This window comes from Rhea pennata, chromosome 1, assembly GCF_028389875.1.
Source record: "Rhea pennata isolate bPtePen1 chromosome 1, bPtePen1.pri, whole genome shotgun sequence".
In the NCBI taxonomy this organism is placed as follows: domain Eukaryota; kingdom Metazoa; phylum Chordata; class Aves; order Rheiformes; family Rheidae; genus Rhea; species Rhea pennata.
Genome location: NC_084663.1, coordinates 75,492,072 through 75,745,274, shown reverse-complemented (window position 1 = coordinate 75,745,274; position 253,203 = coordinate 75,492,072). Strand labels below are relative to the sequence as shown.

The following is a 253,203-nucleotide window of genomic DNA, read 5'->3' as shown; positions in this document are numbered from 1 at the left end:
AGGAAGCAGGCAGTAAAAAAAGAATTGAATTTGTGTCTCCAGGGTCATGGTGCATGGTGCAGAAAGACTCTCTGCTCAACCACCCGTGTGAGAGAAGACTCTGGTCGTTACTGCTTGCTGCAGCCTGTGGTCTGTGTTGCCTCAGAGCGTATTTGCATTGGTACACTTGTTCTGTTAGAATGATCACATTTGCTATTCCTCAATACTGTGTTTCATACCCTACATGCTAGATGCCAGACTTCTCATCTTTTGAGATTGAAAACAAACATTATACATTAGTGACTGCAGTCCAAGAGGGTGAAAAAGCACAGTCATCCCATGCGGCTTTCAGATAGAACAGGTAGCATAGCAGTCTCCTATTTATAATTGTTTCCCTGTGCCTAAAGATTATTTATCTAGAAATAAACTAAACTATTTTGTGTGACTAAAGTGATTGAGCCAGGAAGAATCATACCGTTGGCAGTTGGTGTGGTGTTTTATTACACTTGTGTAGATTGTTTATTAGGGTCTTCTACCAGGAATTTTTACCCTTCACAAAGTAATAAGTTTTAAATATTTTCCATCATAGCGTTATATGGAGTTAAGCAGAGTAGTCAATTCACTGGTGAAAATTTGGTCTTTGTTTTTTGGTTATGTGGGCAATTCAGTTTGCCATCTTCTGGTCTTAGCAAAACTAAGGCACTAAGCATGTTAGGTCCGCTTTTCACAGAAAGTAACTTGCATACCTGTTGCTGATTGGGAAATCAAATCTAGGGCTTTTAGAAAGAAAGATGTCATATTTTTGGAAAGATACTGGAATATGTGCTAGTGCTTGAATGCTAGGGGTACTGGAGCCAACACCCTCTAAGCATTTTCTTTTTGCTCTGTATTTCATGTCGGTTTAAGTTGTTTCAAAATCTTTAACATGAAGTCATTGAACAAAATATTTCAGTTCAGCCTTTTTTTTTTTTTTTTTTTTTTTTTTTTTTTTTTAACCCAGAAGACTTTTTGGAGACAGAGGGTTAGGATCATAATGGGATTTGAGTGCCATTCACAAAAAAGAGAGGAAATACAGTTCTCAGCCCTTTTAAACTACTGGATTGGACAGTGCTCTCCAGCGAGGACCAGTCGTTCAGGTTCCTTGTCCGATTCAAAGGAGAAACTTGAATTTGAAACTCCCACTTCTCAGAGTGCATAAATCGCTAGGCCACTAAAAACTGTGTTTTCCTCTTTCAAAAGCGGATTAACGATAGTAGTCACTTGACAAGACAGGAAGCAGGTACCCCCTCGGCTAAGGGGAATGCACAAACCACAGCGAGCCGCTTTCATTTTCTCTCACTGAGCCAGAGGCTATAACTGTAGACAGTGAAAAAAAACAACTTCAATAGCAAAGACTAGGGAAGAGGTGTACTGAATAATTTTGGTGCAGTTAGGGCATGTTTCTGAGAGACAAGAAGCCTGACTGTGCCCTAATTAATGCCTTGTGGACTGAGCAAGGATGACACCTAAGCCATCTTCATTTTTTAAGTTGTACTCAAAAAAGTCCCCTTTCAGAATTTATTTCTCCCTAGCCACATGCCTTCCAAAAAAGATTAGAGTTGTCAAAAAGTTTTTTTTTCCAAATTCAATCAAATTTTTATTTTTATGAGCAACTTAAACTTTTACTTCAGCAAGGGGCACAGATATATAAACTCTTATTAGTGAATTTTTGAGAAACATTGGAAGGTTGGATTGAGTGGACAGCAAGTACCAGTCCAGCCAACTTGATCGCTAGCTTATCTGAATAATTTTTTTCTCTTTTTTCTAATAAAATATAATTTTATAGGCTAATTTTACTTCACAAAAATCAAGGAAGGCCTTCCCTGTAGTATTAGATAACAAAGAGAATAGTGTCTTGTCTTGTAATTAGCATGTGCAATGACCCAGTCTTGGAAAATTAAGTAGATAATGCTGGAAAATAGTGGAAGCAACAGTTTAATAATTAAAAAGTGTTATAATTTTAATCTTCACTATTGCTTTTACAGTGTTAAAATTTAAAGGATGACCAGCATTCCTTCAGTCTTCCCCAAATCCAGAATCTCCTTTTTATGAAGTTGTATATATGAAGTAGACACTTTATGTTGCATTAAAATAAAACAACAAAAAAGACAGAAACAAACTTTCTAATCACCCAGACTCACATTTCAAAAATAGCAAGTCAGGCAGTTATCCAGCAACAACCTCATATTATTTTAAATGTTTTTCTTTTAAAAAAAGGTATGAAACAGCAGTGACCCAGCACTAGCCTAGGTTTTAAATATAAAAGAGATTTTTATCAATGAAAATTTGAAAAACAAACCAGCTGCCACCACCTGGGTGTTGAGCATATTGGTCAGAGTCCAGCAATGACCTCCTATTGCAATTCTCTATATTAATTCTGCAGTCCATAATTTATGGTCCACCAAAATGCAACAACAAGCAAGGCTGCAGGCACCAGCTTCTGGCACACACACCTGAAAGGAAGCCTACAAATCTGTGGAAAGAAAAGGGAAAGTAATTAGAAATAACAAGCAGCAAAAAGATGGTGCAGAAAAGCTAACAGGAATGCCTGCAGGTAAAGTTAGTGTTAATCTGAGAATACAGTCAAATTCCTTTCCAGAAGTAAGGGCTGAAAATGTCAGATTCTAGTTTTGTTGGTCTTTAGCATGGCTGTTGCAGTGGCGTATTCAACTGAAGTGCTAAAGACACCTCAGCTCTTCTCCAGAATATAAGATGCAACCCCAATTATAACAGTGCCATCTAGAATGTACTCTTACAGCTTTTTATAGCAAAAAAACTCCTGTCTTCAGGAAGCCCCAGTGCTACAGTGATATCAGTGGGATTTTGGCAGACGTTTGATTCTCTTTGCAGACTTTTGGCATATTTTATAAACAAGATTTTTTTTTTTTTTTTTTAAGGGCAGGGAGGCAACAAATTAAGGAGTAAATTCAAACCTAGAATCATGTTCTGTGCTTTACTCCTTGACACTTACATGGAAGTTAAGTGTTGCTATTGCCTTCTTCTCAACAAAAGGAGTGGGAGATAAGGGAGAGAACATACCCAGCTTCCATAACCAATGATCCTCTTAGTCCAGTTATTGTTCAAAAGATTTCCAAAGCTTCTTATAACACTTCTAATAATATTCCATGTCTGGAAAACACTGATAGCAACCCTAATTCAAAATAAAATAAAATAAAATAAAATAAAAACCGCAGGGGGGTAAAAGAATTGTTCTAAAGACTGAAAGAAAATACCAATGTTTAGAAAATTATAAAGAGAAACAAGAACGAACATATTGGAGTTTTGGGTAAGTCTGTGGAGTATATGTACATGTGTATTTTATAAGTACTTAGGAAGATGACCTAGTAACTTAGTAGGGCCTTAAAGGCTATATGGCCAAAAGGCTAAGTCCTTTTTGCTGAAAAAGCATTGTTTATTGCTGACTTCAAATTAAACAGAAGATTCTGCCCGTAGTGTTCAAAAGGGGGGAAAAAAATCCCGATTTCCTAAACTGGAAAATTTGCAATTCCTTCTGCTTATTGGTTAGATAATTGTAAGTCAAGAGATATATGTAATAATAGAAAAGTGATAAAATGCATATTACATTTTAGTCCACTTAATTTCAGCATCTCCTCAGCATTTGTTACACCTGCTTTTGTATGAAATTTAATAACTTGTTTTTAGAATTGATTGATCACTATCACACAGGAAATCATGCACTCTTTGGGCCGAACTCTTTTCCGTTGTCCCATGCAACAGGACAAGAGGCAACGGTCACAAACTGAACCACAGGAAATTCCACCTGAACGTAAGGGGGAGTTTCTTCACTGTGAGAGTGACAGAGCCCTGGACCAGGTTGCCCAGAGAGGTTGTGGAGTCTCCTTCTCTGGAGCTCTTCAAGTCCTGCCTGGATGCAACCCTGTCTAACATGCTGTAGGTGACCCAGCTTGAGCAGGGCGGTTGGACTAGATGATCTCCAGAGGTCCCTTCCAACCTTACCCATTCTGTGAACTGCAATATTGCGCCTTTGCACTTGTTTCGAACTAAGAATAGTGCAACCCAGCAAGTGCTGTTGATCTTTAATGAATCAGAGTCCAGTGTAGTAATATAAAACTAACATGACCACCCAGCAGAGTCTGTCTGCAGCCTATATCCAGGTTTACTAAGATGTACATTATATATCTATATGCTATGTGCAGGAACATATATAAAACTGAATCACATTCTTTTGAGGTCTACAGTAATTAACTTTCCCCAAATCAAGGAGAGAAAAGAGATAAATTGCACTTGAGTATATTTAGGGTGCAGATAATAATTTCATGTATCACATTAGGATGTTACTGCATGTCAGTTAATCTGCAGCTAGTAACCACACAGGAGAATCCTGCCAGCTCACAGCAGATAAAAGGCAATTCAAACTAGTTTAGCCACCTTTGATTTATGTGCACTGACAGATTATTTAACATGCACTAACTTGTTAATTCCTGAAGCATCACACTTACTAGGTTGCAGACCTCTCATCATTCAGTTGTGCTTAAAGGAACAGTTTAACCTGGGAAAACTACTGTGAAATCTTAAATACTGAGGAATATTTTTTTAGATCTCTCAATCATAAATGGCTTGAGAGTATGGAAAAAATTTACATCATTCCTCCTTGTAACACAAGCTGAAGTGTCTTGTTTTCTTAGGTTCCATATGAAGCAGTAGTAGTTAGTGCAATAGAAAATTTTTGCTGTTGGCACAGAAACATTTGCCTATCTAAGGTGAATACTAAAAGTATGCAAAGACTTAAAATATACAATAACATAACTTACCCACGTGCCAGGTGAAGCAATATATCTTCAAGCTTCCTGTTGTATGTTCTATTAAATTCATCCCCGATTACTGCCAGCTGATGGCCAACCTGGATAGCTGAGCTGTAAGGTATTCAGGATATGTATGTTAGAGGAAAACATTGTAACACTGATTCTCTATAAAGCTCTCTGCAGAGGTCAGGCACAGTTATTCCACTAAAAGGTTTACCAAGCTGGGCATGTGAAAGCTGAATGTTAAGGGTTTGGATTTTGTTGTTAATAGTTTTATTGATTAGACACCTTAAGTCCATATATATATCTATGCAAAAGTGCTGTGATTTTTTTCATAAAGAGTTGCACATGGTGCACTTTTGAAAAATCATGGTGCTTTTTTAGGCATCTATTTCCTTATATTGGGCAATGGAATTCTGGTTTGTTTGTTCGCTTTTCTGAAGTCAAAATATTGAAACATCCTTCAGTTTGGATGTCTCAAAATATTTCTTTTTAAATAACTGCTCACTTTGTTGTTCAGCTGATTTACTCCAATGATTTCCATGGTGAACTGCAGCTCTCCAGCTACTGAGTGATGCTGGAGTAATATCGGAACAAAATGCAAAGTTTCTTTGGGAAGTACTGGGGCATACAGGTCCTCAGACTACAACTTCCATGAAGCACAGTAGCTAAGGAACTTGTGTTGATTCCAAACACCGTTTAGACTTTCTGAATGAAGATTTCCAGTGAAATTTGGCTGCTCTTAGGCATACGTCCATTTTTTGGAAGTATATTTTGGAAAAACAGTATCAGATTATATATTTTTAATCTGTTGTATTTCTGCTGAGATCTCTATATGAGATTTGCTGAACAGCAGGTTTAAGAGCCTAATTCTAGAGATCTGTTTAAAAAAAATTGGTTTGGTCAGTCAAACAGAAAGCACATAGAAAGTAATTTTCACAGACATGGGGAAAGACAGCCTCTGGACTCTTGAACTGGAAAAAAAGTATGTACAGGATTACACATGAAAAAAAGCAGTGCTATCAGTTTGTTATGAGAGGCGCCTAGAGAATTATGTAAAAATGGCTTCCTCAGCTGCTTGTTATAACAGCTGGGTTTCTAATGAAGAATCACATCTACGTGCTTGTGCATTGACATTTAATGCAAAATAATGTTATACGATCAGTGTTAAGCACTACAGGTTATCTACAGTTGTATCTATTCTATTTTCAATACTATCCACTGATTATTTGGCTTAGCAAAGAGTCTTCTTGAAAGTCTGGGGGTTTGTACTTGGGCATGAGAAGGAAAGACAGAAGGAGCATTAATGCAGCATGATACCTGATATTAAACTCCATTTGCTGCGTGGTGTCTGGAATTGTTAGGAGACTGCTGTAACTTTCCTCTCCTGGTGCTCCACTTGGGTAGCTGGAAAGAACAAAGTGCCTGGGAATTCTCCTCGTTTGAGACATCTTATTCTGCAAAAAGATATGGAAGACAATCCCATTTTTTTTGTAGTATGAACTCTTTTCATTTTAGATAAAGTTGTTTAAAATACTGAGTTGCCCTTTTCAATTTCCTAGCTAGAATGCAAGCATTGCTAAGCTACAGCTATTTTGAGACTAGTCAAAGGAAAGTTTCAGTGAACCAGCAGATGTACAGCAATTCAAATACGCAGTATTTAAATTGCTACTTCTTTATATTGGGTCAAAACAGCCTAGGAATTGGAAAATCTAGGTATCTACAGCTAATGTAGATAAGTATAGTTTCTCAGTAGTTTCACTTGGTACCTGTTGCTTTCCTACAATGTTTGCAATGACTTTAATCACTCTAGCCGACTGAGGTCTCCATTCAGTAAACTACATAAAATATACAACTTGAATAGAATTTCATAGGTCCTTAATTTAATTTTGAGCTATATGCCTTCTTCAGCTGGAGTCTGTCACCCTAGAGATTACAGGAAACTGACCACAGAATTAGACTTTAGACCTCAGTCATGCAAAGATTTAAATGTATTAGTAATTTTCCAAACCTGTAAGTGGACAGCAAGAACCAGTGAAATCAATGGAGCTGCCTGCTCATATAGTTGAAAATTATTCACAACCAGTAAGCATGATCTAGCATGTAAGCATAGGCAGTCGTCCTGTTCTCATGTGAAATAAATGGCAAAACTTAATGGGTTTCAGTATAAGTGGTGCATCTCTAATATTTCTAGCATCTTGATAAGCTTTCCTGAAGGCACTAATGAGGTTCAGTTCACCAACAGCAGAGCTCAGAGTAGAGCTAATGTTTTTGTAGTTTTTGCAAATGTTTTTATTTGACTTACCGGCAAAATGACATCAGAGCTGTGCAACAGGATTATTTAAGACTACATGCATGCCCTTGGACAGTCAGCACGCCTCCGCCCCTTGGATATTTACTTCTGCACAGTTGTCCCAGGGAGGCTCTGCTCATTGTCCCTGGGGTGCCTGATTATTGAACATAATGACAGGCTTCTGGATGTGCTTAATTTCTGCCTGGCATATTTTTGGCCTGCTCTTTTACGGTGCCTTCAGTTCCCAGCTACAACATTAGAGAAGTAATTCCCTCCGTTGATAGAGTGATCTTGGAAAACAATGACTGCACTTTCCCCCAGGCTGGCTTCCTTTGTCCTTTTAAGCACACTCTCAATGGGCCAAATAAATAGAACTTATATAAAATATTCTCAGAGATGGAGCTAAACAAAGCAAAAGGTATCTGTCAGAGTGCTGCCTGCAGTGCATTTTTTTCTAATGTGTTTATGCAATGCCTAAACTCTATTTCTTCTGGTTTTACACTAGGGAGAAGATTGGGGCCTTTGTGCACTGAGAGCACCTTGATCTTCTTTCAGTATCTAGAAGAAATCTACATTTTCCACAAAGCAGAATTGTTAATAATTGTTCTGTATACATAATTGCATAAGTAACCACACTTCCATAAACTACCAGAAGCTTGATACTACATAACTGAAAATATTCTTGGTTCTATAAAAGCAAAGACTCCTTTCCCTGCCATTTAATGTGATTGTAGTTTTGGAAAAAAATTATAAGGATTAATTTATGCTCAGTAGATCCTGGCATGTGTCATATAGATTAAAGTTAACTATTATATTTCCTTTGCATAATTTCTGCTCTACTTGTATAGATGCTGAAAATCTACTATTTTAAATAGATCCAATTTCTGAAGAGCTACATAGTTTGGCAATTACAGATAGGAATTGAGATCAGGCATTCTGAATTTTATTCCAAATGCTATTAAAGAAATGCCACATTTCTTTCTCCCAAGGAGACACCTATGGATTTCTGCAAGAGAGTGGCAGAATATACATATTCTGTAAGATAGTTAAAAGGCTTAACTAAATAAGGTTTAGTCTTAATAATCTTAAAAATATATATTATATATATTCAAGTGCTGTATTTGTTTCAAGAGATGCTCTATTCTGTTTCAAATGCTTCTTTTCTCTGTTATATGTCCCCTTCCCCAGTCCAAGCAAAAATCAGAAGAAAGGGGTTATGTCCATACAGGGACTTACAGCGCTCCAACACCATATCCAATTTCCAGATGCCCTGTCACCCAGAGGCTTCATAGCGCTAAACTGGGGCAAGGCTCCATACATACCACACAGTGAAGCCATTCCACTTTAAATAAATCCGTATTCACTGGAGCGGGTACTTGAACTGACTCTTCCATTTTGTGGGTAAACATCTAAATTAGCAGGTAATTGGGTGATGATGAGCAGCTCAGATTCACACAGCTGCATCCCTGTGTGGATTTTGTGCAACGTTTGACACAACACATATGCTATAGCAGTATGAACTGTATGAAACAGGACAGCTTCTGGTCTGAGAAAATCCACCAGAGTTCAGGCCTGAGCTTCAAGGGGTCCGGAGTGTCCATAAATGAAATGTTAGGAATAGCCGAGCAAGGTTTGGAGGATCTGGGGCATACTGAAGTACTGCACACGGACATCCAAAGAGTCGGTTCTCTGTATGCAGTTCATCCCAATGAACTGCATAGAGAAATAGTCAAAGTGTGCAGTTTTGGAGCTTTAGAAGTTAACCCAACCATACTCTCAAATGTACCAAGTAAACCTCTAAAAATGTGGCGTTACTCTTCCTATATGGTATGGGTATCACAGGGAGAGTCAAACAAACAGAAACTTGTTGATGATCTTTCTTCAGGGCTTACCAAGATATCGAGGGTTTTTAGTAAGAATACAAATAATACAGTGGATAAAATATATCAAGAATTGGCGTAAGAAGTCAACTGTCTATTGTAAGTTTATACTAAGTATTCTTAAACTTTACATTGTAAAAATTTCTCTCTCTAAAAAAAAAAAAAAAAAAAAAAAACTTCTTCTTTCTTCCCCCCACCTTCATTTCTAGAATAGATGCTAGTTTCATTTTCATAAAACCACACAATGGAAATGTCTATATCTGTATGAGATGAAAACTGAGTTCTGAAAAAGACCTATAATAAGCCAATGCACTACAGAAAGCAGACATGTAAACAAACCATACAATCCCACGACAAAAGCCCAAACTGCAACATATGCTACCTCACACCTGTTATGATAATACCTTCCTCCCACAGGCTAAAAAAGAAACTGTCATAGCTATTAGCTCATGCCCTTCAGAATGCAGCCACAGCCTGCTATGCTGTTTTTGCCAACCTATTTGTCTTGACACTAGAGTAAGGAAGCTCTGACAAAGAGGGTATTTATAATAGTATTTTATGGAATTGACAGTGTCGAGGCAAAGGCAGTCTGACAGGGCTACTACGTTGTAGATGTACAACATGTATCTAATTTAGTTTCAAAGCAAAGCTTAATAGTTTCCTCCTTGGCAACTAAGGACCAAGTTGAGGTCCTCTACTGTTTTTTTCATTTATTTTAATGAGTGAAAATAGGCATAGGTGTATATAGACATGTATGTGCAAGCTGCACTAATATGAGCCTGTTCAGTTTCTCAAGTTTGGATCCATACAGAGTTAGGCAAGAGGAGTTGTGCGCGCCATAGATTCTTCTGATTCCCCAGAGCACGATGTAATGATCTTCTCATCATCTAGTTCACGCTTTCCTTCTTTCTCTCATTTATAGATAAAGAAAAGTTAAACTGAATTTGGTTTACAGAAATCAGTAGGTTTTAAGTGTGCATGAGCAATAGCTTGTCATTTAGATATCAAGGGAACATAAATCTAATCCTCACAATATATCCAAGAAAGAGAAAAGCAGGATCCTAACATGACAAATAGAGAACATTTCCAAACTAGTATACAGTTTGTTCTTTTTGTTTTGGTTTTTTTTTTTTTTTTTTTTTTTTTTTTTTTGTCTTTGACTAGGCAAACTTAAAGCTTAATTGTAATGATAAAATGTCTTCAGCAGAATCAATAATGTATTTCAAGTTAAACACATACTTAATGTTTTGCTGAATAAGGGCCTAACTCCCAATTATAAAATCCAGCCCTCTAAGTGTCTGATGATATAGAAATTATGGCTCTTTATGAATATAACTGTGACTGAATAACAAAGCATCTTTGGTAGAAAGAGGATTTTGACTGTTTACTTCGCATAGTCAGTTCTTTCTGTTTGTGGTTTTTTTGACCTAGCAAAAGGGAACAGAAAATCGCTTCTTTTGAAAAAGGAAAATGTTACTAAACCAAATATACTGGCAAGTGAGTTCAAGAAAATAGAAGTCCTGAAATTTTCTTATATTCAGTTTGATTAGATTTGCTGTGGTGAAGGTTTTTAAGAAGGCACTCACAACAATCTTTCAGCATAAGGCATTGCACACATTAACTTTAGCTTATGTATTATGTTTATATATTTTATTACACATGTTTATAATTTATATAGTGTAATTTATATCTTATGCACACAACTTTACATATTTTATGCAGCTATAACATGGATAAATTATTAAGAATTACAATATGTGACTTCATATGTTTTAAAGATGGTTATGAAAGTAGTAAACTACTACTGATACTCTAATTCCAACATTAGGGCTCAAAATTCCCAGGAGCTACCTACGTAAATAAAGACTGCCAAATAGAACTCTTGCCCTTTATCCCTTAGGTATCAAAGCATATCTCAAACTGTTTCAGATTCTACCAGCTGCCTATGCAAACTAAAATTTAAATGAAAAACAAATAGAGGCTTGGTTGTTTGCATATCTGCCTTCGATCCATACCCAGCTCTTCCAAAACATGACATCATTCTCCCTGTTGCAAATATAAATCTCTATTCCATTTTACAAGGACAAGGTCTTTGATAAGATGACAGGAGATTAAGAACTAGTTAGCATTACAGAAAAACTAGTACATTGACCAGTCGGGGTAAAATGGCAAGGAGGAGTAGTCTTTAACCCCCTAACCTTTTAAGTGTCAGGCTTTTCTAAGACCCCTGTCAGAATTACCAGCAGCGGCTGAAGAAATTATTGCCCTCAGCTGTTAGCTCTCCTCTTTGCCAGAGTGACCGCCAAGGAGCAGAGCAAGCAGGCCAAGCACCGCAGCAAGTCCCGTGGCCCCAAGCCCAGCACCTGAACTAGAAGCCCTGAGCCACAGGCAGCAGGGACACGTAACACGTTTATCTCTACTGGCTCTCTCCCCCTGGCCTCTGCAGAGACACGCGAGCTTCCCAGGACCTTCTTCCTGAACCGTGACAGCTTCTCGCAAAACATTCTGAGGTAGCCGTCAACAACCTCAATTTCTCCTAAAAGATGAGAAGTTAAGTAATCATTATTCATTCTTCTGGATTAGGTTTCTAAATTAACTCTTAAATTGCTATCAGGTCAAGGAGCAAAGATAAATTTGTTCTTTGTCTCATACTGTGTTCTCAATTAGCTTAACTTCAATGACCTTGGATACTGTTTACACATAAACACCTCTTAATATTGCTTCAAACAGCCGTTAAAGGCATACTTCTGTAAATCTAAAAAATATGCCATGTATTTTTCACATGTGATTTCATTTACATTTTTATATTCAGTAAATCAGTATTGGAACGTTTCTTCATTGGAAGTTTAACACAAGGTCTTCTACTCCAAAACTGAATATCTTTTGTTTGACTATATTCAAAAATAAAAAATATACTACTTAAGCAGGCGTGTAACCACTGTAGTGTAAGAAGTTCATACAGCAGACTAACTGAGGAAACCTTTAAGTACAGAACTTGCACAGGTATTTTTTATGCAATTCTCCACTGAAAACATTTAAGGGGCTCACAACTGAAATCTTGAGTCAGGACTTCAGGAACAGATGGCTCAAGTCTTCCCCTCTCTTCAGTTAAGGCAAAGTTTTATGCATTAACAGGATTTGCATGTTGCCTGTAAGAGTACTCAGAGCGCTCCCATCCCAATTCTGACATTTATTGTACAACTACAGAAAACAAACAAACAAACAAGGTTTCTGCCTTAAAAATGAAATATTTATATCTATATTAAAAATGCATGTTTTGAGGAAAATCTTGCAAAACACCATTTTCCTTGAAACATATACTTGAAGTATTTCTTCAGTGCTACCAAGTATATTTCAATGGCTGCTAAATGCTCATAAAAAAGAGGGGGTTCTGCTTTTATTAAAAACAAAATACTATACAAACAAATTGCTCTTCCCAGCAAGTTTTATGGGAAGAGCTAAGAATATTGAAAAGAAATATAAACAAAAACTAAAGTGAAATCAACAGTGTATTAAAAAAAAAATCCTTTTGTTTTCCCGCTAGGCTCAGATATTTGTTTGTGACAGGGTCACATCTTATAGATGTCTTCTTTGTTCTCCTTGTTCACAAAGAGTTAAGTTTTAGGTTAAGTCAGAAAGCTTCTGCACTAACATTTACATTTCCTTTTCAAAACATCTTCTGCCCTTTGTACTTCTCAGTCTCACCAAAAGGTCAGGATTCTTTTATAATAAGTATGATTTTATTTAAAATTGTTGCTTAAAATACACGATCAAGTTGTGGAAGGTAAGTAGGAAAATGTACGTAGTTCTATAATACATAAATGAACCATAAAGCTACGGAAAAATCTTTTGTTGTGTCACATTTATTCTAAAACTGTGTAGGGTAGTTCTGTATTTGAAAACTACTAAAATAAGTGATGCAGAACAGAAAAATTGTTGCTGGTAGAGAAGTCTATACATTGCGTATTAATAAAACTACACAATAAAATTGGAATATATCAATTTAGTATTAGCATGTTTTCAATCAAATTGAAAAAAAAAAAATCCTTTGTGTGCTTAAGAGACCTTATTCTGCCATGCACTTGAAGGGTGAAGTATCTGCAGTGAGCCTGCTGGCATCCATACCAAGCAGATTACTGAATTTAATATCAAGGCATGAATTCAATATCACAGGATGGTGATCACACAGGTCATAATCTATCGGAATATTTAGGCAGATGCTTATCTTCAAATGACTGAATAATATAATTAAACATGATTATTCATGTTCTTAAAAAAAATGTGCATTTGGGATAGCTGTGGGCTGTCTTTTCCTCTCACTTGATACCTGATCTCACTGCACAGCACGGTACAAATATAGTGTCATGTGTTGCTGTCACACACCTGCATTCTGTCCCATTTTACAGGGATGCTTTATTGGACTGTCGTCAAACTAGCATCTTCTGTGACCTGTGGTAGTCTTCTGTAAGCTTCTCTGAGATCCCACTTACTGCTGTCAGACTGGGAAGATGAGAGAAACTGTTGATATGCAGGTGCAACATAAATTTGGATTCTTAGATTTAAAGTTATCTCACTACTTGTGTTAACTTTTTTTATTCCATACATTAGTTTAAAGAATTAAAATGCCACACAGTTCCCAGTGCTACTTAGGCTTCTTGGATTGGTAAAATGTTGATGATAACGGTGTTACATACACTGCAATAACATTACTTTAAGTTAAAATACTAGTTCATGTACCATATTTTAGTGGTATTTTCACATATTACAGTTACTGAGTTACCATTGGTAACCCATCTTGCAAACAGTGTAACCAACACAATAAAAATCTTGTGTTTTATTAAATAGATAAATGTGTCAAAAATGGAATGCAAAGAGCAAATGAAGAAGTTATTCCGCCTAGCTGACATCTTGCCCCATTAACTACAGCTCTGTGTTCCTTCAAAAGCAGTGTGTTCTTAATTCATTTTCTTTCTGTAGATCTCCAGCTCTTATCATATACATTTTGATTTCAGCGTTTGGCTCCACCATTTGATTTCAGGTCCATACTAGCTTTGGCTCTGCTCTTGCATGAGAAGTGGTTTTACTGCTCACTTGGGTAACAGCAGGATCAAGCTCACAATTTGGCTAGTACACTGTTAACGTGCATGACCTGAGTACAGTTAGTCTTTTTCTAGTCCTCTTTAAAGGGTTTTATGGTCAATGGCCTATTGATACAAAAATCAGTTAAGATAGCTGTTGCAGATACCTATTGAAAAAATGAAGGAGGCAATTTTAATTTTTTTCCCTTTAGAGAGAGCGAGAGGGGGGTCTCTGCTGCAGTAGACTTTCGACATCAGAAGAGATTAAACACCTTGAACAAACATTCTCCAATTTTCATCTTTGTCACTCTCAGCACCCATCCAACCCACATGCATTAAACAGTGAAAAAAAAATACCCACAATACATTAATGCAAAAAAAGAAATTGTATGTGGCTCTGTGAAAGAAAATGACAGCAAAGGCCGTTCTGTTTTGTTTTTATAAGTAAGAGTTTCTGATAAGGCACAAAGCAGTAGACTCATCTCAGACTAATATTCACTTTGCAAGTTAAACACCTGTAAATCTGCTTAATCATTGAACTGCTGTCAGTCCTCCCCACGCTACTGTAACCGCTCCTTGTGAAATGATACAAGCATTATGGCAAGTCTCCTCTTCGTGCACTCTCTAGTAAGAATACTGTCTGATGTGACTGTAAAAGCTAGTTAATTGAGTAATAGGTCTGAATTATAGTTACAGAGACCCATACAGTTATACAACTTTAGTTACACAACTGCATGTGCTTTTTTTTTTTTTTTTTTTTTAATCTCTACTGTTGCACATCATTCCTGTCACCGAATAGCATCACTATAAACATGTATCTACGGAAAAAGGAGTTATTCAGGAATATTTTTAAATGCCAGTCGGCGGTACCTCAAGCTGTACGGTTTAGGGTTATTTTGAGAGTTGGTGTTTCCTGCTTTGCTAAGAGTGAAAGTACACGTACTCAGCTCCTCATTTGCTTAGCGCATCTCAGCCGGGTGCAAACCGCGCCGGTCCCCGCAGCATCCTCGGCCCCGACCTCCTCGTCCCCGTCCCCGCCTTGCCCCGGGGCTGCGCAGCCCCATCGCCGGCCGCGGCCCCGCGCACCTCGGCCGGCCCCTGCCCGGAGGGGCAGCCGCCGCCGAGCCCCGCCGAGGGCCGGGATCACCCCCGAGCCGGGGCCGGAGCCCTCCCCGGGGCCGGGATCCCCGCTCCACGCCTTCCCGCACTCCGCTCACCTCGGCCCGGCTCCGCTCGGCTCGGCTCGGCTCCTCTCGGCGCCCGCGCTGGAAGCGACAGCTGCCCTGCGGGCACACACATACACACACACGCGTGAGGACAGGGGCGGCCGCGCCGCGCCGGCCCGCCGCAGCCCCGCGCCGCCACTCACCGCAGCGTCACTCGCAGACTGCCCCTATTGTCCGCCCGCCGCCCCGGCCCGGCCCGGCCCGGCCCGGCCCGGCCCGGCCCGGCCTGCCCCGCCCCGCGCCCCGCCGCGCACGGGCTTCCCCGGCCGCTGCCGCCTGCCGCCGGCTCGGGGGCGGCGGGAGCCGCTAGGGCAGCCCGCGCCCCGCCCGCGCCCCGCCCCCGCCCCTTCGCGCGCTCCGCCGGCCGCCATGAGCCGGGCAGCGCCGTGGCCGTTGCGGCGGTTGTGGCCGTTGCGGCGGGGACCGCCGTGACCGTTAGGGCCATCGGGGCGACGCGTAGGAGCGATCGCCCGGGTCGCCGTATCGAGGCCGGGGGGAGCCGAGCTGCCGGCGGCCGAGAAGGAGTGCAGCAGGGCCGGGGAGGGACGGCGGGACAGCGGCCAGCATGTGGGGCTGATGGCGGGGGTGCCCATCTTCCCAGCCGGCACGGCGTGGTTTCGCTTTCTGTGGTGATCCGCGCTGCTCCGGAGCCCTTTGGGCTTCGCCTCGCGCTTTGCTTTCTTTAAAAGCCATCTTTAAAAACTTCCAAGCATTGCAGTTGTTTTTGGCGCAGGGGGGACGGGCTTTCCTCAGAAGACCTCTCGGGCAACGCATTTAGTTCAGCGTATCTGCGTGAGGTGCACGTCCCTGGGAGGGACTTGTGGAAAAGGTGCAGGCAGAGAGCGGGGAAAAAGCCTGGCGGCCTGCAGTCCTCCTGGCTGGGCAGGGCGCAGTTTGCGAGGGGTTAAAGGGAGGCGGCTCCGAGACCCCACAGACCTCTTGCCCAGAAGGTTTAGTAAGGTCATGGCACTTACAGATGTTTTTCTGTCATGTGCGTTGATAGCAGCACGCTGAATGATTCAGTCGCTATCGCGGATTGCTAGAGAGCAGAGTTTACTTCAGAAGGGCTATAAAGACCCAAACAGAACTATTGCTCCAGGCTTTATAGTCCGGTCAAACAGGGGACTTTATCGGGCAGACAGCGGACTTTGCCCTCTCTATATAGTATGATATCATCTGTGTTAGTGAAGGTAAACAGCACAAGAGGCAAAACAAGCAGCAGAGAGAAGAGAATCCTGCCTGAAGCTTGGATGTTCATACATGCCTCTTTTTTCATGTAAAAAGTGCTTGGATATATGTTATGTAAATCATTTCTTTTTGCACTATGTATAAGAATCTTCCTTGTAAAACAGCTATTTTTCCATCATCTTCCAAGCTCTGTTAGCCAGGTTTACTCATCTATAAAGTGAACATAATAATGCTTATCTTCAAAGTGATACTGAGGACTGTGTGGTGAAGATTGTGTGTACGTTTATACATGCAATATGCTAGATGAAAATTGCCTCGAAAATACAATCTAATAACAGGGAAATTAACCTTAGTAGTATCTCTTCTTGTTAATAACGTCAAGATTTTGTCCTCTTTACCATTTCTGATATTTTATTTTTTTGTTAACTTTTATTTTTTAAATTTTAATCTTTTGTTTCAAATCACTCATAGTCTCCTGCCTGAAACTATGCTTAATTTTAAACATACAGGTAGTCCTACTTACACCAGTGAGTTGACTTATGCTTAAAATATAATATGCAAATGTCATTGTAGGATTGATTTCTACCACAAAGATAGCACACTGATGCTGTTACAGCACTTCCTGATACAATAATAGTAAATATTATCGAGCTGTTCTCAGATCCTCTGTGACTTCCCTAAGAGACCTAAAAAAAGAGAACAGGCCCTTGTTGGAACTAGAATGTTAAAAAATGGAAGTACATATAATAATAGAAATGAGAACATCTCTTATTAGCTCTTAGCTGTGATACAATACTGTCACTGTCATTTTCAGAGATTGTCAAACATCTGATTTTTATACCATGCAACTGTAACTTTGATCAGGACTGCTGAATTAAAGATTGTCACATGAAAATACCTTTTTGTGTTCTTAACAAATTGTTTAATGAATTTAAAAAAGGTGATATTTTAACTTTCCCCTGAAGAATGACAGATGCCAGGACAAAAAAGGATTGCTACTGACTCAGTTTCACTTTTCTAACTATCAGCTGTCCTAGGAGATGATACACTTTCTTAGTTTAGAGAGAGCTGTGAAGGTTGCTCTGTGCTTCTGTTCTGTTGCCAGAGATATTGTGGTGTCAGGAAATTTCCGCTGCACGTGACTCAAGGAAGATACACTGTGTTTTATAGCTGCTTTTGTAGTTAAACTAGAAAATATTCAATAGTTTCTTCTGGTTATATGAATTATTAAATTTAACTATTTATTTGTAGTTGCATCCTTGAATCTGAGCCTATTACAATAGGATCACAGGGTATTTCATAAAATACATTTATTATTTTCAGATGATTTGGGGAATTAGGGATTTTAGAGAATATAAATTGTAATAGTTATGTGTTGTATGCCACCACATGGCAAACAGTTACCTTATTTCAGCTACTGTCTGATTATACTATTTTTTTTTATAAATTTACTTCTTACAGAATTAATAATTTATTTTACTTATATTTTTCCCCCTGGTAGTCTTCACATCTATACAGTCCTTTATGAAATAACTTAATGTTTTGTATGACCATATCACAGTATCTCAGTAATCCTCAGAATGTCTGATGTCTTAAAATAATTACATGTCTTGGGAAAACTTTTCTATGCATAAACCAGGCTTCTCTATGCAGACATTAGTGTTGTAACTTTTATGTACTATTTTTTTTCTCCCAGTTTTCAATGAAAATTATAGTTGTTATCCTTTTAGGAAAATATCCACACACTTCTTCAGAGCAACATAATTAGGAAAAAAAAAGCATTCCTATATGTGTATTATGAAGGACTTCTACCTTATACATTGAATGAGGGACTGGAGCTTTGGCACTGGAATAACCCTGACTTGATAGGTACTCCGAAGAACAGCAGGGGTGTTTCGTTGTGCTCTGAGCCCCTTGCAAAACTCCGTTACTTCTGATCCATTAGCACAGCAAGAAGCACAGAGACCAGGAGCGTGAAGGTAACGTACGTGGCCACCGGACCTCCCTGCGTGCAGGAGGACCACGTTGGGCCTGGGCCCAGCAGAGGCACGGCAGCGGCTGCCCGAAGGTGGCAGCAGGTCCCCTTGGGGGCTGTGTGGGACCCACGGCTCCCATCCCACAGTGGCAGCCCTGCTCCTTGCACCCTGTCTCCTCTGCTCCTTCTCGCAGCTGTTGCCGTGCCAGAACAAGGCTCCATGCGGCTGCATCGTCAGCGCATTGGGAAATACATCCTGACAGCAGCTAGCCCAAGAACCAGGGTTGGTTTTATTGCAGCTCGCCCATCCAGGTCTCTCAGTGACTGGACAAGAGGTTACGCTAAGCCGGAGGCCAGGGAGAGCAGGTGATGGCTGGGAGGCACCTGGCATCGTGGGCAACAGGGGTTCACGTTGAATCATAGAATCAGTAAGGTTGGAAGGGACCTCTGGAGATCACCTGGTCCAACCCTTCTGCTCAAGCAGGGTCACCTACAGCATGTTAGACAGGGTTGCATCCAGGTGGGCCTTGAAGAGCTCCAGAGAAGGAGACTCCACAATCTCTCTGGGCAACCTGGTCCAGGGCTCTGTCACTCTCACAGGAAAAATTCCCCCTCACATTCAGGTGGAACTTCCTGTGCCTCAATTTCTGCTCATTGCCTCTTGTCCTGTCACATGGGCAACTGAAATGTTTGTCCCCGTCCCCTTCACACCCTCCCTTCAGGTACTTATACACATTGATAAGATCCCCCCTCAGTCTTCTCTGCCCCAGGCTAAAGAGGCCCAGCTCTCGCAGCCGTTCCTCATAGGGCAGATGCTCCAGCCCTCTGATCATCTTTGTAGCCCTACGCTGGACTCTCTCCAGTAGCTCCATGTCTCTCTTGTACTGGGGAGCCCAGAACTGGACACAGTAATTGAGATGAGGCCTCCCCAGGGCTGAGTAGAGGGGCAGGATCACCTCCCTCGACTTGCTGGCAACACTCTTCCTAATGCAGCCCAGGACACCATTGACCTTCCTGGCCACAAGTGCACAAGTGCTGGCTTGTGGTCAATTTATCATCCACCATCACTCCCAGGTCCTTCTCTGCAGAGCTGCTCCCCAGAAGGTCAGCCCCCAGCCTGTACTGGTGCCTAGAGTTATTTTTTCCCTAAGTGCAGGACCCTGCACTTGCCCTTGTTGAACCTCAGGAGGTTCCTCTCCCCCCAGCTCTCCAGCCTGTCCAGGTCTCTCTGAAGAGAGACAGCCCTCAGGTGTTATCAGCCACTCCTCCCAGCTTGGTGTCATCAGCAAACTTGCTGAGGAGGCACTCTGTCCCCTCATCCAGGTCATGCAGGTTGGCTGAAGCTCTTGAGGGAAACCGGCTCTTCCAGGAAGGCTCCGGGCGCTGATGCCTGCCGCCCTAACGGTGCGGCTGCCCGAGGGCGCGGGGTTACGCAGCCGTCGTCGCAGTCACGCCGCCAAGAGCGCCGAGCTCAGCGGCTGCGGCGCCGCGCGCCGCTCCCTCCCCGCGGCCGCCATGTCGCGGCCAGCGCTGCACGCCAGGGGGCGGGGCCGCGGCCAGGGGGCGGGGCCGCGGCACGTCTCTCTAGCAACCGAGGCCCCGCCCTCCTCCGGAAGTCCCGCCTCCCATCGCGTCGCCGTTGCTAGGGAGCGGTGGCGGAAGTGGCGCGACGGGGCGGCGGCCGTTATGGGGCCGGGGGGAGCCCGCGGCGTGTGAGGGGCGGTCCTGCGGCGCCGGCAGGTGAGAGCGGGCCGTCCGCCCCGGCCATCCCCTCCTCTGCCCCGCGCTATCGCGACAGCCCGTGGGATTGCGACATGGGGCAGGGGGAGGGGTCCCTCCCTGTTCGCCGGGCCCGGGGACGGCGGGGAGGAGGAGGAGGCGAGGCCCTGTCCCTGCCTGCAGCTGTCGCGACATGGCGCTGCATGTTACTGTGCCTCTGCTCATCCCGGCCTTTCGCCCTAGGGTTTCTAGCAATTCTCAGGCGAGCTTCTGTGTCGGCTTGACTCATCATTTCTGTCGGCGTTAGTTACAGCTCTTTCGCTTTGCATCTCCTTGTTGCCCGGTGTCTGCAGTTCTGTTATGCGGTGTAAAGGGGTGTATGTGATCTGCGTGAGTAGCTGTAGCAGTGGTGGCAGCTCCTAAGAAAAATGCTGCGGGGGTGCTGAGTCTCACCACCACCTCCTAAGTTTTGCCAGTCATGTGATGGGGCAGGAGGCCCTCACCTATGATTAGGCTGCTGCCAGGTGTCCTTCAGTTTATTTGGTGTTGCTGGGACCAGTGTGCAGTAAACACTGTTTTAGAGAAGTGTCAGGTCTGTTGTGCCTGTGTTACAAATCTGTTGTTTCCTAGGTAGGAAGTGTAGTGTCCTGAGAAGGATTTGACTTAGCCTACCATATGCAAAGTCAAGGCTGCCTTGACTCTTGACGTTTACAGGGCTCAAGGCTCTTCCTGGACTTTTGCAAAAGGTAAGATTTTCAGCTGACCCCAGCATTTTGAATGCTGGGGTTATCTTATCAGACTATCTCAGAATACCTACTTGCAGATTAGAGGATTCCTACAGAAAACTAAGTTGGACTAAATTATATTAATGATAATTATTAAATTTTCTGTACAACTTAATGTGTTATTTTCCTGTGACTTCTTGACTGCAGGTATGCAATTAAATTATGTAAAATCACAAGATTTTATTTACAAACCAGTTAAATAGCTATTAGTTAGATAAACCAATTTTCAGTCTTCCATTGCCAATCCTCTTGTAGCAGCAGGGATCTGTAAGGACTGAAGTTCCCAAAACAGGAGAAGAGTGATGCTCTTGTAAGTTTTCATTTGTGATGGAAGTTCATTTCAGTTTTTAGCTTTGATTTAGCTTAACTTCTAATGTGACCTTCCTGTGAGTGACTACACTGGAATTGTTCTGTTGGGATTTTCTCTGGCTTCTGAAATCAAACTGCGCAGACTTTGGGAATAAGGTAGCAGAGTTAGTCATGGAGGAGTCCCACCTGCTACCAGAGAACTGTTTTGCTGATCAGTACACACAGTCTTTCAGGATTCCTTGCCATAGGATATATTGAAATAATTGAGTATTGAAATAAAAGACTCTATAGAAAAGATACTGTGACAGTTTCTTTTTAACTTTATTTTCAGAAGTTATTTTATTACAGCAATGGCATGAAGTAGCTAAAGCGCAGTTTCTGGATGACAAGCTGCACTTCTAATGCTTACTGCAATTTTGTGACCTCTTTTATCTGATGTGGTAGGTGAGGAGCGATGGTATCAGGCAAAGATGCCTGGGTCATGTGAGGGACGCATACAGGTTTAGGATGTACCTTCTGGCAGTTGTCCTTTGAGCCAGGGTCATTGCTGCCTTTGGTTTATATCCACTCTTTCCGGTAGCAATAGAGCATCAGTACCCGTTCTGGGCGCTAGGAGTCGTTTTGTTGGTACTGCTAGTGCACAGAGATGGCATTAACTGTTGCATCCCAGAGTAGAAATGAGTTTGCAGCATTAGGAGTGCTGGCAAAGTAGCCCTGCTTGTGGCAAGTGAATTCTTAATCTTTGCCAAGCTACAGCGACATGCTAAAGATAGATGCACACAGCTACGTAAATCTGATGCAGCGTTTCTGGAAGTACAAGCCCTGAGGAGAATGTGGCTTGTGTACTGAGGATGCTGGGGTGAGACAAGCTTGAGAAGTAGGGAGCAAGATTAGAGTCAGGTGGCAGAGAGGCAGGTATAAAACTGAGACTAGAGGGAGGTGTGGAGTGTAGTTTTTAAGATTTTTTTTCTAGTGTTTCGGTAGTATGTTTATTTAATGCTAGTGTAGCATTTAATGCATTTTTTGGAGAGAAGTACAATTCTATTCCAGGCTGTTTTATCCCTGAACTTTTAAAACCACAAGATTGTGTCTGGTACTAATGAGTCACTTATTATGAATCATAGATATTTCAGTATAAATAGATTAGTCCCTTTATTTCATTTATTTTTGGTTTGGTAGTATCTAAAAAGTCTAGTGAAAGATTGTGACCTTGCAGAACTAAGTGTTGTTTAAGCACAGAAAAAAGACCTTGAACCTACTTACGCTCTTCCCTATCTGTCTTACTAAAGGTTGATTTCAACTTGACTTGCCAATGTAAATAAAAATAAGATAAGTGTGCCTAAAACTCTTCAAGATCAAAGTCTAATAGAAAAAATCTGTGCCTTGTGGAGTTTTGCAATTTAAATCAAATAGTCAGGAAAAAGAGTGAGCACTATATAATGAACTGTGCCTTTCAGGAAGAGAGAAACTGTAGGGGTATTGGCTTGCCAGCTGATGTACATCTCTATATCTAGTCCAGAAACTGAAGACGTCTTGAATTCCAGTCCAATAGTTTGGTTGCAGAAATTATATTAATTACATTAATTACCTTTGTTAATTTCATTACTACATTAGTAAAGATAATTTGAAGTTTTAACTGGCTTTTCAATTGAAAATTTTATGTAGAGGGAGCAGTAGATGGTGTTACGTGCATATGTAACTCCACTCTCTCCCACTTCCTTGCCTGACATGTTTTTTGTTCTCGAGAGAGGCATGTGCCAAAGAATGTGCTTTTGGCTCGAAGTGCAGAGCACGAATTGATCTCAGTAGCTTTCAAACTAACTCATAGATTCTCTCCTGAATCAGCACTTTTCTGTAGTGAAAGCTCACTGGGCATCAAGTTTAAAGCTAATTTATGGAGCGTACTGCTGGAAGACTAAATAGCAATATTGAAACTGCCAAGCTACAGCGACATACTAAAGACAGATGCGCACAGCTACATGTATATGATGCAGCATTTCTGGAAGTACAAGCCCTGAGGAGAATGTAGCTTGTGTACTGAGGATGCTGGGGTGAGACAAGCTTGAGAAGTAGGGAGCAAGATTAGAGTCAGGTGGCAGAGAGGCAGGTATAAAACTGAGATTAGGCGTTGGTAAATCTAAGAGGGAATTTGGAGGTATGGAGTGTAGCTGTCTGCCATTTACTTTATCAGTGTTATCACTTGCTCATTAGTATATGTTTGTTAGCTTGCTTAATAGTTGAGTATTAAAATCATCAGACCTAGATCCTAGGAGGTGGGGCTCTAGCACCTTTTTAGAAACTGGGTAAATGTGTTGAAAATTGTATGTGGCACAGCGCTCAGTCCACACCAGTTTGGTTGTAGGTTTCTGCTGCTAGGCTGCATATGCACGAATGGCAGCGTGTTTGAACTTATTTCATTGCCACCACCTTCACTGTAATTGCATTAATCTGTGATACAGAGTAATAGTTTTCAAAGCTGGGTGTGCAGAATGTAATTGGATGAGGAGATGCAGCGTGAAGGGGATCCCGCCGATCCACCTTGGTGAAGGAGAGCACGAGCAGGTTAGTGCTGAGTGAGTGCCTACCGCTGTCAGAGACGCTTCAGCCTGCCATTTAGAGAGGTAGCAACTGTGGGTGCTTCTCCCTGACTTGGTTAGTCCTCATGTGTCGTCAGTGCATTTGTTGTCCATTTCCACCCTGTTAGCATAAGCTGAACCAGGAGAGGTTCAGCCTGGTTATAAGGAAAAACCTTTTCCCCACAAGGACGGACAAGCAGTGGGGCAGCATGCCCAGAGAAGCTGTGCTATCTGCACCCTTGGAGGTTTTCAAAGTGCAGCTGGATAAAGCCCTGAGCAGCTGGGTCTGACCTCACAGGTAACCCTGCTTTGAGCAGAAGGCTGGTTAAGACTTCCTGAGGTCCCCCCATTCCAACCTGAGTGAGCCTGTGATCCCAACAGAAGTAAAAGACTGAGAAGTAAGAGATCTAATGTAGAAAGTGACATCTAAGAGTCAAGAATTGAAAAGCAATTTGCAAGGACTGTTTTAACAACCTTTAGGTTTGGGAAATCCTGCTATCAAGGGTTTAATAACATCAATACATCCTCCCTACCGCTAAAGCAAGCGGCAAAGTCATGATTGCATGAAATACAGAAAAGACAACAAAAAGATGGGAACATTGTTTTGATTCTTTTCTGTGTAATTTAGTAAATTGTGATTCTTGATAGAATGTTTATAGGATTTCTCTTGGAAATGTACTTTTTGTGTCTACAGTTAGTGACTGTAGACATCTGTAAGAACTCTCCAACTTCAAAACAGACCCTCAAACCGTGTTTACTTATAAGTCTTGATCTGAAGCAATAAAATGTCTGTGCTCTACACTTTGTTCTGGAAATGTTACTACCAAGTAAGTGTATGATACTGATTTCTGTCATTGGTGTACATTAAGGAGACGCTCGAGCTGTGTGCCCACTCATAAAAGGTGGATTAGCTGGAAGGATCCTTGTAACTATGAAAGGTGAAGTATGAAAGATCCTTGTAACTGGTGTTGCTTCTGTTTGTGGTTGTCCAGCTGATAAATATAGGTTTCAGTCTGAAACTAAGACATTGCTTTCCTCAGTTTTAAATTGATATACTACTTCCATCTTACTTAAGCTAAAATGCTCTCTAGATGCCTCTTTTCCTCCCCTGCAATTCTCCTGATTTGTGTTCTCCCCTTTTGTTTTCTACTTCACATTTTAAAATTTTATTTTACTAACAAGTTGATTCTGTTTTAGGATAATGGCAGGAAAAGTGAAGTGGGTAACTGACATAGAAAAATCTGTTCTGATAAACAACTTTGAAAAAAGAGGCTGGATTCAGGTGGCAGAAAATGAAGACTGGAATTTTTATTGGTAAGTACGTTAATTGGTGAAGTATTTTAATATCCTATGCTAATCCATTAGTAGTATAACAAAATGCGTATTTAAAAATAAGATGCACAAACTACGATTAATGTAGTACAGTGCTCCTAAGAGTGTAATATTGTTTCATTGCTCCTGTAATTTCTTATAGCATTCCTGGTCCTCAATTCAGATTTGTATGGGTAGGTTGCTGTATCTGTGCAGGCCTGCTGAAATCATTAGGATTCCTCAGGGTATAAGGTCCTATCTGCATGGGTTCATTCCCATGCTACTGACCTCAGATATCTTTGTGATTTGCCAGAGATTTTGTCCAAGAGTAGAAAATCACTACTCTATCAAAATACCAAATCGTTTCTGGGAGTAGGAATTGTAAAAACCCCAAGGGAAAGGCTGTGTTCTCTGTGGGTTTGGTTTGTTCATGTGTTTGGTTTTTTTGAATGTGATACCTGATTTCACTCAAACTTATTGTACGTAGTAAGCAGAGTTCTTCTGCTACTATTGGAGGGGGTTTATGGCCTGAGGAATCTTTGTATGTATCTTTTCCAAAACTTTCCAACTATGTAACTTAAGTACAAGGATCCAAGAATACAAGGTAGTTATATACAATATTCCTTTATCAAATTGACATAGACTTGCCCTGTTACTAGAGTGCGATCTCTTGTAACAAAGACCTCAAGAATTGTACTTTCCTTCTCCTTCACGATAAAGGGTTGTGTGGAGACTGATTATTCAACATCTTAGTGCTGAGAGTGAATGATGGAATTTAATCAAGATAATGGTGAATATAGGAGAATCACAGAATAATGTATCACAGAATAAATAACCTGCCTTTTTATTTGGTGCAATATTGTCTTCAAATGCAATAATCTATTAAAGATAAGTCAAACCAGTATTTATTTAAGTAAATCGAGCAATTTTTATTGTCCTCTCCAAATACAACAGAATGGCAGTTTATATTGCAAAATTTGTATTTTTTGTTAACAAATGATTTAAATTGGTAGGATTCTAGTAATCTACTCATGCTTTTGGAATGTGGTTGGGGAGAAGTGTGGGGGAACAGGACATTCGTAGGAACTGTTGTGTGATAGCTATTTAGTTATTTCTTTTTTCCTAAAAATAATGTCGCATACTGGAAATGTAAGAATATTTCCTGAATGTCATCAATGTAAGAGCTCTAATACAGAAAATTCTACATATCTATGGCTCTGCTCTTATAAAAGGGAGAACTGATTTGATGACTTCTCACTGATCACAGAGTAGCACTCTGATCTGGCATTTACTGCTTTCCTTAGTAAGAGCTCTGAATCACAATACTCAGTGCGTAGGCTTGAAGTCTTTTGGAATCCAAATAGCAGATAGTGAGTAGGAGGTTGTTTTTTTAGGCTTTTATTTTATATATATATATATATATATATATATACACACACACATATATACACATATATATATATATATATTATATATATATATATATTTAAGCTGGGTTTCCAGGGAATGAAGTTATAGATTTAGAAAGATGCTACTGTAGCATTTGGGTGCATATTAGTCCTTTTAAGGCTCTGCTGGGGGGTTGACCTAAGTATCAACGAGCCAGCATCTGGTAAGAGCCAGGGTGTAAGCTGCCTTTTTTCACCATCTGCCCCAGTTTCAGTAGGGATCAGTAAAACCTGTGGTATGATTTAATTTGGCTTTAGTAATAGAGGTTTGGGGTATGTTGGATTGTCACTACAGCAAGATATTATACCACACAGAGAGGAAAAAATTTGAAGTGTAAATAACAAATAATAGTAATTTCAGCTTTGTCCTGAGTTGTATTTCTCGGGAGAACTTATTAGACATCTGTCATTTCTTTCAGGATGAGTGTACAAACCATCAGAAATGTTTTCAGTGTGGAAACTGGTTACCGCCTTTCTGATGACCAAATTGTCAATCATTTCCCAAACCACTATGAACTGACCAGGAAAGACTTGATGGTGAAGAATATCAAGCGATACAGAAAGGAACTTGAAAAAGAAGGGAGTCCTCTTGCAGAAAAGGATGAAAATGGGAAATATATTTATTTAGGTATGTTGTTCTCACTATCAGCCTTAGTTGTTTCCTGCACGGTCAATAACCTGTTGGCCTTGTAACTTTAGACAGTAGTAGAACAACACAGTAATGTACAAATTATTCTAATTTACACGTTGCTGCTTCAGTGCAATGCAGTCAGTAAGAAAATCTACTGCTTGTAAAACTGCAGGCAATGAAAGTTGTCTCTTTTTAACAGGTTGCTTTTGGAGACCTGTCTAAAACCAATATGTATCTGAATCATCACAGGGAGGTAATTTAGTTGGAGCCCCCCTTTTTTTTAATGGAAATGGAATTGAATTAGCTTTGCTGTGCATAAAGCTCTGAACCTTTAATGTGTTAGAACATTAAAGTGACTGTCTTCAAATGCTCTAGCACTAACTGTCAATTAAATAGAATAAAGTGTACTCAATACTAAAATTGTTTGCTTCATTCTGCAAGTATAAGAGCTTCCTTTCTTCCTCTTCCTTCCTCTCAGATCTGCCACTAGAGAAAAAAAGAAACAGAAGGAAAGGGAAAATGATGCAAATAGCAATAGTGAATATTTCATATGGACTATTACATTTTCAAACCTCTTCACAAACCTTGCTTTAGGAGATAATGGCTAATATTTTACAAATTGAAAGAATTAGAGGGGGTGGAACTTGCTTAAGTTTTTTTTTGAAATTAGACACAAATCAGCAAAAAATATTGAACACTTCTCTTTCCCTGTCATATCACCACAACAGTACAGCCTGCTTCCTCTACTTTGTGATTAGTAGTAGTCAGTAGTACTCAGGGAGGAGCACAAATCCAGTTTTTAGGTATGGAAGTTCTGTTTAGGCTTGGTTTTATAAGTAGTAGAGTCCTTAAAGCAAGCTATGCTTACCAATGCAACATTAACTGCAGTGATCATGAAATGATTATTTTAAGTGGAAGGATATACCAAAATAGGTTTGTAAATTTTCTTTTAATGAGGGAAAACTTTGGAATTAAGGTACTTAGCAGTAAAATCAGTAATGGAACTGAAAGGCTCTGGAACAAAGCTCCAGAACAGAAGAGCTGGAGTTTCTTTGATGCAAAAGTAAAAAAACATGCACCTGGAAATTTTGTACTGGAGTGAAAACTAAAATAAAAGTTTTGCAGAAGGGTACGGACAGAACTGAGTGAACAAACTCTTTAGAAGAGAAATTTAGGGGAAGCTGGGGATCAAGTGATGACTGCTAGAAAATAAAATGATAAAAAAATCATAGATGGGGGTAGAAAGTTTTCTTGGAGGTCTGAAAGCACTGAAATGAAATAAAAATGGGAACATGTTAAACTGACTTACATCTTGGAGAAATGAACTTAAAAAGTTGTTTAGCCAGGTGAAAATAAAGCAGTGCTGTAAGGATGGGACTGAGAATAATCTTGACTGCAAAAAGCGAGAAATAATTTTCCTCAGATTTGAGTAATTACAGTAATACTGAGGATAGCAGGAAAGGAAGAATGACTAATGGGAGGTAAATATGGAATTAAAAATTACCACATCCAAAGGAGAAGCAACATCAACATTTGGATTTTTGCTGCACAAGTGATGAGATGCTTTGAAGAGTCATGAAAGCTGATGCGCAAAATTGAGAAAGCTTGATTATGAAAATAAAGTTGCAATGGTATGATACTCTCTATCTGCATAGCATTTAAACAGGAAAAAATAAAGATTCAGGTGCATTAGGGTCTGTTAATCTGAAGCTATTGCCAATTATTTGTTTAAGTAAAAGTTACAAACTTGAAGTTAAATAATGTAAAATGCAATGTGAGTTTTACTTGGATCATGGCAGACTAGAAAAGTAGAAAGCCAGCAAATTTTTTCAGTCTATATGTTTGAATATCCTTGTGAGGTGTAGTATCCTTAATCTTGCACCTTTTTTTTTCTTAATTCAGATTTTGTACCTGTTACTTTTATGCTTCCTGCTGATTACAATCTCTTTGTTGAAGAATTCAGAAAAAATCCCTCCAGCACTTGGATTATGAAACCTTGTGGGAAAGCTCAAGGAAAAGGAATATTTCTCATCAATAAACTCTCTCAAATTAAAAAGTGGTCTCGAGACAGCAAAACATCTTCGTAAGTGTTGCAGAAAAAACAAACTGCAAATTATACTTTCTATAATCAGATGCACTATATCAACATGCTGATTGTTTGATGCATGGGAGAAGTATTCCATTTATCACCGTGTCATTAGTAGTTAGTTTTACATTTAATCTCTGCTACTGGACTTCCTCCGTCAAATATGTCTTAATGCAATCCTGGTGGAGGAGGTACAAGCAGCTGTTCAATTAAGTATGTTCTATAAATATACTTTTAATATTGTGGGGGGAAAAATGGACAAAAATAAATTGTTCTGCTTCATGGTACTAAATAACAGGAAGTAAGAGAAAAATCTTCCCCTGGGCAATTTGAATCATGATTTTGTTTAATATGCATTAATTCATTTTTTAAATTCGTATAATGAAGGAATGCCCTTATATGAAGAAAATATTTCCAGTTTGGAGCAGAAAGTAATATACCTCATGTTGATAATCTACATTCATGTGGATGAAACAGGCTAGCTATTAATGTTTTCTCTAACTAGTAAAAGTTTTGCTCACACAACTGATACCATTTTTTTCCTGTCATTAAGTGGCTGCTGAATTTTCAGTTCAGTCATTCTGTCATTCGGTTGAGTCATTTTGTTCTAGTTACCTTGGAATGTGAAGATTGTAACAATCTGAAAATTATCTTAGCTTTTCAGTGGTTTACAATTGCACACCAAGCATAAATGCAAATATTCTAGGAATATAAGACCTTGACTAAAAAGGTAGTATGGTATATGTAAAAGTATAGCAGTAAACTGTATGTACTTTACGGTTCTATTTGAAGTGTGAAAAGCTCTAAGTACTTTGAGGCAAAAACTAGCTTGTAGAACTGCATTCTGAATGGCTCTGAAAGGCTACATTTTAACTTCAAAGCTGCATTTCAATGGGCAATTAATCTTGGTCATCTGCTTTATCTTTTTAGCTTTGTACTATGTAAGCCTGATGCCAAGTGTGTATTATTAACCAGTATAACTTTGTATGTTTTATTGGCAATATGATTAAATATTTCTATCAATCAAAACTTAGACTGCTTCTATAGAAGAAGAAGCTAGCAGAACATGTACTTGTCACATTCTGAAATATAATGTGTTTTTTCAGATTTGTATCTCAGTCTTCCAAAGAAGCTTATGTGATTTCTCTGTATATCAACAATCCGTTATTGATTGGTGGAAAGAAATTTGACCTTCGTCTATACGTTTTAGTATCTACATATCGTCCACTGAGATGTTATATGTAAGACTACATATTTATGTTTGTGTTTTGTTACGAAAGGATGTTTAACATAGTCAAAATAATTTTACCTCTGTTACGCAAAAAATTTTAACATGGACTTGGTACCCTAACATGCTCTTTTCTTATTTCTTGTTGGCATTTAGTATTTTAATTACTTTTTGCGTTTAAGGTATAAACTTGGATTTTGCCGGTTTTGCACAGTAAAATATACACCAAGTACTAGTGAACTGGATAACATGTTTGTTCATCTTACAAATGTTGCCATTCAGAAACATGGGGTAAGTGTACTGAGTTCTTAGTGTCTCTTTTATAGCAAGACTAACTTTTTTTTTTTTAATTGTCCAAAATTTTTGGAATAAAAAGATTTACTACTTTTTATCATCCTACAAAGTACTTCAACTCGGCTTTGCAAACAAATGAAAAAAAAAAAAAAAGATTGCAAATCACAAATATGCAATTCAGCACTACAGTAGAATGTAGTTTCTTCAGTATTGGCTTGCAGTAATTGAAAGCAGTATTTTTTTTTTTCAAGTCTGCTATCATAAAAATGCTAATATGGCACTTAGCAATTGGTTCTGTGAGCAGTGGAATTAATGAAGCCTGGTTCCTGTGTTTTTTTTATTTTATAATGGTGCTGAAATATCTCCTGCCTGATCTCCCCTTCCCTCTCCCTCTCCTTCACGTAGTTAATTCAACTTTCTTATTTCCAGCACTTAGGCATCACAGTACCTTCTAGCTCCTTCCTATATCCCTACTTTTATTTCTCTGCATAAGACAGGCAATATGCTGTTGTGAACTTGGAGGTAAATGGTTGCTGACTGACCACTGGTGGCTTCCAACTACATGGGCAAAGACAGTGTTCTGCTGCCTTTCTCTGAGAGATTTTATTTTTGTTTCCTGTAATTGGCCAGTGATGTTCCTAAATCATGTAGAAACTCAATAGCTTTGACAGCGCATGTCTAAATAGGCTGAAATTCACCAGTGAGGAAAAAAAGCTAATGGGTTAGGGCTGACATGAACCGATGGGCATACAGTAACTTGTTTCTTCAGGGAATCCACTTAAAAGTACATTATCATTAACAGATGTCCGTTATTTATAAACAATGCCTCAATTACGGTAATTAATACTCTATTAAGTTGCACTATCTAACTGTGTGTTTTTTATACTTGGTACTTTTAAAAGGAAAGAAAAAAATATATGAAATTGCAAGCTTGTTAAATGTGCCTTGTCTGTTTTTATTCTGTAAGATGTGCAGCATAGCATAACCCCTTTTACCTGGGCATTCCTGTAACAACAATCTTAAATGTCACTTGCTATGGTAATTATAAACCAGAGTAAATGTCAAAATATGACATTTTTCAGTACTGCAAGTGTCGTCTTAGGTAGACACCAATTTGTGAAGTGTTTCAGGCGTGTTATAATTTGACTGGACACACTAAAAATTAGTTGTGGAGAAAGCAAATCCCATGCTACTTAGAGCATAAATAACGGTGCCTTTGCCAGTAGCAGGAACAGGCTAGGCATTTGGTGTGTTGCATATCCTGTTATCATGTACCCATTCTTCATGATCTAAAAAATGGCCTTCAAGATTTTTCCCAAATAAAAGTAGAGATGAAATAAATTAGTAGTAAAGTCACCTTGAAAGAAGGAAAGACATACAGAAGTGAATGTAAAAGAAGTAACTTTGAAATGTGGGGACATTACTGAATTATTTGAAAAAATATATATACTTATGGTAATATTTGTGGTACAAAATTTGGTTTTGAATTATTATCTTGTCTATAATACAAACAAAGTAACAGTAGCTCTTCTATTTAATCATGTTCAATTAGTGATCTTCATGGAGACATCTTACTTTGTTTTGATATTTTTTTATTGAATAGCTGTTATTATGCAAAGCTTGATCCAGTTGTAATCTATTTTAGTTTGAATACTTATTCTCAAAGGCAAAGAGGGTTGAAACTTTGATCTCTGTCCCCTGGCTGGAATCTGTGATCTTCAGACATTTTTCCATGCAGCAAGTCCTGAGAACCATGTCTCAGATTTGTCCAGCATTTCAAATTTACTAAGGGGGGAACTGTAGAAAAAGCCTATAAATAGATAGAGGCTTCTCTGAACTTGTTTTAGAAGAAGAAAAAATTTAATTCCTCAGAGAACTATTTTCTACTCTAGGCATTCTTTTTATAATTTAGCAGTCATACAGTTGGTAATTCTTAGAAATGTTCCCAGGAGCATCTTTATACAGGGACAAAGCATACGTCCCAAGAGCTATGTAAGGGCTGAATGCGGATGTCGTATCATTGGTAAAACTACTCTCTGTTTTTGTCTTTCTGTTTAAAGACAACATATTGCAGGGCCTTGACAGCCTCTGAAAAGCAAAAAATACAAGGTAACCTTTTTTCTCCTATTTCAGTAGATCTTAATGATTTTTTTTTTTTTAGATTAAAATATGGTATTACATGAAAAATTAACCTTTAACAATAATCCAGGTGTAACTGTACTGTTTTCATAATGGTGTCAGTAGTGCTATTAAGAAGATGCCATGTTTGTCTTTTACTTTTGAGAAACAGACGAGTTGCATTTTAAATGAATAAATACAGACAAGCACTTTTCAAATGCTGCATTTTTAAAAGGTTAACTTCAGTGAAACTTAGCTATTGTTAATGTAACTACTTCTTCCTCATCCCTAGTGGAGGAAAAAGCCAAATTCTTTCCTTTTACATTTTAAAATGTAGATTTCTCAATCATATTTTACTATGAAGTTTTTAGAGTATAATTTTCTTTTAAGGCAAAATTTATTACTTGATTTTTGATAAATGATATAAACATATATGGCTGTAATAAAAATGGTTGATAATATAGAGGGCAGTTCAAAGTAAAGCTGAAGCTTGTGTGAAGTTGTAAAATAGAGTAAAAACAGTTTGAGTTTATTTTTAAAGCAATACTTGTATACAAGTAGTCTGCTTATATGAATTAAGGCAAAACTGCTGAGCAAATTCAAAACCTGAAAGACTGAATTAACTCCTTAACTTTTCAGGATGATTACAATCATATCCATGGAGGCAAGTGGACAGTGAGTAACTTGCGTTTGTATCTGGAAAGCACCCGTGGAAAGGAAGTCACAAACAAATTATTTGATGAAATTCACTGGATAATTGTGCAGTCACTGAAGGCCGTTGCAGTGAGTACCATTTCTGGAATGCTGCCAGTGATAGCATTATGGCTGCAGACTTTCATAACCATGAGCGTGAACTTGCTTTTATTTAAAATACCTCCCCCCACCCCGATAAAGTCTGTTTCCTGCTGTTTGAGTGCTGGTGTTGATGGTTTCTGCAGTTCTGTGGTCTCTTGATCTTCCTGAGCTGGGTGAACTCGAATCTTGAGTGGGTGAGCAAGCTATCTGAACATATTAAAGAACTGAATAATTCTCTTGAGGGCTTTGTGAACTATTTAATATGACTTGATACTGCCTTTGTGAATAGCGTTAAGTTCTGCCAAGGCTCATGACGTCATTTCAGCAATAACAAATGTGTCAAAGAAAAAATAGCTCTGGAGGGCAATTTATCAAACAAAATCTCATGGTATTAGTTCAACAGAATTACATAACTCTACTTTCAGCTACATGACTTGCATATAAAAGAGTTATCAGAAACTTCTACTTAAAAAAAAAAAAAAAAAAAAAAGCAGCAATCAATCTTCTCTGCTTGAGTAACTTTCCAGTGTTTAGGTAATATCCCGTACTTCCATTACAGAGCTGGTACCACTCCATGAATTAGCTGGGATAAGTGAAGAACTTGTTGCCCCCAAAAGGGATTGTCCTGTTCCCAAGTACATGGGCTTGTTATCTCCTGGCACCATCATGAGTTGAGTCAGCTCACTTACCCAACTGAAAACTACTATCTTTTTTTTTTTTTTTTTTCTCTGCTGAGTTAGTTTTTTGCCAGTTTAATGAGTTGAATTACCTCACTGAAGGTTCAGGAGGACAAGGGAGAGGATGATCCACGGGAGGTGGGGAGTGTGGCTCAGCTCAGCCTCTACTGTGCAACTGAACTTGAAACCAGATGTGGGGGGAAAAGGGAGTTAATCCAAATGTTAGCAGAACCTGAAAAGAGAACAGAAAAAATGTTAAGACTATAGAGAAGGAAATGTTTTGATCAGCCTCAGTACTTCTCTGTCTTTCTGAGAATGGCAAATGTAATGAGAGATCCCCCTCTTTGTTCCCCTCCTGCACTCCCTGAAGAACTGAAAAGCTTTTATTATTAGTGTAGGGGAAGCCATCTCACTAACCTGTTACAAAGGTTTCTTTAAAAGATGTGATGAGATTTGCATAGAAGAAAACTCGTGGTGTGCGTACTTTCAGTCCTTAATAGATGCTGCTAGAAAACCACTGATGCTCTAGAGAATGAGCATCTAAGCATGGTGCTTGGTCTGTTTTGGCTTTGAGGAGTTGAGCTAATTATAATTTAAAAATGTATCTGGTGATTGTTTGGCCTAAAACTTCTGTATAGTTACAGTATTATAATAAAAGAAATGTCTTTGAATAAGTCTCCTTTGTTCTGAAGTTTAAAGAACTCACGATTTGCATGAAGCTGTGTTATATAAACTTAAAAACTTCCTGATTTTAACCAGTTACTTGAAGGCTTTAAGTATTCTTATTACTTCTACAAAATACAAAAACACTTACTTTAAAGCTGGAAATATGATGGAAAATTAATGTAATTTAGTGCTTGCCATTAATGCAATCATTATTATACTATTCAATTATATTATATTCAATCATTATTATACTATTCAATCATAGCTTAAGCAAAAACCAAAACCAAGAAAGACAATCTTGAACATGCTGGTAAACTTATACTGGAGTTAAAACACTGAGAACTGTCATAGACTATTCATAATCTAATTGCATGTGATTTCTAGCAAAAATAAGTGTGTAATCAGACTACTTACTGAATTGCTGATTTTAATATTTGCTGTCTTGTTTTAGCCTGTAATGAATAATGATAAACACTGCTTCGAGTGTTATGGATACGACATTATCATTGATGACAAGCTTAAACCATGGCTAATTGAGGTAAAGTTGCAGAAAATGCAGAAATACTTCCTCTTCATCTTCTTGTATGGAATAAAATTAAATAGGTTATGCAGTCATTTCTCTTTTGAAACAATGTCCTTTGTTGCCTAGGTAAATGGATTAGGAAATATGTTAAAAAGTAAAATAGGCCTTGTAATGACCAAGTGACCATGTGCTTTTTGTTTTGTTTCTTTGGTGTTTTGTGGGGGTTGTTTTTGTCTTTTAAATCTAGTTCATCCATATAATTGAACTTCAGAGGCTGCCTAAATATTAGCAGCCTGATTAGATACTGTCTCAGAAACTGGAAAACTGGCATTGGCGCAATGGAGCATAATGTCAAATTTGTTAAAACTTAGGGGCTGTCATGGCGTTAGTGTTGCAGGTTGAGAGGAAGGAGAGAAGAAATACACACAGGATAATGGGAATATTTGGAAGGCTTCATGTCTGCATAAATTTCTCTTACTGTATTAACTTTGGATCCATGTATTCAACATTATTTTATCTAGCCCTCTTCTTCCTCAATCTTATTCCCAAAGATCAAAGGTAAATGAACTTAAACTGTTTATTGTTCTAATACCACTTCTTAATAATAAATGTAGAAAACAAGGTGTATGCTAAATGAACACTGGTTTGAGACTTAATTGCAACAAGATACAATTTAAGCACTTTGAAAGAGAGAGAGAGAGTGTGTGTTTTTCTCTTGCTCACAATTTAACAGTAGAGAATTCAGATTAAGGACATATAGGCTGTTTTTCTCCTGCAGATTTTTGTTTGTAACAACTGTGGGAGTCACCCAGGCCAAATGTAAGCACTTAGACTTATGATTTTTGGTATCCATGTAAGCTTAGAAAATAAAACAAGTATCCTTGTCTTGTCAGATTAGCCTCATCTCAACAGAAATCCAAGCTGACACTGCAGTCATGTAGTAGTGTGTTCTTTTGTTTTGAAGTAAAAAGAAAAATGCCCAGTGGGGGATTCCTTCCAATGTCTCTGGAAGTGAAAGAAGTGCTCTGAGATGCTGATTCTTAATTTTCCAAATAGTACATATTGTTATTATACATGCTGTCTGGAGAACTATATGCCACTCAGAAAGTTGATGCTGACATTTTTTTTCTTTTATAGGTCAATGCTTCCCCTTCTCTTACTTCCAGTACTGCTAATGATCGTATCCTGAAGTACAATCTTATTAATGACACACTTAACATTGCTGTGCCTAATGGGGAAATTCCAGACTGTAAATGGAATAAATCTCCACCAAAAGAGGTTCTCGGCAATTATGAAGTCTTGTAAGTTTTAAGTCTTTTATATAAATTCAAATAAATTCTTTTTTTTTTTTTTTTTTTTTTTTTTTTTTTTTGTAATATAACTTAGCCCACAGTGATAAGATGAACTTCAATGTGCTGGGAAAAAATGGACACGGAGATACCACTTCATCTTTTTGGTGGGGGTGGTGCAATAGCAACTTTGGAGGTATCAGTTTGCATCAGAGAACGGCTCCTTTGCCTCACCCCCAGGGGAATGTTACTTGTCTGATAAACCTCTGTGCTTACTGAGCTTCTTGCAGCTAGATTTGAGGTACAAAAGTGAGGAAAGTGTTGGTCTTTTACATGTGTAGGACTTGCATTAGATGGAGTGTAATATGTAGATGGTAGTTAAATAGATAAACATTTGTATCAAGTAGCTATAATTTCTCCATTTGTGGAAATGATGCGACTTGACTCTTCAATTCATGGATGTGATAAAGAGTTGACAGATATTTTTAAACTACCCCAATGTGTTTTACAAAGTAAGAAATCAAGATGATAGATCTTTTTACTATAGGGCGGAAAGCTTTATCTAAGATTGTCTTAGGCAGAGAAATACTGTTTTTTAAATAGCATGTTGATTACACAGATTTTAATATTTCCTGCAAAAATACTCAGATTCTCAAGCATTAGAGATAAAATGGTTCAGTACACTGGAAATGCAGTGATATACCTAGCTGTTCCACTAGTTTCTATCAATCTTAATACTACTTACATATGTGTTTAACTGTCTTTACTAGTATAAGTGTTGGCAGATTTATGATTTAAATTTTAATGGCTGTTACATACATGGTAGCCATGAATACCTATACAATAGTGTAACTAGGTATATATTATGACTGTTTTACAAAATATTGTGGTATTATCTTTTGATAATTATACAAATGCATCTAGAGTCTGTTTCTGCTTGGGATTTAAATAGCAAGTGAGGTAAGTATGTATTAAGGTTATCTAAGGCCAAATGGGCTTATATGTTTGAAGAACTACTTGTCACTGTGGTTAGGTGTTACAAAATACATGTTATCAAACTTAACTTGTTCAACTTAAACACACTATTGTTTGTTCAGCCCATTCTTTCCCTACTCACTCAGTGATGCAATAATGGATTTTTTTTTTTTTTTTTTTTAACACTGCAGCTAACAGTCCTCTGTTTGCTGACAGTTTAGTAAAGTCTGGAGCTGTTGCTTCAGTCTGTTCCTGCTTAACCACAGATCTTTGAAGAGCAGTAGTAAGGAGAATTACAGAAGTACATATGAAATTTCACAAGTGTAAAGTTTCACAATTCAGGAGTTTAACCAAAGCTACCAAATGTTCCTTTTGTTTTTTCATTTTTTAAATGAAAGATTACTGAAGATATTTTAGCTATTCTTTATTGTAATGTCATGTGGTAGTATATTTCCTGAAATAATACTTGTATCTCAAACTATCCATATGTAAACCTATGAATAGAACAGCTTGTATTAGATTTCAATGCTAGATACTAATATGGGAGACCCGCTCTCTTCTGTATAGTGAATAGCAGGATAAGGCACTGAATAAACTATCTTATTTTAGATATGATGAAGAGATGGCACAAAGTGATGGGCCTGATCGTGACATGCGAAGTCGTTCTGGACAAACGACTGGAATAAAAGGAAATCGTGCAAGAGATTCAGGAAAGCCTGTACTGACTACCTGGAAGTGATAACAAGATAAAATCAGTGTAAAAGAATAACTTTTGCTTAAATTCAGAGCTGCACTGTTGGTAAGAAGACACAATGAACCAAAATGTGATTCTGTGAACAGATTGCTTTATCTTGCTATGTTACGTGTGAGAATTATTAAATGGGTACAATACAGCCTTTGGAAAAGACATGAAACAAAGCCTCTAAAATCAGGAATTGTACTGGAGATGCACTGAACTGCCAGTTACTGACATATATATTACTATATATGTAATTTCATACTGCGTGTGGTTATATTAGTTTTCTGAAAGCAATGAATTCTATTAAACTTTTAGAAGCATAACTATTTGCACTTTGGAGAAACTAACATTCTTTCAGTAATGATTAAGAGCTTTCTTTAAAGATGACAACTCAAAATGTACATTCCAAAAGAAACGTCTGGCTGTTCTGGATATAATTTATTGTCTAGGAAAACCTATTTCTAATCCTTTGGATAAAGGTAGATGCTGTAAAAGGGTGGCAGTGATGAGCATTATAATAATATATTGTCACAATGATTTCAGTTTCTTGCTGGTAAGAAATAGGTTAACTAACAAAAATAGCAGTACATGGAGTTGAGGCTATGGTGAGTTAATGCAGCTAATGATTTATAACAAGTATTAAGATCCTAAAAAACAAATCCTTATACGCTGAGAGTCTTTTCTCCTTTTAAATGTTTTGAGTGGCTAAATTTTTAGAGGCAGAAAGTTTTGTGACTTGAGGGAATGTTTCACATGCTATATTGATGCATTATTTTACTAGCTATTCATTTTTATTCCAAGATAATAGACATCTTTATAGAAAACCAGACAGATCAACTACATACTGTAAAAAAAAATCTCATTGCTTGTAGCTGATTTTAAATCCTTACTTGCACCAGAATCTTTTCATGTATTTATGCATGTATATACTTAAGTACAATGTGGCTGTATATTTTTGTAAATTTTGTATGTACTATAACAAAAATATTGTTGCATCTGGTAAGCTACCTCTAGTAGCACTGATGTCAAAGGTTGTGATGTTTAGCTACAAAATGTGAAGAGCAAAAATTAAAAATAGGTATGTCAATTTTCTAACAGCGTAGTATGTAAATAAATGCATTGGGTCTATGATTGGCTGCTGCTTTTACTTGCAGATCCACCTGTTGTTAGGTAATTATTTATAAATGTATAAACGTAATGTGCAGCTCACACCTTCCTCCACAGTCCCCCCCCCTTCCTTTGGATGGGGAAGAATTGTTGAGAGAAAGATGAGGGAGGTTTAAAAACTCATAAATATCCAAGTAATCATAATAAACTCTAATTTGGATGCCACTAATGCAGTGATACTCAACCTCTGCCTGCCATAGTGGGCATGCTAAGTAAACATAAACTCTTCAAAAGTCTTGAGTTTCTTGACTGTGTAGAGCAAGCCACCTGCATGACAGAAAACTCCACTCCCTTTTTTGCTTTTGAAAGCCCTCCTAGAAAGGAAGGCAGCTGCTTGCAAACTGCTTTCATTGGGGCAGTGCTTATGACACTCACTGTGGACCCAATCTGATGAGAGCAGATTGGGCTGAGGGGGCGAGGAGTCCAAATATGTCCTGGAGCTGCCCAGTATCCTCAGACATGGCTTAGGATTCATCCTTGCAATAGATAATGAAATACATAAAATGAATGAGTCTCTCCAAGTGCAGGTCTCGTATTAATTATCTTGTATATTCTGTTTAAATAAAGACCAAAATCCAGCTGATTCTGTGGTCTTCTCACTGGCTTCTCTAATGGCAAGCTCAAGTTGACTCTTGAACTAAGGTTAAGAAAAAAAATTACCACAAAGCTCATTTTGCCATGTAAAGCTCATCTAAATTCTAGGTCTCATATAGCTCTTTTTTTTTTTTTTTTTTTTTTTTTTTTTTTTTTTTTTTTTTTTGGGGGGGGGTGTCTTTTTAATTCCTTCCTGTGAGCCTTGCTTGTGTTTTGAACCATGTCAGAGAAGTCAGTATTAAGTAGATGTACTGTCTAATATTGTATGTTGTGTTAATGATGTGATGTTTAGCAGACAGATGTTTCCAGCTTCACCTCTTGACTGCCCCTTACTATCATGTAACAGTATGATAGCCTTAGGAAATAGTAGGCTGTGATAAATAGTATTTTGTAGTCTGATTATGTTTCCTACAGATAGGTAACACAATGATGATGTTCTGATAGAAGGAGAATAGAGCTTTCTCTCACTTTGTTTCCTTTCCACTGCTTGTAATTAATTTCTCTAGTAGTCTGGACAAAATACGTTATTTAGATCTTGTTATAGCATAACAACACTAGAAAGGCTACAATAGAATAATTGCTCATTCCCTTTCTCTTTTTCTCTCTTTAGGCAGCCTAAAAAGGTGGGCTTTTTTAAGGAAGAGATATATTGAGAAAAGCAGATTCTGTTTAAAAAGTCAACTTTGCATATTAACTTTTGGCGTATATAGAAGTCATAATACGCTAAAGCAAGCTGCAGTGACCTTATTGATCCTGCCTAAAGTGAAAGCAAAACCTCACCAAGGTTATTAGAATATGTTACTGTAGACAACTTTGGAGAATAACATTAGCAGATACTTTTTTAACTGCAGTTCCTCAATCAACTGAAATTGATGGTACTGTAAAAATAAATAATCTTGTTCTTTCAAACACACGCTTACAGGTATTTCTCTGAGTTTGCAATAGTGTCTTTGTACGTAGGTAGTGAGTTGAATCAGGGCCCCCAGAACTCAGACTCACAAGACGTATGGAATAGGAATGGTATTATTTATAATAATGGTTGTATTGAATAGTGTTATCTAATTGTTTGGGGGGTTCTAATGGTTTGGAAATGGGTCACCTCAGAGCTTGTACTCTCATAAAGCAGTGTAATGCATCTCATAGTACTGACTTGTGAAAACCTGTGATCATATTAAAGTCAGTGAAAGTCTTACTATTGCTTTCAAAAAAACAAGAATTTCTCTCCCAGTATGTAGCAGGAGTATTTCATTCACATGTAATTGCAGAGCAGTATTTGATATGGAAGATATTTTTGCAGTGGGGCTATTGGTTTGGAATACACAAATCTTTCTGACCACTATAGTATTGGGAAAGCATATTTCAAACATTTTACCTGATATCTTTGTAAAAAAAAAAAAAATACTTAGTGAAAAAAATCTTTTACCGTAACTACCATACCATAACTATCATAATTACCATAACTACCTCAATATCTAAACATTAAAAAAAAAACTCTGATAGGAAATTTTGACTAAGTATTCTTATTCTCAAAGGTGTAACTTGGATTTTAAATGTTAGTGTAGCCTTTTACAGTTCTGTCTCTAACCAGCATATTGTTAGTAATTTCTCCTGCTGGCCCAAGCACAAATTCAATAATGCAAAATAGGCTGCAGATACAGTGGCCCCTCTCTTCCTGGTCTCCCGCTCCTTTCTTTTTGAAAACAATGGGCTACTGATTGGATGTATCAGACTGCTTTCTTCTTGCTTCCTCTCTTCCTCTTCTAACAGGCTTCTTGCAGAGGCTGAAGTTTGAAGACCTAGCTTTCTTTTCACTTTTAATATGTGAAAAAAGCATGCAACAAAGGCCCTATGGGACAAAACTGAAATAGCATGACATACTAGATGATTAAGATTGCCTTTCTGATTATTGGTAATGAAAAGCAAACTGAAAGCGAGCAAGGATGCCTTTCTCCTGTGTGAAAAGCAGGAAGTCTCCTATAGCTAAGTAAAATTTTCTTAAGAAAACCAAAATCAGGAACCTCCATTGTTACATAATGTCTATTTTTCTATGCAAGACCTATGGAAAATACAATGCCGCTTTGAAGGAATCTGAGTAAGAACAAGGTTGCAGTCTGTGGAAACAGAAATGAGTCTGTTCTGTGCATGAAACAGCTTGTCTGAAAGCTCAGAACCAGGGGTAAGAAGGAAACAAAAGTAGTCATAGCAAACAGTTCTGGGGGAGGCTGAGTAGGAGGGAGAGAGGAGGACAATATGCGAATACTGTGCTGTCATATGGTTGTTAAGTACATGTCGTGAAAGGTAAAGGTGAAGATCTGGTGAGGAGGAGGAGGAACTGGAAAGGACAACTATATTGCATGCTCAGGAATAATGTCATGAACTTTTCATTCTTGCTCTCCTTAACTAAATCCACTTCCTGTAGAACGACAGAATTAATGCTATGAAGTGGTTTTATAAACTGATAAAAGCCTGGGCTTACTCTGCTATCAATTGGAACTAAGGTGATCAGTGAGATGTGTAAGCCAGTTAGGGCATGTGTCTGCTACAGGTGTTAAGGGGAATTAACTAAGGATGTGATGTTAATGTGCATAATAAAAAGATGTTACATCTTGTGTGGACCCTCTCACTCAAAGGTTAGGTGGTCTTTTTTTTTGCTGAAGCCTAATTTTCCAAAAGATTAAAGGCTGTTTTACCTCTGATTGAGAGGGTTTAAATGGGCTTAAATTTGAATGACTCCATGCAGACAAGCCCTTAGTTCTGAGTAACTAACCTTGGACCTAGGCCAGTGAAGCTCGATGCATATCTGGCTGTAGGGTAAAAAAACTGTTTTGAGTTTTAGTGCAACAAAATAAATGAGAAATAATAGTCCTGAAAAACTCTGACTTCAGCTACTGTAATAACTTACCAGAGAGATCTAACATAAATTCGTTTCTCAGACCTAAAATGCTGCTCTTCATACGCTCAAGTGATCACTGGCATAACGACTGCATTGTACAAAGAATTAAAAAGACAAGCACTAAAAAGCCACGGTAGTTGTTATAACAACATTGCTGCAAAAGCAGGTTATTGCTAGAGTTGAATACTCAGGCTTGCTTCCTGGGCACTAACCTTTCTCTCTATTAGTTCTCTGACATGGAATTAATAAGATCCGCACAGAACAGCTTCTTTACAAGGCTGCAGGGTCTTAATTAGAATAAAGGAAACGGTATTATCCCTAAAACTACTTTGTTGCTGTTTGCTTCACAATAGCACTTCTGCCTAAAATGTCCCCCTGTCTCCTGATTCACTTCCTGCTATAGACTTAGCAAAACAATAGGCATTTCACAGAAGATGTACAGCACTGCGCTTCAGCAGGGGACCGTGCCAGGAACGGCTCGTTTATCTATAGCCATGGAAGGTCTTTACTCTGTCATCATATACTAGTTCTACTCCTGAAGTAGTTACTGTTTGGTTTACATAGGTGGCCAGCCTGTAACTTATATTTTGTTCCTCGTTTATTAAAATAGCTTGCTCAAGCCTTCCATTCAGTGGGAAGAATTCCATGCCATCTGGTGCTTGGGTTTCAAAATATAAACCTGGTGTCCAGAGATAGTTATGCTGCAAACCTGTAGGGTCTTCTTTAAAAAAAAACAAACAAAAACAAAAACAAAAAAAAAACACACTTTTTGCAAACTTTCCACTCCTCGCAGAAAACAAAACTATAGAGAAAAGCTAACCTTAGCTGTAATTTTGTTAAAACTTTGATTATTAAGAGGAAATAGGAACATAGATGAATATAGTGGAAAGATTGATTGTTTCTACTCAATAGGAGGAAGTTGTTTATGTGCAAGACAGGATTTTATTTTATTTTTTAATTGCCATCAAAGCTTTGGCAAGCTTAAAGACCCTCCACACTGAAGCAATCCATAGACAGACCTTTACAACTGCTTTGATGACATAGGTGTATCTTTACCGTTAACAGCAAGTCTTCAATGCCTTAATAAGTCTCAAATTTTGTACCTGTTAAAAGTGTATCTTTCATGTCTGAAATAACCATAGAAATGTGTTTTCAAATAGAAAAAGTAGGACAGTATGAAACACTAATTAAAACCTTGATATAAGCAGGAGATGTTAAAGAGTATTTCATACAAATACCTACAAAATATGTAGGACTTATGTTAAGAAAAGTTATTTCCTAATTAAAGTTGGCCAGTTAAGCGGTAAAATTAATTGGAGTTAAATTTAATATCCTGAAAATTGATGCTAGCTGTTGGCTTATGTAATCAATAAAGGGATTACATTCACAATTAAAAAATCCACCCGGGTTTAAATTTAGGTTTAAAACTGTAAAAAAATGTGCATCACCTAGGCTTTCTCAGCTAGCTATAAAGATTCTGAAAAGAATTCTAAAATGTTACTGCAACAAGAGTCAAGAAATACCAATGAAACTTGCAGTAAGTGAAGCTAAGGAGCAGAATTTATCTACAGAGAAAATACTGGTACTTAAAAGGACGTGCAATTTCTGAGGACAGCAGAAGACACATGAAACATTTAAAAATAGATTGTGTTAAAATAAAAATAACCGTGGGATATTATCTAAAATGAGAGAGATTTTTTTTTTCAGAAAACTTCCTGTCCTGTCTCTAACAGTCTAAATTAAATGTCCACTAGGCAGGCTGCATAAACTGTTAGCCTTTCTCCTAAAAAAAATGGTTGAAGTAATCTTTCCTAGGATGTCAGGTTTTGAATATAACTGAAAATGTTCAGAGAACAACTGAATTTTAATATTTAGAAAAAAATCTCGAATTGCTAAATTCAAGATGATTAATATGTTAAAGTATGATTCACTATATGTGTAAATTATTCATGGTATTATAATAGTGTCATCATGCTGGGAGGGCGCATGACTAGTGATAGATATAATTAGACCACTGATTATATCTAAATTTAGTGTTTGAATATGCATAAAGAGAATTTAAATTTTATAAATTGAAAAAATAGTACTTTATTAACCACTGAGGTATATTTCTGCAAGCAATTTTTTGAGTGTATGTATGTATGTATGCATATAGTACATATTGCCTCAAGTCTTCATATATTTATACTTGCATTTAACTTTATTACTGTAAGTAATACTGATGAAGTCAAACTGAGCAATAGCATGTGCATCAACCCCAATGCAGACAAATTTTGCTTTCAGGTATACAGATAACTCACCGGAAGATCCATAGCATTGATCCAAAATGTAGACTAGACTACTTTAATAATGCCATTTCTTAATTGTTTCAAATGACACGCATGAAAAAGCAATGAAAAGGTTACAATTAAAATTGTATTTTTTATTCTGATTTTTGTCTTTTATTTGTATTGTTTGTCTCCAAAGATGTCTGAGCCTTTTTTCATTCTAAGTGTAAAAAACATAGGAAATATCTGCAACCAGAAGAGAATGTTCAGCTACTTAAAAATAGTATTCCCTAAAGTGGTGCCTCAAGGAGCCTTCAATATTAAATTAAAATCTTCATGTAAATTGTCTTTTGGTGACTTTCTTTTTTTTTTTTTTTTTTTTTTTTTCCAATTAACAGTCCTGCCACTGCTTTTTTGTATTTTTGGTTTTAATTTTACAGAATTTTTAAAGATGTTTAAGTGAAAGGTTGTATAACAGAGTTGTTGTTTCTCCAGTGGTGTTAAAATCCTAAGCCAGTTGTTCATACAATTCTGTTGTGTAAGTTGATAGTTTCAGCTCAGCCTCCATTCCCTTGGAATATAGAAGAGGTGTGATTCCCAGGTGAAGAGCACTACCCAAACTGCAACCATTTATTGCCTTGGCACTGTGACACCAGGGCTAAATCTTCTGTACCTAGATATATGGGGAAAAAAACAAAAGGTGCAAGTAGTATAGAGCCCTGGCAAAGTCCATGTATGGGAACAGCTGATTAGAAGAATACAGAATTGTTTTCCTCACTTTTAAAAGACAGTTTGACAGCTTTTGCAAGCTAAGTTGGGGCCTGGATATATACCTCTTGTACATTGCTTTGCAGTCATTGGCCTCATTCTGATATTGCTGTAAAATAGGAATGTGAGCCTTGGTTTTCATAGGTGATAGCATGACAAAATGATTTTGGGGCACAAGGCAGTATTCAATCAACTCTGTGCAGAGTAAGTTTTTTTTTATTTGTCAGTTCCCCACCAGCACAAGGTTTAGCCTCTGTCCTCTAATAACATGTAAGTCTCTTTCATTGCACAAGGAACTCAGAGCTATGATTTACTCAGAATTCCAAGTCTGATTCTTAAATCCTTGGGCAAGTTTGAGCATTATTTGACCATACAATATAGATTAATGAGTGTTTTGAAATTGAGGCTGAAGGTGGTCTAAGTGTTTTGGCAGGGAGGATTTCTAGCTTTGACAATAGGCAAAATGGGAGCTTGATTCATGTCTCTACAGACAGAACTGTGGTTATGATTTTATATATATTTGTATCATTTGTAATCTTTTGTAAAGACAGCTGGTTTATGCAAACCTGGCTCTCATTTAATGAGAGAGACTGCATAGAAAAATAAAATGCATTTGTGATCAGAAATGAGAGAAGAAATGTCAAGGTTCTTCCTCTTAAATATGAAATTTTAACCTTCAACACAGAATTTTTAAGAGAATTAGAAAAGGTGAGGGTGGGAAATCATGTTAAAGCTTTAAAAACTTGCTGACCCAACCAAATTTCACAGTAACATTGACTGGAAATAATTAAGATCAAGTGAAAGACATTTCTCCGGAAGGCAGAATTTACCCCCGTGATATGGTCTCGCAATCCTGCTTGGCTAACCTAAATGTCTCTCCCAGTGAACTTAAAACTCCTTAAAATTAATGAGTTACACACTTAGTGAGAGCATACGGGAGGACTTGGCTGACTATATGCCAACTTGCATGAGAAACATGCCCAAGAGCAAAGAACGCCCAGGGCTGTGTGGCAGCATGGCACAGTGATCCCCAAGCCAGCTCATAGGCAGGTAGGTAAAGAGAAGGGCAGAGGCGAGGGGAGTTTTGAGATTTGTGGAGGAGAAGAGAAGGCATAGGCCAAAGGGGCAATGTACCGTGATTGCTGTTTTGGGGACCTCACTTGAAAGAAATGCTCCTCTGTCTAAAACAAATACATCCAAAAGATAGGCAAGGGCTGGAATAATAGAGCTACCTGTGATATCATTCAAGCACTGTGTGTCTCTGCTCGCAGACGTTTAACCAAATCAGCAATGTGATTTTGAAGGTGGCTCTGTCCTTGAACAACCTCTGTCTCAAAGGCAGCTGACAGACAAGTGCATTAATAAGCCTGGTGTTGTTTCTCTGAGTGAAGCCTGGGCTCCCGCTGACAGGCAGGAGACGTGTAATCAGTGCAGCACTATGGTTGCCACATCCTGGTGTTAGAGGGCACTGCGTTCCTCAGCAAGACAGCCTGGAAATCAGAAGGGAAAATAAAAGTCTTCATCACTTTTGCTCGTTAAAAATTCCCTGTCACCGCTCCTATCAGCTTAGCCAAATTTCAGTTAAGGAAACTAATCTTTTTGCTGGTTTACGGTCTCTGACAGCAGATAATCGAAGTGGGACATATGATGTCTTTACTTACTACGAGGCCCGAGATGTTCTGCAGCGTTGCTCTGCCAGCAGATTTCGAATATATATCCGTGTATGTATATATGTATACACAGGTCTAGAAGCAGCTAAGTGGGGTGCCCCGAGCTTGGGACTGGCCCACAGGAGCGACACGGGTGCGCGCGGTGGCTGAGTTTGAGGACCGGGGCCGGCACGGGGAGGCGGCGCGCGGCGCTAACGGCCGCCGGCGAGCCGTTGGCGAGCGCACGCCCCACGCGCCGGCGCCGGGAGCGCGCGCCGGCCCCCCACGCCCCCACCGCCCGCCAGCCACCTTCGCCTCCACCGCCCCGCCCAGCCACCGGCTTGGAAGCGACGTTAATTGGCAGGCGCGGCGAGCCAATGGGTTGCGGCGGGGCGGAAGTCTGCGCGTGGCCCTCGCCCAATCCGAAGGCGGCTGGACGTCCGCCAATCGGCGGGGGTGGAGGCGGCAGTCGGGCGGGCGCAAGCGGCAGCGGGGGGCGGCAGTCGGAGTGGCCGGAGTCCGGCGCAGCGCACGGATTACTGCCGTCTCGCTCCCCGCCGTCTCGCTGCCTCGCGCGCGTCCCCTCCCTCCGCGCCTCCGCCGCCGGCGGGCTCCGCAAGACGGGCAGTGCCCGGCGCTTCAGGTGAGGGCGGCGCCGTCTCGGGTGGAGCCTGAGGGAGAGGTGGGGGTACAGACCCCGTCGGCGCCTCGGCGGGGCGAAGGGGAGTGGTGGTGAAGGAGCCGTCGGGTGGTGGGCGGGGTGCGGGGTCCCGCCGGCCGGAGAGGAGGCGGTTGGCTCGGTCGTCGCTATTGGGCTGGCGGCGCGCGGCGCTGCCGCTACCCTGCGTCGGGGGCGGGGCGAGGGGCGGTGGGTGCCGTTGGTGGTGGTGGTGGGGGGGGGCTCGTTGCCCCTGTGGCGCGGGACGGGGAGGTGGGGGAGGCGGACGCGAGTGACAGCGCTGAGGCGCGCGGCGGTGACGCGGGTAGGGGTGGGGGCGGGCACGAGGGGGCCGCGCGCGCGTGAGGGGGCGGTTGCTGGGTGCGGGGTGGGGGGAAGGCGGGCCGTGCGGGGGTTTCCCCGCTGGCGGGCGGCGGGAAGGTGAAGCTCTCCTTGCGCGGCGCCTGGCGGAGCAGGGCAGGGCTGGGGCTTGCGGGGGATGACGACACCGGCTGAGGAGGCTCAGTTCCTGTAGGAGGGAAGAGCTCGCTGCTGCTCGGGGAAGTTCGGTGACCCACTCGGTGGTGGTGACTTTATTTATTTTATTTTTTATTTCTTGTGGGGGGGGGGGAGGGAAGAAAGTCCCAAAATTGAATGAGTGGGGTTTTCTGCTGCCTATTAAATCTTGTGGGCTGGCAGGGTAACGATGCTGATTTCGGGGAGGGGTGTTTCTTCTGCGAGCGAAAGTGAGGTTTAAACGGCTTACCGTCTCCTGACTGAGTACCAGCAGTGACTCAGATAGGTTAGGCTGCTTAGTCTTGTCAGCTCCTTCTCTCTTGCACTTCTTTTTTTTTTTTTTTTTGGCTGGTAAAGAATCGCCTCTACTCACAAAGTGGAACATCTGTGTGGGAAACAGAGGACTCTTTATGTGGATTGAAGCTACCTGGTTAGAGAAAGACTGGGAATCTACAGTGTCTGTGTGGCTTGCTCTATCCGTCTTTACCCGTTGCTTGGCTCTTTCTGGTTAAAGTGACTCAGGAGCTGGTAGGCTCAGTCTTTCGAGGCTTCATCCATTTGATTTAGCAATGAGGGAGACCAGAAAGCTGCTAGTGGCCTTCACTGTCCTTTTTTAAACTATGTATTTGAAAACTAATTATAATCTTGCAGTTTTAGATGCTCAGTTGGTAACCCAATTTTTCTGACTAAAACTATGATTTAGCTAGGATAATTTAAAACAAGTACATGCTTACTTGCATCTCCTGTAATTATTTTATTAAATTTGATTATCTGTTTGCAAGCCAAACTGGTGAAAAATGAACCTTAGGATGTGTTAGACACTTCTATCTTCTGTTGCACCTCATGACCTCCCAACAGATTACTTGAAAGATTGCCAGTGTGACAGTTTTTCTCTCACTGTGGGAAGACCCTTTCCCTTCTGCTAATTTGAATTTAATTTTGGAGTTTGTTCAGCCTTTTTTTGAAGGATAGGGCTGTTGAGCTCACAACTCCAAAAAGGTGAAAATGTTGTCAGTGTGTGACATCTTCACATAGTGAAGATTCTGGCTTCAGTGCAACAAAAAGGAGGTCATTCTCTTTTGACTGTTGTATGACCAGCATAAAACCAGTGCTTCATTGCTTTCTTGGGGGGGGGGGTGTCAGGGTCTTGCATTTCTGCTTGAAGATGAGAGGTAAAATTAAGGCAGTTTAACTGTTTTATTCAAAATTTCTTAATTTTGTTTTTGAATACTGAGATTACTTGCATTGAGGCATAATGTGCTTGCTGTTTCATGCCTGTATGTGTCTGAAATTATTTATTGTCAAACTTGCAATTTGCCTTCAAAGATAATAGGGTATATTCTACCAATTATGACTGAATCAGCTTAAAGGATAACGTGTATTAGCACATAGGGCATGTCTAATTAGCCCAATGCAGCATCATTTTAGAGATCTCTGATCATTCAGCACCACAACTCAGGAATGGAAAGCAGGAAAGGGGCGCAAGTGTTACCTTGTCCTCTGTATTATTAACCCTATCTTGGTGATTGAGTGTACCAGTGCTTCCAAGCTTCTGTAGTTACATAGTTTAAAGTAAGATGTATGGCATAAGTGTAGTTAGTGATGAAATCACTTATTAATGATTGATGGACAAAACTGTTTTGTAGTGACATTTTTACTATTTTGTTTTATTTTGCTTTGAAGAGTGTGTGTAGCAGTAGTTAATATTGAGCTGACATGATGATGATGATGATGATTGGGCTTGACGTGGGCTGCGTACATCTTAGTGGTACTTTTTAACAAAATATCTACAGCATTCTTTTTTTTTTAAAAAAAGTTTAGGTTTCTGTATTCCACAAGTTAACTCTGTAACAAAAAAATCATTTTACTTTGTAGTGTATATTTTTTTTACACATTTTCTTTTTTTATTCTTTTAGTTCTTGAAATACCCTAATAGTAATATGACTTTGTGACTATGCCATGATACTCTAGGCAAAATTTTGATCTATTAATGTTTGTAAGTAATAATTTCAGAAAATGCCTAGATTATATATCTTTTTCTAATGGTAGATATCTCCCTTTTTCATATGAAGAGTACTTAATGTTATTAAGTGTTATTTTTACCAACTGAGATGTTTGGACAATTTAACAGTAGATTTGAGAAGTTGTGTTCTCAAGGTCTGGCTATACACAATGGTTTATAAAGGGAAATGATATTTGCAAAATAATTCTTGGATACCAAATGAGATCTCTTGTAGAAAATACGTATCTGATTGTCATGACAAAAAGAAAGCTTTGCTTTTTTTTTTACGGAAGTGTTCTACTCTGCAATCAGTGAACCTGTATTGGAAGAAGTAGTTTTTGTTTCGCTAGAGCTGAGCGAGCTACTTTCTTAAAGATGTCCTTATGGCAATTTTGTGCTTCCCTAATTGTGGTTAAATTAAGCCTAAAGATTAGTGTGACTTAAAATGGTAGTCTGTGAACCCAGAAGTCTCACATTCTGTCTCTTATAGCAATGGCAAAGTTTGAAACTGCTTAGTGGCACTGCTACTCAAGGAGTAAGTGTGCTTCTATTAGTCTGTAGGAGTAATATAAATTAGCTAAAAATGTAGTTTTCTGCTCCTGAGATGGTACACACTTTTTAAGGACTTGCAGCTGCTACATTTAGAAAAGTTGTATTTTATTCTCTTACAGTAAGCCAGAGGAATGGAAGATGCAGACTTGAATTTCCTTTTTTTTTATGAATGTGTTTTAAACATACCTATAAACTAATTATTGTCAGTACCATTTTAGATGCATTGTTGGTTCATATTTTTTTTTCCTTAGAAATTTTAAGATTAATTACTGATTGCTTGAAACTTTGAATGCCTTCTATATCTAATGCTTGAATTGAAGACTAGTCTGGAATGAACTTTTTTTTTTTTTTTTTTTTTTTTTTTTTTTTTTTTTTTGTTGCATAGAGGTTAATTTGAATTCTGCCTTAATCTAATAAACTTCATAAAGTGGGGTTGTTTCTTTCAACAAAACCAAGTTACTGATTTTTGGCTTGACTTAAGATAATGATGAATTGTTCCTGGAACATGAAAAGGAAGAAAGCAGGAAATAACAGTGATGTAACTGTTCTGAGATGAAACAGCTAAACATTTCGAGTCTGTGGTTAGGTGGAATGGTGTATTTAATATTAATGCTGCCTGGCTAGTTGGCTCACTGGGTGTGGGAAGAGCAATCTGAAGTTGATGGTAAAAAAGCTGTTGTACTCCGGAGAGGGGAAAAGGTTGGTTCCCAGTCTACAGTCATAATCAGGTTTATCTCAACACTTGGAAGTCATTCCTTCATCTGCTATCATTAAAGGTACCTTGCTTGCTTGAAGCAGGAGAACAGTCAACACTTCTCTGGTGCTGACGTGTAATCTGTCTTGATGCACACTCTTCGGAGTGTGAGTGATTCTGCTTGAGCCACTGTATGATGGTGTGCCGTGGCCAAGTTGTGTGAGTCTTAGTGGACAGGATGTGTCAATATTTGAGAAGGTACCCAGCCCTAATTAGTAAATAGGGATAAAGTTAGCATGGATATTGTGAGTAACACTGCACAGTAATGAGCTCTGAAGCTAAAAGAAAATGTCTCTAAGGCTTTGAGTTTATTGTGGTTTGGTTCAGCTTTTTAGAATATACAAATATTTAAAAATATCTTGGCCTACACAATGTATTGTAAATATTTTGACAGTATTGGTAACCTTATCTTGCAGTGTTTGGTTTGGGGCCAATGTCTATTATTAACCCTTTTTTGCTTATGTAGGACTGTCTTCTAAACTAAGAATTCCAAAGCATCTACAGCCCCCAAAACCTTAAGAGAGTCTTTCTCTTTCATCATATACTCTGGACCACTGAATAATAAGCTGCATTACAATGTAATCCTAAAAAATGGAGAGGATGAGAGAAGTATATTAAATCATTATTAAACAGTTGTTTCAATAAAGGTTTGCTGAAAAGAAAAAGGCTATTTTTTTGCTTTTATGAGATCTTTTGACACAAACTTAGTAATGCAGAATAAAATTAGATACCTTGAGAATAAGGTGTTATGTTTACAGTTTTTAAGTGATGCTGTGAACTCAGAGGAGTTCACATTTGTCTGAAGTATCTTTTTTTTCTCACAGCGGTTGTGATTTATGTACTTGCAAACTCTCAGCTTTTGATTATAAAGTAGTGGATTGTTCGCTAATACTAAAACCTTCACTGTGAAATGTCTGTTTGCGGAAGTGTAATATTCTTTGTATCTCATAATATTGTCTTTGTATGTAAGTAGTATAAGTAGTACTCATCTGTGGGGAGGGGATTGGGTATGGTGATTAATGCTTCTTTATTACATGTTAGGCTGATGCATTGCAATTTTATGATCGTAACAACAAAAGATACATATTAACTGGGCTCTTAAAAGGTCTGACAGGGTTCTTTGATGACTAGCATCTCATTCTCTGTGTTCTGGACATAGCCAGAGCTGTTATGTTCCAAAAACAACTTTCAGTTTGCACAAAACTTAATTAGCATAAAATGGTAGGTGAATATTGAAATAAGACTTTTATTTGTTGTCAATAGCAAATGCATAGCCATTGTTTATTACTCTTTTAAGGTTATAGTCTCTTTTTGAGCTTAAAATAAAGGGGGGAGTCAATATCTTTAACATGTTAATTTTAAAGGGTGAAATGTGAATTACAGATTTCAATAAATCATCTGGCCTGAGTCATAGGACAAGCAGACATCTTTCTGGTTTGACTTAAACCTCTGGTCCTTTACCTTAATAGATATTTTATTGTCAAACTGACAAATATCTGAATCACTGCTGGATGGAATAACACTTCCGTTAACAGAAATGATAACTCTACAACAAACAGGTATAGGTATGTAAAAGCAACTCTTCATTTTTGATGAGGCCACATGATCACACAGGATCAAATCAACTTACAGGCTTGTTGGTTTTCTTAGTCCTTGATTTTTTTTTTTAAAAAAAGCATTTTTTTGCAAAGTTTTAAGCTTCTCTCTGCATCCCCTTAATAGTTACAGAAGTTACAAAAGCTTCAAAACTTAGTTGTTTACCCAAAGTAATCTAAACTGGTCAGTGTACAGTAACATTTAGTTTAAACACACAGGTTGGATAAGCTTTAGGGTGAATGTAATTGAAGGGCTTTCCTAAGTTCTTGCTGTGTTGAGCTGTCAGTTCCATTTCAAAACATGAACACTCTGTTTTAGCTGTAGGATTGAAACTGGATTACTATTTCCCTTAAATTTTGTTTAACGTTTGTGTATTAGGAGGGTCGTAAGATTCATATTAAGATTGCTGTCATTCTTATTCAGATGCAAATACAGTGAAAAATAAAGAAATCAAGCAGTTAGCTATTTCTCTTTTGAGCACTTAAATTTCATAGAAACTTCTGTGCCTACAAGTGGCAATATTACCGTATCTTTGGTTGTCAGCATTGGCCCACTAGTATGGTAGGCTGCTAGTGTTTTTGTTAGTTGACACTAAGTTGAGTGTATTTTACTACAATCCTGTTTAAGTGTGTATAATCTGCTTCCTTTTTCCATGTTGTAATATTTTTTTGTGTGTGTTTTTCATATGTATAGGAACAGGAAGGGAGAAGGGGAGAAAGTTGGTGTTTTTTTGTTTTGTTTTGTTTTTTGTTTTTTTTTTGTTTTTTTTTTTTGTTTTTGTTTCTCATTTCCCAGGCTGCTTTCCACTAGCAGGTCTTTTGCTCTAGTGAACTTTTAGTTCTAGTTTTAGTTAGCCCTAGTGGGCTGTTCTTGCCTTGAGCTGAGTTTTTGTCTTTTTTAAAGCTAGTTTAATTGGAAGGAGGTATGACCAACCTATATGGATAAAGTATGGTCAACTAATAACCTATGAATCACAAGTACCACTTTCCAAAGGAAACTGTCATATTATCCTAGCGAACTGAGTCCTAAATGAACAGAAAATGAAGCCTGTTCTGTACTGTTACTGTATTGTTGAAAGCCTGGGAAGGAATTTGATGGCAGCTCTAAGAACTTTCCAGCGTAGTGCTTTCCTGTTAAATTTGATATTCTTTACTCCAAACTGTGCCTATTCTTTCTATCTTCAATCAAAAAAAAATGTGGCTGACAGTTTTTCAGAGTTAATTTCAAGCTCGAAGGGAAAAATACATAGATCTCTTCTGCAGGTCTACTCTCTGAGACACTCCAGAGATACTACTATATCCCAGCAGAATTATGTTTCAGTAGTCTGTTGCTAATATTTACTTTCTAATAAGTGTGCAACTGGAGTCAGAAGCAAGATATTTCCAGAATTTAGGAGCAAAATGCCTTAAATCTTGAAGGACAGTTATTTTCAAGTGTATATTAATGGGAAGGTGGCATCTATATCAGTAAGAGGAGGCTCTTACGTTGTGGGTTAGATCGCAAAGTTGGTCATCCAGAAAAAGTGCAAATTGTTCTCTCAGAAACAGTAAGTTTTAAGTTATGCTAGTTGTAGCTGATACCAGCCAAACTGACTGTAGTTAATTTAAGTTAACCCTTTTGGTGTAATAGATGCTTAAGATATGACTTGTTTGTGAGGGTTTTCTGTTTTTTTGTTTTTGTTTGTTTTTTAAGATGCTGTAAGGAGAGGTATCATTCTTCTGTGACCTGCAGGGTAGGTAAAAATGTTTGCAAATTTGGAATGAATTTTCTATTTTGCTATGTTTTTTTGTCGTCTTCTCTTGGGTATAACATCAGGAACATGTCTCAGAGAGAGCTTCAACTATTAGGCACTTTTTAATCTGTGGAGCACATATTGACATTCTGTAGAAATCCAAAGAGATAATATTTCACGTAAACAGTTTTTAACCATTACTGCTCTTAAAATTTTTAAAGCAATAATTTCATCATTCGGTTAGTAATAGTACACATCACAAATACAAAAGAATTATTGATTGATTTTAATCCAAGAAGGAACAATTTGCAATCATCTGGTCTGAGCTGAAAAAGACAAGCCATGGGACTTCTTTGAATTAATGCCTATTAGAATTTAAGAAATAGCTACAAAACAAAACTCCCCTTTTAGGAAGTAGAATGAATTTAGCATCGTTCCCAACCCTGTTAATTGTCCAAATAACTGACTAGTCCTGCTGTCTGAAACAGGATACCCTCTTTGATTGTATAATATAAATATCCTTCTAGCTGCCTACCGTGCAGTACCTTGTATGTACCCTAGAACTGCATAAGCATATTCAGCTGAGTATTCCTCTGAACTTAAGAATTCTTCTTCAAACTTGCTGCTTAAAATAGTAGGTCATCTTTATAAGACAGAAAAGTTAAATCTACTTGTCATAGTTCAGTCCAGTATGAATTCCAAGTGAATGTTGTTAGCTTGTGCTCACTTCAACCAGCAGTCCAAATATTATTTGCAATGATTCTGCTATTTATTACTTTCTCAGCCTTTTTCTTAAATCACTTGTGCAGCAGATAGTCATGAGTCTTGGTCTTTTTCAAGGTTACCAGTGGTAATGTTAAATAGCTCAGCAGCATCTCACTAGATAAATATCTGCTTCATAATATTTCTTGATTCTGTATTTTGAGTGTTTAATGTCAGACTGAGCTTGTATCATTATCTTCTGATACAAATATTTTGTGATGGCAAGTTGAATGCTGTGCCAAAACACTTTATCAGCATTGTCATAATCATTAAGATTGACCTTGTGAAAACAGGATGCCATTAAGCTGTTTGTATTGATTTTTCTCCTTAATTATATATTGTTTTTGTTATCATCAGCTTGTTATCCTTGTTAAGTGGTTTCTTATATTACTTGTGCCATTTTAGTTGGAAATTTTTAGTTGAAATGTAACTAATATATAACAGAATTATATAATTCTGCTCCTTTTAAAATACTGATTTGACATAATTTTTTTCATTCCTCTAGTCTTCTGGAACTTCTGCATTATTTCAGAACCTTAAAATGTTTCTGATGGTTCAGAACTCCTAAAAGTTAATGTTGATGGTAAACAGAGCCTCCTAGGTGGTATTTTAAAATTACTGAACGACAGTATAGTTTGATCATGCTGTGATTGTTGAGATTCCTAAGTCCTTTTGATCTCTGGTTTGAGGGGAAAACTGTTTCACTCTGATACAACCAAATTTTTGTACCTCTTAAATATGTCATCACTCATGAATCTTCTGTTACTACGTTAAATTGTTGATGTATTAACAACCTTAACAGCAATGCTATTATTATAACAAGAACAATAAAGGAGCTTTAAATGTATTCAGCTCTACCACTAGAACGTCTGCAAACTTTCTGCTTCCCTTCATCAATTTGTCATTCCTAGCTTCTGTTACGTTCACAGAATCAGTAAGGGTGGAAGGGACCTCTGGAGATCATCTAGTCCAACCCCTCTGCTCAGCAGGGTCACCTAAAGCATGTTACACAGGGTTGCACCAGGCAGGCCTTGAAGATCTCCAGAGAAGGAGACTCCACAACCTCTCTGGGCAACCTGGTCCAGAGCTCTGTCACTCTCACAGTGAAGAAATTCCCCCTCACATTCAGGCAGAACTTCCTGTGGTTCAGTTTGTGCCCATTGCCTCTTGTCCTGTCACACAGGACAACTGAAAAGAGTTTGGCTCCGTCCCCTTCACACCCTCCCTTCAGGCGCTTGTACACATTGATAAGATCCCCCCTCAGTCTTCTCTTCCCCAGGCTGAAGAGGCCCAGCTTTCACAGCCGTTCCTCATAGGGCAGATGCTCCAGCCCTCTGATCATCTTCGTAGCCCTATGCTGGAGACGCTCCAGTAGCTCAATGTCTGTCTTGCACTGGGGAGCCCAGAACTGGACCCAGTACTTGAGATGAGGCCTCCCCAGGGCTGAGTAGAGGGGCAGGATCACCTCCCTCGACCTGCTGGCAACAGTCTTCCCAATACACCCCAGGACACCATTGCCCTTTCTGGCCACAAGGGCACATTGCTGGCTCATGGTCAATTTGTCATCCACCGGCACTCCCAGGTCCTTCTCTGCAGAGCTGTTTTCCAGCAGGTCAGCCCCCAGCCTGTACTGGTGCCTACGGTTATTTTTCCCTAGATGCAGGACTCTGCACTTGCCCTTGTTGAAACTCATGAGGTTCCTCTCCGCCAAGTTCTCCAGCCTGTCCAGGTCTCTCTGAAAGGCAGCAGAGCCCTCAGGTGTATGAGCCACTCCTCCCAGCTTGGGATCATCAGCAAACTTGCTGAGGAGGCACTCTGTCCCTTCATCCAGGTCATTGATGAAGAAGTTGAACAGGTGGGACCCAGTATTGAGCCCTGGGGGACGCCACTAGCCACAGGCCTCCAACTAGACTCCACGCCACTGATGACGACCCTCTGAGCTCTGCCTTTCAGCCAGTTCTCAGTCCACCTCGCTGTCCATTCGTCTAACCCACGCTTCCTGAGCTTATGTAGGAGGATGTTGTGGGAGACAGTGTCAAAAGCCTTGCTGAAGTCAAGGTACACAACATCCACTGGTCTCCCCTCATCTACCCAGGCAGTCATTCCATCCTAGAAGGCTATTGGGTTGGTTAAGCAGGATTTCCAGTATTGGGAACTTCTCTTCTTTTACAATTCACATATAATTGTATATCTGTAGTTACTGTTTTTTTCTTTTGATTGTGGTTTTGGGGCAGCTATTAAAATCTTGCATGACTTCCAGCTAGTATTACTTTCAGATTGCCAGTATATTTCAGTTGAAGCTAGAGACAGCCTGAATAAACTCATGACTTGCTTACAAGTAATCACTCTTTTACTTCTAGTATCCATTCTTTTCTGAGATGAAATAGATGTGAAATTCTTTTTATTGGATGCAGTGTGTTCTTATAGTTGGACATTGTCATCTATAATGTTTGTAAAATTCCATGCAAATTTCAAAACTGATAAAAATGAAACATTAAATGTATGTGACTGGGACTGAAGTGCCCACAATAATGCAGCATTCTCTGCATTACAGCTTGCTGCTGAAGGAGCTGATTGTTCTGTGTTTGTTAGTGTGCTTTAGTGGTCTGCAGTAGATGCCAGTTAGTGTCTATCCAGTACATGAGCTATTGGATCATTGACATTTCACAGAACATTTGCTTTAAAGTTGTTAATTCAAACAAGTAATGAATATTTTTTTCAGAAGTGTTACAACTCCTTTCTTGACTGCTTAATCCTCTAGCTAGGTTTTACCAAAGAGTTAGTAAGTAGGTCATGTGACTTGCAACCAGATTTCAGTGATATTAAGTGGGTTTGATTTATGTCCCCAAATGCACAAATTAAACTATTTTTGATTACTTGTGTGCCTACTGCTTATGCATAAGCAGAGAAAAATTTGTTTTGCCTTTTTCAGGGTCTTGGACTTCATCAAGAGTTTGATTTTTTTTTTTTTTTGTTTGTTTGTTTGTTTTTGTTAAATGTGTACTTGCTTATTCCTCTTATGGTAACATTACATCTTGTGACTAGTTTAACTAGCTCAGAAACTTGTTGCCACTTCTAATCATTCTGATAAAGCAATTAACTTCAAAACTACCAAAAGTCTCTGCTGCTACCATAAGGGGAAATCAGGTTCTTTCCCTGATCCTCACCTGTTTGTTCTTGCTGCCTGTTCTATGTTGGCATGATTTATGAGATAGTCCTGTGACCTGAGATGGTTCCCTGGTCCAGCAAGAAACAGTTTCTTGGGGAAGACGGGATGGAAGTGAGTTTGCGGCTGCGTAAACCTTAAACTCAGCACCTGGTTTCGTGAATAGAATGGGTGGGTCAGGGTGAGTGACTGGGGGAACATGGGACAAGGATAGATCTTTGTCAGCAGCACAAATTTATACCATAGGAAAGTGCCCATGAAAGCAATCAGCCTAAGGTTGAGTAAGTGGTACAGTGAATCATTTATGTAAAATCAAGTTTTAAGCTGAATGCTGAATGTAAATAAGCTTTGCTTAAGTGTGCTTGGTTTGGTTTTGTTTTTTTGTGTGTGTTGGGACTTTGGCATACATAAGATTATTAAAAAAATAAAGACCAGTCAGGTTGTAATAAAATGCATATTTATACAGACTTCTTTTCCAACAGTGTTGCTCATGATTACAGCTGAAGTTGTGCTACATGAGCTGCTGAAACACAACTGAGTAATATTAAATGCTATTATCTAGAGACTGTACTCTTAAACTTTTTATATAAAGGGAATTGAAAATTCACTTAGGCTTGAGTTTCTTAGTTTTCTTTTTACACACTTTAAATGCGTGAATGAATAGGCAGTGCATTTAAAATGAACTGAAACTCAAATTCGAAGATGTATGCTGATTTTTTTTTTTTTTCTTGAATGCTTGTTTTAAGTATTTTAATATGTGAAAGCCAGAAGATGGAAATGATATCCTTTTCAAACTTTTGGAAGTTTCTAAATATAAATAAACTAAAAACCTTTGCCTTTTGTCTTTAAACTTTCAATTGCAAGTAACTTTACTGTGATATGTAGTGCTGATAAATATTCTTATGCAACTTGAATGCTTTGTGTTGAAAAAGTGAGTGCTAAATAATATTTGTAATCTCTTAGCAGGAGATTAAATCTTGTCTTTAAAATTTTATTGTTAAACCAGGTTTTGAAGAACTAGCTTTAAATTCCAACTCAAAATCTAATTTCCAAAACTCAGTCCCTTTTCTGCAAAGAACACTTAAAATGATTTTTTTTTATTTTAGAAATGCCAGTCTTTTCCTTGCAGGAAAAATCTAGGTATACACAAAAGAACATGCCAAGTCTCTGTGAATTCTTATTTTCTAAACTGGAAAAACTGCTCCTTACACTCTTAGCACATTTGTTCTTTTGGCCGCAAAAATCAGTGAATGGCATTATTTGTAGAAACACTGTCTTTCCCTTTTGTAACTGAAGGCAAATTGTGTTATCTTTAGCATGTAATGTTTACCAGTCATTGTTGAAGAAAATTACTAGGTTTGCAATACTAATTCTGCGAGGCTTTTTTGCCATTTCCTAGAGCTTTTACACTGTGGCAAGGTAATATAGAATCAGTCAAATGTGTTTTGATGTTTTAAGTACACATAAAGGCATTTTCACTGTGTGTGACTTTCTTGCATGTGCAGCATTTCTTATTTCATACGTGTGGATATAATACTTTTGAATAATCTTGGAGGCTATGATTCTAGTACAGCATTATTCAAGCTTCTGAACTGTGAATGATTTTGTTCGGCTGTGAAGTTTAGAAAGTTTCATAGGAATTTTTAAATATTAAAGATGCGTTAAGTATCTTACTTGGCTAGAATACTCACTCTAATGCAATTTAATAGATAGGAAAAATACCAAGAAAAACTGTTCTTAAAATCAGTTCTTTAAACATGCTTCTCAGTGATCTGAATTCATCAAGGAAAAATGAATCACAAGTCTTTGAATGTTTATTGCAGTGAACAGTTTGAGAACAAAGTTATGTAATGTTTTTTCTAAAAAACATCCTGCTTGCTTTTACAAAAATTTTGTGGAACACTTTAATGCAATAGGAATTGACTTGGGTAGTATTTGGCCCTGTCAATGGGGAGACATAGGCCATTTAAAATTCTCAACTATTGTTAGATTGCTTTGTTATTGTTGTGAGGCTCTTCCAAGTGTGTGGTGGTTCAAATGTGAGATGACTGGAATGAGGCTTCTGGTGGTCTTTGTGAAATAATGTGAATGAGATTGGGGTTGACTTCTGCTTCTCAAGATATAAATGCTATTAATGCTGTATTCATTATGTGCCAGTTGCCTAGAAGGTCTGAACAGGGATCACTGCCTCTTTCTCAACTCTGTTGAGGGTTAGCTGTTACCTATCCTGTGCTTTCATATAGAAAATGAGAATATGTGTGTCTGAATTTGTTTTAAAATAGTCTTCCAGAGATCTCTTCCATGGTCTTCAAGACATGAGTCTGTTTCCTAGAATGCATTTGAGCTGTTTTCTGTAGTTACAAGGTTGAGTTGACTCATAAGAATTACTGTAATGTGTAAAGAGTGGCATATTTCACCTAAGCATTTACATCGGAGTCAGTTTACACTTTAAATTTGGAGAACTGTGAAAAAATCTCAATCTGGCTCCAGTATCTCTCGTAGGAGAGAAAGGAATTCAAGTCATGTCTCTTGCATATTTCACCATGACTCAGTTCCAGAAATTTAACTGCTTTATGTAGCTATATGTACTAAAAAAGGATGCTGTAAAATTCACTATATAATTTTAAAAAGATACTTCTAAATTTTGTTTTCCAGATGGCTAGTTTCCTTTTTGAATGTTTTCCTGTTTTAAAACAAAATTCTTCATATTGGATGAAAGATGAGGGAGTTGGCCTGGGCATATCAAATACATAAAAATGAAAAAGGAAAAACTTAATTTTTTGTCTGAAGTCAGCTTACTAAAAAATAAATATTGAAGCAAGTGATGATATATCTATTTAAAAATGTACTTTAAAGTTTTGTTCTTGAATTTCATCTATTTTTTTTCTAGAATCTAAAATCTGATACAGAATTACTGGTTATCTGTGTTAAGCCAAATGAACTTGGATAGTCACTTGCATCCAAATCCTGAAATTGAATAATAAATTCTTGGCATACTATGTGATATTGAAACACCCTAACTGGAGGACTAGAAAAGATGAGTTTAGAGGTCTTCAGAATTTAGATAAACTTTCAGTGTCCCTGTCTTATAGACAAAAGTTCCTGATTCTTACTTAAGTATCTTGGACCTTGAGCCAGAAGTTTGTATTCTGTGTAGCTTAAAAGAACTCCTTTTTTCTGTAGGATTGTGTTCTGATTGTTTTGTTTGTGGTATATTAATATGACTTTCTCTTCCTTTCTACTTGGTGCTAGTTTCTATTGAGTTTTCTTTCCCAGACACTAGAAAGTGGACAGTGGTAGTATATTTGATTTACATCAGTCAGTCAGAACCATGTGGGACTACTGAAATCAAGTATTTCAGAGTTTATTCTGCTAATGCTTAGTAAAGCTGTGAGTTAGCAATAAATGTTAAAATGGCCTTCAATGCTGCACTATCTTAGTCTGAAAAGGATATCATCAGAAACTTCTTTTTTTTTTAATGAATGCAGTAGGGATGTAGTTCATATATTCTCATACTAGCAATCAAGGAGAGTTTAAAATAACCATGGGGACTCTTCTATTACCGTATAACACCTCTGATATTGACTGAAGCAATTTAGAATTGTAATACTAGACATTGCTTTTCAAAGTCTTAGAACAAAGAACTTACTCCACAAATTCAAGGAATGTTTGGAAAAAAACATTTTGCAGTATTTCTAGAATCTGTTGGACTGGACTTCCAGAATTTTTATGTAGATTAGTTCTTGAATGTTGCCATTTTTAGATAACATCTGTCTATCAGAGAGTAAAATTCAATTGGCCTTTGACGTAATTAGGAGCTTAAAATCCTTTCCAAGAGAAGAAAGCTTTTTGTATGAACTATTGCAGCTGATTCTTTCAAAAAAAAAAAAAAAAAAAAAAAAAAAAAACTCTTCTGGAAGCTGAACTGCAGGGCAATATCCTTTTCTAACCAAATGTTATCTAGATTTGGATTGGTTTGGTGTCACTAGTTTGCTATTAGATACGATTCATTTTGAGTAAAAAATAAATATATAAGCATTTCTAAAAGAACTGCTGCTCATTTTTGGAAAGTTTTAGGTGCCAGTGATAGAAATGTAGGACTAAAACACTTTGCTTTTAGAGCTCCAGATCTTCCTGGAATGTAGTTAGACAGTGATCATTAATGACTTTTTCATGTTCATTTCAATTTTGTGTTGCAAGTTTTAATTTAGGATTGTCTATTTTCATAGTAACATCAAGCATAAGACCAGATAACTGAGTGTTTTTAATCTTGTGCAGATAATATGAGAAGGTAATGGAATTGGGGGAAGGGGGTAGAACATAGCAGTGGATGATACAAGAAAAAGCACGTTCATGTAATAAGCAAATAAGTAAACCAGGATGTAACAGGCCCAAGACAAAAGACTTCTTTTTTTGTGTACGTATGTGCCACATAAGTTTAAAAAATGCTGAATTGCTAGTGTATTTGCAGTTTATGTTATGAAAAAATGGGCCATTAATCATAACGGAAGTCCTGTATCACTATGTGAATTCTGCATAGCTCAAATTAGGCCCTAGTGGAATGTGCCCCCAAGGGCTTAGGGAACTGGCTGATCATTGTGAGGCCATTCTTGATCATCTTTGAAGGGGTCATGATGACCCGAAAAGATGCTTGGGGACTGTAAGAGAGCGAATGTTGCTCCAGTCTTCAAAAAGGGCTGGGAGGAGGACCGAGGGAACTACAGGCCAGTCAGCCTCACCTCCATCCCTGGAAAAGTGATGGAGCAGCTAATTCTGGATATTGTTTCTAGGCATACGAAGGCCAAGAAGGTGACGGGGAGTAGCCAGCATGGATTCATAAAGGGGAAAATCATGTTTAGCCAACTTGATAGCCTTCTGTGATGGCATGACTGGCTGGGAACATGAGGGCAGAGCAGTGGATGTTGTCTGCCTTGACTGGAGGAAGATTTTTGACACTGTCTCCCATAACATCCTCCTAGGTAAGCTGATAAAGCATGGGCTAGTTTCTTTCAGTGAAAGTGACGCTTTAAGCTAGATATAAAACTGTTTCTCCTTGTAAAACAGATTGAATATTCTAGTTCTTTCTAGCCTTTAGGAGGGCAAATCGTTAGACAGTGTTAGACATTGTTTCATCTTTGTAAATTACAAGGTCATGAACCTTGACCTCCTGGACAGGAGAAATTCTGGCTAGCAGTGTTTCACTAACACTGATATTAGATGCAATGAAATAATAGTTCTCTTCAAGTGTAGTATCTATTCTACTTTTTTCAGTGGCTCTGATGCATCCAGTATACAAGTATTTTGCCTCAGTGCCACAGCTACAGTTTTATCTTTCAAATATGGGTAGTAGTACAAGCTCTTTCGGTATAAACTGAACTTCAAGTTAAACAGAAGTATTACTAGTTTTGCTCCTGCTGTTAGGACAGCCTCCTCGTTACAATAGGAACATTGCTACAGTGGTAGGTGTGTGTGTGTGAATCTTTCAGATAAGATTATTGTAGGTTAAATAGCTCAAGGAAAAAAAACAGCTAGACTTGCTATCTTTTAATGTTTTTCATGTCCTTTTTTGAATGATATAGCTTCAAAAAATCACTCTTGCATATTCTGAAAGAAATTTAGTACATCAGAGTATGAACTATACAGCTCCCAAAGCATTGTTTTTTTTCAAAAATATATTTTAAATTGTTCTTTTGATGGCTTTGTACCCTTAAGCTTTAGGATTAAGCACATCTGATCTCTTTTAGCAAAAGAACAGTGGTCTGAGAGCTAGCTTGATTGTATGATGGTTGGTTATGATGAGGGTAGCTGTTAAACCACCTCTAGAAAAAAACAATGAGCAAATGTTACCAAAACCATAGCTGTAGTCACAGGAGGGATTTCTCCTGGTGGATTAAAGAAACTTCTGACCTTCTCAGGAGAACTTGCAATGAATGACTGTGGAAATATTATGTGTACTTCTTATTTCCAGAGTTGACATTGAGCTTTGTGGGTCAGACTTGGACTTTTGTCATTCTAAGCCTTTCTGGATTGGTATGCTCTGCTTTTTGGAGGGAGCACAATTTGCCACCAGTTTACAGTAAGAACCAAAGTGGGGTACTAAGAATTCCTGCCTCTCCTGTAATACTACTGTATTTTGAAGTCGTGAAAATTGAAACACGGTATTTAGTTGTCTAAGCTACTTTAAGTTGTCTTTTATAACTCTCTTGTTCTTCCTGCTATAATATGGAAACAGTAGCTAAATGTAAAGTAAAATATTAATCAACAAAGATAGCACATTTTTTTCCTCCTTCTTACTGATTACTTGGTCAAATAGAAATCTTATTTTCAATGACACCTTAAACCTTCTGCATAAAGCCTTCAACTTACAACTGTTTCAGCTATTTTCCTTCATTTTTTTTGATTAATGCTCAGACACATTGATTATCCGTATGTAGATGCAGCTTTCCAATGGGAGTCTTATCTAGACAGGTGACTCATTTCAGTAACTGTGATCTATTCTAGAACACTGTGGCTAAGGTACTCATGCAACCAATAACACAGAGCAGTTCAATGGCATAGGGTGCGATTCTGCCTATGTCACAGTTCCCTAACCCCCAAATGCACTGGCCTCGTTGTCAGCCCAAATACTGTGTGTTCAAATTTCGGAAGACAAATTTTAGAAACGCACAGGAGAGCGAACACTGTGTAATCTATGCAGATATTCAAATTGAAGTCACAAACACAAGGTCACTAACTGAAAGTTAGTAAAATCTTGACTTGAAGGCAAAGCCTAGTAGCTCCCTTTATATTGTTACTGAAAGCTTCCAGTGTGTTAAATACAGCTTTTAGGCTAATGACATGGAAATTCTGTAGTATTGAGGAGAATTATTTTCTGTTCTCAGCTGTTTTATTTATTAGATATGTGCATTCACAGGAATACGGGTTATACTAAGTAAACTTTAGAAACCTGGCTTTAACAGTTTTTTTTTGAGCATGTTCAAATTTGCTGTTTTAATTTCAAAATAAGTATTCTGTAATAGTAACCTTCCCCATTCTGGTTAGTTCATCTTAGTGTCATATAAATATGCCAATTTAATTTTAATTTAAAATAGGATGTTGCATTTGAGTATAAACACCTTTCTGGACCCTGATGTTGTACTTATGCAATCAAACTGAAAAAAAAGTGTTGAATGATTTGCAGTAAACTAAATAGCGTATGAAATTTGATTACTTTATTCTGCCTCCTTTTTTTTCTCAGCTCTTATGAGACTGCCAGTCTTTGAGTGCAGAGATTAGACACGTGTATTTAGATCAAATAAATTCATACAGCAAAAGAGAGATACTGTATTTTTAGTAGGAACCAATTTGTTTCAGTTTTGAAGATCTGTTTGTAGAACTGTTGAAAAGGCTGAAGTTGTTCAGTCTCTTACATAAAGAACAGAGGACATTATTATATGCTTTAACTATTTGAAGTTTGGACCTGGACCGTATATATTTTAAAAATATCATACACTTGAATTGTTGAATATAAATGCTACTTCAGTAAGGTTTCTCAGACTTCAAGCTAGTTTCTTGAGAGAGCACTTGATTGAATTTTGTATTATTTTGCTCCCATCTTTATCGTCTAATTGTTGGGAAGATACTGGTTAAGGGCTGCAGTTTAAATGCACCATAGTCAGTGATGGCATAGTCTTACTAAATGAAAAAGCACAATGGTAGCAGCAAATATGGGAACTAGTAGCTAATGGGAGCTCTTGTTCTAATTTCCTTGAACCTCAGTCTGAATTAGATTGTATGCTAGAGGGCTGACCTACTTGTACTTCAGTCAACTATTACTTGAAAAACGGCATAAAAAGCTTTGCTTTCTGGAAGGAGGAGGAAAGGATAGACAAGACTAGTCTTCCTGAGATTAGTTGATAAAATTAAGCACTTATTTGTTCACATTCTTGCATTTGGCAATTCTACATTTCAATGATTTGTGTGTGTTTGAGAGCTATACAAGGACAAATAATGTATATCCAGATTTCTGAAAATTTTAAGGAAGACTGTAAGGAAGACTGGATATTTGAGGGTTTTTTAAAACACTTAATAGCATAAGCGAAACCTTTAGAACCAAAGGAAGACTTCCAACTTCTTGTTCTAACCTTGGTTTTATGGGTTTTAAAGCAGCATTCTATTTTGTACGCCAAAATGTTTAGATTTTCAATTGTCTTAAAGCCAAGATAGGTTTAGGTGTACTGTATGTGATTAAAAAAAAAAAAAAAAAAAGTTTGAACTTGATTCCAGTTCAGCTTGTAAAATTGTGTGTAAGATTATAAAACAAGATCTGTGACCTTAGTACTTAAGAGTAATGCTTTTAGGTAGCTTAGATGAGTTGAGTACACGGTAACACTTTTTCCTTACTTACAAGAAGGACCCAGTTTATCTGTTACTTATTTACAAAAATAACTGCTTTGCAAGGGATGTTTGTTCTAGAAAATCAACAATCCCATGTTGCATATGTTACTTGGAGTGCTACGGAAAAGTAAAAAGTCCTTGTTTGTTCTTGTTGCCCTGATTGCTGTTTGAGGACCAGAAAATGAGATTGTTTAGAAGCCCAGAAGACCTGGGTGAAGTTTAGCTCAGATTTGCTGAGCTAAAAATCTGTTTAAGCAGAACTCAGAGCTTTTCTTTCCAGAGGCTGTGTTAACAAGGCTAAGTAACATGCAGCCTTCTTCTGGCATCCTAACACAAATAAATGAATAATTTAAATGTCCCTAGCAATTCTTTAGAAGTCTGGTTCAGTTTGCTTTAAAATCTGAATTAATCTTATTTAGTCTGAAATATGAAATGTTGTCATACCTTTCTACTGTTACAGTATATTGTTGATTTTAAAATGCATGAACAGGTCTTTGTTGTTTCTAACACAGAATAATCCATTATTACTGAAAATGGGATAGCAGAAGCTGTGTGTGCTTGTTTTGTTTTACTTTTGCATTTATGAACTACATTCCGCAGAGGTCTACAATTTCTGTTTCAATTCCAGAAATCATATGACATTGCTGAAGGGGTTTATTTTATAAAGCTTATTTGATGGTGATCACAGCTGAGAATGTGTGCTTGCCAGCTGCAAGGTCCTCTTCATTAGCAATTTTTATGTTGATAAAGTTGGGGGAAAAATACTAAACTAGCCTGAATGTCCTTTGAGAATTGAGGAATGTCACATGATGATTTGACCTGCTTTTTGTCAGCAAAGTCATGACTGAGAGGATAATGGCTGCAGAAACAATTGATAATAATCAAAACTATTCTTATGAGTTGTTTTCAGCTCCGAACTAACACTAAATGGTTATGGATTATTTTTTATTTCTACATTAGCAAGGGTCCTAGTGTACAGTTTTGTACTGACTTTTTGTTCAAGGAACCAGTATAAAATATACCAGCAAAATGTTTCTGATGTTACAGGATATTTCACTTACTGTACATCATCTGTTAAGTAGCTATCATAGCAAGCTGTTTCTTCCCCCTCCCCCCCCCAGCAGAATTCTTTGGAACCTAACAGATTATTCTCTATGTGGAAATATGCTTCTATAATGCTTTAAGTATAATGTGTATGCATTGTGGTCTAAGAAATTGAGTCATTTTACTAAGTCCTATAGTCTGTCTTTTTCCTCCCTTTTATCCTCTTTGGTAATGTCCTCTGAGATACAACATAGGAAGGCCTACTTTTGTGCTTTCTCATGCTTGCTCCATGGTCATGAAAACATAATTTTCCAGCAGTCTGCCTGTTTCTATGATTTATTTGCATCACAAAAATGTGGGGGGGATTGACAGTATATTTGAAGAGTGCATAGGTTCATTAATGTCCAGTGGTGTAACTAGCTTCCACTACTCCAATCTTACCACTTTCTGCTGAACGTGTCTGTCTCCCTAAGAACAATGGAAGGTAGAGTGTGCTGTCAGATTGTTAATGCATATATTTTTTTGCTCATTTTTATGACACTGCTTTAATCTTCTGAAAACAAACATGTATTAGGGATAGATTGGAGGCTAAACTTGGCTCAGATGAGGGCTCTGAATTAGTTCCCACTTGAAGCAGTAGCTCCATGCTTTCTAACATCCAGATTCAGGAAGACTGGTTTGTTTTGCTTTCAGGGTTTAGACCCTTTTTCATTCTGTGCATGTCAGTAATTACTCTTACAGCCCCATATTTCCTGAAATGGAATAATACAGCTCTTGAATATGAAAAACAGAAACAACACAGCTGCTTCCTAAGCAAGCTATGTATCTGCAAACTGTGCACTAATGCATTTTAAAAGACTGTTCTACACCTAAGCTATCAGTGTAATTAAAAATACCTCCCTTTAATATGGGTTACTAATGGTCTTTCCTGAAGATTGTAATAAATCTGAATATTCAACTTTATTGCAGTACATAAACATCAAGTGTGTGTGAGAGAGTGAGATGGGGAAACCCTGAAATGCATTTGACTGCTGCAGTGTGAAGAAATGACCTTAGCTTGAGCTACAAGGTTTTCAGCCAACAGGAAATGATGAAATATGTTCTGAGAGAATTCCGCTTGGGGAAGTGGAGGTCACACACAACTGTGCAGGTGCTGCAGCTAGCTGTGCAGTTACGCTGCTGAACTCCGTATTTGGAAGAAAACACAAGTAAATTTAAGATGCATGTCTTAAGGTAAATACTTTGCAAACAGTATATTGAATGACTTGCTAGACAGCTCTAATACTACTTTGGATTTTTTTACCAGAAATTTGGTATACTGCTTAACAGCTAATATGAAAGTATTTGGGGCTGAATAAATATGGTACTTTGATAGAGCTTGTAATGTTTGTCAAACACGAAAGGTTTGTTTGATCATTGTGGAAACATGGTTCTTGGCCCAGAGAGAGACTGCTATCTAAAACACATCTTTCTAGTAATTATTATTGTACTATTAATATATTTATGTAAGTTTTTTGTATGCGTTCAAGTTTTGCGGTTCTTGTGCAGTTACATAAATTGACGCCTCTTAACTTTGGAAAGCTTTGTCTAAGGCAGTGCTGCTTCTGATACTCTATTTTGCTTCTTAATTACATCCCCTTTTAGAACACTTGTGTAAGCCTCATTTTCCTCTGCTGCTACTTTGTCAGTGCATCTATAAGTGCTGTTTCATATCTCTTTTGCTGCAGAATGCGTCATCACTATCCTCATGTTCTTTAATTTCCTCTGTACTATCTTTCTTTTTTGTACTGTTTTGGACTATTAAATTCTACTTAAACGTGAGTTTCCTAATGGCAGAATGAACAAATATATAAAGCATGCAGTTTTTAATACTTCTATTAAGACTTTCCTAAAATAAGTTTTCATTATGGCTATATATATCCTGCCATCTAGTTCCATTAATGAAAATTGTCAAGCTGTTTTTTCAGTTGCTACTTTTAACATAGTTCTTTTGGGGTTAAATTTGCACATTGTTATACCATCAAGCTTCTGTGTTGCAGTAGTATAGATGTATTAAAGTTGATCTAAGATTTTAACATAGCCATATTCATGGTCCTTCCGTGAATTACAGAAGAGTGTGAGATACTAATATGTAAATACTGAAAGTTTTTTATTTATTTATTTATTTCCCCTAGTAGTACCTGGTCACTTGAAAGGCTTCCTACTAACTGAATGCTTGCCAAATATCTGAAAATTGGAGCAAAATGATGTTGTATGGAATGCCAATTTTGATGCCTCTTTTCTTCTACTGTAAAGAATGTGGTATTTAATCTGCTTAATTGCTCAGTCTGCTTTCTGATTCTTTCTTGATCAGAAAGACCTGAGATGCTAAACAAAGAATCTTTTAAGCTTTTTCTTTTAAAAGGACTACCACTTAACATTATACTAAATAGTATAATACCTGGGTATTACAGTTCTTTGTACTTTACAGTCCTTTCCTGAGCCTAAAATTCAGGAAGAATACCTTTTGGAATGTGAAAATTCTTGTATGATAGAATTCAGTGTTAAGAGTTTAAAAGCTAGAATACAAGTATTATTTGACCAAAACATTTACTTTTAGATTTTTCTCTCATGTTCTGTTATCTTTTTGCCCAGCTCAACAAAAATGCAAAGATGTTTCGTTTGCGTTAGTGTTGGCTTTAGGCCAGGTCAGTGCAAAATATTTTAATAAACTCCTAGCCTAACTATAGAGAGTACTTCAAGGGAGACTGTAAAATAATGGAATTTTAAATTCATGTATTTAGGAGCAGTCAATGTAGAAACTGGTCTGAAAATTTGAAGAGAGAATTTGGTCCCCCTTCAACAGTTACTGGTTATTGATTTTAATACATAATGACTTTGAGATATGTAGTCTATACGCTATAGAAGTAAAAACGTAATGCTAGTTTGATGTTTTCATTTTATTCTGCAACTACTTTTTTTCTTGTAGCAATGTCACCTTGTTTTCAGCTCCAAATGGGTGTTACTATCTTTGCCTTGTTCTGTGGAGGAAAAGTAAAGGAAATGTTGCTAATAATGATTTCAGTAGGGAGTATTAATTTGCCAAGAATTTCCCTTGATTCAGGAAACAAGCAGCAACTCTATATAATACATCAAAACTACTGTATGCTCTAAAAATTAGTTTTCTTGAATTTAGTTTATAAGTGGATAATGCGTTTTCATCCTTCAGGAGCATGAAATGAAAAGGTTGAGCCTTTGACTCTAGCTAATTTTTGTAGTAAGTTCAGATTTCTCCTAATCTGAAAGGCTTTTTGATTCTAATGATATAACTTAGCTTATGTTAAATACTTCAAAAATTTCTTTGGCGTAAAAAACAAATGCTAAATATTTCAGTTAAATCATATCCTATATCAAACAAATTATGATATCTGACTAATGTATAGTATTTACATGCTTCAGTTTTTATTAGACAGTATATGTATTGTGTACTACAGAGAGAAATTGTAGGAGAAAATTAAGTTCCTTTTGTTACTTGGTGTTCTACGTACATTTACTCAGAACCCCTAATCTCTTACTTAGTTTAAATGCATGTTCTAGTTTTGCATTGATTCTTTTTATGACATTAAGGCTGACCTTTTCTATAGCATCTGTATGCTCTGGGAACTTTGTGTGGTGGATTTTTTGTTGTTTTTAAGTACATATTGAACTGCTTTTTTAGCAGATGTGTTTTGTCAGCAATGACTTCTTAAATTCAGTGATCTTTTTGAATATTTCTTCTGAATATAATAATGTTTTGGGGGTTTAAAATATTGTTGAAACAGGAGGCACTTTTTGAGAAGAAATTCCTAAGCATTATAGTTCCAAAACTAAAATACTAAGCAAGATTACCAAAGTTTAATATCTGAAGTTTTTGAAAGCATTTGGAGTATATTTCATGTAACCTTAATTTTGTGTTACATATTCCTTTCATACTTCTGACAGGATTTGTGGCAATTGTATGCACATACTCAGTTGCAATTATTTTGTCTTTCTTGTCATGCTTTTCAGGTACTATGTACGCATTCCAGTTCACACAGTGATTATTTAAAATTGATCTCCAACACACCTTGTTTTAAAGAAACTCTAAAAATATAGGAGAAAATTAGATTTTGCAGTAGCTGCTGAAGTACAGGAAGTGGTCTGAGAAGGCGATGTAGGAAAGACTTCCAGTTCCTTTAAGCGATTTACTTCACTACTTACGTTTCTTGCTTTAACAGCCCTGGATCCAGAGATCTCTGAAGGGCATTTGAGTTTATCAGAATATTGTACTCTCAGGTTGTCATGCCCTTTCTCTTCATGAAGCAGGAAGAATTAGGGGCTTATTTACATTTTCATTGTTAATATTAAGATGGTGTTCAGAAATGTTGCAGGCTCTATTTTTCAGCAGTATAAAACAACATGGGTAAAACTAATTTTATTTAACTTTTCCATCACTTAAATTTTGTAACTAAATTAAACAGTGCTCCTCTGTTACACAACTGCTTAATCAGCCTCTTTTCTGTCTTGCTCTTTATTGGAGGCCCTGTTCTGATCAACAGACCTAACAAAGTGGTGTAGGAGGAAATAACTTGCTGTGTACCAAGTCACTAAGAGATATTTTCTCCACCTGAGAAATACCTCCACAATAAGTATCGCTTGTGTCCTGAGCAGCATCTCATTCAAAAAAGAGGTTTCTTTTCCAAAAAAATAAAATGCACACCTTTTAGTTAAGAAAAGACATGAAAGTGTTATCAGCTTGTTCTGATTGAAACCATTTGAATGGTAGTGTACTTTCCTATTAATGATACTTAAATTCATGGAGCTACTCTTTGGCAAAAGGTGTGCCTTCAATACTAGATTGGAAGGGCAGAGGATGCCTCCTTGCCCTTACTTAGCACTTTGCATAATCTCTGCAGGTATTTCTTTATTACTCATATGATACTTAATACTTCACAACCTAAAGTTGAATGGCTGTTGTAGAGAAGATGGGCACAAAAAAAGCAAAACAGTATTTCAGATGTTCTGACGTGGTAAAACTTTGGCTTGTGGGAATTGCAAGGTCATCTTTATTTTCTGGTTAAATGCTCATACTGTTGAATGTGTGGTTTGAAACCTGTATTTCAGTACGTACTTACTGAGCTTAATCTGCAAAGCTGGAGCCTTTGCTCAGAGGTATGCTACAAGGATTTAATGAAAAACAGAAAATAATTTACCATTTTTTTTTGTCACTGAAATAATCATTTCAAGCAATTTGAACTTAATCTGTGGAATTTGTCTGAATGAATTTGAAGATGATCATTTACGTTTCCCTCAGATTTGAGTATTATGGTCGAACTTCTCTAATTGTTTTTTTTTCCTTTTTCTGACTTTCAAGGCACTGTATAGCTTCTATTGAAAGAAAATTTGATATCAGAACACGTCCATGGGAATCAACTCCTATTTTAAGCACTAAACATTGTGTGATAGCAGTCATTTAAAAAACAAACAACTTTTCAACATGCTTCTATTGTATTTGATCAAGAAATAAATCTTTTAAGCCTTGGGTAGTTTAACACAAAAAATCCTAGTAATGTCTGTGCAGACTAGGAATCCAGAGAAAACTTTCAGTGTTGGTATGTGGACTCATACATTAGGTTAATCTATAAGAGGAGCATTTTAACACTATCCATCCTTGCGTACTGTTGTAAATGTAGTTTGTATCTGTAAAACTGGGTGGTTTTTTTCAGTATTGTTTACTGTATTATCCATCATAGCCACAGCTAAGCCAAAAAAAAGTGATAAATCTTAAGTTTTGTCGAGAGTTTCTGACTCTTAGGGCTCTCTACACTGCTGTGCATCAACTTCCTGTGTTGTTAGCAAGTGTGGCTGTGCCATTTAAAGACTGTAGCTTTGCAGTGTTAATATTTCCTTGTGATCGGTGTCTGTTTTACTTAAAATCAGAAACAAGAGGAAATACATATTTTTAAGAGCTTTCCAGCAACTGTTGTGATGGTTAATACCAGACAAATGTTTAGAGTGGACTTTCAAAAGTTAATAATTAGTTGGGAGTTTAGGCTCTATTTAAAATACTCATTTAATATCAGGTTGGTTTATTTCAGTAGGTGGAGAAGAAGATCTTGTTCTCTAGCCTGCATAATAAAATGAAAATGCCAGTGTTTAATATAGTGATTCTTCAAGCATTCACTGGTTATGCCTCTATTCGAAGTTTCTATCCTTGTGAGGCTCTTCAAAATTGCCTAGACACTGTGTAGTAGAAGCGAAACCTCTGAAAGTGATTAATAACTTTACTGATCAATTTAAAAAAAAATGCACAGAGCAGCTTGTCAAGCAGAGGAGGAAAAAGAAAAATTCTAGTGTTCCAGAAGTCAGTCATTTTTCTGTTTGAAAAGTCTTCTGCATAGGTAGAAAAGTACTGAGGCTATGCTGGCAGCATTTAGAAGCCCATAAGGACAGCTAAGTTTTGAATCATAACAACCCCCCCCCCCCAGTATGTCTGATCACAGATTAAGAGAAGGAACAACGTGAGTTGATGAGCTGGTTCTCAGACTGCTCCATCCCTTCTGCAGTTGCTCGTGCCCGCAGTGAAGGCACTGACTACATGAGATAACTGTCTTCAGAGGCTTCATGGGTTCAGTGATACACCTTGGAATATGTAACTAGGCAGAAACGGGCTAGTAACTTGGGCCAATCTGATCTTCAGGGTGTTGGAGTGAGATAACACATACTATACATGTGGAGGCTAAGAATTGGTGTTTGGACAATGTTTGGATCATCATATCTAGCACTGAGATGTTTCTGTGCTGTGTGTTTTTCAAAAGCATGCTTAAGCTTTGTTGGTAATTTTTAGTTTTGTTTATTAAGCACTGTGTGAATGTTATTAAATAAAGTAATTATTAAAATAGCTGTTCTTGTGCCTCACTATATCATACATTGTGAAATTTATATGTTGTAAAATTTCAGTCACATAGTGTTGATATGCCTGGAGAGTTTAATTAGAGATATTGTCTTCTCATTATAGTTGGAGGGTTTTTTTAGATGTGATAAATATCAAGTAAAACTTACATGCTTTAATGAGCTTAACTTCTGATATGTGCTAGAAATATATGTCCATTCATTGTGCATGTTAAGGCAATAAAACGAATGCTACTGTCATTTTTATATTAAATGTTACGTATTTCACATATAATAAATATGGTTATAAGTGATATTAACACAGTAGTGAGAAAGTTGTCATGAGCAAAACAGTTCTGACTTGGAATTTTTGCTTAATTTAATTGGTAGTTAACACCAACTTCTGATCACTTCTCCAATCGTGAGAGAAACCCCCAATAAAGAGTCAAACACCTTTACTCCCCCTGCCTATGTTCAGCTTAAGCCAAGCCTTTGTCACGTCCTTGGCATTGCATCTCCTGTGAGCACCCCTGACGCTTGTGCTCTGACCTTCCCTCTGTCCCTTGCTGGAGCAGGGGCTCCTCTGAGGGCCAGTGGGTGCTGACACCAATGTTGGAGCTGGCTGGAATCAGTCAGGGACCACTGCTGGCCTCCTCCCATGCAGGTGTCCCTGCAGCTTCCTTCCCTCCCTTCCTCCCCGCCCCCAACTGACCAGACCCTGCCAGTTGTGCCCAATATAAAAGTGAAAGAAATCTGTGTACTTCTGCTTGAACTTACAAATGACTAGTATGAACAAGTACATTCTATATTATTTAATATAACTTTGTTATTTGAACCCTGGAGAATGTCTAGGTGGCAAAATATTCAGGTATTCATACTAGAAAATAAAGGAATAAATATTGCTCACAGTGTCAGAGGAGTGTGCCTAATAGGAATTGCATTTGCAGTTTGTAATTGTGTGCATTTGTTAGATTCCTACTGTCCTTCAATGCTCAGGGTATCGTGTTCACCAAATGGATTGCTATCAGTGACTTTCAAGAAGTCATTTGTAATGTGGTGCTGCTAACTACAATATACAGCCTAAATTCTGTAGGAAGCAGAGTGATTTAATTTCCTCAGACTTTTCTTTAGTATTTGTTGCTTTAATATCTGTGTGCTTAAACATGGCTAGTGGACTTTCTTACCTTAAACCTCTGTGAAAGAGGATGCTATTCTACTTTGTAGATTGCAGAATAAGAATCAGGCCAATGTTGTTGGCTTGAGGTTCTGGTTTGAAAAAGTGTTATGGTCTAACTTCTTTTAATAACGTGCATTCAAATCTACTGATTGCGGTTAGAAGTGTTTGTATCACTGAACAGTAGTGACAAATCTTGGTTTGAGGGATTTGTTCCCTGCATCCAGGGGCTAGAATTCCTTGGTGTTGCTTGAATATATATCTAAACCAAAAAGACCTTATTCGTATAGTTCCTTGTCCCATTCATTTGTGGATTTATCAGTGTGGACAGCAGTGTTTCTAACAGGTTTTGGTACACAGTTTCTCAATATTTCTAAATCGAGGTCAAAAATTCTGAGACTTCTTTTTTTCACGCAAAACATAAATTTCCACCTCAAAGAATTAGGGAACTCTATTAGAGCAAGTTACTTGGATACAGTAGAAAAGGAAACAGTAGTTCAATTGCTTTTTTTAACAGGGGAATTTTAGATATGTCATTTGTAAAGTATATTTATAGTAACTATATAATGATTTGCACTAAAAGTGTGGGACATGACTGTTCTGTAGAATCAAGTCCTATTTTTCTTGCTATTTTGTATGGAACAAAACCTCAATTTTTAGTGAGCAATAAGGTAAATTATTGTAGCCTGAAGTTTATGAATAGCTAAGCCAAGTTGAGTGGCGTACTTATTCCAAGTATTAGATTATCAAGCCATGAAACTTGGAATCCTGATGAGTCTGATCCACAGTGACAAGCCCAGTTCTTCCAGAAAGAAGTTTAAAAAATAACTTGGACAGATGCTCTACTCTCCTAAACATCTTTGTGCTGTTTCAAAGTCCTTAAAACAAAAGGATGATACTAAGAGCAGAAAGACCATCTGTTTTTTCTTAATGTGGGTTAATTCTGTTTTTCTTCTCTCTTTCACTATGAGGACAGCCAAACACTGGAATAGGCTTCCAGAGGAGTTGTGCAGTCTTCATCTTTGGAGGTTTTCAAGACCTGAGTGGAAAAAAGCCCTGAGCGACCTGGTCTGACCTTGTAGCTGACCTGCAGGGGTTGGACTCTAGACCCCCTGAAAGCTAGAGTGATTCCAACCTGAATGATTCTGTCATTCTGAGGTCTTCTCTGTTGTGAACAAGTTTGTCACCTAGAGCCACAGTACTAGAGTGCCTTGCTTTAATATAGCCTATTGTACAAAAGAGAATAATTAGAGATAACTGCATTATGTTGGCACTGAGAAAAGCTGCTGTCAGTTCTTTCTGTTGTAGAAACTGGCAGAAATTCTAGAAGGCAAGAAAAGTCATGTCATCTTTGTCATCTGTATTGTACATCTTTGAGAAACTTAAATCAGGTCCTCAGGACAAGGTTGTGATATCACCTTTGAATGTTAAATATCTGAAATATGACATTTTGTTTGTAGGCATTTTTCAGGTTGGAATATTGAACTCTTAGAATCTATTTTTTTTTCTGTGTAGGATTCAGTAAGCAGCATCAAGACCTTAATTAGATATTTTTATGCTGGCCTTTTGAATTACGGTAAAGTATCTTACCAAAATAGACATCTCCCAGAGGGGTTCGGATATTAATAGCTTATCTTTTAACAAAACAGCCCTGCATACTTAATAGTAAAAGTTCCTCAAACAAATTCAGCTGCTTACTGTGAGGGAGGAATAAAATGAAGTATTTATTTATACATTACTTTCTCTTTTTCCTTTTAAAAATAGGCTGCCTCAAGTTTTGGAATACACTGTGTATTTTTATCATCTTAAAGGTCTTCACTCATTGCAGAGACTCTTGCAAGTGGAGTGCTATGCTAATTTCTACCACCTGACCCTTGAAGAAAAAGGGAGTTAAAAAAAATTTCAGCATAAATGAGGCAAGACATTTTTGAATTTTCTAAATTGCTTTCGAGATAGCTGCATCAAAACCAACTTCATGAGAGCAGAGGCAGCATATTCTGTTGAGAAGTTTGTTTGCAGTATTTTAAGGTCTGTTTGCTTATTATCAGTTAATATTTTCTAAAGTTCTCATGTGTAAAGCCTTCAAGGTATTTACAGTAAGGCACATTGAAGTGCATTAGCAGTAGAGAAGAAAGCAAAGGTCTTTAGCATATGGTGTTACTTGAATGCTTCCTAAAGAAGCAGTTTTAGAGGGGGGGAAAAAAAAACCTCATTTGTTTATTAGTCAGTTCTCTTGTATCAAAGATTTATGTATCCTAATTTACAAGAATTACTTAAGAATCACAAAGTTAAGGAATTCAACTTTGGTTGCTTGAACCATTTCTGTAGCTACTAGAGTATGTACAGTTATCCTTTTCAGTTGGAATTGGTAATTTATTCCTCATAGCTCGTGTGGGCTGGGTGTTGTTATCGCAAAAGACAAGTACTCTAAACTGGCAAGCTGTTCTCTGTCCTTCTTTACACTTAGTGGCTTACATATCTAGTCTATCTGTAGCTACAGACACAAAATCTTGTTACAACATCTTTGGACTTCATTATTAGTAAAATATCGGGATTTTGGTTTTTTGGTGGAAATTCCCTGATTTTTTTGTGGGAGGGAGAAAATAGCCTGAGAAATGTGGAAGTTCGCTTTCATTTGTGTTGGCCAAAGGCACATGGGAGAAAAGGCACAGAGCATGATCCAGCGGTTCTTCCTATTCAGTGAAGAGAAGAGCATTAAGGAACATTCCTTCTGAGGAAAATGAGATTTATTCCTCTGCCTTCACTAACTTTCTGCCAGCCTGCCTTACAGAGCCTGCCTCTGTAATTTTTGGATTATTTGACCAATTTCAGCCAAAGGTTATAGAAGAGCAGAGATCTTGAGATACACATTTCTTACCAGTTTTGTGAAATTTGGCAGCTGGGTGGGAGAGACCTAAACTGATGCACTTGTTTGAGAAAATCTTAGGGTGAGCTCAGTCCTGTTTAGTGAGCTAGCTAGCCGGTCAGTGTGAATGCAGGTAGAAAGCCAGAGTGCTGTACAACTTCTTGCTCAGCAAGCAGTTACGGGACAAGAGAAGGCAAGGTAGGGGACTCCTGGAGAGAGTTTATGGTATTGCTGGGAGAAGAGAGAAGTCAGAGTGCATGAAGCCAAACTGTAGTGTGAACATAGCAACCAGATATGAACCCCACTTTGCTGTTGGTTTATTAGTACAGCAGCTTGTAGTCTATCTGACCGAAGAAAACCCCCCCCAACTTTATGTAAGATACACAGCTTTTTCCGTTGATGAACTGTAAAAGTCACCTCTTTTCTCTTATTGTTCTAAATTTCTTAGTTTTTACACTATCAGCCTTAGTTGTACGTAGGTTTAATTACATTAGTGAAATGGAATACTCTGGAAAATCAAAATGTAACTAACGTTGATTGCAAAGCCTTTGCAGATTCATGTGATGGAAGAACCAAACCCTGACAAAAAATGTGCTAAAGGACTGTCTGCTGTAATAATTCTGTTTCATGAGGGTAGTATGACTCATACAGCTTAATGTTGGTATTTCAGTATACAGTTTATTTTTAAGTAGTGTTGTACAACTCATGTTTTTCTGTGCCAGCTGTTGCTATGACTTCATAATATTTCCCTAAATACGCTTGTTCATACTTTCTCACAGCACAGTATTTGGCGTGTAAAAACCTTAGAAATTCATCAGAATTTCCTGACTGTTGATCATTTTTATACTTTTATGGAAAAAAAGGATAGCTCTGTGTTTTAGTTTGGGAGGAATAGTTTAAGTTGGAAGTAGTTTTAGTTTAGGAGGAATAAAAGTGTGAAAGAAACAAAGCCCCATAGCTTGTTCCCTCGTTTAAGAAAACATTCCTCTGCCGATTCAGTGTCTCCCATTTTACTGTGTAGTTCATCAATTTACACTTTTCGTTGTTAATATAATTTAAGCTATTTTATTAAAGCTAAGCTGAGTGTTCTATTTTAAAAAGTAGTTCTTGTGCAGGGGGGAGTGGTTTGTTGAAACAGAACTCCTTAGATACGTGCTTTTGCCATAAGTTTCCTTTTGCAGGACACTGTTCTCTGTAGTTGTCTATCTAATCAATTGCAAATGGCAATAAATATTCTGATTTAATGATCTTTGCTGTAATTACTGTTGAAAAAAGCTGTAAACCTTTCTGAGAACCTTTGGAATCTTATTCTTTCATTTGTTCTGCATAGCATTCCTGTGTCATACATTTGCCTCAATTATTAAGTTGGTTTCAGAGTGATGTGAGCACTAATACTGCATTAACTGGCAAAAAGGCAAGAGGACACACAAACAGTTCCAGAATCTAGCTAGGAATAATTACCGATTTTTAACAAGTTGTATTTAAGCTCCAAGTCCCCCTTTGATCAGATAAAATAATACTGAGAATTGTGGTTAAAACTACCACAAACCCTAGCCTTGTGTTTTTGTGGGAACTTTAAAGCAAACAAACTATTAAAGTGCTATTTAATGTCAAATTATTTTGTGTTTGTGCTCTGAGTGGTTATGAGTACTTAATTTTTATTTCCTTCTTGGGCTGCTTACAGTTATCTAAAAGGGTTATCAGAAAACATAAACACTTAAGTGTGATTTGTTTTTCGTTAATATACTTCAAGAATTGCAAAGGCTAAAATTTATTTAGAAAAAGTACATTCCGATTAAAGCTGCTGAGAAACTGACAATGAAGTAGTATTTTAATGTATATTTTCCCTCTTGATTCCATAAAAACGGACAGAAAAGCTTTGTTTGTTTGTTTGTTTCCTGTTCTTTGGTAATCAGTAATAACACTGCAAATTGAAATTTTTACTGACATGTGTAACGACTGTGTGTTGTCTCAATATATCATCTGTCATTCATAGCTAGGGGTCTGTGTCGCTGTATAGTTTAGCTATGTTGACTGCTTATTATAAGGAATTTTAAATGAGCATATTCATTTTGTGACCAAGTGACTATTTATGGAGAAAATACATGTGTTTTTTACGTGTGTGTGTGTGTGTGTGTGTATACATAGTAGCTGCTGTCTTGCCTGCAGCTTGTCTTTGCTCAAGAGCAGACTCTTTTAACTGTTGCCATTGTTGTAGAACCCTTTCTATATTTTTGGTCATCTTTTCAAGATAAAATCTAATAGTTGATATCCTTATTGTAGTCTTCTGTTTTGTATGCAGTACCAGGACTGTCTGAATTGAATTCTGGAAATGGATGAAAAATTTAAGAGAAATGACTTGTCTTTCCAAATGGAACAGTCCTCTGGTCTGTTTGTGCTATAACTATCGAAACAATGATTTCCTCTACTAGCTGTGTTTTTTACAAACAAGTGGTGTACAACTACCCTCGTGGCACAATTATTTTCAGGTTATTCAAAAGAAAGAGGTTTAATGTTGAATTTCCTTCTTGGCCAAGGTTTTGCAGTTAAGTTTCTCTCAGCATCATGTCATATCCATAGCAAGCAAAGCCAGATTTGTAGGCATTCCCTACTCCTTTTGAAGTGGCATTACTGCCTTGGGAAGTAAGATTCACAGAACGAAAGAGGGATGGAGCTTCACCTTTTAGTCTATGGATTAAGGTATATGCCCCAGAAGGAGGGAGGTCTGAGTGTTTCCTGCGTTGCCAGCTCCTACGTTTTTATCCAGATTCATATTGAACCCACAGATCCATCCTTTCTGAATATTTTGAATATAGGCATCCATGACTGCTGCTCTTTGACAATAGCACCGTCCCTGTGTTCACATGGTGTGATGCTGCTAGATTAAGCCTCTCATGGAGTTCATGCTCAAGGATGTTTAGTTTGTAAATTTTGTTTAGCAGAAGTAGAGCTGGTGACAGTTGTTAGCAAACCTGATAGGAGATATCTAAACAGGAGAACTTGATTAAGTACCTGTAGAGATTAGGCAGGGATTTTGCTTGTGTATGTTGAGGGCAGGGGGAGGCTCCTGTGGTTTCATGAATTTTGCCTTTGTACTGTTTTTGGTGAATCTTATCTCTGAACGTTAGCTTAAAGTGACCTTGAAGTTTTTAGTGTTTTATTAACAAAGCCATCTCTTTACATGAGAATAGTTTTTTTTTTTTTTTTTTAATTGCATGCAGCTTTGTCTATTTAAGTGAGACTACCCTATCAGTTTAATGGATTATATTTATTGAAGATTAACATTTAGAGTTGATAATGTTTTCTTCTGTTGTTAAAAGAAAAACAATACAGTGCCATGATAAGTATGTCACAAATGCAATTAACCTAGGTGTGGGAGTTTCAGTTTAGAGGGAAAGTAATCGTTGCCTTAAAGGAAGCCTTTTGCCATGGGAGCTATAACTTTTTTTTCCTTAGTACATTTGGAATAACAGGTATATGCTTTGTACTATCATTTAGAGTCTGCTAAAACCACAAAGGTGAGTTGACAGGAGGAAAAGAAAAGCATGTCAGTTAACTACCCTAGTAAGTGATCTAGTCGCAGTTGACTGAGGGCAAGATAACTAATGCTGAGGTAGAATATCTTACCACATATTAAGTCTTCTGGGACAGAGGCTGTTTTTTGTGTTGCCTGCCATTTTGAATTCTGTAGCTCCAATACTCTATTCATGTAACTTTATATTGTTGCTGAGAGAGGAAGCTCTATTATTTGCTTTTGTGGATATTGCATGTTTTTAACCTTCAACTAATGATAAAAATCTTAACTTTTTTTTTCCTGAGGTTTCTTTTAATCCACAACTGTTCCTGGCCTTAAATATTTCCAATGGATCTCATGTAATTTTGCTTTATATGTAATATCCTGCAAAAAAGAAATTGCAAGCAGTGGAGGTTATTATATCAGTAGCAAAGATCAGCTGATTGTTTGTTATAGAATGCTTTAAAGTGGAAAAGAACCTTACAACTAGCAATTAAGAGTCATTTTGCAGAATCTTTTCATTTGGTTCTAGTAGAAAATTCTCTATAAAATGAAGAGTTCAGTGACATTTGGTATAGGCAGATGTATTGAACAATTTCTAGACAATGTAAATGCTGTGAAAGAGCTGAGAATTTTGAGCTAAAGAACAGAGTTCTGTTGTAGACACTGAATGCCCAGTGTGGTTACTACTCTTTTTATTTGGCATCCAAGATATCCAAGAATTTAAGAAAGTTATCTTACTGAATTTCTTTTTTCATAACTAACTGTTTTTGATTAATAATGCTCACAGATCATTTCTGTATCTTTTTACAGATTCTGAAGACCTGGTGTTTAAACACTGAATATTTACAAGCTCTTCCTACATAGAAATGTCTGGATCATATGATGATTCCGTTGGAGTAGAAGTTTCTAGTGATAGCTTCTGGGAGGTAACATGATTTCTTTTTTCTCTTTTACAGTATTTTGATTTTATATTTTACTCTTTTTTTTTTTTTTTTTTTTTTTTTTTTTTTTTTTAGAAAAAATGATTTTTTTTTTTTTGTATGCAGTAAGCTGTGGAGACAACAGCAGTTATAAGAAGCATGTGATTATTCTGATCTGCAGAAATAGCCTTCAGGGTAGCTATGACCTTTTAGATTTTGGCCTACTTCTTTCAAGGCTTTTTAGCTGGCACAAACTCAAGGGCTATCTATTTTGGTAGGGTATGCAATTCAGAATTGAACCTTTGTCAGTTTTTACTGCTGAAAGTGCATGGGGCCAGGGGTGAGAAACTTTTAAAATTACCGATGAGATTGAATGAAAAATCTGGTTAAAGATTAAATGAAGAAACTGGTTAAAGGCTACTGTTAGTGTACTTGAGTTACAAATGTGAGGTAGTATGTGAATTTACTGCATGTCTGCTGTTTTTCAAATGTCTAGATCTAAGTATACTTTTTTGAGAGGTAGGCTATTTTATGCTGATTTTTATCTAAGAGCATACATGCAGAAAGACAGTACAAAGCACATTGTAAGATCACACAGTACTTATGTTGCCTGTGTCTGAAGATGACTTTCAGATTTTGCAGTAATTTGATTAAGCCTTTAAAAGAAAAAACTTAGTAAAGCAGAAAGTATTTTACAGAGAAAAAATTATTGCAAAATACAAATGTTTGTGTCAGTACAGACATGATTAGAGGTAAGGAAGTGTGCAGCTAAATGCACTGTATTCAGCAGGGCAAAATCCTGTCATGTGATTGGGAACTCGAGTTTGAACTATTGGAAAATATGTACCTCCTCTAACCTGCCTGGGCAGGTATAGGATTTTGGTGCAAATCTCATGTTATTTTTGATACAGTGTCTAAGAACATAACTGGCATTGGCCAGGTCTCTTTTTAATAGAAGTTACCATTTTACTAGGAGATTTATTTATGATTTTTAAAATGGCTACTTATTCTATTAAAGAGGTAGTTTTGGTGTTAAGCTTATGGGATTCTAAGTCTTAAATGCTTTTGCTGCAGGGAGACTCTGAAGTATAAGTGCAGAGAGGTTGTGGGACCTCCATCCTTGGAGGTGTCAGAATCAACTGTGTGTGGTACTGAGCAGCCTGATCTAACTGGACCTGCCCTGGGCAGGGGATTGGACCAAATGGTGTCCAGAGGTTACCTCCAATCTAAATTGTTCTGTTGTTTTGTGATTTATATGCTGAGACAGCTTTCTGAGCAGGCTTCCTTAGTAGAAATGTGTCAAAGAAAAATAAGGAGGCTGTTGGGAAAGAAATTCCTGGACTAATTGGATTTTTTTTTGTGTGTTGACCATGCTGTACTTGCCAGGCGAACATGACTGGCTGGCTGGCTATTTTCTACCAGACTGATATCTTCCTTCAGATAACTGGGTCTGGAATCGTAAAAATGGGATGAATTCTGGAATGGGACTTCTGTAAACAAATAACGTATTTGGAAAAATATGAACTGAAATCTTTAAAGATCAAAGAGGATTAACAATAGCCATTAACCTAAGTTAAGATGTATACAAAGAATAGTTTAAATGTATTTGGTGCTTATTATAGGGTGGTTAAAAGTGTTTTTTATGTTTGTGCTGTTGGTGACTTTATTTTTCTATATTATTGCAAGCACTGCGTCTTAGTCCATTTTCTTACCTTTTTCTGTGTATGCTAACTAGAAGATCACAATTGCAGTTTGTTGCTTAAGCAATTTCACTAAGCTAATATATGTTATACCAGTATATATATCCTTGCATAAGAAAGTTGAACTTCACTATGACAATTTTTGCCATACAGTTCTTTCCTTGTATTACTAATTCTTTTCACCACTCTTTGTGAGTATACATTAACAAAAAGGTTATGTTATGCTAAAATGATCATGAGGAAAAAATGCAGATTGAATAATTGAGCCACTTTTTTAAATTCAGCTTTTCAGGTTGAAAAAAGTATCATGTTCTGTATGAGAAATGGCAAGTAGAGTAAAACAGGCATGTTGTTCAAAGAGGACAATTGGCATCAATGTTTACCTTGTACTTAGCTAATAATTTGCTAAAGTTAGTTAAAGTAGTCGCCAAAATTGAAGATGTGATTATATTTTCATGGAATGATTTTGATTTACTAAAGGTTTTGAGAGACCATCTTCACTCTGTTTAGTAAGACAAAGATTTGGCTGCAGTAAAAAACGATTCCCAGTTGTAATAGTTAGTGGTTTTATCACTGAAGCAACTTGAAGGATGTCCAAAGCAATAACTTCCTAACAGCAAATTCAGACTTGCTATGCAATTAGTCACCATATCTTTTAAAAAAGATAAATCTCATATTTTCTTCCTCATGCTAGACTCTTGATAGTTTAGCAAAATAAAGTGGATTATTTCACCGAATTTCAGAGTTTTGAGTATTGAATTATGCAGGAAAGTACCAGTTTTGCTCTTTCTCTGCTCTGTGCTGTGAGACCCTTCAGGAAAAACAGGGCGGTTTGGGTGTTTTGTGGCTACAAATTCTGATTTTTTTTTTAAAAAATAAAGATGCTTGAGTTTTTGCTATGGATGTAAATACTTTGTCATTATTTCAGAAAAGTAACTAAAGGTGTTGCATGTATTGAAATTAAGAAAGTAGTATTTGAAGAAACTTTTGCATGCAAAAGGCGGAAGGTTACAAAAGCTTTATAGTTGGTCAGGAATTAGTATCACTACTGACACATCAGTGTACAAAATCGGTAAGGAATGGATTTAGTTAGCAGGTTATACTAGGAAGTATTATATGCATATAGCTTAAGACCACAAGAGGTATGCCTAAATCTGCATGTAGCTGAATTGAGAGGTTGGAAAACATGATACAACATTCCTGACATTCTGCAGAGATGGAACTTTTATGGATATGCTAAAATACCTTGAACTAAATAATGAAATGGAATACTGTGGTATAAATAACATAAATGCTTTACAGCAATACTAACCTATTGACAGGAAGGATTAATATAATAACAAACTTTCCCCATACAGTGTACATGCTGTAGTTGGTAATTAACAGAAGCCCATATAACTTGATCAGGGAATAAACTAGTTTACAAACCTCACAGATAAACAGTATATAAACTTTTCTCTCAGTGGAAATAACTGAGACAATCCATTAAGCAAACTGGATGGGATTTTTGCTCTGATCCTTATCATAGGACAACTTCTTATTACTGAGTGTTAAACTATTTAAGAGTAGCAGTCTTGCCAATGCCCTATTGTAGTGGCAATTATGACTAATGGGGAACTGATGTGTATTTCATAAGCATAGTTGTACACAGTGTCATGTGACAGTGAAACTTTTTTTATTCTTATACTGAAAAAAAGCTTGAAGTAATGCAAAACATAAATGGTAAAGCACCTAAAGCAGTGCTGTGTTGCAGTTTACCTTTGATTGTAGAAACGTTTGGGAGTGTTTGCTTTCTTCCAGAAAGTTTGACTTGTGCACCCTTCTTCTCTCCATTTCTGTGAGGGCAATTGTAATTGGACATGCATTGCTGATGCTAGGCTGGAATGTATTTTGATTTGTAAATACTTCTGATTAGTGTTTGTAGAACTTCTCAAGTAAATGATCAAGCTGCGTAGCAGTTTAGCTAGACCAAGCAGTATCTTGGCATAATGTACCATTCGACTAAAGCTTCATGGTTCTATAGAGATGCTTGACAAAATGATAAAACAAACTACTCTTGAGCTCAGGAACTAATAAGAGAAGGTTTTGCTGCTGCAAATTTGGAACTTAATACTTTCGATTAATTATTTCTCATGGTTTGGATCTATTTTTCCAAACAAGGACTCGTTTGAAGCTTAAACTAAAACTTGCCCCCTTTTCAATAATGTCTGAATCAATTTTTTCATTTCTGAAGGTTGCCATCTTGAATTAATCTTTCTCAAACTAGATAATTAACTAAATATAAATAGATATAATTTAACCTGACTTGAAGATGCAGTGTCTTTGGAATACTGTCTTGGATAACAAGAATTAAAGTATTCTAAATCAATTTGGAAGTTGTACCATTACTGCAGATTTGTCATTTGCACCCTTTCTATTTGGATAGAAGTTTTAAAGATGTTAGATGTGACAAATGTTTTCTTTGTTTTTAGAGACTCTGCCTGCAGTTTGTTTAAAAACTTCTTTTCTGTGCATTACTGCCACAGCTGAAAGCAGTGAATGTGTTCAAACTTGGCCTTGGAGCAGAAGAGAGTCTGACAGTGCCTTAGCTTTTGAGTTTGTTCCCTTATGCTCCAAAGTAGCTCATATTTATTTACCTTTGACTGTAAAGCACATCTTGAGAAGCACTTGGGAAAAAGTGAGGTGGTTGTGTGTGAGACATATCTTAAGAACTTACTGTGAAAAAACATGTTTAAGCTTGCTTTTTATTTTTTGAAGTGTAATGCTGTTTTCTTGAATGCTTTCTGTTGAGCTTATAGTAAGAACTGTGCTTGTTAACATTTTAATAAATCACTTTAAAAACCTTTTGCCATTGCCTTTGAAGGAAACAAATTTCATGCATTGTCGCCTTTGGGAACCAGAACGCTTCTTTTTGTTGGTGTCACTCTTCTGGCTCAAGGAGTGTTTGGCTTCTCTCTCCTGGATTGTCGCTGCCTTTTGTTAGGGTTCCTTATTACAAAGATGATTAGTGGCAGTTTGATCTCATTAAGAGTGTGACTCTAGTACTTCTCAGCCATATACTATAAACTTCCTGCTGTAACTTTGCTGTCTGTGTACATACACGTACACTGACCAAGGAGTTCAGTGTAGAGTAGTTTAGCAATGAAACATAGGGTTTTTTGATTAAATTACAGTATCGATACTATCAACACAAACATTTCCAGGTCTTGCATTTTCTGTTGCAAATTGAGTGTCAAGCTCAATGCTTGAAATCCATTATAAATAGTAGTTAATTTCTTTTAAAGGCTGTTATCTCCACTAACAATGCTTATGTAGTAAGTAATCAAGTTCATTAACAGTGTTGTGGCTGGGAAATACTTTTCAAGTTGAATCAGAACCAAAGAAGTTCCTGTTTTGATTTGTCCTTTTGGGAGCAGGCTTTCTGTAGCCACGATGATCCATGAACATGGGTAGGACAAGGCTTAGAAATAGGTAGTATCTTGTATAAGACCAGCTGGTATCATTGAGGAAAAAAAAAAAAAAAAAAGCTTTCAGAAGTACATACCCTCTTTCAGCCAGAAATAGAAGCAGAAGCAATTGTCACAGCTATATAAATGGAGAACGAGTTTTCACGGTTTAGCTACATTTTTAGCTGTAGTTTAGTCTCCTAACTTCTAGTAGGATAAGAAATCCATCCTTTCAGGAGAATAGGAGTTTTTCCTCTAACTTATCTGCATGTTCTTCAAAATAACATATACTAGGAGGCTGAGAGAATTGCCTACACATCTTCATGAAAGTTTGCTTAGAGGGCCAGGGGTTACAAAAAACCAAAAAATTCTGATTGATAATTGCAACAATAATGGAAGACTTCATTAAAGTTTCAGTTGTAACAGTGCCCTGATCTACCTGAAGAATGGAAAAGAAGGTTTTTGTTTCTTATCTAACAAATATCAGTGTACCTTGATGTATCCAGCTAGGCTCACAGCGCTCTCTGGATGCAGGATTTTTAAACACAGAGGAGTCTTCTTTATATGCTTTAAGAAAGAATTCCTTCATCTGCTTTACGTAGCTGGCAAGGACAGCATGCTTCAGATAATCAAAGGGTGTTGCTGACAGCCAAGAGCAGAATGACCTGCTGAATGCCAGTGGTGAGGAGGATGGAAAGAATTTAAAAGCCCAAGCTTTTGGCTGGTTGAACTAAAAATGCGGCAGTGATTTTTTTTTTTTTTTTTTCCCTAGAGAAGATGTAAAAGTTGAGGCCTGATGTTTAATTTGGTAAACTATGGATTCCCCCCTTCCCAATCTATCCTCGGGACTCTTAGCACTTCCATGACTGCTGTAAATACACTGAAGTTTGATATAGTCATTCATGCCACTTTGCATCCAGGTACACTGTGGCAAACCTGTTTTGTTCCAACTTTGTGCTAAATTTTGACACCATTGACTGTATTTTACTAAGATAATAATGGAATCCACACAAAAAGTTCGGTAGACTAGTAAGTAGAAAGCCCGTTTTGTTAATCAAGCCCTGATCTTATGCTTGCTAATCACTATATGGTCGTATTAAAAGAATAATGCCTTGAGCAAGCTGAGACCAATGCTGCTGTTCACTGAGTCAGTTGTGAAGGCTGGAAAGGTGATGAGTAAGTTTTCCTGGAGATCGAAGTGGAAATGTATTTATATCTTGTAAAGGTAAGGCATCAAAATGAGCAACTACCCTGCCTGTGGAAACATTTCCTCTTTTGAATGAGCCAGAGGTCCTTCCCAGACCATGCCGCTTATCGTAGCTGAGAGCCCTTACCCTTCCTTACTTTGTGCTAGTATGAACTATGTGGAGACCTCTCCATTTATTGTAGGGGTGCTTAGATGTAGTATGAAAACACCTACTTTATCCAGACAAAGGCAGGTATTTTGGACAGCTTCTAAACTATTAGGAAACGGTGTGTCTGACTCCCTTGGGTGAAGAACTTGGTATGTGTTTTGAGGTGCTCAGCCCATTGCTGTTCACTGTGTTTTGAAGTAAGTGTTTGAGATGCCCACTGGGAAGAAAAGACTTTCAGGATTCAGGAAGGGGAGGTTGGTCCTCTATCTAGTCTGGGTGGATCAAATTTGGCCATCATATGCGTTGCCATCCTTCCTGAAAGAACCAATCCTTCCAAACCAAAGCACTCTGGACAGTAGCAGTGGCAGCTGATCTAGGATATTTCTCTGACAAACCATGCATTATATTTGGACTCTGTATAGTAGATTCTTGTCATACCTCCTGTATATATTTGTGTATTCTTCTAGCGCTGAGCAAAGTAGTGTTTTCCATTTATTTTCCATTTATCTTGCCAGATATTTGTTTATTGATATGCTGGTACATTTTGTGGGTTTAAGAGCTTTATCAGGATTTTCCTTTCAATCAATGATAGATTTGAATGGGGTAAATTTATGAAAGTTAGATACACAGAGCTAGTGCTTATAAATACTTTTTTGGACTGTGCATGCACTAGTTACATACCATTAAAGTTCTTTGTATCTGCAAACAATACTTTAGGTCTGCACAGAAGTTCAATGCACATATGAAAATTTTACATTGGGTTTCAAATATGCCTTTAATCTATTCATTCTGCATGTTTATTCTGAGGAGGCCTGTACATTGTAGCTTTTGGGATTATAAAAATTAAAACTAGTTGAAATATTTGGAAACTTCTGGGTTGACATAACTAGAAGCAAACTGTATCCATCGTTGGATGGAACTGTGGTGAAAAGTGAGAGCTTCCCTAGTCATGAGGATGTGTTGCTTTGACTAGGAGCTTTCAGAACTCAGTATTGTGCATTTCATGCTCTGAATAATTGCCAGTAAAAGCTGTTGTATGTTATCGTGACTTCTGAGATACGGAAACCTAGCTTCTTTCAAATGATTCCAGTGCATAAAGGCTGAATAGTTATGAATAAGATAGGGAAGCATGGAGAAAGAATTAACATCAACTCTTACTTCAGGCATTTGTTAACACCTGTAATATTTGTGGTTGTAATGATTACTAGGATATACTACTAGAATTAATTGACTGGAGTTTAGCAGTAGTTAAAGGGTCTCCCGTTGCCCTAAATGCTTTGAAAATGAAAACAAGGAGGTTGTAAACTATCAAATATTCCACCTAAGTACTGTATCAGTGCCAGGATTTGGCTACATTAGTGTGTGGGTGGCCACAAGGGAAGAATGACTGGGCTGGTAACTAAACAATACTAAATGCCTAATCATTGTGTGTGTGTGTTTCTGTGGTTATTACAGATTCTTTAAATCTTAGCTTCAAGGAAAGGTTTGAGATGGTTTGCGTGCTGTATTCATGTATGTGAAGAAATACAAAAATATGAAGGAATCCCTTCCCCGCCCCCCCCCCCCCCCCGCTTTTTTAAACTGAACAGGAAAGCAGAATGGAGATCTGAAGGCATTTGCAGGGCCTGTAAGAGATAAATGGGATAAAATGGGATCAATTGATGTTTATTAGTATCAAAGTTAAGTATTGCAGCGGAAAAGGGGAACTAGATTTATGAAACAACAGGGAGGAGCAATACAGTTAAAACATCAGTGAATCAAGAAAATGGCTTTTATAATAGTATTTTGAAGGTAAAAAAAAACGTAAACTGCTCATTTGGGGTATTTACTTACAAAGTGTTTCATGCAGGTGAGGCTGAGCAGAAACTTAATTTGATTTCATGTAATAAAATGTCTCTTTAGACTGGTGAAATGTTGATGAAAATAAAAACGATACAGTTCTAAGTATCTTCTGTTTAAATGTATTTTGCTGTTCTTGAAATTGTATAGACCATGACAATCTTATACCATTACCTTCCAATGAATGTTTTATTTGCAAGGCAAGGAAATGTATGTCTTGTCATCTGTGTAACAAGAAGTAACCTGAAAGAATGATCAGAAAGTAACTTTTAAACTACTGAAATTATATGCTCATGTACAAACGAACAGTGTTAATCCAGAAAGCTCAGAATTGCAGGGTAAAGTCTCAGCCCTATGTAAATGTAGCTCTGACTGAAGCTTTTTTCCCGGTCAATTCCTACAGATAATAGAATTTATCCCTTTTGGTTTTGGCGCAAATACTTATCGTTGATGGGGGGGGAGGGTGAAACACTGCAGAATTTTTACGGTTTATCCCTGAAAATGAAGAAATTTGACTCTTAAAAACAATATACTATTTTTTCCAGAATTCTGACTCTTTATAGTGTGTTTTCATGTAGTGTTTAATTGTTTTAACTTACCTACAGTTTCTAAAGCTCATAGCTAGAATACTAGAATTCTCCGTATGCTTGTCTGCATTCCTTAAATACTTTGTACAGGGGTACTGCCTTGTACGTAGAAGAATCCTCTGCCACCACCTAGGGTGGCAGACTGCACATTCGTTTTTTTTTTCAAAATGTTGATATAGTAGTGTCTGTAATTTTAAATGCCATTTTCAACTATTGTTTTCACTGTAGGAATTAAACCAATTTACTGGCAAAGAAGGTCTTTTAAATAATTTTACTAGACTTTGTGCTTGTGTACAAGCTTGTGAATTCAATTTTAAATTACTTCAGTTACATTAAACACTATGAAATATTTTGATTTGAAAAGCATTGTTATATTAAAAATAATACCAAATTGCAAATTTAGATACTTTTGAGGCTATTATTGTTCATTAAGCTGTTCAGCAGTGGGAATATGTGCACACATTCACCCAGGAAAAACACCCCTGTTTTAAACTGTGGTAGTAATCCACTGTGGCATTTTGAAATTAATTGCATTTGATTGCTCATAAGCAAGTGTTTCTACTTCGTTTCAGTGTGGCCCCTCTTCTAGTTGTGTGCAATTACCACTAATACCTTAATTTTTCTCAATAGGACAGAGGTCCAGTGTAGCCTCCTTCAGGTTGACTGCAAGGCAGCTTTTGAAGGGCTATGTTGAAAGGGTTTACGTGTCCTCCTCAGTCTTGCTTGAGACATTTGTCACACACCCAATTCTGTTTTCCCAAGACTGATCCTGCTTTTGTCGGGTCCTACTTGGATGTATTGTATCCTGGAGCTCTCATCTTCTAAGAACTCCTTGCTATTGCCCTGTCCTGTGAACTCCATCTACAAAGAGAGCCTCGTTGTATCATGGAGTCCTCAGCACAGTCAAGTTCAATGCTTCAGACAAGAAGGAAGGGATTCTTGGAGAGCAGAGGAGGAGATGAAAGCCAGAAGTCATTCTGGGTTTTAGGCTGAGAGATACAGATAGAAGATAAGGCAAGGGGGGAGCAGAAAGATGCTGATTTGGGCTGAGCTGAAGCAGGAAGCTTTCGTTGTAAGCAGGTTCCAGAGTGAAGTTTTAAACATATCCAGCCATGACTTGTATACTCCTTGTGTGTACTTTATTTCACATTAATCACAGAATGGTTGAGGTTGGAAGGGGCCTCTGGAAATCATCTAGTCCAACTCCCCTGCTCAAACAGGGTGACCTAGTGCAGGCTGCCCAGGACTGTGTCCAGATGCTTTTGAGCATCTCTGAGACTGGGTGATTATAAATCTTGTCCCCTCCACAATCTCCTTGGGGCAACCTGTTGTAGTGCTTAAGGCACCCTCATAGTAAATAAGTTTTTCCTCATATTCACATCGAACTTTTTGTGTTTCGGTTGTGCTTGTTGCCTCTTGTCTTATCACTGAGCAGCACTGAAGACAGTTTAGCCCCATCCTCTTTACACCCTCCCTTCAGATACCTATGCATTGCTAAGATCCCCCTGGCCTGAGCTTCTCTTCTCTAAGCTGAACAATCTCAGCTCTCTCAAGCCTCTCCTCAGATGCAAGATGCTCTGGTACTTTCATCATCTTTGTGGTCCTTTGCTGGACTCTAGCAGACCCATGCGTGTTATTTTACAGAGCCCAGAACTGGACCCAGCACTCCAGGTCTGGCCTCATGAGGGCTGAGATGATGGGAGGGATCAGATGATCCTTGATCTACTGGCAGTGCTCTTCCAGGATACATTGGTCACCTTGGCCACAAGGATTCATTGCTGACCCATATCCAACTTGTCCACCAGGACCCCAGGTCCTTCTCGGCAGAGCTGCTTTCCTGCAGATTGGTCCCCAGCTTGTAGTGGTGCATAGATCTGTTCTTCTCCAGGTGCAAGACTCTGCCCTTCCATTTATGTAGCTTCATGAGGTTCCCCTCTGCCCATTTCTGCAGACTGTCAAGGTCCCTCTGAGTGGCAGCACAATCCTCTGATATATCAGACACTCCTCCCAATTCTGTATCGTCTGCAAATTCGCTGAGGGTGCATTCTGTCCAGGTCATTGACTTAAGTTGAACAGGATTGGACCCAATATTGACCCTGGGGGTATACTGCTTGTGACTGGCCTCCAACTGGACTTTGTGCCACAGATCACAACCCTTCGAGCTCTGCCATTCAGCTGGTTCTAAGTCCGTGTCACTGCTCACTTAGCCCATGCTTCATCAACTTGCCTAGGAGGATGTTATGGGAGACAGTGTCAAAAACCTTCCTCCAGTCAAGGTAGACAATATCCACTGCTCTGCCCTCATGTACACAGCCAGTCATGCCACACAGAAGGCTATCAAGTTGGCTAAACATGCTTTTCCCCTTTGTGAATCCATGCTGGCTACTCCCCGTCACCTTCTTGGCCTTCGTGTGCCTAGAAATGACACCCAGAATTAGCTGCTCCATCATCTTTCCAGGAGATGGAGGTGAGGCTGACTGGCCTGTAGTTCCCTCGGTCCTCCTCCCAGCCCTCTTTGAAGACCGGAGCAACATTTGCTTTCTTCCACTTATTCCTTCCTTAGACACCCATACGCATTTTGCTGCTGCTCTTTTGATTCAGATACCAGTATTCCCTATCTTTGTATCTAGGACTCCCAGGGGAAGGAAGGATGTGTAAGTAGAGTAAACCATGTATTCAAAATGGACATTGGTGCATGCACATGTACCCGAATAGAGTGACTGAATGAATACATATTAAAAAAAAAAAAAAAAAAAAAAGGCCAAGGCTCAGAGTGTGTGTATGTATGTAAAATAAGCAGAGACCTTTGCAAAACAGCTGCTTATGAAATGTCAGTATTATGTACTTAAGTGAGCGGCTCACTGGAGAAAGTAGACTTTTTTTTTTTCTTTAATGCATAATATACCTTGAGAGGCTCAGACCTGTCAGAAGGGCACCTTGGTGTGAAAAGTCTGGGAGCAGGTGATCTACAGCACCGAAAGCTTAACTTGGATGACTGCTTAAACTTGATGTGAACCATTTGTAATTTTAGTATGAAACTATTCTAAATAATTGCTTATAAATGCCTGCTTGAGGAACTTGGTTTATTTAGGATGAAAACTTATTTATGGAATTAAGTAATTCGGTATGCTTCTCTGCATCCGAGAAGCAAGTTTTGTCCTGTAAATACATTGTAGCAGTCATTTCTCACACGTGAACACAAGACTAGGGAAATTGCTTCCTGCTTTTTAGATTTTATTTAATAAAGCATTGTGCTTTTTAAATGTTAAATGCCAAGTATATAACTCATGTTCTGTGTGTTATGAAGCCAATTACAGAAAAATGCTGAATTTCCAAAATTCTAGAAGTCATCATAGAGCATGAAATTTAAAGGTGATATGTAGTGCGATATGTAACATGATTTATGATGCAAGTCTAGGGGGGTCATCTTGGTGTATGTGTTGAGTGTTTTTTTTTTTTTTTTTTTTTTTTTTTTTTTTTTTTTTTTTTTTTTTGAAATTGCTAGTATACAAGACTTTATTTGGAATATAAGGTGGTGGTTTTCTAGTATTTTAGCCTGGTTCTTCCTTATATTTATTCTTAAGTATGATGCTGGTTTCCTCTGGAGCAGGAGATGGTCATGGTCTGCAATGAAGTGGGTGAATCATCTCTGCTTTACATGCAGTTTTTTGAAAGTGGCCTTATGCACCAGAAGGCTGATGAATAGCGAATTGAGCGGACCATAATAACTTAGCTAATTTTTGTCCTCTGAATACCTGCCCGAGGCTTGGCAACTGTTGACTATTACCACATGGTGAGAACTTGCTCAAATGACTCAAAATGAAAATAGAAGAAATATCATGAGGCAGCCAGCTCCTATTCAGGATTAGCATTTAAAATGCTAATTTAGTAGAGCAAATTTATCAAAGGAAATGTTCCTGCTAGAGGCCTGAATCCCTGGGCACTTACCTAGAGACACAAATGGATGCTAATCTAAAGCTTTCCATAGTTGCACAAAGTTTGCCCTTCCAAATACTTCAGGAAGTTTTATTTGAATTGCTTAATTTTTCTAGTGCTTTTAATACATATGAATACGATAGTTGTGTCTCTGTTTTTCTTGGAAATACTATCTATTTTTTGTGCACCTTGTTAATAGGTGAAAGGTGTTTTGGCATGGATGCATTGGTTGTCTGTCTGTAGAGTGCCAGCTGCTTTATGATGCTAGTAGCTTGTCATCTTCAATTATATTGTGATTTAATGTTAAAAAAATTTTTTTGGTCAAGATGCGGACAAATCACTTACTGCTAATTTGTATGTGTGCTGGAGGTTACCTAAGTTTCTTTGACCTATCGAAATGAATATAGCCTAAAATCAAAAAAAAAAAAAAAAAAAAAAAAAGTGTTTTGAGGACATTGTTTAAAAACTGGTGTTATGAACTGTCCTGTCTGTAAAAGTTCTGATTTCTGACAGCTTTGACAAAGAGCCTTTGTACTTTGAGGAGCTGTTCTGAAGCAGATTTGCAAATAAGCCTGCTGACAAAATTTTGAATAACTGTGAACCTGAAAGTTGGATAGCTTCCTGTATTCCAGATCTGAATCAGATCTGATTCAAACATAAAAATGGGAAACAGGCTTTGAACATTTGAGTGGTTCACTTACTGCCTTGCTGCTAATCTTTATTTTTCAGTCAGGTGGCTAGGGCAGATAAGACATTGACTTTAATATTTAATAGACTGTGCAAATTTTGTTAACGGAGGTCTTATGCTTTGTTTAATATTTACAAAAGCCAACCTGATTGACCTTGAAATGTGTGGAAATGTTCCTCTGAGAGCAGAATCAACCTTTTTATTTATTTATTTACTTTAATTTTTCCATTATATAGATCAGTGGTTCCATAGTGATGCAGACAAAAAATGAATGGGTGTTTATTGCATAGCATGCATGTTTCTCCATATCCTCATCCCTCTGTAGTGTCTACATCAAATGCCTGTGGAGGTTTTTTCCTTAGAGTTTATCTGCCTATTAATGGCAGGTATGGGAACTCCCTGTTATTACTGTCAGTATCTTTCCATATTAAATTCCACAGTATACTTTTGAATAAGTTGCTATCTAGTTTGTCAGAATGAAGCATGGATTAATGGTAGGGCACATCCAGTCTTTGCTGTATGTACAGTGGTTGTGTTTTTCCATGCTGCATTCTTAAACAAAAACTCTATTGTTAGGTTTGATCTAGATTTCACAATACTCCTTTGTATGTCTGCAATTTTTTTAATCCTGAAAGAAAGATTAATTAAATATTTAACATAAACTTTAAGGTATTAAGTACTTTATCATAAGCATAAAAGAGGAAAATACTGCATTTGTGTTACATATTTGGATTGCTAAGCAAAAATAGTGCAGAACAATTGTTTAACAACAATTGTGATGACTGTACTCATAATGGCATTGCAGGACTAATAAAATACAGCTTTTGTAGTGGTTTTGCTGCATTACTGACTGAACTCTCTGTCCTCTGGTTAGCTTTGGCTTTTAAAATAAGTAGCTTTTTCTGCAGGAAAACTTGTGGCCTTTGTTGCAAGGGGCTTTCAGCATCTTCCAAGCAGATCATGTTGCAACCTACTCTCAATATTTTAAGTAAAGCAGCCATATTTTAAGATTTAAAATACTGTATGTTACAGTTAATGAATTTCTGTTAAAGGATTATCTTGCTCCTCAATATTTGTCTTAGAGGTTTATCTTGCTTTTGGTTTAGAGTATTCAAGTATAAATTGCTAAGAGTGTCTCCCTCATAGGTTGGAAATTACAAGCGGACAGTAAAACGAATAGATGATGGTCACAGACTTTGCAATGATCTCATGAACTGTATTCATGAACGGGCACGAATAGAGAAGGTCTATGCTCAGCAGCTTACGGAGTGGGCAAAAAGATGGAAACAGCTTGTAGAAAAAGGTAAATACATTCTTTTAATTTTTAGCTTTTAAAGGTTTTTCTTTCCAAATGGATAAAATATTTTCTAAATATTTTTGTTTTGGTAAGTGCAAAGTTGAATTTTTTAGCCTATAATGGAGTTCTTGGAAAGACTCAGTAGTGTGACAAAGTAGTGTTTCCAAGACTGAGTTTTTCATAATTATAAGACAAACAAACAAATCCTCCTTTGCTGACTTGCTTGTTGCTTACAAAAATAGATGAATCTTACCTTCAGTGTTGAGGTAGCCAAAAATTAAATTTTAGAGAACTAGCTGTTTCTAGATGGCTAATGGTATAGAGCACACAGTTTGAAAAATATATCTGAATAATAGGTGGCAGTGGTGTCTGGTGAAGACCAGTAATAAGGCAATGAGGTATCATTTTAATGGAAGGCTAATTTAGTCCCAGTTTCCTACATTCTGTAGTAGTTTGTCATTTCCTGTTATCCATGCTTCAAAAAGGATGTTGAGAAATTGAAAGCAGTTCAAAGAGCTTCAAAGAAGAATCATGCTATGGGAAGGAGGCCAGACTAAGTGAATATTGCCTCTTCTGGTATAAGAATCTGTGAAACTCTAAATCTATGTAAAAAGAAACTGTTACCTGTTCTAGATCTGTGCCAATATCTAGGAATTACTGTTTAAAAATAAATACAAGTCAATAGTTTAAGGTAGTTTCTTGGGAATAAAGTTCCATGTGGGTGATGGTTATTGAGAATGACACTTTCTGTTGTGTTTAGGCCCACAGTATGGAACAGTAGAAAGGGCTTGGTGTGCTTTTATGTCAGAAGCTGAAAAAGTGAGTGAACTACATCTAGAAGTAAAAGGTTCACTGATGAATGAAGACTTTGAAAAAATCAAGAACTGGCAGAAGGAAGCCTTTCATAAGCAAATGATGGGAGGATTTAAGGAAACCAAAGAAGCAGAAGATGGATTTAGGAAAGCTCAGAAACCCTGGGCAAAAAAGCTGAAAGAGGTACAGCAGTAGATTATGTATTAGATATCCTATGTTACAATATACTAATGTCTCAAATTCTTGTAGGGGAGTAAGCTCCCTATTCTCTCTGCTGGATCCTCCTTTCTCAAAAAGATCTCTTGCTTTCTGTCCTGTTCTGAAAATAAATACTTTCTCTTGGTCTCTTCATATCTTGGTGACTTCAATGAAAATCTGGGGAAAAAGTGGCATTTAAGCAACTCTTATTTTAACAGTATCTGATTTCCTGCATTTGAAAGTTATGACATGTTTAAAAAATAAACGGGGAAAAATTGTCTGTGAGTTCTTTTCCCTTGTCATGTAGTAGTATTCTTAAAACAGATTTGTAGAAGAAGAGAAGCAGGGGACCATGAGCATGACAAAATGTTTGTTTGGAACTTTCTCTAGACCTTTCCTTGAGTCTGTTTCCATGTTTGTCTTAAGTGTGTGAGTTAAATTTCTTGTATGGTGAGAGAATACTGAGATTCAAAGTACTTCATTAATTTACTCACATTGATCCTTGTGTATTGTTCATTACTTGGCCTAAAATATATGTTTTCCATTAAGAAAAAAAATCCTGAAACAAAACGTGGCATTTCCTTCACTGTAATGTGATTATAAGGCTAAGAAATTCAGTTGGTGTTTGTTTTATAAACTGTACCAGATGCAAAAATTCAAATTTTCTTTGTAGGTGGAAGGTGCAAAGAAAGCATACCATGCAGCCTGCAAAGAGGAGAAACTGGCTATATCCAGAGAAACAAACAGCAAAGCAGACCCAGCACTGAATCCTGAGCAACTTAAGAAATTACAAGACAAAGTAGAAAGAAGCAAACAAGATGTACTGAAGGTATATTGCATGCTAACATACTGTTCATGAGGGGCCTTTTTAAATGTAGCTTGTGCATATTTTAAGTTTTGTATGTCATGGTTTGTTTTATTTGTTTTTGGGGGGAGAGAATTCAGGGAGGAGTGGAATTATTTGTGTTGTGGAATGTGCTGTGGAGTGCTGTGCAGTTCATTTTCAGTTATGGTCCTACGCCAGAATGTGGAGTTTTCTCAAAAGCATTCATTGTTGCAAAGTTGTTCTTGTGCGAGGAAATGGTAATATATTACCTCTACTTCACGTAAGTGCTTTCAGCAGGCAAGGAAGCAGAGTAAGAGAGGGAGCTTCCAGGACAGAGTTCATTACTTGTTGGAGGTAATGAAGTTTGAGTTACTTCGTTTTAGAGGCTGTGTTGTCAGCTGGCTGACAATGTCTGAATTTGTAATCATTTTTGACCTGCAGAATGTGTGGTTGTGGCATAGGTGTTTGCGTTTTTTTTCATTTCTTTATTTTAAAGAAAGTAAGTCGATACAATCTATTTAAATAAGTAAATGAATTTGTGGAAATTTTATTGCCCACTTTGATTTATTTCTTTAGCTGGCTGCTACCAAGAGATCTTTCTTGTGTGGGGAGGAAAAAATTCCTTTTCAAAGGGATGTCTTTCCTTTGAGATGCTGTTCTGTATTTGAGTGGTTTTGGTTTGGGCTGTGTGGGTGATGGCGGGTTTTTTTGGTTTAGTGTGTGTGTGTGTGGGTGTGCGGGTGACTTTGAAGGCCGATGTTACATTGGGTGGGATCTTTCAATTAATGTCCTTGAACTATTTCTATAAATATCTAGAATCTCAGATTCAGCTTGTTAGCTGAGTTCATAGGGCTTATGATTGATTTTTGCAGGGACAGTTCCTTCCCCTGCCTCGTTTGTAACTTGTAGTGAACTGTAAATTGCTCAAGGGGAGAAAGCTAGCACTTTGAAATTGTTTGGAGAATTTTAAATCAGAGCTATGTAACCTGAAAGACTGCCTGCTATGATTTATTCTGTGGCTCCTTTCTTTTTCTTTTTTAATCTTTAGTATTACATTAACATTTGTCATGCTTTCTTTTAAAAAGCCAGAGAAATGGCTTAGAAGTTTACTGTAACTTTCCTGCTGTTTTGTTAGATAACTCTTGTCATGATCCAGCCTGGATGCTATGATCACAAAAGGAGAACAGAGTTTAGGAGCTACCTGGTCTGGACTTTGACCATTACTGTGTTGATCAATCCAATATGTATGTTAGTAATAAGATAAGTTACTAACTCTTTTTTTCTCCCCCTCCAAACAGACAAAAGAAAAATACGAAAAATCACTGAAAGAATTAGATAACGCTACTCCTCAATATATGGAAAACATGGAGCAGGTATTTGAACAGTGTCAGCAGTTTGAGGAAAAACGTTTACGTTTCTTTCGAGAGGTGTTGCTGGAAGTTCAGAAACACCTTGACCTGTCTAATGTTGCAAGGTAAAGCTATGTAAGGCTTCAAGATTAACACTTAATATTTTCAGCAAAAATAATCTGTACTGCAAGTAGATCAGTTTAGTCTGTTTTTTCTGATGCGTTACTTAGATTTGTTTAAAGTTTAAATGAAAAACTTATTCCTTTTCTTTTTTCTAGGATCAGATTAGCATGTTATCCCTAACATCTGCTATTTCTATGTAACATTTCAGTACTAAATGGAGTAAGAAATGCTTGTTCTTGCTATATTTTTGTAATCAACTGCTTGCAAATTAGAGAAGATTTGGAGTTCAGAAACAAAAATCTGTATCAAAGGTTAGGAAAAGAGGTTTAGTGGTTTGTGTGGCATGTTTATCAGAGACCGTCTCATATTTATTAGTGTAAGATATCTAGAAATTTCATGCTTAAAAACATCTGTTGCTAAAATGTTAGCACTGAGTCTAAAGTAGTACAGGAATTATTTTAGTGGGAGTAACTGCTAAAGATCCATTGGTCCACAATTAATGAACTGTTGTCTCTTAATCTTAAAGTCAGTTTTTTATGCTGTACTTCGGTAATACGTACTTCAATCTTTCTGCCTGGACTTTCCTTACCGTATTCTAAGAGATGAAAATTTAGCCCTCTGCTAGGGAGCTTGGACCAGAGCTGCTGAAGCTTATCATTTTGTCATGTGCTACACAGTATCTATTACAAGCCTTTTGACAGTAAGCTACTTGTGTATGTCAACAAGACAGTGATTGTAATGATTTTGTTTTCTCTTTGAAGTAAGACACTGGAATGCTTGCAGGAATGCTGTGAAGATCTCTAATGTGATTTTACATCTTGCTTCTAACAGCAGAATTTCATGTGCACTTTAGCCAGCACAGCAATTGAGAGGAAGGGGTAGAAAAAAAAGGTGTGCTCCTGACTGCTCTCTTCTGCTCCCCCCCTTCTGCTCTCTTCTGTGCTGGTGACAGTGTTTATATGGTAGCCCATCCAGTAGAAATAAAGCAGCTGATGAAGGTAACCAACGGCAGGAAGAATCTAGTTTTTAACTCAGATCAGTGTCCCAGGTTGACTTGCTATACAATCTCATAAAAGATTGTGCTGGCACAAGCAAAGGAGGTGGCTTAGGGGAAAGAACAAATATGTAGCAGGCAATAGGTGTGGGAAAGACCACTTGTTTTAGCATCATTATTGTTCTAGGTTGCTTAAAAGTTCTCCTGGAACTACCATGAAAGACAGGTCCTTTTTCCTTTCTCTGAGTAGATAGATGGCTAGGTTTGCTGCCCATATGGATTCATGTTGATCAGGGTGAAAGAAGCTATGGAACAGAAATAAATGAGGAATGGTTGATTTTAAAAGGCAGAGTAGGGAAAAACTATAAAATATGACTGGGTGGAGATGTAATGATTTTCTTTTAAGATACTTAGGTGGTTTAGGAATAGTTTTATTGTATATTAATAAAGTGCAAATGTGGAAAAACTATTAGAGTAAAATTAGGGATAAAAGAACCATAACTGATCTATTTTCTTACTTTTTTGATTATATGGAGGTAAAACATGTAGAACAGTTTTTCCATAAGGGAATCTCTCTCTCTCTCTCTCTCTCTCTTTTTTTTTTTTTTTTTTTTTTTTTTTTTTTTTTTTTTTTTTTAACTTTCTCAAGTAAGACTGATAATGTTGAAGAGAATAGTCCAAATAATAGCCCACTTCTGTTTCTGGGGTTAAAGATCTCCTCCAGGTTATTGTTGATTTGAGTTGACTGATAGCTAATGAGTCATTTAAATGCCTTTTAAATCTATCTATACATTTCTTTTTTCTTTTCTTTTTTTACATTCACCAGTGTGAAAAAAAGTGTGATAAAATGGTTGAAAATATATTAAAAAATGATAAATTTGAAGGTGTATTTTGAGAAATAGTTTGACTCATTCATGGTGTAGCACTAGTGAATTCTAATTCCAAATCTGGTGTAACTTGGTCTAGAAGAGTTTCCCAGCATTTACTAGGTAGAAGATAGAGTAGCAGTTCTGTGTTTTCAGGTCTAATGGCTGTTGTGTTAAGACCTCTGGGAATTCTGGGTTCCCAGTTACTATGTTGGTCCTTTTGGTATCGAACAGTTGGGTTTGTGGTTGCAGTCTGTAGAGGGGAAAATATCACGTGCGTGGTCTAGAATGAGGCGGTCAAGGTGATATCTGCAGCATGGCTTCTCTATCCATATTTGACAGAATTCAAAGAACAGCAATTAGGCTAAAAGATAATTAAAAGCAATAAGATTCTTTTTTATATTTTATATTTTCTGTAAGTAGTATAGTCGATAACATTACAGAATACCTAAAAGAGTAAAAGCAGTTAGCAGGTATTATGTCTGTTGAAGAAAATTCTTAACATACAACTCATACCTGAAGTACAGTTAAGTATATTTTCATGAATGAATACTTATAATTCATCACATAGTATTTATCATGTTAAGACATGAGTTTTTCAGAATGCTGTAAACTTCTCATGAAAATAGTTCCTACTGTCTTATAGACAAGCTTGCTGGGAATTATTAAAACTAAAATATAAGAGATTTTAGCATTGTGATTAGTATGTGAAGTAGCTTAATAAGCTGTCATTAAATGTAGGATTTACATATGACCTAATTTAAATTTCTGAATGCCAATCTTGACGTTTCTGGAGTTTAAAAGAACTGTTGGTCTACTCTTCCTTTCCTACAAGGCGTTAACAGGTGTCTTGTACAGAAATGCATATGGTCTGTTTTGCTGCAATTTTTTTTTTAATGCTGTTGTAAATTTTCAGCGGTGCGGTGTAAATATTCAGTGTGTTAATCTGACTAGTGGATTTACCGTGTTTCTAATTGGAAGACAAATTTTCTTTGTAGTTACAAAAATATCTACCGTGAACTGGAACAGAACATCAAAACAGCAGATGCTATTGAAGATTTGCGGTGGTTTAGAGCTAATCAAGGTCCCGGGATGTCAATGAATTGGCCTCAGTTTGAGGTGAGGACATAGTGCATAAATCCCAGACCTGTTTTCCTTGTTTGCTTCCTCTTTTTGTCATATTCCTTGCTGGCACAACTTTCAGGCTATTAGCAGTGGGGTTTTTTTGTTTTGTTTTTACAAGCTGTATTAGTTATCTTCTGTTGATTTCCATTAGGCTCCCCCTACTCTCAATTTTTGGAGGAGATTATATCAAGCACCTATTAAAACAAAATACTTTCTAGTGACTATTATAGTTTTAAAGATATGCTTTAGTTGCTACACTTCTGACCCCTATGTATGATACGTTGCATGTTTTACTTCTGTATTTTGATGTCAGATTTAAATACCTGCTAACAGCAAGGAGATTCAAATTGTGTTGTAGAAAAGACTGAAAAGGTTTAACTGAATACTTCAGTCCTAAAAATGTGATACTCTAGAAGTCCCAACTATTTTTTTTCAGTATGACTATATAAGGAAGTTGCAAGTTCTACCTTTAACCAGTGGATAATTTTGTTTCTGAAGACTATTTTCTGTATTCAAAACAAAGAGCAGGCTTGTGGGAGGGTAGGTGTGGTATTTCTTGTTTTTGTTTTTTGAGAGAGAGGGAGAGAGAGGTGTTCTTTAATTTCAGTAGCCTACACGAAGCAAGTACCACAGTGTGCCAGTGCTGCTAATACTGGTAGAATATTGTATGGCTAGAACTGGGATGAGTTTGTCTCACCAGAATAATTGGTTTAGTTGAAATTTTAGTTTAGTTCTAGGCATTAATTAATGGAATATGAATATCACTTATGGAGTCTTCAGTACTCTTATTAGCTTAATGGAAAATATCACCTGCTTAATGGTGAAGAACTTGTTTTTTGACCTACGTAGTTAGATTTGAAGGATTGGGGGGAAAAAAAATCATAAGATAAACAATAATGCTGTTGAGTTTCTCTGCCTGAAGCACTGAAGCAAAGTTACTTCTGTGTGGGAAATGTCATCCTTTTACATGAGTATTAGAATACAAATGAAGTTTTGCTGTTGCTATTCTTCTAATCAAGGATCTCTTTCCTTTACATGCTACAAGGTTGACGTAAGTAAAAATGTCATGATCAAATGAATCTGAAATTGCATTATAAACTGCAAATATGCTTAGGTCAGTGGTCTTTAAATTATGCTAACTCAGAAATCCAATATATATTTGTACAAAGTTAAAATAATAGGGTACCTCTGAAAGTTAATCAGAAATCACTTAGTCTGACCATGCTACATGTGTAAACCAGGTGTAATACCAGCTTTCAAAATCTTTTTCTTTTTTAAATACCTATCCCAAATAGTATTTTCTTTAGTTTTTGTATAGCAAAGCATCTTTTGGTGTGTGGTATCTTATCTTTTTTTTTTTTTTTTAATCTTTATTAAGGCTTCTGAGATTTAAGTGTGTCTTGACTCGGGATATTTGATTGCATCCAACTTGTCCTCTATTGGTTCCTGCTTTATATCAGTATGTAGTTAGTTTGACTCTATCAATTGTGTTTAGCTCTCATTAGCATGTGTGTCCATCTGCCTGCTGTAACTTCTGACTAATTCAGAGCATCAGGGAATGGATACTTCAGAAATGATGTCATAAGTCCTGTCAGTTGTGTTGACTTGAGCCTCATCTCTTCTGGATGGCTTTTAGGGACAACAAATCTGTTCAATCTAGAAGGCAGTACCCTTAAGGGCTCAAATTTCAGGGGCAAGAAAGGTAACGTACAATGACTTTAACAAATGAGCGCCTTCATAGTCGTTCTTGGAGCACTTTCTGAGGAGTAAGTAGATTGTCAAACCTTTTTAAAATAAATGTAAAGTTTACTTTTTAAAGACAGGTGTGCTGGTTTTGCATTATTTGAAACAGTAAACTTTTTCAGTGTAGAGCTGTACTGGCTGATTCCTTTGATTTCTCCAGTTGCCTGCTAGATGTCTGGTATTAAGGCTTTTCAAGGTGTTTGGAACACTAACCAGGGAAGTACTGGCGTCCTTCAGAGTCCATGAGTAGCACAGACATCCCTTTGCATTGCTAGAATAGGAAATAGATGATAACTGTAAGGAAAACATAGAATAACTCTTTTCTAAAGATTTATATAGTTGTATGTTTAAATGCATGTTCCACAACTCAATCTGAAAATCAAATATGAAAATCACATATTTAATTAAACTCTTCATTTACTTTTGCATTCATTTATAGGAGTGGTCTGCAGATCTGAATCGTACCCTCAGCAGAAGAGAAAAGAAGAAGGCTTCTGATGGAGTGACTCTGACTGGTATTAATCAGACAGGAGATCAAGTTTCACAGCCTAACAAACATAGCAGGTATTTTTTCATATCTGAAAAGACTGAAAGGATTGGATTTTTAGCTTCAAGTGCCCTAAGCTATATGGGATCAAAAAGTCACTATCCAACTCCATTTTGCTTATCGGTGAGCATTTTGGAAATGATTTGTTCCTGCAGCTCACAAAATTATTTGGGGAGTTACTCTTCCTTTTACATTTTCCTTTCATCTGGGAACTACAAGAAGCCAAACTTTATGAGAAACTGAACTTTCTTTAGTTAATTTGGTGGTTAGTCTGTTGCTATCTTCCTATATCTAGAAATGACAGTTATACGTTGAAATTTCAGTTTTCAAAATGTTTGGTCACTTGAGAATTCTGGATGCCATTAACATAAGATCATTGATATCAGCTTCTTTGGAAAGGAATAAAATTGTGTGGAAAAAATAGCACCACCTTTTATTGTGGGCAGTAGGGAAAATTAAGATCCACAAAACATTAGGAGATTTTAATTTTGGAGGAATGTATCATGCTCATGTGAGATTTGCAGAACTTTTTTGGATCTTATGCTACACTTGATGGATTTTTTTTGACTGGAAAGGGGGTCTGCTAAGAAACTTGCTTAGTGGGACACTAATGACAGTGTTTTTTGACTCTAAACAGATAGGGTCACCATAATGCTCTTTCTTTTCCAAATTAGCAGTCTTAGTGTCCCGAGTAACACAATGCAATCAGTACAATCAAGTTACAATCCATTTGAAGATGAAGAAGATACTGGGAGTACTGTCAGTGAAAAGGAGGACAATAAAATGAAAAAGTTGGTGAAATGTTGTTTTTTAATTGTTTTCACACTTGCACTTTTTCTATCCAGGGTTTTCAATTTTCAGTTTCTGTAACACTATGCTGGTCAGTGCATGAAATCCTTTTGAGAGGTTATGTAAGAAACTCTGTAACCACACTTGTCTTTTCTAACAGATGCCATATCTGTTGCCTTATCTTCTTTGATTTGAAACTGCTGGAGTTTATTGGCAGTTGCTAACAGAATTGCTGTTGCTTCCCACTCCCCACCCCTCCCGCCCTTTACCAGTTCTATCAGAAGTAAAAACTGACATTTTTTTTTCTAGTGGAACTGCTGCTGGAGCTTTGCTGCTCTATGTTCTCCCTGAATAAGTCTGCTTTTACTATTGCTTTCTTTTGATTTAGGACCTTCTCATGCAGCTGCCTGTTGCTTTAGTATACCCACTAAGGGATGTCGTACTGTTGTCTTGACTGGCATGTGCATGCTCAGTAGGGAACTTTAAATGAAATGGTTGTTGCTCTAGAATGAGGTTTCTTTACTGGTGAATTGTAATGTACAAAAGATGTTTAAAAAAAAAAAAGGCGCTGTTGTATACCTAGAGAGATGGGAGGGAAGCTCTGCCTAGCAATTTAATGTCTCATCTTAAAAACAGGTAATTGTTCTCATCTACTACCTCTGTCCTTTTACCTTACCTAGAGTAAATAATCTGTCAAATTCTGAGAGCTCACTCATGGACTATACAGGTTTCTTATTATAGAAATTCTAGAGTTTGTGGGGGAAGTTATCCTTGTTCTTTCTCTTGCCTTTTTCTTTAACTTTGTGTTGCAAGACTGATTTCTTTTGAATAAGACTTGGCCAGTATCAGAAGTAAAATTTCCAAAATGGGCGTAAAAATGAGCTTAAGCTTAACTAAGGGAATTGATATCTTAGTGGTATTTCTAGTTTTCTAGTTTAGAAGCATGCAAGAATAACTTTAAATTTGTTTTTAGTGTTAGCAGCTGTGAAAAAAACCAAAGCTATCCTACAGATTGGTCTGATGAAGAGTCCAACAATCCCTTTTCTTCCACTGATGCAAATGGAGATACCAATCCATTTGATGAAGATACCTCTCCTGCAATGGAAGTCAGAGTACGTGCCCTCTATGACTATGAGGGCCAAGAACAAGATGAACTCAGCTTTAAAGCTGGTAAGTTTACAACATTCGTTTAAAATACTTACCAAAAGGAAAAATGGAAGGAAATAAGTGAAGGAGTGTTTTCTCTTCAGCATTCATTTTATTTTCTTAAGTTGCTTGTGTCTCTGAATGTACAGCCCCACTTACGGAAGCCTATCTAACATATGATCCATCTTGGCTTGTTCCCCACCCCTCGTGGCAGTGCTTCTTAGTATCCCCTGGTTGGAAGTACTGATGGCTAATCTGTCTGGGATGTATTTTTTTCTTACCATCTTGTATTAAGCAAAATGAGGAGCTACAGAATTGATAATCCTGTCTCCTTTCCTCCCTTGTTCATTTGGTGACAGTAACAGCTGCTGCTCTTAGCTATCTAGAAATACCAGTTCTACAGAATTTTAAAAATAAATAAAAGACTAACTAATCTTTCAATTTCCAGTCAGTTGATACTTTCTGTCTAAACTGGAAGTGTCCCTTTTTTGGCCTCCAATTCCCTGCAGTGTTAACTTTTTAAGTTGAAAAATTACTCATGGACCAACACAGAATTCTTTCTCTCTCTTCCTGTGTGCTCCCTGCATCTCTAAGCATAGTAACTCTTCTGTCTTTACCTGGTTCTGTTTTTTATGTTATATTTGGGGTACGCTGACTAGACACCTCCCTTTTTGAGGCTTTTTTTCCTTTGAGTGTTTAAACCTGCTCCTTTGCACTTTACCTCATTGCTGTAGGAGCTGAGACAAGAGAATAGAGACAACTGAAAGGAGAGGCACTTGCTGTAGCACATTTCCATCCAGACAGGCTTGGTACAACGGTATAATGGCTACATGCTGATGAGCTGTTGCTGTCTCCAGTTTGTCTGGGCTGCCTCTACCAGCTGTCATGAATGAGCCAGTGCTTGGGTATCTTGCTGAGCTCCAGAGCAGGAGACTTCGAATTCATTAGTCTGGGCAGCCCGGACACCGCACCCTCTAGTGACAGAAGATGAAACCTGCACCTTGACTATGCCTTTCCAGCTCTTAATTCCAGGTGACTGTGAATACTGTCTTGCTCAAAGCTGTGCATTCACAGTTGACTCAACAGGAATTCCAGAAGTAACATTTGTCACTTGCAAGATTGTGCGAGTCCAAACAGAACAGTTTGTGGGAACAAGACTGGCAATCTTATCCATCTAGTCTCTTCTCCCCTTTGTTCATGGTTCAGTCCCTTCTCTCATACTGACTTGCTCCAAGTCAGGGAACAAACAATTCAGGTGTTAAAAGGAAGCTTGAGACAATTTTAATTCCACTTTTGCTTCAGCTGGGGCTCATAAGAAGTATACTACTTCATTACACCTCTACAGTGAGTGTTAGATGGATATTAGGGCTAAAAGTTAATATCATAAACAAGTTGTTGATGATAGCTAATGAGTGACTGTTAGTATTCCATACTGCTTATGGAGGAAGGTGGCTGTCAGATACTTATTTCCAGATGATATTCTAAATGCCATCTGCAGAAAGAGCCTGGTGTTAATCTTTCAGGCAATAACTGAAACTCCAGTCAGGGGTGCTTCCCCCTTTATTTAATTACTTATCTGCTTTTGCATTAGTTAAATTCTTTACAGCTGTTTTCCCCTCCCCTTCCCCACTCCCTTCTTGGCAGACAAGTATTGTAGTTTTTCAGAGAGGAAGAGGAATGAGATGGTTCGTTAACTCTGTTAAATTGTACCCTGATAGTAGGACAGTAGTAACAAAATACCTGAAGTTTTCACTGGAATGCACAGGAGCTAAAATTTATCCTTCATTCAGTAGACTTTAACTGCTCCTTTTTTTTCTTAGCAGGGGATGGCAATAAAATAATCCTCTTGAAATATATGCTTTGTGCCTGTCAAGTTACAGGTGTGGCATTCCAGGGTTTTACAGTAATGGATGCTGTGACAAAACTATGCAGTGTTTATATACTGAGATGTAACGGTTAAATTGGAAGTTAGGCATTCTGTACTTTGTTAGTGGTTGCATGACTTGTAAGCTAAACAATTTGAACCATGTGTTTCTCAGTATGAGGTCTTTGAAATGAAGTACAGCAAGTATGAACTTCAAGAGGTGTGTTGGCTTCACCTAAAGATAGTTTAATATTCTTAAAGGAGGGGCATAGAAACATGCTGTAAGACTGAATTATATATTTGTGTCCTCTTATAGAGGGGAAAGGGATTGTATGCTAGGCTGTGAATACCCTGACAAAACCTGAATGATAAAATGACTGCCGTGAGAAAGTTTTTATGCAAAAGTATTAGTGTGAGTAGGCTTACACCAACCATACAAAAGACTAAGGAAAGGGGGGAGAATACTGGGTCATGCAGGAGCCAGTTGAAAATGTGCTCACTTATGTTGAGTATGCCTAGACTCCTAAGCAACTGTCAGCAGAGCATTAATGTACTTTGGAGATCTGTTTAAGTAAATGTACATGGATATTTTCAGACAGGATTTCCTTGGGTATTCAAAGTATTTGCTTATAAAGCCCTTGTGATCATTGCCAGGCCCATGGCATAGCATATGATATGTTCTGTGTAGTGTCCATCAAACGTACTTTGTTACGTGAAATTCTCTTGTCCTTAATTAGTGAAATACTTTATGCAACTGCGGGAGTCTTTTTCTGCTTGGGAAACAAGTATTGTAAGCTTCCAGAGAGGAAGAATAACTGTTCATCTGTGTTTTTACAGAAGGTTTTATGTTTGTGTAGCTGGATGGGACATAACCATGTACCATGTCTAGCTTACCCTAATGCCATGAGAATAAGTAGCTTTAGTAAATACAGACCATGTGATGTTGGACAAAACTTGTTATTGTATATGCTGTCTTTATCACAGTTGTAAAAGACAGTGGGTTCTGTTGCAACTTCTGTTGTGCAGATGACATTCAAGTAATATTTTCATAGACCTTCCAAGTCCCAGCTGTTCACACAGGTGCAGTTCCATTGGTATTTATTGTTGAAGCATTGTGGCTTTGAAAGTCAATGTTCATGGTATTAAAACACTCTTCACAGAAATAGCATGGTAGCTCGAAGTTGTACTCTTGCCCATGCTACAGAGCTAGCGATGGTGGGAAGTTCTACAAAAAGTATCCAAGCAAAGTCAATCCACAATGTCACATGTTTGCTGTGCTCCTTTATTAGTTATCTGGTAAACTCATAAACTAGAGGAGATGAGACCTTAATTTTTTTGAGGTAAGAGTAACTGCCAAAGAGACAAATCTGAAAAGACTTAATATGAAGCTTGTCCATTTCTACCAAGAATATATAGTTGCTAAGCTAGCTCTTGTTCTTCTAAGTTACATCAAGACTTCTGCAATACTTTGTAGATTTACAGCTGTTGCAGTTAACACAAAGACTGTGTTAAGTGGTTAGCAACAGAGAATAAATGCTGATGATATTAATTAAGATCGAATACAAATCAGTTGTATGTAGGGACGTAATCCTTACTTGGGGTGGCAGTTTTTGCTTGTTTGAGATGGTCGTTTGCTTGTTCATGTATAGCATCTTGAAGCCTACAGACTTTCTGAAGCCAAAATATTTCCTGAGGATGCAGAAGAACATACGCACAGGACAGCAAAAAAAATAAATAAAAATAATAAAATATATATATATATATATACATATATATATACATATAAAAGTTTGTCTGATTAGGTTAAAGGGATCTTTTAGTTCTTGGGGGGGGGTTGTTTTCTTTAAAGTTGGCACTTTTGTAAATTAGGAAACAAACTCCGAGCTGTCAGACTTTGGAGCTACAGCTGTACATAATTTTATAGCCATGTAAAGGTGGAGCAATAAAAGGGAAAGTTAAATCCTAATCCCTATTTAAAAAAAAAAAGCTGATGGTATAAGGTACAAGATTCTTTTTAATCTTTCTATATCACAACTTAGTAATGTATGAAAAAAATGTAACTATAATTCAAAAGGATTTCATTGCTGTGTTTTAATTATGTAGTATTTTCCCCCTTACGTCCCAGGAATTCTTGAGTGTATATTGACAGTAAGCCTAGCACTTGCACTGACAGTGTGTTGAAAGCTGCAAATCTAAGATTATTCTGTTTGTTTAGCAGTAGTTATACTGTCTTTTACTGTTCACACTCTTTAGATATAAGAGAGTCTGATTTTAAATGACATCATGCAAAACTTTAAAGTTTGCATCTTTCATTGTGATAAAAAACAAACACCTTCTTGAAATGCCATCAGTGTAATGTTTTAGTTTCAAAGTAGCTTCTTTCCTCCTGTTACCTTAATGCCTTTTGGAAGCCTTTCATCCCATACATAAATCTGTAAGTGGCATTCTAGTCTTCCTGCGTTTGATGTGAAGAAAGGGAAGCTCTCTACTGGGGCTTGGCATGGGCAGAGAAGAAAGGTGACTATGTAGATGACTGATGCTGTGTTACCTTCCTGTTGTCACTAAAAGGCTACAGTTTTTGTTAAATATTACTTATTTTTCAGGGGATGAATTAACTAAAATGGAGAATGAAGATGAACAGGGTTGGTGCAAAGGACGTCTGGACAATGGACAAGTTGGTTTATACCCAGCAAACTATGTAGAACCAATCCAGTGATAAAGGAGAAACTTAATACAGAAGTGCTACAAAAGCTCTGTAGGCCTGTACAGTATATATTTACAGTGATGGGAAATTGAATGATGTATAGAGTGTATATATTTTAATGAAGAGAGAGCTTGATATTGAAATCATGGTGATTTAAGGACAAAAGATAGAACTAAGAATTTGAGATTGTTTTCACAACTTCTATACAATGCAAAATAAAGGGGCTAGGTTGAAAAAATAGTATGATAGGGAAAATAATTTTTAAGCTTTCTCTTACCACATGTTCTGTTATTGTGACTCCTGAACATTGCATTTCCTATGTTTGTGCCTCAGCCTCCTTGGGTATGTGGCTTATGCTCACTTTTGTTTAATCAGTTATTTTAAGTGACCTTCAGTAACTTCCAACTTGAATTTTTAAGATTATTACAGTTAGTTTTCTATTTGTTCTTAGTAATGTCTGAAAGATGCAGTATTTTTTTATTTAAATGCTATGTAGCTAAGCACCTTTTTGTATGCTCAGATTTACCAATTAATACTTAAATTATGATATAGATTTAGTCAGCAGTTGACTGAATGAAAACTCTTTCCATGTTGTAATAATCTGTTGTCAGCATGGCTTGAAGTTGTAAAACAAATGTTGTATTTAATAAATATCTGTTACAGAACACTATTTGTAGCAGAGATCTGCAGGTGTTATGGGTTGGGATCGTATTGTGAATACTGTTTATGCATTTTGATGCTTCAGTGAGTTTTCCCAGCTAGATTTTAAGTAGTACTCTAAAAACAAAAAGATAAATCAAATATAAGCCCCAGGATACTAGTTATTTCACTTTTGCAGGAAAAAGTTTTCTCCTTTAAATGATTTTTGGTGATTTGAAATGTTAAATGTGTGAAGACTATTTTTTTTCAAACAGAAGATTGTAAAATAGACTAAAATGCTTTTTATGAGAGGTTCTATATGCTGTGTATATGTACATATAATTTGATATTCAAAATATAAGGAGCATGGCTATTAGTTATCAAGCCTTTTGATGTGGATTAGATTTAGACTCTTTAAGAGTTTAAATTATAGGTATATTTAAATCTACTTTCATATCATATTCATTACTGTACCATAGACCAAGTATTCTGTGATTAGTTTTTTAGTGTTTCAGAAATACAGTAAATACACTAATATACTCAAAATCTGTATTTGTGAATAAATTTGTGGGTCAAAATCTAAACTAGCATTAGTCCTTACATGGATTATTGTAGCAGAACACTGTAAAAACTACATTTGTTTGCAATTACAGGTCAGTCATGTAGTAATGTCAAATAGTATGCATTTGTGACATATAAAACTGGGCTGTCAATTGCAGCAGTTTTGTCCTTAAAAAATTAAGTATCAGGTGAGTAGATGCGCTACTTTAGGAAGCTACACTGTAATGAAGTTAAACCTATTTTGAGATAACAAACACTGTTGATAGGCTCAGAGTTGTTTGCTTTTTGAGGTTATAGAATATTTACTCGTTTTCAATGATTCAAAATGTGCAAGCTTAAAAAGTTGAAGTATGTATGTGTCCGTTAAGGAAAACTTACCAGCATAATTGTTCATCCACAAAATGGTTACTAAAATTGTCAGGAATTATTGTTTTGGGTCTCTGTATTGTAAAATATTTTAGAAAACAATAAAATCTGTTAATCTCAAGTAGCCAAAATGTACCTCTTACTAATTCAGCGTGTATAAAAACATTTTTCTGAAGCAAATAATCCATGCATTTCATTGCAATTCAAGGTGACAAAATCTGCATTGTCTGAAAGAACTATAAAGGACACCGTGCCATAGTAACATTGTGCTGTTAGTGAGAGGGAAGGTGCAGTGCACTGGGGCTCTTGGTAAGACATTTCAAGAAAATGTTTGTGGAAGAAGGGGAGACTTCCATATTGTATTCTGTGGGGTATGTGAAATCTATGATGCTGCTTTCTATGGTGTAGTTAAGTCTGATACAGCTTGGGTGAGTGAAGTTTTTTTGTGTTTAAATATAAAACCTGAATCTTGTCTACCTTGTGGGGAAAAGGTTTTTCTTGTTCACTGATAGTGATTAAAGTAGTACTTGGAGTAGCTGAAAGCTTGAACTTGTCTCCCGCATGAACAGATTAATACTTTATTTGGATTAAAAGATAATTTGCTATAACAATAATTTGCTGGCTGATCTGGTGAAAGGACAACAGAACCCTTCAGAGTACAGGAGATTTGTGGTCCAAGCTTCTGTTTTAAAGCATGGTCAACTGCACTCAGACCAAGTTTATCAGGGGCTTTGATCTGGTCTGGAAAACTTCCAAAAACAGATTTCATAACCTTTCCGTGCAACCCTTTCTAAAGCTTAGTTATCTTTATAATTTTTTTCTCCTTTATATCCAGTTAGAACTTGCCTATTTCAGTCTGTGACCATTGTCTCTTGTTCTCCTGCCGTGCTTGGATGGAGCTTGACTGTCATCTTGTAGGTACCGGGAAGCTGCTATTAGGCCTTCAGGAGCCATTTGGTGCTGGTAGTGTGGTGTCCAAAACTGGACATGGTGTTCCAGAATACAGAATGGCAGAAGATAAAGGCAAACTTCATATTTATCAAACATTTTAAAATTAATAAAGTATTTTAAGAAGTTATTTATCTACTAACAAGTGTAACCAATAGGCCATTCTAAGTGCTTGAAACCCCTATGTTCCATCCACTTTAATGAGAAATTTGGGCAATAGAGACCTGTTAAGTCAAGTGGAAATGACTAATTTTATCCTCATCTTGAACTGACACACATTTGCCTTACACAGGCTGATTCAGTTTTGAGCTTTTTTGCTCTGGGAGCACAGCATGAAATTTACGGAGTTTAAATTCTTTGTAGAAGAATTTAGATTAGAAGGGACCTCTGGAGCCAGCCAGCAAACCCTGCTCAAAGCAGGTCCAATTAGAGCAGCTCGCTCAGGGCTTGTCCATTTGGGCTGTGAACATCTCCAAGGATGCCCAGAGAGGCCACAGCCTCTGCCATTCTGTTTTAGTAGGTATTTGCTCTTGTAGTGAGGAATCTTTGTATATTTATGTGTAATCAAATATTACTGATTTTTGCCTCTTATCCTTCCCTTGTGCCACATTAAGAGGAGCATGGCTCTATATTCTCTGCACTTTTCCATCACGGTAACTGTAAATAGCATTAAGGTCTCTCCTGAACTTTCTCTTCTCCAGGCTGAGCAAACCCAGTTATCTTGTCCTCTTCTCACATCTCATGTGTTCCAGCCTTCTAACATCATCTTGTGATCCCCTGCTGGATTTTGTTCCACTCTGTTGATTCCTGTCTTATACAGGGGTGAGGGGATGGGAGTGGGCACAATACTTGTCACACAAGTGCTGAATAAAAAGGAAGAATTACTTCTGTTGGCATGCTGACTACACTCCTGGTAATACAGCCAGCTGTGCAGTTGGCCTTTTTCCTACAAGTATGCACTGTTGACCCATGTTATTCACTGCGAATCCCAGGTCACTTTCTGCAAAGTTGCTTTTTATCCTGTTGGCAGCCAGCCTGTCTTGTTGGGATGGAATAACTCCATGCAGGTGTAGGATGCTGCATTTTCTGTCAAAGCTCATGAGGTTCCTGTCAGCCTATTTCTCTGGGTAGTCAAGGTCCCTCTGAACAGCAGTCCTGCTCCTCCCAAGTTGGTCTATCATTTGTGGACTTGCTGAGTGTGCTCTGTCCCATGATTCAAGATGTTATAAAGATACTAAGCACTACTGTTCCTAATGCCCACCTCTAAGTAATTTCAATTGTATTTTCTATATATAACCAGTCACAAGCCTTTGAGCCCACCAGTTAAGCCAAGTCGTATCCATTTAGTCCATTTATCCATTATTTATGGTTTTGGCCATAAGAATGCTGTGGGAGACTGTCAAAAGCCTTACTACAGTTTATGGTCAGTAAGTAATAAAGCCTATTGAGCAACAGTAGAGAGATTTCCTTTATAAGTTCATCCCAGGTCTAAGCAGCTATAGTTTACTTTCAGAGGATTAAATTTATAAGGTGCAAACAGAGAATATGAAGATTGGGATATCATTTCTTCCTAACCACTCCTCCCTTTTTCCTTCCAAATTCTGAACATGATGGGGATGGAGCATGTCTCAAGACTCTCTAGTGTATTTTTGCTTGTATTGTTTGAGCTACCTGAACATTGCTGTACCCTTAAACACTTTTCAACCTTATAGCATGCAATTACTTGCCTTTGGCATAACATTCCTTGAATGCTTTCAAAATATGCAGTGCATTGTATCAGAATGGGGGGGGGGGGGTCATCTGGCTATTTGCAGGGATCACAGGACAAATTAGACTGTTCTAACTTTTTAGTCTAATATCAGTGTTTATTTCTAGTCACTGATACATTGATGAATTTGTCTAGTTAATTCAGGGTAGTTAATCTTCCATAAAAATTACAAACTCTTTGTTTAGAAAAGGAAGCGACTTCTGATGCACAGTCCACAGTAATAAAAAATTTCTCTTTTAACTTTCTGCCTCTGAGGCTTTGAGAGCTCGACAACAGTATCTTAAACATTTTTTCCCCCCAAACTGCCTCTTAATTTACTTGCAGGCTACAATCTCTGTAAGAAAAAAAAATCGCTATACACATAAGAGTCTAAAAGCAAAGCTACACCTTAGTGCAGTTGTATTATCTGCTTTACTTTTGCAATATAACAAACACTTCTGTTGCTATTTTCAGTTGCTGAAATGTTTGTGAAGTTGGTATGATGTATTAAAACTGCTTTTGCTGCAACTGACTACTATTTTTGGTTTGGTAGAAAGATGCTTAATCACCTCAAAACATCAGGGAGCTTTCCAATCCTGACTAAAAGTATACCTAATGGTCAATTTGGAGAGAGCTGCAGATTCTGACCCTGAAATGAGAAAATACAAGGTATCCTAGATAAACTGGTATACTACTTTCTCATTTTGCTTGAACTAAAATAAAAATTGCAAGCTCAGAACCTAAGAGAAGTGGTGTGGTAGTTACTGCAGTAAACAGTACCTTCAGGATGTTTGACACATCTAGCAGTTTACCTGCTAATACTCAGTATGCATCACTTTCAGCCTGCTATTATTTAACATCTGCCAGCTCCCCTGGTACTCACAGGTGCATCCCATCAGGGCCCATGGATTTGTGGGTGTCAGGTTTGCCTAAATGATCTCTAACCTAATCCTCAACCAAGGGAAAGTCTTCCTTTCTCCAGCCTTTCTCCCTTGCCTCCAGGCTCTGGGATTCCTGAGGGCCACTCTTAGCAGTAAAGATGAAGCAAAGGCGGCATTCAGTAACTCTGTCTTCTCTGTATCCTCTGTCTCTGGGGCCCCCACTCCATTCAGCAGTAGGCCCACATTCTCCCCTGTTTTCCTTTTGCTACTGATGTATTTGAAGAAGCCCTTCTTATCCTTGACATCCCTTGCCAGACTTAATTCCAAAGGGGCCTTAGCCTTCCTCATCACATCCCTGTGTAATCTGACAATGTTCCTGTATTCCTCCCAAGTGGCCTCTCCCTTCTCCCACATTCTGTGTACTTTCCTCTTCTGTCTGGGTTTTGCCAGGAGCTTCTTGCTTATCCATGCAGGTCTCCTGCCCCCTTTGCTGGACTTCTTTCTCCTTGGGATGCACTGCTCTTGAGCTTGGAGGAAGTGATGCCTGAATATTAAACAGCTCTCTTGGACCCCTCCGTCCTTCTAGGGTCTTAACCCATGAGACTCCTCCTCCTAGTAGGTCTCTGAAGAGCTCAAAGTCTGCTCTCCTGAAGTCCAGGGCTGCAATCCTACTTATTGGCTTGCTTCTTCCACACAGGATGCTGAACTCCACCATCTCGTGGTCTCTGCAGCCAAGACTGCTCCTAGCCTTCACATCTCCAACCAGTCCTTCTTAGTTGGTTAGGACAAGGTCCAGCAGGACACCTCTGCTGGTTGGCTCCTCCACCATCCGTGTCAAAAAGTTATCACTGATGCTCTGTAGGAGCTTCCTGGACTGTTTGTGCCTAGCTGTGTTGTCCTTCCAGCAGATACCAGGGTGGCTGAAGTCCCCATGAGAACCAGGGACTGTGATTGTGAGGCTACTTCCAGCTATCTACAGGCGGCCGCATGGACTTCCTGACCCTGTGGCCTGTGGTAGACACCCACAACAGTGTCAGCCATGCTAGCCTGCCCTTTAATCCTTACCCATAAGCTCTCTACTTGCTCTTTATCTGCCCCTCAGCAGAGCTTGGTACACTCCAGTTGCTCTCTCACATAAAGAGCAACTCCACCACCTCGCCCTCCTGGCCTGTCTTTCCTAGAAAGCACGTAGCCGTCCGTGACAGCATTCCAGTCATGCGAGCTAGCCCACCATGTCTCTGTAACTGCAATAAGATCATGGCCCTACGACCGCACACAGATCTCTTTCTGTTTATTCCCCACGCTGCGTGCATCGGTGTACAGGCATTTCATAGAGGTAATCGTGCATGGATGTTTCCTAGCAGGGATGTAAGAGGATCCTCCATAGTCACGTCCCATACGCACTTCCCTGGCTGCATGCACCCACTGGAGGCCTCCTGACTTGAGGTGTGTTTTCTTGACTGCCCTGTCTCTATAACTCTCCCCTTCCCCATCTTTCCTAGTTTAAAGCCCTGTTTACCAGGCTGACCAACCTGTTGGCAGACACTCATGCTCCACTTAGTGAGGTGGCAGATTCCAGTCTTGTTCAATTTATTTATCAATGACCTGGATGAAGGGACAGAGTGCCTCCTCGGCAAGTTTGCTGATGATACCAAGCTGAGAGGTAGGTGGCTGATACACCTGAGGGCTGTGCTGCCATTCAGAGAGACCTGGACAGGCTGGAGAGCTGCGTGGAGAGGAACCTCATGAGGTTCAACAAGGGTAAGAGCAGAGTCGTGCACCTAGGGAGGAATAACCACATGCACCAGTACAGGCTGGGGGCTGACCTGCTGGAGAATAGTTCTGCAGAGAAGGATCTGGGAGACCTGGTGGACAAGTTCACCATGAGCCAGTGAAGTGCTCTTGAAGTAATCTGATTGCCCTGGCATTGATGAAACTGTTATCATGTGGCAAATATATGTAGGTTTTGCAATGAGATGATACTTCTAGCCATAGCTTTGTGAGTCCCTTGCGTTGTTAATACAAAGGGCTTTACCGAAGCGCAGCTAAGAAGAGAGTTTGTGGAGGGGTTGTTTGTAAGTACTAATATCGCAACTTCTTGGCTTTGTTCTGTGTTAAAATGCCATGCTGTTGAAATGCAGGTTACTTTCAAGAATGGAAAGCTCCAAAAAACCTCACTCCTGTGGTGATGCTTCTTGATGTTATCAGTACAAACAACGTGTTAGCACTAAATAAAAGTATATTATTGATGTGTTGAACTGGTTTTAACCAGTTTTTAATCTAGTTCAACATTATTAAATTTCATTTCCATATTGTGGGAGTAGTCATTTGATGCTGGATCTTTCTCATTCTCTTGTAGAGATGAGATAAAGACAGTCATAGCTGGATGCAGCATGGATGCTAGTGCCTATCCTTGGACATCAAGCCAAAGAGCCAGAAAGAGGCAGTTCTTGGGGGATTATTCTAAAAAGTTATCCTCCTCTGTCTTAACAGTTCCTAGAGAAACTGTGTAGCAAGGTCTAAGAGCCTGAAACTCTTTCTGCAATATTGGTACAGGTAGGAAAAGGAAAAAAAAGCATAAAGACATTTCCTATGCAAGATTATTTAGCTCACAGAGCAGCTCTGGCAGCCAAAGTTTTGGTATCAACAGAACATAATACGGAGAACCCATCCGTTCCCTGGGTATATGGAGGAGGTACTAGCACAGAGAGGAGGGGGCTTTAGGATATCTCTAGTCCAACTTCCTCCTCAGAGCTAAGTCAACACTGGACTAGGGCCAGGTTGCTCAGGGCTTTGTCCTGTTGGGTCTTGAAAACTTCCAAGGATAGAGACTCACAGTTTCTGTAGGCAATCTAATTCAATGTTTGAGTATCATCATGGTGATTTCTTCTTTTTCTATATGTCAAGTTGAGAACCTGTTTTCTGGGTCATTAGCAAGAATAAGAGCCCTTGTTTCTGATATGCAAACTAGCAATAACCAGTGTCACATTCTGGTGTGATGATAATCAATTGCACTGCATTTACACCTGATTAGAGGGTGCATAATGCACAGAGTCCTCCCAGGGAGTGCTATAGTTGCCAGGCATTTGGTTTTGACGGTACACTTGTAACAGCCTTTCTCCATGTGTATCTTTGTTAGACTAGCTTGCATGGAAGCAGTTTTTAAATTGTTTTGTGTGCAATGGGAATATAAATACCTGTATTTGGGGCATTATTGGAAATCATTGGCAAGACTTGACAGTGTTATACTGAGGCATAACTGACAAAGCAGCAGTTGTGGTCCCCTTTCCCACTACTGCTGCCATTCTCTCTCTCTCTCTCTTTCACCCTCTCTCTTTCTGTGCTTTCCTTCTTCCTGCAACCCACTTAAGCCAAAAACTTGCTTAAGTACAAGAGTCTCACCTGTCCCCTAGAAACACTCAAACACTTACCACCTCTCCGGACTGATGATTTTCCTTATTTAGACTCCAGTTTGGTTCTGCCTGGGAATGGGCAAGGTCACCGTTAAGGGAGAGTAGGATATGAGGGATATTTCCAAAATATTTTGAACAGCCTTTTTCTTCCATGGATAAAGAAAATGGCTGCACAATACATTCTGGATGATGGGGACAGAGAAGAACCACTGCTTCTAGACTTTAGGCCTTGGACAGTTTTTCTTACTGCTTGTCAAGATGAAAATCTGCTGGGGATTGAGGACAGTGGCAACATCAGACTGGGGGAGTCAGTCTTCTCACAGTGCTGGTCTACTACTGAGTAAGGACTTGTACTGTCTGTAACAGCTGCAGAGTAAAATAAAGAGTACCCCAATGCCCAATCTATTCTGGAGCTACCTTTGAAAGCTACAAGGCTTTTTAGCTACTCAATATGCAAAGTAGCAGGTGAGTTATGAACACTGCCTTTTCACTATCAGAGATGGACTAGCTCTTCCCTTCCTTCTACTGTTTCTTGCATTTGCCATATCACTTTTCAAAATCTAGAGGCTGCTCTAGGATTGCCTCCAGGACCCTTTTCTCTCTCTCAAATTCATTAGCTTGTGCTAAATGCTTTTCTTCCATCTTGTCTAAACTCAACTAGCAATCAGCTGAGCTTGCGGTCCACAGAAAGAATCTATCTAACCTGCACATTCACACAGTTAAATTGCAAAGCATAGCCTTGGGATAGAGCTGCTGTGAGACTGAGTACATTTCTGAACACTATCAAGGACTGACATGTTTCCTGTGTTTTCCTGGATGGAGACTCATGGGTTCTGTGTCTGAACTACCTTTTGACATCCTGACTCAGGGACATTTCCTGGAACTGGAGGCCAGCAAAAGACAGAAGAATCAGCAGTCTTACAGAGTTACTTACTTGCCTGTGCTCCCCAAGGTGCACCTCAGATCCCTAGGTCTGCTGCACTAGCAGCCCCCTCGTTGAAACTGGGCAGGAGCCAGCTGCACTTGTGTGCTTGGGGAGCCAGTGGTGTTGCTGGGGAGAGTTTGAGCACATACTTGGTATGTACCAATGGAAGGAGGATATGGGGCAATAGATAAAGTCCTCTTTTTTTCTAAGACCATGCCAGGCAGGTGGATCAGTCTTCAGAATGACCCTATTTTGTTGTTGTTAATTGGTCCAACTGGCAAGATTGTATCTCTCCAGCTTCTTTGTTAGAAAATAAAAAGCTGAAGTAAAGCTCCCTATTTTCATTTGAGGAAATATCTTAGCAGCTTTTACCCCCATGAGGCCAGTGGCTGTAGGCTGAGTTGGTAATCCTCCTGCAGTCACATTGGATCTGGCAATCATCTCCGGAGGGGAGTGTGTTGTAAGGAGTACCTGACACTACACAGGCAATGTCTTCCTGAAACAGAAACCTCACTTGCAGAGTTCTCATTAAGCACTTCTCACTCAAAGTGATTGTACTCACTGGCTTGAGGCTACAGGTGCTACAGCCAGGTGCTGGGGGTGATTATATTCATTGGTATGGAATAGCCAACACCTTATGCCTCTGCAGACTTTTAAGTTTTAATTCTAGTCTTAATGTCATTTGGCTATATGCATACAGATGGTTTCTTGGACTACTATTCTATACTGAGGTCAGGCCCATTCCCTGTGGTAGAGCCAGACAGAACAAAGTTGATCTAAAGTAAAGAGATTGCTGTCCTGCTGCCAGTGGCAGGTGTCCATATTCTGAAAGTAAGAGTGAAATGCTCATGTATTGAGTTGCTGTAGCTGTGATCAGCTTGTGAGCAACTTCTTGCAATGCTCTAGAGGTTCAGGGTGTACTTTTTCGATTCACAGAGCTAAAGGCCCAGTGCAGAGGAACAGCATGCAGCATATGTTCCAGCTGTACACCCTCAGCTCACAATTGACTGAAGATGGCATTGCAGGGCCACCAATGTGCACTATGGCCAGAACAAAGATGATAACAGATTTGAGCAACCTGAATTAGTACCTGGCCTACTGGTAAGAACTGGGGGGCTATTAGCTTCTATGAGGAAACAGTGAACCTCTTGTTTTTAGGCATTGAGGCTGATGTAGTTTTGAGGCGGAGGGGTAGAGCTAGATTCTTATGTCAAGCCTTGAACATGACTATTTTGAATCCTGGATAACTTAATCTAAGGCCCTACTTTCACGAGAAGGTTGGATCAGATGAGGCCCCTCCAGAGGCCCCTTCCAATCTAGACTTTTCTGTAATTCTATGATTTTCCTGCAGAAATTGCCTTACTCTGGTTGTTCCAGATATGCAAAACTATGTATTCTTACCAGGAAGTGACTAGGAAATGGTCTGGACTGGACCTAGCTCATATATGCCATTAGAGTAAGGGGAGAAAGGGATACAGCCTTCATGGTCTCAGAAGAAGAGTGCCAACACGCCAGACTCTGAAGACCCTGCCACAGTTCATCTTACCACAGTACGCAACTGAGCTGAGCTCTGTAGAGACACAAAGTTGTCTCTGCATTGCTCTACCAGGGCCACTCTTAAGCACACACTGCCTTGAGCTCATTGCTGGCCACAGCAACCTAATTCATTCCTGCATAAGCAGTTTAAGGCACTAGATTTTTTTTGAAGTAGAGATACCAATATATTAAAGTTCTTGACATATTTCTGTTATTCCCTGTTTCCTGCTTTGAGAGTTCTTCATATTTATCTGAACAAGCTGCTTTTGAAAGCAGCAATTAAAATCTGCCAAATTTCAGGGGGGTTTGCACTGACTCGTTTGTCCCCAGTTCTGGACTTTAATGCTGGTGAAGAAAGAGAACAACAGTTTTACTGAAATTTTTAGAGTGCTTGAAACCTATGTGATGGAGTCTAAGAGCAGAAAAAAACGTAGGCAGAGGGGTAACAGCATACATTACCACCTGTTTCCCAAAGCAGCGAAAGGAGCCTGTGCCATTTCTTCAGGATGTTTTACAGCCAGGAGTGTAAAACGGGAGAGCCCCCACGCCGCACGCGCCATTAGGGCCCCGCGGCGATCGCCCCCCTGGGCCGGCTGCTTCCCCGTGACAGGGCTCGGATGGGGCACAAACCCGCGCCGAGGTAGCCCGAGGGCCCCCCCCCCGCTCCGCGACGGTTGGGGTCACCAACGGAAGGTGCTGACGCAGCAGAGCCGCGCGTCTCCAGGGCAACCCGAAAAGGAGGCGGGAGGGGGAAAAGCCCCTCCCCCTCCCCCTCGCGCCGCCGCTTTCCCCTGTGGCTGCCGCAGGCCGCGCCCCCGCCCCGCCCCCCGCGGTGAAGGCGCGCGCAGCTCCCCCCCCCCCAACCCAGCGCCGCGCGCGCGCGCGTTGCGTGGCCGGCGGGCGGGGAGGCGGCGCGGACGGTTCTCCTCTCGTCTCGTCTGCTGTGCTCTGCTCTCCAGCCTGCCCCGCACCTGCCCTCCGGCGCGATGTGCGAGCCCAGCAAGCAGGACATCGCCGCCATCTTCAAGCGGCTCCGCTCCGTCCCCACCAACAAGGTAACGGCGGCGGCGGCGGCGGGACGGGGCGTTGTGGGGCCGGTGTGTGTTTGTGGATGGGGAAGGCAACGGCCGAACTTCGCCGTTGTGACACGTCGCACTGCCCGAGGGGCGGGGGAGGGGCCGCCCGCCCGGCCCGGCCCGGCCCGGCCCCGCCCCGGCGGCCGCGGCGGCGCCCCGCGGCACGAAGGGGAGCCCCGGGGGACGGTGTCACGTTGAAAGCGCCTCCGTGAGTGGCGCCGTGTGGCCCCCCGCGGCTCTGCTCGCCTCCCTCAGGCAGCGGCACCCCGCTGCGGCTGTGCCGGAAGGGGAGGAAAGCCCTTTTCGCCTTTCTGCCTTTCCTCTGGACGGTGTTGCGCGTTGCTGGCGCCGCAAGCTGGAGTGACGTGTTGCCCTGTTCGTTAGGGTTAAGCTTTTAACTAGGGGAGTGAACTCATTTCAGGTACCGGAGATCTAGGAATTGCTAGAGAGAGGACTAACTTAGATTTTTTTTTTTTTTTTTTTTAAAAAAGCAAGTTCGAAAACAGTGGTGAGACAGTAGAGTGCTAAATGTATATTTTTTTTCATCAAATCGGTCGGTTATAGCGCAGTCACTTTCTGTGACAATAAAGTTTGATGTTTTCTTATCACACCGCACTCACTACATCTAGTAAAGTTTTTAACTTTTTAGTGTTGTAAAGCCTTTTTTATTATTATTATTATCTGTTAAGGTATTCAGTGGCCAGTTATGAACTCGAATGTGTTTCAGACTGTAAAGTGCCATGACAAACTGTTGAGGAGCAGTTCTGTGCTCCTATGCTGCCTTTTAATGCTAGTTCCTTGGTTATGCTGGCATTATGATGTGCAGTGAACATACTGATGAATTGATCCAAATTAAACTCTTTACCTTTGGTCTGATATTATGAAGAAACACCTTACTTTTATATGCTGGAAACACAAACTGGAGGTCTTTGGTGCCAAATTTGCTGCTACACTTTGAACACAAACCCTTAATATACTGGCTCTGTGCATGCATCTATCCTCAGGAAGTGAAGATCAGAGATGAAAACACATGAGTCAGTTTCTAACACAAGCTTTCTTACAGCTTGCCTTCACGGTAGAGTGAGAGGTCCCTCAAGGAAGTGTAGACTCAACAAGGAAAGTCAGGAAGAAAATTTTCTACAAGCTCCTGAAAGTCACAAGCATTTTGTCTAAGAGATTGAATAGTATTGAAATATTATCGTGATGCTTTTTTGCAGTTGATATCGTGAGAGAATCAAAAGATTTTGCTGTCAAGGATGGGAAATCTGGCAATCAAGTTCCTTGAGTAGTTCTCCTGTACTGAACTAATTGTTACCATGCTATATTTGACCCGTGGCTGCTCAGGCATACCTGTCTGACCTTGCAGACATACCAACCACTGTATTTCTCAGTGCCAATGTTGACAAAGTAATACTGGCACAGAGTTTTCTTCTATTCAGGTTAGGACAGTTTGAAAGAAGTAGCTCAGATGCAGATTATTCATATTAACTCTGCAACGAAGTTCTGTCTTCTTGATCTCAAAAGACAGGAAGGAAAGAGGGAGAGTAAGATCAACAGCTTATGTCCCACAAATTTCCTGTGTCCACGTATCCAAGCAGTCTTAATTAAAAGTTGTAGCAGCCATCATTTTATCTTCTCATGTTTGATTATGTCTTATTTTGTTCTTTCTCCTGGTGTATTCTTCTGATTCTGTTGCATTCTTTATTTTTAGGACTTTCTTGCTAACATGGGAAAGAAATGCAAATATTGGAAAGATTCCCTAAAGGCTGCTTAAATTCCTTAATTGTGTTGTGTTGTTTATTTATACAGTTTGGGAAGAACTAGAATCTCTTCAGTGCAACAGCTGGGCTTATTATTTACCTACTAAGCAGACATATGTATTTACACTGTGTTAGGTGCTCTGTGGTAATTCTTAGTACAAATGTGCTTAGGAAAAGTTCTGATTTAAATAAATGTGCAGTTTAATTTGTGGATCTGTGTGTGTTAAATTGCTATGTGAATGAGTATCTCGAGATTAACATACGTATAACTTGACTTTAGTTTGCTTTATTTTTTTTATAGCAAGAAATAACCTTTTGGAGTTTTTGTTCTTTTTGTATTATGTAGTATAGAACTACATGACAATATTTAACAAAAATATTACAATTATTAAATAGGATGAATTTTGTACTCTAAAAAATGTTCACAGACATCAAGCTACCCATTTTTGTTAATTGAAATGTTTGTAAAGACTGTTCTGAAGACTTGCACACTGATACTGTGACTATACAGTCTCTTTTAATCTGGCATGGATGTATAACTGAAAAAGAAACAGTTTTGGATTTCTTTCTCTCTAGTTCTCTTACTTTTCTCTTGGTGGTGATAGTCATGGTATGCCTGGTTGGGGAGCCAGATAAAGGATTTGAACTGACTGAAATGCAGCTGTTTGTGTGTGTTGTGTTGAAGCTTTATTGCAGTTTAGTTTGTTTTGTTTTGGTCAATGTGGAATATAGTATACCCTGACTGATTTAGGTCAATTTAAGACTTCAGTGCTTCCAAAACAGGCAGTCCAGCCTTCTTCCTCTGGTAAACATTCCTGTTCTCTCCCTTATATTGGCATTACCGATCATGTGGCTGGATAATGAGTTGGACCTACCTTTGCTCTGATTCAAAACAATTTTTCAGTACTAGTTTCCAGTAGGATCAACAAGTGTGATTATTACTGCTGATGCAAGAAACAGGGCAAGGAGGCATATCTGGATACAGTGGTTGGTAACTAAGGCAGTAGCTGCTTGGGTTTAGATCACCTTTGACCAGTTGTGAAACACATTACTACACATTGACTAGTTTAGTATTCACACAGCATTATGGTGGTCCCTCACAGTGGGCATGGCGAACACGAGGAGATGCCCTTTTGGCAACAGCCCCAGTGTGTGCTAGGTTAAAAGTGTCTACGTAGCCATGACCTGAGGGATAAGTTTTGCATTAGGTGAACATACTGAACCTGCTTGCCTCTTCTGAAGTGCCAAAATCAACGTGTCTGTATGCTGTGTATTAGTACATTTTCATATCTAACAACAATAGATATTATGTATTTATTTCTTTGTTAACATAGGTATCTTGTATGAGGTGGATGTTGCTGATTTAGTGACTGCTTACTTGAGATTGTATCTGGGTCTTTGTGCTTGCTGTGATACAACCATGTTGATTATGCCTTTCACTCTTTTTTTCAAAGTGACTGTAACTGATGCCAGGTTGTCCTGAAATGACTTGACACAAAATAAACAAAAATAATACAAGTATATTTTAAAAACAATCCATTATTTATCTTTCAAGTTGATTCTATAACTAGTTTGAAATTTTCTGTAGTGATTTAGGTAAAACAGAAGTTACAGTTTCTCTGTTTTTAAAATTGAAACAATTTCATAAGATGGCTCTGAAACCTGATTTAATTCTAGTTTCCATTCCTGTTACAATTTGTGTGATAAAAAGCACAAGACCCACAAGGAAGGATAAGCAAAATGAGTGCAAATATTAAGGAAACATCTTTTATTTCTATTGCATGGAAATGACAGTTCTTATATTATTTTCACAAGAGAATAAGACATTTGTCTACTTATATCACAATTTTAAAAGCTAACAGTTTATGTATGTGAATAACTTCCTCAGGTATCTGGTTAAATAGAGTTAATTCAGTGTAAGTGGAGACACTGAGTTATATACTGCTTTGTAGCAGTTAGTTTTAAAGGTGATACAATTAAGTGGTGGTTATGATTGTACAGGGAGGAGAAAAGATTTTTTAAGGATGTTTATTATTGAACTTTTTAAACTTTTTTTTAATGTCTTTAATACTTAAGATTCTTTTTTCCCGTTTGAGCTCTGGAGAAATTCTGTTACTCAAGGTAGTATTGTAAGTCTATTTTATTTTCTTACGTTAGAGACAAGACCAGGGCTGTTACACTACAGTTTTCCTAAACAGAATCTTCTCTTACTTTCCTATCCCCATCCTCCTTTTGGTCTTATAAGAAAAGCCCTGAAAAATAACCAATCTAAAATAAAGATTAAGCTAATGTTTAAAGTGATTATTTAAGGAACTATTTCAAATAATGGAGGGAATCATCTTACTGAAGGGAAAGGAGAATGAGTTCTGTGAATGTTCTGTGAATTATTTTTTGGCCAAGGAAAGCAAGAACAAAAAACTTATCCGATACAAGTCAATTTTCAAATGCAAGGAAGAACATGAATTTGAACAGAAACAGCTATTCCTAGCTATTCTATGTGAATACATCTATTCCTATATCAAAGCATTTCATTAATTTGGTTAATGCTTTTTCAGTGGGAGAAAGACTGCGAAGAAGTACTTTAATTTCACATAAAAGCATCCACCTATAGACACACTCAGAGAATGTTTGAATGTTTTTACAGTATAGTATTAATGAAGAGTTACCTTCTTTTTTTTTCTTTTTCCCTAACAAATGCTGTGTATGTCATTCTGCCATCTATGCTTATTTCCGGGAGTCCCTCTAACCCCCTTTTTTTTCCTTACTCATTCTGTGTAGCTTTTCTTTTTCTTCTTCTCTCTTCTTTCATATGTCAATGAATGTCTTCATTCCTATATACCCTTGTGGGATACGTAGATGTTCTTCATTCTCTTTCTGGAAGTGCTCTATTTAAGGTTATGTCGAAGAGGAGGGATAGACTTTGCACACAGAGTCTGTGACCTCCATGCTTTCTGTTTGTGTCACAGATTATTAACCTGACTGAAGCTCAGACTTAGTGTTCATGTTTAGGAAGAGCTGATGTTGTGTCTGCTAGTGAACTTTGCTTGTGGCTTATAAATTTGAACTGTATAAGCTAAGCAGACACACGCTAACATGAAGAGAATAGCCTCAGACAGCTCCTGGGCATGAACTTGAAATTAATTTGTATGGGTAAGCTGAACTGAGGATAAACTCTGGTCCTGGTTGAGTGGGCATGCAGACAAAAACCTCTCTTTGGTTTTGTGAATGGAGTGTCTAGCAAGGAGAGTTCTTAACTCTTTTTTTCTCATCTTTTTCTTTTCTTTTTTCTTTTTATTTCTCTTTCTCTCCTCCCCCCCTCCCCCAACAAGGAAGTGCTGGCTTTTAGGGCATTCCATATGTCCCCACACCAGGAGGAACCTTTTTTTTTTTTTTTTTTCCCCTTCCTAGATGCAGCTAGAACTTTCCTTGGTATCTGAGAACGTATTAGATCTATAGGATGTTAGAGGTTAAGGTTACAGATTGAAGCTCCGTTGATTTCAGTGTAGAAGCTTGTCTGTCCATGGAGATGTTTCTTAATACATCTCTCTGAGCATCCATCTATAGGTGGATGCTTTAATTTCACAGTAAAAATACTTCTTTGCCGTCTTTCTCCCACTGAAAGAGCATTAACCGAATAATGAAATGCTTTAATATAGGAATAGATGTATGCACATAGAATAGCTAGGAATAGCTGTTTCTGTTCAAATTCATGTTCTTCCTTGCATTTGAAAATTGATTTGTATCAGATAAATTATTTTGTTCTTACTTTGCTTGACCAAAAAATAATTCAGAATTACGGAAACAGGATCTGAAAGCTGTAATCTCTCTGCAAAGAATAATAGATGTTGACTAATGTGGTGGCAGAGAGGAAGAAAATCTTTTTGTCTGTGCAGTACTTATGGGCAACTGGGCTTTTTGACCAACCTGTGTTATGGACAGTCAAAAGGTTGGTATATTGATATATGAGTGGTATATCATGTGAATAGTCATCCCTGGAACCACAGAGAGCTAGGCTGTGCAGTACACAGACAATTTCTTCACGCAGAGGAATTTCATTGGCTTGCTGTAAGGATCAAGGACTCTATAGTAAGGATAATATATATAATGTCATTAGTACTGCTGATACAGAAGTTGCATGTACATACTGTGAAAAGAGTAGATTCAATGATATCATGAACAGAGCTTGCTCTTGTGAAAATATTTCTTAAAAGCTTTACATTTCAGTAGTGTAGGAAGTATTGTGTTAAATATGTGCTTGAGGTAGATTGATATGGGTTCTTCAATCCACTGTTTCTCATCCTGGGATCCATGTGTGCTGTGATCATGGACAGAAACCAGAAATGCATGAAGCCTAGTCCTGTCTGTTATGGCAGACATACAAGCTTAGGCAAATTGTTTAACTTCTCTGTTCATACCTATGCAGTTTGGATAATATGAAGGTGTCAAGTCAACAGATACTGTAAGGATGAATTAGTTGATTTTCAATCAATCTAAGGGTAGCCTAATATAATTATAAAGAGTGGTTATGCTTAAATCCAGTTACTGATCTCTATTTCCGTTAAGGTATGTTTTGACTGTGGAGCGAAAAACCCTAGCTGGGCAAGCATAACATATGGAGTTTTCCTCTGTATTGATTGTTCAGGGACCCATCGATCACTTGGTGTTCATTTGAGTTTCATTCGGTAAGTAGTTTATTTACTTTTATAGTAAAAATGGCAAGATTTTTGTTGCAACCTTTAACTTTTTTTGTTGTTATTCTGATTACTGTTTAGAGGTAAAAAGACATTCTTCTATTCACTTCTGATTCTGACTTTCTAAAGTTTGCATTGGCTATGACTTATTTGATAGCTCCTTGGGAATTAGGTGAATAGATGGCGTTCAGTAGAATTTGTACCATGCACCCATTCACATTGCTTGCTTGTTGCATTAGTAGTGCACACTTGTTTCTGCACTGAAGATGATGAAAATGAAGATCTGAGTAACTGTAGTGTTGAAATATTTTATATTTTTTCCTAATCAAATCTGCAGCAAATTTTTTTAGTCTTCTGCACTGTTACAGTATGCTGGTCTTAAGTGGTCATTTAATCATACAGCAAGCCAGTTCAGAGAACTAAATAGCCTTTTGCCAGTCTTGCTCCCTGAAGTAACTCACTGTGGTGTCACCAGGATGCTAGGACTTGGCAAAGGAGAGAGGGATTGTGTGTGAAGGGCTACCTCCTTTAATGGCAACTATTGAGTTGTCTCAGTCATACTGTAAAACTGCAGCCCGAGCTTCTCGCATTTCTGGTGAGTGTTCTAACACATGGTCTGTAGAATATGTCTCTTTTTGGCCTAATAAATAATTACATATTTGAAATAGGAGGTTGCTTAAAGTAAGCGAGAGCAATGCATCTAAGAATGACTAGCAAATAAGAGCAGCCATTGCTCATCAATTAAATCAATATTCTTCCTCTGCTCATTTTCATTGTGCAGTAGAATTACAAAAGGACTCTTAAGAAACCATCCCTGATGATCACAGTCTTAATCATCCTGATATTCACTGAGCCACAGATTTTTGGTGTGATATGAATCACCACTTTGGTCCTTACATGTGATTGTCTTTTGCTGTTTACAAAGAGTTCAGATATGGTTCCTGAAAATAAATCTTAATGGTGCTTTTTAAAGGGGAAAATCTACTCATCAAAGGGTGGATTTTCTTAAAGTTTATGTGCATGATGTTGTTAATTTGTTCTACATATTGTGTACTGTTGCAGATTTTTTTTTTTATAGTCGTATATATTTTTCAATTTACAAAAAAAGAAAGGGAGAGAAATTTCAAATGGCTTTCAAGATAACATTTATTTCTCTCTGCTTAGATCTACAGAACTGGATTCCAATTGGTCTTGGTTTCAACTGAGATGCATGCAAGTTGGAGGAAATGCAAATGCTGTAAGTACATCCTAGGAACTATATTCTGCTCCTAAGTATTTGCTTTGCACACCGAAGCTTCTTAGGCTTAGAAGCTATTGTTTATTCTTATTGACTTTCATCCTGGGATATTTTTATTTTTCCAGACCATTGCTAGCTCTCTCTTTTGTTGTCCATCTCCGACCCCCACTCCCTCCCTATACTTCCCTCTTTTTCTCCAAGCTTCTTGCAACCTTTCCATCTTGGTATAATCTGAAGATTTTTTTTTTTCATACAAGTCATTAATAAAATCACTGAAAAGACCAGACAGACCTGTTCAATACATGTCTGGTTTAACACTGAAACATTGAAGGCTGTTTTTCTAGAGTTTTTTCAGACCTAGCTCAGAAGCTTTTTCTCAAGACCGTATTTCCTCACCTGCCATATGAAAATATCATGCCAAAAATCATGTCACTGTCAAAAGTCTCACTGAATTCAAGATATGACCAATACCTACTGATATAATTGAAGTCAACGTAGGACATGCTGCACCGTCAGAGACGAGAAATAGCAGTGTTTTGGTTTTGGCAAGTGTGTATTGGCTATTACTTACTACTTAATTTTCTAGGTACTAAGAAATAAATTTGTTCCATGATTTTTTTGTAATTTGAAGTTATGTTGGCTACTGTATTGTTCTCAACCTCCTTTTGAAAAAAGAATGTTTTCCTTTGTCAATTTTTCTGGAATCTTGTATTTTTTCCCACTTTTTTTGGGGGGGAGATGAGGGGGAAGAGGGAGGGTAATCACTGATAAGAGATTGCTTCCATAAATAGAGTCACCTTATTTAGAAACATGCAACTTCCATAAACAATTTTTATTTTTCTAATTATCCCCCAAATGCTTAACCTGTCTTTCCTAGTTTCCTAATTAAGGGGACAGGGCCAAACTCTTTTCAGTTGTCCCATGCAACAGAACAAGAGGCAGTGGGCAGAAACTGAACCACAGGAAGTTCCGCCTGAACGTGAGGGGGAATTTCTTCACTGTGAGAGTGACAGAGCCCTGGAGCAGGTTGCCCAGGGAGGCTGTGGAGTCTCCTTCTCTGGAGATCTTCAAGGCCTGCCTGGATGCAACCCTGTCTACCATGCTCTAGGTGACCCTGCTTGAGCAGGGGGGTTGGACCAGGTGATCTCCGGAGGTCCCTTCCAACCTTACTGATTCTATGGTTCTAATTTGTGCTTTGTCCTTAATGATGTTTCAAGCTGCCCTGGGCTATTTTGGCTCCCCTTAGGTTTTTACTTAACAATTTTGAGCTTACTTTATCTGCTGTCCTTGAGTCCATTGCTTTCATGTTGTGTCCGTGTTTTTTTTCTTGTCTCTTTCCATACAAAGAATTGTTAATTCGGGATTATTATTATTCAAGTTATCTTCTACTTCTGCACTTTTCAGTTAATCCTTTTTATTAGGTATTCAGCTCCTTGATTTAAGGGTCTGAGTAGTTGCATACCTTCTTGAGAAATAAAGCAATATCTTTTCTCTTATTTTCTTGTTATCTCTTTTAAGTTGTACTTTCTATTTCAATATTGCTCAATATATGAATTATCTCACTTAGTTTCTGTTATGCCACTTAGTCAAAACTGTGATTTTTATGTGCTAATCAGCAGAGCAATTTTGCATGAAAAAAAAATTCTTTTCTAGCCAAAGGATTTAAGGCAGTCAGAAGGAAGAGATGACAAGGTTTGAAAAGCACTTTGGTTAATTTCAGGAAGGGTATTCCTGGAAGATCACCAGCAAATCTGATTTATTTAGTTTTTTGCTTTTTTGCCTTTTTGCTTGATTGTTGCTCTTTCCTATCATGCATTGTCCTAAGAGGTTGAATAGTTAATACGTGTATCTCAAATTCATAATGCATATTTTGGATTATGCAGCAAGATTCATGTTTTAAAGACCAGTTTAGTAAGCTACCTAAACAAAAAAGTAATTGCTGTTTAACACAATTAGAGGAAAGATGTTAATTTTACTTCTTAATAAATGCTACATTCTATTTTTCATAATGACTATTTAGAAATATTATCAGATTAACATTGAACATCAGTCTGTTGAGTTTGAATTTTGGAAAACAGGATTCATGAGCATCTTAGCTGTGTATCAGAGAGCTAGAAAATCTAAAGTGTTCAGAGACCCTTTTACCTTCAGAATAGACCTCTACTGTGATTATGATTAGGACAAAACTGAGGTCTGAATGTTAAGTATATATTTAAATGAAAAAATACACACATTTTCGACATGTGACATTTTAGACTGCATTAGTCATGAAAGTTAGTTGGCTGGCATTACATCCCTTCTGCATGATTGTTGCTTAAACTGTTTACAATATCTAGTACTTGTATACTAGATATGCGCTTTGTAATTGCAGCAAAAGAGGTCATAATGTTAGGTTATCTTGATATGTTGACCCTATTAGAAAATATTTTATTATGTTTTGCTGTAATAGTTTGACAAGTACGTCTGTGCAAGTATGTTTCTGATGACTTGCTAGTCAGTTCTAGGTACTAAAAAAATGCCTAGCTTTTCCATGTTTTAATCTTTTAAACAACTTTTTTCTGCTTTGTGAAACTCTATTTTAAGCATACTGATTTGCTTTTACTTTAAGACTCTAAATCTGAAATAAGTACATTTCACTTATGTGGATGTGCATGTATACCCATTTTAAGGCAGACCGATTTGCAGTTATTCAGATGTTATTGAACATGCAGTGTGCTCTTCAGTGTGCCAGAAATGAAGTAAGGCGATGACTTTTAGAATATCAGGAATGTTCTTTGTAGCACAAGTATTGGGAATCAATTACCTCTTCCTTTTTACAGCTAGTTTTAGAACTTTGGTTCTCTATAAGTGATTAGAAGCTTGTGTATGTTTTTAGAAAGCTTGCTAATGTGTTTGGGCTTTCTGGTTTTTTTGTTTATACACCAGTCAGATTTAAACAGGGGAGGGGAATATTTTGCTGCATTGCAGTAATTCTTTCATGTTAAATGTATTAGTTTTTAAACGTGTTTCTCATAGCATTTTCTCTGTTTTGCTTCATAGTCTGCTTTTTTCCATCAACATGGATGCACAACAAATGACACCAATGCAAAGTATAACAGTCGTGGTGCTCAGCTTTACAAGGAGAAGATAAAATCTCTTGCAACACAAGCAACAAGAAAGCATGGTACTGATGTGAGTAATGTGGGTCCTAGGTCGTTTTGATTTCTAAAAAGCTTCTCCCCCTGCCAAGAGTCATTTTAAGTTTCTAATTAGTAATACAAAAGACTGTCCCTCTTTTGGAGGTATGGGTACACATTTCAATGAACAGGTCAAGTTGGGAAGTAAACTATTGCAGCTTATCTTTTTTATTTGGAAGAATAATGATATTAAAGCTCAACTTCATATTTCAGGTTCACTTCTGGGTTACTCGAACAGTGATTATAACACTTGCAGTAACTGTTATGAGTTATAGGCAGAAACTCAGATCTTCTTTAAAATGTGAACTATTTCATTTCCCAAGTGCACTTCAAAATTGTATTAGTGGTATCTGCATAATAAAAATACTAGTACTTCTCTGTGAACTATATAGTGTTTTTTATTTTGACCTTTTTGGAAATGAATTATTGTTTGAGAATTATAGCATGTAAAAATTATAATAGAATTAAATACAAAATATATGCAATTTAAATGGAATTTTCATCTGAGCAGGTAATCTTCTTAAAATATTTTCAAAAAATATATTTGAAAAATCAGCAAATTCTGTTATGCCCTGAACTTGCTGCTTTACATTAAAGATGTTGAAGCTGTTCATGCATGCTGTCAAAACCTTGAAGAAAGTTAGGTCACTGACAGTAGGAAGTTATTAGTAAAGTATGTGGAATTAGTTTGCTAAGGTGTTAAATAAGAGTTGGACAACTCTCCTGCGTCTGGAGAAAGAATGTTCTGGCTGGTTAATTCAGCTTGTTCAAGTCCATGACTAATTCATTTCAAGTTGATAAGCTGAGTGGGAATTTAAATAAACAAGCTTTTTTGCAATTCTTTTCCCTACTCTGTGCATCAGATAGTGGTATGAAATTTAATAGATTACAATATTATAAATGTTATAATATGGCTCAAATTGCTAACTTAAGAAAATGGTTTTTGTGACTAATTTAACAACATTAGATTAAAGCATATTCATAAACTTTTAATATACCATATATATTTAAATAGGCTGTAAGTGCCTAAGTTCCCCCCAAAATATTTTGAAGAACCATGATTGTCTTAATTCAACTACAGATTCCATCCAAATATAGCTTGATGTTAATCATGTTTACTAAAAATTTTAAAATAAGACGTCCATGTTTTTAAGTTGTATTCTACAAGCGTAAATGATTGTGCTGTCTAAATTGCTGTAGTAAATTATTCAGATAAGTTATTTTAAAGCATTAATTCTAGTACTAATCTGCCTCTCAACAGTCATGCTAAAAAAAGAAAAATCTCTAAATTACAGGTTCAGTTGGTTGCTTAATAATGAAGTAAGCTTGTTACATGTTCAGTGACTTTGTTTGAAAGAGGTTACTATTTTTGGTTGTGCATCTTTTGCACGTGGTACAGAGAGCCATTAGAAATGGTTTGCATATGAACGATCTTGGACTGCAAATCACAGATGAAGTCTTGACATTTAGGATTCTAACAGCAGCTTGCAGCATTGCGAGTCTTTTAGCCTTCCTTGATATCATACATAGCTCAAAATTTTTAGCATCTTGAAAAACTGTGCTTTGACTGTGGAGGAGGTTTGGGGAACTAGGAGACTAGGTGGAAGATTTATCAGAGTATCAAACTACACTGAGACAATTCATAAAATTGTTTCCAAAAACTGCTAATACTGTGTTCATAGATTTTTCTGTTCTGTTCAAAATAAGAATATTGGAGAAAACTTCTATGTGAATATGAAGAACTTACCTATTATAAAGTTCTACTGGTGGCAGTATTACTGCAGCAGAGTTCCTACTGAGCGTTTTACTAGGAAGGAAACGGGTAATGTAAAGGAAGACTTCACAGACATGCCCAATCAAAAAACAGGATATCACTTACTGAAGCTCAAATATGTTTGTAGGGGAAAAATACTTAACATCAAAAATCAATAAATGTTTAATGTGGGGAAAAAAGTTTAAAGATTAATGCATTTAAAATGTGACAATTGTCTTGCAAAATTAAAAAAAAAAAAAAAGGAACTCTTTTCTTCCTTTTTAATTCTAGCTCTGGACAGATGGATGTGGAATGCCACCTGTGTCACCTCAACACAAAGAGGAAGACTTTTTTGCATCTCATGTTTCTCCCAAGGTACAGATTACTTGTATTTAATTCCTGTTAGTTTTCTAAAACACTTACATAAACTATGTGCTCTATGATGAAGATTAAACGCTGAAATAAAATGTTAAGGAGAAAGGATAGGTCAGTGAGTTAGCATTTGTCTGCTTTTCCTTCTGTGTATCTCAAAATTCTTCCTGGATGTGAACCACTTTATAAGACAATAATTTAAAATGACCCAAATAGTAGCTAAATGTGGAATGATTTTTTTTTCCTGAGGCTTACAATCTCATTTAGACTCATGATTGCTGACTTGGAGATGCCCTGATCTAAATTTGCAGTAACATTAAGTTTGGTTTTTAATCAATAAAGTTTAGTAGTTCTTGAAACATTTGCTAGGCAAAAGCTTTTTCTTCCTCCAAAATACTTGCATCATCTTTTAAAAGCTGTAGTAACATTCTGAAGGCTGTTGCTACTCTTACTTCTGATTTATTTGATCCCACTTCTGCCCTGGTGCCTTGTAATGATAGATGCTGTGTTTATTGCAGAAATTTGATCTCTGGAGACTCAGGAGAGTCTGATATTTGAAAAATGCAGATCTATAGTGAAAACAGCTTTAGCAGTTGCGATCTTAAACTTTGAGCAATTAAGTTATTACTACATCTAGTATTCCTAAAAAGTTGCAACAATACTAAGTATTATAGTATAATTGCTTTCTCATTTAGTTGCAGTCTGTGGACTTCTAAGTGCAAATGTCATCATGAGGCATATTTTGGGATAGAGAAGAATTAAGAGCTCAAATACTTTGTTGTGGGACCTCTTCACCAGTTTATTTTCATATCCATTTCCCTGCCGTAACAGTGTTGTTGATCATGTACTTCAATAACAAATAATAAAAGCCTGTGCAAGTTGCTTGCATCTTAAACTGTGTGAAGAACACAGGAAAAATGACATGACTTCTTGGTGACCAGATGTAGCTGGGAAGTTTAAGGAGGGAAATACCAGTTGTAATTTAGATGAAAAATGAGATTTATAAAAATACCTTTCACCATCTTTGAAACACAGAAGGAGTGTTTCTATTTTGCAGATTGGACAGGTCACTCTACTACACAGAAATGCTTTTACAAAGCAAAAAATAACACCATTATTGTGAATTTGAGTGTTGTGTCTTCATCAAGGGGACCATCAGCCCTGATAGTAGAAAAATAAATGGAGTATTTCTGTTTGCAAAAGGCTTGAAAGTGAGAGGGGGAGAAGCATGAAAGAAAACTGAGGCAAGCGAGAAAGTAGTTTAAGTAGAGAAACGTAAATGTTTTTGTGGCCTGGATGAGAAGTGGGAACTTGATACAAAACCCCATAAAAGAATTTTTAAAATGAAATAAAATAATTTATAGCTAAAAATAAATAAATTTCCACAGTGGAGTTTTTACTTAGCCTTGAAGGAAGGGGGAGTTAAAGAAAAGTGTTCTGCATACCTTGAAGCAAGAGGTGGGAAAGATGGTACCAGCCAGGTGTTTTTGAGGCCAGGTTGCAAGCCTGCCTGCTGAGCAGATGTGTCTAAGGGAGGTGGCAGGACTCTTCAGGAAGACAGCACAGCATTGAAAATTGGAAAGTTAGAACATAAGAGCTAGCGTGGGGAAAACAGTTGGTGTTTTATGTAAGTAAATAATCCAGATCTTCTATACTGTATTATTGTTATAGATTAGAAAAAAAAAAAAAAAAGCAACATGCAATAGATAAATCTAAAACGTTATTAAAATGATTATTACTATTTTGGGTGCCAAATGCTCAGAAATTCCTCAGATGGAATTACAGATGGTCAGCAGTGTTTTTCAAAATGGCAGCTCTTAATAAAGGCAGGCGTTTCTGTAGCTATTAATGACTGCCCCTCCCAAGAACCTATTTTAAACCTAGAAGCAGTAGTCATAAGAATCTAATGTTAACTAATCAGTCATGATTATAGCAGTCCATGAGAACACTATTCGTATTTGTATTTTGTGTGTACTTTGATTTTTTATAATTTTTTTTCAAGGCAAATAATTCAGAATTGGGATCATCAGAGCCAATTTCTCTGAAGCAGAAAACTTCAGAAAATATTCCAGAATGCCATGAAGGTATGATTGATTCTTTAACAGTAATTGCATTTTCTGATAGTGTGTTTATATTTACCTTACTCCAGTAGTTAAAGAATGTAATCATACTAATAGTTTAAGAATTTCGGGAAGGAAGGAGTTCCTAGAACGATTATACTGGAATGTGGGGGACTGAATGTTCTATAAATGGTGTTTCATAAGAAATCCAAATTAAAATCTGATTCAGAAGATTTCGAGTGACTCTTTGGATGTCTGCTGCTTTGTTAGTAGATAGTAAAGCTATGGCAGAAGTAACGTATCGTGATGTCCGTATCAAAAAAGACTTTGGGGATGAAGAATTGTTTTGATATTTTAAGTATTCTAATGAGCCTTCTGTTACTCTCGCCATTGTTATTTATTATGTTTTTAGGTGGACCAGAGCATGGACCAAGTGTTGATTGCCTTAGTGCATCGCCAAAAGCTGCATTAGGTAATGAGTGCAAGCAGAAGAAGATAGCAGCCAGTGTAGCATACTTAAGTATTCATTGTTACAGAGAATGTTTGACTGGGACGAGGTGTGGAATTCTTTCTTTACTACTGATGTGCATGAAACAGACCAATTTGTATTATAATTTCTTCAGTTAAACAATGTATTTTACTTGGTTGTGTTCTGGGTTTTTTCTCTCTTATTTCAGCTGACTCAATTTAAATGCTGCAATCATCACACCTAATAAAGGTGACCATTAATATTTTACACCTTTTAGGCTGCTTCACAGTCTACATTTAAAGCACAGGCGGAATAGGGCATTGTGCTGTGATTAACAGCCTGCTATGTACTTCAAGCACGTCTTGTACTTTATGTACCTCTTGTACTAATAGATCCATTTTTTTTAACTAGACATAGCTTTTGCTTTCCTTTTAGAAAATTAAACATATAATTTCAACTGGAAAAGGACAGTATTTATATTACAAAATCTTCAAGGTCTAGAATTTTAAGTAACAATGAAGAATGCATCATACTATATGTAAATAAAAGAGTTGAGGAAAATAGAATAATATAAAATGATTCATCTTATGAATCATCACAGTGTTAGTAAAAAAGTGATCACTGGGTCTAACTCAGTATTTCAAGAAGGCCTGGTCTATGCTGCTTTTATAGTCACAATTTTTATGAGATGGTTACTAGGGTATAGGAAAAATAGTTATCCTCATACACTTCACAGTTTGCTCATTTGTATCTGTAACACATATGCCCATAAAACAAGTGCTTTATTGGTTGTTGACATTACAAGCTTCTATTTTATGCCAAGAATCTCTGTTCTGTTTGCCTGTTTCCTCTGTTTTCAACTAAATTTCATCTTGATCTAGTTTTTGTGTACTACAAGCATTCAGTAGTTGTTGTTGATTGAAAATTTGATTGTGGGAGATTTATAGGCTGGCTCAACGTCAGTAAGGCATACCACAGTTTTCCTGTAGTGAGTCCTATTGGTCTCTTATTAAAAACATAAAGATGAGGAGTTGTATCTGATTTTATGCAAAGCAGAAGGCATATTCATTTCTTTTTCATGTTAGAAGATTTATTAAAAAAGCATTAAAGCTGAAATTTTCAAAGTTTGTGTTAAGTTAGACTCCTAATGAAATATTTAGGCAATTGAAGAAAACTGGCTGATTATTCAGTGATACGGAATGTTATCACCTGTGATGATAATCATGATTTTGTTGGTGCAGCTACTTTTACCTGTATCATCATTTTCTGTTACACATAGCCGGTATCTTTCTATCTAGGATACAGTTTATCCTGGAAAAGATTCTAGGTTTTGACTGACCTCTAATCTGATTTAGACTGGCAAGTCCCACATTCCTGTTCTGTTTTACTAGTAGGTATCCCAAACTGAAAATTGAACCCTAGTTGATTTCTTAATGTTTGCAAGAGATGCCATATCCTGTATCAGGAACTCTTTCCCACCTTTGTTTGGTACTGTTAACAGCCCTCTTCCCTGAAACTGTTTAGTTTTAAATCTCTTCATGTAGAAACGTAATGCTATAAGACATTAAAATAAATTCTAAAAACTCTATTTCAAGGCTGAAATTGTGGAAATTAGCTTCAGCAGTTCTGATATTAATAAAATTTTATGTCAAGTAATGTAAATTTAATCCTTGCAGAGAACACCTCCTTCATAAAAAAGAAGCCAAATCAAGTTAAAAAGGGGGTAAGTGTATATAATCAATGCATATTTATTTATTTATTTATTTATTTATTTATATCTGTGTGGTAGATCTCTGGAACTATGTAGATTGCAGTATGGAAATACAGCATGTAAATAAAAAAAAAAATAAACTGCACTTCTATCAGTAACAGGGTATGGACAGTAAAATGGAATAGATCTGTTACCAAACAGCTTGTTGCTAAGATGAATTTTGTTTATTGTTATAATGTAGAAGAGTACTTAAGATCTGTGGTCTGTTTTCTGACCTCAGTTAAATTCTAAATTTGAATACATGTATGCAGCTCACTGAACTGTCTTGACTTTAACATGTATGTAAGAGCATCATTTTACTTATGGGCTGTCCGGACCTGAATAGCAGGTGATACCTTTCAAAAATAAGGAAAATAAAAATGTCAAAATATGTATGAAAGTCAAGACCTGTATTGCACTTTTGTACAGTTCTGTTCACAAGTAGTGATTTCCTGCAATTCAACCCGATGCTCTGTAACTTTTCTTCTTGCTTAACAGACATGGGCTACCATTAAACAGTAGGGCTTCGTCAGTCTTTCGTGCTAACTTAAGGTAGCTGACATTGAGACATCTCTGTAGCAAGCCCTGAAAACAGAGGGAGTTCCAATAGTTCTTTTAATTGGGTAGGCTATGCCATGTATGCGTATTTATCGATGGAAGATGCATTTGAGACTTTCATATCCTAATTTCTGATGTAAATCTCGTCTCACACGCAGGACAGTAGTATGGTATTTAGTTGAATTTATAAATTACTTGAACATTCAATATCAGATTTAACTATTTGAGCTTGCAAGTTTAGAGGCTTGTCTCAAGATGGAAGCCGAACCCTTTCTTAGGCATCTAGTCTCTGTTATAAACAGCATGAGGAGAGTTGCATTTCTTAGAATGATGTTCAAGGAACCTGAAAACTGAGTAAGATGCCTGTTCAAGATAGCTAGGAAAAGCTGGCAACGATGCGTTTGAAACGTTGTTTCCCCCTAGAACTGAGTGTTGCAGAGGTATGCTTTTGCATTATTTAATTCCCTATCATGTACCCTTCTTTGAGAAAAGGCATTTCCATCTATTCTTTGAAGGAATACTCAAAGCAAGGCTGAAGGAAAGATAGGTGCACTCACTTTATAAAAACAGTTTAGTGCAGTAATTTTCGACATTTTTTAGGATCTGCAAATATAACTAATTGGAGGTTCCGACCTCTGTATGGGTAATTGCATCTGATGGTGAGCGTGCTTCTCTTTCTTCTTGTATACCCCCAGAAATATTCCATGGATGCATTAGTAGCCTCTGTGCTACAGCATGATATCCATTGACATGGTTACAGTACTTGCATAGAATATGCGTTCTTTGGTATAATTTTGAATATATGGCTCTTGACTCCCAAGAAAACAGCCCTAATATTAGGCTATTAGGCTTACAATCTATTATTCACTACTTGTATGTCTCAGCCATTGTGTGGCAAAGATTTTCAAGTTTTATTGGCACAGAAGATTCATTTAAATTGAAGCCCATTAATTCTTGCTCCCATGTGAGGGCTGTAATTTTCAAAAAATTTCTGATCTATTCTAAATGGCTTATGCAGGTATGTTCCTTTACAGTCAGAAGCACTTAAGTGGGTTCAGAGGTGCATATGCAGTTTGAACTATAGTGTTGAGCCTGACTGTGCTGTTCTCTGTGTACGAAGGCCAGAGCTCTTATATGAAGACTTTAAAGTGGGTTAAGATGAATATGATGTGAAAATAAATATTGCTGCAATGCTGCAAGTGAGGAATAAACATGGGAAACTGAGACCGAATGCTGTGCCACTTCTAATCAACATTATTGCATCTCTTCATATTTATAATTTGTGGTATTTTTAGTCAGTAATCATCAGAATGAAAGAAAATGTATTCTTCTATTGGAATAATAGAAATAGAATTATTTTAAAAGAATCAGTGCAAAACTGTAACCTGTCAGCTGGTGTGTTTATCTAAAAAACGCTTACTATGCTTTGTCACATGCAAAGACTAATCATTGCATGTTTATGAATTTTTCATACTTACATATGTACAAAACTTGGATGTTGCTCTCTTGCCATAAATAATTAAATAACTATGTACACATTTATTAACAATATGGATGCAGCTGTCCTTCATCATAAGATTAGAAACAATGACACTGGCCAATGAGAACTAGTTCTTAAATCTTTACCATTTCTGTATTTAAATTACAAAGTAAGTCATCTAACACTAAATGGTTCTGTTGCAACAAATTTTATCCTGCTATTCCTATGCAACAAAATTACTATTATGAAACTAAAGTTGTGCTGTATGATATAACCTTTATTTGAACAAGACAAGTTCTGATGAATTGTAATTATAACACTTTCTAACATTACAATTTTTAGGTTGTAGTAGTTGACTGCAGAGCTAACTACGTTTCTAAGAGTTAGTAGCCCTTCCCAAAAGCATGTAGACAGTCAAAACATAAAAAAACCTTACCATTTTCTCTGCTCCAAAACTTCATTGCTGTTTGTCTGTTCTCCAGAATGAGTGCAGTATTTGCAGTTGCTTTCAAAGTTGACCACTAAGTCAGCTGAAGTGATTGTCTCAGTTATAATGTTGGGCTTCTGTTTTTGTTTTTTTGTTTTTAATAAATCAAGATTGGTGCCAAAAAAGGTGGTTTGGGAGCACAAAAAGTGAGCAGCCAAAGCTTTAATGAGATAGAAAAACAAGCACAAGCTGTAGATAAAATGAAGGAGCATGAGGATCTTCATATCAGTAAGAGAACTGAGAAGGAGGAGCCACTGTAAGTATGAATTGTCTATATAATGGTAAAACATGGTACATGAGTTCATGTTAATGAAGTAATTGTCAGCATTTTAAATACTGAAAAAGACTAGGTCATGCAAATAAAACTTCAGTTATTTCAGGAGTTTTATTTAAGTAATATGTCTGAGGTGAGCGAAAAAGTAGTTGTTCCATTGGCCTTATTCTTTCTTTCTCCCCCCCTTTTTTCTTTCTTTCTTTTTTTTTTTTTTTTTTTTAAGTTAAATGTTTCTGCAGTTGAAGACTTTGTAGAAGTAGCCCAGTGCAGTCTTAAAAAAACAAACAAAAATACAACTGAATAAAATAAAGCCTTTGTGTTATTAATGTTATTTTTATTTAAAACAGAAAATAAGGAGGTGTTCTACTGATAAATAAAACATGAAGTAAAATGTAAGTGTTAAGTATTACCAGAAAGATTTTGCCTCTTAAATTTTCTTCATCCAGTGCAAATTACTCCTTTTTAGCTTTTTTTGTTTGTTTTAAAATGTAGTGAATTGAATACTGTGTAAACAGTCTTCTTAAGAGCATGGGGAACATACTCAGTTTTTTTGCACATATTGGATATTTGTAAGAGCTTCTCTGCTGAAGACAGAGTTATTTAAGCATTGGTGGATATTGCCTCCTGAAGTTTTGGATGATGTATGCTGGAAATGTGTTCATTTTCACTAAAAAAGCTTTTGATTATTTTTGTCTAAGGCCTTGAATCTGTTAGTTTGTCTTCATTAGCTCAGTCCTAAAGCTGATAGTGTACTGTTCCATGATTCTTTCCATTACTTTCCTCAAATACATGTTTTTGTTTCCAGTGTTCTAGTAGTTGTCATCAAAATTAGTCTAGCAAAGAACTGACTAGTGTAAACTTTTAGTGTTGTAAAGTTAGTCCTCTCCTTTAAGTGCTAAGATGCATCGGTTTTATAACCTATTAAGAAATTTTCTAAATTACTGTATAATTACAGGATTGCTCGGGGTTTGTGGACCAAGGTTTGTTCCTTTTGCTCGCCTGTTGTCTATGCAGAAATAGATGTTTTGTATGCTTCAAAATATTAATTACAGGGGAATCATTCATTTTCCTTAAGTATTTTTACCACAAAGTCATGCTTCTTAACGACTGCTGAAAAAATACCAGTGTACTGAATAGGAGAAACGTAGTGCGAAGTGAAAACAGTAATGATTGCTCATTATTAGTTGCCATTCTTCCAAAATGAATAGCATCATTAAAGAATGAAGTCCCAAATAGCGATTCTGCTTTTGGGTCAGACACATTTGTGTCAGTACACAATTTATAGGTCCAAGGCAACCTTTAGTAAAATGTGACCCAATACCTCAGCATGTGGTCTTGGGCAATCATGCTTTGTGCGCAACGTGGGTGACTGCAGTGGCCAGAACCCTCCAAAAATGTCTGCAAATGTGAGGGGTGCACATACACTTCAGGTTACAGGTCTTATCCCATTAGAGGCAAGATAAACACTTTTTCCTAGAGATAAACCTAGATTTTTACCTGCAGATGGCAGTATATACCAAAATTAGAAGAGGATGAATACTTTTAAAATTGCATTAGTCTCCAACTAATTTTCGTGTTTTAATTATAAAAAGCTGAAATAATAAGTTTTAATGAATTAATTCAGCGTGACTTTGTAATATGGCTGGAATTGAAATGATGCTTTTATAGTATAGTGTACCTAGAAGAAAAAACAATACCAAGACTTAAATTTAAAATGTAATTTTTGAATGGCGCACAGTTTTTTGGGTTTTTTTTTTTTCATTTTCTCCTGTGCACTGGCAAGAGAATAGACAACTAGAGCTACTTGTATTTCTGTTTGTTTTAAGTGGTAGCAAATAAGAATATTTTGATGTTGATAAAATAATTTTTATAAAATAAGCTCATAATCTTTCTCCTTAAAGTCCTGGGTAGATTTTCTTTCTTTTTTTAGTAGCAGCTTCAAGTTGACTCTTCAGTCACCATTTTCAATTTTCCATGTAACAACAATTCTAAACAGTAAAAAGTGATGAAAAAAATCCCTGAATGTGTTTTGTGCTTTGAAGATAAGCTTTTCTGATTTTATTGTTTTCAAAAATGATTTAACAGGTAGATCCTATTTTGTATTTGACCTTTATTGTTGTAAGCATCTGAACATAAGACTTGGTGGATTCAAGGGTCCAAGTCTGAAGGCCTCAATCAAAGGACACCTATACATCACGTGATTAAGATCACTCCCCTTCTTTTTGAAATGCAGTTGAAGGTGAGATGTCCCACACTATATACTAGGCTAGTACCTACATCCCTTGCTTGGGAAGTAAGACTAAGTTCTGTGCCCTTTTGATTCTGAGGGTTCAGCCACACAACTCTTATCTCCCAGAAGAGCGTGCTAACCAGCAAGGTGGGAACACCTTGTTCTCGTAGTAGGAGCATCTTGTCTTTGCATTTAAAATTACATATGCATGCGTGGGGCAAGCAAGCCAGGAAGAGCCTGTTTCAGTAATGGAGAGCGTAGGATGCTCCTTGGACAAAAATCTTGTTTTCTTCTCCACTTCTGCATGAAATGGGTGGAAAGTTACAATGGAAATGTGTTTTTACAAAGACCACAGTACTCATCTACTTCAGGCAGAAAGACTACCAGCAGCTTCCTAAATCTAACTTACGTTTTTTTCTGGTAGCATTCATTTGTATTTTATCTCAGTCATAACTTAAGAATTACACATTGCTTCATTCTACATTGAAATGACTATTTGTATCCCTTTTAACCTAACAGATAAAATTAAGCAGTATTTTTGTAATTCCACAGTCAAGATTAAAAAGCATTTTGTCTCTGTGACATTGGTACTATTGAAAAATAATTATTGATAAGATTGTTTTGAGGTTTAGGAAAGTCCGCAGCATCTCAGAAAGACAAGAAACTATATTACCTGAATTATGAGGCTGTTTCAGATGACAAAATGTGTTGCCACAGTGCAGAAAGCCCTAATTGTGGATGCTTCATAGGTTCCTTTACCCAGAATATATTCTATATTGAGGATACAAAGGTTCCCTTCTTCTCCCTTCTCAGACACTTTGTTGAGAACAAGGGGGACCACCGTCAATGAGGAGGAGATACAGTCTATCTTTAGCACTTGCCTCTTGTATATACTTATATATTCAGGGTATATTCAGGAAGTATCTGAAGTATATAAAACTAGCTCCTGGAAGCATGAAAGGAGGGTGGGAGACAGCAAAAGGTAGAGACAGGCATAGCAGGTGCCAAGCTGCACATTAGAGGAACACATTACTGGTATTGCATTGCTATAGTATTGCATGCTACAGTACGTAGTATATCAAGGTCAAGTAATTTGATAGTTATTTGGTGTCACATGCACTAAAGATTGCCTTTGTGTTGACTTAATGATGATGCAAAATTGTATTGTGAGTTCTAATAGTATAATATTTCACATTCATTTTAAAAAAGATAGTTTGTGCATACACAGACTTGAGTACTCTTTAGACTGTCTTCTCTCTTAGCTTTCTCCTGTCATTATGGTTGGAATTCAGTCCCGTTTAATTATTAGTATTTTCAGAAAATAGTTAGTATTTACAGAAAATACAAAGTTTAGATTTACAATATATATTGCTAATTTTCTACCAGTATTATTGGGTTGAGCATTACATTTAGCATTTTACACTTACTATACATTAGCTGTATGTTTTGTTTTAGTGTATCATCTTTACGATTGGCCTACAGAGATCTTGATATTAAAACAAAAGAAGAAAAGTTAAATCTATCTGATAAGAAGAAAAGTGAATTAGAGAGACTTGGCATTGGATTTGGCAGCAGCAGAAGGTATGCGAGGTTCTGTAGATTGTGTTAAATACACTCTATTTAGTTCTAGTACAGTTCCTCTTGATTTTACATAGGAAACGGAAAAAAAATACTGAAGTGTGTTATGGAAACTGTATCATCAAAACATCTAGTATTTGTCGGGGGAAGGAGCAGGATTGCTTCTGATGGATTTAAGTTTTACCCTGCCAGACAGGCACTAACTTAAATTGTAGGATGTGTTTTGGGTTTCTAAACCAGTTAGCTGATGATAAGGAGGATGGCAGGAATGTTTTCAGTGAATGCTACAAACCAAAGCATAGTGTATCTATTACAAGCTAAGAGTTTGAAAAATCACTTTACCATGTTTTACAACTGCTGAAATGTTCTCAGAAGTCTGTTTGAAAGTCTTGCCACTACTTCAAAGAACAGCAACTGATTTTCCCAGATTTTTTTTTTTTTTTTTTTTGGTCTGTCTGTCTTTGTAAATGTTTCCATAGCTTAGGTGTTATCAGCAAGCTCAGAAACTAGATTTGGGGTCTCTCTCTCTTTTTTCTTTTTTTTTTTTTTTTTTTAAGAGTATGAATTTTTTCATCTCTTTACATAATTATTTTCTTTGTCCTCTAGCGGCATTTCCCATTCAGTTGTTTCAGATATGCAGACAATAGAACAGGAAACACCTACAACTGCAAAACCAAAGAAAAAGTACTCTGATGATGTAGAAGACTCATACTTTTCTTCTAGTTCAAGGTAATGTATCTGCTTTTTGTTTGAGTTGGGGTGGAAGTATGTCCTCATAAGTACACAGTATTTTTGAAACATAAGATCAAAAAAGGCAATTGCACAGGTCTATGTATCTATTATGTTTACAGGGAACATTATTTAAATCAGAAGAGTTTTCAAATAGTTGACTGTATATCAATAGTAAGTGCATTTAGAAAGAAGAGGAGATATTTTCTTCTGAAAATATCTCGTCTGAGGGGAAAGTGATCTGCATTATATGTTTATGGGTTTTGTCTTATTCAGATCTGATATGCGTCTAGTCTCTAGTTATTTACAAAGACAGCTGACATTAAAATTTTAATTTATCATATACTGAATCCAGTGAATTTTTCATCAGAATGACTTGTTTTTCTTTGTTTCTTGTGGTACCATCTTCTACTATGTTTAACGCAGCGTGCATCAGTCTTTCAGCTAGACACATGACAAATACAAAAGGTTGTGTCTTTCTGATATATATTGTGTCAGATGTATTGCATGCCTCCAGTATTTTTACTTTGCAGACTTTAAATATTTGAACATAAAATTTAAATAATTAGCTTTAAAATAATTGAAGTATTTTTTTGTCAGAGCATAAATACAATACATATTAAATGCTAGTGTTGGAAGGGAAGCAAAAAAAGATTAATCCTACAGGCACTAATCATGATGAAACAGCTGTTTCTGGACTGATGGGTAGAAACAGGTGGTGCTTTTATTAAGTGCTGCTGCCAAAAAGCATGGAAGATTGTACCTAGTTACCTGTAGATAGGCAAATAAAAACACAAAGGCATCAATGTGGTTGCTTTGTAACATAATCGGTAGTGGCAGAAATGTAAAGATGGTACCAGGTAAACTGGCAGCACTCTTGTAAAATAAAATATGTATCATTTCAATGCCTCCCTGTTTGTTCCGTGAACACAACTCTTACTGCTCCCAAATTATTCATAAGTTCAGTAGCACACAAATTATGAATTATGGAAGAGGCTTTTAAAATGTGTTTTAGTTCAATAATTAGAAGATAAATCATGACCTAGCTGTTCTTGTCTCTTGTTCTTCTGCTGTGGCAACAGTAGAACCTGGTTGGATTTTTGTATACAAACTCGTTTTCTTTAAAGAAAGCCTAATGTCATGTTCTTGGTCTTGGTGAAGTTTATAAGGCAGTATTTTTTTTTCCAAGCTATGGCTTTGAAATAGAGGCAAAGTAATTTTAGTATCACGTTAATATATGGCCAAAGGCAAAATAATTATACTGGATGTTATAGCGATGATAGGTATCTGTAAATTAAGAGTAAAATGTGAAGGGAAAAAAAACAGAAGCCCATACTACATCAAGAAAGCTAAATGTCCCAAGATTTAGATATGTGATTAAAGGTTCTAAAAATCCTGGGATTTTCATTTGTCTCTTTGTTATATTTGATTTTTCTTTTTTCTTTTCTTTTTTTTTTTTTTTTGCTGTAATAATATAACAATTTTTATTAAATGACTTGTGAATATTGGGGAAGTATTTTGCAACGTTGTGGAACTGAGGAGAAGAGACAGACCACAGGAAGTGACAGAACATCTTATTCAAATCAGCTCTTGTGGCCTCCCCCTCTCCCCTGTGGTTTAGCTGGCACTTACGAGATCAGGTTGTTTCATAGGTACTGTGTTTATTATTACACACCCATATGGGATTTTTAAAGATTGCTGTTACTGCATTAGATGGGCAAGAATAACAATGTCGCTACATTATAGTTTCCTTGCAGGCTATATACTGTTCTTCTCTCAGGCACCGTGAACGCAGGACTTAGAAATTGAGAAGTCAGGCTGAAGAGGTAGTATCCTGGTGGAAGGGAAGCATATAGAGCCTTGCCATATTTCTAAGCTGATGTAGGGGAGGGGGACAGCTGAATAAGGAAATCTGGGAGAGCAGCTACTACCTTGTACTGTACTGCTGTTTCCTGGGAGTTTCTGTCTTCCTTTTATTTATTTTGCATGTAGTATTGCACTGAAAACAGCCTAAACTCACAGGAACAGTAGTAGAGTGAGTTGGTATAGTAATGTGTCCCAAACAGTGGCTTTACCTTCCTGTTTCAATTTATAGTTGTGACTTTTCCTTTGTATTTTCTACCTATATCCAGAAGAGGGAGGTGTTAAAAGCATTTTTTTCAGCAGGAAAATATGCCTTCAAGAATCTGCTGGGTATAAAATCTGCCTATTGTTGCTGCCTTGCATTTTGGAACGTTGTTTCTACTGACATCCACTCTGTGGGGTTAGATAGTGAAGACAAAAGTTCCATTGCAGTGAGTCTCCCTCACTCAGAGCGCTAAATACCCTTCCCTTTGCCCCTTGAGGGAGAGGAGAGAATTGTCACAGGAGTTTGTCCCGAGTTTGTCCTTGTTGTTTTATGTGTGTGGTCATGGGAGACCTTGCTGCTGCTGCTCTCGTGTCTCCCATAAACTTCAAAAACAGCATCCTGGCTATTTGTAATACAAACACAGAGAATGTTTTTTAAAAGGTGCTTTTCACAGAGCACAGATGCCAAGTTTAATATCCTGCGCTCGTTTCTGCTGAACGATCACATTGTGCTTGGCCTCCTGTTGTTTTGATCATCGTGCTGTCTGTCCTAATCATGTTGAATCTTTAGGACAGTTTATTTAATCACTAAAGGAAATTCTCTGTCCTCGGCTGCTTTTTTTTTTTTTTTAATCAAAATACTACATTTTTTTTGTAGTGTTATCCATATGTATTTAGATTGTCAAAGGAGGAGAAATGGTCAAGATAAGGTACTACCGGAACACACTTTTTTTCTTATAAATAGCCATGTGTTCGTTGCAATTTTGATGTGCAAGAGAAACAATTGTCTTACTAAAATATAAACTGATTTTTAATAAATGTGATCTTTAGCATTGTTTTAATAAAACATACGACAAAACTCAGAAATACTTAATACTAGTATTTGTAGTACAGAAACATAATAAACAGAACCAGAGGCAAAGGCTTTCCTTACAGATCTGAACCACGTTTGTTTATGCTGTGTGAAATACAAGCAGATTCTTTGCTTGCATAATTTGCGTATTGACTTTGGTGGAATTGTGATAGCAGTTGCTTAGCTAGAAACCTAGGCCCCATGTGGAACTCCAGTACCATCAGAGGCTATGGGTTAGGTGTGCTCTTGGATTTCTGGAGTATTCAAGGTGTCTTGAAAGTTGTGGATTTATTCATAGCTGATATCCTTGAATGGAGGGTCAACAGCACCAAGCCTTACAAGCAGACTGCCCTGTATTTATGTTTGCAGAGTGAAAATGATGCCAAATCCTTGCTCACGGAGTCCATTCTGAAGTGTTCTCAGAGTCCTAGCCAGGTGTTTTGACCATGTTCTTCCCAGTGCCTTACTTGACACTAAAAAAAAAAGATGCGTACTTTGAAATAATGAGAACTTAGTTCTGTTCTCCTCAGTGGAGCGAGACTTTTCAGGCAGTCCACTGTGTATTCATGACTATATCCAGCCTAAAGAAAGGCCAAACTTTTCAGCACAGTGATAGTTGCGAATGAATAATTCAGATTTCCTAATGCAGATTAGAAGTTTTGCACAGTTGAATTGGATTTTTTTTTTTGGGCATACTTACTTAATGAACTGAAAACAAACTTGCAAATGAACACTTATAAAAGCAAAGTTTATTTGACAATATAAAGTAATTATTACTTCTTCAATGCTTTTAATTCTTCTTTTATTTTAGGTACTATGATTCTTCAGACTTGAGGAGCAGCAATTTCTCTAAATGGGATGACAATCCAGATTCTTTTTGGAAGAAAGAAAGTAATAATAGAGATGTTGAAGTGATATTAACATCAAAAAATTCAGGATATTCAGACAGGTATACCAAGAAAACATAACTGTCTTCTATACAGAGAGCTCAAGCTTCTTAATGTGATTTGTGTCTGGTCCTAATAGTGGGATTTTTGGGGTATAAGTGGGGAAGAATTTGATCATTACTCTGATCAGCAGTCAAGGGACTTCAAGGCTGAATTTCTTTTGTTTAGTTATTTACATTTTAGGCACTGTATATTTTTGCTCAGTGTTATATGCAGTGGAGGTAATTTCCAAAGTATGTCATCAAAAAAAAAAAAGTAGGCAAAACAAGATATGGAGAGACCTTCAATCATTTGAATGTTCTGAGAAGATACCCGCTTTGCGTGCTCTATTTATTGCCTAATGAACCAAGCAGATCCAAGTTGCCAAATGAAGGCAGTTGTGGGGTACTCAACTCTCAGGATTAAGATGCAGAGGATATTTTTGAGCAACAAGTCTATTTATTAATATATTTATTGCGTGGTAAAAGTTTGGTGTTTCTTCTCTGACAACTTTGTTTTATCTTTGTTATCAAGGGAACAATTTAAGAATCTGGACCTTTGTTTGACTAGTGTTTTCTACTTCTAAAGACAAAATTTTATTTTTCATTTCTCTGCACCATGGAGTGTGTGCATTTGTTATTATTTATTATTTACACAAGCATATTCTATTGTTTCCTGAAGACTGAACCAATGTTGCATATCCATAAAATATGCATTAATGTCCATAGTTTAATGTCTATTTGTGACTTATTTGGGTTTGAATGTGTATGTTTGCTGAAATGGAAGGTAATGACAATTCAAGGGATGGTAAGCCTCTTTAAACTGTTAGGGTTAAACATGAATTTTGCTGATGATGGGGTTCTCTTTTTCTTTTTTCTTCTGCGTAGAAGTAATCTGTCCTTGTTGACATAATTTGGGCTTGCATCCTATAAAACTTTCTCTAACTTGATAAAGCAGCAAATGAAATGTCAGTGAAAGCTACTTGAATTTCTTTGTCATGTTATCACACTAATTTTTACATTTTTTAAAAAATTATAATTTTAAGCTTCACAAAGAGAAGATAATATTGCCTCTTGTTTGGTTTATTGCATGTGCTGTGACATAAATCACAGTTACCCTTGCTAATGTAGTTTATTTTAATTTCAGGCCTGCATCTCGTCGTAAGCCTGAATATGAGCCATCTTTAAGCACAGATGAGGCACAAAAAAAATTTGGCAATGTAAAAGCAATTTCATCAGACATGTATTTTGGAAGGCAAGATCATGCAGATGTAAGTAGAAGACAGTGGTAGATAATTTTGAATGCTCATATTTTTTTGGCTATAGGACACGGCATTTGAGATATAAAGAATAGGCAATGAGCAATTAAAATGGGTAAAATCAGAGTAAATTTGGTAAGGAGAAGTTTTCAGATTTTAAACATTTATTTGACAGAAATTTAGACGTCTCTGGTAACTCTGATAGTTTATTTCCTTTTAAGGAGTTGCATCTGTAAGTAGGACTTTAACTCCATAGTAATTGTTCTCCTATAGACGTGGTAACTATGATACAGAAATGATTATTTATAAAAGAATCAGCCTGAGGTTGGGTGGATGCATGCTTACTTTGTTTTAAAATAGTGTCTAGTAAGTACATTAACAGATTGTAGTAAGCTATTAAACAAGCAACTGTCTCCTCTTATTCAACAAATTACATGTAATTGGACCAGCATAAGAATCAAAACCAGATTAATACTGTGAATTTTTGAGATGAAGAATAATTTTTAACAATCTAATCAGTAATGTAAAGAGTATGAGCAATGTGTTACTGTTCCCAAGGAACTCGCGAGAAGTTCTATTAAAAGCATCATGAGATCAGAATGGTTAATATGATGCTAACTGCAGTGCATTTTTTCTTATCCCACCCAACCAATGCATTTCTGTTGTTGTTGTTTTTTGGGGGTTTTGTTTGTTTGTTTTTATTTGTTTTTTTTAGTGGCTGCATAGTTCATTCTCCTCTGCCTAATCAGTAATTTCAATTTTTTAGGGGAGATAACAGTAAATAGGCTACTGATTGAGTGTTGTAATGGTAAATGTCACTCTTTGAACAACTTGGAAATGAGTTGAGATAGCACAATAGCACACTTGTACTCTGTAAGTCATGTGAAAACTATTAGAAGGTAACAGCTTTTGAAATTGTCATCTTCAGCTGGATTTGTATGTTCTGTAACCTCATTATTGAACTACCTGATGTGAACCCAAAGGATGGGAGTATACTATTAAGATAATTTTTCTTCTCAATTCTATCCTAGTATGAAGCTAGGGCTCGACTAGAAAGACTTTCCGGAAGCTCCTCTATAAGTTCAGCTGACTTGTTTGAAGATCAGAAAAAACAGCCAGCAGGTATTGAACAGAGATGCAAACTGTAGCATGCCATGGCATGTACTCTGGTACTGAGTCTCTGCTTCTGTCGCATTTTTTTGCAAGAAGCATGCAAAGTGCAAAAAGCAGTAATACTGCTAATAATTCAAATAAGTATGACAGGTGTAATTGTTATTTTTTAGAAAGCTATTTTTTTAAAGTTCAAGTAGCATAACATTTTGAACTGATTATGTGATGTATTTGCTGCATATGAATAACTATAAGGTTGCAGATCTACTTGATAGACCTCATGTGGTTTTTATAACAAAATATACAGTTTCTTGATAAAAATGGTTTACACTTACAGTCAGTCTATCATTTAGGGTTTTTTTTAAGTTACCTGAAGTTTAGAATTTTGTGTATGTAAAAGTAGCTGTAATAATGATACTAAAGCAAAAAATCAATAAAATGTTAGCAGCCTTGAAATTCATATGTAATCTATAACATGTAATCTGTTACATGTTATACCCTTTCATCAGGTTATCTGCTTCTAACACTGGTCTTGCCAAATTATTAAGAAAATTCTGTAACTGGTCAGTCTATGTTTAAAAGATCTGTTGAAACACCTTATGTTGGTGGCTATACTTACCAAAATAGAGTGGAAGAAGGATTCTTAAAAAGCGAGGAATAGATTTGCTGAAATTTAGCTGCTTAGGCTGTTGAAAACCTCATCTGTTGTATACCTAACAACCATTTTGGGTGGTACAATAATGTCAAATTGAAAAAGAAAGAAATACTGGAACATTTTATTGGATTTCATTCTGTAACTGGTGAAGAAATGGAAAAAAAAATGAACTTCTTGAACAGCTCGGAATCTGTGAGTAATTATATAAATAGGCTGGAAAAGCGAACAGTACCCAGCATATGATTTTACTTTGGAAAAGTTGGAGGAAAAAAAACATGCAGTTTTTCAGTTTCTATCCCCCGAATGTGAATTTTGATGCAAGTATACTGACTGGTAGAGAAATATATATATATATTTTACCAGTTATCTAAGTTGGGTTTTTTAGTCAAACTGGGGGAAAAAAAAGAAAAGAAAAGGAAGAAGGGAAAGGAAGGGATGAGGCATAAAAAATGAATTGCTAAAACTGAGCTTAACCGGTTGAATATTTGTAACATGATATCATACTTAGAAAAGGTTTGTGTAAGAGTAAGGGAAGAAATACTGTTTCTTTGTAACATCTAAGGCTTTCCGTAATCTATGGCATAATGATAACAAATACTATAGAGTGTAGTATTTTTGTCCTTTTTTTTTTCTTTAGCATATAAATGATTTTATACAGAATTAAGTATACTTTCCCTTCAATTTGTGTAATATGTGGGATTTTTACACACTAATGAGTAAGAGAATGAATTAGGAACAAGTAAATATAAATTGAAGATAGGGCAAGTCATATTCTCTTAAAGTGTTTTAGATTTTGTTTAACTGGTTAAAACTCAGCTAGAACTTCAACTATGTGGTGTCATATCAAACTAGGCTGTAAATATTCTTACTCAGAATATGATGTATGAGGATTCTGTAGTGTGTGTGTACAAATATATTAAAAGAAAAGAATATTCAAATATATAAAAAAGTACTGCTTTTATGTACATATGCAGATATATATGCATGTGTTGGAATTCTCACCATATCCTGAACAAGAGTAGCTGCTGGTAATTATGTAGTTTTTACATATGTGTATGCAAATTTTGCACATGCAGTCGGTTGACCACTTGGAAAAGTTCTTAGGCATGTGGAATACAAATAATTCCTAATAGTGGAATGAAAAAGTCTTCCTAAATTTCTAGATTGGTTAATTACTGTGACTGGCAATCATGTTATATAGTTCTACAGTAAATTTAAAGTTACATTACGAAGACTAAACTGATTATACTAAATTTTCTGGTTTGTATTGTGCTAAAATAGTAGTGAGGAAAAATACACTAGGAATTAAGTATTTTTAAATTTACACTATGTTCAGTTGATATTCCTTTCTGCTCCCCTGCCCCAAGTCAGTTTTTGGACAATGACCCTGCTTTGACGAATTTTCTTACACTTGATAGCTTGTCATGTAAGATTAATGTCAAGGCTACCATCAATTCCATAAAATAAGAATTAAAAAAATCAGGGGACTAGAAGCAGGCAACAAAAATACTTCTGTAATTATGAGGTCTTTGCCAGAATAAAATGTCCTCTGAAACTCAAGTTATTCTCATTAGTGCTGTTGAAGTTTTAGGATAAAACGCTTTCAGGATGCTTGCTTTTATACAGAATGCTGTAGGATCTTTTTGCCAAAAAGAGGAACCATGGGGGCTACAAAAAAAACCTTTTACTCAGCATGATTTCAGACCTATTGCTTATGAAAAGAGGGATGTGTTAGATGGCTAACTCACAGAGGCTAAGTTTGAAAGAAATTACAAAGGAAAGAATTGTTTTGCAATGTCATTTACAAGATTTTTTCCAGACAAGCATATGTAACTAGAAGAACACGAGGAAAACTATTTTGGTTGAGAACTGATTAGAGCTTTGCTCAGATTATTTATAGCTAGGGTTTTTGTTTCCTCTTTTTCTGGCTTTAATTAAAAAAAAATGCAGAAGAACTTGTTAAATGGAACAGATGCTAAGAAAGTCAAAATTACTATTCAGAAATAGGGTTGTCTCTCAGTGATAGTGAATTTTTGAATCGATATGGTAATGCTCATTTTGCTAAATAACATGTAGACGAATAGGCCCATGCATTATAGGAACAACTACTAGAAGGCTTTAAAGAGTAGAACTGCAAGCTTACCGAATATGACCATGCATCCTTCACTGTGAACCAGACATTTGGCTTAAATAAATAAGCTTAGGCACAGTGATGCCTTCTCAGCCTATTAAAAAAGTCACCTTTAATTTTCCATAAAAAGAGGGGCTGCAAGCTACATATCCCATGCGAGGGGAGGGAAGGAGAACAAAACAAAACGGAGGGGGCAGAAGTCAGCTGTACTTTTGGAGGGTCGTGCTGGGCTATTACGGTACATAGAAGTGTTCTGCAAGGGGCAGCTGTGAGAAGGCATTACCATTCTGCAGACTGTGGTGTCTGCGGCTGGGTGGGCTTGAGCGCAGTGTGGCGAGGGCACGCAGTTCTCAGCTGTGTACGTGACCGGTCTTTGACCATCAGCTGCGCATGTGATTGGACTGGGGCTGCAGTTTGCAGTTTCTCATTTTGCAAAAAGCGGTGTGTAGGAATGGCTAACTCTTAGTCTGTTCTTGGTATGCCGCCTTGCAGTAACCCCAGTTACACCCAAGATCATAGTTCTGTAATGCTGTTTTCCTACCATTTGTGTCTTTGACTGTGTTTACCGTATCGAGTACTTAGAATATTTGCAAATACTTTGCAGTATTAAGGCATGCCAAGAATTCTTTCATGCTAATGAGTGGGTGATTGTAATCTAGTTATGTTAGCATGTTAGTATTTATCATACAATTAATTTTGAAACATCTTTGGTTTCTCTTATCTTTAGGTCTGTACTTACAATGAGTAGAGCTAACAATTACTGTTAAAACTTCTTTATGTGGGCTTTGAGGAAGGGTGAAATACCAGCTTTGTTTTGGAATTTTAAAATTTAGTATGTGAATGACCTTAACTATAATTCCCATAGAATTTTCCAAATTTCAGGTACAGTAATGCAAAATATGTGTGTATATACAGCAAGTATACCTATGCGTGTGCACAAAGAAAATTCACTTTAGCCGCTACTGAAAAGCATTCATCTTTAAAATGAAATGTGATAATTCTGTAATAACAATTACAATGGCTATACAACTGTTTAGAGTACAAGACCAATAGCATGGCATCTGGTCAGAATTGCAGAATAAATTGTGTATTATGCAAACACTAATTGCTCAGCTAGTAATTCAGAGTGTACAAGATGATAGGCTGGGTGCAAATATGAGCAAATTAAAAATTTAAAAGTAAGGTGCATTTAAGGAATTTGAAGTTTTATATGTGATAGGTTTTGTAATGATGTACTTCAGTGTTCCTCATAATATATAATACTTCGGGGCTGGGGGGAAGGCTGCATTTAATACAAAATTCTGTTTTCTTCCCATTGTGTGTTTGTTTTCCCCCTTTAGGAAGCTACAATATTACAAATGTCTTGCCTTCAGCCCCTGATATGGCTCAGTTTAAACAAGGAGTAAAATCAGTGGCTGGAAAGCTTTCTGTACTTGCTAATGGAGTCATGACATCTATACAGGTTAGTGAAAATATTATGATAGAATAAATATCAGTTAAAATCATCTTGTAGGGATTTAGTATCATGAATCCTGCTGTTGGATCGTATCTAGGGAGAAAAGAGGGAATTTGTAAGCTTTGTAAGCTTCTCGTGATAGACAATAGGTGTTTATCTCTTTAAAAATAATTCTGTAGCTGATGGCTCAGCTTCCTCAGTTTCGTGGTCTTCTCCCTTAGAAAATTCTTTTTCCCTTAAAATAGGAACGCAAATTCCATTGTCGAAGTTATTTACTGTTACCTTATTATTAAAATAGTAATAGTTGAACACTTTTATTGTCAGTTGATTTGACTTGACAGTAACCTGCTAAATCTGTTTTTGTGCACAAAAGTAAGGCATCCCGTTCTCTGTAGTGTAAGGCATGCTACAATGAGTTTGTTTCCTATATGAGTTCAGTGGGAGCTGTTGGAATGTTTCTGAAAACAGGGCTAATTAGTTTGGAGTTTAATTATAAACTCTAGTTCTTTAGAAACCAGAGACAATTTTCTCAGAGGCTTTAAGAATTAAACTACTATTTCTTTTACAAAAGTAGGTAAAGCTAATTTCTTTCAATGGTAAACATAGATATAACTGTCTTTTTTTTTTTTTTTTTTTTTTTCCCTCCTCCTTCTCTAGGATCGATATGGTTCATAGCCTCTTGCATATCAACCTATGTACACTAAGAAGAATTTCTCTTCAGATACACCAGGAATCACAATGCTGATTCAGATGAAGGTTGCCTTAAGACTTGTAGATGCTTTTAATTGTTCCAGAATATTTGTTTTCTCATGCAGCTTTCTGGCTCAGCCTCTTTTTAATGCTATTTCCTCTTAAAAGTGCAGAAATCTTGTAGTAACTTGTTAAATCATATATGCTTTTTTCTTTCCCTTTACAGTGTTGCATTTCCGTTAGTGGCCTTAATGTTATATGTTGGAAGTCCTATTTTATTGTTGTTGTTGGCTCTGAGACAGGGAGGAGAAAGAAAGATGGATGTGTACACTGAAATCAGACTTTCTGACAGAATCCTCTGTGCAGTTGAATCCTTAGTTGACAGATATAACTTGTTTGTCTTATGAGCTGTGGAGAAGAAAATTTAATTTAAGCTTGTGCTGAGATGGTATTTAGTGGACTGTAGCAAAATATAGAATTGAGTTAAACCTGTGCTTATCAGGAAGTAGAAGCTCTTGTGGTTCATAAATTGATATGCATTAAAATGATGGAGAAATACTGCTTTAAGATAATATTCCTGCTACAAAATGTTATGCTTAGATGTGAAGTACAGAGGAAACAAGACACCTGGTATATTAAATAATGGATTTAATTTTGTCATGGGAACAATCTATTTATTCCTAATTTTGAACATTATAAAAGATTGCAATATAGAATCCTTAAGTGCATTTAAACAATCTATATTGTGTACAAAATGAAAAAAAAATATAAAGGGCCTAACAGAGTAATTAAGTGTTTGTTAAGAATTTTTAGAACAATCTTAGTTTTTTGATGAACTATGAAATACTGAAAGAGGAAATATAGTGAGACTGTGTTTTAGACAGTCTAGGACTTATTGTTGATGACATCTTGTATAAAAAAAAAAATTGTGACCCTGAAAACCCAGAAGCAAAAATGAACTTCAGCTAACTTTGTTCTGTAACTTTATTTCTTAATTCAAATTTGTAAACTGATATCTAATAAAAACAATTGTTATAAACTGATTTTTAATTAAATTTTTATGTGCAAGACGCCAGTCTCTAGCTTTCTAAATACAGTCATTTGTATTCTGTCCGTACAGTGATCATCAATCAGTGAAGCTAGCTTTCTTATTAAGTTGCTATAGTGATTAAAAAAAAAAAAAACATGGTGGGTAGGAAAATAAACTACCATATTGAAATGCTGTCTTTAAAATACAGTTAATTTAGTGTAACAGTGTTTGATTTTTTTTTCTCACTTGTAACTTTCTGCTCTAGCTGTTGTGTCAATCCAAAAATGATACTTCTTTTTTCAGAGTAGTACAGTTTAAGCGTTTGTCCTACTTAATCGTAGAGCTTTACTATAAAGACTCTTTGTTTTCTCCTTTCCTACACTATGAGAAGATATCCTAATATAGCTAAATAAGAAAATATTATTTGTCAGGGCTAACTTAGGTTTTCTCTAATTACAGTAAGAGATTCTCAATTTTTAAACTACTCTTTCTGTTAAGACTACACTCAATAATAAATCCATTACATGTGGTAAACAATCTGATTTTCAGAGTTGCTATGTACTGACAATATCCAGTGACTTGCAGAAGAGCTGTCCTCTGATAACCTGGCTGCATATACAGACATTTGCATATGGATGCAGTTGCTTAATTTAAGGCTGTAAAGTATAATAAAATATTTTTTCTACAAAGACATATCAGAACTGTAAACTAATGCTCTGTTGTTATTCCTTGAAAGGACAAATTAGGGTTAAGTGGGTTTCATATATAACAGTGTTTGAGATCACCTACACAGAAATGTTTTTTTTCAGCAACATTGTAATAGTGAACCACTCACAGATGGAAAAGTGTGAAAAATGGGTATTTTTGGCACAAAATAAGAACTGTAAAGTTATTTTAAATGCCATAAAACATGTGAATTCTCTAATAGATGTATAAAATTCTCCCTTTTTGCTGCAGTCTGAGGATTATCCCCAAAAGGTTCTCTTAAGAGTGAACAGCAATTCAATATTTATAAAAATACTATCCACATCACTGTAAAAAGTGTGTGTGTGTGTATATGTGTGTGTGTGTATATATATATATATATTTGTGTATAGAGATTTTGTGCCTTCATTTGTTGCTACTGATTCCATATGGCAACCTGTGCACCACTGATGGCTTCTCTTGATGTAATGGCTGGGCACCTGTTTGCGTCTTTAATAAACACAGTGAGAGCTTGAGGTATCCCTGGGCTTCATCAAACAGATGTGGGAAGGGATTGGCACGTACACAGGGAAAAGCCAGTTTTAGCTTCTGTAGTCTCCTGGGCTTTCTGGGTGCCTGGGATTTCAGGTGGCACCACTGGGCCTTCATCATCCTAATCCCACAGGATTTGATTGGACAGGATCAAAGGGAGAAAAAATACAACCTTTAGCTAAAATGAAGTTTGCACTCTTGCTTTCTTACGGATACCCTTTCTTTCTCTCCTCTTCTACCTTCTTATAACTATCTTTCAAACACCTTTGTCAGCCTCTGATCAGAGGGGCAGGCAGTTCTGATGCTGCTAAAAGAAGGTTTAGAGTAGGTGATAAAAAACATATATTGTGTCTGTTTTTCCAAAAAATTTTCAGGCAAAAGTTGCTATTTGTTACCAGTTGCATTTTATTTCAGTGCTTCCTCTCTTAATCCCCTCTTACTACCTGTATAAATCTTGCTTTTATCGAAGCTGAAACTAAATGGCAGCAGCAGCAAATGTGAACTGTTTAAGCTTTCCTTTTTTCCTTAAAGATGATGTCCAATAAAGACATTACACTTCATGAGAGAAGAAGAGGGATTATTTAATACTTTACTTTTCAAACACTTTGTAGCTTGAACTGACAGGTTTAGAAAAATGTTTAAAGGGAGTTGTTACAACATCAGAATCACCATTAAATTGATGGACCTGGACTTTCTTGGCCAAGTAAACAGTGAAGGAAGGAGGAATATCTTTACTGTATGTTTTTTCTTCTCTTTACAAAAGGAGAGATGCTCAGTACTGTCATTCTGCTCTGCCTGGACTGAAACATCAGTTGATTCCACTGGTGGCCGTTGCAGTACCAGAGCCATTTTGATGCTGATTAAGGCTTTTGGTTTAGGAAGATTTTACATTGCAAGAAGGGGCTGAGCAACTACATAGCATAGGAGTTTGTAAATACTGTTTGAGGTGCAGATAGTGATAGTCTAACATGGCCCTTGTCTTGCTCTTAATTGTAGACAGCTTGATGCTTCTGCTTAATTTCTTATCCAACAATTGTCTAGATTTCTGCTTCTATTAAGAGTCAAGGGGTGAGGCTGGACATGACAAAAGTGGTGTGTGCTTGATTTAGGTTTTGAGTGCTTATACATAAACTAGCCTTTTTTTTTTTTTTTTTTTTTTTTTCCATATGTAACTCAGGCACACCAGACTGGATTCTTTTTGATTAGTAATGGCCAGACCTGTGTCCCTCAGACCTGGGGGTGTTTTGGGCAGTGTAAAGCAAAAGAATTTCAGCCATTCTCCCTCCTGGTGCTCACAGCTTCAGAGAGAAATAGTAGCTCTGCCTCTTTCTGCAGAATCAGCTGCAGCTGTCAGAGAACTTCCAGTATTGAGGCACTCAATTTAAATTTACTGTTAACTTTTGTTTTTTAAAGGCTTGAAAGGCAATCTAGCCACATGGTCTCTTAGACAAAGTGATATGATCTCGTGGTACTTCATATGCTTTGATTTTTTTGTGATACTTTTGCTTCCCCTTATGTGGTAGGCAATATTACTTTCTTCCCAAGCAGATGTGAAAGTAGAGAGGCACAGCCCTGATGAAGGTCACCAGTCTTGTGGTGCTCTGTGGGGAGGTGGAGGACTCTCTCCGTCTCCTGCAGGCTACGCAAGAACAGCTCTGCCTGCAGCTCTGAGAAGGTGTACCTTCCTCAACAACCTGCCTGTTTTTGGAGAGAAAAGAGGAGATGAAACAAAGTACTTGAAACTTCTCCCCACCTTCAGCTTGACTTGCAGCTCTGCAACACTTAATTTCTTCATTTGTAGATTCGTTTTTTGTGCGGTTTTCTGACCTTTCTATTCCCCTTTAGTTGTCTCTAAGAGTAGATTCTTGATTTTAAATATATCTGTTTCTGTATCTTAATTAGAGTGCAAATCAGTTGCCTGCTTATGGGCATCTGTTGCCATTTGAGAAGTTTTGGGGTATCGTGCCTAATTTCTGGCTGGCACAGCAGATGATGTGGGTCTCCTGTAGTGCGGTGTCATCAATAGTGTATGCAAAGGCATTTAAACTGTAAATGGGCACATGGATAGGGCCCCATGTAGCTAGTTTCTATTAAGCAACATAGATATCTCCCCACCATTTGTACTGAATGCCTTGCTACTTAGAGCAAGGATTCCTGTATTTTCTTTCAAGGGGAAGATTGGTGTGGAAGAGCAGTGGTTGTGCTTGGTGAAGGGTGGCAAAGTACGTTGTTGGCAGGTGGTCTGGGGAGACATACGGCAGGAGTGTCAAGGGGACAAGGTGCAGACGATAGGCGTAAGTAGGAGGCAAGTTTGGTGAAGGGGATGCAGAGATCCTAGGCCGTAAGATGGGTATACAGCATGAGAAAAGAGGGTGCTGCAGTCCAATGTTTTGCTAACTGAACAGCTTGCTCGGAAACAATACAGAAACCAGAATGAAATTACAGCGCTGCACGCGTTGCCTTTCCAGCTCTTAACTCCACTCAGAGCTTCAGCAGTTCGGCAAGCGGAGAAGGGACGGTGTCATCTCAGTGGCGCCGTCAAAGGAAGTTTTTTTTTTCTGTGCTCAGTAAAGCTCAGCTGCTTGACAAAACACCTGCCCAGAGCAGGGCAAGAGCTGCGGCCTGTTACTGGAAATGAAGGGGGAGAGAAGTAGAAGTGACCAAGCTTTCTTCAGAGAAAGATTGCACTTTCGTTATCTGAACGATGCTCATCCCCCAAACTCTGGGCAGTCCCTGGCTGTCTGAGCAGTGGCTCTATTGATAGGCAACCTGCAAACCTCACAGTATGTGGGCATGAAAGAAACACTTTCAACTGCATAATAATCATTATAAAAGCTGAACTGGAGCTGGATTGGTATGTATAGTAGCTGGCCATTAAAAAGGCGCCTGCTTTTTCTCTTTTCTCCTTACATAGATTACTACCAATTTCTGCATTGCTTTCTGGTAATACATAATGTGCTCTTAATGTCTCCTGTTTGTCTGACAGGTCTTTCCTGTTTATATCAAAACTACTTGGTGCTGTAATAATTCATGATTAATGCAATTACAAATGCGAGCAATGCTGGGATGTTTTCGAGATGCACAATTCAGAAGTTTGGCCAAGTGGAAGTGGTTGGCTCTGGGCTGGAGAGATTTTCCCATCCACATTTGCTGCTACTTGTTTTCAGTAACTGAAAACGACTATTAAATTATTTAATACTGAAAGTTACCACCCTTTTCTGTCTCTGATGCATGAGGGCATCAGAAAATAAAGGAAATGAAAAAAACTGCAAGTGACATTTCTAGCTAGAGAGACAGTGTTTCACAGCAAACAGCCATAGAGGACGAGCTCATTTTTAACACCTGGTTGCAACAGGGAACAGTTGATGTGGAACTGAAAGTGCTATTGAAGATAGAGCAGCTGCTGGCACTCCAGTAATATAGCAATGGAGCTGAAGGTGTTTTCGTTGGCTTCAAACCCACGTACGTGCTCTTCTCCTGCTCCTGAGCTGCTCTTTGTCATCCTCTTTCCTTGCCCTCTATGCCATCAAGGGTAGGACAAGCTGGGTAAGAAAAATCCAGAGGTAACACAGTTGTGGGGATGGGCTTGGTTTGGGTGTTTTCAGTGTTGTTTAGGTGAGCTATTAGCAACGTTAATTCATGAAAATCAGCATGAGCCCAGTCTGCTCTGACGAACGCACTACCTACAAAAGAGGAAAATATGTCAAAAGCATATAAATAAGTAGGATATTTCTTTTGAGTCATGGTTGGTGAGGCTACTTATCAATGCGGCTGGGGGACCTTGAGTTGCAGTATGTCAAAGCATATGCATTTTTTCCCAGGAGACGCACCTTATTCGTGTTTTTTAAACTATTCACATGCCTATCAAATAAATGCCAAGCGGTGCAGTTGGGTGGGATGGGGCACGGGAAATATTTGATTGAAAGGTGTGATACTTTGCTTTGACTAGAGAAGCCTGTTTTTGTTTTGTGAATACACAAACGAAAACATCTCTCACACGATGTTTTTCCGGGCCAAGGGCACTTTGCAGCGCACTGAGCGTCATTGCCAGGACCCGTCTCACATTCATTGCCTGGGAGGGAAACGAGTTTTGTGTCTTGTGTTTGTTGCCCAGGAAGGAAACAAGTTTTGTGAAGTCTCTCATTTTGGTCAGCTTTGCGTTGGCTTGTTGTTTTCTGAACGCACGTGTATGGAAGCGGCACCTTGGGGCGCAGGGCAGGGACGCGTGGCCATGACTTCCTCGGGTCATCGTCCTGCGCTGTTGGGCCCGCAGGCGAGAAAAACCCCTGCCTCTGGCCCTCCCTGCAGACGTTCACATCGTGCTGAAAGATGGGCTGACTTTATTGCAGAAGCTCTCCAGGGCTGAGAGAGGATTTCTTAAGACTTTGTGCTCTGGCAGTTGTTTGCAACCCTTCTAAGTAACCATCTCCAGCTGGTCCTGCCCTAGGACACATGGGAAACGCTGGCTGGATAACCTCTGAATTCGAGCCGGTTTTTGCCAGAAGCTGATGGGAGAGTGAATCAGCAGAAACTGCAGGGTGAGAGGCTGGGCCGCGAAGACCCGTAGAAGAAATGGGTGGGAACAAGTGTGCCCGGCTAAATGCTCTCTGAGACTGAACCTGTTTTCTCTCTGGAAACAGAAAGTCCAGTTTTGCAGAGCTGTGTGTGAGAACAGGCTTCTGAAACTGCCCTGCTCTTTCTGTTCACTTTAAAAGCTCTTTATTCTTGTTAACGGCAAATATTAACCATGCCCTGTCTCCTTGGCTTCTCATACTGCTTTTCTGATTTCTATCTTCCCTTTCATGCTTATTCATATCCCTTTCTCTCCCCACATGCTTCTTTCCCCCCTCCCCCGGAAGCTACTTGCGTTAATCTCCAAGCATTTGTCCAGTTATGACACATCAGCTTTTTTGACATCTAATCACATGTTCTTAGCACTTCTAAATATCACTCGTACTTTGCTGGTTTGTTCCTTTACCATCGAGTGATTTGCCTTGCAATTATTTCAGTGTTATTAAACTGTCCTTTTCTTCTAAGGCCGAGCAGACGAGTGCAAAGCTTCTCTTTGAAAACTGTCATCTGTAACTTTTCAGAGATACTAAGGCTGTTTCCATGGTGGCAGTATGAGACCACCAGCCCGTATTAGTCGTGACAGCTCGCCATCCCCAAAGGTATGGAGATGTGCTCCTGTCCTCCGTGTCCCTGGCGCGACGAGGCATCCAGGCTGCGGCTGGTGCCTCCTCTTGCCCCATGGACTTGCCAGCCCCAGCCCTCGCTCGCCTGGGCCCTCAGCTCTTCGTTTCGCTGCGGCGGCGGCACGCCGTACCAGCCAGCCACGCGGACTGCCCCAGCTCGTCGGGATTCCTGCTCCCTGCTCGCCCGCCCCAGCTCCTCCACGCGTTGCCTCCAGGCAGATTGCCTTGAAGCCTCCGTAACCCGCCGCTGAACGCCTTGGCTCCCGGCATCGCTCGCGCGCCGTGAGCAGGCGATCCCTGGGTGGGATTTGGTATGAGATGGGCGCCTGAGATGGGCGTCTGAGCTCGCTTTATAGCCGGTGGAGACCCTCGCAGGCCCCAGGGAGCGCGGGGTGCTGAGCCACAGGGTGCTTGGGTTGGGCCATCCCTCTTGCCCAGGTCTCTCCAGAGCGCGAAGGGAGCTGGGGCGCTGCTGCTGTGCTGACGTGCAAACGTAGGTGCCGAAGCTGTGCCCGGGTGCCAGAGCCTCCCCGGCGCCGGCCGTATTTTGTGCTCGGTGGCCTCCTGCCATCGACCTGCCCCTGGCAGGAGGCTCCGCGCTGCACGGCCTCTCCGCTGAGGACTGCTTGGCCTCCTCGCGCGGGGAAACAGATTTACTGGGAAGACATGGGCTTTCTGAGTGCTTTCCCTGGCTGGGCTGAACAGTTACCCGTGGGGGTGCCAGGGCAGCTCTTCGTTGCATTCAATTAGCTGGGTCTTCAGAGAGGCCTCACCGCAAAACCTCTGGAAATTCTCCCAGTGGGGAATTTCTCCCCCAGCACGCGGTCTCAGGACTCCTTATTTTCCTCCGATTCTTTATTCTTCCCGCGCAGCTATTAACTCGCGTGCTGAACAATAAACGTTTCCACTGGGAAGCAACAAACCAACCCCCCGGGCGCCTGGCGCTAGCCCGCTGTCGGCCGTGGCGGCGGGACTGAGCGCAGCCCTGCGCGCGGCTTCCCAGGCTGCTCCTCGCTGCGCCCGGTTTCGCCGAAAGCAGCCTCTTCCCTCCGGCCCGGGCGGCCCCTCGCCCGCGGTTCTCCTACCCTGCCAACAGCTGTTTTACGACGTTCGCAGGAGCTCGCGTCCGCCCGAGGTCCTTCGAGCTGTGTTTTATCGCCGCTGAAGGCGCAGGGCCGCCGCGCCGGCGCCGGGCGCGGAAGCTTTCTTGGCTGAGCGGGAGCGGGCAAGAAGCTGCTGGGCCTAAGGATCCCGTTCCCTCGGCTTCCGTGGAAAACCGCGGCGGCTCCCGGAAGCCGTCAGGCACCGAGCCCGCAAAGCTGCAAGGCGAACGGGACGCGTTTCGCTGGAAGCGCTGCCGGGACGGCGAGGGGGCCCGGGGAAGCGGCCGGAGGCAGAGGCGCGCGGGCGCTACGCAGCCCTCTCCCGACGGGGCGCCTGGCGACTGCGGAGCGGACGCAGCTGAGCGAGAGCGACTCTTTCGCAGCAGCTTTTTGTTTCATCTCAGCCGTTGCCCTCTCCACCCTGGCTTTTCTCTTGAAGTTTTCCAAGCGTCTGTAGCCTGCGTGGAAATACAGTTTAATACTTTTACCTCTGCTTTCCTGCAGTGAAAGCTCCAGTGCTCAGTGCGTTCCTTCAGCAGGTTTAATACCAGAAATGCTGCGGGGAGGGAGGTGTTTCTCTGCGATATATCTAGATATATTTATATCTTCAGTATATCTAGCAAACAGAGTCCTGGTGTGCGTGATTTTGGGGCAGCATCAAAACTGTGGTGGAGAAACCAATAAATACTAGTGAACATAGGTGCTTGTGGAGACCAGCGGGTCCGTTTTGCAGCGGACCGGGCAGTGTATCTGGAGCCATGCGGAGAGGTTCCTCTTGTAATTAACCTTGAGAAACTAGAAGAGAGAAGTTTTGTTCTGACTCAAAGCAATTAAAAAATAGCGGGGAGGGGGAAGCCATTAACAAATAGCAGGGGAAAAACATAAAGTAAGGAAAAATGGTTTGGGGCAAACTAAATACTTCATTCGGCCTGACCAGCAGTGTTTTCATTCTATCAGAGGCGCTAGGGTTGAAGGACGTTCCTAAGTGCACTTAACTGAAAAACAAAGCGGCTGATTAAAAATGCCCGGAAGAAATCTAGATTTTTCTGATTCTTTCCTTTCATTTCGCCATTTAGTTTTTTGGCACAGGCACTCTGAAATCTGCAGAAGGTTTTATTGTCATCAGATCTATATTCTGCATTGGCGAAAGCTTCTCCCAGTGGTTTTGGGGGGTTTCTTCCCCTCTCCCCCCTTTTCCTCTCCCTCGCTATGGGCACGTGGCAAGTTACAGCCTGCTTCCCATCTTCCTCGCCCCCCCTGCTCCGCTGCTGCTGGAAGAGGGGTGCCCCCCCGTGCTGGAGGGCGCCAGGATTTGATCCCCGGGGCTGCACCGGGGCCGGCAGCCGAGCGAGGAGCCCGAAACGCCTCGGCAGCGCCGGTCCCGGCTCCGCGGGCGGTCGCGGCTGGTGGCCTTTCTATGGAAGGAAACCGGGGAGGATACGGCGGCCGTCTGGCAAGAAATACTGTTGCCCGCCGCCTAGGCAGACGGCTTGCTCCGTTTCTCCTGAAAACGAGAGCCGCCGGCAAGCTGCTTTAGCCCGCGTCCGCCGGCAAAACCTTCCCCTGCTCGGCAGGACGCGCCCCGCAGAGCGCCGCGCTCGGCCCCGCGCCCGCTGCGAGGCGTTGCGCCCCCTGGCCTGCCTCTGGCTCCGGGCAAAGCGGCCGCCGCTCGGGGAAGAGGGGCGACCGGCGAGAGCGGGGCCGGCGCGCCGCGACCAGCGCCCCTCGGGGCCCCGTCGGGCGGCGGCGCCAAGCGAGCGGTTTTATTGACGGCGATTTAATAATCGAGGTCTTGATGCCGTTTGGGGGATCTGGAGGCGCAAATGTTTGCCTATCTAAAGCAAATATTTGTTTTTCCACGACTAAATTTAGGAAGGCTGTGCTGACTGCCGGCCAGACCCCGAAGCCCTGAGCTTTCCCGGAGACGAAGGCTGTGCTCGGTTGAGTCCGTCGCGTTTCAACGCTCGGCACCCTGAACCGCTCAGCTGAGGGGAAGGCTTTAACTTTTAGAGAGAAATTCCTTTGCAATCAACTTATTTTGTGTCTGAAATATCCAGCCTCCCGAGCTGTACGTGGTTGTGTAGTTACCAGCTGATACAGAACTATTAGAAACGCAGCAGATTTGGCTGCTGAGCTGGGGGTGAGGGCTGAGTAAAGTCCCCACTCTGGGAAGGCATCTGCTGGGGGCAGCGTTTTGAGCAATTCGAGAGCGATCGTATTGTAGAGCGACACTATACTGATAACAGGTTTCTGTGGGGTTACTGCCAGAGCTGGTGGATTGATTCCAGCCTGAAAAAAAAGGACGCTGGTGCTGGGTTCGGATTAGCGGCGCAACCGCTGCCGACCGTGACATACGTAGTGTGCCTAGCTGGGCATGTGCAACCCTGCTGGCTGGTCTGGGTAGAAGGTTTAATGCTATGGTTTGCTCGTAAAACAGGGCTGTCTTGGCATGCCGGTACTTGCATCCGCTCCCAGGACGTAGCCCTGGACCCGCGGTGAGTCTCAGAGATGGGCAGCCTTGGCCTGCTGGTTTAGCGCCTTCTGCCATTTGGCTCCCAGCTGCAAGACACAATGTCCAAGGCGTTACAATCACTTTGCTCGCTATTCCCGCCTGCAAAACCCCTTGGTACCCGGCCAGGTTGTCTAATGCTCCCATTTCCTTGCGTTGCTCCTTCTGCAAGGCAGCAGCTCCCGGTAAACATCTGCCCAGCTGCTTCCCACCAAGTTCGGATCCCTCCACACTTCTCGTTGGTGCGCAGTGCCGACGCTCGGCGCTGGCCTGGCAGGCGGTGCTTCGGCAGTGCTCACGGGGGTGGTCCGGCCGGGGGCTGGTGGCTGTGGCTGCTCCAGCTGACGGCACCTTGCATCCGCTCGCTGTTGACCAGGAATGCCTTGCAGCAGGGACGCCCAACTTCGGGGTTGGTGACGCATCTTATTTTCATGAGAGGCTTCTGTTTTGAGGAAGGGATCCTTCCTGGCCATGATGGGCCTTGTTGTGTCTTGCTGGGCTCTAGTGCTGGCTTTGCCAGTCCCAAAGCTGGAAGGGCAGCCGTTGGCATCCTCCAGATGCTGGCCGTGCTGCGGCTCCATGCCTCGTTGCCTGGTGGGAGCTGACTGCACCCCACTTGGGTACTGGGCACATTGGAGTCACGCAACATCAGTGATGGGCTTGGTCCCGGCCCAGACGGAGTTTTGTGGGAGACATAAACCACGTCCAGGCTTGTGGGTGAAGCTGCGACCTGGCTTCCTCCCCAGAGAGGCAGCCAGCTTGCAGCGCCGCGCCGGGCACCCTCCTGTCCCGGGACCGGGAGCCGAATGCTCAGGATGTCCGCAGAGGAGCAGCGGGGAGAAAAGGCACTCTGTCCCTATGGGGCCTCCCGTATTTGCCTCAATCATGACAACATGATTTATTTTGTCTATAAATATCCCTCTGGCACAGGAAATAATGCGCTGGATGACATTTTCCAGATGGTCTCATGTTCGTTGGCAAGCCGATCCCCCAGCATTATCAGAAAAGGAAAGAAAATGCAATCTGTAAAGCCACACATCATGTTGCAGGAACATTTAAAATCATTTCGTGCCGCTCGCTGTTCTCACAACAGAGCAGCGAGAGGGTTTTGGTCCCCTTGCTAGAGACGTCCCAGGCCCCCGGTGGAAATCAGGCACTCCTGGAAATGCGCCTGCTGCAGGGCAGCCGCCGCGCCAGTGTGCCTGCCCGTTGCCAGCCGAGTCCATGCTGCTGGGGACTTCGGGAAGGGATTGCTGGAGGCCTTTTACATGCAGCCATCCCCATACCTGCAACCCACTGGCACGCCACTGTTCTTGAATGTGGATATTATTATTATTATTATTATCATTATTTTTAGACCCGACGAAAGACTAAGAGCAATTCAAGGACGGCATCTAAAAGTTAGTGTCATGGTCGGAAACACCGTGCAGCTTTCCAAAGCCCCTCGAGAAGAGCACCCCGGGTGGCCCAGCGCCAGCAGACCGCGCGGCGGTGAGCTGAGCGCTGCCCTAAGCGACCTACCCGGCTGCCAGCAAACACGCAGCGCGCCCGTGCTGCAAAGCACCGGTGCGGCGGGTATCGCAAAGCCCGGCGCTGCCTCCGCAGCCGTGCGAGCCTCCGTGGAGGTTGCTAAAATATTTCGTATGAGCCTGAGCGTGTGCTTGCGCTGCGGTGATTCATCCATGGGATACGCCGGTGCTGATGTCTCGCAAGAGACTCCGTCAGGGCACTGGGACTTCTGTCCCCGAGGTTAGGGGTTATGTCGGAGCTGAGATCGGAGCCGCGGCTCCTGGTGACCTCGGCGCTCGCTGCATCAGGCTCCCTTGCAGAAAACGTGGGGAGGGGGCACGAGGCGCTACTCCCGTTGGGAAGGAGAATCGCAGCTTGTCTAGGGCTGCCGTGGGCTTTACCTGCTAACGGCACGCGTAAGCCCACCCTCTCTGACCGCCCATCCCCAGGCAGCTAACGCTACCGTGCAGAGCTCTGCTGTTTTTAGCTCCATTTTATTTCTGCATTGGCTTATTTTAGTTAGCCAACTGCGGATTGCTTGTTGTTTTAGCTCGCAGGCCAGGGAAAGCAAGCACTCGCAATGGTTACGGAGGCTCTCCCTCCCGATCGCCGCCTCTTTTCGAGCGACCGCGGTGCAGCGGATGAGCCCGCGGCGGCGGCAGTGTTCCTGTAAGGAGGCAGGAGCCGCGGCCGGCTCACCAGGTGTGAGAGGTTCGGGCCGGGGGGGCTCTTCGCCTGGGGAACCCGCTCTGCCAAGGCCGGAGCTGCCTTTCCTCGCAGCTCCGCTGCGCTGCCGCACCAGCAGCCCCACGGTCGCGGCTCGCGCGGGAATCAATAGCCAGTGCCCCCAGGCTGAGCCCGTCTCTCTGCTCTCCCCGCTGTTGTAGCGAGGGCTGAAGCGAGCTCTGCCTGCTGCTGCTGCCGGCGCAAGCGCGAGTTACGTTGCAGCCCCCCGCGCCACGGGTGTCGGAGCGGCGTGCGCCGCACGCGTAGGAGACGTGTGCGCTGTGGGAGTGGTATGTGCTGTGGTTGTGGGAGCGGTGGTGCCACGGGTGTAGGAGCAGTGTGCCATGGGTGTAGGAGTGGTGCACACTGAGAGTGTAGGAGTGGTGTGCCATGGGTGTAGGAGTGGTGTGCACTGTGGGTGTAGGAGCGGTGTGCCATGGGTGTAGGAGTGGTGCACACTGAGAGTGTAGGAGCGGTGTGCCATGGGTGTAGGAGTGGTGTGCACTGTGGGTGTAGGAGCGGTGTGCCATGGGTGTAGGAGTGGTGCACACTGAGAGTGTAGGAGCGGTGTGCCATGGGTGTAGGAGTGGTGTGCACTGTGGGTGTAGGAGCGGTGTGCCATGGGTGTAGGAGCGGTGCACACTGAGAGTGTAGGAGTGGTGCAGTGGTGCACACTGAGAGTGTAGGAGCGGTGTGCCATGGGTGTAGGAGAGAGGTGTGCACTGCAGGTATAGGAGTAGTGTGCCATGGGTGTAGGAGAGAGGTGTGCACTGCGGGTGTAGGAAAGGTGTGCCGTGGGTGTAGAAGAGAGGTGTGCCATGGGTGTAGGAGAGGTGCGCACTGCGGGTGTAGGAGAGGTGTGCCATGGGTGTAGGAGAGAGGTGTGCACTGTGGGTGTAGGAGAGGTGTGCCATGGGTGTAGGAGTGCTGTGCGCCAGGGTGCAGCCCGGTGCTATTTACCGACGGCTGTAGGAAAACGCTCGCCCTGTTTTTCCCACCAGTGCCTCCTTCCTTATCAGTCCCTGAAGGGCTAACGCAAACAATTAGAAGAAAAGGCAAATATTACACCTGTGCTGTCAAGTCTCTTTTTCAAATTTCACGCGAACGCCGCTAAACCCAGCACGGCGCGCGGCACCGGCGCGGCGGCTGCTGAGAGACTGTAGCAGCACAGCTCTTCTTGCAGAAAACTCACCGAAAACCTCAGCTCTCCGCAGCGCGCCGGAGCCTGGGAAACCGCAGTCGACAGGCCCTCAGCGCCGCGGCCCGGCGGCGGCTCTGCCCCAGGCACCGCCAGGCAGCGAGGCCCTACCGCCGCTTTCCAAGCGGCTGAAGTCCTTCCCTTCCAAACTCGTGCCTCTGCTCCAACTCAACAAGAAACTTGTTGCTGGAAATGTCTTACTCCCTAAAGCCCTAGCGCACGCACACGCGTACTAGCCCATCTGCTTCCTGGAAAGGTGCACTAGAACCTTAAAAGAGCAGCAGCGGGTCAACTCAGAAACAGCCTGTTGTTTGGAGATGGACCATCTGCTTCCAATTAAATGTAGCTGCTTTTATTTTATATATATATGTGTGTGTATATATATAAAAATACACACACACACATATATAATTTTAAGTGCATTTTCCTTCCAAACAGCCTTGGAGTAAAGAGTAATTCACATTTTAAGCGTAATATTTAACTCAAAAGAATATCCCTGGAGCCCACATTTAGCAAAAGAATGACAAAGGACTTTCTTATACCATCCCCTGAATTTACAGTGAGCCTAGGAGCGCAGCTGCCGGTTGTTTTTAGGACTGTCCTCGCCAAGCTCAGCATATGCCCGTCCCCTGGCAGTTTAAACCATGAAAAATGGAGCATTTCTTGCATGCTGCGCTGGAGGTTGGCAACGCTGTGGCTGTTTCCTTTACATTAGGAAAACTCTGTGTTTGCTTCCGTGCCATAACGCAGGGTGAGCGATAGACATCGGCAAACACAGGGAGATGTAGGGATGGGGAAGAGCCAAAGCTTGTAATTTTATGGAGGTGTCTAAATTAGAGTGACCGGATTTATAGGAGCTGGCAACTCTTACCAGCTCCAGCACCGCTTTAAGCATTACGCAGCTTTACAGCTTTGGTCCCGCATTACGTGCTGCAGAATTTGTCCTAGAAAATCATTGCTACAGTCAGAGCTAGTGGCCACTTGGGAATTGGTGCCAATTTTTGTTTGGTACGATGTTTCTTTCCAACTGGGCTGATGACAGCATGGAGTTATTTTTAATAAATATCAAAGTTCAAAAAGAGGTAATGGAGGGAAACAAACTTTGGTTGCAAAAAAAACCCCCAAAACAATCCAGACGGGACTCTTCTAACTAAAAATGTCCCCTCCAAGTAAAACCAGCTATTCCTTTTGAAATATTGTTTCAAAATGATTTTTGAATCATTTAAGTATAGGGTATAAATTAAAATTATTTGACCCAATCTGATTGAAACTTTTTATGTAGTTCCATCCAATTTGGAGGGATTATTAATTCAAGCCTTTTTTTCCTTTGTCCTTGGAGCAGGGAAAAACTTTGGTAATCTCAGACTCCTGCAGGGAGAGAAAACGTCCATGATTTCCAAGCACTCAAATAATTGCAGCTCCCTTGCAGCAAGTTATACCTGCACTGAGGCGGCTCTTATTTCTTCGTGTCCTCAGCGAGCATCACCAGGTAGGAAGCTGAGGCAGAGCCCCATTTGCCCCGTTTTGGTGCAAGCGGGAAGATTTCTGGCCCTTAGGGCCAGCCGAAGGCTCTTTGCCTGCGGTAGCACACCTCCCTTGGGCTTTAAATTGTGCTAGCAGACATCCCGCTTTGCTTTTTCAAGGTAACATGCTGTTCCGACTTCCCCTTCTCACATTCTCATGTGTCATCCGCTTGCTGAACACGTTTCTCGTAGTCACGGCCGTCTCCATTGGCAAAATTCATCGGAGCATGTTCCTCTTTGGTGAATATTAATCAATAAATATGGTATCGTCCTAACAACACTGAGCTAATGCCGCTAAAAGGATTTATCTGTGTCTGCCAACTTAATTTCAAAAAGGCTTCAGTGACTTCACTTCAAGGGTTGCGCAAGTGTCTGCTAGCAAAACCATTCCCTTTTCCCCTCTTTTCCCCTCGCAGAAACTTGATCAAGAAAATCTGGCAGGGGGGGATGCGCTCCAGGCTCTATGTCGTTATGCCTGATTGGGAATACAATCCTCTTGACGCTACAGCACAAAAAAACGCCGGTATTTTAAGGGTCTTAATCTTGCAAGCTAGCTCCTATTAGGAGAAGCCTGGAGGAGCATTGGTGGCCAGATGCTGAAAGAGGTTTGTTCCAATTTTGTGAAGAAAGGGGAATTCGTCTGTTTGCTTCAAAACAATGCAAAAAGTGACACTGGGAGGAAGCCAAGGGCAGAAGTTGAAAAGCATGAGGAAGGAGAGCAGATGCCGGCATTTTTCCACCCCGGGGCCAGGTTGCCATTTGCGGCCCCCCGTCGCCCAGTGAGGGGCCGTGGGACGGGAAGGCCGGGCAGACGTCGCACCGAAGGTCCCCGGCGCGTACAGGAGGCGATCCTCAGGGAGCGGAAACCGTTACGCCGAGGCCAAAACCGCGTGTCTGGCTATTCCCGGCTGCCGTTGCCAGCTTGGCCCTTCCCGCTCCGGGAACCTTTAGGCTACAGCCTGTCTGTCAAGGTAAAGGTATGACGTACGTATAGTAACTGGGAGTGTAAGTGCTCAGGGATCCCATTGCTCAGCCGTCCCCTCTTGCTCTCGGGTCTTTGGCGAACGTGGCCTTCCCTTCCTTCGCTGGGGTCCAGGCAGCCCCGAGCCTTTGGCTTGTGCTTCCTCCAGGCAGGACCGACCTTCCTCCTCCTCCTCCTCCTCCTGCTGCTGCCGCCCCCTCGTTGCCGACGTCGCCTGGCACCACCCGATCGGCGGCGGCCGGCAGCGCTGCACCCTTCTCCCGCCCGCCGCGGGTGAAAGCCGCCGCTGCTCCCGCACGCCAGCAGACCGCAGCGGCTCTGATTTTTTTTTTTTTTTCTTTTCCCCCACGCGCTCTTTCCGGCATCAGGGAACGCGTGGCCCGTTTCGCGGTCTGCACCGCGGGCACGGACGAGGCCGCGCGCAGGTTCACAGCAGCGCTTCCTAATTCCTGCCGAACCCCGCTGCCGCGCATCGGGGCTGGTTAGATAATCATTTGCCAGGAGCAAGTCAGGTAAAGCTTCCTCCCGCTCCGGGACGCTGCTGAAACTTCCTCGCTTCGCAGCGTGCGAGCAGCTCAGCCTTAGGCTGCTTTAAAAGATAAACGGATTTGAAATAAATAAATGAATAATTCAGTGTCACCCCAGTCTCTCCAGGGCCTCCCTCACTCCCTCCTCGGCTTGTCACCCCTTTCGGCTGTTGGGGGGGGGGGTCTTTAGCCGCATGCAGTCCCTCTGAGCGGCTCCGCGCAGCCTGCCCGGCCTCGGCCCGCTGGCCCACCCGGGGCGCCGCCGGCGCGCGATGCTTCGCCTCGTGAGGAGCGCCAGGTAGAGCTCGAAGCCTGAACTTGCCCCGGGTGGGTGTAGAGTCGGGGGGGGTATGTGTAGGTCGGGGGTGGGGTGATGAGTAAAAGCAAAAAAAAAAAAAAAAAGCGCGGGGGGGCGCAAAAGGGGGGGGAGGAAAAATAAAAGAAAAAAAATAAGAAAGGAAAAAAAAAAAATTGCTGGCCGCAATTATTTTAAGTGCTCTCCGCGAGCCAGCCCGCCCGGGGGCGGCTTCCCCGCCGGGGAGGGGCCGCCCGTGATGCCCAGGCGGAGCGGCGCGGAGGGGAGGAACCGCTGCCGCCGCCGCCGCCGCCGGGCTGCTCCGCGGGCGCGGAGCGGCGGCCGCCGCCCGCCGAGGTGAGCGGGGCGCGGTGGGGGGAGGCGGCTGCGGCGGGGGTCCCCGGCGGCCGCGGGGCTGGCGCTGAGGCACCTTGCCGCGCTTGCCGTGGGCTGTCGCGGAGCCGGGCGTGACAGGCCCCACGCGCCCACGCGCGCAAGGAGCCGGCCGGCCGGCCCTCCGCGGTTCGCGGCTCTCTCTCGGGTGCCTTCTCGGCTTTTTCGTCGCGCAGCGCGGGTAGCGGTTTCCGAAAAGGGGGCTCGCGGAGGAGGCGCGGAGGCGGGAGGGGAGCTGCGCACGGCGTGCCGCGGGGCTCGGCGGAGCGGCCAAGGGCTGAACGCAGCTTGGGAAGGGCGGCTCGGACGCTGGGACCGCGAGCGCAGGTGAACGGCAGCAGCGCGGTGGGAGGAAGCAGAGGGAAGGGTCGGATGGGATGCAGAAACGTGGACCTCCTCTCCGCTCGCTGCGCTCGGGACCAGCGAGGGGCTGGCTCGGCTGAGAGAGCGGAAACATTGCAGAACTGGTGACAGCGGAGAGCGAAATCGGCTGTCGTGTTCCCGGGCAGATGTGCCATGGAAAAACATAAGACTTTGGGCAAGGATAAGGTTTGAAGTCTGAGGAGGAAGGATGGAGACTCACAACAGACCAGCAGGATTGCTTGCTGTGGCAGGGAGAGGAACACCCCAGCAGAAGAAGTATAAGGAAACATTTTGCAATGATTTAATACTTTTTAACTGTACTAATCTAGAATTATTAACACTGGCAAAAGAAGATGAGTTCAGGAGACCTGGCTAGGAACGAACTACCCCAATTAAATCAACGTCGTTTCCCAATATGAGAGATTGCTCAAAATAGTCTAGATATTTTCCAGACCTAACTGCCTCTCACTCAAGCTTCAGCTAGAGCTCCGATGGTTTTGTAATGTGCATATGGGTTGGCTGCGCTCAGTAAATACCAGGAGAAACGTTTGGGATGCTTCTCTCCTCTCTAGGAAAGGTTTTGCATTTGTGTGGGTGCAAGAGTGCTAAAGAAACCTCTGGGTTTCCTATGAAGCCTCTACAGGAAGTAGAAGCAGCATGACTAAGAAGTGGTAGGTAAGCACTAGTATTTTTTGCGCTGAAGCAGATAAAATGGTAGTCTTCTGTAGTGTATTTATGGGTGAAGTTAGTTTATGATCCTTCGCTAGCTTACCAATGAGCTATGACCAATGTTCTCCTTCTCCCAGGACTTCCACAGCCTCTGAAGTCATTCGCTGTGTCCATTAGACAGTGGCTTTAATAAAATTTTTCACCCTCAGGGATATCATCAGGCCAAGTCCAGTAGTCATGGACTGTGAAAGCCTTGATGTGCTATTTGGTGCTACCATTGAACTAAAGTGCCACTAAAAAAGTGCAGTCTCTGGGCTGCGTGTTCTTGCAGCTCTCTTTGTGCCAACACTCATGCTTGTCTCCGCAGTACTATAAAACAAGTTCTGGGAGCCAAACCAATAAGAAAATCAAATCTTTCAAAAGCACGAGCTTTTTGGAAGTCTCTGGGCCCTCTGGGCTGTTCGCTGCAGGGTCAGAGGAGTGTCAAGGCTGAGCCTGAGAAGGAAGAGAATGGGACTGCATACTTTAGCAACACCTAGGTATTGGTTCAGTTTTGATGTGTCATCAAATAATACTTTAATCTGGCAAGAAGCACTTAGAAGGAATTCTATTTCCGTCTTATTTTTGTTGCATTTAGTATAGAGACAAATCACTGCCTGCGTCTCACAGTTGCCACATAAAACCACACGGATGTGAATGTTGCACATGCAGAGGTGAGACCAGTTTAGTAGTTTATAGTGTTAAATAAGTCTTCCCATCAGCATTGTTATGGTTAGGATCAAGTTCTGGTACATGATGGCAGGAGAGATTGGGAACACTCCTGTTTCCTCTTCTGGCAGCTCCTTATTAGATGAGCCTCACTGTGCTATCTTTTGGCTCCCTCAGGGTTGCCCTTTCCATCTATGTTAAAACTTCGTAGAGCATCTTCTGGCATTGAAATCTTTCTGTGCTCTCATCTGAGGTCGCTTTTTTTTTTTAAGGCACTCTTGAGCAAAGGCTTTAAAAAAAACCCTGTTTTGTTGGGTCATTCAAATTCCGCAACAGATTCACAAATCTTATTTTGGATGATGCTTTCATTCAGAAACAAGTGCTATGTTAGCAACTGACTTCTTTGCATGTCTCTGCAGGCTTTTACAATTATCTTAAGCCAGGTAACTCTGCCCAGTAACTTATATGAGGTCTGGTAGAACTTCAGGTTATAGCATTAAGAACTACTCTTCTGGGAGCAAGGGGTTAAGTACAATCTCTCTACAATCTACACTAAACCCTCTTTTTTTTGATAAAACAGAAAATGCACATACTGTGTATATTTTTTTCCAACTCTTTCCAATATAGTTGCACAAAACATCACACCTGTATCTTGCACAGATGGGAATACCTCCCAGTCTTGAATATATTCATTCTTGCCGTGCTTCTGTCAGATAGGAAGGCACTTCTTCCATATTCACAGGAGGTTGTGTTAGAGACAGAGAAGCAAAAGCCCCAATCCCTGAAGAAAATTAGACTTCACAATGATTTCAAGTTGGAGGTGAGCTTTTATACTTCACTTTAAAGTGATCTGTTCCTTGTCCTATAAAAATCCTGTTACAGAGCAGCAAAATAAACAGAAATCCCTTGAATCTGTATGTGGTGATCTGCGGTTGGATGACCTTTCCTCTCCAGCGTATCTTTAGATTTTAAAAACAAAAAGAGAGAAAGACACTGTCATCCAAAGTGGTAGAAGGAAAACCTGCTATATTTGATAGACTTGAAGTGTTTAACATACTCTGAAGAGCACTATATGTCTTCTCTCATTAATGCTGCTTAGATGCCCACTTTCATGAGACAGACGTTACTGCACAAGGGGACAGGATTTTAGTGGCGTCTTTCTGCAAGATGCAAGATCTTCTCTGCAACCCTTGCCTAAGAACTTAGGTAGCAGTGATACAGGGTTCGCCCACTTTCTGACCAAACTTTGTTCTGGCTTACTACTATCTCGGTCTGCTAATATGTGCATGTCCTTTCAGAAAGCTGCTGCTTGTCAAGCCTCTAGTATTTTCATGAGCTGTGAGGGTTAAAATACTGTTTAGACTTAAATTTTATACGCTGTTTCCAGCCCTACTACTTATACAATGAGTGTGTATGGCTTTGTACAAACATGCAGTAATATGAAACTGAACTGAAAGCTGTTGGTGGCAAAGAGCTGTATCAGTTTGCTAGCAGGTCTACTGCTAGCATCTGTCCCTTTTGTCTATTTGTATTTTCCGGGAGCTTTCCCCAGCCAAGTTCCGTATCACCTTTTATTCAGACCATTGACAAGGCTTTGTATGGTCTCTTTTCTGAAAGCCAAAATCTACCAGATATAAAAACTACTCATCAGTTAAAGATGATGCAAATGCCAAGCTCTACAAAAAGCGTTAGGAAACTTTCCTGACAAAGGGCTGAATAAGACACTTGGATACTATTTTGGGGGAAGGAGAGATACAATTCTGATTACACATTGTCTCTGGGTTCATGATTGCGAACATCCCTCTCTATCCAGATCTCTCTGTAATTCCTCTTACTACCCTTTGTGTCACACAGTGATGCCACGTCTTTCCTCACCATGCCACACTCTACGTTGCTCAGTGCTCCCACCAATATGAAATCCTTCAGTACGCCATCCCCGAGGGATCTTTATTCAGCACAGTGAAACCCAGCACCTGATGTTGTATGGTGTTAGACCCAAAGAGTGGGTCAGGGAGCTGCAGGGGCCTGTGGTCTCCAGGGCCAGACAGAGGCCTGGACCAGCGATCCTGGCTCTGCCCATCTCACTTCCCGAAGCAATCGCCATGGCTGGGCTCAACAGGCTAAGAGGGGAAGGAGCAGAGCAGAGCAATGCTGAGACAGATGCACTGGGTTGGAGAAGTGAAGGGCATAAGGCCACTGACAGCAGCAAGAATGGAGGTTAAAAAGTGAGGGATGTGCTTCAAATCACCACATAACTTTCTGAAGGCAGGTTATAGCTTATTGGCATTTGATCTGTTGTTATACTTTGCAGCTCAAAGTGCTGTCCAGTTGTGCAATGTTTAGAATTGGGGACTTCTTAGTATGTTCTGTTGTTGCACGTGTCACATGCTAGTAAATCTAAACACTTGATTTACCTGTTTGTGAAGTAGGGATAGGAATCTCAGAAAGATACCAGGCTTTAGTACTCTACTCATATTTATGAAGCTTCCCTAAGACATACTCAAGATCACTTGAGATCCTTGCAAGGACACACAGGCTCTAACTGTTCAGTAGGCAGTCTAAAGACAAGCAACAACTTTTCAAAAAGGTAAGAAAAAAATTAATCTCCCTAGGGCCTTTTGGGTAACCCAGGCATGAGGTCTCCCTGAGCAACGAAGGCTTTGGGGGACAAAGAGAAATTATCCACCAGATGGCCCTTCCTCCCTGCATCCCGTGTCCCATGTCTCGCAACTTGGCGGCTGCACGGCAGAGGTGCTGCTTGCACCAGGAGAGGGGAAGATCCCTGCAGGGCTTTAGGGAAACCACAAGTCAGCAATGACTGATTTCACTTCAGCCCTGTATTCATCCGACCGAGCAGTCAGGCCAGTCACAATTTCAGTATTAGGAATCTCTGCTCTTCATCTAGTAACTAAATTCTCCATGTGAATGCTGTGCGCGAAATGGATAGCATTAAACTAAATTTCTTGAGGAAGTAGATTAGAATGTGGGGTATGGGAAAGTCTCTTCTGTAATGCATTCCCATTTTCTAGGCGAAATTGCAATTGTATTTTGAATGCAATATATTCAGGGAGGTTTCGTATGGTCCAGATATGCATTGGTTGGGTGGATGAGAGCTAAGTACAAATAGGACATTCTCCTGAAGTATGCAAAAGTAAACAGAATTAAACGCATTGATTATCTCTTGCTGTTTTGTATGCGCAGTACTAGTAGTTTGGGAAGTCTTAATCGCTGAGAAACTTTAACTTGGATTTAATTGATTTAAAAAGTAAAGGCATTTAAAATATGTTAACTACAGTACCCAATGTCTGCTTTTCAAAGGCCAGCATAATTTCCTCTTAGGCTGTGATCATGTGAATGACTTCTTATGTGTTTGCTTTCACAGAGTGTGTAGCATGGGGGCAGGAACTAACAAACACAGCTGCAAACATGAGGCTGTAGGCCCACTTTGCGCTGTAGGCTGCCTTATCCCAGTGTATTTCTAGAGGCCAGTCTTGACCACAACTCTCTGCAGCACAAAGTTCACAAAGTTATCTGTTCTTGGCAAATGTGCTAAATTTTAAACAGCAAAAGAATAAAAGCTGGAAGGACGGTGCAGAGCAGTGTTAGGTCCTTGGACTGAATGACATTGCTTTGACACTGCACACAGACCACATGTTTGTTTTTTTTCTTACTTTGTTTTTGATGAAAGCTTTGTAAGCCTTAGTTTTCCTTTGCATATGAAAGGAAAGAAATGTATTTCTGTAGCTGCTCTGAAGTATAGTGCCTGAGACCAGATTTACATAAACCTTCAGCAGCTCCTTTTTGTTATACTTAAGGATGCCTTAACAGGAAAGTACAGTGAATCACACCTGATGCTTATTCTAAATTCCCTTAGCTCCAGATTCAAGCTTGATATATTTAGGGGCACCAAATGTTAGTTAAAGGCCTACCATTACATTTCTTCTTTGATACTAGTTTGAGATTTTATTCCTTCATAGGCTTTATTCTTGTGGCTTCTCTTTCCAGCTCCTTTTGGAGGTAAAGATAGAGCTGTGTCCCCTGAAAACTTGTCAGGGCTTTCAAAGGAAAAGAAAAGCAACACCTAAAACCTATAAGTGGAAAGAAATGGAATTATGGATTTGGCCTCCTCCATTAAGTAGCAGCAAAAAAAAACAGGCTGGGAAGTCTCTGAATCTTTCATAATGTTCATCTGGGAAAACATTCTGGACTCAACAGAGCATTTAAACCCAACGCTTCACCTGACCTGTCTAGAAATGCATTAGACTTCTGTTATATCACCTTCAGTGAATTACAGCCCTGTGAGCTTTATGGAAGCACTTGGCTGGCATTCTCCATGCCTCAGCTAGCAAGCAGCGTATTGCTTCAGCCATCCTTAACTAAGCATTGTGGCTGAAAAAGGAGGAAGCACCCCGCAGCACAGGAAGTACACTCTGTAGAGGGCATGTTGTGACTGATGCTGTGATGCAGCATGCCATCCTGCAGAGAAAGTGTTGTACTAAAGGTATTTTAAAATAACAGACAAGTTGATTCTCTGGTGTCTGCACACTTTCATAATAATACCAGCCAGAAATGAGTTGATTTCAGGCAAAAGTGCACAGTCTCAACTTTTAAAAGTCCCCAAAACAGTAAACAAAGCCAGCAGATCTGTATCTAGCCCTACGGTAAGTGCAGTTTGGTTTCTGAGAGCGAGGACTTGGCTCTTGACTCTAGCTGCTGTGGAAACTGCTAGCTGCTAAGTTATCTTGCACTGCCCCAAGTAAAGTCTTAAAGCACCTCTTTCTGCCCAGGTCAGGAAACTCCCTTGCTCAGTACTTATTAAAATTGTCTTTGCTCTTTAGTCACAAAAGACCTCTGAACTCAAAGCAAAAGTGAATTTTAAGCAAATGCACATTTGCTTCCATTGGTTTGACAATCACAGCAGTGCTTATGGTAATTTCCTTTTGCTTGTTTTATCTATGGGAATTACTAGATGGGACAGCACTATCAGGCTTCTTCTTTTCTAAATACCTAAATCCTTCGGTTGTCCAAAGATTTATAGTATAGTTGAGCTGGATGCTCAACTAGCACAAAAACTTTGCTTTTACTTCAAAGGGTGAATTTTCTACCTTAGATTCCCTGAATTAATTTGTGTTTTGGTGGAAATTTCTTCTTAGTTTGGTTTAGCTGCAACACAAAATTTTGCTCTTGAGCGAAGGGGGTACAAATGGGATGGCAGTGCTGGAAGGTGTCCTTACTCTCCTGCTTGCCTGCTAGAGGGTCAGATATTGATCTGGCATGTGCTAAGGATATATTTAGAGTATTCTGACGACAGGGTGGAGCAAATTATTAAATGAGTTCTCTGTAAAATGAAGTCATCAATAAACTGACAAAAAGTCCTTTGCATTGCAAGTATGTAAATGACAAAGTATCACTCAGTCTTTCATTTTCTTTACTTGTTTAAAGAATTTCCATTGTACAGGGAGCATCTGGAAGCAGATGTTACCACCATGAGAAAAAAATACATGGGTTAAAAAGTCTCACAGGGGGTCAGTCAACTTGATCATCTAACTTGTTTTAAAATATGACTGGTTTTGTTTGCACTAGGTAGTGAAGGACTGTTCAACAGCTGATATTCTAAAATGCCTTATTAGCACATTTCTCCTGTATGGAAAGAAAAATAACAAAGCTAGGGACTTGCCTGTACTTGAACATTGCACTGTATGCTGTACTGGGCGTAAGTGGTAGGGTTCCAGGAGCAGTGTGCTGCAGAAGCACCCTGTGTAGGAGAAGGTCATGAACTGCCAGTTCCCACCTGCTCTGAAACGGATGAAAGCAACCCATTGCGCGCCAAAATTTCAGCCAGAGGAGCATATGGTGCCTCTGCTCAAACATATTTAAGAAAGAGCAGTAGCCACTAGGGAGATGGGAGACACAAAAAGGAGACATATGAGAGGAGACACAAAAGGACTATATGGGAGGACACACGTGAAGACATGAGAAAAGAGACATGAGCCAGGAGACACAAAAGGACATGAGGAGATAGGCAAGGACACAGAAAAGGAGACATGTTGAGGGGATACATGTGAAGAGACACATTTGGAGAAAAGGGGGGAAGCGGAGAAGGAACATAGAAGGGACGTTGTTAGGGACATAGTTGGAGACACACACTTGGCAGGAGTTGCTCAGCACCAGAAGGTATAACTCTGAGGGACTGTGGCCACGGGCCACCTATGCCAGGGTGGGGACATCCCCGAAGGACTATGACTCATGCTGGAGCAGGGGCACCCCTGAGGGACTGCAGGCTGTGGGTTACCCGTGCTGGAGCAGGGACACCCGTGGGGGATTGCAGCCCCTGGAGAGGCCACAGTGGAGCAGGTAGAGCCCTGAAGAGCCTGCAGCCTGTGGAGGAGCCTGTGCTGGAGCAAAGGAGCAGTAAGAAACAAGGAGCAGTGGAAGAAATGAGAAGTAAGTGCCTGCAGAAAGAAACCATTACTCACTGACCTCCACCTCCTGTGCCAGCAGTCACCTCTCCAAAGGAAATGGGAGGGACTGTGTGTAACACCGTGACAAACACAAAGGGAGCTGAGACTAGGAAGGGGGAGGAGAAGTGCTGGACTGAAGTTAAGCTTGGGGAAGGGGAAGGACTGGTGTTTTCCTAAGAGTTTGTTTAATAGTTTGTCTTTTTTTTTTTCTCAATACTTAAATCAATAATTAAAAATTAACGGTAACTGGCAATAAAATAGGTGGAATTCCCCAAGTCAAGACTGTTCTGTCCTTACAGCACAGTCATTATGCTTTGACAAACATTTGGTTTTAGCCAGTACACAGCCAAACAGTACAAACCCCATGTGGATATAATCTTCTGGGTAGAATTTCCCTTCTCCATATGTGAGGGCAGTAACTGGCATACTCTGTGCCTGCACTGTGGCATTTTGCAAAGTACAGCTTTCTGGAGAAGGGCCAGAGCTGGCCAGTTGCAGGTATGATCAGCTTTGAACAGCAAGGTTGTGTGGGCAAAAGCTCTAGCACAGAAGCACTCACAGATGCTAGTGAAGTGCTGTTTCTGCAGGATGGAGCTGTGTAGCTGCCTCTTCCCCCAATCCCAAGCTCCTTCCTGGTGCAAACTATAACTATCCCAAATGCCCCAGGCATGACGTGGTGAAAAATCTCCCTCCCTCTCTCACTTGCTCCTCTTCTTTACAAGCATAAGTAAAGTCATAGAAAAGAGAGAGAATAGGACAGGAGATGGCAGGGTCTTGCCATTTCTTTCAACAACATGGAAAGGAAGCAAGCTGTCCTTTGACGATCTCAAGGAAAGTGAAGGGTACAGAGCAGAAGGGGAGCTCATTGCAGTATGACTGGTCCCAAGTGCTCCGTGGATGCAGGATCCTCCCTGGCGCTACCAGGTGGATGGTGTGTCATTTCCTACAGGTAGAGTTCAGAAGATGTGTTGAAAGGTCACAGGATTAAAGGCATGGCTTTTGTTCAAATGGAGGAAGAATTGACAAATGAACCTCAAAAGACTTCTTTTCTTCCCACTGAAATATGATTAATCTAAAATGGAAAATTCTGTTCTGTTATTAAGCTGACCTGTAGCTCTCTGTAGCAGGCATAATGTAGCTCTCTATTACATTCTGTACATTTTTAGTTTGTCTCATAAAACTCTCCTAGTTTTACTGTTGGATCATATTGATTTTATTTCTTTTAAATTCTGCAAAATTTTACCACAAGGGAAATAGGGGTTAAGGCAAGGAAGACATTAAAATGTTTTGCATCTCTCAGATAATTTCATATCAATTCTTTTTTTCTTTAGAGAGTATATTCTTTGTGAAACTTTACTGATTTTCATTATTAAAAGCCTAGCACCACTTAGACTATCCAAGCTCTGAGGAAGGCATTAGCGCATCAGTCACAGCTCCCTTCAATTAGACTGTGCAATGCAGGAGCTTGGTACACCTTATTTCAGGCTGTTACAGAGCAGTTGGACTTTCTGGAAGCTAAATTCAGCTCTGCTCTTCCATCTGCTGCAACATATCTCTTTATGGTAAATCTACACTTTAGACTTCAGGGAACTAAACTTGGTGGCTGGCCAGAACATTCAGAGTAGGCTTGTAAAGGCAGAAATAGCACTGTGAATCCCAGCTTGACTGCCTGATAGGAGGGTATATAGGCATCCGCCTACACTTGAGCACTGGAGAAGGCTGGTTCTGTGGGTGGAATGGGTGGGCAAGCGGGAGTATGTCTCTCTTAAGGACCAAAGCACTGCTGTGCTGAAGGATTAACAATCATAATGTTTGATTCTCTTTCACAAAGTGTGGTTTTAAATGGTGAAAGAAGGAAAAATAGACTTTCTCAGGGAAGGAAAGTGTTAAGTATTTTAAGCATAGGAGTCTAAGTATAAAATTTAGAGCGCTGGCAGGAACCAAGGTGCAGTGTGAAGTAACATAGTAAACACTGTCACATTGTGGAGCTTTGTAGCAAAACATGGGACACAGAATAGTTACCAAGGAATAAATGGAAGGGAAAGAAATGCCATCCTGTGATTGTAGGAGCTAAGGCCTCTTGACAGGAAGAGAGGGCAGCACTGGTGTTTTAGTTGAGCATTCAGTTCTCGGGAAGGGTGGGTGGGTCTCCCACTGGGGACACAAATGTCTCGAAAGAAGCTGTTCCATGCGTTGTCGTGTGCCAAAGGTCTAAGGCCGTTAGTGTGACAGCAAACTGGAGGACAAAGAAGAATCCTAATTCATTGTCTCTAGGATTATTCTTGTATATGTGTCTGATTTGAAAATAATGGCCTGATGAAGGTAAAATGGAACAAATGCTATATTTGCTAACAAATGGTAAGCACTGTAAACATTCATTCAGGGAACTGAGAGTCACTCTTGTTTGTGATAAACAGGAGAGGCTTGTCCCTTTTTTATGTTTGAAGGAGAGCAATCTGAATGTGGGCTGTGGTTTCTGATGAGGGCCTGCAGGCCCTGTGACAAGATGGAGAAGCCAGGAGACTGCTTTAAAAATGACCGAAGGGGATGATTGAAGCATAACTGAGATTAGGGGAAGTGAGGAGAGTTCAGCATGTGGTTCTGCCGGAGTCCTGACCTGTGGCTAGTGGTGTGTTGCCTTGCCTGTCAATGTCTTTTTTTTCTTTCCTCCTCTTCAGATTACAACACCTGTCTTGGGAAAGCGGGGTCCAATGGGAGCAAGGATGCTCAGGATGTCCAGCTGTCTGCTAAAACTGACCAGAGTGATGCTGAACCACAGGCTTGGGGCCCTGTTTATCATCGCCTTTAAGTTCTTGTCCTTTGCCTCCATCCTGTTGTATTGGAGAATCACAGAGGACCCGAAGGGCAGAGGCCAGGTCTACAGCTTGCCTGTTGAGATCCACTGTGCTCACTCTGTGCCGTCTCCTCCCCGTGCTGCTGCTGGTGGGCCCCCTCCTCCCCCAGGAGACGTGTTTTTTGTGGAGACCTCAGAGCGAACCAACCCAAATTACCTGTTCATGTGCTCTGTGGAATCAGCAGCCCGGACACACCCTGGGACGAGGGTTGTGGTGCTCATGAAAGGCTTGGCAAACAGAAATGCCTCACTACCCAACCACTGGGGCTTCTCGTTACTGAGCTGCTTCCCCAATGTGGAAATTCGGCCCCTGGACTTGCAGGAGCTTTTCTCTGGGACACCCCTTGCAGAATGGTATTTGGAGGCTCAGCAGCGCTGGGAGCCTTATTTCTTACCCATCCTGTCTGATGCCTGCAGAATTGCCATCATGTGGAAATTTGGTGGCATCTACCTGGACACAGACTTCATTGTGCTTAAGAACTTAAAGAACCTCACCAATGTGCTTGGTACCCAGTCCAAGTATGTGCTAAATGGAGCCTTCTTGTCCTTTAAGCCCAAGCACAAGTTCATGGAGCTTTGCATGCAGGACTTTGTGGAGAACTACAACAGCTGGATCTGGGGTCATCAGGGTCCACAGCTCCTAACCCGTGTCTTCAAGAAGTGGTGCTCCATCAGGAGTCTTAGGAGCAGCAGGAGCTGCAAAGGGGTGAGTGCTCTGCCCCGGGAGGCTTTTTATCCCATCCGATGGCAGGACTGGAAGAAGTACTTCGAAGTGGTCAGCTCCTCAGAGCTTCATCACCTCTTCAAGAACACCTATGCAGTGCATGTATGGAACAAGAAGAGCCAAGGGACAAGGCTAGAGATCACATCCAAGGCTTTGCTGGCTCAGCTACATTCTCATTTCTGCCCTGCCACATACGATATCATGAAGAAGGATGCTGGACAGCCGTGACTCAAGGATCAGCTAAGGGCCATCATCTTGGAGCCCCAAACCTCCAGCTGTTCCAGCACAAATGAACCTTCTTGTGAAGAGAGGCAATGGGAATTGAGAATAAAAGCCATTTGCATGGGGCAAAGGTGGAGCCCATAGTTTCAACCAACATATGTGCCGCTCTTTGTCTTGACTTTAACTGCGTGGTGGCAACATTTTGTTTCTGCGCAGGACCTTTCTGCTGCTCTGCTTGCTCAGATAAAAAGGTTTCAAGAGGGTAGTGAGGCCTGTGCCACTTGTGGCAGTCTCCATCAGCCCCTTTCTGTAGCTGTTAAACCTGGAAGGAGCCTTTGCAGAAATGCTCATCTCAGCCTTCGTCACTGTTAGCTTTCAGGACTTCTCAAGTGCAGTCCTCAAAGCAGTAAAGCGGTGGGAGAGAAGAGAACAGGTGCTAAAGAGGGAGTTAAAGGTGTGCTGGAGAAGATGGTCTGAGAAAAATGAGTGAGAAGATGGAGAAGAATGAAAGGGGAAGTGGCTTCAGTTCCCTTCCCTGAAGACTGTTTCGTGGAGGGGAATTCCTCATGCCCTGTTTGAGCAGGGTGCAGGATGCCAGAGCCTCTGCTTAGTGTTGTAGCTGTAAAGACCTGCTTGGGAATTTGAAATGTATCAGAACTTGAGGATTGGCCAGCTCATCAGTTTGCAGGAGCTTATGGACAGCAGTGTTTTATTTGGTAGTGGTAGTGAATTAACAATCTGCAGTGGGCAGGAGAGCTCGTCCAAATCGCACCTCAAATTGCACCCAACACAGAGTTGAACTCTGTTTTACACTGACTTTGTCTGTATAACCAAATGCCCATAACTATGTCTAAGCTGCACCAGAACTTTCAGCACTTGGACTGATCCCAGAGGGATGAGATGAGAATACTTCCAAGTATCTGCAAGGATACCAAAAGCTTGGTAGAGAACCTGTACTATCTAAATTCAAGTTCAGGAGCTGAGTTGTTTATGGAGGACCTTTTCAAGTAGCCTGGAACACTCCTGCAATTCACTGTCCAGGAGTACAAATCTCTCCTGGAAGTTCTTGAGAAATGCAGTGGAAAGCTTTATTCTTTTTCCTCAACTATATTCCTGAACTATGATGGAGAAAGTTAACTCATCTCTCTTAGGGTCCTCTTGTGCCTTTGGGGGTTCCCTCTGCAAAGGCGAGTTTGTTGGACAAACCGTGGGAGAAACTCTCTCCCTTCCTTTGGTGCCCAAAGGGATGTATTGATGCTCTTACAGTTCTTTGTTTGAAAATGATGAAGAAAGAGCAGTGAGAAGTGAGAGTAAGGCCAACATTGTACCCCTCCTTGATCTAAGGGGGATCACTGGGGAACATGAGCTTGGCACTGTGATGGGGTTGACATGGATGAGCAGAGCATAAGCCATCCCCTCTCCTACACTACTCAGAAATGATAATCTCACTGTAAAATCTTTTCTGCCTTTACTGTATGAGTCTTTGCACTCCTAGGAACAGCAGTTGGATGGTCCAATTGCCTCTTTGATGACCAGGCATTGGTCAGATCTCCAGTGTCATCTGATTCTGAAGCGAGAGCTCTTTCAGTGGTGCTTCCTGCAAGTCCTCCAAGTGTAACAGATTATTTCTAGGACTGCAGTTCTCTCAGGCTTGTTTCCCTCTCTGTTCTGCTTCCCATCAAATATAAGCAATGGGAGTTTTGCTCAGCTTAGTCAAGCCAACGTGCAAAAAAGTAGACAACAGTGCATGCAAAGACAGAATTTCTCTATGTATCTCAGGTTTATTTGCCTCTTCTTAGATGACAAAAATGAGAAAGCCAGATCATCTGTCCCTTTTAGAAAACAGTTCCCTTTCTCCCAGGGGACAGGGCTGTGGGTGCTTAGGAGAGCTTGCACCTTTTGGATTTTTTTTGTAAATTAAGCTATCTGGTGTTGGCTGAAGGCCAATGCTGCTTTGATTGAAAGTTATCCACCTGTAAGTTGTGCAGGGCATGCACTCGGGGCACAAGCAGCTACCCTGGAATGGGGAAGGTGCTGGAAACCACTCTTCCTCCTGCCCCCACTCACCTGCACCACATACATGCACATATGTAGTGCTTCCTCTTAGTTCTGCCTCGCTTTATGCGTCATCCTGGAGATATATGGGATCTTGAACATCTGCAGCTCTCCCAAAACTGAGTGTCTTTAAGAACCAAGACTTTGTGGGGAAACTGCAAATCTTCCTGACCATCTAAGTGTGCTTCACCACATCAAGTGGTAAAAATGGATCCTATTTTCACTGTCTGTTTTGCTGCTGGTACTCTGCTTTTTTGACTGCTTTCTTTAGAAGCAGCTGCAAAACTGTCAGCCATGATCCAGTGTGTAGTCAATAGGAGATGGTATACCTTACTGCTGGTTCCTTCTGTTTTGGGACTTACGCTGGCTAAACAACAGAAATTTTGGCAAGCCAGGAACCCCTACCAAGGACAGTAAAGTAAAGGTTGCTGATTGTAAAGGCATAATAACAGGAAACTTTACTTTGGCAATACCATAAACTGATTACAGAAGTGTTTGGCAATGAATATCTGGCTTGATATACACTACTTATTCTAAGAAAGTGCCTTTTTGCATATGTGTAGTGGTTTCTTTTTGTTTTCGTTTATTTGTTTTTCCTGAAGAGTTAATGCTCAGAGGTTTGACAAGGAGAGGATTGAACCAAAGCAGCCTGTGGCCTTTTTCCCTTTGCCTTGTGAGAGAAAAATAAACGCTGTTTTTACTATTTCTTCTTTCTACCAAGATGTTCCATTTTGTTCTGCGAGGCGTTGGTGGCAGCTTTTAACAATCTGTTAGTTATTATGCAGAAAAGTGTTGTTGAGTTGTGTCCTCAAATGACTTAGTAAAATTAGGAGTGTGGAAAGAACTTGGGGTGAGTTTGACATAAGCACATGTGGAAGAAAGGCTCTGGGGACCCTGGCTACCATGCTATCTTTGGGACTTGGAGGATGATGTAGGGGAAAGCAGAGTTCTGGTTTCTAGTCCAACCAGGTATCACCTCATCCGTCACAAGCAGTAGTCTATCTGAAGTAAGCCATTTTGACCTTGCTTAGAAGATTTGGATGTTGTGGAATAAATAGGCAGCTCCTGGAGCTTCCCTGAGTAGTGAAGTGCCTGTGCTCTTGTAGACCTAAGAGTGGAAAACTTTTGCTGCTACTATCTTTTCTTCTGCCTGCCTTTTTTAGCCTTATCTAAAAGCCCTGAAGTCCAGAGAAGTATTCTGAGAGGTTGTGAAAGTCAAGAGCTAGCTTCCCCTGGAGGTGTACAATATTAAATTATTTTTACAACCACTAACTGCCTGTGCTCTCTTTATTGCTGACATGAAGTCAAGGACAGTGGGAAGTGGTGAGAAGGTGCAAGCTGTTTCTTGCCCTGTCTCCTGTGCCCTTGAGCTCATGAAGATGAGCTGGGACCCAGGTCACATTTGGGACCCTGAACCCATGGCAACAAGAGAAGCTGAGGGTTGGGTTGGAGAAGTGGAGTAGGACAGTGCCACAGAGGAGGAGTAAGGAATGTTCAAAAATGTCATCCTGGACCTTGTCTTCTGGGAAGAGACCAAATGATGATTGCATTCCCTGTGCAGGCTGAGAGCACTGCTGTGCCATGGCAAGCTCTCAAACGGGCAGTAAGAAGTAATGCTCTGGTGGGCTCCTTTTCCTCTTCTTTCTTTGTTCCCCAAAATGTGTAGTCCCAAGCAGGCTGTCGTATAAAGTAGGTTACAAGCCCTTATCAAGGGAAGGTGCAGCTGACTGCCCTCATCACATAAGTGCTGGGAGCTGAGGTTGAACTGAGGCTGGTTTGTCCTCAGGAGAGAAAAGGAAAGACACAGCTCTCCACACGCTCTGTTTGGAAATGCCATTTGAGAACACTTGCATTCTGTTCTTTCATTTGCGCTTCAGGTTCATCTCTCTTAAGCATTTTTGACCATTCCCAGCGTGCCCTGGGCTGTTGGTCTCTCTAATGTCTTCTTTGCAGATGTGCCTGAAACTCCAGGTGAAAAGACTTGGTCCCAAAGAGAAAGCTACAAGATGAGGCTGCACCCTACCATTACAGCTCAGGCTGAGAAGTCAACATTTAATTTTGTGTATAATGTTGGAGCCAAAAAGCAGTTGCCAAGGCTAAGCAAAAAAATACCCTTCACAAAGTGGAAACTGTGTCCAGGGGAAAATTAGGCAGGCTCATAAAATCTGGCAAGTTTAATATAAAAGCACCATAAGGATGTTGGAAAAAATAATTTGAAAAACAGTTTCCAAAACCTGCTAACAAATTTCCACAAGGTAAAGCTGCTAAGATTTTTCTTCTTTTTTCCAAACACACACACACAAAAATGGGAAGCCTGCCAGAGTGGTGGCATTTCAATAGAAGATGATGGATTAAGGAGTTCGTAGACCAGTCTGAAGCAGAACCAAAATGAATTTCTGTATCTAGTTATAGATGGGAGGAATTTGGGGATGTTGCTCTACACATCTTTGTTACAGATGCATGCCATGGTCCCTTGCACATCACAGTGTCCATGGAATAGATGTCAGGACTGCATGACCAGACAAATGATGGGATCTGATGGGATGCACGAGCGCTGAGGGAACTGTCTGATGTTTTTGGGAGGGCACTCTTTTTTATCTTTAAAGGTCATGAAGATCGGGGGAGGTGAAAGGAAGCAAATGTCACCCCTACCTTGCTGATCTTCAAGATAGGCAAAAAGGAAGATCCAGGGAATTACAAGCCAGTGTCACCTTGATCTCTGGGAAAGCAATGTAGCAAATCCTTCTGGAAGCCATTTCCAAACATATTAAGACAAGAAGGTGATTGGGAGTAGTCAGCATGGATTTATGAAGGGGAAGTCATGCTGGACCAATCTGATAGGCTTCTATGAGGAAATGAGCAGCTCAGTGGATGAGGGGAGAGCACTGGATGTCATTTATCTCACTGTATCAGGACTTTTGTCATTATCTCCCATAACATCTTCATAGACAAGCTGATGACACATGGACTAGATACATGCTCAGTGAGGTGAATTGAAAACTGATGGAACTTTGGGCTCAAAGGATTGTGATCAGCAGTACAAAGTCCAGTTGTGTTCCACAGGGGTTGATAATGGAGTCAATATTTTTTATTATCTTCATTAACAACCTAGATGATGGGACAGAGTGTACCCTCAGCAAGTTTGCAAATGATGCAAAATTGATAAGAGTGGTAGATACACAGGATGGTTGTGCAACCACTCAGAGGCCCCTCAATATTCTGGAGAAATGAACTGACAGGAATCTCATGAAGTTCAGCAAAGGGAAATGCAAAGTCCTGCACTTAGGGAGGAATAACCCCATGTACCAGTACATACAGGGGGCTGACCAGCTCAAGAGTAGAGAAGGACATGGGGACCTAGTGGACAATAAGATGACCACGAGCCAGCAAGGTGCTCTCACAGCAAAGAAGGCCAATAGCCTCCTAGGAGGCATTATCACAGAATGGTAAGGTTGGAAGGGACTTCTGGAGGTCATCTAGTCCAACCCTCAGCATAGCCTGTACAGGGATTGAACCTGCAACCTTGGCATTAGCAGCACCACACTCTAACCAGCTGAGCTAAACCTGCCCCCAATTAGAAGGAGTTCAGCCAGCAGGTCAAGGGAGGTGATTCTTCCCCTCTACTCAGCACTGATGAGGCCACATCTGGAGTGCTAGGTCCATGTCTAGACACCCCAGAACAAGAAAGACATAGACTTACTGGAAAGAACCCCACATAAGGCCACAAAGATGATTAAGGGTTTGGAGCATCTGCTACATGAGGAGGGGCTGAGAGCGATGGGAGTGTTTAGCCTGGGGAAGAGCAGGCTTAGGGGGGATCTTATCCATCTGTATAAACACATGATGGGATGGAATAAAGAAGGTAGAACCAGACTCTTCTCTGGTGTCCAGTGGCAGGATGAGCACAAATTGAAACATAGGACATTCTGCTTAAACATAAGAAAAAAACATACTGTGGGGTTGGTGAAACACTGGAACAGATTGTCCAAAGATGTTGTGGAGACTCTTTCCTTGGACATGCTGAAAACCCAACCACACAAAGCTGAGAGCAACGTACTGAGTTTACTTTGTTTTGAGCAGCAGGGTCAGACTAGATGATCTCCAGAGGTTCCTTCCAACCTCAATTATTCTGTGATTCTCTGACTAGATGGTACTTATCTCAAGGTCTGGAGAGCTCCAATGATGAAACAGCTGGGAATGGCTATAGGTCCTTTTGTAAGAACATCCCTATTGTTGGCAACTTATTAGTCAGTCTGTGGTGCTGCAGTGTTTAGAAGGATTTGGGGCAGGGGAGAATGAGTCTAGGAAGCTACAGACCAGTAGGCCTGACATTTGCTGCAGGCAGCTGAACAGAAACTATAGTAAATCCTAAACTTGGTGGATGTATGCATAAAGGTGACATTTTGTGAACAACTCAACATGGCTCGAGAACATCAAGCAGCCAGACAGCACAGGCACAAGGAGGTACTCTATAACTAAATAAGGGCCACCTGAATTTGGAGGAGTCATTCAATGAAGCATCTGACATAAGAGGGAGGATTCTAAAGAGATGTGTAATTGGTCAGAAGCTTGTGTTCAAAGGCGTATTCAGGACTGGGGTCTTGGTGTAAGAGAAACGAGTTCTGTGAAACTCGCAGCTCAGTTCTCATGACAGCATCCCAGAGAATGTGAACACAGGAAATTCTTAGCAAAAGAGTGGAAAAGAAGACAGCAATTGGTTTCCTGCCACAACATAAATCTTATCAATGTCTCATCTCATCTCTCTACTCTATTTGTAATTAGATGAGTTTTTCAGTTTGGTTCACACCACAGCTGCACAACTTATGTATCAGCCACCACATTAGAAGAACATATGCTGATGCATCCTCTTCAATTAGCTTATTTTCTCCAGGTGTTCAGACTGCCACCTTTCACCATTTCTTTTCACAAAAAGGAAGTGCAAGAGCACAGACATATAGGCACTCTCAGAGATAGAAATCTCTTCAAAATCCTACTCAGCCAAGCAGTGACCACTGGACCATCTCAGAAACAGAAAAATATTCTATATTCAAATTAAATATTCAAATATAGTATTTGCAGTTTCTGTGCAGTGGGACTTGTGCTTTCAGAGAAATGCAGAGTTAAACTTTCTGTATATGTACTGGTTCTAAAATCTTCCTTTATCTCCTGTAACAGTAGAAATTTATTTCTAAATATCTAGAAGTGTGACTATATCAAAAGCTCCTCTTCTTAGTAAAAATATGTATGTAACCTTGAGGCCTACTCACTGTTAGATGAGAGCTGTGCTTTTTTGCCTTCTCTACAGCAGAGGTCCTGTCCCCTCAGGCCTGCTTTCTCTTCTGTAGTTTACTAAGCTAAAAATGATTTACAGCTTTCAAGAGGATATAATGTGGGGAGTGTGTAAAAGGCAGGATGCTTTTTCTGTCTGTAACACTCACAGTATGTGTCCGCGTTTTTCTGCGGGAGAAGAAAGTGTTCTGAGAATCCAGGGATAATGCTTTCCATATTGGCTGCCTCTCTGTCTCAAAAGTGCCAGTGCTCATGGAGAGCGGTGAGTCTGTGCTGTTGCATTTAGAAACCTACCAGTGGAGACTACAGCTCATTTTCTGGCTAGGTGGGGAGTTTGGTTCATGACTCAGTTCCAGTAACCAGGGGTGGATGACTGACGGGACAGTGCTGGTTGGGTTTTCAGTCTATTTCCCTTTCTCACAGTAAAGATTTTTGTGTTTCCTGAAGCTCTCTGTTCTGAGACAGGAAGATGGTCCATCTCCCTTTGGATTCAGAGAGGGAGAATGCCACAATCCTCCCTGCTGCTTTTGCCTCATTTTGTGTGAATGCTTTTGGGGCCCCAGTGGTGGGCTAGGATGTGCTGGTACTGCTTTTCTTCAGTTTGAGGGGAGGCTAGAGCAGACTAGCTAATGCTAGTGCTGGGAGCATGTCTGAAATTGCTGGTTTTTATTGTTGCTGCTGCCTTATTAAAAACCTCTCTCTCTCTCTTCAAGAGGAGAAAGAGAGGCGGTAAGGGTAGGATGGAAGGGCAATTGCTCATCCATGTCTTTCCCATCATTATACAATCCCACTGCAAGAGGGATAAAATCCGTGGACTTGCAGGAGGACAAATTGCATATCAGGCCTGAAAAGCTTCTCATGTATTTAATTTAACAGGCAGTTCACTTAAAAAGCAAGAGCTGTAGAAATCCTTGCTTGCTCTCTGCAATATTTTCATGCATGAGAAGTAAATGCCAACCAGTGCTATAAGACACAGTTTAGAGAAGCTTAGGGTCAAATATCTGAGTAGTAAAAATACTTATGGCTCATCATGTTTTGGGAGACATTGGGAGTATGTGAACGTTTCTTTAAGTAACCTAAAATATTTTTAATCTCTGATCAGCTCACTGTAAAGTTTTTCTTGCTTTCCAAAGAGTACTTTATTTCAACTATTTTTTTAAACTGTTTTACATTCCATAACAACAGCCTGAGTTTTCTGATCCCTTTTGGGAAAATAAATAGCCAAAAGCAGTTCTCTTACCAGTGCGAGGAACAAAGAACAATACTCTCCAGATGAGCCAGTGCTCGGAAGTAGTAGAAGTCAGAAATTTAGATTGTTATCTAAATTGCACATCTGATAACACCTGCATAGGAGTGTTGCTGTGACATCCGAGAATGCATTTTTACTGCAGAATACCATTTGCCCAGATTGCAGCTGATGTAAAACAGTTGGCAAACTCTCAGTGATTAGGAAATATTTCTCTGTGGTTTATTTGCCTCTTATTATTAGACAATAAAATAATGAAAGAGTGGGCTCCCCACAGTAATAGGGCCTGAATTTAATTTACACCAAATCTTTTCCTTGCAGCTACAACTGTAAATTTTATGGCTAATTCATTTATTCCTGTAAGTATCTGTATTTGAATTCTGAGACCTTGTGTTGTCATCTCTGTCAGGAGTGTGGTTTGACATTGTAAACTTTTTCTTAGTCTTATGTATTTGCTTGATTTTAGAGGGGTTCTGTTGTAGAAGCATTTCCATCAAACGTTAGGAATAGGCTTTGATAGACCAGGTTAAGTGAAGATACAGGCTGCTCAAATGTACAGCTTGTCATGCATTTCTTTAAGTCTCGTTTCAGCCTGGATTCTAGTTGCATACTAGAATATTGATGCCTCTATACAGTAACTTGCCATGGTTTGGATACAGAAAAACGATCCAGTCAGCAACGGTATGATCTTCTGTTTTATGTCTGAATTACTTTTTCTCTGTCATTACTCTGCGCTTGCTGTTTCTTCACTACATAGAAATTCCACTGCATTTGCAGTACTATACATGCGGGCAACTCTTCTCCCCAAAGGACTGCACATACCATTAACCCTTTTAGGAGCTACATCAGCACGTATATGTATGTGTCCCAGTGGTGAATGTGGCAGAACAGGTCTGAGGTTTCTTGACTTAGATCTTTCTTCTTTTAACCTCCAGTATTTTTTCTACCAAAAGAAAAAAAATTGCAAAAATCTATTTGTATTTTATTGTACCATAGACAGGATCCTGGAGAGCATGATCAGTGGGTGTATTTCCCGGCTAAAAGCTCCCCGTCGGGATCGCATGAGCACAGCGAACGCATCTCAGCAAGGTTAGCCATTTTGGCCCGGTGAGTCCCTAAACGGCGTTCACAGGACGGCCGCATCACCCAGATCCTCTCAGCAGATGCGGTGCTGTGACACTGCGTGTTGCCTCTGTCTGCTCGTTTCTCTCCCGCGCGCAGTAGCTCGCTGCCCACGTGGCCCCCTCAGAACAAGCTGCCGATACCAGCCAGGTGTCATGGCTGCTGCCTGTCATGGCCGCCGCCGCGGAACCTTCCGGAAGGCTCTAGGGGCCACCTGCCCCTGACCTGGCAGTGCCGGCAGCAGAGGTGCTGGCTGAGTTTGAGCCTTGCCAGCCTCCCCTTCCCCCCTGCACCCTCTCTCACATGCATTTTCCAGCAGGCCACAGTCATTAGTCAGACTTTGCCAGACGAGGGGACACGGCCGGTATAGGGGGTCGGGGGGGGGCAGCCCAGCCGTGGGGACTGCGCCTTGCTGCCCCCTTCTCGGCAGTAACCCGGCTCTGGGAGAGGTTCAGCTGTGGTAAATGCTGGTTGGTTTATTGCTTCGTATTTGTTTGTTTGTTTTTTTCTCTTTTTTGGATCTCTTGTGTTTAAATCGCTCCCCACCCCCCCGCCCCCGGCCCCAGACTGTGCTGTTTTCCTTGGAAACGCATCGCTCTGAGGCAAAGTCGGGCTGCCTGCGTCTGTGCCGTGAGTTAAACACGGTCTCTCTGCCTTGCATGAATCCTCATCTTCGTAATGTCACATGGGAGACCGAGGGAAGGACAGGTGCTTTGGTTTGCCTGTGAATGTCAGCAGATGTTGCCCCTCCATTTTATTTACTTATTTATTTTCCTCCCCCCCCCCCCCAAATCTTTTTGGCAGCCCTGCCTCTTCGTAGGGGGTTGCGTTCTTCGGAGTGAAGCAAGAGAGGAAATCTGGCGGACACCACCGGGACGGCGTCGTCTTTGTCCGAGCGGCACCCACGTCCTTGGCGCGAGGCAGGATCCGCCTTTCGTAGCCATGCTGTGCAGCCGCCAATGCGGGGCAGTTAGTTAGTTAATCTGTGCAAACCTATGGGCATTCACGCAGGCGCCTTCGCGTGGCATCGTCCTTGGGATTTTAAAGAACCCCACCGTTGTGCTAGGTGTCCGGCGTGGGGATTTACAGACTGGTGTCTTTCGCCTATTAAACCCAAATTCTCATTGCATGGAATTTTACCTGCCGGTTTTTGCATAGTTTTAATCAGGACCTGTATCATTCTGCCTGTGTTCAAGAAGATGCATCGTCATGGGTCTCCAAATCCAGAAAAGCTGCAAAGGACTCAGTGCTATTTCAGAAGCAGCATTTTATTCCAGAACTGGAAGAAGGTGCTTGAAACAATCAATTCTTCCGAGTTCAGTGCATTCTTAGGAAACATATATGCAACTTTGGACTGTGTAAGTTAGATCAAGGAGACATTGTTTTAGGTAACTTGTAAAATTTCATTGCATCATCTTTAATGCCAATATTGCCTTTGTATATAATAATAAGGAAGAATTCAACAGCTATTTAAGTAAATAAACTGAAGAACCTAAGTCTTTAGTGGAAATATCCACTAGAAAGTTCATTTAACTAAGGAAAATGTTTTTCCCTGGCAGCATGACATTAGCAGGTAAAATAAATGCCAGGTTGCCTGAATAAGCTTTAGGTGCTAACTGAGCAATATCAAATCCTGGCTTTCCTAGCTTGCTTATATGAAATTGCCTTTGTGCTACTGTGCTTTTGTATCAGGACACGCAGAATAGAATAACTGTTATCCCACTCTACTCAGTATAGCCCAACAGTGAGAAGTGAAAAGCTCTGTTATATCATTACAATGATAAAGAGATCTTAGGCTGCAGTTTTACAGTATCTTAAGGTCAGCTTAAGGACCAGGTCGAAAACATAGGCCAAGAAAGTTTTGCCATGTTCAGTTTGTATCCACAATAGGAATTTGTGGTAGCAAAGTGCTATCTGTACCAGAATATGTTTTGGATTCTTGCAGCTATTAGAGGTCTTTCTCTGCAGACCTTTTCATCAGTTCTTTCCTACCAACTAAGTCATGGCAAGATGCTCAGTAAAGCGATCCATTGGCATGCTGCTTCATGGTCACTTCACTGTGGGATCCTAAGGATCTTATAATAGTGCTGGACCAAGCAGTGTTCCCTACTTCATCCATCCACCTTTCTCTATGATCTTTCCACCCATCCCTTCCTGCATGAATCATGAGTTAGCTCAGCAACATCCCACTTAGTGTGCTCTGTTCTCTGGCTGTTTCTGGCCCTGGGAGATGCTGCTTCCAACTATTCCCCATAGGAATGGGATGATGCAAAAAGTGCCTGCAGTCACCAGAGCTGATCCAACCAGAGACTAGAAACTAAAGAGGGAAGATGTTACATACTCTATGAGAAGAGGACCTCTTCTGGCCAGCTGGAGAGAGAGTAATGATCATTTTTATTCTTCTGCTAAAAGAGATTTGGCACCTGGGATAAAAACAGATCTCTGAGGACATGTCCATGAGCTGCAGCTGAGCGCATGATTAATCTACAGCAATGAAAACCTAGCAGCTGAGCAGAGACAATACCTGTGATGAGAGAGAAGTCCACAAAGAAAGCTTAACTTGTGCTCATGAATGCCTGAGTCTCCCCCTCTGACTAATATATCTGTTGATCTTCAGACAGGAAAGTCTCCTCCTATTTTGTATCCAAAAAAGTTGTCATCATTGGCAAGCTGATAACAAAGTGATTAACTAAGCCTGTATAAAATACATGGCATCCTTCTACTAGGGAAGTGAGCAGCAGAGCTAACTATGTGCCATGTTTGGCATCTAACAGTTTAAATGTAAAGCTAGCAGCATGCTGGATACAGGGCATTCTGGGATAGCTCTTGTGTCATTCCAGGGCTGGGGCTGTTATGACTTCAGATAGGCCATTACCCAAACGAGAGCTGGGAATGTTTCCAAAGAAATTCTTAAACCTAGGTGAAAGCTAATGCTTAGAACTAGAGATAAGACTTGAACTGGAAGTCCATTGTTCTGGTACATTTCCAGTAATCCCAACCAGTCCTGCAAGTTTGGAAGAATACAAAAATAGCACGGGGCAGAAAGTTTCAGGTGAACCTGAAACTGAGCTCTAATTTACTTACTCTCTTATCCTGTTGCCTTGTGAGGCTGCTGCCTTGAGCCAGTTCACCAACTGGTGCCAGCCTGTTTCTTGAACTCCTGCTGCATGCTTATGTGCAGAGGTTTGTCTGTGCTGCAGGCACTAACAACTGTATTGCTGTGCCTGGCTCACCCCCGCTCTCCCCTTCTGGCAGTGACTTGTTTGCTCAATATCACGAAGCACTTTGTCTTGCCACATATTCATTAAGTTAAAGGTACATTAGCTCTTACTGCAAAAGCAGCCAGATCTCTTCCCCTGTGGTACTTAGTTTTGTGATTTCGACTGTCTCTACTTTTCTAGAGCCCATCAATCTATATTATCTGTACATATTCAAAATAGAAGTCTATCTGTTGCTTTTCATGAGCAGCTGAACAATACAACATATTAAGTCCTAATAATGTGTTTTCCAGGAAACAACTCTGACATGTCTAAGAGTGATGAAGGAGAGACTTCGAGCAAAGGAGTTGAGAAAGTTCCAGTTCTTCATAATTTCATGTGAAGATGAACAAGTAATGAGCTACTTACTTGTCCTGCACTTCAGTGGTGATAGGATGCATAGAGACTGTAAGTCTAATATTGGTTATTCATCCTGGTAGGAGCCTAAATTCCTGGGTGAAGGAAGAGGTACTTCCATATGATGCTGTAGTTTAAACGGAATCTTTAAAAGCGTAAAAAAAGTGTTTCTTCTATGGTGTTTCTTCTGTGAACAGTTTCAGTGGGCAATCACTGTTTAGTTATCCTATTTTCAATGGATTTTTCATATACTAAAAGATTTTGGTTTAAAGTTCAAGAAAGAGCAACAAAGATGGTAGCAGCCCTAGGAAAGCAGCTATATTGCATTACTTACACATTCATGTTTTACTGAAATGTTTAAAGATGAAAGACAGCAAGGATCAAATCAAGTTCCAACTAAGACTGCGTAAGCTGATTTACAATAATCAGTTCAGGTTCTCATAGCATTAAATGATATGGAGAATCATGAACATAAATTCAGTTTTGAGGCTCTCACTGGAGAATGACCTTTCATTATCATACGCAGAGAGAATTTTAGGAGGACTCTTTTTCACTATGCCCCAGCCATTCACTGTCCTCTACAGAGTGAGAAATCATCTGACTAGTATAGGCTGCAGATTCTGTAGGCTATAGGATATTCATAAGTCTCTGGCTTTATGCCTGGGTTAGAAGGGATGTGGCTTAGAGCCTAGAAAGTCCAGTTCACTGTAAGGAAGCTCAAAGCAAATACTGCTTGGTTTTCCCATTTCCTACTTTATCATTTTCTGCTATTATGAAATGCTCTCAAGTATATTTTAGTATTTCTGTTTGTTTGTTTCCTCCTTTACAATAAGCTTGTCCTGTCAAATCACCTAACAACTTCACCAGGAAGTTGTTTCTTTTTAGGAAACGCTTAAAAGTCACATTTCCCCACATTAGTTTCAGAATGACTTGCACTGATGAAATGGAAAGAAGATGCCTCTTCATCAAAATACAAGGAAATAGCCTGTGTTCTGCTTCATTTCTCAGGTTCTTTAATCTGCATTATTGTAGTTACACATTATCAGAAACAGAGCATCAGAGTTGCAGCTCCAGTTCAAAATATATATGCAGACTCTTGCCAGATTTGCTGTTCATAAGAGTTGGACTTCTTCCTCTGGAAGGCCCATCAGGAAGAAGCACACAGTGCACTGCTGAGGCAAGAGAGTGAGAAAAATACTTTTCTTCAACAAGATCTCTGCTTAAAGGGGGATTTGAACCCAGCAGCTAAGTGTAAAATGTGATGCAAAACTTTCTCAGTCCTTTGGTCCTGGCAGAACATTCTGTCATTGACTGACTTGATTTTACCAAGCCTACATTAGGCTGGCTGCAGAACAGATTGCCTTCCAGGGAAGAAGAAAAAAAAAATCTCTCTATACATACATTCCCCTCAGGTCAATTCTTCGTAACAGTGTTCTCAGCATTTGTTTAAATATTCAGGAGGCTTAACTGGCAAAGAAAAATGAAGCTATAAAAACTCTTGAACAGTCTTGAACTAACAACTTGCAGGCCTGAAAAATTGAAGCTACTTCTAGAGTCTGTCAAGGTGAAGGCAAGTCATTAACAATAAAAACTCTTCTAGGTTTAACTTAGGTTTTGGGCGTTGTTCCTCACATCCAGAAGCTGTGTACTTTTTATACAGAAGAATTCAAAGAACTGGGTATTTGTTTTCTTAAAGCAGGAGAGCTCACATCCTTGTCAGTGCCCTGAAGTGGCTGATAAAAGGCAGCTGGTCTGATAGTTTCTGCTGCTGCTCTCATATTGGAGCCCATTTAGTTTGTGATCTGTGTCCTGGCTCCCTGTTCCCATGTCTGTGCCTCAGGCAGGCCAGTGCTTGAATGCAGGAATGGATAACCAGTTCTTGTGAAATGATGGGATCTCTCGAGCGTTTTTCCCCGCTCTGCTGTTGTCTCTGTCTTTTCCATGTATATCTCCTTTCATTTGAATCAAGGGGTTATGGTATTTGGTCCTGTGATGCTGAAGTGGTGATGACATAGTGAAGTTTGGCATCCACATGTAGTGTCATTCAAACAGGTAGAAAGGGTAGGAGTACTATTCTCCCCAGCTTCTGCTTCTGTGGTTGTTACTTCTCTGCTGTCACAGGAGAGATGGTTCAAAGCATAAACTGTACAGTACAGGATCTCTCTCACTCCAGCTCTGAGTATAGAAAAATGTTCTTCTGTGTCTTGTCCTTCAGTTGGGAGGGTTAGGATTAGAGACAGAACAAGCTTATGGGAATTGTATGTGAGTTATATGTTAATTCCCAAGATATTTACATGACAATTACATTAATTCTCATGGGAATTGCATCTTACACTGCTGCAAACCTGTAACCTCTTGTGTGCTCTTCCCTTTCTGAGGCACTTATCTAAAGGGAGGGAACATAAAGTAAAAGATACTGAGGAATTTAATAGGTTTTAATGCTCCGCCTAGGGACTGCTTGAATAACCCTGCCTAGAACTTCTTTGCCCAAGAGATATTTGGAAGCTAAGGTGACCATACCCTGTTTATGAGAAGAAGCTGAGGGAACTGGGCTTGTTAAGCCTAGAGAAGAGAAGGCTTTGGGGGGACCTTAGAGCAGCCTTCCCATACCTATGAAGAAGCTACCAAGAAGATGGAACTAGCCCTACTTCTTGAACGTCTCCACTCCAGAGTGCAGGGTGGGAGGATGAGAGACAACAGACTTAAGAGGTTCAGACTGGATATAAGGAAAACCTTTCTCACCAAAACCCTGAGCACCCTAGTCTGATTTTACAGCTGACCCTGCTTTGAGCAAGGGGTTATACTAGAGACCTCCTGAGATTCCTTCTATCCAGAATTAGCTTATGATCCGATGTTGTCTTTTATTCAGCATTCAAGGTGTGGAATTCGAGGTGGGGGAAGCATCTTCTGCCTTTGGATGAGGAAGAGTCAGCCCTGAGTTTTCTCAGAGAAAGAACAGATAGAAGCCATTGAAGTGTGGAATGGGTTAAATGCTTGATCACCTAACTGCTTCCAGAGTCTGCATGCAGTGTAGGATGGTGCTAGTGGAAGGGCTGCAAGGGAATGGTCAGCTAGTTCATCTGCTTCCACACAGATTATATTTTAGGACTGTTACCCACATGTTGACATCCAGTGCTTGTTAGCTGTTCAGCTCTGTTTTAGATATTTTTTAACACTATCTTGACTCTATCACCCAGGCTCTATAGCATGAAAGGCTCTATAGCTTCTCCATATAGCACTGTAATCCTCTACTCTTTGGGCCACTTTTTTGGACATCTTTTGCTGTGTGCTGAGACTTGAAAGTAGAAACATACACAGTACCCAATTATTGGCTAATACCTATATTAAATGTGCTGCTTGGTGAAGCATTAATATGGTCACCACCCTGGTGCAGGCAGTTGCTGAATCTCTGCTGGCCAGACAGTTGCCAGCCAGATTGCAAAGCGCTGGCCTCCATTACTACTTGGAATGGGCCATTCCTCAGTCTTGCTGAGTTTCCATCTTCTGACTCTTTGGTTCCTCCCTCCCTCCCTTCCTCTTTCCCTCTCTCTCTCTCTCTCTTATTTATTTATTTATTTATCTATTTATCCAAGTTACTGATTCAGCAGTTTCACCTTTGTTCCTGCTTTCCTTATCTTGCAGGCTGTAGTTTATGTTTCTCTCCGTTAAAGCTCAGCAATGATTTTTCTCATTCAAGCTGAGCTAAGGTTATATATCCATGCATCACAAAACTGGCCTTTGGTTCACAGATAGCTGATCTACACAGCACTGGGCTCTGGTTTACAGTCTTCTTCTTGATGGCTGGATATCTTTTGATACTGAGGCATTGTTATACTCAGTGTTAGGGCCTAGCAGCCACCAGCAGGATTCAGAGTCTTAGTGGCAACACTTATGTTTAAATTCTGTCTTGCCCTTCTGTTAGGGTTTATTCAGGGGGTAATGCTTGCATGTACTGGTGTGGTGCACCAGTGCACTCTTTATGCAGCAAGCAGCTTATCACAGAATCACAGAATGGTTTAGGTTGGAAGGGACAGAATCACAGAATGGGTAAGGTTGGAAAGGACCTCCTAGTCCAACCCCCCTGCTCAGCAGGGTCACCTAGAGCAGGTAAGACAGGGTTGCATCCAGGCAGGCCTTGAATATCTGCAGAGAAGGAGACTCCACAACCTCTCTGGGCAACCTGGTCCAGTGCTCTGTCACTCTCACAGTGAAGAAATTCCCCCTCATGTTCAGGCAGAACATCCTGTGGTTTAGTTTTTGCCCATTGCCTCTTGTCCTTTTGCATGGCACTACCGAAAAGAGTTTAGCCCCATCCCTTTGACACCCTCCCTTCAGATACTTATACACATTGATAAGATCCCCCCTCAGTCTTCTCTTCCCCAGGCTGAAGAGGCCCAGCTCTCACAGCCGTTCCTCGTAGGGCAGATGCTCCAGCCCTCTGATCATCTTTGTAGCCCTCTGCTGGACTCTCTCCAGTAGCCCCGTTTCTCTCATGCTGGGGAGCCCAGAACTGGACGTAGTACTTGAGATGTGGCCTCACCATGGCTGAGTAGAGGGGCAGGATCACCTCCCTCGACCTGCTGGCAACACTCTTCCTAATGCACCCCAGGACACCATTGACCTTCTTGGCCACAAGTGCACAGTGCTGGCTTGTGGTCAATTTGTCATCCACCAGGACTCCCAGGTCTTTCTCTGCAGAGCTGCTTCACAGTAGATCAGCCCCCAGCCTGTACTGGTACATGGAGTTATTCCTTCGTAGCAAGACCCTCCACTTGCCCTTGTTGAACCTCAGGAGGTTCCTCTCCGCCCAGCTCTCCAGCCTGTCCAGGTCTCTCTGAAGGGCAGCACAGCCCTCTGGTGTATCAGCCACTCCTCCCAGCTTGGGATCATCAGCAAACTTGCTGAGGAGGCACTCTGTCCCTTCATCCAGGTCATTGATGAAGATCTTGAACAGGATGGGACCCAGTACTGAGCCCTGGGGGATGCCACTAGCCACAGGCCTCCAACTAGACTCCACGCCACTGGTGACACCCCTCTGAGCTCTGCATTTCAGCCAGTTCTCGAGCCACCTCACTGTCCACTCATCTAACCCACGCTTCCTGAGCTTGTCTAGGAGGATGTTATGGGAGACAGAGTCAAAAGCCTTGCTGAAGTCAAGGTACACAACGTCCACTGCTCTCCCCTCATCTACTCAGCCAGTCATTCCATCATAGAAGCCTATCAGATTGGTTAAGCATGATTTCCCCTGGGTGAATCCTTGAAGTATTGATCACCTTCTGTTCCTCCATATGCTTGGAGATGACACCCAGAATGAGCTGTTCCATCACCTTTCTGAGGATGGAGGTGAGGCTGACTGGCCTGTAGTTGCCTGGGTCCTGCTTCTTGCCCTTTTTGAAGACTGGAGTGACATTGGCTTTCTTCCAGTCCTCAGGCACCTCTCCTATTCTCCATGACCTTTCAAAGATGATGGAGAGTGGCCTAGTGGCAACATCTGCCAGCTCCCTCAGTATCCGTGGGTGCATCCCATCTGGGCCCGTGGATTTGTGGATGTCCGGTTTGCCTAAAAGATCTATAACTTGATCCTCCTCGACCAAGGGAAAGTCTTCCTTTCTCCAGACTTTCTCTCTCATCTCCAGGCTCTGGGACTTCTGAGGGCCACTCTTAGCAGTAAAGACTGAAGCAAAAAAGGCATTCAGTAACTCTGCCTTCCTTGTACCCTTCATCATCAGGGCCCCTGCTCCATTCAGCAGTGGGCCTATATTTTCTCTAGTCTTCCTTTTGCTACTGAATATTATTCACTGTTATGTTGTGGCTGCAGGTAATAGCACTTATAACGTTAGAAGAACTATGACATGATGAAACACAGTACTGAAAAAAATTGTGTTAACCTTTGGGGACTATCTACTGCTTGCCCCCAAACCCATCTCACCAGTGATGTAGGGTTGTAGGTTGAACTTTATTTTATGACTTCAGCTATCTCATGTTGGGCATGTTGTGTGATAAGCAAAATTTCTCTTCTTGTTCTGCAGGTCCAGCTGAATCTCACAAAACTGTGCCCTAGATTACAGCATTGCTTTGCTTCTCAAGAATATTGTATAAAGGAGAGCTTTAACGCAGAGAACTGCAAGAATAATAGTCGGATTGGCCACAAGAGGGCGCGTCTGTTGCTTTAAAAAGTTGACTGTTACGGGCAGCTTCCAGAGCATCTTGCCGAGTTCAGCAGCCTCTCTAAGCCAGTCTTTCTTGTAACTCTGTATTTAAGCATATTCTGAGGGACATTTTTCAATCCAATGCAGTTAGTAACAGAGGGGAGATATATGTTATGTTTCTCTTACAGGTCACCAGAGCGACCCTCTCTTTTCTGTCACTGCTGGATGAGGTTGAGCTGATGCAGGAGCCAAGAAGCTAATCCAAGGCACACACAAAAAGGGAGGGGAGTGGATAGGTTTTGAGGGTAGAAGATGTACATGGTCTTCTCTGAACACAGAACTACAAGGCTTGAGTGTTCTTCCCAGCCACCACAGGGATGTGCACTATGCAGGTAGGATCACAGGAAGGGTACATATCTACCTCCATATCTGTCTCCACCAGACATATCTACAGATACGTCTGCTACAATGCTGTTAGTAGCTGTAGTTCCTCTTTCTGTACAGTGGGAGCACATGATCACATCTCCAGTTTTCCCAAGAGTCCTCTTATTTTTAACTGTTGAGAATTGACAAAATATTTAAATCCTAAATTGACTCTTACTTCTGTTTTCTATAGACTTAGCAGCTTCCTGCTCAGCAGTTCAGCTTCTCTCCTCTCCAGTCTAGGAACTGGGTCTGTGGCTTCCTTATACTCAGCTGGGAGTCCAGGTACAGCCTAGTCAGCTTAAGAGAGAGCAGCCTGGCTGTCAAGTCAAAGAGTGCATTTAACAGCAAGCATGAGCTTTGGGCAGCCAAAGTCACAGACACTCAGGTAATCGCTCTTCCTGGTCATTTGGGGCAGGTAACCAGTGAGTCTGTAGGTATTCAGGGATCTTTGGGCTTCTCTTTAGCAGTTTTCTTCTTGTATCATTTGATACAAATATGAATTCTTAGTCTGTACCTCTGTTTTTATTACTTGCCCCCCTCCCTCATCTCCCCTTTTGCTTAGCAGGTATATTTGCTAATGGTTAGATAATCTACTTGCACCTTCTTTCCTATAATTTTCTGCATATGTGCAGTTCTATCTAGCTTTATTTGTTAAATCTGCTAGTTGCCTAGGCATAAACTGTAACAATTATATCACTGAAGAAAAAAAAAGAAACTCATTATCCACATCCTTATTTTATATTCTACTTTGCAAACAACATTTGCACTTCTGCAATATACACAGTCACAATTTCCGTGTAAACATCTGATCCCCTCTGGCTGAGTCACCTGCTTATACTGGTTATGTTAATATTTAGGCCTGGAGGTTTAAGCCCTTCTATAGAAGACATAATGGCAGAATTATACAGTTCTAATGTAATTATGTAAAAACAACTCTAATTACTTTCAATATAAACTGAAAATGTAACATTTCATTCTCTGACATCACCAAATGTGTGTCCTTGAAGAATTTGTACAGTTTATTTCTTGCCATTTGTTAGTACTGCTTGAACTATCACCAAGATCTGCTAATACCTCGTAACAGTATCACTCAACAGTGTTTATTTTTTCTATTAGAATGGATTTGCCAGGTTTCAGGGACGTCTTACAAGTATCTGCTGTTGCACTTTGAAAAATACAGCAGTCTAGAAACTGGTGATGCTTGTTTGGCTTCAGGTAAGTTTGTTTTACCCAAATTTCAGTAACATCACCCAATATTGGTTATTTCCCTTTTTTCTTTTTCTTTTTTTTTTTTACTGCTCATAATTTTGCTACTAAATAAAATATCGGTGAAGTACATCCCTTAGTCTAGGAACCTCTTTACTCGCTGCAGGGTGCTCCAGTACCCCTTTAGGGATCTCCTGATATGATATAAGATATGAGCATGTGGTGATCTGAAAGCATCAGAATGGCTGAAGCTTTTGGACAAGGAAGTTACAAGATATTCCATGGTAACAAGCCTTAGGTCCTTTTCCTTTATACCATGTTTTAGCCTTTTTGTGCTTAAACAAGGAAACTTGCTGTCATTTATATGTCAGCCTTTACCTTATGTAATAATGTATGTCGATAGGCTTTACAATTTTTGTTTTGTGTTTTTCGTTATAGTCTATAGTATTATCATCACTAATTAGGTTAGTAAGGCTCTTAACTTTAGTGTGCAAGTTGATGAAAATTATATGCAGTATTTTGGAAATGATATACTATCAGTAAATCTTCATCAGCAGGTTCCTTGATTTGTTGAAGAAACTATTGTAGCATATGAGGCACTAATCGTTGTCACAGTCTCAGAGGGACATAGCATTTGCCTGTTTCTGAGTGGGCACGAGAAAGAAAAGAATTTAATTCCATTCGTTGGGTTATTGAATACATGTTGGAAGAACAGAGGCAGACATGTTGACATCAGAGGAAGGACACCAACCAGAATGGGAACATAACTGTCTACACTACAGACTTCTAAAGTGAGGTGAGAAAAAGCCATGTGTGTCTTCTACAAGTAGGCAAAAACCTGGGTAGTGCCAGCACAATGATAGACTTGTGGTTGATCTTAATGATAATAATCACATCTGAATGTTTTTCCTGCATGTCCAGAGCACTGTAGTTGTAAAAATATATTTGAAACTTATGAAATGAGGAGAAAAAAAATCTAAAGTGATTCCCCTTGTGCCAAATAAAAGTTCCTGTCTTTAAGGAAAGATATTTGAAATGCATAAATAATGTTCTCTCAAATATATAGTAGTTAACAAAAAAAAGTAGCTGTGTTCATTTTAATATGGCCTTTTAAAAAATTCTATCATCTGCTGAAGAAGTATAGTATTATAATGCATGAAGGAAAGCTGATACAAACTTATTCAAGGTTTTAATATGAGAAGAAGCATGTTTCAAAGTGGGTTACATACAGAATTGTAGCACATTATTCATTAAACACTTTATTGCAACCCAAAAATGAATGATTTATAAATTGGTACTAGAAATAAATCGCTAACTTACTCCTTCTTTAAAAAAAAAAATGTTTCCTGATCACTGTCACTACAAGTCTTCATTACTAGTGCCAAGAAGTACCGGATAGGCTGTTCCAATGTGCTGCCCATGGCGACAAACTACTATCTGTAGCTCATATTCCTCTATCTTCACTGTTTCACGTACGACATTTTCTTTATGCAGCAGAAAAATGACAGTGTAAAGGGCAAATTCAAACTCAGGGCTGACACCAACAAAGGTGCTTCCAATTGGCTTTACCAAGCCCTTCCAAGTGAACTGGAGGCTCAAAACTTGGTCATCTTTGTCAGGCTGAAAGCAGAAACAAACAATGGAATAATCTCCAACAGTGTTGTGACCAGAAAGCTACAATTTTAGATTCTGGATTTTAGAAGAAATTGCAGGATTCAGTCACTCTACCATTCAGGGGTTTGTATCAAGAGTGAGCACTGGGAATGAGGGATGTAAAAGAACTGTTCTAGATGTAAGTCCACAGGTTAGACTCCTTTTAAATTTTACCGGATGTAAGTGGTTCATGTTTACGGTTCCAGGCTTTGAAAATTGTTTTATCTTTCCCACCTAAAGTAATCTTATACCTCTAAAGACAATAGATAAAAAGCAGTTTAGGCCAGTTCCCTTGCTTTTTTCCTCCATTCTTGTTCCCAAAAGATACCAAAATAGAGTAGACTCCTTCACACTGAATGCCATTACAAATGAGTTTTAGCGGGCATTTTTATAGAAGGCCAAGAAATAACTGAACTCCCAGTTCACATCGATCTTCATTGAGAAGTGTTACAGGTGAGTGTCCAACCCCACAGAACTCCTTTGACTGTCCCAATCTGGATCTCTCTCTAGCCAACTGCCACAGTGAATCTGCCTTTATCACAAGTGATCTGTGACTAGAAAATCTGAAATCTATGCTCTGGAGAGACAAAGATATAGATCTGGTCCCTTTGCGCTTCTGTGGTAGATTCAAGGAGAGGCACATGTTGTCCCTCACCCTGCCATATTGCTGCTATGCCTGGGTCCTGTATCTTTTCCCTATCCTCTGGAGCATATGTGTTCATTTGTATCCATTAAGCTTCAGCTGTTTTGTAATTCCCTAAACACCAGCACTGCTGTTAGAAATAGTTTGTGCAAAAGCAGCTGGGCTCAAGGGGATGCTAGTATTTCTTCTGCTTTTACACCTGGTCAAGAGTAGGTTCAAAGCATTTGAGCCTATAGTAGTAGTATCTGTTTGCACATGTAATAAGGAACAACAGAGAGGGCCAGCTCCTACTGGCTAGCCATTGGAAGTACCTGTGCTCCATTTGGCACTGTACCTATACCCATGTTTCATTTGGCACTGTAATGGTTCCTCACAGGCTGCTCAGTATTCACACTGGCACACTCGCAACAGTGTTGGGCACCCACATCACTGGCAGCACCCACAGCACCCAGCTCCGATGCCTGAGAGACCCACACTGCACTGGTGAGTTGGCTTCTACAGCACCTACTAGGCTGCACTGGCAAGACTCCTGGGGCCAGCACAACCTAATCATGCACAGAAAGACTTTCTAACCAGTAAGAAAATAAAACTGAAAAGGTCACCAGACATAATTTGGTATCCCATGCTTTTGCTGAGTACTAGAAAGGTCTCTAAGACTTTGTGAAAAAGGACAGAGACCCTCTTCTGCTTCCTTTAGAAGCGGTGGAATAGCACTTTTCTGCCAGGAAAAATAAAAAAACGACGATGCCCACCAATTTGTAGAGTCCCATTTGTACAGTGCCCTGGTATCCAGGCTGTTGGAGCCACCCTAAGTGGGGCAATAACAGCCCAGCCCATTGCTGTGCCGTTGGTGCAACTGAGAGGAGACAGCTAGCAGCTCAGGAGCTAACCATGCAATGCTGTCTGCTCCAGCCCCTACCAAACACTGCTGCTAAGGGGACATGGCATCTGGGGCTGGTGCATCAGCCTGTGCTCTCTTCACCCACTGCAAAATAAGCAGTAGATCCAGACAAAGCTTTCTATTTTACTTCATAAACTTGAATGCATTGTCCTAAAACAGCTTTTAAGCTTCACTTTTTAGTAGTCTGGTTCCAACCTATCAGTGCCTCATAATTTTCAGAAATGAGATTTACAGGCCTTGGTTTGAAAGAAGGAAGCAACAGCACAGAATAAGTCTAATTCAAAAATCTCTGAAGCTGAAGAAGTCTTTTCAATAGCTTCAGCTTCCAAAGGGTGAGCTACCAAATCTCCCAACAATAAGAATCCAACACTGTATATTGCATGAACCCCATAATCACTTGCCTCTTCAGCAAAGTACCTTTTCTAGCCTGGTCTTAGTAATTCTCAGCACAGGACCTTTGCACTGAGACTTAAAAGGCATTAGACTAACAGGGTTTCTGTCCAATTTCACTTAAAGATAGGGGAATCGCAAAAGAATTTTGTGTTTGAAGGACTAGTTTTGCTCTGAGCTTTTTAGCCTCAGTATATCTTGAAGGAGTCCAGAGCTGTGGACAGCTGCTGCATGTGCAATAGCCACAAGTGACAGTGGGAAGAGCATGAGTGGGAGATGTCAGTGACTGCGGAAACCCAACCCTGGCTCTGCATCATGGTGACGTGGTTCATTACCACAGCTATTCTCTGTGGATCTATTTATCTTATCTGTAAAGGCACACAACTCATTCTTACCCTGTTTTTATTCTTCCGGGCAACATACCCCTTGTAGTCAATTTGGTTACGCTTTTCCTGAAAGTAAAATTGCACCCAGTTGTGCAAACCTAAGATCTGTTTGCCACGTCTTGTCTCTCCAACAAAAACATGTTCAAAACCACAGGAATCAGGTCTGCAATAAATCAGAAGAATAATAATTAGCTTTTTCTTTGTTTAGATAGTTCAGACTGGCTGAGGTAAAAGGCCAGAAGATGTGCAAACTTGCTTAGGTTAATCTATGAACAATTAGAATTTTTTTTATTTGTCAGGTTTTGTTTGGGGTTTGTTGGGTTTTCTTTCCTATTTTGCACAAAAATTGCATGAAATCTAGTCATGAAGTCTGTATTTCTATTTGATGATTAAGGTTGTTAGTTAAAGTCATATTTGTATTGTTATTTATCTTGAATTTAGCAAGGTTTTCAACACTGTCTCCCATAACATCCTTATAGACAAGCTGATGAAATGTGGACTAGATAAATGCACAGTGAGGTGGGTTGAAAACTAGTTCAAATTTTGGGGTCAAAGATTGTGATGAGTGATACAGAGTCCAGTCACTAGTTATGTATTCCAGGAGTCAATGCTGGGGCCAATATTGTTTTAATATCATCATTACTGACTTGAATCATGGGACAGAGTGCATCCTCAGCATGTTGCAGAGGATGGGAGGAGTGGCTGATACACCAGAGTGTGGTACTGCCATTCAGAGGCACCTTGACAGGCTGGAGAAATGGGCTGACAGGAATCTCATGAAGTTCAGCAAAGGGAAATGCAACTGCACTTAGGGAGGAATAACCCTCTGCAGCAATATACACTAGGGGCTGACCAGTTTGAGAACAGCTTTGCAGAGAAGGACCTGGGCATCCTAGTGGACAACAAATTGGACATTATCCAGCAATGTGCCCTTGCAGCAAAGGCAGCCAATGGCCTTCTAGGCTGCATTAGGAAGAGCACAGCCAGCAGGTCAAGGGAAGTGATCCTTCCCCTCTACTCAGCACTGATGAGGCCACATCTGGAATGCTGGATCCATGTCTAGGCCCCAGAACAAGAAAGACATAGACTTACTGGAAGGAGTCCCACAAAAGGCCACAAAGATGATTAAGGGACCGGAGCATCTGATATATGAGGAGGGGCTGAGACAGCTGAGAGTGTTTAGCCTGGAGAAGAGCAGGCTTAGGGGGATCTTATCAATCTGTATATATGATAGAGGAGACTAAAGAAGACAAATCAGTCTGTTCTCAGTGCTGCCCAGTGACAGGATGAGTGGCAATGGGCACAAATTGAAATATAGGAATTCCCACTTAAATATATATATAAAAATATTTTTTACTGGAACAAGTTGCTCAGAGAACCAAAGTTGGAACGCTCCAACCTTGCACATAATCAGATCTCAGCTGGACAAGGCCCTTACCTACTCTATCTAATCCTGCTCTGAGCAGGGAGTTTGGACTAGAGACACCCAGAAGTCTAGTGGTCTGTGCAAAAACAATGAACACGTAATTTTGGCCAAATTTTGAGATGTCTTCCATTTTTGTATCTAATAGGCAGAACTCAATCTTTATTTACATAAATCAGAATAGCATGAGGATTATCAGGGGCCATATTAATCAAACATACCTGTTGCCTTCTTTTCTGGCATAGAGCTGAAACCAGATGTCATAGAGCTGAGATTTGAAATCAGTAAGGTTTGGCTCCGACAGGTTTTTTTTAACCAGATACTGATGAGCTAGCTGGAGGTTAGATAACAAAGACATATACACTGTTTACTTTTCAATTCAGCGTTTTCAGTGACTTAAAAAGTAACATCTGTTACTCACTTTCATGACTTCAGTTTCTAAGATAGCATCAAGAAAACGATTGTTTTCAGCTATTTCTTCTGGAGTCACTACTTCTGCTACACCAGTTGATGTCTCATAGTTGTCCAATAAGGAAATAAAGGCTACAGAAAAATAAAAACTTTCAGCATGTTCATCCAGATGAACAAAACATATGTTTAATGACACCTGTGGTGCAACCATTAGACAGTTCTATCATATAAATAAGGCCATATAATATAGCAATGCCTTGACTGACCCTAGACAAGGACACTCCTCTATACACCAAATTCAATTCTCAGCTACACTGTTAGGTGAATGGCTGGACTCAAAGCCAGATCACTGCTGCAAAAGATACCTATAAACAACTCCCTATTGAGCTCCCCTATGGACCCAAGTGGCAGAAGCAGTAATGAGCTTCTACCAAAACAAATCACTGAACACACAGACACAGGCTTATGAACTTCAGCTATGCTGGCAGAAGACTTTGTGGGCATTACTTCAGTAGAGGAACAATGCAGCATGAATCCACATGAGACAGCTTGAGCTTGAACTCATGACCACTAAATGGATGGGTTCATTTTCTCCTTTTGCTATGCATTCCCTCCCATCACTTTGACTGCACCAGCTCTGACACTCAGGAAACTCTGTGGGCTGATTCAGCACAGAAAGCTGACAGAAAAATACTTGAGATCCAAAACCTATATTTTCCTACCAGGTTAGTAAGTTGAATACTGGTATTCAGTGAATACCAGAGCTACCTCACTAGGGACAGGGTTGTGTGGCAGAGAGGTGTCAGGGGAACAGAAGAAAATGGTTCCCCCTTATGCCAACTCTGTGATCAGCTTAGCAACATATGTAACTCCAGCTTGAGAAATGTGAATTCATGGATGTGCTTGAAGTACAGCACTCTCAGAAATGCAAGCAGTAGCTGTAGACTCAGTGCTCTCTGAAAGGAAAAAGAAAGCTGTAAGCAAATGATGAAGGTGGAATTTGGCTTCTTTTTTAATATATGGAAGAACATCAAAGGAATAACAGAGTCTCTCATCTATTTCACTTTGTAGTGAAAGAACCTCAGAGAAATCCAGATTGTGGCTAAGGCACAAACCAATGTTCTTCCTGAGGCTGAGGCTACGGGTAATCTCCATGACCTCATCGCAGATGTTGGGGAAATTACTTTCAAATGATAGACAGCCTGAAGATCTTCACCTCCTTCTCATCTTACCATCAAAATTATATACAATGTTATATTCCAATAAAATGCATAAAAAACAAGATAGATTCTCTATGTCATTTCCATCCTAAACAGAACAACATATCTCACTTGTAAAAGTTTTTATGCTCTTCATACGTTCTTCATTTACATAGTGAAACAGATGTCTGGATGCACTGTCTTGGGTAGCACTGTCACCTGCTTTTCCCTAGGAAAAACATCACAATAGAACAATAACAAAGCAAAATGTACTTACAGAGAATGTACACTGACTGTCTCTATAATCAAAACAATAAGTATAATATGATCAAAATTCTTTGCTATGAATGATCATCTTAGGAACAAGAGAAGATATTACAGAAGAAGACTCAGCATCAAGAAGAAAAGACATAATCTCTGGCATTACAAGAGTTTGAAATTCCTTTGCTGACTTTTTTTCAGAGATGATTGTGATTACCCATGTGATGGCCCAGATTTTAAAAAGGCACCTTCCTGCTCTGTTCCCTTGTAATCCACAGACCCACTGCATAAAGTTTATGAGACCATAGAGAGGGGTGATAGAGGTATTGTTTCTCTCCTGAGTCCCAAGCCTGCTACCCAAGCTAACCAGTCTAATCCTCTTCTCCTCTCTGCTACTGCTTAACCCAGCCATCTTCTGAGTAGGCTCTCTCACATTCAACCCTTGTTTTCTCTTTTTGGCTTCATGACCACAGCCACCCTCAGCGCCAGAGAGGAGCTGAGACAGCTCTGTGCAGGTCCAGCAGCTTTGCACAAAAGGTGAGTAGCAGTTTGTGAACATAGGCAAGGGGTAACTAGAGTGTTGTTTTAAGAAACGAGCCATATGGGAGAAGATTTGCCCAACACACATTCTGGCCAGAGGTAGGTACTCCTCTCAGGAGTTTATCAGGAATAGAAAATTATATCTTATAATAGTAAGCAACATTGTAGTAAAGTGTGTGAGCACCCAAGTACAAAATTGGATATTAACTTCATTAATTCAGTGACCTGCTGCAATTTTGTGGCTGCAACACACAGTCATGTTTGCACCACACTGAGCCAGCAGGGAGTGAAATGGCTGCTCGTGAAATCTGATGCCTACTTCTCCCTCACAGTTCCCTGGGAGTGACAGCAACTACCCCAAAACCCTCATCAGGAGAGACCCAGGGATCCTCTTCCCTCTGTGTCCTCCTCCAGTCCTCCAAGAATGATTTGGGACTTGCCTCATCTTTTCCCTCAGTGAAGTCATACACAAATACAAACATCCAATCCACAGCCACAGAAATATCTAGAGTGGAGAGGACCTCAGGATGTCACCAGTCCACCCTTCTGCTTAAAGCATGATCAACACTGAATTCAGACTGTATTGCTTAGGATTTTGGCCAGTTAGAGCTTGAAAACTTGCAGGAGATGGAGATTTCACAACTTCTCTGGGTAACCAGTCCATTTGCATTTGTCCCTGTTGAATTTCATGAGATTCCTTCAGCCCATTCCTGCAATTTGTTTAGGTCTACCTGAGTGGCAGCCTTGCCCTTGAGCATATTGACTGCTTTCCCCAATTTGCTGGTGGCTGAAAATTTGGAAAGGTTGCATCCCGTCCTCCAGGTCATTGATAAAGGTATTAAATAGTACAGGACGAAAGACAGACCCCTGAGGGGTACTCCACTTGTAACTAGCTTCCAGACAGAGTGTGAACCATTAACACATTCAGCCTCCTGCCTTCTCTGTACTATTCCATCTCCCAGCTGACTCTTCCTCATCAGAAAGTCCCGACCATGCCATTAATGAAAATTATGAAGCATAGGCAGCTGTTAACAGAAGGCAGTTTCATGTATGCCTTTTCCTACACCATCCTGCCCTTAATCCTTATGTTACTTAGTAATTAATTACCTGCAGTTCAATTGTGTAGTCTTTCCCAGGCATAAAGCGGTTAACATCCATATCCCACATCTCATTGAAAAGTTTAGAAAGTTCATGGTTTAAGCCCTTCCTGCCAAGAAATACATGTTGAAAAAGACATATACTGTTAGGCATTTATGAAAGTCATTTCTAGAGTCTTTTAGTATCACTCTAACCATGTTCTGGATACTAATTTGTTATCAGGAGAGCTTTCTCTTCTCCCAACACCTTGTTGTCAGTGTTGCTGTGAAAACCATATAGCATATGGTTGGTGTTAAAACCTAAAGAATGCAAGTAACCTGTAACGGAATTTGAGCCTCTTCCTTCAAGTTATTTTAGAATATATTTTAACAAAATGCCAGTTATTAAGCCTCCCTGGTGTTTTCCATGCACTGAAATAAAAATGAAGATGCTGGTGTTTCATTCAGAAGGATTCTATATACAAATCACAGGCAAGCAGAAGATTGTTATCAGCAGACAACAAGCAGCAACACTACTCAACAAAGCAGAAAGCAAAAGTTCTCTGTATGATTGCTTTTCTAGCAGCAATCTTACACACACTCTTTCTACCAAATTCCCCGATCTCAGTACTGCAGGACCCTCATAAGAGATGCTCTCCTTTGCCCATATGCATGGTTACACTAGCATAAAGCTAGATGAGTAATTAAGAGTCACTAAGATGCTAAAAACACAGAGGTTCTATACAATAAAATTCCCTTGCGCACTGATCCCAAATGCTCATACAAACCCACATAGGCTGGTCCTTTCCTCCTTTTAATGGACTTTTATCCTGCATAATTGTGTATAGTTCTCAGAAATCTATCCATCCATTCATCAACAAGATTTAGGAAGATTTGTTACTGTGATGAACTGCCCAAGAGTAGCTCCAGTTCAAGGACATTATGTACACACTGACACACCAGATCAAGACAGAATACGGAGGAGAAGTGAGAGGAGTGGATTAGTCTTAAAATGACTGACAGTTGAATTAATCAGTTACAAAGCAGCACACGCACTGAAGCCCAGAAAAGAACCCCTGAACTTCTGCTCTAAAGCAGATGTTTTCAAGAAAAAAAGTGCAGAAAAGTTTATCAATATGGGCATTTTTCCCCCCTAAATTGTCATTTGAGCAACTTATGATTTTAACAACTAGTTTTCCTAAAATGGACCAAGGCACCTTCAGCCCAGCTGTGAACCTCCTGACTGGTAACTGTTACGTCCTATCTTTCTATTGGCTGGAGATACTGCATCCTCCAGCCAGTGGCAGATTCCATGCTGTTCAGCAGAAAGAGCAAACAAATATTGTGGTAAGTTCAGTCTCCTGATGTGGCAGCCCAGGTGTGGTTGCACAGAGAAAGCTGTGCAACAGGCAGCCAGAGAGCAAGGAGTGAAACAGTGAGTCGAACAGGCACACCCTGTTGTTGGCAGGGAAGGCACAGAACTCGTAACAGAAAAGAGGGCATTAGTCAAATGGTGGGAGATTGCTTCAGAAGCAACACAACAAGGTTTTACGTGCCTCATCCTGTACTGGACTGTGCGTCTGTCTCAGAAACTGCTGTTCTACGTGCCATGTTGATGGAAAAAAAAGTAGCAGACTGTGCCTGGAGAACTGCAACTTTGCTTTATTGAGCAATCCTTTTTCTCTGCGATGTAGCCCCTACAACCTAAGATTAAAGTGCTGAAAAAGTCCTTGAGGAATTATCACCTAAAGAAATTCACATGCCTGAGTTAAGAGTCAAAATTGGCTTCTTTATATTAATACACCAGAGGACAAACCACAGCAGCTCAAAAGCAAGAAGAACATCTGATATTCAGTGTGAGGAAAGCAATCTCCTACTGAAGGGTAGGGCAGGCAACCGAAGTAACTACTTCAGCTGCCACACCTAAGTCTCCTGCAGCTGGGAATCTGAGCCATCACATACCTAAACTGTGCTGGAGGCACTGATGGTCTGTTTTTTCTCTGGCTCTGTGATACTTTGAGATTATTGTTGATGGGAAAAAATCTACAAAATCACTTGGCTTGAACAGGTATGAAATAACTGAAAGAAGGAAAAGGACTAAAAGTTCTAGTATATGGGAACCAAATGATGTGTTTATTGCCTGGGTTAAACATCAATATGAAGGAAGGTTTTTGCACAGAACAACTATTTGCATAGGTCTTACAGTAGAGTAGAATGAGGCTGACATAAAGCCTATATATTTAGCCCTTGCTCAACCCCATGCTCTGCATATAAAGTAGAAGTGTGGCTTGTGGCATCACATTAGCAATACTGACTGCACAGCCCATACAGGATACCCACTCAACTTCAGAGGGAATTAGCTGCCCAGCATATCACAGACGCAAGCAAGAGCAGCATTCTTATTTATTTTCAACTCTACCTCCACAATCTATCCTGAGTCTTGAGGATAGTAATTCCTCTTCTGAAGAGCTTACAGATCAGCACTAAACAGAAAATTGTTTTTCTCAATAGCTCAGCTGAAGTCCAAGAACAGGATCTGCAAGTTCACAGAAGACTACCAAAGATGTTTTTCAAACTTCAAATGCTGTCTGCATTCATGCTACCTTGGACTCATCTAATTTTACTGGGTCACTTTTTTCCTGCTTTCTGGATGTTTCTGCTGTCTACTCCACTGCATTGACTGATGTTATCTGTTTGAATATGTCCATGCTATGTTTAATGGAGCTTTTGTTTTGTTATCTTCAACTAAGTTATCACCCATGGGGGAGAGGTGCTGTCTATTGAAAATTCAAGGTATGTGAAATATTGGGGGGGGGAGGATAGCTTTCTCTTTTTAGTATTTTGTACTATACTACATAGTATTCTGTATACATACATTTTAGTAGATACATATTTTGGTGAAAATTGTCTTCTCCATACAGAGAATCTGTCATTCCCTGCAATACCTCGTGCTTGTTCTTGGTTCTGGTCTGCTCTTGGCAGATTTGTGCTGTTTATGAAGGACAGTTGGGCTCTGCTTGGTCTTTCCTCCTCTACAAATGTTATGGTATATTCCATGCACTCGTGGAGACAAGCTCAAAGTATCTTTACTCAGAAGACGGTCACAGCAAGAACATACCTATGGTTTTCAGTCCTCATATTTATTTAGTAAACATTCTCCTGCTAAATGTATTCCTGCATTCAGAAAATGTGCCCCAAGACTTTAAAATCACTTGATTTTATAAAGTGAATGCCTTTTCTCTGCTTTTCCTGTGCTGGATGCTACCAAAATATCATCACAGACTCTTCAGCTCCTTTTTGGTGTCTCTTTCATTTCCTTAAAGAGGAGAGAGAGTAACTGTACACATTATACCTGCAGGTTAGAATAAAGAGAAATATATTCCTGTCAAAGCAAAGAACTTTAGCAACTTACACAGTCATCTTGTAAAAACTGTTTCAGGACAGTATTTCTTTAAAAAAGGCCTGCAATGTAACCTACATATATGAGCTAAAATAACATCAAAGTGAAGAAATGCAATACTTCATGTAAATCCATGACATACAGCATTTAGGTAAAGTTTTCCTGAAAAGGAGTATTATGTATATACCTTCTGGTTTTCAATATGATTGCACTTACGACTCAAATCAGAGATCTTCATCATTAGTTACTAATTGCCTCCCTATATTGATATCACTCAGTTGTTAGATTTGTGATTTCAAATCAATCATTTTTACACATGAAGTCTGGCCAATTGGATTTTGTCCAGTTGGAGTCTTGCTCAAATTTAAGTGCACAGAACACCAGACCAATAACAAAAACCATTTACTTAGCAGTAAGAGCTGAGAAAACTTTTGGGGAGGGTCTTTGCAACAGTAACTCTGGGTTAACAGCAGAACAGCTAGAGCAAAGGAATCTCCATTGTTATTATTGTTTTCAAATGAAATGAAATACCATTTTTTCCAAGTGATTTTCTTGTACGAAACCTCCACTCTGCACAAAACAATTCCCTAACAAAATATCTTTTATTGTGATAAATCAGAAATGACTCAAGAGATGAAAAGAATCAACGGGTCAGCAGAGAATCAAGTCAGTAAGTCAAATCAAGAAAAACATATATTGCGAATGGTCACACAGAGCCCTGCAAAGATTTGATTGAGCATCTTTTCTAAAGTAAATTTATCTTCACAGGTTCTTTGAACAATATCCATTTTAAAAAAATCCTTTAATCTCAGCCTAGGGTGCAGGAGGATTTGGAAAACTCGATGAGCAAAATCTTACAAGAAGTTTTTATTCATTTAAAAAATGGTTCTAATGTGAAATATATTCACCATCTCACAGAGTTAATACAAGATATAAGAAATTCTCTTGATTTTCTTCTTTCTTATACCAGTTTGTATTTATTTTACTGACTTCAATAGTGTTTTTTTTAGTTTAAATTAGATATTTGAAAAACAAAAGAATTAATAAGACTGATTTTGTAGGTGGAAATTAAAGTTGATTGTCAAGTGATAAAAGTAGAAAGTTATTCAGTAATACTCTGAAAAAATCCTGGGCAGGCAAATGATGACTAGAGAAGTAATTTTACATTATCAGGTACCTGTAAGCAAAATACAATCTTAGCATCATCCTATTTTAGCTAAAACAGTTTATGTTTCGGTGGTCTTTTTAGTCCTCACCAACTTTTTACATTCAAGTGAATTACTAAAGCAGAATGGAAACAAGCAGCAGGATTACTGCAATGCTGCATTTCATGTAAGCCTCTTTTACACATATTTCCCAAGCCAATACATCCCTTCCCACTATCTATGGTGTTAAAAAGAATTAACGTGATTTTCTCTTACCCATTAGCCATGCCAGGAAGAATTTTTTCTTTTAGCAAACACAGTAAGCAGAGAAAACACAACCTGAAGCTCAGAAGTCCTTTGGTAGTTCAACAAATGGAGTTGCCTCTGTCTTACACTCCACTTGCCCACTTAGGACTGTCACTCAGTTGACAGGCAGGGCAAAAAGGCAATAAAGAAGCAGGAGGTGCTAAATCCCACAGTAAAACATGGCAAGTAATGACTGTACCATGTCTCATGCCTCTGTCAGCAGAGACGTACTAATTCTAGGAAGTCAGAGCCACGTCCACCAGTCTCATTTGGCATCTTATCATTGTAGGCAATCAGTACAAGAAAGAATATAGAAGGATATGGTGGAGCTGGCTTCATTCCCACATATGTTTTCTATGTGAATTTGAGATCCTTGTACAAACTTTAGATCCTTGTACAAACTTTGTGTCATTACTTCTGGATTTATGTTGGATTATTTATTAATAGAGTTTAGATCCCTACATGGGTTTTAGACCCCAAGAAAAAGCACTTCAAATCTGAAAGCCTTGACTGAAATGGACAGGCTATTCCAGTGTTACTGTTTTATACACAGTTATATTTTGGCAATGGAAGGGAAACTGATAATAAATCAGGGATCTAGGAAATCATAGGTAGGAAGAAAAATAAAAAACCTTGTGCTTTTGTACTTGCAGCTGAAATTGCTAGTTGGGATCTTTTAAGCATTAGGAGGCATTACAACCACGAAATGTTTTACAAATGCAGCACTGCATTGGAAGCAAGTGGTGGCAGGTGCTTGTAAGTACAGGTACTCTCTGCAGTACCTTTCCTGGGATGCATGCCTTCATTTTGTGGTGAAATTAACCCTTCAGGTTTAAAAGCTTATTTTTGTTTGATCAATTCTTTTTGAATTTCCTTCCTCATATTAATTCCTGAAGACATAGCTTTAGGTTTTGGACTCTATACATACAGAAGCAAAAATGTTTTGATGTTAGGCTTTTATTTACATAAATGGTTCTGTACTTATGATCCATGTACCCTATCAAAGAAACACATTCGAGACAAACAAAGCTCCAGGTAATGAAGATGTCTGCCACATGGAATTGCATGTGGGACTGGACATGTAGTTAGCTCACTTAACACACTGAAAAATGAAGCTTTGTTTTAATACTGGCAAGAGAAAATAATGTATCTCAAAATTCAAAATCTTTAATTTTAACAGAAGCTTTTCTTTACAATTTTTTATTATCATTTAATGCTTTTGTGGGCAAGCAAGATAAACCAAAAAATATAGTGCCTGTGTTTATCATCTAAATGCAAGAAGTCTTTTTCCTAGGCTTTAATTTAAAATACATAAGTCAGTGAACATATTCCTTCTATAACAAAGTCTTAAAAGACTTAAAAAAGTCTTTAATCACATTAGTGGAAAGAGAGTTTGGAAGCCTAGGGAATTTTATGTTACAAGCAGCATCTCCATTTGAACCAAACTTGCACTCAGATCTCTCGCAAAACTTCTGTCCTGTGGTTTAACTGTTGAGCTAAGAAAATCTTAAGGATCCCAAAGAACATAAAAGGGTCCCTTTGCCAGCAGAAACGAAGAGCTGATCAAAGGCTAATGAAAACAATGCAGAACCCGTGTCATTCCCAGCTCTAACACAAACAGTCACATTAAGAAAACCTGGATGTTCAGAGAATGGTTTTGCTAACACTACGTGTTGACCTCCTCTGCTAAAGAAACCAGGCAATGTTTTGTTAAACTCCTTCCACAGGACAGGCAAACACATCTGTGGGGATCAAAACTCTGTTTTTTTGTTTGTTGTGGACAAACTGAGGTATGTCTTCCCCTGCTTTTTGTTCTGCTTTTCTGGAATGAGGGAAGGTGGAAAAGATGTGTGGTCATCTAACTCACATTTGAATGGCTCTTCCAAAAGGCATAGGGCAACAGACTTGCAGAAGATGCTCTGTTTAACAAAATTGCTGATCAGCCATTAGGTACAAAGCTTTGCCATGGTCAAGGATCAAAGAAACCTTGTGAATAAAGCCTGTTTCTAAAGAATGTAAGCAGGCCTATGCTGCTTCCAAGAGTGAGTTTCTGGCCTAAGTATTTTGCTTTTCTAACTAAGGTGATCAATAGAGGAATGCTGGTTTGTTTTAGAGAAACTCTCCTCTTTTGTCAGTCACCTAAGCTTCCCTGAAAAAGGACAGTGCTCATTCAGAAGTAATTTAAACTTCTTTTGTGGATCCACAGAAGGTGAGCAAGGACACTGCCATTTACTGGCTTTCTGAACCAAAGCAGGCAGGATTCAGACATGCCTAGAGGGCCCACACAGGCTGGTTGGTCAGGGCTACTTGGGGAGACTGAGACTGGCATTGAGAATAAACTCTGCACATCCACAAAGGGCTGAATCCATTCCCCAGAGATGCTCAAGCAGGCCCTTAGTTCACCTTTTGTGTGTGGATACAAGGAAGAGAGAAATGAGAAATGAACTTCCTGAGAAATGAACTTCGCTGGAAATTTCCACCAGGGATTTGGCTCTAGCCTTCAAGTCTCCCCAAGCTGTTCTCCTAAGCAAGCTTCCCTGTAGAGGTGTCCAGGTAACTGCTTTCTGCTGGCCTTCCAGCACAGCTGTACGTTGCTGAAACCAGGGTGACGTTGAACAGCACCAGAGGCACACTCCAGGCAAGTCTCAAGCTGCAGCCTCACCTCAAAGAGTCACTCCCACCACGCTTCATGTTCCCAGTGCCCGCCCAGTCTCCTACTTATCTCCCCAGTTTTCTAAGCCTCAGCTTCTCAAAGAGAAACATTAAGAGAGGATTACACAGCCAGGTGTGTTTTGTCATAGAAATGCCAGAAATAAATAACTTCAGGCCTGCAGCTAAGTGCCATTACTTAGAGCCTTCCCATTTCCTTGCAGTGATGCGACCCATTTACCTTCAGTTTCTTCTGTAGACCTGCTTTCACTTACCAGTGCTAATTCCCAGACTTGATGGGTAAGTCATGGCTGATTTATGACTGTTCTCATGACCACATTAGCCACCTGCGCAGACAGCAAATCTGTGGAGAAACCAAACCCTGGGAGAAAGCAGATGCAGGGGCATGCAGATGGCTCAGTACTCCAGTATGAGCTGAGTGGCCGGGGCAGGACAAAGGTGCTTCTTTTTATTGTTTTTTAATCTTAATATTAGGACTATCAAATATAGGCTTGTTTGTTTAGGAGAAGCTATATCTAAGAATCAGCATTGCCCATTTACTGTAAGTTACAACATATTAAACAACTTGTGGCATTTTATCTTTAGCACAGATATAAAGCTGTATTTTCTTACTAGTCATTAATTTGCGTACATCACTGTAAACCAAAATTTTCCTAAGTCTGGTTGAAGCATCCACCCTTATTCCAAAGTTGTTTTTGTACTCTTCAGATATACATCAGCACTAATGACTTACTCTGAATTACAGGCAGGGGTTGATGTTATTTTAAGTGTAAGCAGGGGAAGTTGACCCTTAAGAGATTTGCATGATACATATGGATTGTTTTGCTGTGATGTTGGTAACCAGAAGCTATCCTCTTCTTATCCTGAAAGGATAGAGAGACTTTGTTAAAAAATAAATATATATTAAGTAGAACACTTGTTTTTCCTACCATTACGTTTTGTTGTTAGTAATGTGCAAGACAGTTGTATTAATACACTATGATAGTACAATAAGGACAAACTCACAGAAGTGGCTTAGCTAGTGAAAACTATACCTTTATTTGTTCATTTTTGGGTACAGACAAGCATATCAGATAAACATCCAAAGCGGATAAATGAAGCCATGCTTAGAGGACCGTTTTGTTGCTGTCATTTCCACAAATTTCCCAGGATGGTATTTTCAGACATCATGACGCAGCGCTTCAGTCAGCCGGCATAAATAAATTAAGCGTCACGCAACCGCGACCCCGGCCGCGCTGACGTGGCGCCGCGCAGGGCTCAGGCGCCCTCTGGCGGGCGCCCCCCCTCCAAGCTGCCGGTCGGGGCGGGGGATGGAGCAGGAGCGGCACAGCCTGGTAACGCCTGCAACGGCCGGGCCCGCCCCCGGAAAGGCAGGCAGGCAGTCGCACCTCCCCCCAGCCTCCACGGTCCGGCGGCGCCGAACCGCGCCTCGGGCCCCGCCAACGGCCGTCGCCAACGGCCATCCCCGCCCGCCAACGGCCTCCGCCGCCCGCCAGAGGGCGAGCGCTGCGCGGCGCTGATTGGCGCGGCGCGGGGCCACGTGACGCGGCGGGCGTTGCGGGGCCGCGCCGCGGGGCAGGGCGGGTCGCGCCGCGCCGCCCTTCCGCTTCTCGCAGGGGTCCGACATGGGGGCGCGGCTCAGCACGGTGAGGGGCCCGGGCCGGGGAGGGGGTCGGGGCGTGCGACCAGCTAGCCGGCCGGGCAGCGCGAGTTCTCTCCTCCTCAGACTTCCTAAGCCCGGGCGGCGGGAGGGCGGGGGTTGCTGGGCGACGGGAGCGAGGCTGGGCGGCCGTCACGGGCCAGGCCGCGGGTAACGGTCGGCGCCGGCCGCGGGTAACGGTCGGTCCCGGGTGGCGCTGGCGGGAGGGGGAGCGTCAGCCATGCGCAGCTCGTGGCCCCGGTGGGATCAGCACTGGGGAAATGCAGCTGTTGTAAGCCTCCCCGCCAAGCTGCGGGCGCCGGTGTTCACATTTCAGGTGTCGTGGTGGGCACGCCTGCAGCTGTGCCATCATCGACTCCTTGGAGGCAGTGATCGTCGACCCATTCTGCGTTTAGGTTGTCGGTCATGGGTGATTAAACAAACCTTTGCACCAAAGGCAGGGTCCAGATCCTGCCTACTGTGGGGCCAGTGCTTGATGCTGGCTTTTGACAGCAGGCATTTAAGATCCCAGCTTCCATAATTCTGTTTTCTCACTACTGTCAGTACTGCACAGACTCTCTCCAGCTAGAAATCGGGCTTTTAAATCTCTTTGCCATTGAAAAGTCATGTTCCAGCTTCTTCCATAAAGGCTACTTTGAGCATAGCTAAGGCGTTTAGTTTATTCACTGAGGCCTAAATGTGGGTGGGAAGAGAACCATGGCATTATGCTGTGATTCGTGTGTGTGCGTGTGTATATACAAATATTTGTATACACACTCACATATGTATAATATAACTGCACTGTGGATCCCAAAAGTAGACAGGAATGCCTGTGAGTTTTTTAGTAGCATCTCTGAATTTCTGTGCTGTTGCAGCTGTTAAGGTTTTTCTGTAAAATAAAGGTCATTCAAACAGGTTACAGATTGAGATTACTGGTATATTTGATGCTTATATACTGATAATCTAGGAAGGAAAAAAGAAAGTATTTGTTTTAATAGCTCCTTAAATACGCTAACAATAGGGTAGTTTTCTGATATTCTTGTTGCTGACCCCTATAGGCCTTGGTATTTGTGCATATATGAACGCTGAATGCTCTGGTGTATAGAATAGTAGTGTTTGTGTTGGTTGCTGTGGTGTGCATGTTCAGGGATTTTTTTTTTTCTTTTTACTCAATTCTGTGAACAATTCGTTTCAGTATCCAAACCGAAGGCTTTAAAAATATTAGCCTTGCAGCTGCTGTTGTGGTAGAGATCTCTTTCAGAATCATACTGGCTAAGAGAGAGATTTGTGAGTCTAACTTTAGCATGCATCATTACCCTTTTTAAGCAGCTTCCTAACATATCATCTTGTTCCTCTGATCCACCTGCTTAAACAATTCTGGCTGTAGGTTCATGAGAGGAACAGGATGGAGGTGGGAGCAAGATATACTAATTTGGTATATAGCTGCTTATTAAATTACTTAAAAGGGGGTGAGGTAGGTGAGAAAGCTACAGAAGTAGAGGAATGTCCAACTCTTAATCCTTTTATCATCTTCAAAAATAAATGAGAAGAACGTTTAATCAAGGTTACTTGAAGATTGGGTCTGCATGAAGAAGTAGGAGAGGGGGTACTGGAGCTGAGGGTACAGGTTTTCTTTGCAAGGAAGCATTTGTTTTGTTTGTTTGCAGAGCAGTTGGTGGAATATCCTGCCATAAGCTTACACAATTTACAGTGCTTTCTGATTGGTATGTTGCCCTTTTCTTGAGATATTCTTGGATTTCAATTAATGCTGGCTGTAAAATGCATTTCTCAAGGGATATAATTCCAAACATTTAACTATGTTTTACTCACCACGCCTCAGTGGGAAGGGCTGGCAGTCTCAATAGCATGGTTTCTCTTCTTTTTCCAGCCTTTTTTTGTTTTCCCATTGCAGTCAGTTTCCATTAGTAAAAATTCCAATTCTATTATTAATTTTGTAATCTGTGTTAGCAAAGCTTTGTGCCATTGGAAACTATGAATCACCAGATCTTCATTTAGCGACTGCTGGACTTATCAGGAGCCAGTCACTCTGCTGTGGCTGCTGGCTCTGTTGTAAATTAATGCAGCTTCTGTGACTGCAGTGCAATTATTTTCATGGGTTTCTTGATATACCCTGTGATAAGAGAATACAGAGCATTATTAACTCTGCACGTATATTTCTTAGCAAGTACAATTTTTTTTCTTTTTTGAAATCTTTTAACCTCTAATTCTTATTTTTCTGCCTGCAAGATGACAACACAGCTCTTTTAGTTCCTTATTAGTTCCTTTCGAGGCTAAATTCCATGGCACTCTTGCATTAAATTACGGTGAATAACAAATTGCCTTCTGTTATGTTAATGCTGTGTTAGAAGAGTATATCAAAGTTAATCTTCACTAGATCACAAAATCTGTTTCAATAGAAAATTGCTTCAAAAAATGATGGTTATGCACCTCTGAGGAAGAAGGAGATAGTTGTTTAGTAAGTGACACATAATAATGGCAGTTTGCATATGACAGCCGATGACCCAAAGGTTACTTGCAAGGGTGGGAGAAAAGATTTCTCTCTGCTTGCAGTTGGAGAAGGTGATTTACAGAGATGGTGTGTGCAACTCTACTCTCCTGCCTTCCGTATCGTCTGTCAGCAAGCACATACATTCTGGAGTTGGGACAGAGCTTGTTTCTTAATTCCCAATATCAGCTGCTAGATCACAGCTACTTTTTTGCTCATTTAGGATGGCCACCTCTTTAAATAAAACTGTTTTAACATATTAACATCACATTTGAAACATCTGTTGTGGACTCAGTTTACTGTCTCCACCAGATCTTAGTTACCTGTTGCAATTCTCATTAAATAACTTATTTGTTATTCTGTCACTTCCTTTTACTCATTTTTATCATCCTGTGAGATGTCTCTCTTGCCCTCTTTTTCCCTCCTTTTTCTGACTCTGTAACAAAAGTTCTTACCACAGCTGCCCTAATCTGATGATTTTGCAGGAATTAGAGAATAACATTCTTGTAAACTTCAGCTTTTTCAGGATCAAGTTGTGATGTTCCGGCAGCATCTGCAACTAAAGGAGAAAAATGCAGTATGTGTGTATGACATAGTGTGCTTTCAAGCTACCTAGTGATGATATCTTTCAAATCTGTACAACTGCATTTTGAGAAGAAAGAATTTATGCTCTCCCATTTTTTTCTATTAAAAATTACTTTGTCAGAATTTTAATAATAATGCAGGACATTTTTCATAGCTTCCTGTCAGGCTGATGCATTATTTAACAGCCGTGTCACACACAGAAATACGATTCTAAAATAGTGGTCAGGTCACTTTAAAACAAAATAAAAGTGGAAGCAGACCAGACATCCCTCTGAACTCTTTTCAAAAATCAGTAAATGCAATGTATGCCATTTAAGAAGTTTGTTAATTTTGAATTTTCTATTCAATCTCCTCTTTTTCTCTCCATAGGTATTATGGAAAAATGCTACACTAATGCTGTTTTTTCACTCTCCTATGTGAGAGTAAAACGTTGAATAATTTAGAGTTGGAGAGGATTTTTTTTCAGGAAGTGATAGTTTAGTTTATTCTCCTGTCTTAAGATAGGATCAAGTTTACCTAAAGCATTTCTGACAAGTGTTCATCCAACTTGTTCTTCAAAACTACTACAAAAGGTGATTTCTTAGGCTGTTATTGTACTTAGCTAACTTGGCAAGAGAAGTATGCCTGGGAGCAGGCGCCTTTAGCTAAGCGCTGGTTTGGTAGCGTCTGCACTTGAGGCCTGCAGGTGAGAGATACTCAGCTCCCTGGACACCCTGCAGGCCTGAACAAAGTGCATGTGGTATTGGGTCATGTTCAGAAGGCCAGGTAGGTGGTGCATGTCCTGCGCCTGGGGAGGAATAACCCCCTGCACCATTATACACTGGGAGCTGACGAGCTGGAAAGCAGCTTTGCAGAGAAGGACCTGGAGGTCTAGATGGACAAGTTGATCACGAGTCAGCAATTCACTCTCATGGCAAAGGCGGCCAGCAGTATTCTAGGCTGCATTAGGAAAAATGTTGCCCGCAGGTTGAAGAAGATGATTCTTCCCATCTGCTCAGCACTACTGAGGCTATATCTTGACTGCTGGGTCCATGTCTAGACTCCACAGTACAAGACAGTACTATGAATCAACTTACTGGAGCGAGTCCCACAAAAGGCCACAAAGATGACTAAGGGATTGGAACATCTGTCACACAAGGAGAGGCTGAGAGAGCTGGGAGTGTTTAGCCCAGAGAAGAGCAGGCTCAGGGGGATCTTACTAATGCATTTAAATATTTGAAGGGAGAGCATAAAGAGATGGGGCCAGACTTTCTTCACTGGTGTCCGGTGACAGGACAGGAGGCACAAACTGAAACACAGGAGGTTCTGTCTGAATCTGTGGAAAAAACTTGCTGTGAGGTTGACTAAGCACTGGAGCAGGTTGTCCAGAGAGGTTATGGACTCTCCATCTTTGGAGATATTCAAAACCTAGCTGGACACAGTCTTGGACAACCTGCAGTAATTGACTTTGTTCTGAGCAGAGAGGTCGAACCAGATCTCCAGAGGCCCCTTGCAGCCTCTACTAGTCTGTGATTCTGTCTCTCTCCTTCTGTCTCCCCACCTCCAGCTGTCATGCAGCAGCATGGTCTCTTCTGTACTTTCCTGAGTGTGTGAATCTCTCAGAACTACGTAGCCCACACATTAGGCCTTACTGCTGGCTGGTGGTGTAGAGTTGGGGAGGCTTTGGTTGGGAAGACTGGTACAGTATGTGGGTAGAACCTACTCCTGTGCTTTGGGGCTTGAACCTGGGCCTTCTAGATGCCAGGGGTGAAGTCTGCCCTCAAGTGGGTATAAAAAAGGCAGACTACAATGGCTGCATTTGACGAGTGTTGTGATATGACAGGTCAAAAGCAACATGTGCTAGAAGTTACAACTCGGGAGTAACTCCATATGCTTGTAAGACAAAGTTAATGTTATGCTAACTGGCATTTTTTTAATACTTCCGCTTCCTGCTCATATTATTAGCGCACAGAAACATAGCTCTCTTTTGAGCTGTTAGATCTGCCATGTCTGATCATGTCATACTAGTTCTTTCCTCCTTGTGAAAATAACTTTCTTTTTGTGCAAACAGCGGTGATAATGTTTTTCTTGTATTGCTACAGCTGGGTTCGGTAGTGACATACCCATTATGGATAGTGACATACCCATTATGGATAGTCTGCAGGACCTTCCTGAAGTTTTTCAGGAATCCCCATCCTCCAATTACTCTGAAGGATCCTGAAGTGAAGTATGCATTGAGGCTGATTGATAAAGAGGTAAGTCCATGTACAGTGCTGAGTGTGCAAACACTACTCCATGAATACTGTAAGATGTTTATAGCTTCCTAAATCTTGGGTAATGTTGCAGCAGATCTGTGACTTACTGGAGACTATAGATGCGTTGAAGGCTACTGAGTTTGGTTTCTAGTGAAATCATGCAAATGTTTAGGTTTTAAGGAAATAAATTATTTATAAATGCTCCTTGCCTAATATAACTGAGTGTTGCAGTGCACATTCCTGCAAACCAGTTTGGTTCCAAACAAGTGAGAGTGGAGAACACTGCTTTAGAAATGATTAAACTAGTTAGCAGTTTCTGTCATGTGTGGCTCAGGCAGTAGGGTACATCAGCAAAAATTCCTAAAATCTGTACTGCTGGATTGGTTACAAGGCAGAAATCACGTTCTCGGGCAGAGCAGGCAGTTCTCGTGATCAATAGCATTCAGCACAGTAGCTGCTAGAAGTATGATGATAGTGATTCCCGTTATTGAATGTTTGTACTCTGATGCATTATAGAAGAAATCTTTAAGCAATGTAGTCCCAGCAGCAGCTGAGCTCTCTCAGCTTCTACTTTTCCCTATGTGGAAGGTGTTCTGTATCGCCTAGAGATGCTCAGCCCTACATCCAGTTTTTAGAGGAAAGCCTCAGCGCTTCCATTGGTGAATCTCAGTATCAAAAGTTGATGACTCAACTATGTGAAGAGAATCAAACCGCCAAGAATTGAAAACTTCAGATTTCTCTTCAATAAAATGAACATCAAAAGTATCAGATAGTTATCTTGGCTTTTAAGTGTGAAGTTATACCTGAGAACATCTGTAATGTTGGTTCTTTAACCACATGGATTTTAAATATTTGCATAGGTGAGGCTAGTCAAAAAATTTTCAGAATTATTTTTATAAAAAGGACTTCAGAGCGGAAAAGAGCTGTCTTCAAAGTATATGGAAAGCATTGACAGTTTTGCTTTTTGTTCTGTCTGTCAAAGAAACAATTACCTTGATTGTGAACTCTGGTTTCTTGGGAACTGAAAGCTTCCCTATGGCTTGGGCTGGGCTTCTTTACTGGATTTACTTCCCCCGCGTGCTGCAATAATGCTGTTACTATGTACTCCCCGTCTCCTCCTGAAGTCTGTTGCATACAGTGTTGACAGATGCAATCTGCTTGGCCTACAAAAGGGAATGAAGCTTGAGGTATTGCACGTGCCTCAGAGTCAAACTACTTGAAGTTTTCTGATGTACTAGTTCATAATAGAAAACGAATCACACTGATTTTTTTTGCTAAATATTGTTTTTTCTCACTGTCCTCTACTGCTATTTTATGAACACTTTTTATCTTGGGATGGAGGAATAACTCTTCTGTATGAAGAGTTATGTATGCTGAAATGTTGCTGCACTTGATACCTTGATCAACCAAGAATATTTGAGTGATGGATGTATATAATTTTTTGCATAAGTGAGAAATGTGTCCTGGAAACAGAAATTGCTTTGGAGAAATGATAACTTGGTACAAGAATTGCTTTTTTAATTTCTGCCATAATTCAGTGTTTCCAGTAGTGATTTCTAGCATGTGCCAAAAATCTGGTGCAAGCCTTGTGACTAATGGTAATGTACAGCACTGCCATATCCACAGCTAAGTGAGGGAGGATATAAATCAGAGTATTTGTGGAATATTATAGTTTGTTTTATAAGTTATTAAAAATTGGTAAGAACTTTAATCTAAAAATACCTATAATTTATACAAAAACATTTTAAAGTCATCTGAGAAAAGAATCGTGGCTATGAGTATGGAGGAGGAACCTACTCAAGACATCTGTGTAGTTGGGTAGGGTTTGCCTTCAAATGCAAGAGGAATTCTAGTAAGCTGACTCCACCTTGTACTGTTGCTGTCAGTGCATGCTCAGCCTGATATTTTAAAAATACTCATTATTCCTCTTACCTTGCTGGTATTCATCACTCTACTGTACATGACTGTGAAGCTGTTTGTAATGTCAGACAGTCAGCCAGATCACTAAAATTAATTGTATTTAAAACAAAAAATGAAAAGTGGTTTTGAGAGTAGCTGGATAGGGTAATTTTTAACTTTAAGCATTTTGATGCTATCCTAATCTTCTTCCTATCCACTACTGCCTTCTTAAGTAATCTTCTATATTGAAAAGATTAATTCATCTGATTTTGAGATATCTGTGATAGTATTTTTGTCATTGAGGTCCCTCATATTTAAGCTTCATGTGAGAAATGTGATGGCCTCATAGAAGGCTATGTAAATGTTCACACCATTTAAAAAGTTACTGTTTAGGTTCATCTGCAGATATTTTACCATGTTTTACTGTTAACATTTAAATACATGTTAAATTCTTTCTATTTGTTTTGTCATAGAATCATAGAATCGGTAAGGTTGGAAGGGACCTCTGGAGATAATCTAGTCCAACCCCCCTGCTCAAGCTGGGTCACCTAGAGCATGGTAGACAGGGTTGCATCCAGGCAGGCTTTGAAGATCTGCAGAGAAGGAGACTCCACAACCTCTCTGGGCAATGTGGTCCAGGGCTCTGTCACTCTCACAGGGAAGAAATTCCCCCTCACGTTCAGGCAGAACATCCTGTGCTTCAATTTTTGCCCATTGCCTCTTGTCCTTTCGCATGGCACTACCGAAAAGAGTTTAGCCCCATCCCTTTGACCCCCTCCCTTCAGGTACTTATACACATTGATAAGATTCCCCCTCAGTCTTCTCTTCCCCAGGCTGAAGAGGCCCAGCTCTCACAGCCGTTCCTCGTAGGGCAGATGCTCCAGCCCTCTGATCATATTTGTAGCCCTACGCTGGACTCTCTCCAGTAGCCCCATGTTTCTCTTTTACTGGGGAGCCCAGAACTGGACGTAGTACTTGAGATGTGGCCTCACCATGGCTGAGTAGAGGGACAGGATCACCTCCCTCGACCTGCTGGCAACACTCTTCCTAATGCACCCCAGGACACCATTGACCTTCCTGGCCACAAGTGCACAGTGCTGGCTTGTGGTCAATTTGTCATCCACCAGGACTCCCAGGTCTTTCTCTGCAGAGCTGCTTCACAGTAGATCAGCCCCCAGCCTGTACTGGTACATGGAGTTATTCCTCCGTAGCAAGACCCTGCACTTGCCCTTGTTGAACCTCAGGAGGTTCCTCTCCGCCCAGCTCTCCAGCCTGTCCAGGTCTCTCTGAAGGGCAGCACAGCCCTCTGGTGTATCAGCCACTCCTCCCAGCTTGGGATCATCAGCAAACTTGCTGAGGAGGCACTCTGTCCCTTCATCCAGGTCATTGATGAAGATCTTGAACAGGATGGGACCCAGTACTGAGCCCTGGGGGATGCCACTAGCCACAGGCCTCCAACTAGACTCCACGCCATTGGTGACACCCTTCTGAGCTCTGCATTTCAGCCAGTTCTCGAGCCACCTCACTGTCCACTCATCTAACCCACGCTTCCTGAGCTTATGTAGGAGGATGTTATGGGAGACAAGAGTCAAAAGCCTTGCTGAAGTCAAGGTACACAATGTCCACTGCTCTCCCCTCATTTACCCAGCTAGTCTTGCCTTGATAGAAGCCTATCAGATTGGTTAAGCATGATTTCCCCTTGGTGAATCCATGCTGACTACTCCTGATTGCCTTCTGTTCCTCCATATGCTTGGAGATGACACCCAGAATGAGCTGTTCCATCACCTTTCTGAGGATGGAGGTGAGGCTGACTGGCCTGTAGTTGCCTGGGTCCTGCTTCTTGCCCTTCTTGAAGACTGGAGTGACATTGGCTTTCTTCCAGTCCTCAGGCACTTCTCCAGTTCTCCATGACCTTTCAAAGATGATGGAGAGTGGCCTAGTGACAACATCTGCCAGCTCCCTCAGTATCCGTGGGTGCATCCCATCCGGTCCTGTGGATTTGTGGATGTCTGGTTTGCCTAAAAGATCTCTAATCCTTTCCTCCTCGACCAAGGGAAAGTCTTCCTTTCTCCAGACTTTCTCTCTCATCTCCAGGCTCTGGGATTCTTGAGGGCTGCCCTTAGCAGTGAAGACTGAAGCAAAAAAGGCATTCAGTAATTCTGCCTTCTCTGTATCCCTTGTCACCAGGGTCCCTTCCCCATTCAGTAGTGGGCCCACATTTTCCCCAGTCCTCCTCTTGCTACTGATGTGTTTGAAGAAGCCCTTCCTGTTGTCCTTGACATCCCTTGCAAGACTTAATTCCAAATGGGCCTTAGCCTTCCTCGCAGCATCTCTGCGTACTCTGACAGCATTCTTATAATCTTCTCAAGTAGCCTGTCCCTTCTTCCACATTCTTTGTACTTTCCTCTTCTGTCAGAGTTTTGTCAGGAGCTCCTTGCTCATCCATGCAGGTTTCCTGCCCCCTTTGCTGGACTTCTTGGGATGCACCGCTCTTGAGCTTGGAGGAAGTGATACTTGAATGCTAGCCACTCTTCTGGACCCTCCTTCCTTCTAGGGCCTTAACCCATGAGACTCCTTCAAGTAGGTCTTTGAAGAGCCCAAAGTCCGCTCTCCTGAAGTCTAGGGTTGCAATCCTGCTTTTTGCCTTCTTTCCTGCAGGATCCTGAACTGCACCATCTCATGGTCACTGCAGCCAAGGCTGCTCCCAACCTTTACATCTCCAGCCAGTCCTTCTTTGTTGGTTAGGACAAGATCCAGCAGGACACCCTTCCTCGTAGGCTCCTCCACTATCTGTGTCAACAAGTTATCATCGATGAATTGCAGGAGCCTCCTGGACTGTTTGTGCCTTGCTGTGTAGTCCCTCCAGCAGATGTCAGGGTGGTTGAAGTCTCCCATGAGAACCAGGGCCTGCGATAGTGAGGCTACTTCCAGCAGTCTGCAGAAGGCCTCACCGGCGTTCTCTTCTGGTCAGGTGGCCTGTAGCAGGCACCCACAATAGTGTCCCCCATGTTAGCCTGCCCTTTGATCTTTACCCATAAGCTCTCGACTGCCTCCTCCTCCTTCCTGCCTAGGCAGAGCTTGATGCATTCCAGTTGCTTTCTCTCATAAAGAGCAACTCCACCACCTCTCCTTTCTGGCCTGTCTTTCCTAAAAAGCACATAGCGATCCACAACAGTGTTCCAGTCATGCGAACTATCTCACCATGTCTCAGTAATTGCAATGAGATCATGGCCCTGCGACTGCACACAGATCTCCGTCTCCTCCTGTTTGTTCCACATGCTGCATGCATTGATGTACAGACATTTCAGAGAGGTAGTCATACATGCAGGTTTCCCAGGAAGGGTGTATGGGGGTCCCCCACAGCCGTGTCCTGCACGCACATCCCCAGCTGCATGCACCCGTTGGAGGCCCCCCAACCCAAGTTGTGTTTTATTGACTACCCCATAGTCAATATATATTAATTTCTCTGTTGCTTCTAGTATTTTGAGGAAAAGTTAAGTTTTCAGCGAATTTGAATGAAAAGTTCACTCCTGATATAGAATTGCCACATTCAGTGGAGTTCTTTACTTATTACCTACTTATACAAAAGTTTCAGTTAGGATCCTCCTGTCTTCCAAATATTTAACCCTGCAGTAAGCCTGACTAGCATATCGGTTTTAAAAATGAAATCGCAAACATTAAATCCCAACAAGATAGCTGATTGATTGTTTTTGCTTTTCCTCTTCCAGGAAGTTAGTCATGACACAAGAAGATTTCGATTTGCCCTTCCTTCTGTAGATCATGTTCTGGGTCTCCCTATCGGTATGTCCTGTTTTTACCTGCCAAGAATCACAGCATTGTTTATTATACTTGTCGAGGAAATCTGAAGCATGATTTGCAAGAGTGACTTGAATGTCTTAAAAGTTATTACTGTTATAATAATTTGTATTGTGATACCGAGACTTTTTTCTTATAGTTTGTACTGTTGAATTTTAAATACTCTCCATGTGGCTTGAGCCATCAGCTAGTATTTATGGCATTACAAAACTGTCCTCACGCTGTGAGTCATCTGCAGTGTTTGAAGTCATGTGTGCTTACAGAGAGTGTACATCCAGTTTGTTTCTTTAAACACAGTAGAAACAATTGTTGATGTTTGGTTATATTTTCCAGTCTTAACTTTCCACGGAATATTGTTCCCAAGATGCTTGATCTTTGTAATCTGTTTCCATCCTTCAAGGCAATGCTCATAGCTCCTTCTTTCTCTCCTCTAATTTATACATTTTGCCAAGTGATCTGCTAACCTCTGAATTTGCAGGCAGTCTCATGGAACTTCATAATTGCCATGGAGTGGATGTTTCCTTAGCCCTTGCCATATGCCTTATCTTCTGTAACAGTTTAGTGCAACTGTTCTTACTGCTTATGTAAAGAGCATATAATTGTGACTTACATTTGATAGGGACTTCTGCTTTAACTGTGTCTTGTAATGTTCTGTGGACCAGAGTTACCCGATGGTAGTCCTTAGTAACTTTTCGGCATTATCATATATTATGTTCAGGTTCACTTTATTTAGGGCATGCTGGTTTTTTTGATCTTCTTAAGTAGTCATGAAGGACAAAGCTAGTTTCCCTGACTGCGGAGGGGGGACTTTGGAAGAAAGGGAAGCTGTGAACTGGGGAGGGTGCTAAAAGCAGCTGGAAATAGCAGACTTCGCAGCTTTGGGACAAATACTGGAGTGTACCCTGCGTGTCTGGTCCAGCAGCAGCATTTCGCTTTTAGTAGCCAGCTACAGTGCTACAGAAAAAACATGATTAGCACTAATAGCAAGTAAGATCCTATGTGACTTCATCGTTCTAGCTAACCTAGGCTAGAGTCAAGGAGATCCCTGTGCGCCCCAACATCTGCTGTCCTGTCAGTGATGGAATAAAGCTCTAACAGAAAGGATCATAAAGTATGTTTTTCCCTTTGGAAGGAGCACCCTTTCCTGGGTTTGAGCTAATTCTTGTATGGCTTACCCTAACAGTGGTCTTATCTATCCTGATTCACATCCTGAAATGTTAGTGATAGATATGTTCCAGAAGGGAAGAAAAAGACCATGGCTTGCCCGGGAAGAAGGAACCAGAAGCTGCAGCTCTCTCTGGTTCCCACACAACAGGAAATACATAGGCTATTTAATGGACTATATACTCGTCACTGAGAGGGTTGTATAATTATTATATTGTGTTATATCTGTGTATAGCTTCAGGTCAGTTATGATTGCACGGTTTCCAAACTACTAGATATTTTGGGAAAATGTTAGTGTCCACTCACACGCTATCATCCAGACTCTTCTGCCTCACAGACCTTCAGCTTGACAAACTAGCTCCCAGTAAAATCACCTCTTTGTACACGCATAAAAGGCAGAGGAGTGGTACAGTCTTTGAAGAGCTACATTGGTCTTAAGGATAGTAGGTTGTTCTGGCTTAGTGGTGCTAAACAAGGAAAACCATTTTTCTCCTCTAAATATTCTTTAATTATGATATTTCTTAAGGGCATTGGTCATAGGAAAACTTTTTGAAGAAATTAAATTCTAGGATTTTTTTCATCAAAAATAAACATGTTGACAAAAAGCTATGGAGAGTGTTTGTGGACAGTTCAGCTAATGTGCGACAGGTTGAAATGTGACTGATAAATTCAAATGTTAAGCTGTAGGAATAACAGGGTTAGAAAGCGGCTTTATGTCTAGGCAGCCTTAGCAATGGCAGCTAGAAGATTGCTAGTCCTCCTGGAAGACATGAGCCATGCCTTGTGGAAGTAGAACAGTTACTTGTAGCTAATGTTTTAATAAAGTGTGAACCACACTTTCAACTGGCAGTTGTCCATGTATGATTTTTTGCATGTCCGTATGTGAGAGAGAAATCATGCTTTCTGGAACATTTTGCTTGCAGTTAGGGCTTTGGTAAATATAAATACCCCAAAACATCAAAACAAACATGACAAACGTGTAAGGTTAGCAGCTGAATCATTTGCCCTTCCAGGTAGAAGCTGTACATAGCTAAGAACAACTCTGGTAAGTTGTCAAAGTGTCAGGAAAATGAGGGAGGAAAAAATGATGCCCCAAAACAAGATAGTTAAGCCAGCTTTGAGATGCCATTTGCTGTTTAACTTGTTATGTCCAGTGAAAGAAAAATCTCTTGAAAGCAAAATGATTTTTTTTTTCCTCTCCTGCATATAGGACAGCATATCTACTTGTCTGCACGGATTAATGGGGCTCTGGTAATTAGACCATACACTCCTGTTTCCAGTGATGACGACAAGGGCTTTGTGGACCTTGTTGTCAAGGTGAGAATATCACTGTATTTTACTAGACTGGGCAACTTCTGAGCTCCGTTTTACACTTGCAGTGCTATGTGAAGTCTGATTCTACCATGATGTGCCAAGTTCTGTTCAGTGATCTGCCATTATGGGTTTTCTTACCGTAACAAGTAATGTGCGGTTACCTACAATCCATACGGCATTTTGCAGGCACTTTTAAGTCAATGTGTCTTGAGAGCTGCTATGTAATTTTCTGTATTTGCAGACTGCCATTTGCCGAAGTCTCTGAATACTTGCAGAGGTTCACACACTCTTTTATACTTTTGAAATAATGAATTAACCTTGCCTGAACTATTGGCTTGTTCTGTGGCTAATGTAATTTGGTCATTGTGATGACTACAGATTATTAAAATAGAAAAATTACTGACCTAGACAGTGTGGATGTCTGATGTGTTTGGCAAGAGTGTGAGTTTAGATCTTTTAGGTCTCATGATGAGGTACATTTTGTCTCTTGGTAATTAGAGTAAGTGAATATATATTTAAAGCTGATAAGAATTTAAAACCTAAATTTCTCCACTGGATTTCTTGTCAGAATTTTATTCTTGAGTATCTTACTTGTTTACAACTAATAACATTTTATTTATTTACTGTTAAACTAAAAATGAATTTATGTTTTTCTACCTACTTACCTTCATGGGTGTGTTTTTGGACAATGAAGACATGGCGAAGAAAACTGTAAATCTTTGACTCGTAGGAACACCTCACAGACCTGTCATTACCAGTGCAACTCTCTGTGCATGCAAATATTGCTATTCCTGTAAAAATTGAGTTTGTTTCAGCTTAAAACTTTCACAGCCTTGATAGCAAAATCAAAAAAGCACACTTTCAGCAATGTAACTACACCCACTGATACCTTGCATATTCCAGTAGTTGGTGTCCATTCTTTGGTTACCCTAACCTTGAGATGAACAAGTTTGGGGAATATTCCTTTGCAACTGAACTGTCAAGATATTTTCACAGATTTTTTTTTCTATATGAATTCACAGTGACTGAGGTTTTTTGAACTTGAGTGGCAGTTGTGTTACTTATTTAGAGAGCTTTTCTGTGTTACAGTAATACAATGGAGAGGCTGCCAGTCTGTGCTCAGTCTGAACAAAATCAGACCAAGTTTGGCATTTTCGTTTTTATCAGAAAACTCACCTAAGTGATTCTCGTTTTTTTTGTCAGTTGAATCTGCCTCGATAGTATTTCTTCTTGTAGGAATTTTATCCTGTAATAAAATATCTTTCTGAATGAGGAATATGAGTGCATAAATATTTGCATGGCAAATGCTCATATTTAAGCTGTGAGATTAATTATTTCATTGTTATTTTTACCAGATCTATTTCAAAGGTGTACATCCAAAGTTCCCTGAAGGAGGGAAGATGTCTCAGTACTTAGACAGCCTGAAAATAGGGGACACTATTGACTTCAGAGGACCAAGTGGCCTGCTTGTGTACAAGGGAAAAGGCAAGACTGACTTGGAAAATATTGTTTATCCAAAGTAAACAACACGGGAAAGCATTATAAGATTTTGATGGGTGAATAGTGGTGTACTGTTTATGTTTTTTCCAACAGGGTTCATGTTTCTTTCTGCGCAAAAGAAATTTTAAGTCTCTTAATTAAGTCTACAGCCATTCTTGACAGGGCAAGGGTTACATGACTATAAAAGTGCTTATTTTTGGTACAGTTCTCAAATACGGGAATTTGCTCCCTACTTTTATGGACATAGTTTATAGACTGGTAAAAACATTTGGTATTTGTGCAGTCCAATACTATTTTCCCCAAGAGAAAATAAACTTTAGCAGTAGGAAGTAGCTTTATGCCAATATGAAGTGTGTCAGGTAGGTATAGTGCTGCCACAAATGTGTCACAAAAACCTTCTGGCAGTCCTGTGAGCAGCAGAACTTAGAAACTTGTATTTCCAGAGCTTTGTATTTTGTGTTCTCATTATCCTGTATGAACAGATGTGTAAACACAATGTTTCTGGTAGTTTCAAACCTACTGTCAGGCTTTACAGAAACTGACAAATCAGCCAAAAAAGAGAGAATAAATATACAAACCATATAACTACTTACAGCTCTTTTTTTGTAATTAGTCCAAAAAATCAGTGCTATCCAAACAGTCCAAATTTGTATTGACTACCTGACCTAAGATGCAGTGCTATGAAATATGCTTTATAGTGGTTTAACAAATTATGAGATGAGCTGTTTTGGAGGAGGGGGCAGGGGGATTAGCCAATAATATGGGCAGAGCAGGTGCAAGAGATTCCCCCTCTCTTTCTGGGAAAGAGTTTTGTGCAATCTGTGTTGCAAAATTGTGAGGGTGAAGAACCTGGAGGATTGAGTGTTTTAGCCAGACCTTTTTGATCCTGCTTTTTCAAGGAAATGATTTTTATCCTAAACTGAGGTTAGCAGCAGAGGTGAGGAACAGAGGCAGATGAAGTCGATTACATGCAGTGTGCGCACAGGAACCGTTTACAGCATATTCCATACTCAAGGAAAGCAGTTAAGCAATACTTAAATGAGTGAGTGAACTCACTGCATTAAAACAATAAAGCCACAAAGACAAACTCATAAGCCAACTGCTTTCTCTCAAATTTGGCTGTGAAGGCATGCAGTCCTCCTTATCCTGCAGTGCTATAAGGCAGTGCTCTGAGGGTGACAGACTGTCTATGTCATGCTTTTACTGGATGCAGACTGGTGTGCTTGTAACTGGACAATGTTTGTGCTGTATCCTGTTTCCTTGCAAATTTGAGGTTTTCCCTTAGAATAACCTGCATGGGGAAAATCAGCTCTCTGAGCAGATTACTTCCTTTTTGGTGCACTGTTTCCAGAGAACTGGGCTTCTGAACATGGTTGAGGTATGAGATTTGGGCAAACAGAAATGCAAGTAGTAACAACTTTATGCTGCAGTGCAGAGTAATAACCCGTGTCAATGTTTGATGTTATCATCATGTGTCTTAAAACCTCCAATAACCTTTCAGGGTCTGTTTTTCTTCCTCTGTTTTGCAAGGGGGAAGGGTGACAGAGCTGAAACCAAGTCAGTGAGTTGTACAAACTAGGAAGGTATCTTAGGCCCACTGTTTGCTACTTTCTTCAATATCTACCATCTCTCTCTCTCTCTTTTTTCAGGCCAGTTTGCTATTCGGCCTGAAAAGAAAGCTGAACCAGTTTTAAAAAAAGTGAAATATGTGGGGATGATTGCAGGTGGGACTGGTACGTATATGTAAAGGTTCCTACTTTGTTTCTGACATCTGGTAGATGTTTTCATTCATATTTTCACTTGCTTACACTCTATTCACACTCTTGCACTTCTCTTTCAGGGATAACACCTATGCTGCAGATCATTCGAGCTATCATGAAAGACAAAGACGACCACACTATTTGTCAGCTGCTGTTTGCTAATCAGGTAATTCTGTCCTTGTTACTGCTTATAAATATTTCTGTAATGAACAGAACTCCATTCAGCAAATGCAGCACTTGCTGAGAAAGCACAGTGCAGAAATACAAACCCTGAGGGAAAAATGAACTGAAATGTCAAAAACTTCCCATATATAAAAATACTGTAATGAATTCTCATGTTAGTGTTACTGTCCAAGTGCTGGTGTTCTTCCAGTTAATGCTCACTTTCTTGTGTCTTTCTATTCTGTTTCTAATATGGTTTATAAACATTTTAAGATTCTCAGTTCCTTTGTGCAAGTTGTTAACGTGTTTTGGGCAGACTTTCAGAGCTGTCTTTTTTACATGAAGAAATAGCCATTTGCCTCCTTCAGTAATTACAACTCCTCAACTTCAGAGCAAGTTTTTCATGTGAAAAATCATTCTGTTTGAGAATGCATTATGTGAGATAAAATTTAAAATTAGTCTCCGGCAGCTTCTGGAACTAGAGCTGTGATTCTGCACAGCTTTCTCCCTTCTTTCATTTCTGTTTCCTCCTTCATGCATTTCTTTTGCTCCTCAAGGTTACCTACCAGTATTGGGCAGAGGGGAGCTTCTCTCTCATCCAAGAGTACTTATGATGGACCTTGTCAATAACTAGGCAACCCACATGGTGGTCTAGTGCTAAAGCACACACCTCTCTATTTTCTAACATTCTTCTAGTGTTCACATTTTTGCTTTTAAATTTCTCCCTCCTAATGCCAGTCTGTTTCTGGATTGAGATATTCATGCCTGTATTTTTAGCTTCTTCAGGCTCTTTTCTATTGTTCCTCTATCCTCTGATACTCAGTATATTCTCACTTCCTTTGTATCATATCTGACGTATAAGACAAGACCATTTTTCTCCCCAGAAGTTATGATCCAAGTGACTGTGTAAGCATCTCTCTAGTGCTTTGCTGTTGTAGACCCTGTTAAGAGACCTAGTGGTGCAGCTGCAGCAGTTGGTCTGTGCTGAGCAGTTGCAGGTACCAGGGCAGGAAGACTTGCTGTGAGCAATTCAGAATGACTGATATAGTACTAGAGCTGCTTTAGTAACCTGGAAAACCTACTGCTTCTTGAGGGAAAGACTCAGGGAACAGTTGCCTATCTATTAGCAAGTCTAAGTAAACATCAAGCCTTGGCTTTAGAGAGTTCCCATACCTAACTGACCTAACTGCAGAAATATGAAGCAATCAGCTGACAGATGGACAGTCATTATGCTGGACAACTGGAATTTAAAGGGTTTTTTTAGTATATGTTTTGCTGGTATTTTATTTTGGCCCTCCTGAAGTGGCTGTATTGATTATAGATGACTATGTATGTGAGTCAATATTGTGTTTCTAATTAACTTATGGCTTACCTGCTTCTAGATTATCTTGCATATAGTCTTTTGGGGTCTTGCTTTGAGTTGATCAGACTCAGTAACAGCCCTTTTGGAACATGTGCAATTACAGGTAAAGAAATAGGCACATTCTTGGCAGTAGTTGCTGGTGTGTTCCTCCTCACCCCTGCAGTTCCAGACGTACTGGTGTCCACAGCACCAAATTAGTAAGGCTGTGAAGGATAGTGCCACTTTTAGTCCCTACTCTGTTCCTCCCCTCCTGAACTTCAGCTGCTCTTATGGGAATAAGGCTTTCTTTTGGCCTTCAGTGATTTTGTGTCAGGGAGAAGCAGAACTTGATACCCTGCAAAACATTTGTTGTTCCAATCAGAACTCGATACCCTTTTGGGTGTTTGTTGTTCCACATCCTGTTTAAAAGCTAAGCAATCTCTATATGGCAGTGTTAATGAAATTTGAAGTGGTGAAAGTGATAAACTTGACATTTTCCTGATTGAATGGTAAAGCAGAGGAGTAGTGAGATAGTTGTGCAGTGATAATTAGTTTTTTATGAAATTTGCTTTTGTAATGGGGATACTTAAAGAGGGCTTTACTGTTACGGTGCTACAGCTAATTCCCCTTATGAGTGATGATTCTGTGTTTTGATACAGGTGTTGCTTTGTTTTGCTGCATTCGTTAGAGGAAGGCATTGCATATTGCTCAGGGTTCAGAGAAGTTTTGAGGCTGTTTATTAACTCTGCCACTGGATAGTCATGGAAATAACTTGCATTTGCTCTCTTTAGCTTCAAAAATGGAGTGGAGTATTCTGTTCGGTCTCACAGGAATGTAGAGTAGTTAATAGTCAGTGGTCATCTGAAGGCTGTACTGAAATGCAGAGTGTAACCATTGTTTTTCCTTATCCTGCAGACTGAGAAGGATATCTTGCTACGTTCCGAACTAGAGGAGATCCAGGTTCAGAATCCCAGTCGCTTTAAGCTTTGGTATACGCTGGACAGAGCACCTGAAAGTAAGATATAACATGTTACCTCCACTGAAACCTTAAGTTATGAACATTAATGCATTTGTTTGTTTGGTAGAGGTGTGCTATGCCACTTGCATACTTCTGGGCTCCTTTCTGGCTTAATTAATTGTGTGTTTATGCATTTCTGAATGCATTTGGGAGCATCATTCTTCATGTGATGCATAGAAGCTCTAGATGTAATCAGGGAGTGCTTCCAAAGCTATGAATCTCACCCCAGATGAACAGTAGGGTAATGTTCCTTTCATGACTACACCCGAATATTTACCATTATTTACTCTGATCCAAGGTGACCTTCCCTTTCTTCTTTCCCACGGATATAAATCTAAGATGTTTTGTACCGTATTGTCTCACGTTTACAGCATGCATTAGGGCAGCTGCTATGGAGTGTCTGAAGCACTGTATCCCACTGAGGTGTGGCCAAATGCGGACTCTTACCTCCCTCTCATTGCAGGGAAGTTCATGATAGCTAATCTTTCAAGGGAGGAAAGGGATCAGGATAATTGTATATGTGCAACGGTAGCTGCTTCCTAGGCAGTGGAATTGCCTTTGCACTGTGTTTCTCAATTAGTACGTTGTTCTAACTGAGTGCAGTCCAGCTGTAAAGATTGTGTGGCTTGTAGCTGGCTGCTCTAGGTGAGAGAATGAATGAATGAGCTGTGTGCATGTCACCCTCAGCCATGCAGGTCTGATACAGAGAAGGCTAAAAAGCACTGCCAGAGCCTCCTCTCTTCCCTAATTTCTTGTCGTTCCCCCCCCCCCCAACATCAGGGTAGGTTGTCAGTCGTATTTACAGTGGTAGTTTGGGGCGGAGAGGGAAGAGCTGTATTCCTGCTCTTACCTTATGGCCAAAATACACCTCCCATAGGGCAATAGGGAGGGGCTGCAGGTCCCAGAGTCTATTGCTGTTATGTCATCATCTTCTGCAATTATTATTTCTGCAAAAAATTCCTCTCCCAACACTGTTCTGCAGTTTCTCTGCCACACCTAAAAACAGATCAAAGCTGGAAATTTTGGATAGACCAAGACAAGAAAAATGTGTCAATCTCACTGTATCAAAAGCTTTGGGCCAGCAGTGTTTTTGCATCCAGGGCTGGGGATATGATAGGTAAACCTGCATTAACTGACCAGCTAACCTAGTATTAACTGACTAGCAGGATGAGGGTTCCTATGGGGAACAACTTCATTGACTAGAATTCTTGTAATGAACATGTAAATAGTGGGTTAAGGATGATGGATGTTATTGACACTGGAGCTGGGAAGATTCTTATTCACAGCTCTGTCTGAGTTTTCCTTGGGACTTTTAGGAAGCTTTTGTAAAAGTTAGCCCTTGTTTTCTCTGTACATCAGTATATCACCTTAAAAACCAAGATGGCAGTTCTTCCATGTAGTGTAATTGTGCTGAGTACACGTGAATGGAGCATGCAAATACTACAGGCTAGAGCACCCCTTAAAAATCCACCCCAACTTTGCTACAAAGTGACTTGTGTCTTTCTTTTTTCTGTCTTTGTCCTCTTTCCTCTTTTTCTCTACTTTTCTTTTTTTTTTTTTTTTTTTTTAACAGATTGGGAATATAGCCAAGGATTTGTGAACCAAGATATGATCAGAGATCACATGCCCCCACCTCAAGATGATGTTCTGATTCTCATGTGTGGCCCTCCTCCAATGATCCAGTATGCTTGCATTCCCAACTTGGACAAACTGGGATACACCAAGGACATGAGGTTCTCCTTCTAACAAAAAGACTGATAGTTCAGTGATCTTGTGTGGAAGGGAAGAAAAAACATTTAATGGGGAACAAGACCAGGGTACATAAGTGGCTGATGCACAGTGCTGAGAAGCTACATTTAAGTTAAAATTGCTTCAGTTTTTCTAAATCTCTGGCAAGTAAGACACTCAAGCTTAATTGTACTCAGATTGTACTCTATATTTTGTACAGAAACAATTGTATTGCAGAGAGTGGTGCCTATTGCTCAGTTGTATTATACTGACCATAGCTATCCTATAGAAAGATTATATTCCATTTCAAGGAAGGGAGGCATGGCTTCTTAGGGAGTCTGTGGTTTCTTAGGGCGCTATACACTGGTTTACACTTCGTTAGCAGTGTAATCAAATGGCAATGGAATCCTGCTTCCCAACACTGTGCATACCCAAAATTTTCCTTGAAATGAAACATGAAAATATATGGAATGTGCTGGATTATTTACCTTACTTCTGCTAAATTTTAATCCTTACAGAGCTTTTACACCATAAAGGCCAGGAGTGTTT

At 40.0% G+C, this 253,203-nt stretch overlaps 6 protein-coding genes and 1 long non-coding RNA gene across 18 annotated transcripts in view; 5 read left to right on the top strand and 2 right to left on the bottom strand.

Annotated features, from left to right (window-relative positions):
- Nucleotides 1-20,104: 20,104 nt before the first annotated feature.
- Nucleotides 20,105-40,353, top strand: TTLL1 (TTL family tubulin polyglutamylase complex subunit L1). Of its 4 annotated transcripts, none has more exons than XM_062570668.1 (10): nucleotides 20,105-20,182; nucleotides 25,029-25,145; nucleotides 27,010-27,218; nucleotides 29,124-29,304; nucleotides 30,414-30,548; nucleotides 30,718-30,826; nucleotides 33,587-33,730; nucleotides 35,537-35,623; nucleotides 36,746-36,909; nucleotides 38,482-40,353. In XM_062570668.1, the coding sequence occupies exons 2-10, from the start codon at nucleotides 25,033-25,035 to the stop codon at nucleotides 38,609-38,611; spliced, it is 1,272 nt and encodes a 423-aa protein (XP_062426652.1). In that variant the 5' UTR covers nucleotides 20,105-20,182; nucleotides 25,029-25,032; the 3' UTR covers nucleotides 38,612-40,353. The 4 variants fall into 4 exon arrangements, with proteins under 4 accessions (XP_062426652.1, XP_062426661.1, XP_062426672.1 ...); XM_062570677.1 differs by lacking the exon at nucleotides 20,105-20,182 and adding an exon at nucleotides 20,830-20,907; XM_062570688.1 differs by lacking the exon at nucleotides 20,105-20,182 and adding an exon at nucleotides 23,766-23,817.
- A 5,089-nt stretch (nucleotides 40,354-45,442) lies between these two features.
- LOC134137551 (uncharacterized) lies at nucleotides 45,443-48,185 on the bottom strand. The gene is made up of 2 exons (XR_009957721.1): nucleotides 47,962-48,185; nucleotides 45,443-47,790 (listed from the first exon to the last, which is right to left on the bottom strand). It is a non-coding gene; the product is annotated as an uncharacterized LOC134137551 (long non-coding RNA).
- Nucleotides 48,186-48,440: 255 nt separating this feature from the next.
- PACSIN2 (protein kinase C and casein kinase substrate in neurons 2) lies at nucleotides 48,441-116,094 on the top strand. 7 transcript variants are annotated; one of them, XM_062592198.1, is made up of 12 exons: nucleotides 48,441-48,592; nucleotides 55,720-55,759; nucleotides 84,363-84,478; nucleotides 99,170-99,326; nucleotides 100,081-100,316; nucleotides 101,005-101,160; nucleotides 102,456-102,631; nucleotides 105,488-105,608; nucleotides 107,797-107,921; nucleotides 108,579-108,695; nucleotides 109,667-109,863; nucleotides 114,307-116,094. In XM_062592198.1, exons 3-12 carry the CDS (start codon nucleotides 84,419-84,421, stop codon nucleotides 114,417-114,419), a joined length of 1,458 nt encoding a protein of 485 aa, XP_062448182.1. In that variant the 5' UTR covers nucleotides 48,441-48,592; nucleotides 55,720-55,759; nucleotides 84,363-84,418; the 3' UTR covers nucleotides 114,420-116,094. The 7 variants fall into 7 exon arrangements, with proteins under 7 accessions (XP_062448182.1, XP_062448229.1, XP_062448176.1 ...); XM_062592245.1 differs by lacking the exon at nucleotides 55,720-55,759 and having other exon boundaries at nucleotides 108,582-108,695; XM_062592192.1 differs by lacking the exon at nucleotides 55,720-55,759.
- Nucleotides 116,095-126,291: 10,197 nt separating this feature from the next.
- On the top strand, nucleotides 126,292-163,292 carry ARFGAP3 (ADP ribosylation factor GTPase activating protein 3). The gene is made up of 16 exons (XM_062592180.1): nucleotides 126,292-126,478; nucleotides 132,823-132,941; nucleotides 134,115-134,187; nucleotides 137,227-137,358; nucleotides 139,408-139,491; nucleotides 141,491-141,572; nucleotides 141,961-142,020; nucleotides 143,694-143,740; nucleotides 146,403-146,548; nucleotides 150,252-150,377; nucleotides 150,981-151,103; nucleotides 154,835-154,972; nucleotides 156,096-156,219; nucleotides 157,239-157,329; nucleotides 161,444-161,565; nucleotides 162,217-163,292. Exons 1-16 carry the CDS (start codon nucleotides 126,410-126,412, stop codon nucleotides 162,232-162,234), a joined length of 1,554 nt encoding a protein of 517 aa, XP_062448164.1. The 5' UTR covers nucleotides 126,292-126,409; the 3' UTR covers nucleotides 162,235-163,292.
- A 12,188-nt stretch (nucleotides 163,293-175,480) lies between these two features.
- Nucleotides 175,481-195,237, top strand: A4GALT (alpha 1,4-galactosyltransferase (P1PK blood group)). Of its 3 annotated transcripts, none has more exons than XM_062592167.1 (2): nucleotides 175,481-175,533; nucleotides 191,355-195,237. In XM_062592167.1, exon 2 carries the CDS (start codon nucleotides 191,388-191,390, stop codon nucleotides 192,480-192,482), a length of 1,095 nt encoding a protein of 364 aa, XP_062448151.1. In that variant the 5' UTR covers nucleotides 175,481-175,533; nucleotides 191,355-191,387; the 3' UTR covers nucleotides 192,483-195,237. The 3 variants fall into 3 exon arrangements, with proteins under 3 accessions (XP_062448151.1, XP_062448141.1, XP_062448131.1); XM_062592157.1 differs by lacking the exon at nucleotides 175,481-175,533 and adding an exon at nucleotides 179,153-179,249; XM_062592147.1 differs by lacking the exon at nucleotides 175,481-175,533 and adding an exon at nucleotides 180,365-180,439.
- A 19,572-nt stretch (nucleotides 195,238-214,809) lies between these two features.
- LOC134136736 (poly(U)-specific endoribonuclease-B-like) lies at nucleotides 214,810-231,614 on the bottom strand. Its single transcript, XM_062568781.1, has 8 exons — nucleotides 231,461-231,614; nucleotides 230,721-230,844; nucleotides 222,498-222,597; nucleotides 220,722-220,818; nucleotides 219,401-219,522; nucleotides 219,201-219,313; nucleotides 217,566-217,719; nucleotides 214,810-215,203 (listed from the first exon to the last, which is right to left on the bottom strand). The coding sequence occupies exons 1-8, from the start codon at nucleotides 231,612-231,614 to the stop codon at nucleotides 214,943-214,945; spliced, it is 1,125 nt and encodes a 374-aa protein (XP_062424765.1). The 3' UTR covers nucleotides 214,810-214,942.
- LOC134149237 (NADH-cytochrome b5 reductase 3) overlaps nucleotides 231,530-253,203 on the top strand; it is a 23,466-nt gene continuing 1,792 nt past the window's right edge. The window contains exons 1-9 of the mRNA XM_062592139.1: nucleotides 231,530-231,633; nucleotides 236,799-236,951; nucleotides 242,579-242,651; nucleotides 245,041-245,147; nucleotides 246,500-246,629; nucleotides 248,294-248,377; nucleotides 248,485-248,570; nucleotides 250,824-250,923; nucleotides 252,500-253,203. The exon at nucleotides 252,500-253,203 is cut by the window's right edge and continues 1,792 nt beyond it. Of these exons, the coding sequence (XP_062448123.1) occupies nucleotides 231,613-231,633; nucleotides 236,799-236,951; nucleotides 242,579-242,651; nucleotides 245,041-245,147; nucleotides 246,500-246,629; nucleotides 248,294-248,377; nucleotides 248,485-248,570; nucleotides 250,824-250,923; nucleotides 252,500-252,672 (927 nt within the window). The 5' untranslated portion in view covers nucleotides 231,530-231,612 and the 3' untranslated portion in view covers nucleotides 252,673-253,203. The remainder of the gene's footprint in view (nucleotides 231,634-236,798; nucleotides 236,952-242,578; nucleotides 242,652-245,040; nucleotides 245,148-246,499; nucleotides 246,630-248,293; nucleotides 248,378-248,484; nucleotides 248,571-250,823; nucleotides 250,924-252,499) is intronic.

Coding starts and splice junctions, on each gene's coding strand:
- PACSIN2 (XM_062592192.1), top strand. CDS start 84,419: ATGTCTGGATCATATGATGATTCCGTTGGAGTAGAAGTTTCTAGTGAT. Junction 101,161..102,455: donor GCAAACAAGATGTACTGAAG/GTATATTGCATG, acceptor CCCTCCAAACAG/ACAAAAGAAAAATACGAAAA. Junction 109,864..114,306: donor TGAACTCAGCTTTAAAGCTG/GTAAGTTTACAA, acceptor CTTATTTTTCAG/GGGATGAATTAACTAAAATG.
- A4GALT (XM_062592167.1), top strand. CDS start 191,388: ATGGGAGCAAGGATGCTCAGGATGTCCAGCTGTCTGCTAAAACTGACC.
- LOC134136736 (XM_062568781.1), bottom strand. CDS start 231,614: ATGTCGGACCCCTGCGAGAAGCGGAAGGGCGGCGCGGCGCGACCCGCC. Junction 230,845..231,460: donor GCGGGCGGCGGAGGCCGTTG/GCGGGCGGGGAT, acceptor TTTCAGGATAAG/AAGAGGATAGCTTCTGGTTA. Junction 222,598..230,720: donor ACCCCTGCCTGTAATTCAGA/GTAAGTCATTAG, acceptor ATTTCTTGGCAG/GAAGGGCTTAAACCATGAAC.
- ARFGAP3 (XM_062592180.1), top strand. CDS start 126,410: ATGTGCGAGCCCAGCAAGCAGGACATCGCCGCCATCTTCAAGCGGCTC. Junction 146,549..150,251: donor ACTGAGAAGGAGGAGCCACT/GTAAGTATGAAT, acceptor GTTTTGTTTTAG/TGTATCATCTTTACGATTGG. Junction 156,220..157,238: donor GAAGGCAAGATCATGCAGAT/GTAAGTAGAAGA, acceptor ATTCTATCCTAG/TATGAAGCTAGGGCTCGACT.
- TTLL1 (XM_062570668.1), top strand. CDS start 25,033: ATGGCAGGAAAAGTGAAGTGGGTAACTGACATAGAAAAATCTGTTCTG. Junction 27,219..29,123: donor TGGGAAATATATTTATTTAG/GTATGTTGTTCT, acceptor TTCTTAATTCAG/ATTTTGTACCTGTTACTTTT. Junction 29,305..30,413: donor CGAGACAGCAAAACATCTTC/GTAAGTGTTGCA, acceptor GTGTTTTTTCAG/ATTTGTATCTCAGTCTTCCA.